This window comes from Mytilus californianus, unplaced genomic scaffold (genome assembly GCF_021869535.1).
Source record: "Mytilus californianus isolate M0D057914Y unplaced genomic scaffold, xbMytCali1.0.p SCAF_15, whole genome shotgun sequence".
In the NCBI taxonomy this organism is placed as follows: Eukaryota; Metazoa; Mollusca; class Bivalvia; order Mytilida; family Mytilidae; genus Mytilus; species Mytilus californianus.
This window is the reverse complement of record NW_026262637.1, coordinates 15,107,018-15,348,337: the sequence shown is the minus strand read 5'-3', so window position 1 is coordinate 15,348,337 and position 241,320 is coordinate 15,107,018. Positions and strand designations below refer to the sequence as shown.

At 32.1% G+C, this 241,320-nt stretch overlaps 8 protein-coding genes across 19 annotated transcripts; 3 read left to right on the top strand and 5 right to left on the bottom strand.

Annotated features, from left to right (window-relative positions):
* Window positions 1–70,065: 70,065 nt before the first annotated feature.
* Window positions 70,066–81,494, bottom strand: LOC127725905 (ras-related and estrogen-regulated growth inhibitor-like). The gene is made up of 5 exons (XM_052233221.1): window positions 81,092–81,494; window positions 74,766–74,822; window positions 72,617–72,690; window positions 71,011–71,218; window positions 70,066–70,347 (listed from the first exon to the last, which is right to left on the bottom strand). Exons 1-5 carry the CDS (start codon window positions 81,225–81,227, stop codon window positions 70,172–70,174), a joined length of 651 nt encoding a protein of 216 aa, XP_052089181.1. The 5' UTR covers window positions 81,228–81,494; the 3' UTR covers window positions 70,066–70,171.
* Window positions 81,495–84,285: 2,791 nt separating this feature from the next.
* LOC127725903 (peroxisomal sarcosine oxidase-like) lies at window positions 84,286–93,548 on the bottom strand. 2 transcript variants are annotated; one of them, XM_052233219.1, is made up of 8 exons: window positions 93,380–93,548; window positions 92,652–92,809; window positions 91,032–91,251; window positions 90,188–90,367; window positions 88,817–88,963; window positions 87,793–87,942; window positions 86,631–86,706; window positions 84,286–84,969 (listed from the first exon to the last, which is right to left on the bottom strand). In XM_052233219.1, exons 1-8 carry the CDS (start codon window positions 93,488–93,490, stop codon window positions 84,839–84,841), a joined length of 1,173 nt encoding a protein of 390 aa, XP_052089179.1. In that variant the 5' UTR covers window positions 93,491–93,548; the 3' UTR covers window positions 84,286–84,838. The 2 variants fall into 2 exon arrangements, with proteins under 2 accessions (XP_052089179.1, XP_052089180.1); XM_052233220.1 differs by lacking the exons at window positions 92,652–92,809; window positions 93,380–93,548 and having other exon boundaries at window positions 91,032–91,820.
* Window positions 93,549–97,144: 3,596 nt separating this feature from the next.
* Window positions 97,145–111,983, top strand: LOC127725498 (3-oxoacyl-[acyl-carrier-protein] reductase FabG-like). Its single transcript, XM_052232511.1, has 9 exons — window positions 97,145–97,336; window positions 99,188–99,321; window positions 100,649–100,741; window positions 101,128–101,213; window positions 101,967–102,057; window positions 103,665–103,734; window positions 108,166–108,202; window positions 108,411–108,474; window positions 111,822–111,983. Exons 1-9 carry the CDS (start codon window positions 97,291–97,293, stop codon window positions 111,981–111,983), a joined length of 783 nt encoding a protein of 260 aa, XP_052088471.1. The 5' UTR covers window positions 97,145–97,290.
* A 2,445-nt stretch (window positions 111,984–114,428) lies between these two features.
* LOC127725476 (uncharacterized) lies at window positions 114,429–146,015 on the bottom strand. Of its 2 annotated transcripts, none has more exons than XM_052232478.1 (5): window positions 145,904–146,015; window positions 122,893–124,072; window positions 122,238–122,476; window positions 120,815–120,958; window positions 114,429–118,009 (listed from the first exon to the last, which is right to left on the bottom strand). In XM_052232478.1, exons 2-5 carry the CDS (start codon window positions 124,049–124,051, stop codon window positions 117,026–117,028), a joined length of 2,526 nt encoding a protein of 841 aa, XP_052088438.1. In that variant the 5' UTR covers window positions 124,052–124,072; window positions 145,904–146,015; the 3' UTR covers window positions 114,429–117,025. The 2 variants fall into 2 exon arrangements, with proteins under 2 accessions (XP_052088438.1, XP_052088439.1); XM_052232479.1 differs by lacking the exon at window positions 145,904–146,015 and adding an exon at window positions 145,704–145,760.
* On the bottom strand, window positions 132,138–137,911 carry LOC127725984 (uncharacterized). Its single transcript, XM_052233283.1, has 5 exons — window positions 137,895–137,911; window positions 136,383–136,573; window positions 134,910–135,192; window positions 134,155–134,240; window positions 132,138–132,486 (listed from the first exon to the last, which is right to left on the bottom strand). Exons 1-5 carry the CDS (start codon window positions 137,909–137,911, stop codon window positions 132,347–132,349), a joined length of 717 nt encoding a protein of 238 aa, XP_052089243.1. The 3' UTR covers window positions 132,138–132,346.
* On the top strand, window positions 146,011–156,959 carry LOC127725490 (V-type proton ATPase subunit E-like). Its single transcript, XM_052232503.1, has 9 exons — window positions 146,011–146,141; window positions 147,365–147,430; window positions 149,964–150,073; window positions 150,959–151,025; window positions 151,718–151,807; window positions 153,760–153,828; window positions 154,456–154,550; window positions 155,224–155,311; window positions 155,984–156,959. The coding sequence occupies exons 1-9, from the start codon at window positions 146,109–146,111 to the stop codon at window positions 156,044–156,046; spliced, it is 681 nt and encodes a 226-aa protein (XP_052088463.1). The 5' UTR covers window positions 146,011–146,108; the 3' UTR covers window positions 156,047–156,959.
* A 3,011-nt stretch (window positions 156,960–159,970) lies between these two features.
* On the bottom strand, window positions 159,971–171,589 carry LOC127725491 (uncharacterized HIT-like protein Synpcc7942_1390). Of its 3 annotated transcripts, none has more exons than XM_052232505.1 (6): window positions 171,522–171,589; window positions 166,334–166,465; window positions 165,085–165,222; window positions 164,387–164,491; window positions 161,008–161,080; window positions 159,971–160,217 (listed from the first exon to the last, which is right to left on the bottom strand). In XM_052232505.1, exons 2-6 carry the CDS (start codon window positions 166,442–166,444, stop codon window positions 160,126–160,128), a joined length of 519 nt encoding a protein of 172 aa, XP_052088465.1. In that variant the 5' UTR covers window positions 166,445–166,465; window positions 171,522–171,589; the 3' UTR covers window positions 159,971–160,125. The 3 variants fall into 3 exon arrangements, with proteins under 3 accessions (XP_052088465.1, XP_052088466.1, XP_052088464.1); XM_052232506.1 differs by having other exon boundaries at window positions 171,546–171,566; XM_052232504.1 differs by lacking the exon at window positions 171,522–171,589 and adding an exon at window positions 170,826–170,889.
* Window position 171,590: 1 nt separating this feature from the next.
* LOC127725475 (DENN domain-containing protein 5B-like) lies at window positions 171,591–218,711 on the top strand. Of its 8 annotated transcripts, none has more exons than XM_052232470.1 (25): window positions 171,591–171,809; window positions 179,070–179,179; window positions 180,162–180,699; window positions 181,971–181,991; window positions 183,518–183,643; window positions 185,770–185,954; window positions 188,967–189,741; window positions 190,964–191,111; window positions 191,648–191,738; window positions 192,429–192,458; window positions 195,235–195,360; window positions 196,526–196,678; window positions 197,900–197,996; window positions 198,877–198,936; window positions 201,141–201,276; window positions 203,166–203,294; window positions 203,621–203,742; window positions 204,589–204,734; window positions 205,525–205,643; window positions 206,583–206,680; window positions 207,130–207,207; window positions 211,518–211,600; window positions 212,847–212,973; window positions 213,599–213,761; window positions 214,307–218,711. In XM_052232470.1, exons 1-25 carry the CDS (start codon window positions 171,716–171,718, stop codon window positions 214,488–214,490), a joined length of 3,939 nt encoding a protein of 1,312 aa, XP_052088430.1. In that variant the 5' UTR covers window positions 171,591–171,715; the 3' UTR covers window positions 214,491–218,711. The 8 variants fall into 8 exon arrangements, with proteins under 8 accessions (XP_052088430.1, XP_052088429.1, XP_052088431.1 ...); XM_052232469.1 differs by having other exon boundaries at window positions 201,141–201,280; window positions 203,170–203,294; XM_052232471.1 differs by lacking the exon at window positions 181,971–181,991.
* Window positions 218,712–241,320: the final 22,609 nt, after the last annotated feature.

The following is a 241,320-nucleotide window of genomic DNA, read 5'->3' as shown; positions in this document are numbered from 1 at the left end:
TCCTTTAAACCACTTATCAGAATGAAAGAAACTTTTTCAGATTCTTTATGATATAATGCCATTGTGCACCTATTTTGTTTTTGTTCAAAATCATTTTGGGTGTTTCCATTTCAAAAACATGGACTAAACATACATGAAATAGGGAGTACCCATGTTGTATCTGTGCAACTTCTCCTAAACCACTTATTATAATTTAATAAAACTTTCTCAGATTCTTTATGATATAATGCTATTGTGCACCTCCTATTTTTTTTTGTTCAAAATAATTTTTTGAGTTTTTATTTTAAAAACGTGGACTTTTCCATTGCCTTATAATTGGGATACTCATTTTGTATCTGCAACTCCCCCTAAACCCCTAATCATAATTTAATGAAACTGAGATTTTAATCAGCAATTGTGCACCTCCTATTTGATTTTTTGTCAAATTGATATTTTGGGTTTCCAATACCAAGACATAAACATTACAAGGAACGGGGGTATAATTTTGTGAGCTCTGATCACAGTACTTCCAGTTGGTTTTGTATTTTGTTAATTAGTTGTATAAGAATCATTATAAGTTAGGCTCAACAGGTATGATAGATAATTTAAAATACATAAGTATTAAGAGGTTATATTTACAAGTAGTGTCTGTAACCAGCACTTACCTTACTGTTTACAAAGGATAATTTAAACAACAACTCATTGTTTTTCCCACTAACCAAATTTCATGTATTTAGGTTAACAAATGATTTTTTTTATTGTTAACTTTTATTTTTGACCACAAGTAACTGTCCCCTTAATTGTGTTTTACCCAAATAAATCAGTTGATTACTTATAAGACCTGGATCCTTCATATATACTATAGATGCTTTATGTTATGAACTTTCAGTCTGTTGTTCATTTTCCTCATTTTAAATAGTTCAGTGATTTTTTGAAAGAAAGTTGTTCATTGGATGTTATTTTTTCTATTATTGTGAATTATAAGATGTATTTGTGGTTTCTTGGAAAATCCTTGTGCCTGTAAAGACAGTTTTCACATTACCTCATTTCATGGATCAGTGAACTAGTTAGTTTGCATTGGCCAAGTCCATATATTTAGTACAGTATATGGAATTATTGTAAGGTGTACTGCATGTTCTACTATAGTGTTGACCATGACCTCATTTTCATGTTCAACTGATAGAAGTTAATATTTTGTGGTTTAGTCTAGTTTTGAGATACGAAGAAGTCATTATATCATATTATATCCGGTTAATGGAATGGTTTTGAAGGTCTACATATTTGTTTAGCAGTAATTGTCTGACCTTGACCTCATTTTTATGGTTCAGAATTTTTTTTTCCCTATTTGATCTGGTTTTTTTGTCAATTGACCCCTTAAGGAGATACATGTATTACCCTTTTAAGACATTTTTTTTCACAATTTGTTCATAATGTTTGGTAACATTAAAAAAAATCTCCTTTAAAACAGCTGGATCAATTTCAGCCTAGCCTGAATGAGTTTCAGGGTATTTAGTATTTAATAAGTTAATGTTAATGTTGTACGTCATGAAACATAGCTACTATGGCTTAAAACATAAGGTTTAAATGATTTTTTTTGTCTTTTGAAAAAAACATGATAGTTAAAATAGCCTATTTAAGGACACAGTATACATTAAAAAACCAAATTAATCAGTGATGAAAGATTTCAGCAAAACATTACAGGTGAGGGATTCAGGGTCAGTTAAACCAGTTTCACAGATACTTTAAGTGATAAATCAATTATACCTATTGAATATTTGTAAGTTGTCTGTCTTACAGGTTTCATCTTGCCTTGACCATATTTTATGCTTTATTGGGAAAAATTAAGGTTTTTTTGTTCAATGATACTTAAAGTTTTAGGTTAACTAAATTTGGAATGATTGCAAAGCCTACATGTCTGCCTAAAAGATTTAATCTCACCTTGACCACTTCTACACAGGTACATGTAATTGAAATGATAATGTAATACTTAAAAGTATTGAAATACATGTATGAACACTTATACAGGCAAGACATATCGCTGTGTCCACTCTTGATACATTTTATATATAAACTGTTAACTTTGTTAATTGATTGTTTTCAGCTAACAATATTTGTTTTTGTGATATTTTGTTATATTTATATAATGCAAGGTATGCATGCAAGCATTGTTCTGTGATTTTTTTATAGGACTGACTGGTAAAAATTTGCATTCTTATTATGGCCATGATGTTGTTAATGTTGTCTGTAGACTTTTGGTTACATCAAGCTTTACAACGCATTTTATTATTTACATTTAAACACTTTTTTTAACATTTATATGCTGCAAAGTATGCATGATTTTTTATATGATTTTTTATATTGTGGAATGTATGCAAGTTTTTATGATCGGATTTAGAGATGGTAAAGTGATTAAAAGAGAAAAAAATCTGATGTCTTTCTATATATTTTGTGACTTGGCCAAACTTCTATACATGCATTGAAACACACATAGTCATAAAACACACAACAGATTTGTTAAATGAATATCATGGATGGACTCTATTCCCTTCTCAATCAAAGTCATGATGGGGGTCATTTAAGGGTTTATCCCAGTTGATCTACTGTGCAAAGTAACCTTTTTCCCAATTGATACTCTATATTTATATCCAATACAGTTTTTGTTTGTTTCAGTTGTTATGTTTGAGCACTTTTAAGATTTTCCAAATACCAACTTCCTGTTTGGTGATACTTTGAAGAATTTTCAATATGCTAAATGAACTTTAAAATTTTTCGTCAAACACTTCTTTAATATAAATGAGCTAAATGACTTCATACTTGGCCACCACCTTACAGTGATGAGTTGTTATGTTTGAGCACTTTTCAGATTTTTCAAATACCAACTTCCTGTTTGCCGATAATTTGAAAATTTTCAATATGAAAAATGAACTTCAAAATTTGTTTTCTCAAACACTTCTTTAATATGAATGAGTGGAAAGACTTCATACTTGGTCACCAGCTTGACAGTGATGAGTTGTAATGTGTGAGTACTTTTCAGATTTTTTTCAGATACCAGCTTCCTATTTGCTGATATTTTGAAATCTGAATATGCAAAAGTGAGCATACAATTATACCCAAACTCTATACATGCAGTTATTTTACCCCCACTCAAGTCTGATAATTAACCTTAAGAAATTAATTCAAAACTTCTGCATCTTAAACATGATTTTAATATCTTATATATACAACACGATAATTATACCATGTCAGCCATTCTACTAAATAAGTCGGATGTCAGGGTGATATACTTAACACAACACGGTGTGCAACTTCTGGTTTTTATTGGTGGGATCTAAGGCAAATCACCCTGTTTGTCCTGGTGTCTTGCTTTTGCGCCAATTGGTAATTCATTTGCGCTACAAACCATACTTTATTTGGGCCAAAATAAAATCAAACCATACTTCAAAGTTTGCGCCAATTTTACAGGTAAACACAGGTAAATTGTAAAATATATGAAACATAGACTAAGTAGATTAAATAACTGAATGAATTTTTTTTGCATTAATTCCTCATAAAATAATAAAGACATATTCAAGTTAAAGAGGGGGGGTACAGTAACAGTTAACAGCAAATACATTCTCACAATAACAGATAACAAAAAAAATTATAGTTCTATAACAGCTACATAGAATTGTCAATTACAGATAACAAATTCAAATTCAAATCTTTATTGTCATTACACCATAAACATAGTATGTGACACAGAAAATATATTTTCAGAATAACATAACACAGAATTAAATTGGCTCAGAACAGCATAACAGTTATACCCCTTGCCCTTCCCCCCTTCTTTAAAATATATTTAAAACCTATTTGCAATATATTTAAAAAACATCTTCTTTAAAATCAAAGCACTAAATACTGGTTTAAAAAATGATAAAACATGTTCTAAAAATGATTTTGCCATCAGATTCCCTTGTGTGTATGTTCCGGACCATATGCGTATGGTCCGGTTTACCAAAACGATGAATATAGAAATCTATAATAATATTATTTTTTTAGGTATGACCCTTCGATCTAAAAAAATATGAGATTTTGATAATGATTTCTTTTAGTTTTTGAGTAAAATGGTCGTAATTATTAACGATTAATTAATTAAATAAAGTGACGACGAATGACCAAGTGAATTTTACTCACAAACAAATTATATTGACCACAATTATACATGGTCATTATCAATTTGTCGTACACTATGGTGACTTGGGAAGAAAATTTCACCAAATTCTTAGCTAAAATGTTAGAAAAAAATCAACTGTTCTGCTCGCAGATGAAAAGTCAGCAGGATAAAGTCATTTTTATTCAACAATAACAAAGGAAATTCAACAGAAACGCCCAGATTCAGGCAATATATAAAGGAGAAAAGCTTTCAATTTGTATCATGCAGCCGCAAAAAAAGAAAAAAAAATGCAGGAAATCAATGGTTCCGTGTGGAAGTAAATGTCACACTAAACGTACATGCCAAAATTCCATTTATGACTTTTTCATTTTCAATTTTCATATATGTTTAATTGTCTTGTTGAATAATAATACTGAGAATCACAGAATAAAATCTGTAAAAACGGGGTAACCAATACAATTACAAATCTGTTCTTGCCGCCTATGGTTGGTTTTAGTGGGTTTATTGTGCGTCTACCTGGTTAGGTTTTGCGCACTATGTACATAGTTTCTTTTTATTTCTTTATATCATATTCTTCAGCTATCTGTCGTCTAGCTTTCATTTTTGTCCTGGGTTGCTGTCGATGTTCTTGTTCTACATTTGGAGTAGGCGGACGCTTTCCAATTAGTGTGTGGTCGTTGTCTGGAGGAAATCTACGTGTGAAGATTGGGTCATCTACGTCAAAGGGAACTGAGCATTGAGTTGTACCATCACTGTACCGTATTTGAATACATTTCTTGTCTGGTATATACGGACTGTCTATTAGGTTCACGCTTTCTTTACTGAGGTTCTTCTTGTACTTCGTTGGTGTAATGTCATAAACACCTTGAATATCTTCTTCACATTGCGTAAATTGTGTCCTGGTTGGTCGAACTTTCTTATGGTGATAACTGGTGCTTCTGGTGCTGTTGCTTGTATAGCGGAGTCTACCATTGCTATGGTTGTTGTTGCAGTACTGGCTTTAGAGGAGCTTACAGCAGTTGAGTTACGTTTCTCCTTCCACTGGGCAAGGCGCTGAGCATTTCTTTTCCTGGTGGAGGGTGAAAGTCTCTTCTTTTTCAGGGCCGTGTTGGGTTGTGTCCCTTTCTTTGCAGCGGGTTCCTCAATGTGATTCCATGTCAGTTTGACTGTGACTGTGTTGGCATTGACTTTCAAATCCCATGTCAATTTCTTCCTCTCTAGCTCTATGCCATTAAGCAACTTGGATAAATCAGCTGGAAATTCCATTGTTGATCTTGAGTTGCAATGCGTTCACGGGGCGATGTTCACTGTTCAGTCAATCGTGAATCTATGTCTTGCCGCCTATGTATATGCTAGACATCTGATATACTCAGCCCTGGCAATTTCACCTCTTCTATATTGCTGTATTGCCCAACAACGAAGTCCATTTTCTCATTCTCTGGCTTCCGTACAGCGGAGGGCATTTCAATTGCTCTCATTTTGACATAAGTAGTGGCCTGGATTTTTTTATGACCATCATAAAGAGATATATGTTCGGATGGTGTGAATAGAATTGTTCAATGTAAGGTATGTAGTACATTTAAATAAGAAGATGCGGTATGAGTGCCAATGAGACAACTCTCCATCCAAGTAACAATGTATAAAAAGTTAAAACAGTTATAGGTCAAAGTACGGCCTTCAACACGGAGCAAAAGCTCACACCGAACAGTAATTAAACTATAAAGGGACCCAAAATAACCAGTGTAACACAATTCAAACAGAAAAACCAACGGTCTAATCTATTTACAAAACGAGAAACGAGAAACATATATGAAACATACCAACAAAAGACAACCACTGAACAACAGGTTCCTGACTTACATGTACATGTATTTCGGCTCACCTGTGTTTAAATTAATTAGCAATTATAAAATCGGTGGTAATGAAAAAATATAATCGGCGCAAATGAAAAAACCAAATCGGCGCAAATGAAAGATTGAAAATTTATAAAATCGGCGCAAATGTCATACGCCCATAATTTACAGTCCACACACAACTGCCATTTAGCTAAATTTGACTTTCTTAAGTTTTTCTGTCCAGTATTTAGGAGCTTGTACCTTTGCATATGCAGGTGATATATAAGTGTTCTATAAGCAGGTTCAACATGCAAGCTAATAAAGTTAAGTAAATCACTAGTTTGATTGCAAGCACATAATTTCATAATGTAGTATGGGTTAATTATCACATGGTTGTGTTTATATCTAAACTAATGTTAAATAGTTCAACCTTTCTAAGACATTGCTCACGTATCACTTTTAAAAGGTTTTCTCTCTCTGGTTCTAGATTAATACAAGAGATAAGAAAGATCCATTCCGGTCGTTGGTCCATAAATTAATTAATTAGTTTAAACCGTTTTTAACAGGAACATTTCAACACAATTTTACGAAAAATCGAGGCGAAAGACATTTGATTTTTCTTTTATCTTTTGATAGATGTGTGTAAAAAAAGGTCAGAAAATGTATCAATCAACGGCATTGGAATTCTAGTTGGGATCAAATTTTGCGAAACATTGACACATTCACCCCATTTTAGCACTATGTATGGCCAATAAATGAGGATTGTTGCCAAGGATACACCAACAATCTATGAAATTTAATCATTTTCAGCATTGAAGAAGATTCTTATTATAGAAAATGTGCACAAATATGACCCAAACATTAAGCTTTAAACTATTAAAAACATGGAAAAGAGGATGGCTAACATTTATTAGGGAAAATTTCTCCCAAATATCGCTAACTGTGTATTGCTACCATAAGCATTAAGCAATACGTCTCCTATAGTTGGTACATGGAATTATTGTAAGGTGTAAATCTCAAAATTAAACTGACAAGTGGCATCTGCGATTGACCTTATTTTCACGGTTCAGTGATCAAAATTATTTTTTATTGTTTTGGTTTATTTCTCGTATCAGGGACCTATATTAACTGCTCGTATTCTGAAAGTATTCAGTGAATTACATTTAATACATGGAATTGTTGTTAGGTGTACATGTCTGTCTTGAAGTATTAATCTGACCTTGACCTCATTTTCAAGGTTCACTGGTCAATGCTATTCTTTTCTTTTTTTTTAAAACAATATCTATTTGAATAATAAATTTCTTGTTTGGTATGTTTTTCAGATACTATAAAGGAATAGGTGAACTATTCTTGGTTTATGGAATGATTATAGTCTCTGATTTGGTCAGTTTTTTTAGATACTATAGGATAGTATATATATTTGTTGTTAGAATAATTGTAAGATATATATGTCTGTCTGTCAGGTGTCATCTGACCTTAACCTCATTTTCATGGTTGGTCAATGTTAAATTTTAAAGTTGTCAATTTTTTCAAATATATTTGTTCTATAAGTGATAAGTCATGTATATCCTGTGTATTACATGTATGTTGTACACATCTGTCTGGAATGTTTCATCTTACCTTGACCTCATGAGATACTTTTAGCAATAGTCTAACTGAATTTGGTGTTTGGAATGATAGTTGGGCCTACATGTCTGTGTGAAAGGTTTTTTCACCTTGGAAGCTTTGATCATTTAAATGTTAAATAAATGTAATGCTTGATGAACAACTTATTTTTTTTTACAAATCTTGGTATAAAATGGCATTAATGAGACCGGAAATATAAATTTGTAAACTGGAAGTAGTAGAATATCTCCCCTATTTTACATACAAGTCCTTGCAAATCATAATTTCGGAATCAGGATAAAATTATCTTTTAAGATCCTTTTTTACCAGAAGTGGCCATTTTATTGCCCTTTCAAGTTAAAATGCATAGAAACAATAAATATTTGGGATGAGGGTACGATTAACCATTTCTTGACCCCTTCTTTACCCTTTTTAAATATTTAAAAATTTTCTTATCATAAATCCTCAATCTATAAGTGTTCTCTGAACAATTGGTTTTATCGTTATAAGGTCTTTCTACCTTTCTGTGAAAATCCAATGTACCTTTTGATATTCTTCTGATTATTATTATTTCATTTCGCCCAAAAGACCTTGTTTCTTATGCAAGTTGTCGCTTTGATTTTTGTATATGATATTGTTTAGTTTATGCGCTTTGACCATTGACCCTGTAAGACTTTCTACTTTCTTCCCAATCGCTGTTTTGCTTGTAGAATTATCTACTCAGTTCAAAGCTATCCGCAGACTCCATATGAGAGCCATTTCCCCCCTTTGAATTTGGAAATCATCAACTTTGAGAGATAGAGACCATGTGGGTATTTTGATTTGAGATCTTTACTATGAATATTGAGGTCAATGCCAATGGTCAAAGTCATATTCTAAATTTTGTTTTTTTAAGAGGAATATTCTGCACTAAAATTAAAAAAAACAAGATTCATCTGACAAAAAGTCAGAAACTCAGGCTGTTAGAAGTTATCACTTATGCAGAATGTTTTTTTTTTGTCTAATTATTAAAGATTTATTTTTGTTAATTATTGCTGCTTTATGCATTATCTGTGTTAAAATGGGTATTGAAGGACAATATAACACGTGAAAACAGACTTCTGATTATTTTTGCTATATTGATCATGTAGAACTTGACATAGACAATTATAGACAATATTTTTTTAGCACAAACGCAATATTTTCATGTTTTAATATTTATCAATTGAGCCTTTTTACCAATAAGTTATTGTTATAATTGCGTTTGTGCTAATAAAATATTGTCTGTCTATTGTCTATATCAAGTACTACTGTATGTCAATATGGCAAAAATACTCAGAAGTCTGTTTTCACGAGTTTTAAATTTACTGTTTGAAAATTATGAATTATTCGAAATACTAAGGATTTTCTACCTCCAGTCACACATTACCGTAGCTTTATTTGGCATAACCTTTTGGAATTTTTGGTCCTCAATGCTCTTCAATTTTGAACCTTCTTTGGCCTTACAATTATTTGGATTCGAGCGTCACTGATGAGTCTTTTATAGTCGAAACGCGCGTCTGGCGTGATACAAATTATAAACCTGGTACCTTTGATATGTATTTACATTGAATACCAATTTTTTACAGAGATTTTTCATTAAGTAGCAATAATAAACAACAATAATGAATCTTTTTTTTAATACTTAGACCCCAAAATAAGCTTATACAATAGATGTAAAGACGTATTTTGTTTAAATATAGATTTTGAAATATTGGTATAAAACGACCTTTTATGAGACCGGAATATCATTTTGTAAACCGGAAATGGTAGATTATCTAATTTTTTCCATATAAAAGTCAATACATAGCATAAACCAGATCTTGAAAAGGGTCAACCGGAAATGACCTTGACAAAAGCGGAAGTAATGTTTTTTGCAAATTTTCATTGAAAAAATGCATTTTTGCTCAGGCCCAAGGAGGGTCTGAGTACTCTATTACGATGCTAGTTCTGGTTTGCAAAGGATAATCATTTAAACTTATTATTTTCAAAGTGACAAATAACAGTGTAAAAACAGTTTTTTGTGTTAATAAAAAATCGTCTTGCTAAAGAAAAAATTTTAGTCGAAATTTGTAAATATTTTGCATCAGGCATTAATATTGAGTAAAAAAAGCCATCGCTCATTGATATAGAAGTGAAAAGGAGACTAACCGGAATTAAAATAATCTACGATCTTCATAACGTTTAAAACATTTTTTTGTTAATGTAATCAAAATCATTCAATCAAACAGGATTAGCCGGTACCCTAGCAAATTGCAGCAAACCAGGAACCCATGGTAAAACAGCATCATTACCCATTCAGATCAATCACACAAAGAACCTTTAAAAGTGTGTCAATTGCCTGACACATCCAATATATAAGGGGGGGGGGGGGTGGAACTTCATGTTTTGATTTTGATCAATTGAACCTTTACCAATTGTTATAATTGCGTCTGGGCTGATAAACTATTGTCTAGTTCTACATAGTCAATAAGGGCAAAAATCATCAGAAGTCTGTTCTCTCGAGTAATATTGACCTTGGATATCCACTTTAATCACAGATATTTCATAAAGCAACAAATTAAACAACTGTTACATATTGAATAAATCGTAAATAATTAGACCAAAAAATAACCATTCTGCATTAGTTATAACTACTAACAGCCTCATTTTCTGACTTTTTGTCAGATGAATCTTGTTTTTTTTTTTTGAATGTTGGTATTCAATGGCCGGAAGTATCATGTTGTAAACTGGCAGTTGTAAAATAACTCCAATATTTTATATTTTACCAAAAAGTACCTACAAACCATTTATTGCCGAAATCAGTATATCTTTCAAGTTAAACAGGAAGTAAAAAAATTCAAACCGAAAGTGGCTTTTCTTTTGCCTTATTTATATTGGGAATCAGGGTAAGATAAAAAATCTTTTGAGCCCTTCATTAACTTGTTTAATAGTTTTATTTTTCTTTTCATCAATCATCAATCTCTTCAATTGTTCCCCTTACAATTGTCTCTTATTTTTACATGGTTTTCTTTCGTACAATGGTTACTCAGTGCGACATACTTTCTTGTACAATTGAAAAGAGTTTTAATGTCCCACCCATGATAGTGGAGGGTCTGTGCGTTCGTCCGTCCCGGATCAGGTTAAAGTTTTTTTTATCAAGGTAGTCTTTGATGGAGTAGAATTCCGATCAACTTGAAGCTTAATACAAAATTCACTCAAAATGAAATATGTATATCAAAATGTACTACTTTCTCTGACTGTTTATGACGTCTTTACACTAAATCCATTGGTTGTTGGATGTGTAATGATTGATAATTTAGTATTAGATGCACGTTTTTTTTTTAATATTTAGTTATTGGCTTTGAACTAGATGTCAGTAACTGCGAGTATTCTCAGATCTGTACTAATAGTCTTTTTATTGTTGGGATGTATATATAAGTGCTGAGCCACTTTCACTCTGTTTTTGTTAGAAGTATTTCTATTTGTATACATCTGATCAGTTCAGCCTTTTTCGACTAATTTTTTTAGTTCGTTCCTATGTTGTACTGTTACACCACTGTCCCGGGTTAGAGGGAGGGTTGGGATCCCGCTAACATGTTTAACTCCGCCACATTATTTATGTATGTGCCTGTCCCAAGTCAGGAGCCTGTAATTCAGTGGTTGTTGTTTGTTGCTGTGTTACATATTTGTTTTCGTTCATTTATTTGTGCCTTAATAAGACCGTTAGTTTTTTCGTTTAAATTGTTTTACATATGTCATTCTAGGGTCTTTTAAAGCTGATTATGCGGTATGGGCTTTGCTCATTGTTGGAGGCCGTTCGGTGACCTATAGTTGTTAATTTCTGTGTCATTTGGTCTTTTGTGAAGAGTTGTCTCATTGGCAATTACACCACATCTTCTTTTTTTATACTTGAAGGTTATGGTTATATGCAAGACATTTTTACCACAGGATATTTCCTATCAGTAACATCAGACATACACGGTTAAAATTAAAGTACGTTCCTAATGATTAATACAAGGTAAAACAGTTATTTTGAGCTATACCATATGAATATGAGTTTTCTGCAACGTGTATGCATACAATATGACATATTCAAAAGGTCCACATCAAAAGTAACTATCAACTACTGGATCACTGTAAACTTTAAATGTACTCTATATGTTTTTTTCTTATAAAAAATAACACTTTTTTTGGCACAGATACATAATTAGGTTACCTCAAGCTCTGATCAGCTAACATAAGTACAGGCTTTAAACAAACTTATAATTAAAGGTTATCTTAATAGTATTGTAATAAGATCTTTGAATAAGGTTTTTCATTGGCACTAACATCGACTTTGTCATCAACAAATTAAAACGTACCTGTATCTTTGCATTGCACATGGTCATGTTTATCTCTGACTGTTTATGAAGTCTTTACACTAAATCCATTGGTTGTTGGATGTGTGAGGATTGATAATTTAGTTTTAGATGCATGATTTTTTTATTAGTTGTTTTTGGCTTTGAACTAGCTGTCAGTAACTGCGAGTACTCTCAGATCGGTATTAATAGTCTTTTTGTTGTTGGGATGTATAAGTGCTGAGCCACTCTGTTTTTGTTAGATGTATTTCTATCCATCTGATGAGTTAAGCCTTTTTCAACTGATTTTTATAGTTCGTTCCTATATGTTGTACTGTTACACCACTGTCCAAGGTTAGGGGGAGGGTTGCGATCCCGCTACCTGGTTTAACCCCGCCACATTATTTATATATGTGCCTGTCCCAAGTCAGGAGCCTGTAATTCAGTGGTTGTCGTTTGTTGCTGTGTTACATATTTGTTTTACGTTCATTTATTTGTACATTAATTTGGCCGTTAGTTTTCTCGTTTGAATTGTTTTACATTTGTTATTTCGGGGCCTTTTATAGCTGACTATGCGGTATAGTTGTTAATTTCTGTGTCATTTAATTTGGTCTCTTGTTTAGAGTTGTCTCATTGGCAATTACATCAAATCTTCTTTTTTATAAATACGTATTTTTCATTTCGAATGATTTTGGATTGTATAAGTTTTCATCTACGTTCCATTCCTACTTAGTGAATGATCATTTAAACATAGCTTGTTATATTGACACTCAGACCACATATTTTATTGTTACTTATAACATCTATGTTATAAAGGCATCTTCGTTTAATGTGTCATGGATCTAACTTATTTGTTTAGTGTAAGCATGAATGTTTTTGTTTTTGTGCAGATTTGGCGAATAAAGCCATTATCAATTATTTTTTTCTAGTGTTTTTTATGTCGTAATGTTACGCTACAGTGTCAGGTTAGGATGGAGGTCGATGCCTGTTAGAACGTTTATACCCGCTGCATTTTATTTGAGCCTGTCCTAAGTCAGGGAGGAGCCTGTTGTTCAGTTGTTGTCGTCTGTTGGTGTAGTTTATATGTGTTTTCGTTTCTCGTTTTGCATATAAATAAGACCGTTGGTTTTCCCGGTTTGCGTTGTTTTACACTGGTCTATTTTGGCCCTCTTCTTCTTCTATCGTTAATCAGCAAAGGCAAAATACCATCACGCTGATGCTGTGTCATCAAGTGCATGCAGGTGCTGTACAAAATGTGATTAACAAAAAAAATCTATATACACCCTGGATGTAACTCTATATGTTGCCGTTCGCTGTAAGACATGCCTCCGTATTGACGTCCCAAAGTTTTCCTGTATATGTTAAATTTATCTACATTGTGACATGGATGGAGAGTTTCCCATTGGCGTTCATAACACATCTTCTAGTTTATTTTAGTTACCTCTGGTCATCTAACAGAAATAATGACAGAGGTTACCTCTTAAAGAGGAAATGATACTGGTTACCTTTGATCACCTTACAGATAAAATGAAATTGGTTACCTCTGGTAATCTTTTAGGGGAATTGACCCTGGTTACCTCTGGTCACCTAACATAGATATTGATTACCTCTGGTCACTTTACAGAGATATTTATATTGGTTACCTCTGGTCACCTTACACTGACATTAGTTACCTCTGGTCACTTAATATATATATTGACATTGGTCACCTCTGTTGGGTAACTTTTGTTTCAGATAATAATACTTTTTTTTCTGAATTTAGCTAAGTCTTGCCACATGGAAATTTCACACGCGAATTTATTGCATATTAGAAAAAGAAACCTTCATGGGCTGGGTGTCATGGTTTATTTTTTCTACTTTACACGCATGATTATCCAGGGTGTCTCATGTTTAAAGAAGCACCATACATATTTAGCAATTGTGGACAGAGACCAGCGTGGATAGACCACAATCGTGTCTTGATCTGGGTCACTGCATGTAAAACAATTTTTAAACAAATTATGATTAAACTCTTCCAAAGAGGCCAAAACTTTTGAAAAACAATTTTCCTTGAAAGTACAATGTGGTTATAAATTTCAAACTATCGGGGGGAAAGGGGGGAAAAGGGGGGCTCGGTGGCCGTTACTACTGCGATCACTCGCGAATCCCGCTCGTGCCGATCCACTCGACTCCAATCTTAATTGACTAGGATTATCAAGTTTCTATCGAAAGTCGGTGGTTTTCTCCGGGCACTCCGGTTTCCTCCACCAATAAAACCTGACCGCCACGAAAAAGTCTATAAGTGGTGCTTAAAAGAGGCGTTAAAACACCAAAAAATTAAATCAAACTATCGGGCACAGAAAGTGGCAGCACATATGAACTAAAATTTTCTTAGACATTACAACTCGAAATTATCAAGCTCAAGACCAAAAATAAAACCGGCCCTTTCATAGAAGTCAATAAAATCTTCCCCTTGTACACACAAACAAATCCTTGTATAGACTGAGGTTAAATATCAAACTATCAAAAAAAGAACTCTCTACGCCATTGAGCTTAGATTCGTTAATATTTATGTAGGTCACAACGAGGCAAACGTTTTTATTTCTTTTTATCCTTAGATTTGTGTTTAGGTCGAAAAGTCGGTATGATTTGAAATGTTTTAAACTATATCTTTAAAGAATTGGTCCTAATCTAAATGATGCATGGAACTATAAACGCGTTCTTGTATATATATATATATAAAAGGTTTGCATGCAATAAGTGTGAAGAATTTTCTCCCTATCGGCGCTAGAATTTACTTAGGGTGTGCTTAGCAGACAAAGAAGGACACAAAATTGGGGGTTGGACGGACTGACGAACAACAGAGTTTCTAAGCACTCGAACACTTCTTGAATGATTTTGTTAATGAGAGGCTTTATATACAGGTATATCTCATTTTAATAAATTTCATTTAACAAGTGTATTAAAGAACGGTACATAATCAAAGCATTTTGTATTGTGGTAAATTCTGGGAATTCAATTCTGTTAGTGTCGGTTGCCAGTTCAACCAAATTAAGAAACTCTTCAGAACACCCTTTCATCGGCACTGTTTCCGTATACACCTCTGAAATCCTATCTATGCTTATGTTGCTACACGGTAAGGGGTAAGAATAATCAATTGCATCATACAACAATGGTTGATGGAACAAAACATCTGGAATTCCAGTAACTCCCTCTTGGTTTCTTTGCGAACGGATTCTATGAGAATTCCAGTATTCTGTAAACATATTCAACCGAGTTTGGATAATATCTAAAAAACAAAATCTAATACATTCAAGATGAATAGGAATTGCATTGTTTAACAACCCATCGTCTATGAGATCATGGAAGAAATTTCTCCAAAATTGGGTAAAATACGTTTTCAAAAAACTCCAAAGCATTTCTATCCGTTGGTTGGCGGTTGATCGTCCAACAGAAAAACTATTACTCCCAGACATATGATCTCCATGCGAAGAACGAAGAGCCATATGAATGTCTCGAATAACAACATTTTCGGTTCCGGCATCACATCGAACTACCCGCGGCACTCCTTTCAATTCTTTGATGTAGTCGATATAAAAGCGAGCTACAACACGCGGGTTTTTGTTGGAAGGCATCGCTTTGAGCCAAAGTATCTTTCTTGAAAATCCATCAACAGCACCATGAATGCTTATCCCAAAAGGTTTTAATTTATCGTACCCGTCAATATGAGTTGTGAAGCTCGGACCTTTACTACAATATCTCCTCCTCCTCAATCGATGGGATGAACGCAATGACACGCCTTCAGGGTCCAACACCCCTAGCATAAGTCTCACTGCTTTTTGTGTAACCCGAATACCACACTGCACGTTCAAAAGTTTCCACAATGACCTATACCCTAGATTGGAATATCCTTCTCTCAGCAAATGTTTCATCTGCCGATAAATGTCCATTCCGCTATTTGACGCACGATTCCTCTTTAAGCCTAATTTCTTTGTTGTTCTGTAAAATGTTCTTCTACTGATAACAATGCCATGCAAGAAGGTAAGAAATCCTAAAATTTCGTGAGCAGTATACATTTTTTTAAAGTAATACTCAATGATTTCTTCGACGGTTGCGTGTTGAGGTACACCAGGAAATACAGCTACCTAAAAGTATAAAAAAAACATTGAAGCTTTACAATGCTCTCAATTACAGTCCGATTGTATATCTATTTCCATTTGCTTGTTGAAATTTTCTTTTTACTTCCTTTATTGTTTTGCTATACATGTTTTGTTTATTTTGTGCTGCTTTTACTATCAATGAGTCTCCTGTGGTCACATGATCGGACTAATAAAAAACGCAAGGTTAATTTATTTTTTTCAAATTAAAAGGTAGTTTCGTATATAAGTAAAACGTAAATAATTATCAAATTGGAGTTATTCCCAAATTCACTAGACATAAAGCAAGTCCAGTAAAAAAAATGTTGTTCCAGTTAAGTTGTAGCCAGTAGAATTTAAATAATTTTGTGCAAATCATATGTGTAAATTTCCTGTATAACAGAATCTGGTTCGATAAAGAAAAAATGATTTACTGAACCAAAAGTCATGGTGATATCTGAAATCCTGGGAACCACTGAATTGATAAAGGTACCTGAACAGGTTTGTTTTTTTTGGTTTGTTTTTTTTTACTCAAGACGCGCGTTTCGTCTTTACAAGGTTCATCAATGACGCTAGCGATGGAATCAAAAAAGCTGTGAGGCCAAATACAGTACAAAGTTTAAGAGCATTGAAAAGTTCCGAAAAGTTTGGCCAAATACGGCTTAGGAAAATCTGTGTTTGGAGGTATACATTTCTTAGTATTTCAAATAGTTCAAAAGTTGTTAACACAGGAAATCTATATAAATACAAAAATAACATAGTTAAAAACTAGTCAAACAGCACGAAATATTGCTTTCAATAGTATGAAGTAATGCCCCAGTATCTCATTTAAACATACAGCCCCAATTTCGTGAAAATTAAGGTTGGGCATAATAAGGACATCGCAAGACAGAACATATCCTCGCCATGTTTTTATATTAAAGAAATATTTTATATCCAACTGTGACCTTGAACTTTCAATTTTAACCTTGAAAATCAAATGGCAGCTAGATCTAGATGTTTCAAAGGACTATAAAAATTAACTCTAATAAAAGTCTGGTAAGTATCCCTCAAAGCGATGTTGTCACTAAAGTGTTCACAAGATATTTGAGCCCACAATAGTTATTTCAATGTAATCTTGACCATTGACCTTAATAATCAATAATCAATAGTTGATAAAGTGTAGGGTAACAACAAGTTTCTAGATCTTGATGCAGACTAACTACGTACTAAAATTTGGTTAAAACCCGTTAAACCATGCTGACTCAGAAGTGTTCACAAGAATAATACTAACAGATGGTAGCGTTGCAATTTCACATATATATAGCAACTTCGGAAACGAGGCCATGCTAAACAATACACCTTTTCGCTAATATGTCCGCCATTTCTGGATACCACACAGGTTCCCCACAAAAGTTTGACGTCACAAGTGATTGTAGTTTGACGTCAATAGTTCCAGTGACGCAAATTCTGTGGTCAAGTGTCGCAGATTCTCAAATAGCGAAAAGGTCTATTTATAGAAATACGATGATTCAAATTTGAAGTTTGAAGATAGAGCCATTTGATGGTCACTCAATTAGTTTTCAATGTACAATAAAATATATTAAATTCATTGGTAGATTATGGGTCACTCAGGGTGTTAACCCCCTTCTTTTTTTTGAAAATGTTGAATAGAGAAAATACGCGCTGAAGCTCGCTCAAAGGGTCGTTCTCTTAACAAAGCAAGGCCCATATTCATTAAGGAACTGACACTGATCATATTGTCATACATATAAACTAACTTAAGAGAGGGTAATCTTTTGTTCAACATCTGGAGCGAAGATGTTATTTTCCCTATCAATACCGATGTCTTAAAAAGTTCTCATTTGAATGAATTCAATCAAAAAGTTCTTATAGCATTTATTGAACATTCCAAGCATACTATAAGCATTATTAATTTTAGATAAGAACAGAAATATTTTATACGCACCTCCGCCATTGCTTCTCCAGTTTGATAATGAAAAGGGCGCCAAACATTGCATTGAGGCGAGTTACGGAACTTGTGTTAGTGTTTTTGGCTAAACAAACTCGAGTTCTACAACTCGTAATCGGGTTATAAAAACACACAAACTGGCAAAGAAAAACTCGCATAACGCGATCGAAATGAGTAACACGAGTTTGATATCGCACGAAGTTAAAAAAACAAACTCGTAACGTGTAATATATAACTTGTAATACTGCGTTTTAAGACACTAACGTGCGATTTTATAAGTCGGGTTGTTGAGAAGTAAGTCAGCAACTCGTTATATTTAACTCGTGAAACGGAGAAAATAACTCACAAAGACACGGCACATATACGCTTCCGTAACAAACACATCATGTAGTGTAAAATCGTCAAATTTTGAAACATCATTACGTAATGTTAAAACCATATAAAGAATAGGCAAATCATCATTACAAAATAACAAAACCACATCATGTAATGAAACAACTACATAACGTTAAGTCACATTCACATCAAGTAATGTTAAAACCACATTGACTAATGACACAACCACATTAAATAGTGGTGAAACCACATCGAGTAATGACAAAACCATATTGAGTAATGACAAAACTAAATCAAGTCAATACGAAACCATATCGTGTAATATCGAAATATCATTAAGTAATGACTATTCCATATTGAGTTATATCAAAACATCATAACGTAATGTCAAAACCATATTAAGTAAAGACAAAATATCATCAAGTAATAATAAAACAACATTAAGTAATATCAGAGTCCCACATAAGACAGCTGTGGCGTTCCATAGATTTTCATCATCTCTACTTATGCATAAAGAATTGAATACAACATTTAAAAATAACTGAAAATGCTAAACAATTAAATACTGTGCGTGACAAATTTCAATTCCAAAATGGAAATGTTCAATGTAGTAAGCTTTTTAACGGCTTCATTCTAGAATTAGGAAATCCACCAAAATCAAATATCCACTAAATTATAAGTTATTCAATTCAGAAAAATAGGTTTTCATGAAAACGAATCCTCAGTATTGAAAATGTCATTTTGTAAAGGTATTTTACACTTCAATCTCTATTATTTGCTATTTTCTTATCTGTGTACAAAATGAATAGCCACCTTTTGGTTGATGACAACTGTCATTGTATATTGGTTATGAATCAAAAAGAAAAATTAAAACTGTATGTTATTGATTGTATTTTGATTTATAATTAGTTCAATGAAACCAAAAGAAGAATACTTTCTGTTTCTTGTCACCATGCCTATCCTAAATTCTATTCCGTTAACAACAGGGTAAGAACATAATATTATCACATTTTGATATTTATTGTAAAAACAAAAAACTCACGTTTAACATTAGTTAAAATATGTAAAAGGTTAAATAGCTAATAAAGGCAACAGTAGTATACCGCTGTTAAAAAGAGAGATAATATACCAATAGCCCAAGCATAAACCCAATAATAACTCATTGTTGAAGGCCGTACAGTGACCTATAGCACTTAATTTCTGTGTCATGTGGTCTCTTGTGAAGGGTTATCTCATTGACAATCACAACACATATGTTTTTTTTTATATTTACAACATAAAATTGAAAAACGACGAAAAGACATACAATAGAAAAAAAATATTTGTTTACACGGAACCTAAATTGCTGAGTTACACGAACACCTTCAAAAACCAGATGTTCGCCTCTGCACCGGGAGTGCTATCAGTTCCCGCACCACAGTTGGACCTGTCGTGTTGTTCGTGAAAAAGAGAAGGTATGATAAAATCCATTATTTCGCCCTTGATATTGCAAAAAAGTACATTTATTCAAGCCTTTCTAAATGATGTTCTTTTTATTAATAAATGATCAGGCTTGAACAATCTGAACAATGTAGTGCAGAAATATCACTTGCGATGTCATTATGACTTCATCGATGTGTTGAAAAACACATTTTTGACCTGCACTGCCTATCTCACGCATAGTGTTTTGGTTACAAATATATGAGCAACAACTTTTTACACAAAAAGATATTCAAAACACATTAACATATTTGGAAAATACATTTAGTAACAAAACATCTTTCTGGTGAAAGCTGTAGCTAATATCTAAATCGTAATGCCACGATATCAAAACGAGAGGCTTGTTGACAAGTTTTGCTGTTTCGAATTCAAAATCTAAATGTAAAAGCCTAATGCAAATATGTAAGACAAAAAAATATATATATAATATTAATGTCTAAGATACATTTTTCCTATAAATATCCCTAATGTGTTATTTGTTACATTCATAATACTTTTTAATTTTCGAGTTCAAGGGGTCAAATATATAGTAGCCTTATCATATAATTTCCTTTAGTAATAAGTCACAGTCGGTAATGTCATAAGAGATAAAGAGGACTGTACGACAAGTTGGACATAACATTATCCGTGACCATTTGTAAAACAGATATTCTATAACGGTCAGCCAAATTAGCAGGCGTATGTAAAACTTTAACCTAACCGTTTGCAATCTTTGAACCAAAAAGGTTTTTTTGTAAAAGTTATTCTTTGTCAAGGAAATCATGCAATTCCACTTAATACTAACTTGGGGTGAAAATCATCATTATTAATATCATTTTATCGAATTCGTGTTTAGCGGTACCAAACTGCCCTTGATCACAACAGACGTCCGCGGAAGGATTAGACACCTACCAAACTAAATTTCTTTTTCAAACTACAAACCTAGGAGGTCATCTCGATACTTAATTAGATGCCGTCTAGACTAAAATACACAAAGAATTCTGATATATACATTATCGAGTACATGCATTGTAACCTGTTAGTTTCAGATTTATTTTAATTTGGATATACGTTTTAGTATGTTATAAATCAAATGTGAGAATTTGAGTCAAATTGGTGAACATGAATTTTACAGCGTATTCCCCTTAAATGAAAAACTACAAAAAATACAAACAACAACAAAACATTGCATACAAAACTTAAGATCAAGCACCAAAATCCCCACCTCATACCGGGGATAACCTCCTCCGCTCCTGCAGAATAGGCCCCCGTCGAATTACTCAGTACAAGAAAAAATCCGATGAGTATTCCGTAATGTCACATTTGGGGAAAACATGACTAAATTGATAGAGATATGTGATTTCATATCGAATATAACTCAGATATCAGTCTTTCTAAATCTAAACAGTTATTCAGGATCTATCTTATATTTTTCCCCCTATTTTTCTCTATTCTTATTATTTTTTGCCTTATATTTTCCACATTTTGTTCATTGTTCTCTATTCTGTATACCCCATCTAGAACCACACGTTTATGACTAACGGGACAACATTTCATTTTCTATTGTTATTATCGTTTTTGCTGATGGTGGTGTTCAGTTGTCTCATCCTTATTGAATGTACATTTCTGGGTTGTCAAATATGCACGTGCTTACAGTGACGTCAAGGTATCAATGAATGTATTTATTTATCATCTTTCCTAAAATAGATTTCACATCAAGGATATAGAAGTCATAAATTCAAATAAATAAATGTGCTGCTGAATATAAAAAAGATGTGGTATAAATGCCAATGAAACAACTCTCCACAAGAGACCAAATGACACAGAAATTAACAACTATAGGTCACCGTACGGCCTTCAACAATGAGCAAAGCCCATACCGCATAGTCAGCTATAAAAGGCTTCGAAATGCTGAAGTCTGCTTAAACCTGAATGGACACTAAAATGTTCTGACGTGCTGTATAAAAAAAATTGTTTCGACCACCTTATATTATTTTATATGTGTTTTGTGTTTCTACGCGCTCGGAAAGAATGAGAATCATTTTAGGTTATCGGGCTTCATGGTTTTCACGCATTGCATATGAAAGCTACTGTGCGTTGATTTAGAACATCATTTTAAGAAGTGCTAACGTCGTAAGGTCAGAAATAGACTTTACATACTTTTACAAAGAAGGAAGGTTGAGAACAGAAAATGTATATTAAAAACGTAAGGTATAGGGTTAATATAGATAATGGTTGTATTCATTTTAAACTTAAATCTCAATTTATCCATTCAAGGGCTTCACCGTAACCTTAATATCAATAACTTTACAATGTATAGTGCTAGGACAAATAGGTTTGTAAATGCCAGAATAAATTTTATAGGTGTATTTAATTTTACTGGGTACATTACCTGCAACAGTAATACATTTTAGTATTACTTCCATATGAACCATCGGGAAGAGTTCTATCATGTCCATTACCATTATGACTGTCTTCGTCATCCCGGTATAACCATCCGTCTCTAAAACCTCAAAAAAATATTACAAAATATATTGCTTAAGATATTCTTTCAATTGATAATACCAAAAATATCAAACAATGCATGTAATAAATTCCCTTTACCACTTCTTTCACAATTCAATTCTAAAAAAGAAATTTCGAGTATCGATCTTAATACTAGTAATGACTGTTATAAGTACAGCAAATTTGCTGTACGACCAACATTTAAGAAATTGAGGCTTTACATCATAAGTAAGCTGATTGATAATTTAAAAGTATGAATAGTCTTACAATTAGAAACATATATACATATAAAGACAAATTTACACACACATTCAACAAAATGCTTGAACCGTATTTTTACAATAAGGTTAAAAAAAAATTTATTGTTTGAGTTGTAGAGGATAATGCAGAAAATTTACGTTTTCTTTTTGTATGTTGAAATGGCCATTAAAGGTGACGTATATCCCCTCTACTTGCCATGTAAATACTTAAAGTTGGTTCATATTAAGGTTTGACTATTACAATTGGAAAGGCTAATTTGGTACTCGAAGTCGTGAAAATGTTTTAAATTGATCAGACAATACTGAGTCATGTTATAAGAACATTTAAAATAGTTGGCTTCGCCCCGGGCTTTAAATATGCATATAACATGACCAAGTATTATCTAACATGAAAACTAGAAAGGTTATACGTAAATTTTGCCTTGAGAATAACTTTACCAGAATAAAAAAAAAAACATCAAGTTTTACATTCATTTGGTCTTCAAATTCCAAGAAATATTAATGTCTTTTGAATCTTTATAATTGAAACATGCAAACAATGCATATATTTTTCGCTCTTTGCAACTAATCAAACGAATCGTGAGGAGGCAAAACATATTCTTCCAGGGTAAAGTTGACATGTATAAATTTACTTTGTTTTAAGTACCCACTATCCCTTATATGTTTCAATCTGTGTAATAATAACTGGTAGAGCTATAAACACAGTTCAATAAGAGACATCAATATCGATAATATAGACAATACATTTCAGCGTAAACAATAACACTTTTAGTATTGCAATTGATGAATGATATACTAAACTGCAATATAAGTTGTTGTGATATCAGCAAATATTGCAAACCAATCATGGTACATAAATTTAAAAGAGTTGGATTTTTTTAAAGATTTTCACGAAGACTTGACATGAAAAGTTTTGGATAGCATAATATACGTATATATCAATCTACGTTGAATACTAGCACAACATAATGTGTCTTAAAATTTTATTTTTTTTTATCAAAATTAAGTTTTTAAATAAATTGTTTCTCCAAATTCACCAAAAATAAATTCATTGGTCTTAACAAAAGTGAGAATTGGATATCGTTTGATACCAACTCGAGTTATTTAATATCAATATAATAATAAACGAACCATATTGTTACTATTAAAATTAAATAACGATAATTGACATTAAGCGGTATCCAAATTTCACCAGTTGTTTAACCTATTTCTCTTATCGTCATTACACTCATTAGGCTTACAAAAAATCCTCGAATCGTTGATTTAGTCTTTTGCAGATATCAGAATGACGTTATATGTCTTGTTCCGTAAAACGTTTTAACATTAGACATTTCAAAACTTTTTGTACGCTTTAAAATGAAATAAAATTTGACACACAGAAGATTTTCAGGGGAAGAATGTGAGTGTTTTTTAGTCTGGATTCGTGACTAACAATTTGTACCACTTTTTTGTGTCACACTGCATGCAGGCATCAACCATAAGAGATACCAATTGCTTGAATAATAATAACTTATTTTAAAACCGTGCAACTAAGAACTAATTAGTACATCAGCACAATTTTGACATGTTAACATATGTAAGCAACATCAGTAAAATGCCTTTAAGAATTTCGTTGGCTTATATTTAGAAATTGAATTCAATGTTGGAGGAAAAAGTTCTTACTATCACAACAACAACACATTAAAGGATACATCGTGTTACTAAAGGATGAGCATGTGTGTCATGCCCGGTATCACGTGGGATCAATTGCGAATTTAGCTAAGAAATTCGAAAGTGAAATTACGAACAGTCGTAAGTTGAGAACCATTCGACTGTACACGAAAAATCATGTCTTGAATATGTATGTACAACACAGAAATGTAACCTTCCTTTCAAACGATTCAAATCTCCTTAAATGTGTATAATCTACGGCACTGAATGCCCAAACACATATAGATGTTTTTGTACGCAAAAACATGTATTTTCACTAGCGCCAAGTCATGTCAATTTGAAGATGTCTAAACGGAACCAACGCAGTGGAGTCGGTGAATACTGAAAGGTTGAGGAGGGACAACTTCTGAATAATCTCAAGCAAAACAAAACTTTGCTATAACTTTATAGTGAAGACGTTAATCTGTTTCCTCGTCCTCTTTTCTTTTTCTTCTTTATTTTCAACTTTTTGTCAAAAAGGGGGAGAAACAGTTCACCCTCTCTCCCCCACTTAAAGCTGGTTCTCATCTTATCTTTGACAAATCCATGAGAAGGCTGGTTTCTCTGAACTTGCAATTCATTTACAATGACAAGATAGAAATCAAAAATGTTTAGGTGGTACACAATTGCACATGCTTCGGTGATATGTTATTAAAAACACGTTTCTGTGAGATTAACATGTTTCTGCGAGGGAAGAACTCGTTTAAGAGTTTAACATTTATTTCAGTAATAACATATAGTAAATAGTGATTTGAAGTAGATATCAGACGGGACTTGTTTGGTAATATTAACAATTCCTGTTTAAGGAAGATCAAACAATCAAAGAACATTTTAAACATGTTTAAAATAATCTGTCTTCTTTTACACACGTATCTGGTAAAGAACGCAAGGTAAAACGACATCAAGAAATATTTTATTCTAACGTCATCGCGGACACATTTTATGGCTTATCACAGAGAGAGTTACATTATCACATCGTATTTAGTTATAATTTCACGATATAAACATTGTGCTTAAACTGTATATCCGTATTATACTGGAATGTTATCTGTTCTATAGGTACAATGTTATTTCACTTTCAACAGACAGCGCTATAATTTTATATTTGACATTGCATCATTGATGGTTACATTTTTTCAGCACGTTTTTCGGTTTGTTTTTATCAGTTTTAACCCTTTAGTTTAGGGAATATATGTCGAAACTGGTGGTCTTGTTCTGTCTAGACATAATCGTCGGTTAAACTGACTGGAACGCGCCTGCATAATTTCTCGCCTTATTTCCTTGAAGTTGGTAACAAATAAAAAAATATTGGGTTTTTTTGTGAAAACGATTTCATTATGGATGATTGGTAATGAATGATCATTAGGACTAACACAACATGTGTGAGTATAATACTGGGAGAGTGTTTTATGTGTTGAAGTGAGAAACAAGTTGTAATTAATTCGACATTTTTAAACGTAATTAATTAAAGTGTTGAAGTGAGAAACAAGTTGTATTTTTAAATTCGACATGTTTAACCTAACAGTATAAACTTGATCTAAAGGAAAGCAACGAAGCCGATGAGATTTGGATAACAATAAAGTTACAAAATAGAAACAGAGCACGATAAAAACAGGGCATCTCAACACCTCCGTCGACATAGTCTACTCTCACTGTGGTTTGGGTCTCGATTTGGAAAACTACTTGATGTCTGTACAGTCATATCATGTAACTTCCCTTTTAATTCCAAATAAAGTTCGAACACGTTGAATATTATGACATAATCGGTTTATATCTTATCTGTGTGAACGCCGAAAAAGGTTAAGCCATAAACCTAATAACTCGGTTTACGTTATACTGAAAGAAATATAACAGTATAAGGTCTGAGACTACTATAACACAGAGATTGGTCACTTCCCGTACTGACCAGTCAAATAGTAATTAATTGTAAGTCTTCGATCACGTGACTCGGCACGTGACTCGCAATGATTGACAAGAAGGATTCGACCGCCATTTTTGACAGCGAAAGAGAAAATAATAATTAACAAATGTGGATTTATAAAGAGTGTTATATTCCGGTAAGTGTCAATATAAGATTTGACATGTTCATAAATGTTGGTTTATAAGCACTTTAAATAAAATAAGTGCAGTTATAGACTTGAATTTACCGACCAAACCGGAAAGTAACCTCGAGTTATTACCAGTCCGTGGGACAGGGTCAATGAGCAACTTGTCCATAACTTACATTCAGATGAACAATCTGTTTTCCGGATAATGTATGTGCAAGCCTTAGTAATTAACCGATGTAATGATGTAAAATTTGTAATTATATGAAATTCCAATTTTTCTGTATCAGTAAGTTCCCGCTGCAGAACTGAGAAACACACGAGACAAGTTGCACACACACAACATGAGGTCTGATAGGCAGGGGCGTAGCTGCCGTTAGGCACTTTAGGCACGTGCCTACACATAATTGTTTCACAAATTATTTTTTTTTGGTATTAAAAAAAATTGACAGCATTATCTGTACGTGAAGTCGTCAAGATTCTTTAAATATCATATGTAATTTGTACACTAGTCTATCATCCTTAGTGAATGGAGTATTAGGTAGAATTGTTTGTACATTTTATTCCACCTTATATAGAAACTAAAACTAGAACTTTGGTTCATATATATCATTTCACTTCTACTAACAAATACTCGAATGAGCCTTAACATGCTCAAAACCCTGAGATTTTATTCTTAGATACATGATTTTTTTATTAGTTGTTGTTGGCTTTCAACTAGCTTTTTTCCACTTGGTCTTCATCCGATCTACAATAAAACCCTTGCCAAAGACTTTAGTGGGGCGTCCGCTTGGCCGTGCGGGATGTATAAATACGCAGTCACGTCTGGTCAGAATGGGGACGTTAACTCCTATGTCTAGTGTAGAGAGAAAGCCACGCTCTTTGCACGTTAATAACACTTGCAACAACTCTTTGAGGGGTCCGTAGGTGGTCTGCTGAAAGGCAAAATTGCTGTCCCTATTCAATAAACCCTCATTTTCTAATGGCATTTTCAAATTTTCAGACCTTCATCCTGGACGACAGGACCTAGTGGAAACCTGTTGTATTTATTGTAAATTTCTTTTTGTCTTGAACATGCATAACTATTTGTCACTGGAAGTCAAGTTAGCCATCAATCAATCAACTAGCTTTCAGTAACTTCGAGTACTCTCAGATCTACGTGTAATGACCATAATTATTCAAATTCTTAAGCAGGGATTTTACAGTAGAGGATATAAGAAAATATGAATTTCTTGAATTTTGTCACGATAGTATGAATAGAACCGAACTTCTGCATTGGGCATCAGCTATGTGTGTGTATGTGTTTGTGTGGCCGGGGTGAAGGTTTAAGAATCAAAAGATGGATGGTCGATGTCTAGCCCAAAGGATAGTATTAGTATATATAGTAGTCTCAGTATTTACGTGCCTATTCTTTTAATGAAGGATCGTCTATATGTGCTATCAATTAACGTATATATCAACTATCCGCAATCAGAAAGGAATAGATATGAAAATACTAAACAGGATGTACTGCTTAATTAAAGGGCTACGCTGATCTACGCTGGGCAATGCATATTGTAAATAAATTTTTTTTTTTAGAATTCCGATCGTACTGCGCTAATTCACTAGCACTACAAAAGTCTAAAAGTCTGAAAAGACCAGTTTTTGTCTTAATTTGCATGAACTTTTACTCGACATTCTCCAAAAGTATGACTTGTGTCTTAATTTTTCTTGACAAATTCTCATTTATATTAAATTTGTATGAAATTTACTCGACATATTCTCGACATTCTGAATATGGTCTTAAAATTTCTTGACAATTCTTGACATTTGAATACTGTCTTGAAATTTCTCGACATATTCTCGACATTCTTATTTTTTCTCAGTATGGCTTGACATATTCTGAACATTTTGAATCGTGTCTTAAATTTACTTGACAGTTCTGAGTTTTACAAATCATGACCAATATTCATGATATAACTTTAATCTTTTTTCTCTTTATATGATATACTGTTGTTTCAAGTTACACTTCTTTACAACAAAAATAAAAGTTGGGCATGTAAAATAATTGAAAATTTGTGTATATAAATATTTTTACAAATGCAAATATGGCAATGAAATCTAAAGTATAAAATAATTCAAATGTGGGTGTGTTGATATAAAACAATTTCAATGTGGGTTTTTAAATAATTACAAATTTTCATTCCTAAATCTTATAAATTAAATGATTCAAACCAATCATACTGTAGACACATTTCATTCTACATTCATAATATTCAATGTTGATATGGTAAATAATTATTATACCAAAATGTGGTTTATATAAATAGCAAATTATGATGATATACAAATCATTCATTTAACAGAAGAAAAATTTGTGTAATGTCATCTGTTGGAATGTATTAAGTATAACACATGGACAGGATGTTCCCCATAAAATTCAGGTATTCCACACCCCAGAGTACACGCAACTGTCAAATAGAAGTTATTGCTTTACCTGTAATCAGCCATACAACTTATCAGTTGACCGACCATGCCACTACAATTTAAAAAGTTTGTTGATAGATGAAAATGAAAATCATCATTTTGATGAAAAAAAATTGAATTGAAATGGATTTTCTTCATCAAAATTATGAAGTTAATTATTTTAACATAAAAACAAATTGAATAATTCCAAAAGATTAAAAGAAAATATTATCTACTCCAGGAATAATAAAAAAAAATGTATTTATAATGGGTCCCATCAATGATTTCTATAGAAATCATCGGTCTTATGAAATGGTTCTCAAACAGACATGCATAATATAGATCTAAACATTTTTTTTTTCAGGAAGGAGTTATCACAAATATTTATTTTTGATAAAAAATTATAAAATTCAACACTCAAATTTGAATAAAAAATGTTTTTGGGTTGTTCTAAAAAATGAATAAGGTTTTTGAATCAAGATGGGAACAAATTCTTTGACCTAAACGAAAGCCCCCCCACCCCCCCACCCCCTCTTTTTTTAGCCACACACAACCAAAAGATGAATTGTGGGGTCCAAAAAAGATACAAGACACCTATTTTAGTAAAGCAAATTTGACTGGCAGTTTTGCGAACGGCAAAAATCTAAATGCTGTTTGTCAATACCTTTGACTTATATTCCAAGTGAAAACAATTACTTAAATGTTTATTAAAAATTAATCAAAATTAAACTACATGGAGGATTATTCAGGGTATTCCAACTTAGTTGCACCAAAAGGGTATCTTACTATACCAAATTAATCCTTGATTCTTCAAAGTTTAGTTTAGCCATAATGAAAAGGAGTATACAACAGCAATAGAATGTCATAAACAGTGCAGAATAAGTCTGTTCACATTTCAGGCGAATTTTTTTCTGTTGAGATAGTGTCAAGACATATTTAAGACTGTCAAGAATGTGTCGAGACATATTCAGACATTATTTATAATGTCAAGAATATGTCGAGACATATTCAGACATTATTAAGAATGTCAAGAATATGTCAAGACAGATCGAGACAAATTTAAGACAGTCAAGAATTGGTCGAGACTAATCCAGACTCTTATCAGATGATACAGGAAGTGTCGAGAAATTTTAAGACAATATTCATACTGTCAAGACACTTGTCAAGAAAAATCAAGAACCTTATTAGACAAATTCATACTATGTCAAGAATTTAAAAAAATTATTCAAACAAATTAAGAATGTCGAGTAAAAATTCATGCAAATTCAGACAAAAACTGGTCTTTTCAGACTTTTTGACTTTTGTAGTGTAGTGAGATGATATTGTAAAATTATCTATAATTCTTCGAACTTTTCTTCATGTATATTATCATGATAAAATAACTAGTAAATTTAATATTTTTGGTACACAAAATTTTGCAACTAAAATGCTGAAAACTGTTTTCCGTCGGGGGGCTTCGCCCCCCCCTGAACCCCCTACCAGGGCTCTGCCCTGGACCTGTTGGGGGCCTTAAGCGGCCCCCAGACCCCCTGCCGCAATTTGTGCCTACAGTTGATTGGATACCTAGCTACGCCCCTGATAGGTGAATTTGTATTGTTAGTGAAAGAAATTTAGATTTATATTTGGTTCCCTTGATAATATATATGCAGTCTATACATGCTAGTATAATAATATTATGCAATGAAAATGTGTCACCATGTGAAATACCAGTACATCCTGAGTTCCTAAATAGACGTATTTTTTTTTAAATAATTGACCCAAACATGATGTAAAAAGTACATGCACCTTTGGTCTGCATCCTTTATCAGTTTAACTATTTTGATCCATATTGACATGATTGGTCAATTACTGCTGAGTCTCAAGTCTCAGATTACTGTCTAAAATATTAATGAATTGCATAATTGCCTATGCTATAAACTTGACAAAGATTATTTCTTTTTATTTATAATATATTCTTTATTGTAGGAATACCCCCAGAAAGAAATCACGCATTAGAAGAAGGGAGAAGTACTACAGGAGAAAATGACTTTTTTTAGTATTTTTTTTAATTTCATTGAATTTGTCATGCTTGTCTTACATGGAGAAATAAATATTTAAGTCTTTGAATATACATTTTTATTATTATATACATTAAAACTAAGACAGGAATGCAGAAATTCACTAACACGCTCAGTTTGGATAACAGTTCATAACAGTGTTATAGTAGTCTCAGATAAGGTTAAAGACAAATACAAGGTACAAGTACTAATGGAACGGGTTAAAAGCATTTTTATTTGTTATGGCACATTACCTGATCAGGAAAAACAACAAAAAACGAATACAAACCACTTAAGCAATCCACCACGGCTTCTCTTTAAAAGCCTGGTGGGTATGTGGGTGAGGTGTTAAACGAAGTGAATTGACCAAAACGAGGATCTCTATTTAAAAACATAAAGGAAAAGGAAAATACTACCTAGTCACAAAACTTTATATTATAACCGTAAAGACCAGCGTAGAAGCAAACATATAATGTGTGCAGAACAAGCAACTAAAGGTATAAACTCGTTGGTAATACGCGAGGTAGATAATTCGTACCTTATTGAAAAAACATATTTGGTAACTTTCGCCTCTCTTTGTCCATGCTAGAATCATTTGAATATGATTTTTGAATATCCACAAAATCGGAAGGTGCTGAGAATTCAAAGGATTAAATAAAATAATGGTAAGAATACATTGATTCTATAAAAGCTTAATAATGTTTGTTTTAGAGCTTCCAGTAGATATATATATATCAGCGTTTTCATTTCAATCAGCTCAATGAATTTTGATACTTGAAAACTGCATCTACTATAAAATAAATTGATTGACTTTGACTATTTTGTTTGTATGTAAGTTCGACAAAATCACCAATGTTGAAAAATATTTTTGCAGGTAACCTATCATTTGGATAATATATACACAGTTTCAGGTTAGCTTCGTGATGACACTTGCTGCAATTAAATGAAGGGCCATATCAAAAATAAGAAAGTATTGCATTCTGTTGTCCAAGATAAACAAAAATAAAAACAATATAATAAGGATAAGATACACTTTCTTTACACGACGAACGTTTATGGTATGATTATTCAAAACAGAAATGTGAATAATCGCTGATGCTCTAGAAAGGGGAGAATGTAGATGTTTACCTTTTACATTGACGGAAATTCAGTTTGAAAATGTTAACTGTCAGTAAACTAAAGTAGAAAGATTATAAAACAGACGTTATACATGTACAGATATTGAGTAGTGCAGAAAATCTATCGACCTACAGCAGGAACAGTTTGTATGACTTTCATTGCAACATAAAGTTGTAATAGTTCAAAACAGTCAAGGGATGTTGGCATTAAAATAATTAAAAATTTAAAATTTAAAAACTGTTTTCCATGTTCTAAGGAAAATACATAATACAATTAATGTAATTTCTTCTTGGAAATTATCTTGATTATTTGGCGACATGAGTCAAGGAACGCTGGCATTAAAATAATTTAAATTTAAAATTTAAAAACTTTTTTACATATTCTAAGGAAAAAACATAAAACAATTAATTTAATTTCTTCTTGGGAATTATCTTGATTGGTTGGAGACATGATTTTAGAAATCGATTCATACTAACTGTAGCTCAGTCTTAGTCTTAGACGCAATTTGAATCCAGACTCCGTGTTCAATGATTGGACACCATCATGCTAAGTTTTTTACGCAATATTACTAATTCTGAACTCAATATTACGGAAATAAATAAATGGAGGATAAGTGTCTGTGTTTCAATTTTATGAAAATACTCTTTTTTTTCTGTTTTAACAAATTCATAATTTATAAAGGTAATCAAGTGAATCAAGTTTAGATTGTTTTTTGCTAAATCAAATAATAAAAATATAATTATAAACGCTATCAAAAAGTTAAAACATACCATGAACACTCAGTATTTGTCTCTATTGAAAACGTACTACTATTTATGAGACAATGCCGACAATCTATTTGGTTTATATTCTGTCTGCAAATATTGGACTCGAAGGTTATCGCATGGGTCCCTTTATTGCACGAAAATGGCATTATCGTATTCATTTACGATCTTTCACGATAAACCTCTTTAGACTCAATAACTCTTTAGTAACAGATAATCACCCCTGTGTTTAGGGAGTTGTTTTTGTTGTTTTTGTTATTTTTTGTTGTTGATGATGATCTCATCTGATTAACAGTCTAACAAGGAAATAGGTTGTTCAAGATTACAATTAGAAAATAGAATAAAAAATAATATATAAATAATGGAAAGCAGGATTCTTGTGTTGTTATTTTTTAAAACATCGACGGCCCTGAAATGGACCCTTTATAAGAGATATCAGCGGCAATAGATGAATTTCCAAGCCTTGTTTCCTCGAGCTCGTTACCTCTGCTGGTGGACTATCAGTCCCCGAGGGTATCATCAGCTCAGTAGTCAGTACTTCGGTACTGACATGATTAATAACAAACTTTTCTAAAATTGCCCGTTTATAAATTTTAAAATTATAAAGAAACTAAGGTTTCAACTCCCTCAGGCAAAGTTGACCTTAGATGGATTTGGCTATTTGTTTTAGGTATTTTTGTCATATAGCTCTTCAACTGTTTCGGTACTTATACATCCCTCGGATTTCAAATGTTTGGCTTTGAGCGTTCCTGATGAAGGTAAATCCAGAAAAGCGCTTTGGACGCATGAAATTATTAAACGTGTTGTTTTCAATTTTTTTACTCGATTTACTGAATTATTCTTTGTCACCTGGTAACGTGTTACCAAATAGAATTGGTATAATATATGTAAGGTATAAATATATATTAATATACTTCACAGTACAACAGAATAAATGTATTGACTTATTAAAGATCACGTAGTGTGATTTAATTCTGATATTTTTTTTATCTTTTTCCAAATCGGATGGGCCGGTGAATGACCCTATTATTCACCACCTGTGAGGGAAAGTTGTACAATCCGAAAGGTACGTTAATTAACAAGACGAAAAAAGAGGTAAAGGGAATTTATCCTTAGGTAACACATCGTAAATTGATCAAGATCGTCTTCTGAATAATGTTCGAATAAAAAATCACTTTGGTTAGAAACAAACTCTAGATGGTAGCAAACTAGTTATAAGCCTTCCAATTGATATTTTATATTGTGTCTTTCTATGTTGTGATGTTATACTATTGTTTCAGAAAAGGGAGAAGGTTTGGTACCATTAAAACGTTTAATCCCGCTGCAAATGTTTGCACCTGTCCTAAGTCAGGAATCTGATGTACAGTAGTTGCCGTCTGTTTATGTAGTTCATACGTGTTTCTCGTTTCTCGTTTTATATATATTAGACCGTTGGTTTTCCCGTTTGAATGGTTTTACACTAGTGATTTTTGGGGCCCTTTATAGCTTGCTGTTCGGTGTGAGCCAATGCTCCGTGTTGAAGGCCGTACCTTGACCTATAATGGTTTACTTTTATAAATTGTTACTTGGATGGAGAGTTGTCTCATTGGCACTCATACCACATCTTCCTATATCTATATAATGTTTCTTTGCAACATATATCTTTTCACTAAATATGATTTGAATTTCTTTAGTTTTGTTTTTACCGAGTGAAAGTAGTTTGCTACTTCATAGACTTTATCATTCCTGCATGCATCTAAATATTTTAGTTATTCCCCACCCAACGACACATGATATACTGTTATGGTGACTTTAGTTCGCAAACTCCCAATATCGTATTAACATTGTTTTGCTCGTCTCTTTCTTACGACATTTACTAATTTAAAAATACTACAAATACGATAAGTGCTATCACTAGAACATCTTTAACGACTTGTTCTTTAATAGATCAAGAAATAAATTTGTGTAAGCTAATCGCACGTCTGGCGTTCTCAATGTTAATTCTGGTATCTATGATGAGTGATGTGTAAAAAAAACTCGGGTAGGGAAAATCTCAATAAGTTCATAATAAAAAATAAATAGTCTCGTTTGAATTATTTTAAATTTGTCATTTTGGGGTCTTTTATATGCAGTATGGGTTTTCCTGTTATGAAAGGCCGTATACTGGATAGTTATCTCAATGAAAATCATACCACCTTTTCTTTTTTTTTATATTTAAATGTATTATATAAATAAAAGAATACATCAAGTTAAAAAATTTCAATAGCATCAACATGTTTTTCAGCGCGCTTTATTTTGCTGTAGAGAAAATCAGGATAAGTTTTCCTTGTTGGTGCAGAACTTTCCTTTTTTGACTTGTATTATCAATATGAATGTGTTCTTCATTTTAGAGAGAATTGTTGTTCAGAATGATTAAAAGTAGTCCAAACATTTTTAAATACGATAATTACATACTGCTTCACTTTTATTTTAACTAAAAAAAGCCATAAAATTAAAGCAAGATGTGAGTTGTTTCTACAACAGTCATTGAAAATGCATGAGGTTAAAACTCAAAATCAATGAATAAGAATCTGTACGACAATGACATAGAAAACCTTCAAAACATTTCTTTACATACATTTATAAAACTTGCCAAAGTATGTCAAAATTTAAGTTTGAAGCAACCTTTAAGTATCTATATTTTTGTTGAAAACATGACGCTATTTAGGTTATATAGCTATTTGTAAATAGCTATATAACCTACGTCATTTTTGAAATTTTAATAAAAATTGTTAAAAAGAGTGGCAAAAGATACCAGAGGGACATTCAAACTCATAGATCGAAAACACTGGGCGACGTCCGAGCCACTATCCTGTTAGATCTTCGTAAATTCATGCAATATTGCTACTGGACGGATGATGTCCTCGGGGACAAATTGTCCACCAGCAGAGACATCGACCCAGTGGTTATAAAAGAGTGGCGAACTATACCAGAAGGGACAGCGCCTTTGCGTTCGGTTTTAACTGTTTTATTGTATAAATTTCAAGATTGTTATAGTTTAATCAGAATAGGTTGATATGATTCATTTTACTGATGAAGGATATCTGTTATCCGAAATATTTATAGATAATTACATTTAATGTTTCATTTTTTTTTTTGTTATTGGTGTTGTTTTGTACACTTTTGAGGCGTTTATATAATTCATTTATTGTGTACATTTATCGTTACTCGTAACGATCCAGCGCCCTTGTTGGAAGAAATAAAATCACAAAAGTACTGAACTCCGAGGAAAATTCAAAACGGAAAGTCAAACACATCAAACGAAAGGATAACAACTGTCATATTCCTGACTTGGTACAAGCATTTTCTGTAGAAAATGGTGGATTAAACCTGGTTTTATAGCTAGCAAAACCTCTCACTGGTATGACAGTCGCATCAAACTTCATTATAGTGATAACGATGTGTGAACAAAACAAACAGATATAATAGGTAAAAATGTCAAAAAATAGGGGTATAGCAGTCAACATTGTGTTATAATCTTAATAACTATAAACCAAAGAAATATGTAACATAGAAGCACAAAAAGGCATATAGACAAAGCACATTGGCAAAAATAAAAGACAAGAATACAATTATTATCATAGAACAATAACACAATGACGGATGATAAGAACAGAGCCACGTCATATGTATTAAAGAAACACAAAAAGGCATATAGACAAACCACATTAGCAAAACTGAAGGACAAGAATACAAACATCACCATAGAACAATAACACAATGACGGGATGTATAAGTACAGAGTCACGTCAATTGGATATCACCAAAACAGACTAAACAGTAAAAGTAATACTAATAAAGACAAATAAAAGTATAATATAACACGTTATTAAAATAATAAACAACGTCAGTACCCTGAATCTATACTGCAAGACCATCGTGTATTTTTTGTGAAGTTGATATGGAATATTTATCAACAAGGTCTTGGTACCTTTCGATGATTTTTTTTAGAAAAAGGACGAGACGTTCTCTGACATACCCCTGGTTCATCAACTTTCTGCTCAGACACTGGTGAAGTTTTGCAAAGTCTGAGTAGGAGCTGCAAGCTCTTGAATACCGAATAAGTTAGGAAATGTATATCCCATTTGCAGGTGAAGTTTGTATATTGCTACCAAGGTGGGGGAAATTGATAATTTCAAATATTAAAATCGTCTCGTTTGTCATTGATTCTGGTACCGAGATGACTGCGTATTTCAAATTCGAGGTATAAGTCTAAAAATGAGACGGGGGAAGCCGTGTCTGCTGTTTCTTTGATTTCTAGTTCTGGTTGATTTATTAATGGAATCCAATCAGAAAAGTTTGGATTGTTAATGGAAAGAACATCATCAATATATCTTAATGTGAAATTAAATAACCTGGCTTCTTTGATCTTCTTGTGTTTGACAAGAAAATGAATATGAAAATAAGAAGAGGTCGGAAAGGATAGGCGCACAGTTCGTTCCAATAGGAATGCCGAGATTTTTTTCAAAAAGTCTACCTCCAAATTCAACAAATATGTTGTCAATAAGAAACTCCGGCATACTGATCACTTGTTCATCTGTGTAGCATATTTTACCTTTTTGTTCACTATTAACAAAATATGCCGTATGATATCCTAAAGTAATAAATTTATAGCGTACGCCACCATTTTTATGTTGAAAAACATTGGATTATTTCTTTTAGACGATTTTTCAATTTCACATACAATGGTGGTATACAGGGTTGAAAAATCAAAAGTTTTAATAGAACTAATTTCAAAAAAAGATCGATATTTAAAATTATCCAGAAGATCTTTAGATTTTTTTAGAATCCACATATGGTTAATACCACTACGCGAGTAAACAGTTTCGTCGTATTTCTAAAGACCCTCTTTCACCTCGGACAAAATTTGTGTCAATCTAATCGATAATTCTTTAGTCGAACATGCAGATGATCCGGCAATGTACCGTTGTTTGTACCGAATTTTGTGAAGCTTAGGTATCCAATACAAACAAGGTAATTCCTCCGATTTGTTGTTCAATGTAATATTCATTGAAGCCATGAAGGACTTATGATTCGCCAACATCTCATCCTTGTCAAATGATATGTTTTTGTATGTGGGATTACCTGAGTGCTCATTTATTCCTCATTCTTTTACAAGACACTCGTAGTAATACGATTTACATACAAAGACTATATTATTTGATGCTTTGTCCGCAGGAACAACAACATACTTATCATGAAGAGATGATAGACATGTCACAGCCTTTTTTTTCTCTGAACACGGACATTGGACGATCATTTATACATTTTTTCAACTTATGAATGCGACGTTTTATCAGAGACCTGATTGTTTTACCCATTCTGACAAAATGCCATAATTATTTTGAAGTTATGGTTCCAATTGATGTGTTGGGGTTCTCTAAACTTAGGACCATGAGAAATCACCTTTCGGAGATTTTCATGTTGAATTATGTTTCGATCCTCAGTAATAACATGGTCAGAGGGGCTGTAATAATAAGGCGAGTGGGAACAGTCACATGTCAGAGGGTTTTTCAGGTATTGTTCTAAATCAAGGTCTTGCAATGCTTGTGTATAGTTAAATACTTTGGGTGCAATGGTTTTGGTGTAACTGTAAGATACAATAGGAACAGACTGATTTTCAAAATAAATTGGAATGTTATATGTTACCTCCTTGTGATATAGAACGTTGCTGATGTTGATTGCATCAATTCCTCTATTGGTAAAGTAAACCGGAAGGAATTTCCTCTTTTCCTCATGTAAAGGTGACGATCTTACTGGTTTAAAAAGACGTTAAAGAGCTACATCACAAATTATACTGACAAGTCTGTACACTGGAGAAAATGTATTTATGCATCCTTTGTCAAGTGCATAATCTCTTAAACATTTTAGAAAATTAACAGGCAGTGAAAAAAGAATAGTTCTAATGTAGTGTAACCCTCGCGAATGATGAAGATGTGAAAGAAAGTCATCAAAGCTCCCATAGGGCGATCTAGATTTGGAAGACTTTTAACGCTTTTTACATTAGGCCGATGGTTATGTTTTTGTCCATGGCTACGTTGGTGTCGTAAGGTAGTATTACATAAGTTCATTACAATAACATCACTGCAGGCTGGACTTGACAAATTTCCTACTCCTGTGACATTATCATTGCAACCATATGACATTGAAGTACCTAGTTCCCTTATCCAGAAAGATTGTGACTTATTTTCAGACGTTTTATGTATATATGTATATTTACATGTTGACTACAACTATGCGGTTTCTTGAAAAATTTGCTAACATTGGTATTTAAACATCGGTATACCAGAACCATTAAACAGATAATGAAAAAAAAGACTACGAGTATACTAATTAAGTGCGTTTAATTCCAATTCAGGCTGTTACTTTAAATAAAGTAACGGGTTGAGGAAATTTACTGATATATGTTAAGTTTAGATTGTTTTCACTAGACTATTAGTTACCGGTACTGAATATTTAACCAGAGAATTCGAAAAAGATATGATATCTATTTGTGTCTAATAATGTTACTTTTTCAGTTGTCTATCCTATCCTTAACCCCACTACCAGGTTGGTATTTCTTTGTCTGACCCTTCAGTTCCATCTTGTATCGTGCACTGTCTTCTGGCTTCAAATCGAATTCTGTATTTTTGTATTGCCCATAGTAACTATCATTTTCAGTCAACTGTGTATTTCTTTTTGTCTAATTACACCATTTGAAAGCAAGATATCTCATTAGTTTGGACGATCGGGTCTCTCAGACACAAGCTACGACAATAATTATAGAAAAGAAGATGTGGTATGATTGCAAATGAAACAACTCTCCACCAGAGACCAAATGCCACAGAAATTAACAACTATAGGTCACCGTATAGTCTTCAACAATGAGCAAAGCCCTTACCACATAGTCAGCAATAAAAGGCCCCGAAATGACAAAATTAATGTAAAACAATTCAAACGAGCAAACTAACGGCCTAATGTATGTACAAAAATATGAACGAAAAACAAATATGTAACACATCAACAAACGACACCCACTGAATTACGGGCTCCTGACTTGGGACAGGCACATACATACAGAATGTGGCGGGGTTAAACATGTTAGCGAGATCCCAACCCTCACCCTAACATGGGACATTGGTGTAACAGACCAACATAAGAACGAACTATAAAAATCAGTTGAAAACGGCTTAACTCATCAGATGGATACAAATAGAAATACTTCTAACAAAAACACAGAGTGGACGTAGCCGCTTATCTTACAGCAAAAGGTTTTTATAGGTGATCAAATTCGTTTGTGTCCCGGACAGCAGGGAGTCTGTGTTGAAAGGAAATCATACTTTGAACTGAAAAGGGATTATTGGAAAAAGAAATGAAAAAGCTATCAATCATTTAAAAAACATCTTCCCTATGTTCCTGTAGCATTTTCTGATATTTTATTTTCCTTTCCTGAAATCAGATACAATGAAAGGTTTTCAGATTACGAAATCTATCAATAGAGAAAATGCATTTCTAAAAGTTCTTTCTTCTGCTTTGAAAAGGTAAGTGCATTGAACTAAAGGTTACCCAATTAATAAAATTGTCTTTATCTTCCGCAGTTTATACAATATAGACTACATAAAATCTATTCAGGTATTGAAACACTAATTCGGCCAGACGAAAGTATTTCATATTTTAAACAAAATGGTTTCTACGCATAGCTGAACATTTGTCAATAGGTAACATATTTGGGTAATTGTGGTATGAATGCTTGAGGTTGCAGAATTTAACATAGAAAGCAATGGGACTATAAAAATAGTTTTGCTATTTTTTCATAATTTAAATCTAAGCTGATATGTTCAGGTGAAAGGGAATAATTCCAAGGAACTTATTTTAGTAACTGCTGTGCATTTTAAACCGTATTATAGTGTACAGTTTCTACAAAGTTTTTTGTCATGGATCAGTAACGATTATTTAGATTTCTTGGTCGTCCATATCTAAGATATTAAAAGCAGTCGGCTATAAAAGGCCCCGACATGAAAATTATGAGACAATTCAATTCAACTGTAGTTTGATTCCAGACGCATGATTTTTCGCTGTGTTGAAAGTCTACCCATTGGTGGGTTTCAGCTTTTTTCTGCTCTTTGGTTAGGTAATTGTCTCTTTATGTGGTGTATGGAACAATTGTAAGTGGAGTACTGCCAGAGTTTATCTAACCTTGACCTCATTGTCGGGGTTTATTTGTCAAAGTTTAGTTTCTCTTAGTTGGGTCTTTTTCCCAGACAGCAAAAGGTTAACTTTATTTGATTATGGAATAATTGAAAGCTGATTACATGTCATTCTGACAAGGTTCTATGACATTTACCTCATTTACTTAGATCATTGATAATTTAGATTTTTTATAACAAATCCAACTAGTGTAAAGACATCATAAAAACCTAAGAAAACCATGACTATTGTAAGAACATTAATGTGTGTAGCTCTAAAAAATATTATTGTCACATGCCATGCAAATTATGTAAACATTGAATTTCATATCAACTTCTCGCGATCAGCCAACTGCTGCACGAATGATACATCTATGTATTTTCATCAGCTTATTATTAACTGAGAAATGCACACATTGGTTACATTTTTATTCTAAATGGGATGAGAAGTAATGATAATGTATACAAGTATAGATTAAGGAACGATATAAAAGGTAAAAAAGATTGAACACCACAACTCTTTATACTTCTAATAGTTTCACTTTAAACATGTTAGCTTCTAATTTGTGATTATCATTTACATTTCCTCGTGTGAATATCACTCCTTTGTGGAAAATGGAAGTCAGGAATATGGCAGGTATTTTAACTTGTTCTGCTGGTTGATAGCGTTTGATTTTGTTAGTTTTATGGACTTCCCCTTTTTTAATCTGCATTGGAGCTCGACATTTCTGTTGTACTTTTTTATTGTCAATTTTTAGAGACAATGGCCAGGTTACATTAAGAACTTTGCGAGTTCTTTCAATATGAATGCATTGTCCTGAAAAAAATATAAGTCTACTGAGTGGCTCAGTTTCAGTTTTAAAACTATAAAAACTTCCATGGTCTATAGTATTCTCACTGACCTATAATGAAGAAGACTTATGATAAAAAATTTGTCTATATTGATTTATCTGCGTAGTTTACTATACAATATGTTTTTTAAAAAGTAAGTTTGTTCTGGTTTTAGAATTTGATATCGGGGCATTTTTGGTAAAGGTGGACCTGGAATTTGCTCAAATAATGATGCAATGGTCTGTTTCTCAACATGCACAGGTACAAAATTTGGAAGTCTATTGTTCTTATTTACCTGAATCAAGGTAGTGTCTTCCTTGATTATTTTCCTTTGCTTTTCTGCAGCTTTAAAAACCACAGCTGCATTATTTGAATTTGCAGCTTCCATGAGGCATCTTTTTCTGTGTCTGCAAATCTTTTGTCTCCTCTTTTACCTTATTTTCATCCATTTGTATTAGCCTGATTAGTTTTGCCCATCTTGCATCAAGTTCGTTGAGATGTTTCCCAGACTGTTCTTGAATTAATGTTTGTAAAGTTGACTCCTGATTACGAATTTGTTGTTTTTCCACTGAATACTTGTTTTGTTCTTCAGTTTTAATCTTCTGCAATTTCAGTATATTTGTTGCTGTTGTCTGCAGATTCTGTTCTGTTCTGGAACAAATTTCTAATAAAAACTGAATTGTCCATTTGAAACCTTCACTTATTTTAATCATTGGATGAGTATTCTGAACTTTAGTAATACACAGAAGGCAGACAACTTCCTACAAAATTTAAAAAATAAGCAGCATATTTTCCCGGTATGTTTGTTACATTTAATGCTATTGAAATCATGAAATTGTCCCCTTTGTTTTTGCTAAGATTGAAAGTGTCTTATGTCCACAATTTTATGTTCTTCGAAAGATTTGAATTTCCCATGATTTTTTTCTGCATTTGTCACATATGAAGAAATTACACTGTAAACAATTCCATTTAATTCTATTTTCTTCTTCACACATCTGACATGGTACAACAGTCTGTCTCATCTGTAAATATTTAGGAGAAGACATCCTTTGTGGAACTTATTTTCACAATGACGTTTTAATTTAAATATACAATGAATGTTATCGCTACATAACTATATACCATATTTGAGTGTATATACGTTTGTGACTAATCTTAAACATTGAACTTCGTAAAATAAACAGTGTTGTGTACCGAATACAGTACACACAGATAGGTTTCAAATCTATCTTATCTGAAAATTGCATGATAAATCTGATATTGAACAGTCAACTTTATGTAAAAATTGGTACAGAAAGGGATATGCTTCGAATTAAACTTTGTCATTATTTTTCCAGTGTTTGTACGAATGACATAAATTATTGGTTTATGCACCATAACTTGATCTGAGATGAAAGTGGGATAAAATGTCATATGTTTTTTTTGGGGTTTTTTTTTTGCAAAATGCATTTATTTTACATGCAAAGATAAAGCCAAATAATAGACTAAATTTGTACCATTGATAAAAGAGAGATTCTGGACCCTCCCACTACAATACTAGAGATCATGTTCAAAAAATATTTTTGTTTTTTTATCAGATGCATGTAATCTTTTGTCCATTCTTTTGTTTTTTCATAACTTTTACATTTTACATTTTTTCAATGACAAAACACACCAACTATTATAATTGAGAGGCATATATTGCAAAGTGCAAGGTACTACAGTTTCTTGAAATCATTGAAAGTACTTAAAAAAGTAAGAAGCAAAATCAAGGTCTTGAAAATACTTGTCTCGTTGTAACAGTTTATTGAAATCCTTTGAATGTCAGCTCAATAAGCCCATAAGAGATATTTTTATAGTGTGATGATCAATTGAAATCCTTCGTCTTGTCTGGCATTTACTTTTTAACACATTTTCGCATACACCACAAGACCAATTTCAACAAACGTTTTACTTGAACGCTCTTCAAGGATCCTTGGTTTACACTTGTGCTTGTATACGATTTCTAAAAACATTTTATAAGTGATTACCATGAAGTATGAAGACAATAATATAAGGCCGAATTTAATCTATTTGTGTACGTAATACAATTGTATAACAAACAAAATGAGTTCTCTGGGAAAAGTCACCTGATCAATCTTCGTTGTTTTAAGGTCTAGATTGTTATATATTTTTTATTAAATTATATTTTAAGGTGGTATGGGAGAATAAACAAAAAATTTATTTGCTGATACTCTGCCAAAATGTGGTATATATCTTAACTATCGAATATGACTTCACTTGTATGTAAAAAAAAGAGAGGGAATAAATGTCGAAACTTAAACTTCCTTTGAAAAATGTATTTGTCAAAAGAAGACAATTTTTATAGCACTCGGGCTTATAAAGCCCACATTATACTAAAGTATAAGTTCGAATTGTAGAATTGCTAAAAAATAAATCCCATCGAAATTGTAATGCTATTTTGTTCATATAGTTTGCTTTAGTCCTTTTGTGTGATAATTTTCCATATAAAGCTACTCGACTGAGAATTGTTTTTCTCTGTTGAGTTGAATGAGAACACGATGGCGTCATTGTATTGATTTTATATCGTATGAATAATATTTTGGTACTATGGATTCGTTATTTTTTATTAGATACCAATTTTCGTGGGTTTCGTTGGTACAGGTGAACCACGAATTCAAATGTTCAACGAATTACAAATTTTGTATGGGCTTTGTATGTAGAGATAGGCAAAACAACGAACTCAAATATCCACGAAAATGCAAGTTTTCCTCAATCCACGAAAAGTGATACCCACGAAAATAAATGAATCCACAGTAATTAACAAGTACAATGTATTGTAAATCAGAGTCTTTACCCTCCTTTTTTTAAATATTGCACTATTTGTCAGTGGTTTGTTGGTTCCAAATATGATTGAATAATGATATTTTTGAACATGCACATATTTTATGGTAACATGCAGATTTTATAAATTTAAATAATCTGATGGAGGAGTTCGAAATGCAAATGTGCTTGTATTTCAACCATGGCAAGAGTTTTTAATTTGTTTATTAACAAGTTATGTTATCTGAAATGATATGGTCAATTAATAAAAACAACTAATTCCATTCACTGAGTAACCTTTTGTTTCTATAAAAGTTTCCAAAAATGTTCAAACTAGTTTAACCATTAAAGATATGTCCATTTAAAGTCGGAAACTTTGTCAGTGTTTGTCTTCAGTCCTTTATGATTTTGATTGCATTAAATTTATACATTACGGACGTTTATGTTGATGGCAAATTTCATTGTAGTAACTGATATATTGTTGAAGACAGTATATGTAAATCGGCATCTTCTTTGGAAACAATGCGGTCACATATTGATGTCAGTATCTGTGTCAGTATTGGTGATTTGTGCTGTCTTAGTAGATTAACCATATATAAAAATAACAAGATATAGTATGATTTTCAAGAGGAAACTATCAACAAAAGCCCAAATGACAAGAATGTTAAAAAAAACAGGGGTGATTAGGCCTTCAACAATAATAAAACCCCATATGCCTTTAAGAAAGGTCGATAAAAGACTTAGGTATGACAAACTGTAAACTTTATTTCAAAAGGTGGAAAACTATGGCCTGCATGATTAATATGAGACTTTTCATAGACTTTCAAAAATCATTGCAATTTTCTATGATACATTTTCATTATAAATATTTGGATCTTCACCATGTTCAATGTCTTTACTAAATGAAAATAGATATATGATGAAATAAATCTTAAGAAAGAAGATTGGTATCGTCTTGCTTGTACATCAATGCTACGATACCTTGTTTTTCATAAAAAAAATTTAAATCCGTACAATGTGTCCCGTTTGTACATCAAACACTGCTCGTAAAATGACAACTTACAAAACAAAAAACCTGCAAAATGTGCAACTTGGTTCTTATATTAGATGGTCATTGTTTTTTATATAGATCGTCATTGAATGGTCTCGTCCGATCATTCGCCTTATTGTGTCTTATCCCTTTCAAATTTAAATTTCAATTCAACTCCTAACATATGTATTGTGTTTCTTCCTAATCTGAGGCACTGCCATTGCTGATCATGTATTGCTGAAAATCTCTCAGAGGAAACAACCTCTAAAACGTCACACTCTTCGAACAGATAACAATTTTTAAATTGCTACAGCAGCCATATTGGATATTTAGTTCGAATGACTAAACACCTTTATCAATTTTAAATTAGCGACAAGTTGAACAACACTAATCATATGAACATTTTTAACAAAATATCATGTATTATAACGACTCGTTCGTACGAACGACAAGTTAAAAAACAGATCCCTGGAATATAATGGCATGGCATAAGTGTAAACAAAACTCTTATAATATCCATTTATGAAACCCAACACGAATTGTAGTGCTTGGGACTTCAATGAAAATTTTGGATTGCCAATTGCCATTGTTTAAGAAATTGATGGAAAGTCGGATGGATGGATGGCATTTATGTTCCGTGCTCTGTTTCAGAATAGAAAACAGTTTGACAAAAATACAATTGATCAACACATTTTATACCCAGCCATATTCTATAAAGATAAACTTAACTCTGATACCTCTCTGCATCAGACGCTTGCGTACAGGATTTGGATATTTATTTTATTTTTGAACTTACTTTTCATTTCCAAATTCAAACTTAACTGTACTATGTTTGTCTTACCTTGTCTTCAGTAATTTTATAGAATCTGATAGAATCCCTTTTTTTCCATCAACACTAAAGATATAACGATAGTATCATTTCTACATCTGTTTGACAATCAATATATCAACATTTAGAAACAATTCTCTGTCGTCAATTTCCAAGTTTTTTTCTATTGAGTGTGCACTAGGACTTAAGGTTAAAGGTAAACCAGAAATGTGAAAATCTCATTACCCAAGGACAGATGGTATCGAATTGAAATCGTTTTACGTATTAATCACTTATAGTGATACTTTCCTAATTAGATATATATTAATATAGCAAAATATACATCTAATATACATTGAATGCAAACCATTTGTTATACACATTCGTTTTTGTTCTATATCTTTATTACTTACTTGTTTTTTTCCAATATTTCGGGGCCTTCGTGGAATATAATGTGTCATTGCATTCTTTTATTAATATAAACGTATCAAACTAGTAAATATTTCTTACCATTGCCGAATCGCAAAGAGTAATTTTGTCGCTTGCACTATTCACGATGTTTAATCGTAAAATGAAGCTTGTGTGTTTCATATTAATTACGTGTGCTATCCGAGTTGTAAAATGTGATATGGAATTTAGTTCTTTAAATAGTTAGATTCTCACAAAAAAAATCATCTTGGGGATTTTACAGAGAAACTTTCTGTCTCATTAATGGAAAATACTATAGGGTTACTGCAACCATTGCTCTTGTTTGTTATCGAAAACCGAAGTGCAAATGTATTCACTCTCGTTCATTTTTATCAAACACATATTTGTGAGCCATACACTTTATATAGTTTTATGAGCAGAGATGACAAGTATTCACATTAAAGATAGACAGAAACAAGATTTAAACATACCAAGGTATATATGTCAACTATAACTTATTTCAAGCCCTTCTTTTTTACAACTTATACACAAGTATTTTGTAGATGGAACGCACGTCTGGTGTACAACACAACAAGCCTGGTATCTTTGATGTGTCAACAATATTCATATTTATTTATGAGTATGAAACCATATAACTGATACTTTACATAAAAATTAATTTCTGTGCCTTTTCGACAGTGTAAATTCATGTATGTGTGATAAGTCATTGGTATCGTAATAAATAAACACAATGTTTACATTAAGTCTGTATTTTCTTAAATGGCGGGAAAAATGTTCTTTCCCATTTACAAGTAATTGAAAATTGTAAAGATCTATATCTTTGGCAATGAAAGGATGTTTGTCCACGAAAATTGTCGTATCAATGTCTGTTATTATTTTTCTCTATTGCATGCGATGTTCTGTTATATCCTATGTTGATGTATTTATAATTGTTGGACATTTTAAAATTGTGTTTGAGATCTCCAGAATAACTTTGGTTGAAAAAGTTTTTAAACACTTTATTGTTTTCCCGTTTCTATTTCATAATGCAAACATGTTGAGGTAAACTGTCCATTCACTTACCTGTTTTAAATTCTCGATTTAAAATAAAATGTTTGTCGATTTTTACTTGTGAATAATAATGTACCGCTCAATGTACAATTAGTGTAAAGAATTATCGTCTGTGTAATAGATCAAGAAATCAGATTGAAAATAAACGCTTTAGAAAAAATGTTTAAGTACTTCTTGAATGCTTCCATAATGGAACGGAAGTAAACAAATACAGTTGATTCACACTCATTCTCCAAACTATGATTTCGATGGCGTTGCAATTATCAGAGTATAATGTATATTTTAATGCAACATCGTTTGCAACGTTCATTTTAATTGGATAACGTCACCATGTTCATGGCATTAATTCATGTTATGACAACGGATTTTAAATGTATGCTTAAAGTTTTTTCTGTCATTTTCATTAGAATGGAGATAACAACATTGTTTTTTGGGGTTCCGACTGCATCAATTGGTGATTTGCTACAAAAGACAAAAAGTCTGCAAAGACCATTTTTTGTCTTGATTTGCATGAACTATTACTCGACATTCTCAAAAACTATGACTTATGTCTTTATTTTTCTTGGCAAATTCTGACTTATATTAAATTTTTATGAAATTTACTTGTCATATTCTCGACTTTCTGAACACGGTCTTCAAATTCTTGACAAATTCTCGACCTTTGAACATTGTCTTGAAATGTCTCGACAGGTTCTCAACATTCTTTTTTTCCTCTGTATGGCTTGACATATTCTGAACATTTTGAATTGTGTCTTAAATTTACTTGACAATTCTGAGATTTACAAATCATGTCCAATATACATGATATATATTTTGCTTTATTTCTCTTTATAAAATATACTGTTATTTTAAGTTACACTTATCTCAACAAAAATAAAAATTGGGCATGTAAATATTTTGATAATTGAAAATGTGGGTATGCAAATATTTTTATAAATATAAATATGAGTATGAAAATATCAACAAACACAAATGTGAGTATTACAATATGAACCAATTTAAATATGTGTTTGTGAATAATTACAAATGTTGATTTATAAATGTTATAAATATGTGCTAAATGATTGAAACAAATCATACTGTAGACATATTTCATTTTTCATGCATAATATTCAATGTTAACATGGTAAATAAACAATTAATGTACCAAAACGTTGTTTTTAATAATTACAAAAAAATGTAGCAATATATTATTGAATCCTAATTCTTCCAAGTTTATTTTAGCGGTAATAGAAATGAGTATAAAACAGCACAAGAAAGTTTTTAGACTGTCAGGAATGTGTCGATACACAATTCAGAAGAAATTCATACTGTCGAGATAGTGTCGAGACATACTTAAGACAACTTTAAGACCGTCGAGAATGTGTCGAGACATATTCAGACATCATTCATAATGTCCAGATTATGTCAAGACTTATCGAAAATTGGTCGAGACTAATCAAGACACTTTTCAGACTGTCGAGAAAGTGTTGAGAAATTGTTAGACAATGTTAATACTGTAAGACATATGTCGAGTAAAATCAAGTAATGATACAGCAATTTCTATGATATAGATACTTATTTAAGACTAATTCAGACTTTGTCAAGAATGTTTACAAATATTTCAGACAAAAAGAGAATGTTAAGTAAAAATTCATGCAAATTCAGACAAAAATTAGTCTTTTCAGACTTTTGGACTTTTGAAGTGTTGATGGTCGCAAATACCCATTTACTGGCTCCGCTAACTTGTCGCCAGTAAATTTAATTTGAGACTATCAAATCACCAGTTTAAATACAGTACAGTTATCTCCTATTCATGTCGTGAATATGTTTTCTTTTAACCATTTTGTTTTTAATGTGGTCATCACTTTAAATCCGTCGTCACGTTCGATATTAACTATTTTAAAAATATTTATCTCTTATTAAACCACAGGAACAATTTCAACAAATGGTTTGCATGAATACTCTTCACGCAATATAGTATAAGGTCTCAAGCGGCTGTCGAACTCTATGTCTGATTGTCTTTGCAGGGCCGCGATACTTAATCATTCAAACCCTTAATTGCAGAGGACAGATAATGTTCTACTGTTCGTCATATCTATGTTTGTCTGTACAGTTATTCCCGGGATAATCTCAGTAACCATAAAACACAGAAACTTGAAATTTACATCATATAACACTATAAATGTAGTTTGTAGAAAATCCTGTCACACGATTAAGATAATAAAAATTGGTTTGTAATATGAGAACGAAGTTCCGAATAACAATAACAAAATCATTCAAAGAAAAATAATTGTATAAAAATCAATATTCTTTACCGTTCTAATGAATCCAAAATCTTCATCATAGTTATGAATCCAAAATCGTTAACTTTATTTTCCAACAGTTACATTTGCGCTTTACACTGTTCATGTTCTTGTGATGGAGGCTGCCATGTTGTAAATCATACGATTTCTCCAAAATTTGTAGATCTGATTGCCATAAAAAATGATAACAATAATCTGAGGACTAAGATTTTGATTTTAATTTATTTTTGCACGTAATACAATTTTATAACAAAAAAAGTTCTCTTGGAATACTCACCTGATTAATCCTCGTATTTTTACGGAACAAATTATCATACATTTCTTATTAAATTATACTTGTATGTCTGATTAAAAAAGAGGGGCGAAAGATATTAGAGGGACATTCAAACTCATAAATCAAAAATAAATTGACAACGCCATGGCTAAAAAAGAAAAAGACAAACAGACAATAGTAAAAATAAAAACTAAGCAACACAAACCCCACCAAAAACTGGGAGTGATCTCATGTGCTCCGGAAGGATAAGCAGATCCTACTCCACATGTGGCACCCGTCGCGTTGCTCATGTTAGTACAAACCCGGTAATAAGTCTAATTCGTTAGGTTCCATTCGTGAAAAGGGAACGGGATTGTAGTTAAGACACGAGAAACATATCCGTTATCATCTGTGAAACGGATATTCCATAATGGTCAACCAACTCGTGATCGCGCTGTAAAATTTATAAAGGGATGATTTCAACATCACCATTTGAAACTCTTGGTTTAATAGATTATTTGTGAGCAGCAACCCTCTATCAAGGAAATCATGATAGGAAATACAAGCCAGGGAATATCTTATCAATTGGGAGATATATGCTCTATGTGCAGGTGCTGCTGCAATGTTGCTACATAGAAATGGAAAGCTCACAATAGGGAAGCTGAATCATCTCTTTTGTCGTAAAGTTTTTTTTTCAACCGACAATTAAATTATTCTTTAACTTGGTATGAAAGTATAAACAAGAAATGAATTTGATGATACTTTGCCAAAATGTAGTATATATTGTGATATGTTTAAATATATAAAAATAATGATAGATCATCAAGCTACAGGTTGTGAAAAAAAACACATGTTGTATGGTTATACAGAGAAAAAGCATCATTATGAAAATAGAAAGTAAACTGAATCATAGAATTTCGGAATAAAATACGAGAAGATAGCTCTTATAAAATGTGTTCAGAATATTAAAAGAATGAAGTCATCGCGCGTTTTTTTACTGCTATAACATAAAATAAAAACAAAATCATGTAGATTCCTTTATATTTCAGACGTATCTCCTTTTAATACGCTAAGTTACAAACAATTGAAATCATGAAAAAATTATGTCTTTGTTAAAAATTTATAATCATAAGATAAAATCACATAATTTTATTCATTCAATTAAAAATTTTCATTAGTAATGGCATTACTGTATCAAATGTTGCTTGACTTGAAAATTGGGACCGGTTGTGTTCATCTATTTTACAATTCAAGATGGCAAAACTGACTCGTACTACCTTAATACTTCAAAAAACGTTACATGAGGGAAGCGTTTCTTTGTTTACATTGAAAATTACGTCCTAAATAAAAATTCCTAACAACAGGACCAACACACGAACTGTTTCCGTATTTTGGTAATACTGTCAACAGAAATAATGATGGGGATTCATTTTGTCTGTTATGGTGATTTGATTAACTGTTTAAGGTACCGTTTATCCTTTAGCCATGAAGCCAATGATGTTGAGTATTTCTAAAGTTATGATTGTTTTTTATTTGATTGTGATTTTTGTATTAAAATTCAAGATATGTTTAATGTAAACATTATTAGACCTTTTACAAAATTGTCTACACCTATAGTTGAGAACGACTGCGACAGGTGAGATATGAGGGGTTGTCTCAAAAATAAAATTGAAATGCATATAATTATTTTAACTGCCATGATACAACTATCCAACATGACGTGTATAAAAGCAATTGTCGTGTACCGTACCTTATTTTGTTTATTAAGTATTTGCTTATGAAAATTACACTTATTTGTGAATTGACTATGAAAAAAGGATGGACTTCAATGTTTCATTTCTTTTAGACGTCGAGTTGGAAAATGAAAACAAAAACATTGGTTTATGTGTGTTGACTAGGGTGGTACATGTTTCTACAAAGTCTGTTAATTTTGGCTTCGGATACCTAAATGGTACTCATTACTTTATTTCTTTTCAATTCACCAATTTGATGTTCAACTTGTAATCGATATTCAGCGACAATTCAATTCACATTTCGACTATTTCTCTTTAAATTATCCGGTTTACTGTGCCGTCGCTGAATCTGCTCCCCGGCAACTAGATGCCGTAGCTGACCAGAGAGAGGAGGAAGCCGATGAATTGCCTCGCACTTATGTTGTACGACCAAAACAAACTTAAAACAAAATAGCGCCCACAAATGAATCTAATTCGCGAGAATCAGCTGTACAATAAATTCATAACAAAATAGATACCAAGATTTTGAAAGGCCCTTGGTGTCTTCTGATTCAGATTCAGATTCAAATCGTAAGCTTTTTTACGTTCTCTTGCTATTTTTATGACTTCCGCAGAAGGAAAAAAAATCACAAAATGCAACATATAAAACAGACATTCAGTGTTACTGCATGGTCTGCATTTAAGTCAAAGATCACCATCTCAAACCCCAAAAAAGCAAAAAAGCAAAGAAAACAAAGTTACTATCTTTTATCGAATAAAAATGAAATAACTATGAGAGCGAAGCATAATGTCAAAATATCAAATTGTAAACTAAAAATTCTATTGTGAAAAAAACTTACCAATTATATAACCAACTTGTTCAGTAATTGTTTCAGATGCATAAAACATGAGGCGGGGTTTTACTAGTACAAATTGATTGCATCTAAAACCTCAGAGATGAAATTTAAAAGCCATTATGCATGGAAAAATAGTAGAAAACCAAAGGTATGTCCTAAAAAGGAGAAGAGTAAGCAATTCTCGCTTTTTGCAAGACACACCAACGTCAATTTTCGGGAACAGGGAAAGGAATCTACGACAAAAGGACAAAAACGAGGGACGAAAAATACCAGAGGGACAGTCAAACTCATAGATCGAAAACAAACTGACAACGCCATGGCCAAAAATAAAAAGACAATCAGACAAATAGTACAGATGACACAACATAGAAAACCAAAGACTAATCAACACGAACCCCACCAAAAACTGGGGGTGATCTCAGGTGCTCCGAAAGGGTAAGGTATGTTGTCTTTCTGGATACGGACTACCTATAACGATTAATCAGTTCGACACTGTCCAAAAAGACACTGCAATGACAACAAGCTCAGTTGAAATATTAACAGCATGCGCATCACTGAAGAGACATTTATTGTCAAAATGCCCATGTGGTGCATAAAAAAATGGTGCCGTTAATGTTTCCAGTTCATCAAGGAAACATCTGAACTTTAACATGGTATCTTAAAGCGGAGTAGTTCCATGCAACTAAATTATCGATGTGGCCTTTTCGTTTGACCTTTGAAACAATAGGTTTTTACTCCTTCCATAATTAAATGTGTTTAACAAGTGACGCGAAGATCGGTTGAGAAACACAAACTCTAACGGACGGCCGGGAGTCCTGTTACAATGTTTCTTCGTCAAATTTCATAAATAGCATTACAAAGACGAATTAATCGCTATTGGCATTTAGTTCAATCTTCGTTAACAGACTCGCTTATCTGAATACTTACATAATCATAAAATTTAAGAAGACAAAAAAGGCAGATTACGATGTGAATTGATTGCAGTAATTTTTTACTAGAAGGTTAAATAAATATAACGTAAAATGTCGTATAAATACATGTGATTAAAATTTTATACAAAAGAGAGAGATACTATATAAGTTATATTTGTTTGAAATATGTTCTTTCGTGCAAGTAGTGAAAACGATATATCGAAGGTATAAACATAATACTATTCATGAATGCTTTTTAATTTTGAGACGACACCTTCATTTTACCTGTAAACTGTAGGTATCATTAGTCGGTGTCGAGAGTTGTTGAAAAGGTCTAATAATAACTTAAGAAATAAGATTCAAAATATTGGCGGTAGTTTTAATTTCGCAAAAATCAGTTATTAAATTAATTTATTGTGACTTCGTCCTCTTTCTCACATTGCACCTGTCTTATATAATAACATTATGAGTTGTCTTTGTCAGAAAATTATTTTCCAGTATGATGAGGCAAATATGTATATTGAGTTATTATCCAGTATTGGTAAACGTATTTCCATCACTAGAAGTTTATTTTTTGTACAGTCAAATTAATCAATGAATGTGTGGTTTTTCATGGAGATATAAAATCTCACCATTAAATGAACTCAACAGAGAACAATTGGTATTGTATCTGTTCAAAATTTACAAAAAAATTCAATGGCCAGATGAACAGGAACTGCTTATGGGGAAAGGTGTTATTCTCTTCACAATAACTATTTAATGTTTATAGAGTATGTGTTTAAGGACGAATGCCTGTGAAATTAAGATAAAAATAAGATATAAACAATGTAACGATTAACAACTTGAATAAATGTTTTTAAATCAAAAACAAATGTCTATGATAATTATACATGAAATTAAATTAAACAGGAATAGACGCGAACCCTTACGATTCGTATAAACTGACGGAAGCCGAATGAAGATTATCTATGACACATCTTTTTACTGGTAATAAGATTCGTTATATATGTTATGACATTCTTCATTCAATTATTACATTTTGTATTTAAGAATATTCATGGATTCGTTTGTTTTTAACATATACTTTATTCACTAAATAGGTATGTTACACAGTTGGCTGGCTGTGAAGCCGGGTTTGGTCCACCATTTTCTGCATGGGAAGGTGCCTGTGCTGAGTCAGGAATATGACAGTTGTTATTCATTCGTTTGATGTGTTTGAGCTTTTGATTTTGCCATTTAATTAGGAACTTTCCGTTTTGAATTTTCCTCGGCGTTCGGTATTTTTGTGATTTTACTTTTACATTAAGAGTCCAAACTTCTCTTGATGTATCCAATAATGTTCCACTAATAACCGAGGTTAGTAATCAACTGTTGGTGTATCTTCATTTCTTTTTATGAATTCAATTTTGAATACTTCTCTTCGGTGACATCAGTACCAGATTTGATTTTATCGTTTGGTTTCATTATATTTTTTTTAATGTATGAAAGAAAATTGGATAAACATATACATTTTTCAATTTTCATCCCTTCGTCAAATACGTACAGCTAAGGTAATCTATTCCTGAATTAAAAAAATCCTCAGTATTTCGAAAGATTCAAACTTTTCTAAACAGTTAATACATATATTTTTTTATTTACTTATTTATGTAAACTGAGCACGCAGCATCCTTTTTATACACAGTATTTTTAAATAGGCAAATGTAATTTTTTTCTCTATCTTATTATCTATAAATATTTTGCTGTAAAAAAAATTGTGAAAAGGGATAGAGATAGAGTGAAAGAAAAGAAGAGAAAAGAAGAGACATAAGAGATTTTCAAATGCTTTATACATTTATTCATATCTTTGTTTTTGTTGTTATATTTTTAAAATCAACAATCACTCAGTCAGTTGATGCTAAAATAAATATGTCAAAACCCTGACTATTAAACAAAATAAAAAATCAATCTAAAAAAATGATATAAGACTCAGGGACACTATTCTATGTTGTTTTCCAAATAATGAGTAACAGGTGCTTGTTTTAAGTAAAGTGTATTAGCTGCGAAATAAGACTTTTCATGGACTTAACATAATCATTTACACTTTCAATGGTACATTTTTATTATACATACATATAAGAAGATGTGGTATGAGTGCCAATGAGACAACACTCCATCCAAGTCACAATTTGTAAAAGTAAACCATTATAGGTCAAAGTACGGTCTTCAACACGGAGCCGTGGCTCACACCGAACAACAAGCTATAAAGGGCCCCAAAAATGACTAGTGTAAAACCATTCAAACTGGAAAACCAACGGTCTAATCTATATAAAAAACGAGAAACGAGAAACACTTATGAACCACATCAACAAACGACAACCACTGAACATCAGGTTCCTGACTTAGGACAGGTGAAAACAAATGCATAAAACATATCTGGATCCTCATCATACTCATCGTCTTTACTAAATAGAAATAAATATATGAAATAAAACTTACGAACGAAGGTTTGTATTGTCCTGTCCACCAAGCTATCAGTGAGGCCGAATTAACAAGTTAATAGCAGTAAATCACAGAGGCGCTACAAAATCTGCTAATCTCTGAACTTCGAAGTATAGGAAAATGAACAAAGACTTGCTTTGATAATCACATATGGCCTGTACATTACTGCTACGATAACCATTATAATTTACAAAATCTTATTTGTCATAATTTTTTTATTGAATCCGTACAATGTGTCCCGTCTTTACATCAAACACTGCTCGGAAAGTGACAACTTACAAAAAACCTGCATGTTCAACTTCATTCTTTTATCAGATGGTAATTGTTCGCCTTGTCGTGTTTCATCCCTTTCTAATTCAAATTTCAACTCAACTCCTAACATATTATTGTGTCTCTTCAAATACTAAGCACCGTCATAGCTGATCATTGCTGAAATCCCTTTCCAGAAAAAAAAATACATTTAAAACGTCTTATTCTTTGAACAGAAACCAATGTCCCGTCTTTAGATCAAACACTGCACTGAAATCGGCAACTAATAAACAACCCTGCAAAATGTGGAAATTGTTTTTCTTCCAAAAATTAAGCACTGTCATAGCTGATCATTGCTGAAATCACTTTCCAGAGGATAAATAATTTTAAAACGTCTCATTTTAGAACAGAAACAAATTTTTCATTGCTACAGCAGCCATATGGGATTTTTAATTGTATGATTAAAATTTAACACACCTTCGTGAGTGTTAAAATTAACGACAATTTGAACAACACACATGTCATATGATGATTATTTTTAATCAAATTATTAACCTAAGAATTTTAACGACTCGCTAGACATATTGACAAGTCACACATCAGATCCCTGGATGATTATGGCATAAAAGAGGGACGAAGGATACCAGAGGGACAGTCAAACTCATAGATCGAAAACAAATTGACAACGTCATGGCCAAAAATAAAAAGACAAACAGACAAATAATAGTACAGATGACACAACATAAGTGTTAACGTATTTTTAACATTGCCTTATAAGCGGAAGATTTGGCTAGCCATAAAACCAGGTTCAACCCACCATTTTTTTCTTAAAATGTCCTGTACCAAGTCAGGAATACGTGCTGTGTGCCATGTCCCTTTCTAAATTGATGCAGCATGCGGGAACATACATAAACACGTGATTATGTGGGAACATGTTGAAGGCCGTATGGTTGCCTATAAATGCTTACATCCACTTCATTTGAACTTTGGTGCATAGTTGTCTCAGTGGCAATCATACCATATCTCCTTATTTATATATATATAAGAGTTTGGAAAAGAGTTCGTTTCTGTTCACTGCTCCACGTCAGAGTAGAAAACAGTTCGAAAAAAAATACAATTGATTCACATAATTTGTGACCACCCACATTCTATTTTAATAAGATTAACTCTGATAACTCTCTGCCAAATGCATTCAACTACAGGATTAATGCATTGTTTTTTCTCTAAGTATTCATTTTCGAAATTTTATACAACATACTAATCTCTACTATGATTGTCATACCTTGTCTTTGGTGATTTTATCACATCTGACACAATCTCTTATTTTACTATCCGTACAAGATATGCAAGATGATTCTGGTAAACCTATCGATCCTTTAAACTTATTCTAAAAGGTTACCAATTCAACACTGTCATTAGATCTTTGAATGATGTTTTTATTGGTATTAATATATTAATATTGATTTTGTTATCTGTAAATTAAAAGAAAACTAAATATTATTGTTACATACATATGCACTTTCATGGATCTCCAATCTGTCGGCTCCTATATCTTGGCATTGCACAAGGTCATGTTTTTCTCTGACTGTTTGTGACGTCTTTACACTAAATCCATTGGATGTTGGATGTGTACTGATTGTTAATTTAGTCTTAGATGCAAGATTTTTAATATTAGTTGTTATTGGCTTTGAACTAGCTGTCAGTAACTGTGAGTACTCTCAGATCTGTACTTAGTGTCTTTTTGTTGTTGGGATGTACAAGTACACGGTCACGTCCACGTGTTTTTGTTATATGTATTTCTATTTGTATCCATCTGATGACTTAAGCCTTTTTCAAATGATTTTTATAGTTCTTTCTTTTATTGTACTGTTACACCACTGTCCCAGGTTCGGGGGAGGGTTGGGATCCCGCTAACATGTTTAACCCCGCCACATTCAGTATGTATGTGCCTGTCCCAAGTCAGGAGCCTGTAATTCAGTGGCTATTGTTGGTTGCTGTGTTACATATTTGTTTTTCGTTCATTTTTTTTGTACATTAATTAGGCCGTTAGTTTTCTCGTTTGAATTATTTTACATTTGTGATTTCGGGGCCTTTTATGGCTGACTATGCGGTATGGGCTTTGCTCATTATTGAAGACCGTACGGTGACCTCTTGTTGTTAATTTCTGTGTCATTTAGTCTTTTGTGGAGAGTTGTCTCATTGGCAATCATACCACATCTTCTTTTTTATAAATAAGAAGATGTGGTATGATTGCCAATGAGACAACTCTCCACCAGAGACCAAATGACAAGAAATTAACAATAATAGATCACCGTATGGCCTTTAACAATGAATAAAATCCATACCGCATAGTCAGCTATTAAAAAAACGAAATGACAAATATAAAACAATTCAAACGAGAAAACTAACACCCTGATTTATGTACAAAATATTGAACGAAAAACAAATAAACAAATATGATATACAGCAACAAATGACAACAACTGAATAACAGGCTCTAGACTCGGGACAGGCACATACCAGGGGCGGATCAATGATTTTAGGTTAGGAGGCGCAAACTAAAATTTTCGCCGAGCGGAGCGAGTGTAAAAAATGTTTTGAGGCAAAATTATCGAAATATTCTTCTAGAGTGGGTGCAATGTAGAAATCTCGCCATGCGAAGCGTAGCGAGAAATATTTTGTGGTAAAATTAGCGAGAAATTAAAGTTTCAAGCTAAAACCGCCTAAATCCATCCCTGTCAACAATCTACAATCACCATAACAAACAAGAAATCTGTGAGCTTCTAATAATTGAGACTACCTTCATATAATTAACAGAAAACGTGACTGAAGACAAGTAGAATACTTCCAGACTTTATATATAGTGTTTTCGCCACAAACCACTAAAATCAGAATAAGATGCTTTTATGAAGTTATGTTTATTTTCCTGTGATCCCATGTAATACTGTAGTATGGGTCGGGGCCTTGACCGTTTATGCATACTTTGGCAAAAATTTTAATTTGGAAATGAGAAATATATATAGACACAGAGATATTAGATAATGATAAAAATTAATAAACTTACTTTTCGCTTGAACCAGTATTTCTATCTTTCATTAAGAAGGAATCTAACCTGGACTGTTTCCTTGTCCGTGCCATGATGAAATGACCAACCCAACCGCGGGTAGGGCACATTCACCTACTTCGTATGAATGTGAGTTAAGGAGGTTTTGGAACTTCGATTATCAAAGAAATTAGTCATAAAAACCGCAACTACAATGTAACAATTGTTTTTACTTTAAAATATTTGTCATCAAACGCAGCGCGTTTGACACCTTCCTTTGAAGTATATAATATTAATAGAACTTAAATAAACCGCACGCCCGCCACGCCCCCGCCTGAATCCGCCCCTGCATACAGAATGTGGCGGGATGAAACATGCTGGCGGGCACCCAACCCTCCACCTTAACCTGGGACGGTGGTACAACATAAAAACAAAAGAACAAAATGTACATAACAATTAACGAAAAACAAATATGATCAACAGCAACAAAAGACAACCACTCAATTACAGGCGCCTGATTTGGGACAGGCACATCTAAAATGTGGCGGGGTTAAACATGTTAGCGGGGGCCTAACTCTCCCCCTAACCTAAAATAGAAAAAGAACCAAACAATTCAAAGTTATTTTATATTAAACTTCAGATTAACGGAAGGTCTACTAAAGTGCAAAGGATGCTACTTTTTCGTCTTTTATCTTGTTATTAATAATATTTCCGACCATTTTCGAAACTCATTGGAACATTATACTTAATTCAGACGAATTAGAAGATCTGTTTCGAAAAAGTCCGTGAAAAATTATCCATCTTTCGAACACCCAAATTTGAAGTTTAAACTAAATGGCTTCGAGCTGTTTCCCTTCTTATGTTTTAGTAGAAATAGTTGAATAAGGGATTGTATCAGATTTGATAAATTCCAAAAAATACAAGATAAGACAAGCAAAATAGTATAAAGCTTGTGGTATGGAAATGAAAAATTTAAAATTAAGTACAAACAATGAAAAACTATATCCAAATCATGTACCCTTAAAACTCGGACTACGCATTCATTTTGCTATGGTCATTTAAGTATTCTTGTCTCTCATTTTTGTATTTTGTCTATAGAGTATAGATATAGGAAGATGTGGTATGAGTGGCAATGAGACAACTCTCCATCCAAGTCTCAATTATAAAAGTAAACCATTATAGGTCAAGGTACGGTCTTCAACACGGAGCCTTGGCTCACACCGAACAGCAAGCTATAAAGGGCCCAAAAATGTTTATATGCCTTCTTTTTTGTTGTTGAAATGTTTATTTGTTTTTATCGTGATTAAGATTATAACAAAATGTTGACCGTTGTACCCCTATTTTTGACATTTCCCTATATGTCCGTTTGCTTTGCTCACACATTGTTGTCAATATAATTAAATTCTAAGCGACTGTCTTACAAGTGAGAGGTTTAGCTAGCTATAAAACCAGGTTAATCCACCATTTTCTACATAAGGAAGTATTTGTACCAAGTTAGGAATATGACAGTTGTTTTCCAATCGTTTGATGTGTATGAGCTTTTGATATTTTGTCATTTGATAAAGGATTCTTCGTTTTGAATTTTTAATGGAGTTCGGTATTTTTGTTATCTTACTTTTTAACAAAATTCATTTGGTCGTTAATATCCGGTGCAATTAGGTTTCTTCGTTGCGTACATACGTCAGATTATTAAAATCAATACTAAATTGTATGAGCACTTAAGTGAAAAATATAATTTTTGGTAAACTTTTCGAAACTTTCCAGTAGTACACAAAATTAATTACACAGACGTATATAGTACAATGCTGGTCGGGAAAAATGAATCGAATATCATTTTTATATCTGCTTGGCAATAAATCTATCATGATTTATTAACAGGTCTCTGTCGTCAATTTACATGTTCTCTCTATTGAATGCACTCGGATCATAGTGTAACGTTCCGGAGTTTTCGAGTCAGGATACCCGTGTTTGTTATGTGGACCTCTGGTGAAGGAAGTGGTAATAAAAAACCATAATGAAATTTCATGAATCGTGCATTATTTTCAGATTCAGTAATTTGCAATACAACAAATACAGTGGTTCATAAAACACATGAAAAGAGATATATATTATAATAATTATAGTTGCATTTGTCCCTAAAAGCCTACTATTGGTTCTTACTGGCACTCTAGTTGGTGCACAGTCAATAATTTGGGACCCTGCTTGGTGCAGGTTATATATATAGTTGACCTCATAATTTCATAAGGATAAATAAAAGACTATTAATGAAATATTTAGAAGCTTTCTCTTGAATAAAAGGACTTTTTCACCAAGTAATTTCACTTTGTGCAGCGCCGAACAAATCTGCTTGATGCTAGCCAAAATAAAACCACTGACTGCGCAGCTTGGTGTAATACGGCAGACGACGGAGTTTGAGGTTAGCCTCCGATAAATGAATTGAAATATTTTGATTAAATGTCGAATAGACAATTACCAATTTCTGTCCAAAACTAATATGTTTTTTCGTCATTATACAGCATTTACAATCATTTTCTTGGTGCAATATTATTGTTTTCTTATATTTAAAAACAGCAAACGTTCTGCATGAGAGGCGAAAAGCCTAATCGGTGCATGCAAAACTTGCTATTTATACGTTTGGTTCCACCCACAAAGGACGTAATACACAAGAAATACACAAAATAAAGAATGGCGCCGAAAAGTGAAATTAGCAGTGAATAGAGACAAATGCCCCTGTTAATGAAGATGATATATCGATTAAATAGCATATATTAATAGTTTAAAGTTCAGGTAAACCACTCCTTTCATAACAATCCCGTACGAGGTGTATCCGGAATTCTGCATGGAGAAGTGTTGAACGGAGGCAACAAATAGAAAAAATACAAGTTTTACATTTTTAGTTTAGTTTACCTTTAGTTTAAACATATTTTATTTGCTCAAAGCAAAAAGGATCTGACACAAGTAAATCATACTTATAAAGTCTTCTCCATAATACAATATATATAACAATACAAATTGAATAAGAGCATGCATTATATTATATAAACAACATAAATATTACTAAACTATACTGAAATAAAGAAAAGAATGAAGAAAGAACGACAGAGATAAGGATGATGATGAAGTGCGTTTTACCTATGTTGATATTATACTACGAGGAATCGTTTTAATCTCTTTATAAAATTTAATACTTGTTTAACAATTTGCACATTTTGATCATAAGAAAGAGTTTCTTTTCCAAAAACCAATTGTTTTAAGTCCAAATTGCAGCCTTCGGGAAGCCAGCTGAGACTATTACAGAATAGCCCTTTTAATTAAATAGAAAGAACAATCAAAGAAAAAATGGCGCATGTCCTCAATATCCAAATCATTTACATGTTAGCTCTAAACAAGTCACAATTCAAGAAAAATGCAAAACATCTTAATAGGGTTAAGATTATATTCAATTTTCTAGGACCATATAAATAATGTTGAGATTGATCCACATTTCGAATGTCATGGTTTTTAATTCTAATTTGAATTTTGATATTGAGTCTAAATTTCGAACTGACATGTTCAGATTATTCCAAATTTTTATTGTTGAGAGGATAAATGATTGGGAAGTCAGTGTAAGCCTGCAAAATGGTAAGATAATATCTTCTTCATTTCGCAAGGGATATTGGGTTGTACTTTGAATTTTAGGGAGCACAAGGCTACATAAAACAGCAGGAAAATTATTATTATGAATTTAATAAAACAATTGTGGTTTTCATCTATTTCTTCGTTCCTCTAAAGTTTCCCAAACAACCTCTTTTAAGACAGTCTCAGAATATGTGAAAGCAGGTAAACCTATTTCAATTCGTGCAGCGTCAAGCTAATGCTGTTCTAATTTAATTGAATACCCTTTTCTGCAATTGTCCCATACTTCAGTTGCATATTCAAAAATTGATCTAATAAATACTAGATATAATTTTTTCCAAATTTTGGCGGCTAAGTTGATATTTGAGTATCGCAGTACATTCAGATGCTTTTTAACACTATTTAATATATTTTCGACATGGTTGTTCTATTTTGCGTCACTTCTAAATGTAACCTCTAGATGCTTATGGGATCGCAAAATTGGTATTTTTATTATTTTTCATAGTAGAATTAAGATCTTGTGTCTCATTATTTGAGAAAATCGTTATTTCTGCTTTATGGATTTCTACAAGTTTCAGTTCATGACATGAGGCCAATGACCAATGCGTAGAAGGTTCAAGGAAAACCAGAAATGTGAACGTCTCATTACTAAGGAACAGATGGCTTCGAATTGAAATCATTTTACGTATTAATGGTTCATGGTGATAACTTGCTAATAAGGTATATATTAATAACGGAAATAAACATTTAATATGCTTTTGTTTACCATCCTCATTAATCAATTGGTTTTTTTTTCAATTCTTCGGGTTTACTGACTTTTTATTCTGTTTATTGATAAAGACTTATTTCATATAAATATTTCATATAAATACTGAATCGCAAAGATTCATTTTGTCGCTTGAACCATTCACGATGTTTAGTCGTAAAATGAAGCTTATGAGTTTCATTCTGTTTACATGTGTTATCCAAATTGTAAAGTGTGATATGGAATTAAGTTCTTTAAGTAATCATATTCTCACAAAAAAATATTGGGGATTTTACAGAGAAATTTTCTGTCTCATTAATGGAAAATACTATAGTGTTTATAATACCATTGCTATTGCTTGTTATCGAAATCATCAGTGCAAATGTATTCACTCTCCAAAGCTTTGGAGCGGGTGACTAGTTGTGATGTTTCCTCGCTAATAACAGAAATCGACTTTACCAAATAGAAAATATTCGTTCTAATCAAATACATATGTGTGAGCTATAAGCATTATATAGTTTATGTGCAATTATTCCAACAAAGATAGACAATAACAAGATATAAACATACCAAGGTATTTGTGTGAGCTATAACTTATTTCAAAACCTTTTTTTTTTTTTTTTTACAAATTATACAATATATCTTTTGTAGATGAAACGCGTGTCTAGTGTACAAAATTAAAAGCTTTGTATCTTCAATGTGTCAACAATATTCATATCTATCTATGAATAAAAAACAATATTACAAAGACTTTCAATAAAACTAATTTCGTTGCCTTTTCGATAGTTAAAATACATGCATATGTGAAAGGTTATTGGTATCCTTATAAAGAATCACAATGTTTGCATTAGTTCTGTATTTATTTCATAAGTGGAGGAAATCGTGTTCTATCCAATTTAGAGACAAATTTTGCTAAAAGTAATTGAAAAAGATAAAGATCTATATCTTTGGCAATAAAGAATGTTTGTCCCAAAAAAATCCCCGACTAATGTTTATTATTGTTTTCCTCCACTGCTTACGATTAGCACTCAGGTTATCCCACATACAAAAACATATCATTTGACAAGGATGAGATTTTGGCGAATCATAAGTCCTTCATGGCTTCAATGAACATTACATTGAACAACAAATCGTAGGACTTACCTTGTTTGTATTGGATACCTAAGCTTCACAAAATTCCGTACAAACAACGGTACATTGCCGGATCATCTGCATGTTCGACTAAAGAATTGTCCATTAGATTGACAAAAATTCTGTCCGCAGTGAAAGAGGGTTTTCAGAAATACTGTGAATCTGTTTACTCCCGTAGTGGTATTAACCATATGTGGATTCTAAAAAAACTCTAAAGAACTTCTGGATAATTTTAAATCTCGATCTTTTTCTGAAATTAGTTCTATCAAAAAATATTTTGATTTTTCAACCCTGTATACCACCATTCCCCATGTGAAATTGAAAAATCGTCTAAAAGAAATAATCCAAAATGCTTTTCAACATAAAAATGGTAGATACGCCATAAATTTATTACTTTGGGATACCATACGGCATATTTTGTTAATAGTGAACAAAAAGGTAAAACATGATACACAGAGGAACAAGTGATCAGTATGCTGGAGTTTCTTATTGACAACATATTAGTTGAATTTGGAGGTAGACTTTTTCAACAAATTGTTGGCATTCCTATGGGAACGAACTGTGCGCCTCTCCTTGCCGACCTCTTCTTATTTTCATATGAATTTTGACCACAGGGTGTGACGAGCGGGGTTTCTTGAAACCCCTGCTTCTTCATCCCGAAAACAAAGTCCATTGTTATTCATAACAATAGAAATTGATTATTTTTTAAATAGCATGAACATAAGAAATTACTAATAGTGTTCACTACAAGTTGTTTCAAGATATTAAAAAACACATTTTAGGAAATTCCAATAGCGAAAAAAATATAAAGCATCTATTTTGAATACAAAGCCATTTGAAGTTAAAATGGTTGCTCCTTATATACTCCTTTGCTTGAAGGTAAAATTTTTGATCCCAGTCATATGTCTATATTCTAAAGCATTGATCTTTAAAAAAAAACAGGGATTCTAACTCCCGGACCCCCCCCCCCCCCCCCCCCTGGATTCCGGTCGTCGGGTTTCTAATCCAGACACACATATCCCTCAGTGTGTCAAAATATGAATGTTGAACTTCTGATCCATATTAGCACCAGGATTTAACAGGAATATGCAAAACAGCAACTTTGACATTTGTAAAATCTACTCACTTGTCAAAGTTTGAACGACCATAGCCAAAGTAAGGTTACTAGTGGGGTTTCATGTAAAAAAAATATTTTTCTTATAATTCATGGTTCGATTTTGTCAATAAATATGCTATCCATTCTTTTTCATTTAATAATCAATGTTAACAAATATAGGTTTTGCATTGGGTGTAAGTTAGTTATACACCTCGGGATACGGCGTATCTGGATAAGAAACCCCTCCGGCCTCCGGCCGTCGGGATTTCTTATCCAGACACACCTATCCCTCGGTGTATAACTATTACTTACACCCCACTTCTATTGTTATACTTCATAGTTTCTATTTCTGAAACAAATGTAAATTGAATAGATCTATTGTTACGAATAACAATGGATTTTGACCAAGGGTGTGACGAGCGGTGTTTCTGGAAACCCTTGCTTCTACATCCCAGTCCATTGTTATTCATTACAATAGAAATTGATTATTTTTTAAATAGCATGAACATAAGAAATTACGAAATTACTAATAGTGTTCACTACAAGTTGTTTCAAGATATTAAAAAAACACATTTTAGGAAATTCCAATAGCGAAAAAAATATTAAGCATCTATTTTGAATAAAAAAAAATCCTTTAAGGGAAAAATAATTTGATTGATAGCGTTGAAAAACTAAATAAAATTGTTTGCAATTTGCGAGAATTTTTTTCTTCAAAAAACCATTACCAATTATTTAAAATGATACAAGACTAACAAAGGCCAGAGGCTCCTGACTTTGGACAGGCGCAAAAATGCGGCGGGGTTAAACATGTTTGTTGGCAGACCTCATATAGATCTCAAAAGATCTCAAAAAAACATGTTTAACCCCGCCGCATTTTTGCACCTGTCCCAAGTCAGGAGCCTCTGGCCTTTGTTAGTCTTGTATCATTTTAAATTTTAGTTTCCTGTTTATAATTTGGAGTTTAGTATGACGTCCATTATCACTGAACTAATATACATTTTTGTTTAGGGGCCAGCTAAAGGACGCCTCCGGGTGCGGGAGTTTCTCGCTGCATTGAAGACCTATTGGTGGCCTCCAGCTGTTGTCTGCTCTATGGTCGGGTTGTTTTCTCTTTGACACATTCCTCATTTCCATTCTCAATTTTATAGTATTCTTTTATTTGTCTTTATGAATATTACTTTTACTGTTTAGTCTGTTTTTGGTGATATCCATTTGACACGACTCTGTACTTATACATCCCGTCATTGTGTTATTGTTTTATGATAATTTCTATATTCTTGTCTTTCATTTTTGTTAATGTGCTTTGTCTATATGCCTTTTTGTGTTTCTTTGATACATGTGACGTGGCTCTGTACTTATACATCCCGTCATTGTGTTATTGTTCTATAATAAAAAAAATTATTCTTGTCTTTAATTTTGGCTAATGTGCTTTGTCTATATGCCTTTTTGTGTTTCTTTGATACATATGACGTGGTTCTTTTCTTATACATCCCGTCATTGTGTTATTGTTCTATGATAATTTTTGTATTCTTGTCTTTCATTTTTGCTAATGTGCTTTGTCTATATGCCTTTTTGTGTTTCTTTGATGCATATGACGTGGCTCTGTACTTATACATCCCCTCATTGTGTTATTGTACCAGTGTATATTTTTGTATTCTTGTCTTTCATTTTGGCTAATGTGCTTTGTCTATATGCCTTTTTGTGCTTCGTTGTTACATATTTGTTTGTTTTTATAGTGATTAAGATTATAACACAATGTTGAATGCTGTACCCCTATTTTTGACATTTTTATCTATTATGTCTGTTTGTTTTGTTCACACATCGTTGTCAAGATAATGGAATTTGATGCGACTGTCATACAAGTGAGAGGTTTAGCTAGCTATAAAACTAGGTTTAATCCATCATTTTCTACATAAGAAAATGCCTGTACCAAGTCAGGAATATGACAGTTGTTATCCATTCGTTTAATGTGTTTGAGCTTTTGATTTTGCCATTTGATTAGGGACTTTCCGTTTTGAATTTTCCTCGGAGTTCGGTATTTTTATTTTTGTTTTTTTTTTTTTTTACTTTTTCGGTAGGTCACAATCGGGGAAAAGAGGACGTGATTGGTTACAACATTTGGAACATATTCGTCGTCATCTGTGAAACTGATATTCCATAACGTTCAACCAACTCGTGATGGCGTCCGTAAATTTTTCGAAGGGATGACTTCAGTTTCACCACTTTGAACTCTTAGTTTTAAAGCTTCATTGTATACAGTAACTCTCTATCAAGGCAATCATGATAGGAAATGCAAGCTTTGGAGTATCGTCTCAACTCGGAGATTTATACTCCATATGCAGGTGCTGCTGGAATGTTCTTACGTAGACATGGAAAGTTCACAATTGGAAAGCTACACTAATCCCTTTTCTGAAGTTATTATTGTTGTATTGAGTTACAGTCCCATCCTCTTTTATATGATTGTGACATCACCGACAAACCTATCACCGAATTTGTACGTACCACGAGCAACACAACGAGTGCCACATGTAGAGCAGGATCAGATTACCCTTCTTACGCACCTGAGAGCAACCCCTGTTTTTTTATGAATAGTCGCCTGATTTTGAATTACCGATTGTTTCCTATCCTCAGTTGTAACGTTTTGACTGAGTGTGCATACCAGGAGACGCGTACCCTGTGGAAGCACCCGATCTTTCTCCTTTTGGAGTTCATACGATTTCCTCAGTTTTTGTTCCTTATCCTGATATGTAACTTTTTAATCGAATTATTTAAACTTTAAACTTTACTCTACCTACAACTACTGTTGCCTAAATGTATACTTTTGATTTCTTATTACTACAGTCATTTTAGTTTAATATACCTAGTTGAAGGGACATAACTCAAAATCACAGGCATGCTTGATTTAACAGTTTTTTCGACTCAGTACGTATAAGTTCGATTTGATATCATTTGACATCAATGATTCTTAATTATGGTGACAGCTTTTGCATTGTCAATTTTTTGTTCTGTGATTGGACGAAAATGATTTCATTGTTGGTGTTAAAAAATACGTCTTGTTTACTATTTCGTGATGTACAGCAGGAGAACGTTTACAATATACATCTGAGATCAAATCTATCGTATAGCAGTCATATTATCTAAAATAGGGGCCTGGGTGGCTGAGGGGTCTAAGTAGTTCATCTACTGTATCACTGGCACGTGGCACGTGCAGACTAACTTCAATCATAATTGACGAGGATTGTCAGTTTTCCTACCGACGATCGTTGATTTTCCGGTTTCCTCCACGAATTAAAATTACCCGCCACGATATAGCTAAACATACCGAAAGTGGCGTTAAAGACCAACATTCAATCAATCATTCAAATTTGTTTTTGTCAAATAGCGTTTTACTCGAATAGAAAATATACTCCAGTCCCAAGTACAATATAAACTATACTTTACGAATGCCATGTGAATTTAGAAAGTACCTATCAATGCCATATTGGTCGCTGGGTCTTACAGAACGTACACATTCACACTTACGAAAAACAATGTGTATCTTGTAAATTAGAAAGAAATTTTTTTGTCTTTTATGTCTTGTTAGTTTGCGTTGTTTAGTTGTTTAGTTGTTTTTGTTTTGTTTTTTTTGCCATGCAAATGTGTAACTCCTTCTGTTATTATTAATTTGTTTTTCCTTCTTTTATTATCAATTGCAGACTTTAGCCGTCAAATTTACAGCTATCAAATATGATAAAAAATAAAGTCGGAGCAATTGACAGTTTAAAACACATGGTGCCATCTGAATCCAACGGATATGTTTTGTTCAAGATTGATAACTGGAAACAAAATTATAGAGTATTTTCTTTTTAAAATCACAGGAATTTTATAAAATCTAAAAAAAACTCTGATATAATGTATACTGGTTAACAGTATGATAAAGATCAAATTCGATGTGATATTCATTTTTATTTCAAACATGATATGCCAATATATAAATAAAGACCTATTTCGTAGAATTGTACCCTTCCATAAAATTAACATCTTCGTTATCATTAAGATTTTTCCAATCCAAATGCTCCTATCACTCGGTCGAAAAAAGATCTTGATTTTCGTTTGAAGTCTATAACTTCCCTGCATAACTGGAAAAATGCATCAGTAACATCCTTTAAATCTTCTGAAGCCGATGTTTCAACAAGAGAACATCCGAATTCTTCAGCCATTTGTTGTCCTGTGAAACACATTATTTATCAAAAATTATTTATTAGGCATCTAAGTACTTCGTATAGATCTTGAAAAGTTTAAATTAGTCATGAATAGTATATTGAAAAGCCGCGATTTGAATTAAAGCTGCTGGGTTTGTTTGGTTTTTTTTATTATTTTCCGATTGTCGGTGTACCTTTCCATATAAATTATGCATTATTCCATGTCTTCAGTTACATTTTGGATTAGTCATAAGCAGTATAGGACAATGAATAAGATAAAAAAAAAAACTTTAAATTAAACTTTATATTTACATTTTCTGATTGTTAGTTTTTCTTTTCATCTCAATAATGCATTAACCCATGTCTGCAGTGACATTCTTTATTTCAATTATCCTACTATATAAAAATATGAAGATGTGGTATAATTGCCAATGAGACAACTGTCCACCAAAGTTCAAATTAAGTGGGTGGAAGCAATTATAGGCAATCGTACGGCCTTAAGATGTTTACAAATGGTACGTTTTTCTGTCATTTACAAATACATCAATACCGTAAAATTCAAAAATTCGAAGAAAAAAAAGTCATTAAATTGCCAATAAAGGATTTTTGGATGTTTCTCCTTGTAAAATGTGCATATTCAAATTCAGATTTTCAAATGAAAAAATGTAAAATAAAAAGGTAATTAATACCTTCTTCTCGTGTGACTTGGCGCATATGGGCTAAATCACATTTATTTCCTACGACAATTGTTGGAACTGTGGATCCTTTTTTTATGTCGTCTATCTTCTTTTTTAATTCATATAACGAATCAAATGACTTCCGGCTAACAACAGTGTAGACCAGCATATATCCATCCGCCCATTTTAAAACATCCTCTCGCCCACCACAGTCATCCTTCTGAAATATTCACAAGTCAATTTGAAAAACATTTTTTTTTCTAACGTTTGAATACTACTTAGAGACACATTTATATATAAAACATATGTATTCTATCGTACGAGAACAGTTGTGAAAAATTATATTTTTATTACATATTAACAGTTATCAAACATTTTCCCTGTATTCTATTCAAAGTTAACGATCCTCCTTGTTTATAAAGAAAACAGAGAAAAAAAAACTTAAAATGTTCAGTTTTATTGTTTATCACGGCTAAGTATAACGGTGCATTTTTTTTTTATTTTCAAAAACAATTTAAAAGGCAAAACAACAGCTGGCTATACTTTCTAAATCTTCATAGATGAAAAACATAAAGAAGAAATCTAAAATACAAAAATGCATAAAATGGTAAAACATCTTCAGGTTTGATTTGGGCAAAATATTTATCATTAAATAAAAAAAAAAAAACGGTCAATTTCAAAGCCGCTTTCGTGTCGTAAATTATATATATCATAATTATTCATTCCTGTTTAATTTCTAGTAATCTTATATCGGGGTAGTACCGTTCGGAAGTCAGTATTAAAATTAATGAAGAGTCATTAAACACATTATTCATTCCTGTTTATTTTTAGTATGCTTTTTATTTGGTTAAAATGTATACTGTTGGGAAGTCAGTATTAAAATGAAAAGTTCAAATGTCAGTTCATGGTCACCGACAAAATGCAGCAATCCAGTACTTATTGTAATTCATATAATCATATAATGTTTAAAACGTATGAAAAACCATTGAAAAGAAAAGACATTGCCATTGGATTATGTGAATGTTCAAGAATTATACTTTCTTGTATCTTGTGTGTTTTTAACGAGGACGTGTACACTGCGTAACGTTATTTACGTGGTACGAAAGTTGTATATCTGAATTGTTTCATAAAAAAATTAACTAACTTTGCAACTGATTTTTACAAACTGTTTGTATGTTTTGCTGTTGTACCACTGTCCTTGAAAGGGAGTGAGTAGAATGTTGAGCACTCAAAAACATGTTTAACCTCGTCACATTCTTTATGTGCCTGTCCCACGTCAGGAGACTGTACTTCCAATGTCGTCACTTTTTGCTCTCGGCCATATTTGGTTTGCGTTTTTTTGTTTTCAGCATAAATCAGTATGTTTGTTTTCTATTTTTTTCATTTCGTTGTCTTTCATAGCTTACTGTACGGTATTGGTTTTGCTAATTGCTGAAGGCCATACAGTGACTGATAGTTGTTAACATCCTCGTCGGATAGTTGTCTCAGTGACAATCATACCACATCTCCTTATAATGAAAACGAGGACAAAGTCAACTTCTAGTCTATACATTTAAACAGTGTATTAACAAGCTTGTGACTCTTCATTGTTAGTTATATGTGTTGTTATTGTTCTTACATCACTTATAGTATCCAAGACTTCTATCGTCACTGTTTCTCCGTCTATTACAGCACTGTATTTGTATTTTGATTCTACAATGAGACAAAACATCATCAAATGATTAAAAAGAAGTCTGAGCAAGGCAAATCTTGTTAAAATAAATATTCATATTAATATCAATATTTTTTTTTTGTTCTACGTAAGCATAGCACTTTACAATCTGTCGAATTTGTGTCGGGACCTTTTATAGCTTACTTGTACCGTATGGCTTTTGTTTAAAGTTGAAGACCGTATGGTTACATATTACATCCTTGCCCTTAAGTCTCTGTTTGATAGTTGTCTCATTGGCAATCATACCACTTCTCCTTATTTATATATTATATTGATGTATTTGTGTTTAGTTTATGCTATCTTTCTTAATCATTTTCTGTAAATGCTATAAAAAATCTTTTAGAATTGCTGGTTTAGCCTTTTATAAGCATAAATTGTTTCATATAGTCAGGCATATGACATAATAATGCCAAAATCTCAATGTGCATATCTATATTATTTTTAAAAGAACATCCGTTGTTCGACCTGCTAGTCAAATGCGTTTTGTTTAAATATACTTTTTCACTTTTTTGGTCTTTTGGAAAATGTTGTTTGTGCTGTATTTAGACCCCTCTACCAAGAAATTTGTTTTGCATGCACACGTATAAAAATTGCGGTTTTTATCCAACGCAATCATAGGTTTGAACGTTGTTTTCAATTTAGACTTATTTATATTATTTTTCATATATACGAAGGTATAAAGTTGCATTTTCATTATCAATTAAAATTGAAGATTGAACCTGCTTGTAATTTAAATACAGGGAAAATAGGCGCTACAAATGTATAATATACTTCTCAAACAAGTCATGCTTACAATAATGGAAAATTCGAATATCTGTTATTCTGAATCTTCTTTCATTGCGCTTTTGCGATGGTACGTGTCCTTTGTTTTATAATTTTTTGGCGATAATTCATTTGATCGCAATATCCATCTATTATGCAATACCCCCCATTTTAAAGATCGGTCGAATCTGACGTATTAGTTTTAATGGAGAAAAAGAAAATTAGAAAAATATAGCTAAAAAGGTTTAAAGTGGCATCATCGCCCGCAAAGTCAATTGCAAAAGTTGAAGTCCGCATTTTGGGAAAGGTAGGCTTATAATCTTACAAAACAAATAAAGAATATTATCAAAGATTTTATTGCAGTCAGCTGAGATAGAAGAGAGAGCTATGTTTTAATTGTAATGCTCGTTTGTACACAAAAATCAATTAGACTATCAGGAAAATAATAATGCATCTATGTAATGCATAATCTAGGTAGACGATAATGAGATAAAACCGTTAGAATTAACGGCGAAAACTATATATTTGTAAATATAGAAATAAGAAGATGTGGTATGATTGCCAATGAGACAACTCTCCACAAGAGACCAAATGACACAGAAATTAACAACTAAAGGTCACCGTACGGCCTTCAACAATGAGTAAAACCCATACCGCATAGTTAGCCATAAAAGGCAATGTAAAACAATCCAAACGAGAAAACTAACGGACTGATTTATGTACAAAATAATGAACGAAAAACAAATATGATATACAGCAATAAAATACAACCACTGAATTACAGGCTCCTGACTTGGGACAGACACATACAGAATATGGCGGGGATAAACATGTTAGCGGGTGTCCAACCCTCCTCCTAACCTGGGACAGTGGTGTAACACTATAACACATGATCAAACTATAAAAATCAGTTGAAAAGGGCTTAACTCATCAGATCGATAAAAAGCACAAAATCAAGTAACAAAAACACAGAATGGACGTGGCAGGGTACTTGTACATCCCCACAACAAAACGACACTAAGTACAGATCTGAGAGTACTCGCAGTTACTGACAGCTAGTTCAAAGCCACTAACAACTAATAAAAAAAAATCATGCATCTAAGACTTAAATATCAATCAGTACACATCCAACATCCAATGGATTTACTGTAAAGACGTCATTAACAGTCAAAGAAAAACATGACCCTGTGCAATGCCAAGATGCAGGTATCGACAGATTGTAGAGCCATGAATGTGCATATGTTAATAAAAATACCTGTTCTTGTCAGACATGTCAATTCTTATTCTGTCTTACCTATTGTTTGATCATACTCCCCGATAAATCGCTTCGTCAAAAATCTAACAGACAGTGCTGAAATAGAAACAAAATCATGGAACAAACATTTAAATATTTAGATTTAAACAACGCATTAACTACTATTACATCAGCGCTATTCCTTTGTACTACAAAGACAATGAAACTCCTTTACATTCCCATTTCACAGGTGCTTTGAAGGGTTTTTAATTGGCATGATTTATAACTATCATTGAAGATGAAAATGTTTCCTTGAAGTGGATTTCTACTGTCGAAGGTATTTCTATTTCAATGTTTTACTTAGTTACGCACACTCATGACTGCCAATTCTTCTAGTTGCAATGTTTAAACCTTTACCCGAAATAAATTCGCGTTCGTAGACAAGATAATAGAATATACATTATGGACATCAGAACGTTTCTATACAGTGTGTGCATGACTTTTACTAATTTCATCATAACATAGAGCACCTGTTTAAACAAATCTATTTGTCTAGTTCATAACCCTCGACTGTCTTGAATACAATTTTCATATAGCTGCCAGCTATATAATTAAAACGGAACATTTTCTATTATGCGTAACACGGTTTATGCAAATTTTTATCTCAGCTTTAACAACTACAGGTCATAGTGCCCGAGTTATTACACATCTATTCAACAATATGGCAATAAAAACATTTAACAGCTGTTTACTGCTGCTTTATATTTTGTCATTCTCTCCGATTAAAATTGTTTCTGAAGTTTCAGAAAAGTACTTTCTTTATCATTATCTGTTAAAATATAACCGAACAAAATAAAACAATATAATGTCAACATTTGAATTAATGTAACTATTGATTGCCAAGATGATAACTACCTATACACCAAAGGACAAAGATGAGATGAATTAGATGTCACCGTCACTGCCTTTTCACATTGAGCAGAAAGCTTTAAAAGACCATGCTATACAAAAAAGTTAAACTATTCAAAAGAGAAAACCAATGCCCCGATTAAAGTTTTAAAAAACAGTAGACGAAAAATAAATATGGCAAACAGCAACAAACGACAACAACTAAAATTTTGTTTCCTGGCTTGGGATAGGAACATAAAACATGTGGCGGTATTTAACATGTTTGTAGGCGTCAACCCTTCACAACCTTTATTTGCTGTTTCAATTTAAAAAAGTAAAAAGAAACCAAAGGGGCAATCAAAAACCATAAGTCGAAGAAAGACCGACAACACAACAGTATGGTCAAAACAACATAACAGTATGGTCAAAACAACATAACAGTATGGTCAAAACAACACGAGAAGACAAAACAACATAACAATATGGTCAAAACAACACGAGAGGACAAAACAACACGATAAGACAGAACAACACAACAGTATGGTAAAAACAACATAACAGTATTGTCAAAACAACACGAGAAGACAAAACAACACAGCAGTATGGTCAAAACAACATAACAGTATGGTCAAAACAACACAAGAAGACAAAACAACATAACAATATGGTCAAAAGAAACACGAGAAGACAAAACAACACAACAGTATGGTCAAAACAACACGAGAAGACAAAACAACATAGTAATATGGTCAAAAGAAACACGAGAAGACAAAACAACACAACAGTATGGTAAAAAACACGAGAAGACAAAGCAACACAACAGTATGGTCAAAAGAAACTCGAGAAGACAAAACAACACAACAGTATGGTCAACAGAAACACGAGAAGACAAAACAACATAACAATATGGTCAAAACAACACGAGAAGACAAAACAACATAACAGTATGGTCAAAAGAAACACGAAAAGACAAAACAACACAATAGTATGGTCAACAAAACCTCGAGAAGACAAAACAACACAACAATATGGTCAAAACAACACGAGAAGACAAAACAACATAACAGTATGGTCAAAACAACACGAGAAGACAAAACAACACAGCAGTATGGTCAAAACAACATAACAGTATGGTCAAAACAACACGAGAAGACAAAACAACACAACAGTATGGTCAAAACAACACGAGAAGACAAAACAACATAATAATATGGTCAAAAGAAACACGAGAAAACAAAACAACACAATAGTATGGTCAAAAGAAACATGAGAAGACAAAACAACGCAACAGTATGGTCAAAAGAAACACGAGAAGACAAAACAACGCAACAGAAAGATCAGACGTATAAGAAGGTTACAAGCCTTTTTTGTAGAGATGCAGGCTTGACGAAAAAGTCCACACAAAGACAGAGTATTGTCGGATAATGTCAAAAGCTCCCATTTGCCTTTTCAGCAAACTTAGCTACGATCTGACAGAGGAAACGGAGAATATAAAAATACAAGAAATGCAAGACTAACTTCTGATATTAAATGTATTCCTTTGGTTACATTTGTGAACAATATAGAACGTCAGTGGTTGCAATTCTTGTTTAAACAAGTAACCATACATTCCTGTACAGTTATGATTAACAGAGGTTTCTTTCATAACATTCACTTTTATGACAGTGAAATAACAAAAAGTTTGAAACATACAATGAGGTGTGAGTGTTAGTTTCATGTTTAAAGTCTCAGCCTGTGACTTTGAGATGAAGATCAACAATAAAAGCGCTGTTCCTTTTACCTTTTACCGAGTGCATGTAGTGATTTTGTGTTATGAATTAATACATCATATCCTTTCTCTTTCATTGAATTTAGTTACAAATGTGTTCATTTGAGGACCGTATGGCATCTTGTGCTTGGTTTCTGAGCCGGTTAAGTATGTCTTACATCTTTTTAAAAAGTATGATAAAAAAGATGGAGACGGCAATGATCGTGTTATTCGTTTCACCATACAACAAGTTATTAAGAATTACAGTTATAGTTCTCTTTTCAAAAGTTTGATCACAGAAGTCACTAATGTATATATATTTAAAGATAAGAATGATTCAAATATTCATCACTAGTAGGCATTTGCGGAAACTACGTCTATACCTAGGATTACACTTAGACTTACGATTACAGTTGACGAAAAACAAGGGGTCATCTCAAAATTTAAAAACAATAACAATAGAGATACCTAGTAAAACCAAATAATTGTTTTTTTGTTATGTAAATAAAACGTTTCGACGACACACAAATGCAGCGCAAATGGTCACAACAGATTTGAATCGCTGTATTGGATATGTCACCAAATAATCACCATAACTTTGGTTTTTTTTTTTTTTTTAATTCTTCGATGGCGTGTTCAAGCTTTACCTTATAGTGTGTGTAATAAGTCCATTTAATTTTTTAGACTGCCTCATATCCTGGGATTTCGAACAATCTGTTGTCTTGTATAAGGTTTATAATCTTTATCGGGGAATATGCGACAAGCAAGTATAACACAATATAATTATTAAGCAATGCTTTTGAAATATCAATGTCCTTCGTTTTCACGATTACATTTTGTATCCGAAACTGTTTCCTAACCGGCTTAAATAGTTTTTCTTCTTGGCTGATATACCTTTGCACCTTTTATCCCTTTTAATCAACGAAATAATTTTGCTGATAAACTTTGTGTGACCGTCAGAAGTGCACTCTAGAGTACAATTGTACCGCTCTCGGATCAATACTTACTGCTCATGCTTCGATAAGACCAGACCCACCTATGTTTATGGGAGAGAAATAAATACGTATAGACACCGTGAAAAACCCGTCTATACTCAAATGATTCCCAAGATCTCTATCAAAACAAACAACTCAGAAGTCATTATTACCTGCGTCTCTGAAGGCGAAAGCAGATTTAGTAACCGCTCGGCTCTGTCCGTCCATCCGTTCGAAAGACCTTGCTTAAAGTTTTCCTGGCCTCTATAGAAAGGAATTGTATCATATTTGGTCTACAGTTTAATAATTAGTGAGTTGAGACCCGCAAGTATAATGCCATGAGAATAAATGGTTCTTTTAAAAGCATCAAACCTCTGTATATCCTCCCATTTTCTTAAAAAAAATATGGAAACTATATGTCTTAGCATAAACATAAATATTGTCAACATGCTCCTTAGTTGATCGTCCTTTCTTTACGCTAAGTCTTGTTGAAATTAATTTCCAAATGTCCAAACCTAGCCAACGACAATACGGTTTTTTTTGTTTCATGTAAAACTTATCAAGTGATGTTTGTCCATTCTATCATACTCCGTACATGAACACGATGTACAATAATTAAAATCCCTGTTGTTCAACTATAGAAAAAAATCATCGGAGTTCTATAACGACGGTTCGTATTTACGCTTTGAGACGACCCAAGATTTAAATGCTACCTGAAAGTGTAATTGCAATCCTAATCGTAGGTGTATGACAATTTCCGCAAATGTCTAGTAAAATACTTTAATCAATTTACCTATATGTTAACAGCATACAGATTCTACTAACTTTTCTTAAAAATATATAGATTATCTACAGAGCATACAATTTATGACAAAAATCTCATGGGAAATCAACTTATTTTTCGAAAATAGTTTAAAAAAAACCAAACAAACCTATCGATTAATTTTTGTAAGTAGGTGCAGATAAAGCTGCTAAAACAATTTACCCTAGGGTCTAGTACTGTGTTGGTTGAACAAGTAGTGCATCGAATAATACATAGAAACTTGATGTAAGTAATACCTTTTTGATGATTTCTAGCTTTAGATCTAGTGTTCCTATTTTTTCTACAACACCTGTGATGAATGAATTGGACAAATAATAAGCATAATGGTTTTGCATTACGTACATTGTACAATGTCTTTCCTTGGCGAAGAAGAGTCTACAGATGTCAAAATAAACATACAAGAGCAGTGAAGGAGAGGAGAATATGTTATATTTTCCAGATGGTTATCTATTTAGATGCGAGCTTCACTAACGGATATTGATCTCAAGAGCCTGTCTGTCATTCAACGCAACATTACCGCTTACATGTGATGCAATTCAATACTAATTAGCACAAATAATCCGACAGAAAGATCAGACGTATCGGAAGGTTACAAGACTTTTTTGTAGAGATGCAGGCTTGACGAAAAAGTCGACACACGGACAGAGTATTGTCAGATAATGTCAAAAGCTCCCATTTGCCTTTTCGGCAAACTTAGCTACGATCTGACAGAGGAAACGGAGAAGATAAAAATACAAGAAATGCAAGACTAACTTCTGATAGTAAATGTGTTCATATGGTTATATCTGTGAACAATATAGAACGTCAGGGGTTGCAATTTTTGTTTAAACAAGTAAATTGCAAGCATGGTGTATTAATTATGTATTGTAGCATATTGCGAAGGAATAGCGTCATTGTAAGCGCTCTGACAGATCGTAATTGCATCACACATTATGGTAAAAGGGGCATTGTAAAAAAGGGAGGTTACGGAAAGTTCTAAACAGTTTACGTACATCAAATTATATTCTTTCCATAAGGTTTATATGGTCAGAGAACACAGTCTTTCCTACATAAAGATGATCTCCGTTTGCTTCATATTCAAAATTTGAATATAATGTCGGCCGTTTTTTTAATGGGATATTGGTAGATAGCATCTATAAAAACATGTAATCAAAAAATATTGATTAGAGTGGCAAAACAGAAAATCACACTTCTTATGAATTACTGCACAAGTTCAATTTTCCTTTGCATTCAATGTAGTGTTTATTTTTAAACGGAAAACATTAAACTAGACACCATATAAACCTTTTTCATTAATTTAATTCGTTTTTAAGAGAGGAATTTTGTGTTTCAGTTGATTGGAAACACTGATTTCCAGTTTAATCAAATTTACTATGATTATCTCTGAGGGGAATTTGAAATGTTTTCTATATTTCGAGAATTATATTTCAAATTATAGATAAAAAAAATAAATAAACTGCGTCATCGAAAAGAACCATTAAGGCAAAAGCAACTTGATTTTTTTCATTTATTTTTTTAAGATAAAATACAAAGCTAATGAGAGACTTTAAAACTAGACAACATTTAACTATATCCATCAACTTAAATTCATATTCAACCGTACCAATACTCAGTTAAGTAAGATTGAAAATTTCAGGAGGATTTATAGTATTTACAATATTCTGAGTGTTATATTAAAAACTAGAAATAAATTAATAATCTTGGTCATTGAAAAGAATCAGTAAGGCAACACCAACTTGATTTTTTTATTTATTTTTTATAGATAAAATCATAAGCTACTTTAAATTATTCGTCCTTTTGTCCTTCGCTTAGAAGTCGTCGAGTTTGTATATTTTTATTTGATAAAGTATTTTTTCTTGCCTTATGTAATTAAATTATTTAATCATTTTTTTTTAATAGGTTTCAAATTTGAGATGCCAGTAATTGTAACTATAAAATATATATATCCACTCACCACTCTTCCCAACGCCATGTTGTCCTAGGACAGCGATTTTAGTGTCTCCAAACGATGACTTCTTCCTTTTTATGTAAGGTTTAAGGGTAGAACTGCCTCCTGTTGAGGGGTCACTTAATCCCCCTCCCGAAGTCATTACGCGTAAAATCCGGTGTTTACATGATCAGCTGACACAAAAAGAAACAACTTGTAGTAATTCCTCAATGTACACTCATTGAACATATTCAATACACTTCTTAGACAATTATCTTATTTATATATAGATCATGTTCATCAGTAGGTTATTTATGTTGTTTTCAGATCCAATTAATTATTTCCACCTATACAGTTTAATGATTAAAAATAATAATTAAGAAATTTCTTACTTTCTCTAAACCTGCCAGATAAATCGTTATCAGTTATTTGTGTATATTCCAACAGCTATGATATGCAGGTTCACTGTATGATAATCGGTTACATTCATACTGCTGCCGATAATAATGTATTGAAGATTTGATTGCTGTAATACAGTATAGAACACATACCTGTAGAACATTGAAAGAGAAGTTTTATCCAATAAAGTGTGGTTTTTGCAGTGTTTTCAAAAGATATGATTTAATATCAAATTTACTGCAGATGTATTTCCTCGTAGTTCTGATGTGCGGATTTTGCTTTCAAAAATATGCATTTTGATTTTGTCTGACATTACGAAAGGTCAATCCAAGCACAACTAAGGTAAAGACATGTGTAGTATGCATATGAGTTGGAGTAACGTCCAAAAGTCTTTTAAAAAACGCGCCGAAGACTCATGATATATAAATCACTTGAAATATCTTCAAAAATCATCTTGTTACGGTTGAAATAAAATGTGTTTAAATGTAGAATTGAAATCATTATAATTAGTTTTTCGCAGATAAGTATAACTCAGAATTCTATTTAGACTATATACAAATATAATGAACTAAAAAGCATCTCATTTTCAAAGGTTTCAACTCTGACAACAGTTGCCTTGAAACTGTCGTTCGTTATAACAGAAACATATCTGTTATAGTATTTTCAAACATGCCTTCCGAGAAATAACAAAGAAAATTTTATAAAAAATTTACGGAACACATCAAGTTGATATAAAAACATATGCAGTTGATAAAGCTTAAATAAACGAACATACAAGGATACCGTTTATTTTTTGCATGCTTTGCCGTACCAGTATCTTAGATCTAATGGTAAAAGTTATAAAAAATAAAAGTACAGCCTTGCATTACATTGGCCATATTGAGCCAATACTTGTGTTAAATCCTTAAATAGTTACAGGGAAGTTTCCTATCGGAAGTGATTTGGCATCCCATTCGAAATTTGTGCAATCTAAAAGATTTTATACAATACCTGGAGGATCTTACGCTGAGAAATACCAATTCTTGTTACTTCTATGGTAACTATCATGGTTATCGTGTCAATTCAAAATTATTTAGTGAGAAAAAGTTAAAAAAAAGTTTTTCATTTTTAACGTTAGCATTTTGACTAACAGTACAATTTTTTGATGAAAAAAATCTTCCAAATGGAGTTTCAATATGAGTAAAAGAAATAGTGGGTATACGTCAATGAGATGGCAACCCTATGACAAAAAATAACAAAAAAACTAGAGGCTATTAAGAGCCTTGTCGCTCACCTGTATCTACTGTGGTTTTGGAAATCATGTAAAATAAGGTTTAAATCGTAATCAATAGTATTAGATACCCTAATAATGATTGAGGCCAAGTTTGGTTTAATTTGGCCCAGTAGTTTAATTAAAAGCAGGTCATCCAACTATTAACTAATCTTACAATAGTTACTGAAGACCCCTTATCATTATTTAAATTAGTTTTCAAGTTGTAACTATTTGAAATTGTTTTTTTTTTACAATTTTCCCTTAGACTTCTATAGTAAATCCCTATGTTCTATTTTAACCATGGCGGCCATGCTGGTTGGATGGCAGGGTCATCGGATACATTTTTCAATCAAGATAAACTATTGAAAATTGTGGCTAAGTTTAATTCTATTTGGCCCAGTATAGATTAAGTGGAGAAGATTTTTGTTAAAGATTACAAAAATTAACGAAAACAAATTGTTAAAAATTGACTATAAAGGGCCATTACTCCTTAAGGGGTCAATTGACAATTTTGGTTATTTGACTTATTTGTAGATCGTACTTTGCTGAACATTATTGCTGTTTACAGTTTATCTCTATCTATAATAATATTCAAGATAATAACCAAAAACTGCAAAATGTCCTTAAAATGACCAATTCAGGGGCAGCAACCCAACAACGGGTTGTCTGATTCGTCTAAAAATTTCTTTGTAGATAGATCTTAACCTGATTAACATTTTTACCCTAGTCAGATTTGCTCTAAATGCTTCATTTTCGGAGATATAAGCCAAAAACTGCATTTTTCCCCTATGTTCTATTTTTAGCCATGTCGGCCATGTTGGTTGGCAGGCGGGGGTCATCGGACACATTTTTTGAACTAGATATCCTAATGATGATTGTGGCCAAGTTTGGTTAAATTTGGCCGAGGAGTTTCAGAGGAGAAGATTTTTGTAAAAGTTAAAGGACGACGGACGACGACGGAGTCAAGTGATGAGAAAAGCTCACTTGGCCCATTGGGCCAGAGGAGCTAAAAACATCTAGACATGCCTTATTGCATGTTACTGTACGCAATGTTTAAATTTAGATTTTTTATTTCACTTATTATTATAAGATTTAATGGGACAATCGTATGATGCGTACTTATATCCAAAACAAATATTGAATAAAAGAAGAGACAGGGAAAACGACATAAGACAGCAACCCATTAAAACAAAAAATCCAAAGGACGTCTATAGACCAACATATGTCAAGCTCTAAATCGCTTCGGGAATAAAAAAAAAACATTGTGTACTGTTGTGTCCGAGTCTGTCAACGAACGAGGCGACGAATGTATTAAGTGTATAGAAGTGATCATTCTCGTGGCTCGTATATTTTGGAAATGTGGCATTTGCGGCTAGAGAAATTAAAATCTAAACAATCAAAAACAATATCATATACTGTACAAGAAGAAAAGATCTTGTGCAATAATCATACTAACTTTACAAGAGAGAAAATAAAAGAAACACTTGAGATGTGGTTTAAACTGAATTAGAAAATTGATATTTATCCCCTCATAAATATAAATACGCAATGATTTAACAATTTAACAACATAAAATAAGAATCTTTATTAATAAGTCTACTAAGCAATGTTATGCAGAGTCTACAGTATTATAATTTGTATATGTGGTCAGTACATTTAACCTTGCAACAGGCTTCTTGCGTGTGTTGCTGCAAGCGTTCTGTGCGCTTAGATCGTGGAACTTTAACTATATGTATACACTTCACTCTGCCAAACAACTACACTTGCAGGAGAGTCGTACCCCTTAGACGTAGAAACTGGAAACAATTGTATGCTCAAATCATGTTCCACAGAGTGGCAGTCAATTTTTCCCACCCTTCATCTCGATCATCCAACCTTTCACAACGTATTCATAATTAATTTCGTCCAAAATATGCATGAGATATATATATCAGTTAGAGTTTTACGAATATATGTTATCTGCATACCTGTTCTAAAAACTATTATGTAACAAAAATATTACGTTCATTGAGATTTGACCCTTAACAACTGAGAAATACACCTTCCATAAAAAGGAAACAGTAGATTATTGCCAATAGATTAAATGTTATTCATTATTTTCATTAGTTTGATTTATACACGTTTTACATTTTACAAAGGTTTCCTTTACTGAAACGATTGACTCTGAACTCCGATATGTCATACTTTGGAGATCTATCACAAATCAGATCACAGATTACATCACTTATTGCAGGGGATAAACCAAAACCTTTCCCTGGAAAAAAAAAACAAATTATATATGAAATTCTAATTAAATTGACTAATTAACATATACATAAAAGAATAACAAAGGATATGGGGTATCCATTCATGACACAAAATCAGTACATACACGGCAAAAAACACACAAAAGGCAAAGGAACAGCGCTTTATTGCTGATCTTCATCTCAAAGTCACAGTGAGGCCTTAAACACAAAGCAAAAAAACTTTCAGCTCACTGCAAGTTTAAGATGGCCCCTAGTACGTTAAACGATAGCAAGGAAATCAGTTATCTTAAACATGGTTTTGACAACACGCAAATTCAGGAGGGGGGAGACTGGAAAGTACTTGACATACTATTACTCTTAGAAAACCCAGGCACATCCGGTACATGCGGTTCAAATATCGACATTCTGTTATCTTAGTTTTCATGTTCAATCTAGCCCGACCATATCAGGCTTTCTTTTCTGTTACTTCTTTTGTGGGCCTGCTGGTGAAATATCGTCCCTTAGAGTACTACCCGTCAAGAATTTCGTAAATTATAAATTATACATTATATGTGTTAATTCCAGTTCATAAACTATGCCATTGTGCTACAACTAAGGATGTTGCCCCCTTGGGAAAGTTGATTTAGACGGTTTGGGTATTTTGTATAAAACTTTTGGTTCTCTTTTTTTTTTTCTTTTTTTTTTTTGCCTACTCGCTGTAGGTTATTCCAGACACATGGATATCGATATCACATGTTTTCTTTTAGCAGGCATGTGAATTTTACTAGATTTATTTTTGATACACGGATCGTGTAATTTATTCTTTGAGTGCAAGAGGTCAAAGGTTCGATTTCCGGCTAGGTCAAACTAAAAACTTGGAAATTGGCATTTGCTGATTTTCCGCCAAGCAATCAGCATTGATGGTTTGAGAGCAGAGATTGATTGTCTGTGAGGTGCACATTAAAGTTGTGTCGGTCTGGTACAAAGCAGAGTATTATTGAAGGTCGTACGGAGATCTATCGTTGTTAATTTCTGTGTAATCTCTTGTGGAGAGTTGTCTCATCGGCAATCATACCACCTCTTCTTATTTTTATATATACTGATACTTTGTATGTAGTATTAGCTGTAAAACGTAAAGCAGCAACCCTCTAATTAATTAATCGGATGGAAAAACCCAGATACAATGCTTTTTACGTTCATTTAATCTTATTCTATCACTACGGTATATACAATTGGATATATGTTCCTAGTTGCTATTCAAAATAAATTATTTTTTGCTATCTCGTACGTATTGGTGTCCGTGTTACAAAAGCCATTGTTATACAACATATTTTGCAATCGTTTACTGCAGATTTTGAGTCTATGTTGCGGTACCAATGACCGGTATTGCGATAAGTATAGATCAGAAATGCGGTGAAAAAGAATTCACGAATGTGAAAAATTTTAAATGTTCACCTGCATATCATATTTAACAAAATAAAAATAGATTTCTTAATTTCAGTCTGAAAACAATTACTTACAGACAAAAGCATTTGCCTTTGAAATTGATGGGTTCTTAACATTTAATAGTTTTTCTTATCTGCTGCTGCCGTCAATCTAACAATTATTGGTAAGCGTAACACAAAGATAAGGACCGTACAAATTCCCTCATCAAAGTTTACGTGATTCTAATATTTACAAATTGAAGTACCTGACATCCCGACACCTAAAATTATGTTACTACACTTCGGATGGTGCCCAATGATGAATTTGCTGTCTTGTGAATGCTGTAATTATATGAAAGAATGAGAAATGACAAACGGGCGTAATTCAATGGCATATACATTAATCAGGTTCTATGTGAATATTTTTATAGAAAAGAAGATATATAGTTTATTAATTCATAACTAAAAATTCCAAAATGCACACTTAATGTCATAAAGAGGCATTTAATATGGAACACCAGCTATCTCAAAGTCACGAAAGTCACACTTCAACTAAATCGGAACTAAATCTCACATAAATAAAATGATATGAATATAAAATTGAGAATGGAAAAGGGGATATATTTTCATAAGTTTGTTGCTGTCTATCATATTTGGTCTTTGTTTATTTTATTTTTTTTGTCATTAGACTTTTTTTTTTCTCTTTTATATTGTTTTACATTTTGTCATGTCACGAGACTAGTATTATAGCTTGCTATACGGTATGGATTTTGCTCATTGTCGAAGGCTGTACGTTGACATATAGTTGTTAGCTTTCACTTCATTTTTGGTCTATGGTGGGTAGTTGCCTCATTGGCAGTCATACCACATCTCCTTATTTTTATATACAAAATTATCTTACACATATATTGTTTATCAACGTCACATCTTTCAATATATTTTCGATTATTATCTAATTTACCCAAAATTGTGTGTGTTAGGGTACGGGTTAATTTTATAGCGTAATCTTCTGCCCGAAATGACGACATGTCAATAGATAGATCCAAATCACCAGGGATATTATATTTCAATAATCAAATTACATGTACGTTTCATAAAAATTCGTAAAGATGTGCTGACAATAATTGCGACGCATTCCAAAATGATATTTTATATCGCAATGAACTGTTACATTCATGACTGCACGTGTTTCCTATGACAACGTCACAACAAAGCGTAGGAAAAAACCGAACGGTTTGATATAACTCATAGCTTTATGGTTGTAACATATGCATGTGATTATAAGGGTTGAATGCTTCTGTTTTGTAATTTTACAGGGTTGTAAAAGCGTTGGCTCTTCCGCGCTTCATACACAATATGCTTCGGTCAACGCTTTTACACCCAATAAAATTACAAATAGAAGTATTCAGTTCTTGAATAAATACCTACCGAGTATATACAGTTTTCCATGAACAATGGAAGCTCTTCCAAATGGTTGAACTTTGCCTTTGCATGTGCTTCAATTTTGAACTTCAGGTCTTTATCTTCTAAAGAACTGAATTTATTTGGATCCACGTTTTTTTCACCAACATGAACGATCTACAAAAATAGTCGTGCAGAACTTAAAATTAATAATTTTGAAATAATGAACAATACAGACAATTTTCCATTGAAATCGTTCCATATTAAACTTGACACAACGTACACACCCTTCAGTGTCTTTCACAGAAGACCATATTTGTAGCACTTTTGGATGACTCTCGTATTTGTGTTGTGTCGTTGATTGGCCCTCCGTCGACATATATCTTCACCTCCTTTTATTTATATATGCATCCCACATTCAATTTGCTCTTTGAGTAGTTAGAAATAACAGTATTGTACAGTTAAAATGTAAGTGTGGTTGGTCTTAAGTACTGTGCAATATTAGAAGTAATTCCAGTTTTTTCCTTTTTATGTAAGGTTTTTATATTGACAGGATGAACAGGTTAGGTGTGTACCCAAATGTGATCCATAATTCTATCATTTTTAATAATGATATTTAAACTGAGGTTGTCAAAATGACAGCAAACCGGATTTTTATTTCATTCATCCTTGTCATTTTTTGAAGCAATCAATGGCTGTGACTCATGAACAACAAACCTAGGAATCCTTTAAAATTACCTCAATTTTGTCGTGAGAAACAACGCAATCAAGTTTGCAAAATATTAGATCAGGCATTCTAGTTTATTCCTATGAAATCGACTTGAGGTGACAATTCAAAACAATTCATGATCAAAACTAGTACTAGTAACCCTGAACGCCAAAAGCGAAAATCGCCAACTTCGAACCTAATCTCTATTTTGTCATCAATAACAACCAATTAAAATTTGAAAACATTGACTGAACGGTTCTCAAGTTATTTCATGGAAACAGCTGGTCATCAGTTTTATTGAATTGCCCGGACAGGTCAATTATCTACGAACTATTGTTATACCTTCATGCATGGGCCATGTTCTGTTGTGAAGTTAGACCACAAAACAGTGTCATCTCTGTCGCTCCATTCCATTACACTTGGGAAATCTTTCCCTAAAGTAACTTCAGACTGTTTTATTTTCCAGTATCCTAACATGACATGCCGGGTCTGGAGTAAAAGATGAAATTACATATAGTAATTCTTCTTAACTGAAACCTTTTCTTAACTTGAGTAGAAATTACTGCTCTACCAAAACATTTGATCGTTTGATGTTTCATTTGAAATAGATGATTTATATCAATAGTTCGTGTATGCATGCTGCTTGAATTTTCTCTTGAATACAAAATAGTGTGTTTCTAATCTATCGTGTGGATTAAAGGACGTGGTGTGTTCTTAAATATACAATTATGAAAATTGACCCGGGGAAGATTGTCTTGCTAAGTTATTTTAAGATAATCATTTGAAAAGCTTTTTCATTTAAATCTTTATAAAACTAACATGTGTGCTATAAGTGGAATATGTTTACAAAATTTTGACTTTGTGAAAACGTCTTGAATTCCATACTCTTAAATTCAATATCAATGTGTTTGTAAGTTTCAGATTGGTGTCCCTGCTTTCAAATTGATAATTACTTGATTATATTTATTATACTTCACGTTAAAATGCCAGATTTTGATTGGCTAATACGAGGGAGACAATTTACTCTATCCCATGCCTGAGCGGGAGACAATTATTTGAATGTCACCCTCTCGTGCAGACCAATCAGAAATCGATAATTTAAAGGTCCATAAATTGAATTTACATCAAACAATTAAAGATAGTGCTCAAGTTTTACGTTTTGGTACAGAACTTTTTTATAGACTGTCAAAATATAAAAAAAAACATCTTGCTTCACTTCTGTTGATATTTTCCAATGTCTGTAACGTTGTAATGTACGTGACGTCATAGTAAAATACTTTAAATTTAAAATTCAACAGTAAAATACAAAAATTAAAGGACATTCAGTATAATAAATTAGATAACACTTAGCTGAGATGGTGACAGAGCAGATTGGTACCCCTCGAAAAAACATTGTCAACCTTGGCTTCGCCTCAGTTGACAATGTTTTCTCGGGGTAACAATCTGCTCTATCACCCTCTCAGCTATGTGTTATTTATAAAATGTTCCTCTACGAGCGATTGACTTTATTCTGGCACCTACATATGATAGTAAAATTACTTCATCAGAGTAGTTATGAACTTTATTGAACAATGTTTTGATGGCAAAACAATATTGTTCATTTTGATTTAAATATACTCAAAATAACTTCAAACTTTACAGTAAAATGTATATTAGATCAAAAATAATATCAATACTTTTGTATTTGTATAGTAACTTATTATTAATACTCACTTCGAGATAAACTTCAAGACCTAGATCTTTCAGTATACAGTTTGACCAGGGACCAGTGGCTATCACAATTTTCTTGGATGTGAATTGGTTATTCTGTGTGGAAATTGTAGTAATATCCCCCGTTGTAATATGACTAACTGTTCCGGTATATACTATTCCTCCAGAATCAACGAACATCTCCTTAAGTATTAAAAAATTCATCGAATAATCAACTCATATCAATATGGAAGTAGTATGGACAATATATAACAGTAACATTTCCAGGTTGTCACCAACACATAACAACCGTATGAAAATCAATAAACTATCTCATTAAATAGGATGCAACACATGGAGCAGGAACACATAAGTAAATCTGGGGTTTGTGTAACTCAATGCACTTTTTTGGAAAGTGTTTTATGGACTGTAGACAATTGTCTTTTCGTCTTTTCCCTATTGGTTATGGGGATGTCTGATATAGGTTCATGTCAGTTTTAATTTGAATGGGATTTTTTTATAATTAGAAATATATAGAACTATATTCTGCGCTGAAATGTGTAATGAACTTTTCGGCATAGAGAACGTGTAATATAAAATGTTTTCCAATATTTGTCAATGATATTGTACATTCATTTTGTTCACATGCTGTAGGATTAATTTCTCAAACTTACCAAGAGATATTTGAGAATTTCATCAGCTAGCAGTCTTAAAGCAGTGTCATATATATAGAACTATATCCTGCACTGAAATGTGTAATAAACTTTTCGGCATAGAGAACGTGTAATATAAAATGTTTTCCAATATTTGTCAATGATATTGTACATTCATTTGTTCACATGCTGTAGAATTAATTTCTCAAACTTACCAAGAGATATTTGAGAATTTCATCAGCTAGCAGTCTTAAAGCAGTGTCATCAAGCAAACCAACATAATAATCGGGAAGATTTATCTGTGGAAATTGTTGTCTCAGTTCTGAGTTGCTCTTAAACATCCTCTCATAATAATCTGGATATTTCTTTGCAGATTTCAATACATTTGTCATGTAATTCTCAATAGGTGAACCAATGTGAAGTCCTTTGTGTGGTCTTTATTGATTTCCAATGTTAAATGAATAAACAAAACTTGAATATCGTTTAGAAAAAGTGTCATTTTATATGATTTTCGCCATAATACATTTTCCTTTCGTTCAATTAAAAACGTGCCATTCTTTCTATTTGTTTGCGCGCTATCTATTCAGATTTGGATTTCATAGATACTAAGTCTTGTAAAAGTGGATATATACACTGGGAAAACAAATTTGATATCCCGATAAAGGAAAAATGACTAGGTTTAAACGATAAATTTTCGTCTTGCACATAAAACTTTCCAGACACACATATATCGGCATTACCTTCTGAATATGAATATTAAGATCAGCATTAAACTTCAATCAAGCAGTTCTTTCAATTCAGTTATAGATATTTTAGTAATATAGAATGTGAGTGTGTGTGTGATTGTTCATTTCTTCTACATATCACATACAAAAATACTAATACTGCAAACAATTATTATAATGATACTTGTTATTGTCTTTGAGTCTTATACGTTTTGAAATATATGTTGCTAATAACATAATAACGTATATATGATTACTATTGGTGCCCATACAAACACATTCAACCTGTCGATAAATGTTATTGTCTAAAGTTACAAAGATGTTGTTAAAGGAAAAACTGTAATACAGCTTTAATTATCTCATTACAGTCATTATAGTTTGGGTTTTTTTTCATTTCAGATGAAGGATTCGAACGAGTCACTATTTATAAATTATCATTTGGATTTCACGTGTTTGTGACGCTCACAAACTCAGACAGTAGTGTTAAAGCACTACATGAGAACATACTCGGATCGGTATTTTGTGTCATTACATGCTTCTTTTTGTTATTTGTTTTTGTCTGCTTTGCGTCGACTTGATGAGTAAAGCCTTTTTCAACTGATTTTTTATAGTTTGTTCTTATGAGTACTGTTACACAAATGTCCCAGGTAAGAAGTAGGGTTAGGCGCCTGCAAACATGTTTAAGTCGGGAGCCTATAAAATAGTGGTTGTCGTTTGTTTCTGTATATCATATTTGTTTTTATTTAATGGATTTGTACTTTACACAGACCGTTTGTTTTTCTCGTTTGAACTGTTTTACATTTATCATGTCGGGTGCCTTTTTGAGCTTAAACTAATACACCTCGCGATTTAAAAAGGATCAATAACTTTACATGGCACATATCTTAATTTGCTTGCTCTATAAATAATATCACCGTAAACTTAGGATGTGATGTTTGTCATAATATTTCGACAGGAACAGGCATATTGTCTAACCAAATAGTTGTATTGACTCTCTCTCTCTCTCTCTCTCTCTCTCTCTCTCTCTCTCTCTCTCTCTCTCTCTCCATTGTGTATCATTTTTATCAACATCTTGGCCTCGCCGTGACATAATAAAATCATATACATTACATAACAATGGTTTTCTTAGTATGTTGTTGAAGTCTATGCCAACTATTCAAGGAATCATTCTTCATCTGTTTGAATGTTTCCGTTTCTGGAAATCCAGTTATTTGTTCAACACCTCGACTGTGGCCCTTAGAACTACCATTTGAATGTGGTATAGGAAACTATGGTCAAACATTGCAAAATATAGATATATGATAGCATGAAACACAATGGTGTTGTATGCCTTTAAAATCACATTCATTTTTCAAAAGAATTACCAATAACAAGAAATATGCATGCATTTATATCTCTTTTTCATGTAGCCATTTCGAATAAGTGCATGTTATACTAGCTTTGAAATTATCTTTTAATAAGATGTCAACACTCTGTTTTGATTCGAACCCCTCTAGTGACTATCTTGTAGGTGAAACGCACGTCTGGCTAAATGATCATTGAACTACTAGGTCGATGTCACTGCCGGCGGATGTTTTCTATCCATGGGTTTCACCAAATAAAAGTCATGTTTGTGCCGACGAACATTATTAATGCAGTTATTTTTTTTTCTAATTTTCTAGTACTGTTAGAAAATGTTGAATGATTTGATTTCTTTTTATTTTCAATGATCTTCAACTTCGCATTCGATTTTACCTTCAAACAGTTTTAATTCCAGGGCCACTGATGACTTTTGAAAAGACGAAACGCGTATCTGGCGTACTTAAAGTATAAACCTATGGTCTCTAATGAGCTTTTACCTGGTCAATAAGAAGCGTTTTCCTTCCCGATTTAATCAATTTCAACGCAGTAAAAGATCCAATGATACCTCCACCAATAACCACAACATCATAACTATCCATATCACTCATTATCTTCAAAGTATCGACTGCTTAAATTTCCGTTTTCAATCATTAGATATCACATGACTTACGTGTTTGTCATTTATATTGCGAATATATTATTCCGTGCTAACATCAGTGTCTTTTTTGCATAAATTAATTGTTAAAACTTCAGTTAATTTACACTGCTGATTGTCAAGCACAGTTACTATGTATATGCATAAACCAAACAGGTGAAATTATATAATGCTGTCTTCAGCAATATTTTAAATGAATTTTATTTCATACTTTAAAACACGATATGATTCACAGTTCAATGGTAGTATTTCAGAAGATCATGCACATGACTTTTTTGTCAAGAGTTAGTTCAAAATACAAAAAGATTTAATGTACAAATGGTGTTGTTGATTATTATCTATAGTAAGTATAAGTATGTGGAAACTCTACAATACACATTTCTTTAATCATCTTTGATGAAGATATATGAAATATACATTTGTTTTGTGCTCATGCAGAGTAGGCATAATAAAAACAACAGAAAAAAACTGATTTTAGATAAAACATTTATAAACATGCCAACATTCAGGTTATTCCTCCTCCCATAATAGATTTGTGTATGATTTTTACTACCAGTAAGTTTTCGCAGAAAATTTCTATTTATAACTTCTAAATGAGGCTTTATTTCGTCAACTGAAGTACCGATGTTCAAATCTCCTATAAAATTAATTATTGAGAAAAATCAAGGCAACAACGGAAACTAAGGGAATTGAAAGAACTACAAAAGGACAGAGACCGGGTGCGTCGACAGGTAAGCGTCTCCTAATATGCATACATCACCCGCCACGCAAATCAACACTCTGTTAATATGTCACAATTGGGAATAGGATTACAGATCAGACGACTATACTGGTATCTAATTATCTCAAAACATGACGCTCATATACTTCGTATCGGTCAACCAATTCGGGATGGTGACCGTAAAACTTTTGTAGTTAGTGTCGGAAACAGACGTTCTTCCTCATAGCTCTAGTCTGAAGGACAAGTTTTTGTGTAAGTAGCGCACCCTTGTTACTGAAGTCCGTATAGGGGAACATTCACAAGAGTAATTATTAACTTAGATATGTCAACGTCATACGATGGGGCAATTGGTATGTTACTCCTGTAAAATGGGACGTTGACAATCAGTAAATAAGCACGTTTGTCATAGATTCTAGTTTGAAGTCGTCCATCTGTGTCAATATCAAAGAATAGATCAAGATATGAAACAAACAATATTTTCGGTACTGTTCTTATTATCAAGTTTACTGGGATACATGAGATGTAAGCACTTATTTAAATGTGGGTTCTTGAGTAACAGGAACTTTGCAATATGCTTTTTCTTTTGAGAAGGTTCTTATGAATCCTGCTTCATATAAGTTCAAAATCGAGTCGTCCAGTACTAATACACAATAAGTACCCATTGGAATATCAACTATATGTTGAAATATCAATCCATCAAACTCAACATGCATGTTGTCGATAAAAAAATCCAGTATGTTGATGATATCATCTTCGGTGTATTTGTTGTTGAAATCAGTTTGGTTAATATTAAGATTTTTCCATGACTTTACACAAGGAATTTGTATCTTCGTTTCCCAATTTTATACAAAAATCTCTGTTTAATGAGACGATGTACTCGATCTTTTATATGAGCATGGGGAACAGTAGTACTCGTGTAAAGTATTAAAATTATTTAAAAGTTTTGATATTACTGCAAATTTGTTAAGGATGTTTAGTAGATCTTCATGTTTTTTTTAAATTTACATCTGATTAACACCGCTGGTTGAATAAATTTCCTCACAATATTTCCGAATACCCTCGTTATGTTAGATAGAATGGTTGAAAGAACTTCAGAAAGACGTTTAGTCGAACATCTTGAAAACCCGGCTTTACATCATTCTATATTAAGATGTTTGTGAAGTTTAGATAGTCAATATAAAGACAGGAGATTTTCATTGTCCCTTTTTTTGTTAATACCTAACGAGAGAAGTAAGGATTTGTGATTTTCTATAATCTCCCCTTTCTTGAAAATGTAGAGAAATATGTACATGTGGATTCCCAGTTTTGTTGTTGATTCCAAGCTCGTTGGTTAGATATTCCAAATAATGATTTTTGCATATAATATATATTGTTTGAAGCTTTGTCCGATGGACAACAACATATGTGTCGTGGTGAGATGTAAATAGCATCCACAACATCGGGTTTCTTGAAAGGATTAGAAAGCCGTGTGCGCATTGTACGTCGTATATTTTATATGCGCGCCTGAGTGTATGACCGAAGTTATATCTGAGAGCTACATTCTAAAACACAAATATGTGATGGAAGTGAAAATAAATGCAATCGCATGAAATCAGTCCAAGTTTCATAGGTCGGGCGTTTACAAAGGACACAGAGGGAGTGAAAATGGATCGCATCGCCTGAATTCAGTTCAAGTTTTAGAACTGGTTTATAACGACAAAGACAAGAGTGAAAATAAATGGAACTAAATGGAGTCAGCACAAGTTTTATAAGTCGGTGTTTACAACGGACTAAGAGGAGAATGCAAATAAATAGAATCGCATGAAATCAGTAAGAGTTTCTTTAGTCGGTTTTTACGAAAGACAATGATGGAAGTGAAAATAAATGGAATCACATGAACTCCAAAATTGTAGTGGGACTATGTGTGTCCACACAGTAAACTTTTCCTGTTGTGCATTCGTCAAAGTAACAGCCAGTGTCATAGCAAGGAACATGTCATATTAATGTCAAGCTGATGGGATCAACGAGTGAATTTGAAAATTCAGACTTAGTGACAATAAACCAATACGTGATAGCAAATGTACAACTTTTGATAATTTTAGTCGTTTTTCCTAATAACTCTGCTGACGTAGATTTCATTTTGCTCAAAACCATAGTTCAACTTGATATTATAAGTAGTAAAAAGTATTACTTATTATATCAATATAGGTACTTACACTATTGTCGGTATTTCATTCCAAAGATTCATTGACACATTTATAGATATTGCATGACATGTGACACTGGAGATGAGTTGTATTTACTGAGCATTTCAATTTAGAAAATATAGAAATCAATACCAAACAAAAGTAACAGGAATAAATGAAATACACGGTTCCTTTTTAGTAACAATGCATTATTTATATTAAATCTTAGGTCAGCAATATCAGCTCAAACTAAACTCAAAAGTTATTATAGTGAAAGCCTAACTATACGAATACAGCACTTAAATTGAAGTGAACACTCTATTATATTTTATTTCCCTACTACATATCATTATGTGTTTTATAAGCTTGTGAATATTCTTAGTAAATCTTTCATTTTGTATACTGTAATTTTATAACTGTTTGGCCATAACTATTTATTGTAAATGTGCTTGTGCTAAGAATTATTGTCTATTGCCTTTGTATATTGTCTATTTGTCTATTTATTTGTGAACATTTATTTTTCAATACTTTTTCAATTCCTTAAGAAAATGTCATCACATCATCTACCTCGTGACATCGACGTATTAGATCTTAATCAATAATGTTTATGTCGGACAATCTAATCTATGTTTATATAAAACGATTACATAACATGCCACAGATAACTAAGTGTCATACTACTTCAAATCACTGAGGTATGTTACATATAGAAATAGGAAAATTTATTTAACAAATACTTCCGGAATCTTTCTTACTTGATGCGTAGTATTTTAAATTTAAACGTATTGGTATCCTTTTGCTGCACATAATATACATCGAAATAAAGTTCAGATGGCCTGACCTAGTAATTTTGCAGAAACACATATAATGGCTGGATTGTGCAATCTTGAGGGCAAAATTGCTCTTATTACTGGTAAGAAGGCGTTTTATACTTGACAAGTCAGTAAATTTCATATCTGATTATGCATGCATAAATATAATGAAATTGATGATAAGACGGTTATTTTGATCTACGTTAATGTTATTTGTCCGGTCACTCTAATCTGTTGGTCACACCCGTCATATCAAATATAAATGTATTGTAAAATGTACTAAGTTACTTCGTTTTGTAATCATTTATTGTATTTAAAGGTTAAAGATATTGTTTAAATTGTTTCAACTGTTATAACATCAGGGGTTAACCAGTTTTTGACAGTTATTTCACTAGTACAATATTTATGAATTTTAGTTTTCAGCGGTCATTTTGATCTTTACATCATCTGAAAAGTCTGAAAAATAAATTATTCAGTCATGTTCAGTCTTTCAGTCAAGTTTCAGATTCACCTACTGCGGTAAATTCACTATTGTTCAGACATTTCGCCTGTTGTCAATTCAGTATCATATGATGTGCAAGTACATAAAAACTACTGAACAGTCCGAATAGATTTTAATTGACTCCAAGACAATTTTTTGAACAGCACTGAATTTACCGGAGTGAATAAGTGAAAATGAATTAATCCTTTATTGTTCTGTCTTTTAAGAGCTGTCCAGATCGAAATGGCCATTTCATATCAAAATTGGATTCCTGCTGTAAACGGCACCAAGCCTTTTAGATGTGTTCCTCAGTTCATATTAAAATCATCCGACTTATCATACATTCGTGTATTTAGTTATGATATTTCTTTTGTAAGTCTGGTTGGATATTGTGTTATGTCTTATCGTTTGTGGTTTGAATTTTATTCTTATTTTCTCTATGTATGTAAAAGTTAAGATGAATAATCAGTTAGTTCATTTATATTATTTTTAGTTTAAAGCAACTATATGCACATAATTTATTTGTTTTACACAGTTTTTAATTAGAAGAAAAACCGGTTAGAAAATACAAATAATTGCACCATTTCTAACACAATTCTATATTTATATTCTTGTAATGGTTAGAAAATACATAATAACACCGTTACAAACTTAATCTCAATTTTGTATTCTAGAAATTTACCTGTGACGTCACTTTTTGTGGCGTTGTTACATTCGTGTGACGCACATTTAATAATTCTATTGTGGTGTACTGGTGAACTGTCGTAAATTAATGGGAGGTGTCCGTTGTTATTCTGTGATTTACATGTTGAAATATATTATTATATTATTTATTTATGTATTTCTCTGTCCTGAGTGTTCTTGCGTTTATTTGTACTGTATTCCTGTCACGTATTTTGTCATTTTAGCGGTATTTTTAACATTGCCGTATAAGCGTGAAGTTTGGCTAGCCATAAAACCAGGTTCAACCCACCATTTTTTTTAAATGTCCTGTACCAAGTCAGGAATATAGCAGTTGTTATGAAATAGTCCGTTTCTATGTTTGTTGGCGTTTGTTTTTGTAGCAGTTCAGTGTTTCTGTTGTTCTGTTGTTTTCCTCTTAATATAGTTGATGTGTTTCCCTCGGCTTTTGTGACCTGGATTTGTTTTCGCTTAATCGATTTATGTCTATTGAACAGGGTATACTACTGTTGCCTTTATTTATCTTTAATGAGTTTTGTTTTAAAGAATTACGTTAGTGTGAAGAACCTTAAACACCTCCTTTTGTATCGTATCATATGAAAATATTATGCAGACTCTCTGTATCGTATTTACATATCTCGAAATATATTGATAAGAAATATCAGTAATATAGTATTTTTTCTGTAAATTTATTGTTCATGAAATGTTAAAACCTTTCGAAACAAAATTATTCGGACCAACTGATAAGTTTGAAAACATCACAGAATTGAGATATGGGTTTTTTCATTAGGTGCCAGTTCTGGTATAGGACAAGGAACTGCGATCTTGTTTGCAAAACTTGGTGCGAAACTTGCAATCACAGGTAGAAATGAGGAAAATTTGCGGAAAACAGCTGATGAATGTGAAAAACAATGTGGAATAAAGGTAAGTGATAGTCCTTAAGAAAATGAACTTGTATTTTAATAAGTCCTCGTGTTGATTATATTCCATCTGGAAAGAAGTAAAAATATGGAAGTATATGCATGAAATGATATTTTTTATCTAAAACATATAATAAAAACTGGACTCAATCATGGATATATTACTGCGACAATGAGTCAACATTTTAGATCGGTAAAAGTACGATTCACTGTGGATGCAATGTATGGCAAAACTTTAAGAAAATGTTGACTATTTTTTTTTCAAAAACTGAATAAGAACTTGATGTCATTGAATTTCAGGTTACCAAAGGGATCAAAATATCTTCAAAATGCACATCACAATTGAGATGGACCAAACACGATTTAAACTATCCTTTACGTTGATGATATATAGATTCTAGCTCCATTGTTAAATATGAGAATAATGAACGGCATTATATTTTAAAACAAGGTCTATATAGGATGGGTACTACCCCTCGAGTTTCATAGTCAATCGGCAGTGTTATCGATTAAGTTGACGTAGTAAAAACGTTTCATTTAGCTATTATTCGTATGTTTCTCTGTCCTATATGTTCTCCCATTTATTTGTATTGTAGTCCTGTCATGTAATGTTGTCATTTTAATGTTATATTTAACATTGCCATAAAAGCGGGAGGTTTGGCTAGCCACAAAACCAGGTTCAACCCACCATTTTTTTTCTTAAAATGTCCTGTACCAAGTCAGGAAAATGGCCATTGTTATATCATAGTTCGTTTCTGTGTGTGTTACATTTTAATGTTGTGTTTCTGTTGTGTCGTACGTAGTTCTCCTCTTATATTTGATGTGTTTCCCTCAGTTTTAGTTTGTAACCCGGATTTGTTTTTATCTCAATCGATTTATGAATTTCGAACAGCGGTATACTACTGTTGCCTTTATTCATGTCAAATTTGGCGTACTGCAAGAATTTTTTTTTTTTAAATTGCTTTAAAAATACGACTGCCATAACAAAACCATATCATCTTTAAGAAAAAATAAAATGGAAACGGAATTAATACACACTACGATTTTCACAATAGTTTTTAGGAAGCAAACCTCATTTGAGATCTCAACTTTCGCCTGTTAAGAGATTGCATAACATAAAAACGTAAACAGAGACTAGAAATTGTTCTGGTTTGGAAAAGCACGCAAATAGAAGTACATAATAACCAAAAAGTTTCTATGATTTAACCCCTAAAACTTATCAGAGTCTACTGAAATACAATGATAAATCAAAGTTTTTCAAATCTAGTTCTACTGCATATACATCGTTTTAAAAAGGAAATATCTGTATTGGATTTATTTTTAAATTGAAGCCACTGATGATAGTAGCAGACCTTGCAAAGGAAAGTGATATACAAAAAGTTATAGATGATACCATCAAAGGTTACAGAAGTATTGATATTTTAGTATGTTGTTTCTTATATGTGTAGAAATATGTTATAGTCAACAGACGGAGTGAATACGATTTCGGATTGTATCATAATTATCAAAATGTTATCCGTCTGAAAAAGAATAAAAAGGAAGGAGAAAATATCACTAAGCAAATAGAAAACCATAGAACGAAGAAAGACACACAATGAGCAATTATACGTGAAAATAATCTATTTCAATTTACAATTTACCAAATTAGTCAAACAAACTACTTTTAAACTTTATCAGATCAGAAAAAAAATTTCAAACGCTGCGCGTTATCTTTTTCACATTTTCAAGCTGAAGTATATTCTCCCGTTGATGGTATGATTCGAAGGGTTGAAAGTCTTGTTCATTCAACAATTTGTTTTTCTGTATTTAGGTTAATAATGCCGGTATTGGTATGATGGGAGGTATTGAGACATTGACCCCTCAACAGTATGATGAAGTGATGAATATAAATACGAGGTGATATTGAATTAAATGAGTTTAATTGCCTCTATATTGACAAAAATATATAAAGTAAAAAAAATTACCCAGATCTTTGAACAAATGATGATGAACTACAAGATTATGAATTAGATTATGATTTTGGATTGAGCTAAGCTACTGATAGTAAGTTAACTCATTACATTCGTGAAAGTATATCTAAGCTCTTTAAGAGTCTGTTTGTAAAGCTTAGCTTCGTCATTGAATGCTTTCATTTGAAGCTGCAGTCAATATTTACTCCTCTAAACGCGATATCCTTCCTGTTAAAAGTGCAGTAACATTGGTACCGTAACTGTTATTGAGTATAATCAGACCTTAACTTATTTGTAGAATTACTCTATGTCGTGTTCCTATTGTTGAATGAAGGGTGTTGATTTAGAGTAAGACCAATAACAACCTTTCTGGGGGAATTGTGGTTCTTTTTTCTCATAATGAAAGAGGTACTTAATTATGTTAACTATTGTTGAATAACTGTATACGCAAAATATTTTAAGTTCCATTGATGACTTTTTTAATTAAAAGAGAGGCGAAAAATACCAAACGGACATTCAAACTCATAAGTCGAAAATAAACACAAAGCCATGGCAAAAAACGAAAAAGACTAAAAGACAAACAATAGTATACAAAACACATCTAATAGAAAACGAAAGACTGAGCAATCCGAACCCCACCACAAACCGGGGGTGATATCAGGTGCTCCGAAAGGTTAACTTATCATATTTATGATTTCAGATCGATTTTCCTTCTAACAAAGCTGTCTGTTCCACATCTTAATCAGAATGGCAGTATAATTAACGTATCTACCAATGTTACGATTGGTCCGGTAAGAAACCATTTATAATTGTTCACCGTTCTTGCTATTAAGAGTTAAACTGATTGCAGATATATCCCTAATCAGACTTTTTGTATCAACAAAACAACTGATGATTGTTTGGTTAACTGAGTAGGCCATATTAACAACACAAAATCTTATTTCCATTTCGTTTACCAATTTACAAAAACTTAATCAAAGGGTTTAGCAGCAGCAAATATCAACTGATCGTTGGTATTAAGGAGAACTATTTTAGATTAAAACACATTTTACAGTTAACTGACGTATATCATGATTAACAGGGACCTCTTTTTGTAACATTTAGTAGCAGAAGACACCAAACCGACAATTACGAATCATAAGTTGAAGAAAAACCGACAATGCAATTACCAAAAACTAAAAATGAAGAAAAGACATTAACAGTTTACAAAACACTATATAGAAAACTTAAGACAGCAATATGATTACTACCAATAATTCGGAGGTGATCGCAGGTGCTCCGGAAGGTTAGGCAGCTACTACTCCACGTGTGGCGTCCGTCGTGTTGCTCATGGCCAGTACGAATGTGGTGATGTCACGATCGGGGAAAAGAGGTTATTGTGGCGACGACAATTGCAACACTTCCTGTGTCATCTGTGAATCAGATATTCCATAACGATTAATAAATAGCCACTGTGAACCCTTGGTTTAATAGCTCTCTTGTAAGCAGCAGATCTTTATATAGGAAATCAGGATAGGAAACGCGAGCTCTATGATATCGTATCATCTCGCAGCCTTTTGATACACCACCGTACATCATTGTTAATTTCTAGATTTGAGTGAAAGTATGAGGCAATCTTAACTGTATCTGTTTTATTTGATGGGATAGATGCGTTCAAACTTTGAATTATTTAGGTAGATGAGTTCATCTTTATAGCGGACAGTGATGTTAAAGGACAATGCTAGCTTCTTTTCATTCTTCCTGAAACACAAGTCTTCCAAACGTTACAAATAAGGTATCAAACAAAACAATCAAGCATTTTGATGATGCCAGTTTCGGATATTTTTGTAATAGGCATATTTTATTTCAATTTGCAGTTATACTTGCAATTCTAAAAGACCTTTCAGTAACAACTTTTGAACCATTTCCTAAATACATGTATTCATTTGTTTAGGTTTATTTCATTTGCCTGTTCGTTTTTTTAAACCTTGGCGGTTGTTGTTACTTAATCTTTAGTGTTTCTGCGTGATGTTTTGTTGACTTCTGTGAATGAATAAAGGGTATGTCATTTGTCGTTTTAGTTAAACTAATATATCTGTTCTGTTCTTTGATTACCATGAGGTTACAGAAAGTTTGAAAACTGTGAATGGTGGAAGAAAGACTCTAATAAATGGCAAAGGCTCAGGTGGTCTTTAAATTTTTGGATAGCCTATATTCATATTATGCATTATTCTTCATGTTGATTTTACCTTTTTCATGTGTAGATTGTAAATTACTATATCCTATTCGCTAAAATTAATATTGACCAGTTGAAGCATATATACATAACTATGATACAAATTAAGTGCATCTGACAGGTGTTTTAGTCAATATATAAACTGCAAGGTTTAATATATGTTTTTATTTAATGCCTGTTTAGGTTCCTTCATTATTAGCATACGGCATGTCGAAATGTGCATTAGATTACTTGACAAAAAATGTAGCAGTAGGTAAGTTATACACTAGTATTGGCAGATAAATCCTTTACATTGATTATGAAATTTCAAGTTCTTTTTTATAGATACTCTTTCCAAATGGATTAAGTCTGTGAGGTCGTTCATACAAATCAGAATTAAAAACTTTTTTTTAACAGTCATTTTACTGCACTGAAAGCTTCATGGGTCTCCAAATTAACAACAACCGAACTGCCGAACTGGAAGATTATTGCTACTAAATATTTTAACACTCTTGGTAAAAACTTTCTTGTCTTTAAAATGAATTTAGATAACATAAAATCACTAAATGAATTTGGAAACATACCTGATTTTTATTTACAAGTAATTTCAAGTCGGGTGATAACAGGAAGAGGTTTAACAAAATTTTCTGATCACTTTTCGGGTATCAGAAAACAGATTATTTGGGGAAAAAATATATATAAAAAATCGCAATAAAAGTTTGTTCTTCCCGAACTGGGTTAAACGTGGATTGGTGTATATTAACGACATACTGGATAGTGAGGGAAAATTATCCGAAAGCTTTATTTTAAAAAAGTTAAAGAATAAATCAAACTGGATTGCAGAGTTTAAGATGTTAAAATCTTGCATTCCAAAAGAATGGCTGCAAGTTTTAAAACAAGAAAACTCCGTTAAGAGTATAATCAATATATGTAAGGATAAATTAAGATGGCAAAATAAACAAATTGAAGCAAAATATATCAACAATAAAATACTCTATAATACTTTAATAGATAAAAAATATACAAAGCCAATCGGTATTAATATTTGGACGAGATATCTAAAATTAGAATACACACCACAAATGACATTTGTATACGATTTTATATTTAAAATTTTAACAGAAAACAAGTTGAAAATTTTCAGATGGAAACTACTTCAGTATATTATTCCTACAAAGCAGTTACTTTTAAGATGGAAAATATCTGAGAATGATAAATGCAATTTTTGTAAAACAGAAGAAGAAGATTACTTGCATTTCTTTATTACATGTTCTTTTTTGAAAGATTTTTGGGAGAAGGTACATTATCTTCTAGCAAAAATGAATTTTCATAACAAGGTATTAGCAAAACAATTAGTATTTGGATACAAAATATCAGACCAGCGGTATTATGGTTTTAACTATTTTTTGACAGTTTTAGGTTTTTGTATTTCCAAGTCATATTATGTCTCCGAGCAAAAACTTAAATTTTTAGATGTGTATAGTATGTTTATAAAAGAAATACGAAGGGTTATGAATGAGAACAAAACAGTATCTCAAAATGTATTTTTCATTAATTTAAAAAGATTGATATAATAGAAAAAAACGTTTATATTTTATTATATTCTAAGTATTGTCCTGGATACTCAGAAAGTATTTCACAGGGATACTTTATTGGAGCTTGGACAGTGAAGTAAAATTGTTACAAGCATTCTGAAGAATAAAGAATATCTATTTGTTGTTAAAAAAAAAAGAATTAAAAATTTGAATGGGTCTATGAATACACATGCTACATCAATCTTTAAAGATCAAATGTTGCAAAACACCTGTCCTACCTCCATGACAAATATGTTGTTGTTCGCGGATAAAGCCCCAAACAACATCGTTTTTGTGTGTAAATCACATTACATAAACTGCTTGATAAATGAATAAGGTATTGAAAATTCAGTTGGAAACTCAACATAAACCCCCACGACACTTACCAAGGAGGAAATCCTGGATAAACATAGATCTGTTCCTTTGGAATTTCAACCAAAGATGAAACTAGATCTTCTCAATTACATAAGTGTCCTTACAAACAACGCTTTATTGCTGGGTCTTCCAAGTGCTCCACGGAACCTATTTCTAAATTATAACATCACTATTATTAGCAATCAAAGCCGGGTTGCAAAATAGAAAAAAATCTCTGAAACTGACATTATTAAGAAGCTTGATTTCTTAATTGACAACATATTTGTTACGTTTTGAGGGCGTGTTTTTCAACAAACAATCGGCATTCCCATGGGAACCAACTGTGCTTCTCTTCTTGCCGATTAATTCATTTATTCATATGAGACTGACTTCATATAGGAGCTTCTTAGAAAGAAAGAAAAAGCAGTTAGCATTATCCTTTAACTTCACTCTCCGCTATATGGATGATTTTACTCTCGAACTTGAGATAAAGGATGCAACAGATACAGTTAAGTCTGCCTCATATCTTGACTTACTTCTCGAAATTGACAATGAGTGTCGGTTGAAAACAAAACTTTACGACAAAAGAGATGATTTTAGCTTTCCCAATTGTGAACTTTCCATTTCTAGGTAGCAACTATCTAGCAACGCCTGCACACGGAGTATACATTTCTTAGTTGATACGATATTCCAGTATTTCCTATCATGATTTCCTTGATAGAAGGTTGCTGCTCACAAGGAAGCTATTAAACCATGAGTTCCAAGTAGTGGAATTGAAATCTTCCCTTCGTAAATTTTACGGATGCCATCACCATTTGGTTGACTGTTATGGAATATTTAGTTCACAGATGACGACGGATATGTTCCAATTGTCGAAACCACAATCCTGTCCTCTTTTCCCCGAATGTGACCTACTGAATTGGACTTATCACCGGTTTTGTACTTACATGAACAACACGATGGGTGCCACATGTGGAGCTGGATCTACTACCCTTCTGGGGCAGCTGATATCACTCCTAGTTTTGTTTAAAAAGTGATCGTGTTGCTCTTGCTTCAGTTTTTAGTGTTGTCCTTTTTGCTTTTATTTTTGTAATGTCTGTGAAGTTTATACCGGTAACAGTCTTGTCTATCCTTTGACATGAAAAATTCGTTTCAATTTCAAAATTTTACATTTGGTCAAATTTTAAGGTTGACATGACCGTTGGTTTATAAATTTGGTAATGTTTTAGGGTTAAGAAGGACAATTACCAATCCACCACTGCGTGATGCCTAATCACTTCATATAACTTATCAACCTATTTTAACGGAGTAACACGACGGGTGTCGCATGTGGAGAAGGATCTACTTACCCTTCCGGAGCACCTGAGATCACCCCGGTTTTTGGTGGGGTTCGTGTTGCTCAGTCTTAATTTGCTATTTTGTGTTTAGTGAACTGTTGTTTGTCTTTTTTTTCTTTTTTTTCATCGCGTTGTCAGTTTATTTTCGACTTATTAGTTTGAACGTCCCTTTGGTATCTTTCGCCTTTTTTTTCCAGATTTATGGAAAATGTAAAACATTTACCAGTAATGAATCGAAAACATATAAACAACCATAACAAATTATAGGCGAACTTAAGTCACTCGATTCTATGCAAAGCCAAATCTCGTTTATATATTAGATTTGTGGGATATATATTTGTCAACTTGGCGAGCTGTTTTGGAAACAACTGGATGACTTTTGGATAATGTGCAGTCTATAACATGTCCTCAAGACGCGACAGGAAATAGGGTTTATTTTACATTTACTCAGTCAAAATTTCGCAATAGAAACAAAATGAAAACAAAATTTTATAAATAAAATGCGTCCAAAGCGCTTTTCTGGAATCACTTTCATCAGAAATGCTCGAGCTCAAAGCCGAATATTTAAAATCCGAGGATGTATAAGAACCGAAACAGGGAACAAGACCCAATCGGAGAATCTACAGACCAGACGACTATTGTGATATATAGAGATCGGAGACGATGAAACCATGTCGCTAGTGAGTTCAGAAACACGGATATCGTATATCGATCAACCAATTAGTGATGGTGACCGTAAAACTCATTTAGTGTTGATTATTCGTCGTTCCTCATAACCATGTTAAACGTCCTTTTAATGTTAATACCAAAGGAAAGAAGTACTTTTCTGTGATTTTCTAAATATCCTTTGTGGTGAGTAATGGAATGATGGTATATGTGGGATAAATTACAAGTTCTTGATTGATTCATTACAATAGTCATGAATTGTGCACATAAAACAATATTGAATGGGGTTTTTCTGTTGTAACAACATCTTTTTGAGTCCTGAATGCATAACCTTACAGCTTTGATCAATTTAGATAAAGTGTCCAGTTTTTATTCATTGTATTGAATTGATGACATAGTTCGGAATGCATCTATCAGTATCGTTAAGTTCTTCTTCTAGTTGATGGGATAGGGACTTTGGTATTCAGGCCTTTGGCTTACAAATATCATAGTTGTTCATTGTTTACAATCCTAAGGTACCCGGCTATATCCAGACCAGCAGAAATATCTTTGTATTGGGACGATGAACAATAGTAATTGGATGTACTTTAATAAATCCAGCTTTGAATTTAAATAGTTATAGTTTCGGAAATAGGACCGCTAACACACTTTGGTCATTTGTGTGCTCTTTCATTGACGTGTACTGCACGCCATTTATATTAGAAACTTTGTTTACTGTAGTATTTTATATTTATGTATTTTTCGTCAAACAAATTATAAAAAATTTTATTTCAGAACTTGCACCGAGGAAGATCAGAGTTAATAGTGTAAAGTAAGTGAACAGTTGTATATATTAACTACTTTAGTTAATTCAATAGTGCTGAAATTGATTCCTGAAGTATGAAAAGCTGTTTTCCTTTGAATTTGAATTCTGTGATTCAACTTTAAATTGTTAATGTTCAATGTAGTTCTAAAACTTTAAATTGATTGATTGAATGTAGTTTGACATCAACTTTATAAAACATTTTATAAAATTTCAGCCCAGGGATAATAGTAACAGAAGTCCATAGACGAATGGGCATGGATGAAGATACCTATCAAAATGTATGTTTCTTCATTCACGGCTTTATCTTGAATATCGAATATTGGTTAACATTCTCCGTGATTTGAAATTGAATCTTTGGAAGAAATTCAGATAGTTCGCCAAAAGAATATTAGTCTTGTTACTTTGATATGTCTCTTCCTAATCGATTTACAAGACTTGAAGATCGGTAAATTACTGTCGCCTTAAATTAGCATATTTTATTTCAAAATGTCTTCAGTCAACATTTGACGACTCCTTCGAGATCTGTTCAACAACCAAATATTTTGAAATTTTAAAAGAGGGACGAAAGATACCAGAGGGACAGTCAAACTCATAGATAGAAAACAAACTGACAACGCCATGGCCAAAGATAAAAAGACAACCAGACAAATAATAGTACAGATGACACAACATAGAAAACCAAAGACTAAGCAACGCGAACCCACCAAAAACTGAGGGTGATCTAATGTGCTCCGGAAGGGTAAGCAGATCCTACTCCTCATGTGGCACCCGTCGTGTTGCTTATGTTATTACAAATCCGGTAAATAGTCTAATTCGGTAAGTCACATTCGTGAAAAGGGAGGATATTGTAGTTACGACATAAGGAACATATCCGATATCATCTGTGAAACGGTTATTCCATAACGGTCAACCAACTCGTGATGGCGTCCGTAAAATTTACGAAGGGATGACTTCAACTTCACCATTTGGAACTCTTGGTTTAATAGCTTCCTTGTGAGCTGCAATCCTCTATCCTTTTGTCGTTAAGTTTTGTTTTCAACCGACCCTCATTGTCAATTTCTAGATGTAAGTCAAGATATGAGGCAGACTTAACTGTATCTATAGTATCCTTTATCTCTAGTTCGATGGGATAGATTCGTTCAACATAGTCACCAAATTTTGTATTATTTAGTGAGAGAACATCATCTATATAGCGGAACGTAGAGTTAAAGCATATTGCTAACTTCTTATCTTTCTTCCTAAGAAGTTCCTGTATGAAGTCAGCCTCATAATAATAAAGAAACAAGTCGGCAAGAAGAGGGGCACAATTGGTTCCCATTGGAATCCGACAGTCTGTTGAAAAACACGTCCTCCAAACGTAACAAATATGTTGTCAATCAAGAAATCAAGCATCTTGATAATGTCAGTTTCAGAGAATTTTTTGTTTGAATCAGAGTGATGCTTTACAAAGTAGGATTTATCCCTCCCCAAGACAAGATACTTGTATCTACGTTCGCCATTCTTTTTAATGAAACAAAGTAATACCAACTCTTTCAATTTTTCTTTTAGTTTGGAATGGGGAATACTTGTATAAAGTGTAGAAAAGTCAAATGTTTTAAGTTAAATGGACTTTTTTGTATCATACTACGTTAACTAATTTTCTTTATCACAAAAAATATTAAAAAGATAAAACGATACCAAGTGGCAATCAAAAACAAATAAAGCAGACAACACCATGGCCAAAATAAATATATGAAAAGAAAAATATTAGTCCACAAAACATTACATCGACAACAAAAGAGTAACTGTGGGTGTACTCAGGTGCTGCATTAGGGGAATAAGTCGAACAGATGACTAACTTTACCATTAACAATCCATAGTTAAAACGTCAATAGCAATGATTCTTAAACATCATTAAATTGAAATTATTAAATTACTATAAACACTTATATATCTATGTTTACATATGTAAAGTGGCAAAACCGATGACCGAGAACAATAGAAAATTCACTCATTTGAAAAAGTCGAGAAAATCAGTAGTAAAACAATGCCGGTGACGATACTGAGGAAAAGTGATTTCTAAACAACAATCATACATTTTAAAGAAATAACTAGTATTTGTTGAACTGTTTTATTAGAAATATACATGACAATAAACAATGTTTTTGTTCATTATTTATCGATGATTTGCATTAGAAGCTTGTGAAACTGAAATTTAAAAAATGTTAATCTTTGCTGCACAGCGATTAACAAAATTGAAAAAATCATGTACATACAAAATCTAAAGATCTTTCAGGTCACCAATTTTCGGGATGTTCCACATAGTTCGTAGCATGTTACAATTTCCCAAAAATTACCTAATTTTCACATCTTAAGATTTCGAGTACACCGGTCTGCTCTTGTCACGTGAACTTTCAATATAAAAGTATTGTCTTTTCGTAAATTTAACTTTTCAAAAGTCGTGTCTATGCAGATTCAAAAATTAATGATGAATATTTTAATGAAGTAGGTTATCCGTTTAAAAATATTTACTTTTTTATAAAATTTTAAGAAAAGATCGTCTCGATTTCTGTACCTTTTCGATCTATTCACATTCAAGGTTTACATCGGGACAAGGTTCGTTTGAATTTGCTTAGTAACTTAATTTCAAAAGTATTAATCTTTGCTGGATATCAATCGATTCCGTTGGAATTTTTCCCCTGAACTGCTCTGATCTAGCTGTATACATATTCGGATAATTGGCATGTTTAAGAGAAGTATAAAGCAAGTAGAAAAATAAATTGAATTTGATACTTCAGGAAATTATTCGCAGAGCAGCATTTTAAACCAATTTTCACAAAGCTCATTTAGCCTGCTGTACTCGTCGGTTGCTATTTTAGGAGGGAAACGATGACATTATATTGAAATTTTGTTTTTATTTCCATTCATTTTTATTGTTACTATTCAACAGAACGCTTTCTAGTGAATTTATAATCATTTGCGTCCTTACTCAAACAAACATTGAAAAGATCATTTTTTTTCAGTGTTTACAGGGGAGGTAATATTTTGACACTAGATTTCCCACTGTGTAGCGTCATTTTTGAGAGAAAATTGCAAAAACTGATCGTCTACTAACAGTCTTCCTTGGTCAAAGTCAATGAAACAAACATGCAACTAGCAAATAATCGTAAAGATTTCCATTCAAAGCGAATGTAATATAAACTCTAATAGTATTGAACTATGTTGTTTCAGAGATGAGACCCCAAAAAAAAACATGATGAAACCGAGGACGAAACTCATGTAAATTGCGTTAGACAGATGGGGAAGCCCCTTATAACAAAATATTGTGGTTCATCTTTTCGAAAATCAAAACTAATATGCATATTATGCAATACGGAAACTGCATTAGATATCCGTATATAAAATATTGATCGACTAGTTCCTTCCTTTAGAAATACTTCATATAAAGGATAACAGGAATATATACTAGTACACCATTGAACAACCGTATAGGGCTTTTTCTACCATTGTCACACAGACTACCCATTCACTTTCAAACAATGCACGGAACGCAAGAAAAAACGCACAATCAGCAGTATTTATTAAAATCAGCTGCTACCTGTCAGGTAACTTGGTTATAACTTAAGTATTTCAAATATGTTTTCAGCAAGTACTTGGCCGCTGTCAGAATATAAATGCCTTAGGAAGAACCGGACAAGTCAATGAAGTGGCAGATTTAATAGCTTTCTTGGCATCAGATAACTCATCTTTTATTACCGGAGCAATTATCCCTATTGATGGTGGAGCAAACATAATAACAGCGACATAAAATATATGTATGTGTTTATCGGTTTGGTTTTGTTTTTTCCGAAGATCGTGGATTGTTGAATGCATTATAGTGCAGAGATATGAATATTCCGTTGCCTTTCTTTCACTTTCGAATATTTGTTCATGGCTTTAAGTGTTATAAAAAAAATGGCGAAAAATACCAAAGTGACATTCATAAGTCGAAGACCAACTGACAACATCATGGCAAAAAAATATATACAAAATGACTAAAAGACAAACGACAGTCAACAAAACATAACATAGGGCCCTAAAGACTGAGAAACACGAACTACACAAAAATCCAGGGGTAACCTCAGGAATGGTAAGTATATCACGCTCCACGTGTGACATCCGTAATATAAATGATACAATTTTATTCATACCAAGGTTCAATACATTTAGACACGTGTAATTTTGAGACCGTTCAGAATAAAAAAAAAAAAAAAACAAAAACAAATAAATGATTCACAACTTGAAGATAGGTTTGGCTGAAATAAATTTAAATGAAAAGGGAAACGAGCGAGTCATATTTTAAGACCAAAACATCCAAAACAACTTTATTTTCGTTATTTAGCATGGCTTAAAGCAATAGATATTATGAAACCCTAGTCTAAGATGGCTTTAAATTAATCAGCTAGTGCGTACAGCCAAAAACTTTGAGTGTACAAATTTAGACTGTAACTGTTTAGTTTATACATTTTGTAATTATATACATACCAAGGTTTTAACTAAATAAGACTGGAGGGTGTGGAATCGTACTGGCTTCGAATACCGGAGGTCTTGGGTTCAATCTCCTTCTGGTCCAATCAAAGAGTGCAAAATTGATATTATTGTTGCTGCTTCTCAACGAAGCCTTGTGCATTAAGCAAAGACTGGTTTATACAGAAGCAGAATTATGTGTCTGTCTTCCTTCAGAGAGTAGTATCCTTTATCTAAAATTCATTGTGATGGATGTAATTAACATAGTGATCGATCTTTAAATTGTTCAATGATTGATTGATTGATTGGTGTTTAACGCCATTTTCAACACTATTGTGCTATTTCGTGGCGGTCAGTTTTTATTGGTGGAGGAAGCCAGAGTGCCCGGAGAGAACCACCGACCTATGGTCGGAAAACTGACAATCCTAGTCAATTAAGATTGGAGTCGAGCGCATCTGGCACGTGCGGGATTCGAACTCACATCCTGTGTTGACAGGCTAGTGATACAGTAGTTCGACTACTTAAGACCACTCGGCCACCGAGGCCCCTTAAATTGTTCAATGAGAGCATCATCAATAAAGCAGAACATGAGGTATAGGATGTCAACTTTATTTTGTGTTCTACCTGAGGTGCTTCATCCAAATATAGAACAAAAAGTTGGCAAGAAGAAGAGTGCAGTTCATTCTCACAAGAATGCCAAATGTCTACCAGTTTACAAATATGTTGTCTATAAAACAAATCAACCATCTTGATGAGGTCAGTTTCAGAGCAGCTTTTCGTAAAATAACAGTCAGCTTTTCTTTTTTATGAAATAAAATGACTAATTCTTTCAATATGTCTTTCTGTATAGAACAAGAAGTGCCTTTGTAAGGTGGGAAAAGTCGATATATTTATACAATTGTACATTTTAACTAAATAGATCTTTGGAATTTTGATGTATCTATATTTGATTCACATTGCCACTGCAGAAGGTTCTTTCACGATAATTTTGACACCTTTTAGTTGGCTGATAAAGTAGAAGTAAATAATTTGAATAGATGTTTTGTGGAAAGGTTATTCCTGGTCATTTTTTAATTAGTTGTCTTATAAATATGTGTCAACCAAGGTTTTAGGAACATTTAAATTTCAAGAATAGGGTGACCTTTACTGAATATCTTTGTCAGACAACCACGGATATGTGGAACTTTTTGTAGCCATGATCATGATCTCCTTTCATCTTTTATAAGGCATCAATGAATTACACACATACTTAAGTTTTCCCATTATGAGAAACCTAACCTTTAGCTGTAGCCACTAGTGGACCTAACTTTTCCCGAGTACCTGGAATAATTGTCAATTTCTGGTGGGACAATTTTCCTCTATCTGAAGTTTGTTTGTTTGTGAATTATCTTTTCATATTTTTGTTATTGCCAGAGTGTAGTTCATTCTTTGATTTTTCAGATTTTTTTTAAAAAGAAATTTAGTGTTGATGAGTGATACTAGTTAGGTAGTCTCTGTAAATTTTATTCTCATCTTGTCTAGATTTTGATCATTTTGATCTTTACACATAATGTATACTTTTGTGTGTTGTTGACCTCATTTCTGACTTTATTGTGTAATGTGTTTGCTGTCTCAATGATGTTGGCCCAAAACTCATTTTATACAGTTGTACATTCAACATCAGGTGTTTGAGGACTATGTTGGTAGAAATAGTAACTGATCATCCTTTTGTGGTAGGCTATAAAATACCTGATATCAAAATAGAATATAAATTAACACATATTTTATTGAACCAGTAATAAATCAGTTGAGCAACATGACATGTAAACATAACAAATTAATATATAAAACACAGAAATAAAACATAACCTTTGGTTTTAACTTGGTATAAACTATGTCCATTGAATGGCTAATATGATTATAAAAATAGAGATTTTGAAAGTTGTTTTACTATTAATCATGATAAGGAATATAGTTTATGGGAGCAAAACATGTTTGAGATTTTTAACATAGCAACACATCATTAGAGTTTTCTTCAGATCACAATAGTATTGGGAGATAAATAATTTTTCAGACCAGTATACTTAAAATGTTTAAATCACAACTGTGTACATTTTCTTCTCATATACACAGATTAATCCAAATTAAATATCTTGGTACCCAAAATTTAAAGATATGTGCTGTATAATTTTTTTAGTGGTAATGGTATAACAAAAACTACAATTTTGAAAAATATAAAAAGACTTTTTTTCATTTTTTAACATATATATACCATTCTACTAAAGATAAGAAATTAAAGCAATTCATGATACAGGTCTTATGATGTAATTAATTAAAGTGCTTATTGACACTTAAGATTACTTTGATTGTGCACTGTGAAATAAACATGGCATTGTATTATGCCAAAACTCATATTTGGGTAATATTTTGAATTTTGTAATTTAAATGTAAGTATTAATAAATCATGATATTGGCATGCATACCATCTAAAGCATTTACACCTCACTGCACTAGGCAAAAAACAGGACCATGAGACGATGGCTAAAATCAAACAAACCCAAAACGTATATCCCACCCTGATTATGTTTGAAAATGTATGGATATGATCATGCATCACTGTCGACATATGGCACAAGGAAAGAAATTTTTCTTTTTTCTTTTTATTTCTTGACTTCTTGAATGACTTGGCTGCTAACTGATCCAGTTTACTGAATATTATTGAAATACCTGTACATAGTTAATAATAAGTACATTTCCCCATGTTTGATACATGTACTTGTAATTTCTGTTTTTGAGGCAGGTGTAGCATGTAATCCATCCCATGACAATGGGGATTCTCTTGCACTTTGTGCAATCTTTACACAAAAATTGAGACAAGATACCAAAAAAACTGGAATGTAATTCAAACATTTACTAACTTATAATTAATCAGAATTAAAACTTTAACTAATCAATTATTATTTTAAATAATATATATAACACAAAAGCATATTTATCAAAACTCAACAGCGTAAAACATTTAATGCTAATATTGGCATGCTCACATATTAAATATGTAAATGTCAAGAATATGAGGAAATTTAACAAATTACTATACAACTGTTTACATAAAGCAGAAAACATTGATCAAATGCACATTTAAAGCAACTATAATATCATATCTTCAAGCTTTTAAGCTCAAGGTGAACTGACTAAAAAATATCTGATTAATATATGACTTAAACTGAAATTACTTGATTCCCTATTTCTGACTACAAGAAGATAAATTTTCTTTATCAAGATCATTTTTAGTTCATTTATTTTTCTCTAATCTTATGCTTTACAAAAAATGTACAACCTTTACCATGTGTCATGTAAAAAATCTATGGTAATGACATAAAAAAAAATCTTCAGCGATCAGTTTTAGTCCAATAAGAAGAATTCAATAATATTCAAGGTAGAAAACTTTGATTGGAGACAATTTATAACTTTGATTTGAGACAATTTATAACTTTGATTCAAGACAATTTATGGGACTGTCTTGATTTTGATGTAAGCGAAAAATCAAATAATTGCAAGACATCCTTAGGAAAACTATTGGGTTTGTTTTGGCACAGAACAAGCTATATTTTGCTTTTTATTCAGATGAATACTTACTGTTCATTGACTATAATTTCACACATTTTCTCATATAACCTTTATATTGTAAGCCTGAAAATGTTAAAATAAAGCAAAAATTCAGTTTAACTTAAGTGTGTAAACTGGCTAAATGTTGTTTTTTTGTCATTACAATGTTGAAATGCATTTAAAATTACCATGAGCCATTGTCTTTAAAATTTTTGTTTAACTACTCTCTTATCTCACGATTAAATACACTTGCATTATATGATTATCTCAGTTACTGGGCTGTGCTCCATAGCAGATCTCAGAATCTGCTGGTCAAGTAATATTTATAAAAATGTCAACATTTTGCTATTAAAATTTGATGTCCTTTTAAAGATGTATATTTAATGAAAGGATAAAAAATTAAGCACAATGTATTATTATATTTCATAGATTCAACCTTTTTTTATGCAAATTAACAAATGGTTTAATACACTTGTAAGGATTATTTGGTCCTAAATAAAATGTTCTCTTTAACAAAAGTTCTTTCACAGAAACTTACAAATCATTTAGTTTGCATGTTATGAATAAGTGCAAGAATAAATTCATATTATGACGTTTTATTTATTAAATTAGTGCACAATTTTATAAAAATATCTTGTGTAAAATTATTAGGGGATTTGATATAAATTAAATAGCTGACTTAAACCTCATTTCAAATGCTGAATGTTTTACTTTACAATTAAAATTATATATCAAATGCAAGTTAGGAATGTATAATAGCTATCTGCGAGAAGTAGCAATCGTAACAATGATACCAATAGCACACACTCCTAAAGTAGCCAGAGTTCTTACACTGAAAAATCTTGTGAATAAGTCAGAACTCTCATTACTCGTCTGTGACTCATAATTATAGGGTGTGTGATGGTCACCATTGAGTGATATGTCTGAAGTTTCATCGTACTCTACCATTTGTTCTGGAGGTATATCACCATGCTGAGTGTTACTTTCTACAGTCTCCTGATGAGATGTGTTATTGTTAGAAGAACTATTTCTTTGAACAAATGAGACAGTACTATCTGAGTCTTCTCTCTCCGATGCATCATGTACAGGAGAATCATTGTCAGAAATACATATGTTACTGGCATCATTATGGTTGCTGGCGGACGGAGGATCAATTGAAGAACAACTGCCATTACGCTGAGAATTAAATTGATGAGTTTTTGGACGTAAACGAGTACTTTGATTAATATTGCTGTCTGATTTGTTCCCTTGGTTTTCATCAGGACTAGATATTGTATGATTATCTTCTAATAAATGCTTAAATGAATTGTTGTTATCTGTATCATCAGTGATCCTGAATTGGGCACACTCATCAATAGATGGTTCAAATACCTCATGACAGTCAGCTGATTTATCTGATGATTCAGTTATTTGATTATTTTCTATACCATCAGAAGTTGAAAAGGTCATAAGTATATCGGCCAATGAAATTGTTTTGTGTTCATCATGGGAATGATGATTTTCATTAATGATTTGGTCACATGCAGACTCATCTGGTGGCGGAACAAAAGTCATATGATCTCCAGAGGATTTATCTTGTACAAGATTCACATGATTTACATATGCTTTGTCTTTTCCAAAAATTACAAGGTTAAAATCTTCAGTTTTGTGACCAGTCTCTTCTCTAGGTGAAGTGTTTTCCGAGGAACTATGATGTGGACTGAGAGAGGATGACAGACTGGATTCATATTGCATTACAGCTCCCTGAAGACAACAAAACATCAAAATCATACAAAAGATAGAAGATATTTTAAGGAAAATTTATTAAACGGTGATAAAATAACATAATATAAAACTGCCAACAAAAAGATATGCTCTCACCTGATAAATTCTAAATCTTGTAACAGATATTTTGAGTTCCTTTTAATGAGTAACCCTGGTTGGCATAAATTACGTCATTGAATAATAGACTCTTACTGTGATATAATAACATAAGCATTGTGACATTGTAAATGTATAGGAAAATGAAAGAATGTGAAAGTCATCTATATAAACCTTCGGAAGTTTGCTAAAACTCATCTTATAAGGAAACTTAACATTAACATTATAATAATATCATATTTAGTGGACCATGACTAGAGTTAGCCCTCACAACCTCCTTTAAAATGAGATGCATGAATTCAGGTTAATATATCATATTAGGCTAGCAGTCCAAAATAAGATGAAGATTAATCCCAAAACATGTGTTGTGCACATGAAAATGATATATCATCTTTTGTACTACCACTTGGTCTGTACACTAGTAAACTATCAGTCTCCATGTGTACCATCTACCCAGTAGTAATTGTTTTGGTATTAAAATGATTAAAATGATCAATAATATCATGCCCTAAAATGTTTGTTTTCTTTCCAAACTTATGGTATAAATCTTACCTGACAAATGTAAAATCAGAAACATGTTTTGTGTTTTATTTGACATGTTTGATATTTAATCATTCATCATTCATTTTTTTACCTGGTTGATTTTAAGTTATGGTACATTATCATGATTATTGAGATATATTTCAGTATTTAAATTACATACATACATATACCTTAGGCCAGACTTAAAAATATTTCTGTTTGCCCAAACCCTACCCACCAGTCTTATGTGTGGGTAGGTAGGTAGGGAAATTCTTTTTTTTTTTTTACTTTTAGAGAAAAATAGGGGAACAAATTATTTCACCTCGTAAACAACTTTTAAAATAAAAGACTATTATAAGAGTTTGGTATAAATTGTCAGACACATATATGCCAGGATCTATATGTTGTATAAAGATCTTTTCTAATAACAGTTTTTTTTTCAGCATTCCACCTCAATGTTCACACTTTTTTCTGAATGTTTACATTGTAAATACAGACACACATTTTAAACAAGTTTATACTCAGTACTACAAGAGAAAAATATTTCCCTGAAATAAGAAAAGAGATCACTGATAAAATCACACCAACAAAATGGAACTGCACTTTCACGAACAAAACTGCGATAGTACAATTGCTTATAGCCTGTTCAAAATATAAGGAGCTGTTTTGATAACTGTGAAAAATTCCAGGAAAATACTGAAAACAAACCAGAAATATGTTATTCCAATTGCATGTAGAAAGATTGAAAATTATGGACAACAAATAGTAAGACATATATTGCTGAATTTGCACATGCGCATATATATACATATATCTCAAAATGGAGGAAATGACAACCAAATGATAATAGTGATTATCATAAGTGACATATATATACCGACACAGAGTCTGTCATATAACAATTGTAAGAAATGTAAAGAAGCTCTGGACAAATATTAAAAGCTATGAAAATGAAATTAAATAATTAATAAAAAGGTCCCTGTAAATATGCCATGCATGATACTTTTATTGTTTTATATTTATATGTGCTGTACATTTGTTGGAAAACTTGTTTTTGTTTTATTCTTTAAAATTATAAAGTTAAGGAAAAACTCCATATATATTTGGAGGGTCTCCTAATTAAAGGAGGCTCATACTATAAAGAAGAAGTGTATTTGAATACAAAATTCAAATACAAAACACTTGAACAAACACTGTTGACAGAACTTCTGTCAGAATGATATCATTTTAATGAAATTTTAATGCCGAATCAAATTCCTGAACAACTTGGATTGGTTCCTCAAAATCAGGCTCAAACAAGTGTCCCGATCGGTCAGAGACAGTCGCACAAATTTCATCAGTTTTCCGTAGCATGAAATCATCATCACACACTTTATCAAACACCTCTTTCCATGTTTTTGCATGTAAAAGCAATCTGAAAGACCTTATGGTAGATATTTACACATTCCATGTAAAAACAATTCGAAAGACCTTATGGTAGATATTTAAACATTCCATGTAAAAGCAATCAGAAAGACCTTATGGTGGATATTTACACATTCCATGTAAAAGCAATCAGAAAGACCTTATGGTAGATATTTACACATTCCATGTAAAAGCAATCCGAAAGACCTTATGGTGGATATTTACACATTTCATGTAAAAGCAATCCAAAGACCTTATGGTGGATATTTAAACATTCCATGTAAAAGCAATCCAAAAGACCTTATGGTGGATATTTAAACATTTCATGTAAAAGCAATCAGAAAGACCTTATGGTGGATATTTACACATTCCAGGTAAAAGCAATCAGAAAGACCTTATGGTAGATATTTACACATTCCATGTAAAGCAATCTGAAAGACGTTATGGTGGATATTTACACATTCCATGTAAAAGCAATCTGAAAGACCTTATGGTAGATATTTACACATTCAATGTTTACCAAATCAATCCGAAAGATCTTATGGTAGATATTTACACATTCCATGTTTACCAAAGCAATCAGAAAGACCTTATGGTAGATATTTACACATTCCATGTTTACCAAAGCAATCAGAAAGACCTTATGGTAGATATTTACACATTCCATGTTTACCAAAGCAATCAGAAAGACCTTATGGCTGATATTCACACATTCCATGTAAAAACAATCAGAAAGACCTTATGGTTGATATTTCAGCTTACCCATCCTCCTTGTGATGTGATAAATTCTGAGTATAACTCTGAGATCAATCTAACTGTGTTGCTAACCAGGTGTCCAAACTCAGTGTACCCAAACTCTGCTACTCTCCATGCTACACTTTGTCCATACACCAATAGTAAAGCTACCTAAAAAAAAACAAAGTTTGGATTGTTATAAGGACACTTCATTATTTTTTGTCTGTTAATTTAACAATAAACATTCAATTACTATTTCATTTTCCATTATATCAAATGTTCAACAAAATGATGAGAGTGATTACTGTTTGCTTAACATCAAGTGGCAAATATTTCATGTTTATTCAGAAGGAGAGCATACATGTATGTATAAATAATAAATTCAACAGAAAGATTCGGCAAAATGGGTAAAGTAAGGTGCAGAGCGGGGAATCAGATCAGCAAAAGGAAAAATGATGGTATTTTGAATAAAAGCATCATTGCATGGGAACAGGCCACCTATGGGTCATTTATATCTTTTGCAAGGGTTCTTCAATGTGCAGAGAGCATGGTACTGTACTAACAAGAGGCGTCAAAAAGTGTCATTGCATTGGAACAGGCCCCCTATGGGTCGTTTATATCTTTTGCAAGGGTTCTTCAATGTGCAGAGAGCATGGTACCATACCTTCAAGAGGCGTCAAACCATTCCAGCAATTGTAGCTGCATATAAATACGCCCCTCACAGCCAAACAAATGCCTTCTCAGCATGGGTTTTCTGCCAGATAGATCTGGCTACCATATTTCTAATCCCCCGTCATCAACCCTTTGGGTTTTTATAATGTCAAAGCGGAAATTGTTCCAAATAAGCATGCTACTCTTCCTGTTGAAAACACAAACTTAATTGACAAGTATTTATTTATAAGAAACATTATCATACATTCCACACAGCCAAACCATAGGTTTTGCTGCCAGACAGTCCATTGACAATATTTCTATACCAATTTATTTATTTTACCTTTTTAATTTAAGAAATTCAATTAAGTACAAAATGAAAACATTTGACTCAAGTTCATTATTTGTAATTTTAAACTTTTTCTCTCATAATTTTCTGTACTTTTTAAGTTAAATGAATCAGAATTAATAATACATAAATCCTGATTCATTTACCTTAAAAAAAAAGAAGATGCTCATGATTTCTTTTTTCAAAGGCCTTAAATTAAAATATATCAAGTTATAAAAATGTAACTGAGAAAAGGTAAATAGGTAAAAAAAAATTGAATAAATATTAGGGATGAAAAGTTTTCTTGTAAGCAAACAAACTACTAAACATGAATGTATCGTACTTAAATAGACCACCTAAACTTTATAGAGACAAATTAACTATGTCTGTTCTTTGCAACCTTATTCATGTAGAACAGAGATATTTTTGATGGCAGTGTTTTTTGTTATTGTTTGCCATAGTAATACATACTTGTCTCCAGCCTGGAACTTCTTGGTCAATCACAGAACAAGCTACACATCTAAAATTTTCATATGAGACAACACTTTGTTCTTCTGTACAGAGCCCTGCCACTGCCATAGTCAGACGATCACCATAGAAATCCTTAATCTCATCACCAATTCTGGCTAAGGTCATGGCTGCCTCAGTATGGGGAGACAATGGTGCAATAAAAGGAGATTCTCCAGGAGTAATTAGATGTCTTTTAATAGCTGTAAAAAATCAGTTATGATTAGTTATATATTGAGAGAGAAACCGTGAACGAATTAATTATGATAGAAAATGAATCGTCACTGTTGAAAAATGTAAACATACTTGGAATTCAAACCACTTATTGTCATCTATGATCTATGATGTCATTTCTATAATCAAAATATTATGTCATGTACAAATTGTTCATTCAAGTTTAATTTCAACAGTCAATAGTGAAAAAACTTGTTTTACTCCATTAAGAAATGAAAAAAATAATTACTTACTTTTTAAAGACTCTTTTTTATCTTGTCAAATTTTATTGCAATGATTTGCAAAACAAAATGGTGAATATTGTTTTTTTTGTGTGCATCTTTAATAAATTTCTGTCTTTAATCTTTATAAGCTTTAAATAAAGGGTTTGCTTTAGACAATTTACCCTCATCAACTTCAGATTCCAAAAAAAGCATCTGTGTATTTACTTCATCTTCTACAGTGGCAAGGACTTGACGTATCTCTGTTCTCTGTTCCTCTTCCCATTCCTGTTGGTCTCTAATAACTAAACGTAACTTGCTACGATCAGCTGATCGATCTGTGGTACCACTTCTGCTACCAATGCCTAAGGATACACTCTCTGATTCAGTTACGCCTAACCTTTTACTACTTGATGGAAGATTTTCTGTAGGTGACTGTAAATAGTCTGGTAAATGAATGGAATGTGCAGATAATCTTTCATCATTTCCAACCTGTCCTATGCATTGAACTTGTCTAAACATAGGTTGTTCTTCAGGGAAGATATCGTCTTCCAGACCAACTCCATCAGTAGAAATGTCACCAGCAACTGTGCTAACATCTGTTTCCAATTCACTCTCACTCTTCACAATAGACAACCTTTGTTCTCTGCTCCCACGCCCACCTGGCTCAGTAAAACTGCTAAATAAACTGGATGTAGTGGACTCATACTCATCATCAGCATCACTAGTGTAACTCAGATTACAGACATCACTACTCAATTCACTCTCTACTCTAGATTGCCTGTAGTTCAAGAAGGGGGTTCTTTCAGAAACAAATGGCTTATCAACATCAATAACTGGCGAACTATCAGATTCCTGAAAATATCTGCCCTGGTTTAAACCATGATCAAGGGAGACAGATTTAAAATGTCTTTTATCACGAATTTTATCAGCAGATGATGATTTAGTAGGTTGGCTGTCACCTAAATGTCCTTCAAATGGTTCTACAGATGGCTCATTTAATTTCTTGTGTTCCTTCTTATATTTATAATTTACATTGTCCTCTGAGGCATGAAATGATGCATCTAAATGACCTAGTTTATGTGTTTTAACTAGTTTACGTGGTGATGTTGGAAAGGACTGATGACCTTTCTTAGAATGAAAAGGAAATGGATTGGAGTCTGATGCAGCACTTGATGTGGTAGATGAATAAACACAGCCAGGATGCCTTTCGTGTGGATTCTGACCAATAAAATTCAGGACAATAAATTTGGTTTCAAACGCAAAACTCTCGGATGAAGGACTGGAGGTATCTGTTGATGGACTGAATGATTTGTTTGGATGATGTAGCTCTTTGCTTGCCATGGTCTAATCATCATTCTCATCCTGTAAAAATGGACATACAATTTATCAATTGATGTAAAACATGTAAAACCACTTATTAATATAAAGAAAACTTATCTTATTATTTTTCTCTATTTGTGAAATTACGTTGGGCCTTTTGATGACAAAAAATTATTTTTTTCTTAATGGATAAACATTTCTTTAAATGGTAAAGGGCCATTTATCCCTTATATATAATTTAGACCTGGAAAAAAGTATGCTGTTTTGCACACAAAAAAGCAATTATTGCATTCTAATTCATACATTTACATAAATCAAACCTTTTGATACTTTAATGAATACAGGTCAAGCTTTTCTCAGACTGTTTATGATGTCTTTACTCTAAATCTGTTATTGATTTATATTTCAGTATGGGAGAACATGATTTATCTATTAGTTGTATTTGCTTCAATCAAGCTTTTAGAAACTGATAGTACTCTTATATTTGCTAGACTCAGATCGACGTCCATTCCTCAAATCGACGTCCAAATCTGACGTCACATTCTCAAATCAGTGTCCAATATTTTGACCCTCAATCGACGTCCAATGTAACGTCACTTATTGCCAAAACGACGTTGGATCGATGGTAGTCTTGTCTAATTGATGTCCAATATCAATAGATAATAAATTACTTCACGTGTACATGTACAAGACTTTGATTGATTTTGGAACATTCAAGTACAAAATAAAAGATGAATTTTGGTCTGTCTTGTACAGTTCTTATAACAACTCAATTTTCAAACAGTAACAGACTTTCCATAGAGATTTTTTCAACCCCAAATAGGCAACAGATGCATTGAAATTCATTTGCATAAGGTCGATTACTATCCGACGCAGCATTATTGTTATTAGATTGATCTTTATTTATATCATCTGTATCGTTTTGTCTTTATGTAATGCTGTTTTAACAGACAAATTATCTTTATGCATTACGAATCGTAATGACTTAGTATACGTATGAGAAGGAACAACAAAGTCTGCTCAGTTGCATATTTTCCCAAAGAATCAACTAAAACAAAATAAAATGATCTTAATAGAAGTTTATCCAATGATCAACATTGTCGTATGTCATTCATATTCATATTAACATGATTAATGATATATATGTGAGTATACGTCAATGAGAAAACAACCCAACAATAAAGAAAACCAAACGACATTTAAAATGCAACATTCAGTCATCAACAGTAGACAAAATTATGAAGTACAGCCAATTGTTTTGAGAGTAGTATAATTGTGAGTCTTTTTGATGTTTTTCAACAAATTTCTGAGTTTTATATATACAAAGGAAATGGGCACAATGTTTTATGTTGTGCTGTTACACCACTGTTCCAGGTTAGGGGAAGGTTAAGCACTCAAAAACATGTTTAACCCTGCCACATTTTGTATGTGCTTGTCCTAATGTAGGAGCCTGTAGTTTGTCTTAGGTTTATGTCTGTCATAAGTCAGGGGACTTACTTAAATGAGTGATTTTCTAAATCACTGATTCAAGTAACATTATGTCCATAAAGGTTGGAAGTAAGAGTTGTCTTTCTTTAATAATCACCTATTTAAGTAGTACAAATTAATCACTAGACTAAGTGATTTAATTTTATTGTAGCTTTAAATATAGAATACTAATGATCCAGGGACTAATTATGTTGCTAAAATTATCAGAACCAACATCAGTGTTGATAGGATGACTGGGTCATGTCAGGTGATGACCTTGTACTAAATCTAGGATAATGACATAATAAAATGCTCCGCTGGGCGCAGCTTGATACGACCGCAGAGGTCGAACCCTGAACAGTTGGGGCAAGTATGGACACAACATTCAAGCTTGATACAGTACTGAATTTGGATTGTGATTAAATATTTGACACAGCATAGGTTTCTGACACAGAATGAATGTGGTCTAAGAACTTAAAATTTTTTAATTTACCTATTGAAACCATATCATTATTATTTGCTTTTATATATAAATCAGAAATAACCAATTTAAAATGGAAAATTTTAAAGAAAAAAAAAATCCCCCCCCCCCCAATTTTTTGAACCCCCTTATGATTCATCACCTCCAAACTCAATCCCAGCCTTCCCTTTGTGGTATGGTACCTGCAGTACAATTTCAGAGAGATCCATACACTTGAACACAAGTTATTGTCTGGAAACTAGAAAAATGCTTGTTTTTTGGCCCCAAATTCCTAAACGTTTAGGGCAATTACCCCCAAACTCAAACCCAGCTTTCCCTTTGTGATATGGAACCTTGTAGTACAATTTCATAAAGATCCATACACTTACACTCAAGTTATTGTCCTGAAACTAGAAAAATGCTTGTTTTTTGCCCCTTTTTTTGGCTCCTAATTCCTAAAGTTTTGAAGCAATAACCCCCAAAATCAATCCCAGCCTTCCCTTTGTGGTATGGTACCTTGCAGTACAATTTCAGAGAGATCCATACACATGAACACAAGTTATTGTCTGGAAACTAGAAAAATGCTTATTTTTGGCCCCTTTTTGGCCCCTTATTCCTAAACGTTTTGGGCAATTACCCCCAAACTCAAACCCAGCTTTTCCTTGGTGATATGGAACCTTGTAGTACAATTTCAGAAAGATCCATACACTTACACACAAGTTATTGTCATGAAACTAGAAAAATGCTTGTTTTTTGCCCCTTTTTTGGTCCCTAATTCCTAATATTTTGAGGCAATTACCCCCAAAATCAATCCTAGCATTCCCTGTGTGATAAGGAACCTTGTGGTACAATGTCAGAGAGATCCATACACTAACACGCAAGTTATGTCTGGAAGTTACAAAAATGCTTGTTTTTTGCCCCTTTTTTTGGCCCCTAATTCCTAAAGTTTTGAAGCAATTACCCCCAAAATCAATCCCAGCCTTCCCTTTGTGGTATGGTACCTTGCAGTACAATTTCAGAGAGATCCATACACTTGAACACAAGTTATTGTCTGGAAACTAGAAAAATGCTTATTTTTGGCCCCTTTTTGGCCCCTTATCCCTAAACGTTTTGGGCAATTACCCCCAAACTCAAACCCAGCTTTCCCTTGGTGATATGGAACCTTGTAGTACAATTTCAGAAAGATCCATACACTTACACACAAGTTATTGTCATGAAACTAGAAAAATGCTTGTTTTTTGCCCCTTTTTTGGTACCTAATTCCTACTATTTTGAGGCAATTACCCCCAAAATCAATCCCAGCATTCCCTGTGTGATAAGGAAACTTGTGGTACAATGTCAGAGAGATTCATACACTAACACGCAAGTTATGTCTGGAAGTTACAAAAATGCTTATTTTTGGCCCCTAATTCCTTAACTGTTGGTACCATAACCCCCAAAATCAATCCCAACCTTCCTTTTGTGGTATTGAACCTTATGGTAAAGTTTCATAGAGATCCATTCACTTAAACTAAAGTTAGAGTGCGAAAACCAATGTGTCTTAGGACGACAACCTCGACGACGACGATTATGATATAAAATTCTACTGTTCGCAATCAAAATTTCACTGTTCGGGGGTGTTGAAATTAGTGGGGGTTATTAAAATAATGATACTTAAAGAAGTGAATTTTTGGAAGGAAATTGAGGTATGATACTTAATTAAGTGATTTTATGTCATTATCCTAGATTTAGTACAAGGTCATCACCTGACATGACCCGGTCATCCTATCAACACTGATGTTGGTTCTGATAATTTTAGCAACATAATTAGTCCCTGGATCATTAGTATTCTATATTTTAAGCTACAATAAAATTAAATCACTTAGTCTAGTGATTTATTTGTACTACTTAAATAGGTGATTATTAAAGAAAGACAACTCTTACTTCCAACCTTTATAGACATAATGTTACTTGAATCAGTGATTTAGAAAATCACTCATTTAAGTAAGTCCCCAGACTGATGTAATCCTTAATGACCTGACAACAGTATCGTAACTATATCCCTTCTGAATAAGTCTGTTTAAAGGTTTGGTTAGCTTTTGAGGTGAATACCGACATTTTTGTGCTTTGCAAAGAATATTACCATATAAGATTGGATGTGAAATACCTGAACGTATAAGATGTCTGCAAGGCCATTTATAGCTGACTATAGTATGGTGTGCCTTTTCTAATTGTTGAAGTAGTATGGTGACCTATAATTGCATAAATATCCATGCCATTTGAACTTTGGTGGATATTTGTCTCATTGGCATCATACCACATCTCCTTATTTCAAAACAGAACAATTTTATCTTTAAAAATGTTAAAACTCTTTCTAACCCTTTAAAATGTTACATATCCTATTTGATAATGAAATTAAAGAATGTCTTGATTTTTCTCATAAAAAATTCTCATTATTGGTTTTAAAATTTTACCAAAGTGGAGCAAAAAGTCTAAGGTTGTTTAACAGATACACTGGACATATAACTTTGTGCTTGGAGCTCAATATTCATGATATTCACATACAGTAAATACATAAATAAACGATATAAAGAATTTGTAGAAAGCCCATTTTCCTAAATAAAAGTAAAATACTCATTGAACTTCATCCAAACCTGTCCAAGCATGTCACTTATAAGGTTTCTTCATCTTTTACATAAATATTAATAGTGTATGTTTAAATTACGACAAGAGAAAATATTTGCCTTCACCTACAAATGTAGAGGACTTCCATCTTAAAGAATTGCTGTCTTTGTCCTATTAGAATAGAAATAATTCATGGGGGCTTGAATTTATGTTGATTTCACCACGGGTTGGCCATTTCAATATGCCGATTTTACCACTCACTATAGACCTTATTGCTATTTAGGAAACTACGACACTTGACCAGAGAATTTGCAACACATGAGCTGAAAATTTGCAACACTAGAAACTATTAACGTCATACAACAATCACTTTTTAATTGTGGCGTCAGACATTTTCTAAAGTTAGGTCAAAATTTTTTAGTAGCCTTTGTGATGTCCATAATGGCGACCAAATAGCTATAAGGTGTATATCGCTCAGGGTAAAATATATTATAGTCGCCGTCATGTAAAATTGGCACCGTGTTTTTTGTAGAAATTTTTTTAAATATCAGCCGCGTTCACTCGAGATGACGTTTTTCAATAAGCGGAATAAAAATCCTTTCCAAATATCCACTACTGTCCTACCTTTTATTGTGTTTGCACTGTATAATCCTGACCTTCACATTATTCAAGATTATTTACATTGTTAATCCGCCATCATGGTTTCTATGAGGATCCTTTATTTACATAACATTCGTTACTCTCCGGCAATATCCGTGTCATTGATGTGATACAGTTTCCCGCGCTTTTTACATGTAAACAATAACACGAGTTGTGTAATCGACAAGATAAATATGTTACCTGAATATGACCCGGAGAATGGACAGAATGGTGTTTACACGAAGAAACAATGAAATAAAAAGGTAATGTATTAAAAAAACAAATAAAAAAGAACCGGCAACATATCCAATCACAATAACTGAAGAAAGACTGAACTTTAACATATAAAATTTTGAGGGGTAACTGGGGCAAGGTAACATGCTTTTCGGACCACACAGCCGTCGGACGCCAAAGCAATATCGGACTAGGGAATATGGGAATGAGATGTTGGTAAGCAGGAGTCAAGGGGAGGGTAGCGGTAGTCTGGGAAGTGCAGTGACGAGTCAGAATGGGAGGGGGAGGGGTAGAAAATTTGGATAATCCTGAAATGGCTATATTACTGATTTTCATCTGAGATTCGTATAAAAAAAATGAAATATGCACAGAAAAAAAAATGATGATACCTGTGTCAAACATCTGTTGATATGTTTTCTGGTTTAAAAAAAACAGACATTGATTGTAGCCTTTCAGCTCATGAATGTAGTCGATTATACAGAAACAGCAAAAACACAGACTCTTCAGGTTTCATGTTATCTTTATAACATCAATTTCTGTACATGTCAATACAACATCATTGCTATATGTACTATGATTTCAACAATACTACATGAAGTAAACTGGACTAGGGTGCCACAATTAATTCCAATGGGATGTTTTGGAATTTCTTAAAAAAAAATGACAAGTTCCCTTGAAATTTCTTTTAATGTCAAATGGAAATGCTTGCCCTTTTAGAGTTCACAAGTAAACATTAGTTTTTATTTATTTTCCATGTTGATCCATTAATAATTGATTTTCATTTTGTTTGTGGATAATATTCTTTTCATTGAACATACATTTAAAGGATTCCCAAGTCCACATTAACTATATCTGTTGTTTTGAATGATTGTAAGTTCATCTGATTTTGATGTAATTTAAACCGGTCATTATAATACTTGAAATATAACCTTTTTCTTTATGACTCGCTTTTTTGGTCACTGCCTTATGCAAGTTCGTTGTTACAATGTATGTTCAAGAAAGGTAAAAGGGCTATTTTGAAGCCTCTTAAAACAGGTTTTCAGTCATTATGAGTACTAGTGATACTTGTAAAAAGTCTATGGATTTATCATAAATGTACTCTGTTCCCCTCTGACAGACATTCACAACTGTGTGTCACCATACCACATTGCCAGTTACAAATGTATAAAAGGCCCTGATAAGACAAAGTGTAAAACATGCGAACAATGAATCTATGGACCTTATTAATGTACAAACAAACAAACACAAAACACATATCTTATACATGTACCTGTAATTTGTGAGCTCTGAAGTTTGGGAATTTTAAATAAAACAAGCATTTCTGAGAGTATTGCATGGCAACTATGCCAATACATAGTCCACTACCTGTTAAGAATTCATTGTACTGGAACAAAATGCTAACTTGATCTATAACTTGTCATGGTGTAAACTATATATCAAATATAAAGTCAATATACTCCAGCATGGCAAAGATAGTGAGGAAAGCTGATTATTTAAGTAAATTTTCTAATTCCAAGGACCATAACTCTGCGTAAAATCATCAGACCAGAACATAATTCAAACTTGATCTGTAACTTGCCATGATAAAACTATATACCAAATATCAAATCAATATTTTCAAGCATGAAGAAAAAAGTGTGGAAAACTGATTTGCCGGACTGACAGATGGACAGACATACAGGCGGAGTGCAAACCTGAAGTCCCCTTTCGATTTCATCGGTACAGGACTGTCACTAAATATTCTATTCTATACAGCAACAAAAAAACTCACTAAGTTCCATGATACTCTTGACTTGGGGGATACACACACAGAATATAATAGGGTGGTTGATTTGGTATGCTGTACTGGCATGTTTTTTTGGCAATTTCTCTGTTACAAATGTATTAAACATACTCAGCTTACAAGTTTGATGACTGAATACTGAATGTGTTCATCTTGATGTTGATTGCAAGAGTTGCCTGTAATCGACATATTGTTACGCCATCTATCTATTTGTCTATTGTTAAAGACTGTATGTTGACTTTTTAATGCAGACTTGAGAGTAAAGCAAACACCAATCAATCTTTGATATTCTTTATGCTGGGTTTCTGTTTCATTCATATACATGTATGTATATATATACCACATCAACTGTTTTATGTTTAAACATTACAAATTATGATACCAGATAAAAAAATGAGAGAAAGTGTGAAATAGGTTTTCCATTGTGAAAATTTTCTCCAAGGGTGTTCTCTCAAATTTTAAACATTGACACCTTTCAGAATTGATGCACTTCTAATCCAAATGCCTTAATACGTTTTTTCATTTTAAGATTAAGTCTCTTAATGCATTGATCAAAAGTTAAAGCTGCTCCTCATCTCAACCTTCCTTTTCTTTTAACTTGCAAAATTCTTATGTACTAGTTAAACATCTACATATTGTAATAGCTATATCTTATAATCTATAGCTGTATATATCAAAAAGCATTTTCAATAAAACAATATAACAGTGTATTTAAACAAAATTTATGATTTAATAACTTAAGATACAATGTACATGTACCTTTTTTTTTATATTGGAGTAACAACATGAACAACAAGTTATAATTAAAAACTTAACCAACATTAATCATTAAAATTCAATTACTTTTTATAAACATAATTAGAAATAGAGATCTTCAACATAAATGAACTATTTACAATCAGAATAAATATATATCACAGTTGTTGGAACTATATATCACAGATGTTGAAACCAGTATATCACAGATGTTGAAACTACGGTATATCACAGATGTTGAAAGTAGGGTATATCACAGATGTTGAAACTATATCACAGATGTTGAAACTATATCACAGATGTTGATTTAATGTATACAGGATGGGTTAATAGCAATCACTCAACTAACTGTCCAGAAACTGTTATCAAAGAATCAGTAACCGAAGATTAAACAAAGGTATGTTAAGAAAGTCCTCCTGAGCTGTAAAGAAATGTAGACAGTTCCCATGTATAAAGCTGTATCAGTTCTGAAACTGCCAGTAAAATAGTTGCATGTACATGTACCTACACTTTCTTTAAAAAAAATATAAAAAAAACAATTGATAATCTTTGCTTATGTTAATGATTGGAAGTAACTTTTTGACAGTAAAATAAGTTTTAATGTGCAAGTGTCATAGTGTAGGGAGGAACATTTTTTTGGTTTATAATTCAAATGAAAAATATTCTATTTTCCCACCCTCAACTACTAATCACAGATCAACTAAGCCAGTTAGCATGGTTAGCCATCAGGTTTTTAATTTTTTAATTTTAATGGAAGACATTTTTTAAGTTTTTAAAAAGTTACAGATATTATATATAGGAAATCACTTTTTATAGAAAAGATAGGAGTTTTTCTGTTTATCATTTTTCTTAACATGCTTTGAATAAAACAATCAATTTTATACATTGCTATAAGTATTCCCCATTTCCATTCTCAATTTTATTGATAAATCTACATTTAAAAATATCTTTAATAAGTAAAAATTATGGAGTGTTCATGTTACTATTTTACTGGCATGAAAGAAAGACATCACTGTTCCATCTCTTCAAGTGGCGAAATCAGTGGTTCACTGAGGTTCCGGTGGTTAAAAATGGAGAAGCACCGAAGACAGACATTCTTCGCAAGAGCAGGTTTTGTGCAACACCTGTTGTGTACCCACTGATCACAAGCATCACACTGAAACCAGGATATATACTTGTCCTTTTGAATAGGCTTGGGTGGTTCAGTGCTACCACAGGTATTGCACAAAATCTCATCAGCATCATTGATGGTATCAGAGACACTGTCCTCAAAGTCATTGTCATTTTCAACGTCATTCCCCTCCTCCTCCCCCTCTGAAAACATGTAAGGAATTGTCCTTTGACTGTCTTGGCTGTCATTGTCCGTCATGTCAATCACCACTGGATCGACGTCTTCGTCTCTGATGCCATCAAGTTTCCTGAGCTTTTCCTCAAACTCCCTTTCCACATGAGTCTCAAATTTAGCCCAGCGCTCCGCATCGATATGGGACTTGGCCTCCTCAAAAAGCTTGATAATGTCTTTTTTCTTGCAGCTAGAATTATGTCTAGCTACATAGCCTTTTAAGTAAGACCAAACCATTTCGATGGGATTGAGCTCACAATGGTAAGGAGGTGTTCGTAAAATCTCATGGCCATTAGCTGATGCAAGTTCGTCTATAATATACCTAGGAAGAGGTTTGTGTTGCTTCACCAAATCAAGCAGCTCGGCCTTTTTCATTTTCTTATCATACTGAACAATGCTCTTCTCCAGCCATGCCGAGATCTCTGACTTGTTGCTGTTAGTGTTTGGTACCCTTGAGTCAGGATCTAAGTGACTGTGATACGGAGCATTGTCCATTATGATTACAGACCGAGGAGGCAGTTTAGGGAGAAGTGTATCTCTGAACCACTCTGTAAAGTGCTCCTTATTCATCTCGTCATGATAATCAGAGCTGTTGGTTTTCGACTCAAATATAAGACCACATCCGGGGATTAGGCCTTGTTGAGAGGAGCCAACATCTAGGATTATCAATCTAGTACCCTTGCCAGAAGGGACTTTCCGATGGGTACCTTTACAGTGGGGCTCAAAGACCGACATGGACGTGCTGGGAACATCCAGCCAGTCACCCTTTACCACATGATTAGTGTTCAACCAAGTCTCATCTAGATATACAATATGACGCCCCTGCTGCCTAAACTTACGTATCTTACGAAGATATGTCATTCTCATGAGAACGATGTCCTCCCTCTCCGACACAAATCTTCGGCTTGACGCATTCTTGTAGAACCTGAAAAAAAAAATTTATATAAATATATACATTCACAATTGCATAACATTTAAGGGTTATTACACTGAAACATAATTGGGGCGCAAAGAACGTACTTTTAAATCTCAACTAAAAGTGGGTGTCAATAACATTCTATATTTGTCGCTTTAAGAGGATACCACATTTTGAAAGAGACTTCTGCAGGTTTATGTTTAAAAGGAACATTATAATAGTGATTGATGCATGTGATTTATTTTTCACATATGTTTAATAATTTGTAGCTATAAATTTGAATTGTGGTTTATTTGTTTTCAGACTATTTTGCTGATGACTACAGAGCAAAAAAATATTTCCAATATGTATAGATATGTACTTCAATACTGAAATGTGTATTTAATGCAGGTAAATATTTCATTAATTCAAGTTATGAAAGTGTTTCAGATTTTTGAATCAATGATTTTTATGTTGTTTGTGCTGTATTTAGACACCTCTACCAAGAAATTTGTTTTGCATGCACACATACAAAAATAGAGGTTTTTATCCAACGCAATCATAGGTTTGAACGTTGTTTTCAATTTAGACTTGTGTGTATATATAATTGATAATTAAACATGTTAAAAGAGATGATTTAAGATACATGTACTACAAAACAATGGATTAAGTCCAAACATTATGAATGAAATTAATTACCGAAACCCCAGTAAACGCACTGTTCTCGACACTGTTGATATGGAAACGTCGATGTCTTTCTTTTTCAGAGCTTGCTGCAGACTTGGCATGGTCACTGACTGGGATTTCTTGTGCAGATCATAGATGGTCCTTCTCACCACACCTTTGTCGAAATCATCCAACTTCTGGTTCTTCTTGACAGTTTTCTGGACAGCAGCCTTATGAACTGCCTTCACCACATCCTGCACAGCATCATCACTGGCATCTGTATGGACATAACGTCGCAGTGTTGTTGGTTTAATCCCTGAAATTTCAATTGTCCATGTATTTCAGCATATAACATAAAAATGATAGAAAAAACTTGTATATAATTGTATAGAGTGGATTCAAGGTGGTTGGGGGCATTTATATATCTTCTTGTTTGCATGGTCATAAAAAATTGTTGTTCGACTTGCATAGCTTGACAATATATTTAAGGAATAACAGTACTGTAGTTGAAGAGTTGCCACCGTCAATTGTCGATTTGACGATCGCAAATGCAGTTTTACTGGTGATGCGTAGCGGAGACAGTAAAACGGAAATTTCAACCGTCAAATCAAAATTGACGGTGGCAACTCTTCAACTACAGTACTGTTATTCCAATTCTAATGCAATACAAAAAGAAATAATACGTTAGAGCTTGACAAAATGTATAAATTTCACATACAAAAAAATCTGCGAAACTTCTTGAATGATTTTGGCTCAAAAACGTCATGGCTAAGTGTGACGTCATTCAAATGAAAACTGACAAACTGAAGGTTATTACGTTACCTCTACGATTTAAATTCGGATAAAATCACATTAAAACGGCGAATTGGTTGTAGGTTTTGTTTTATTTTCGATAATATTGTAGTAATCGAACATTTGTTGATCCAATCAATTCAAAATTGCGGATCCCTCTTTAGTTAAGCCTGGTCAACTGTGGATTTGACGGTAACTTTTAGCCAATGAAAAAAATTGTTACATAAAAATTGCATTAGAATTCAAGTTTTCTTATCACCACTTAAATATTTATTAGATTTGCCCCAATTACATTATCTGAAACATATCCTAATGTACACGTGATTCATCTAAAATTACTATATTTGGTGTATGTGGAAGGATTGGAATGGAACTCATGTCCAAGGGTACATCTGACCCTCGCTTCATTTTCATGTTTAATTGTTGATGTGTATTTACAGTTAACTGTTTTACCTGCAAATTTGCTATTGATGCCTTGACCTTATGAATTGATATTTATGAGGTTGAAAATATCTTTCATCAAGTTTTATCTATAGACATCATTTGGTTTGCACAATTATATGTTATTAAAAATAACAAGACCCCAATAATTGAGGTCTCCAACAAAGTTTGTCTGCTTTAAAATCATAATTGTTGATTTTATGCAAATAATTTTTCTTTTTTTTTCAGTTATGTAAAACTGAATTTTTTTTTTAAAAAATAAGTTAATTTTACCTGTTGCCTTTACTAGTCTTTTAATGGGATTTTGAAGTGCCCATGGTTTATTTTTCTCCTTCTCTCCCACAAAGAATTGGTAAACTTTCCTCAATAATTCTTTTGTCTGAAAAAAAACAACAACATTTTGTATATGATCAAAGGGAGGTAAACTATAGTAAGAATGGGATGTGATTGTTCTATATAAGATTCTTGTTACGTTTCATTTTTTAAAATGCAGAGGGTTTGGTAAAAATGACAGTGCACAAAGATTAAATTATGTACATGTAGTTATGTATAAAGATTGGAGTTGAATTTTTGTTATCGTGTAATGATCTTTGTATAAATGTTGTCGCTGATTAAACCAATTTTTAAGGTTATTTATAATTGCAAGACACTGACATGTTGTATGGCATTCTTAATCAACAGTTATCATTTATAATTATATATTATTGTTGTATACTAGTATATCAAAATATTTGTTCTAATGTAGCTGTGAAATTGATTTAAGGTACTGCATTTGTAGTAAAATTTAAATAATTTGAAAGATTTCTAATTTGTTCTAAGCACTTCTTGGTGATATTTATATTTTTCTTTTGTTGTAATTTTGTGAGTACATTATTAATTGTATTATTATGGTAGCTGTTTATTCCTTCATTACCATCAGTCATATAAGGCAGTATGGACGAGGTTTACAAATTAAAAGATAATGGAAAAGCATGGTGATTAAGAAAAAGAAAGGAAAATAGAAAACTTTTTTTTTTACTAAAAGATAAAAAAAATAATTATGTGTTAAAATTTAAAGAATATATAACAATGGCATGAAATTAATCATATAAATGAACACCACCCTATTCAGACCCTCATATGTAACTGGTAACCCAAACTATGTAGGAGTGTTGCCTTTCCTGTTAAAGAATTATGAGCAAAAAGTAGTTCTTGTTTTCTATGTCTTTTTATGCCCCGCCATAGTGGAGGGGTCATTAAGTTTTAACCTTGTCCATCTGTATGTTCGTCCCTCTGTACATCCCAAAAAAGTTTTCCGTTCTCTAAATTTAGTTTGCCTTAACCAAATTTTATGAAACTTATCCACAATGCTTATTACCACAAAACACAGATTGAGGTTTTATTTTGCTTTTACTATTCTAGAGTTATGCCCCTTTACAAATGGAAAAACTGCTGAATTTTATGTTTCTGTTCTCTAACTAAAGTTTGCCTCAACCAAATGTTATGAAACTTTGACACAATGCTTATTACCACAAAACTCAGATCAAGAAGAAATTTGGGTAGCGTCACTTTTACAGTTCTTGAATTATAGCCCTTAACTTTATATGCAAGTGGGGGCATCATCTGTGTCCCATAGACACATTCCCTGTTTATTTTTTTCTTATTATAAAATACCCATTTATAGGGAAATGTTCCGGCCTTTACCAGTTCTTAAATTTAAACCGATACTGTATGGATTCTTAACACTGCATAATAATAAAATTAACAGAAATGGATGCTGGTGGGAGACTAGAGCTTGAAACTCACCTCCAACACTCAAACATATTTAACAGGAGAATTAATGTTGTTTTGTTTTGTATTTTTCTTTTGGGGGGTGGGAGGGGGGATATTAAATTCCGCCATACTAAGTCCTTTTTATACGCCCCCAAAAATTTTTGCGGTCGTATATTGGTATGACGTTGGCGTCGTCGTCTGAAGACACATTGGTTTTCGCACTATAACTTTAGTTTTAAGTGAATGGATCTCTATGAAATTTTACAATAAGGTTAAATACCACAAAAGGAAGGTTGGGATTGATTTTGGGGGTTATGGTACCAACAGTTAGGAATAATGGGCCAAAAAGGGGCCAAAATAAGCATTTTCTAGTTTCCAGACAATAACTTGTGGAAAGGTGTATGGATCTCTCTGAAATTATACCACAAGTTTCCATACCACAAAGGGATGGTTAGGATTTGCTTTGGGGGGTTATGGCTCAAACTGTTTAGGAATTAGGGGCAAAAATGGGGGGAAAACAAGGTTGTCCTGGTTAATGGACAAATACTTTAGTACAAAACATTATTTAAAGCAGTGTAAGGGAGATAAATCAAATACATCATTTGAATTACCTCCCTTACACTGATTTTAAATTATGTATAAAGTAATGGTTAATGTACAATTAAGACAATTTAAAACAGTGTGAGGGAGGTAATCCAAATACAACGTTTTGATTATTTCCCTTACACTGCTTTTAAATTATGTTAAAAGAAATGCATCTATATTTATTAAGGAAGACCAGTAAAAATATCTGCAAATGTTGCATCTTTTTTTTTTACCAAAAAATCCATATGAAAGATTGACACCATATTTTAAATTCTATTATAAAATAGATTAAGTTAGCACTATGGTAAATTTAAATGGGTAATTATGGTTGCAAACTCCATTGGAAATTTAATTTGAATTGAGATTATCACCATATCTTGAGGGAAAGATTTTTTTTGGGGAAAGGGGTGGGGGGGGGGGGGGGAGTAAAAAGAAATTGTGGGGTCAATTTTGTCTTATTTCAGATTTCAGAAGTTAAAAGAATTATTCTTCAAATATTATCTTTTTTTCAAATTTCAAATATTGAAAAATTTCAAGAAGTAATCTTTAATTGCACAGTATGGCGCATTAGATTTGTAAAATCTTTGACAACATGTATTTATTTGTTTATTTGTTATGCCGAATCTGACCGTGTATTTAGATTTTTAATTTTGGGTCCAGTTTTCAAATTGGTCTACATTAAGGTCCAAAGGGTCCAAAATTAAACTTAGTTTGATTTTAACAAAAATTGAATATATGGGGTTCTTTGATATGCTGAATCTAAACATGTATTTAGATTTTTGATTTTGGGCCCAGTTTTCAAGTTGGTCCAAATTGGGGTCCAAAATTAAACTTTGTTTGATTTCAACAAAAATTGAATATTTCGGGTTCTTTGATATGCTGAATCTAACCCTGTATTTAGATTTTTTATTTGTGGGCCCCGCTATCAAATTGGTTCATTTTGAGGTCAAAAGAGTCCAAAATTAAACTTTGTTTGATTTCATCAAATATTGAATTATTTGGGTTCTTTGATATGCCAAATCTAACAGTGTATTCAGATTTTTAATTTTGGGTCATGTTTTTTAAATTGGTCTACATGAAGGTCCAAAGGGTCCAAAATTAAACTTAGTTTGATTTTAACAAAAATGGAATTCTTGGGGTTCTTTGATATGCTGAATCTAAACAGGTGTTTAGATTTTTGATTATGGGCCCAGTTTTCAAGTTGGTCCAAGATGGGGTCCAAAATTATACTTTGTTTGATTTCAACAAAAATTGAATATATGGGGTTCTTTGATATGCTGAATCTAACCATGTATTTTGATTTTTGGGCCACATTATCAAATTTGTCCACATTGAGGTCAAAAGGGTCCAAAATTAAAGTTTGTCTGATTTAAAAAAAAATTGGATTCTTTGGATTCTTTGATATGCTGAATCTAACCATGTAGTTTTATTTTTGGGCCCCGTTATCAAATTGGTCCACATTGAGGTCAAAAGGGTCCAAAATTAAACTTTGTTTGATTTCATCAAAAATTGAATTCTTTGGATTCTTTGATATGCTGAATCTAACCATGTATTTAGATTTTGGATATTGGACCATTATAGGTAAATTAAAAATTTATAAGTTCTTAGACCAGATTCATTCTGTGTCAGAAACCTATGCTTTGTCAAATATTTAATCACAATTCAAATTCAGAGCTGTATCAAGCTTGAATGTTGTGTCCATACTTGCCCCAACTGTTCAAGGTTCGACTTCTGCAGTCGTATCAAGCTGCGCCCAGCGGAGCGTTTTATTATGTTGTATATTGGTATGACGTTGGCGTCGTTTTCCGAAGACACATTGGTTCCCGCACAATAACTTTAGTTTAAGTGCATGGATCTCTTTGAAATTTTACCATAAGGTTCAATACCACAAAAGGAAGGTTGGGATTGATTTTGGGGGTTATGGTACCAACAGTTAAAGAATTAGGGGCCAAAAATAAGCATTTTTGTAACTTCCAGACAATATCTTGTGTGTTAGTGTATGGATCACTCTAACATTGTACCACAAGGTTCCATATCACAAAGGGAATGCTGGGATTGATTTTGGGGGTAATTGCCTCAAAATTTTAGAAATTAGGGGACAAGAAAGGGGCAAAAAGACAAGCATTTTTCTAGTTTCATGACAATAACTTGTGTGTAAGTGTATGGATCTTTATGAAATTGTACTACAAGGTTCCATGTCACAAAGGGAAAGCTGGGTTTGAGTTTGGGGGTAATTGCCCTAAAAGTTTTGGAATTTGTGGCCAAAAAGGGGCAAAACAACAAGCATTTTTCTAGTTAATAACTTGTGTTCAAGTGTATGGATCTCTCTGAAATTGTACTGCTAGGTACCATACCACAAAGGGAAGGCTGGGATTGAGTTTGGGGTGATTAATCATTAGGGGGGTTTAAAATTGGGGGGGGGGGGATTTTTTCCCCCCTTTTTTTTCTTTAAAATTTTCCATTTTAAGTTGGTTATTTCTGATTTATATATAAAAGCAAATAATAATGATATGGTTTGATTTCATCAAAAATTGAAATATTGGGATTTTTTGATATGCTGAATCTAACCGTGTATTTAGATTCTTAATTTTTGGTCCCGTTTTCAAATTGGTCTACATTAAGGTCCAAAGGGTCCAAAATTAAACTAAGTTTGATTTTAACAAAACTTGAATTCTTGGGGTTCTTTGATATGTTGAATCTAATCATGTATTTAGATTTTTGGCCCAGTTTTCAAGTTGGTCTAAATTGGGGTCCAAAATTAAACTTTGTTTGATTTCAACAAAAATTGAATAAATGGGGTTCTTTGATATGCTGAATCTAACCATATATTTAGATTTGTTATTTGTGGGCCTCGTTATCAAATTGGTCCACATTGAGGTCAAAAGGGTCCAAAATTAAACTTTTTGTTTGATTTCATCAAAAATTGAATTCTTTGGATTCTTTGATATGCTGAATCTAACCATGTATTTAGATTTTGGATATTGGACCATAATTAGTAAATTAAAATTTTTTAAGTTCTTAGACCACATTCATTCTGTGTCAGAAACCTATGCTCTGTCAAATATTTAATCACAATCCAAATTCAGAGCTGTATCAAGCTTGAATGTTGTGTCCATACTTGCCCCAACTGTTCAGGGTTGGACCTCTGTGGTCGTATCAAGCTGCGCCAAGCGGAGCATTTTATTAATATTTGGGAAAACATTCATGAACTAATAGTTTATGCTTCATTTTCCTTGACCCCTTGGCTCCATCTCTTAAAAAGGGTCAGTCAAATGTGTTTGCATATCATTGATATGTAGCAAAGTATTTTTATTGGTATTAATATTGATTTTGTTATCAGTAAATTAAAATCAAACTAAATATTATGGTTATACAAATATGTAATTTCATGGATCTACAATTTTGTCGATACCTGTTTCTTGGCATTGCACAGGGTCATGTTTTTATTGGATGTTGGATGTGTACAGTTTGATAATATCGTCTTAGATGCATGACTGTTGTCGAGCCTGCAGCTTTTGTCGCAGAAAGCTCGACACGGGGATAGTGATATGGCGGTGGCACTAACTAATTTCTTTAAAGCTTTATATTTAAGAAGGTAGAATACCTGGATCCTTCATACTTTGTATATAGATGCCTTATGTTATGGAGTTTCAGTATGTCATATGTCCATTGACCTTTACCTCATTTTCATGGTTCAGTGACTACTTGAAAAAAAGTTAAGAAATTTTAGTATTCTTAATTTCTCTCTTATTATGAGTAAAATGATAACTTTGTTTGGTATGTCCATACCTTGCAAGTGTCTCAGACAGTTTTGACGATGACGTCATTTAATAGATCAGTGAACAAGGTTAAGTTTTGGTGGTCAAGTCCATATCTCAGATACTATAAGCACAAGATCAACTATATTTGGTGTATGGAATGATTGTAAGGTGTACATGTCCAACTGACAGGTGTCATCTGACCTTAACCTCATATTCATGGTTCATTGGTCAATGATCAGTTTTCCTGGTTTAGTTTGTTTCTTATATTTGCAATAGGTAGACTACATGTATATTTAAAGCATATTTGGTATATGGAATGATTGTAAGGTGAACATGTATTTCAAGTTTGGTTTATCTGACTTTTGACCTCATTTAATTGGATTATGTTATGTTTATGTGATAGTTGTAGTAAAGCTTAATAATTAGAACTATCAACATAATATCAATGGTTAGTAAAGAAGAAGAGACATTTCAATGTGCACTCTTGTATTTATTAGTTGTTATTGGCTTTGAACTAGCTGTCAGTAACTGCTAGTACTCTGAGATCTGTACTTAGTGTCTTTTTGGTTGTTGGGATGTACAAGTACACTGCCATGTTTACTTTATGTTTTTATACGCCCATTTGCGGGACGTCACATATTATGGTATACCGTTGTCCGTCTGTCCATCCGTCGTCAACATGTCGGACATTAACTCAAAAACGCTTTACCCAATTTGCATAAAACTTTGGTGATATGTTTATATCTATTGAAGTGAGCTCCCTTTCAATTTTTATAAATTTTAGATTTTATGTTTCTGAGTTATGGGGTTTTATTCATTAAAAAAAGGGGGATTTTCCAGTTTTCGGACAATATAAACTTAAGAATGCTTTCACCAACTTGCAAGAAATTGTGGTGAATTGTTTATATCTATTGACATGAGCTCCCTTCCGATTTTTATATTTTTAAGATTTTACGTTTCCAAGTTGCAGGGTTTTATTCATAAAAAAAGAGTGATTTTCCAGTTTTCAGACAAATAATCAAAAATGCTTTCAGTAGTTCTTAGGAAACTTGGTGAATTGTTTATATCTATTGATGTAAGCTTTGTTTAGAATTTTATAAATTTCACATTTTACATTTCTGAGTTATTGGGTTTTATTCATTAAAAAAGGGGGGATTTTCCAGTTTTGGGACAATAACTCAAAAATGCTGTCAGCAATTCTCATGAAACTTTGGTGAATTGTTTATATCTATTGATGTAAGCTCCTTTACATTTTAATAAATTTCTAATATGACACTGAGAATTAATTGAACTTTAATTGTTTATAGTCTGACAACAGATTTACTAAGTATTGCGCAACACTACAGTGTATTGCACAACAGCAAGAAATCTTTAATTGAATATAAATTCAATTCATATAACCAATTTCAAGTTCTTTGACTACATTTATTCAGAAACCTATAATATGTCCAATATTTAATACACTTCAAATTCAGACATGTATCAAGCTTGAATATTGTGTTCATTTTTGCCCCAACTGTTCAGGGTTGGACCTATGCAGGCGTATCCAGCTGCACTCAGCGAAGCAGTTTATTGTTAGAAGTATTTCTATTTGTATCCATCTAATGAATTCAGCCTTTTTTTCATGATTTTATAGTTTGTTCTTATATTGTACTGTTACACCACCGTCTAAGGTCAGGGGAGGGTGGGATCCCACTTACATGTTTAACCTTGCCACATTCTGTATGTATGTGCCTATTCAAAGTCAGGAGCCTGTAATTCAGTGGTTGTTGTTTGTTGCTGTGTTACATATTCGTATTTTTTCATTCATTCGTTTGTAGATTTATTAGGCATGGAGTTTTCTGGTCTGATTTGTCTTACAATTGTCATTTCAGGGTCTTTTATATTTGACTATGCGGTATGGGCTTTGCTCATTGTTGAAGGCCGTACAGTGGCATATAGTTGTTAATTTTTATATAGTATAACAGATTACTATAATTATGATAATTTGAATTTTATTGACTTTATTTTTAAGGTGAACATGAATGAAGCTAGAAATATTAAAATTAAAGGCCTGTTTCTCAAAAATACTATGTGAATATTTAAATTAAAAGGGAGGGGGGGGGGGTTTGTTTATTTCTTACAAAAGTATTCTGATTCCAAATTTGATGAAGAAAAAAATATTGTCAAGCAGAACAAAAATTTTGAATCCAGATTTCCCCATACCTTAAATTTAGAAAAAATAATAAAAATAATTAAATTGTTATTGTCGAAAAAAATATACCCCCCCTCCCCCCAACCCACCACTTTTGAAGTGACATGGTTACTCCCCTAGTGTAACCAGAAAAAGTAACTGTTATACTGTTGGGCTGTTTTAGCTCTTTGATTGGGTTGTTGTCTCTTTCACACATTCTCTGTATCATTCCCAATTTCATGACAATTTGCTTTTGTGTCATTGATATTAATGATCTGTGAAGTATGATTTCTCAAGAGGTTGTGGGTTTGTCTTTGATCTCATTTTGATTTTTACTGCATACTTGAAAAATTGATTTTGCAGCTTTAAATTTAATCATGTTGCACAGCATTAATGATTAGGGTTCAAGACTGGACTGGTTGACATTGAGTCAGCTAAATGTATGTGTATAAGGTAGGTTTAAAATTTTCAAGTTCTGATTGATAGGGATGGACATAGTCATAGGCATAGGTAAAGGAACAGAGATTCAGGGACTTACTGTCCAGCACTCTGTTGTCACTGATTTGGAGAGAGAAAAACCTGCACCATTTGTGCAATTCTACTATGCATTTAAACACTTAGGTTCAGTAATATTAACATGGACAGTCGACCTTCGGGCTTCCCATGGATAGAAGCAAGTGCCTGTGTTATGAACAGTTCCCAGATTATTTGTCTGCTTTTTTTTTTATTTGTTTTGTGTTTAAATTTCGTATTTCTTTTTATTTCTTTTGTTTAAAAGTATTTACCTGTAGGTTTCTGACTACATTTTTGTTTTTAGGTGGCATTTTTAGTTTGGAATAATTATAGTTCGATAAATTCAGTAATATTTATAGTTTCTTCTTTGTTTATGGTAGTCTATCGTCTGCTATAGAATATTTCTCTGGACTTACCTTATAAATGATGAAAAGATCCGAGTGGCCCCGAAAAATATGCAAATTGCCTGAACGTGAAACTCCACGGCAACACTTCCGGTAATAACAATGTCGGATTCCACCATTGAAAACAATCTAGGATAATGTGAAGGTCAGGATTATACAGTGCAAACACAATAAAAGGTAGGACAGTTGTGGATATTTGGAAAGGATTTTTATTCCGCTTATTGAAAAACGTCATCTCGAGTGAACGCGGCTGATATTTAAAAAAAATTCGACAAAAAACACGGTGCCAATTTTACATGACGGCGACTATAGCATATAATCCATGGTAAAATCAATATAAATTCAAGCCCCAATGAATAAAAGTATACACAATATCAGGATTACCACACATTTATATTTATACTACCAATATATCTTGTAATCTTCTGTACTATAATATATCATGTATGTTTGTCACCCGGAAACTGGTTTTACCAGCAAAATTTATAAAGTGTTTATGAGTTGATTCCAGGCAGAATCAGCAGTCTGTGCTACCCATTTAGAAACTTTTTTTTTATAAGCATATTTGCGGTAAATATCTTGCGGTATTGGATTTATTATCATTACCGGTGATTTTAATTTGCAAATGTCTCCATTCTTATCTCCAAGTCAAGCAGAATACTTCTCTTTCTACAAAAACTTTCGTCTGTTCAAAGCGGAAGTTCCAGAATTGTGAAATACGTCATAGTTTGTGAGGTCGACTGCAATCACGAGATTTTAGACGACACATTAACCAAATCAGAATTGAATTACTTGGTTTATCGGTGGTAAAATGGCACTCAGTGATGCAGACGTCCAGAAACAGGTAAAAAAATGTTACTTTTTTTGTGCTTATTTCAAGTGTACATTTCTATTCGTCGGAAAACAAAAAGTGGGACTGCTAAATCATAGATTGATTTTCACAAACTCTGTCTGAATAAAACAATACAATTTGTGAAACAGTCTGAGTCATTGAATATACCAGCATAGTGAGAAAGACTTTTTTTTCACCACTGAAATAGAAAAACTATACACTTTCAACCAGTACCTATAAGAGTGCAGGTAGGAACTAAGGAAGTATTTATCATAAAAATAAGAAGATGTGGTATGATTGCCAATGTCAATGAGACAACTCTCCACAAGAGACCAAATAACACAGAAATTAACAACTATAGGTTACCCTATGGCCTCCAACTTACATATCCTCGTATTATGGGTTTTCGTGCTATTTAGAATGCATTGTGACGTCATTGACATTGTCGTCAAATTTATGACTGCCCCAATTAAAAAAAAAAGGCATAAGGAATAAAAATAAAGATATATATGAATTGTAATACATAAATGTTTATGAATTTTATAATAATATATACTGTGAAATATTTAAAAACTAACCAGGGACGTTTCTCATATCTGTGAGTAATCAATTTATTCACTAATTGCGAGTGTCAATTTGGCTACTTGTGCTCGCATGCGGGGTCTCGCAGACGCTGGCAATATAATATTATTTTGATAGAAAGTATTTGAATTCAATTCAATTTATCACCTTAAATGAAAATGGATGATTATCATGATTATGGGCAGTATAAAACAATTATGTTGATTATGTTTTCAAGACTATTTTGTATGTATAATTATAATAAAAACATATATAACAGAATTTAGTACCTTCAACATCAATCAGCAGTAATTAGCATTTTTTTAATTGACAGTGATCTTTCACATGTACAATTCTTGCCAGATTTTTATAACACTTATATCATAGATAAATATCAGCAATGTCTCAAACAACATGAACAAGTTAGAAAATCAGTGTGGATCCGCTATTTTTACTATTTTTAAAAGAGTTATGCCCCTTAGAAATATTAATTATATGGAAAATTTTCATGCACTGAAGACTTAACAGGTTGGTGAAAATTATCCACATGGGTTATTATAAAGGTACATTTTAAATGTAGTAGTTATCAAAAGAAGCTAGTTCTTAGTTATCTGACTCTATGGTGATGGTGAGATTCCTTTTGTTCATTTGCTCATTTTTATGTTAATTTTCAGATTAAGCACATGGTTGCATTTATAGAACAAGAAGCAAATGAAAAAGCTGAAGAAATTGATGCCAAGGTAAAGTGTTTTCATAATTATCATTCACACATATTATGTTCAATGTAAGATGGATAAAAATACAGTGGATGTACATACATATTTTGTTAGAATTAACATGTTTTTATGCCCCCGCCGCTGCAGAGGGGGCATTAAGTTTTACCCTTGTCCGTCTGTACGTCCGTCCATACGTCCCAAAGCTGGTTTCCGTTCTCTAACTTTATTTTGCCTCAACCAAATGTTATGAAACTTATACACAATGCTTATTATTACAAAACACAGATCGAGTTTGAAAATGGGTGGCGTCACTTGTACCATTCTTGAGTTATGCCCCTTTATAAACAAAAATTGCTGAATTTTTCGTTTCCGTTCTCTAACTTTAGTTTGCCTCAACCAAATGTTATGAAACTTATACACAATGCTTATTACCACATAATACAGATCAAGTTTGAAATTGGGTGGCATCACTTTTACTGTTCTTGAGTTATGCCCCTTTACATAAGCATAAAAATTGCTGAATTTTTCGTTTCCGTTCTCTAACTTAGTTTGCTTCAACCAAATGTTATGAAACTTATACACAATGCTTATTACCACAGAATACAGATCAAGTTTGAAATTGGGTGGTGTCACTTTTATTTTTTTATACCTTGCAATTGGTATTCAACTTTAAAGACAGGTTCTGTCTAGTGAAATTTTACATGATCAAAGATCAGATACAGTGCAGTATGTGGACCAAAGTTATATTCTTTTAACAAACTATATGTGTAATATTCTTTATTATTTTACACAAACACAAATTTTCAGTTCATTTTAATCTCATTTTTGTCTTGCCTGCAACAAAAGGTATCAATATCCATCGGGTGTGGCATGTACACTATTTGTATAAAGCTTTATATTTCATAAGGTAGAAGACCTGGATGCTTCATACCTTGTATGCAGATTCCTTATGTTGCGAAGTTTCCATCTGTCATGTCCATTTTCCTTGACCTCTTTTTCTTGTTTCAGCAACTGCTTGAAAAAAAAATAGTTTTTTTTGTCAAGTGAATTTCTCACTTATTATGAGTAATAAGATAACTATATTTGGTATACGAGTTCCTTGCAACGCCTACATGTCCGTCAGACAGGGTTCACCTGATGTAGACCTCATTTCATGGATCAGTGATCAAGGTTAAAGTAACATGATTGGGTATGTTTCTCAGATACTATAATAAATTTAGTGTTTGGAATGTGTACATGTTGGTCTAGCCAGTATCATCTGACCTTCACCTCATTTTCATGGTTCATTGTTCAATGTTTGGTTTTTGGTCTGTTTTTCAAACATTAATTGCAATAGGTCAGCTATATTTGGTGTATGGAATTGTTGTAAGTTGTAATGTCTGTCTGGCAGGCATTATCTGACCTTGACCTCATTTTCATGGTTCATTGGTCAATGATATGTTTTCATAATTTTGTCAGTTTATCAGATACTATAAGCATGATAAGCAACAAGTCAACTATATTTGGTGTATGGAATGATTGTAAGGTGTACATAACTGTCTAGACTTGTTCATCTGACCATGAAATCATTATCATAGAACATTGATAATGTTAAATTTATGTGATACTCATGTTACAGACTTTCAACATAAATTACATGATAAATAAAACAGGCGAGACATTTCAGTGTGTGTACTCTTGTTGTAAAATATTCTCCCTTTAATAATGCATGGTTAGAATTATTAATAGTTTATATTAATAATTTTCCAAGCATTTTTATGCCCCACCTAGGGGCATTATGTTTTTCGGTCTGTGTCTGTCGGTCCTTCCGTCCGTCTGTCCCGCTTCAGGTTAAAATTTTTGGTCAAGGTAGTTTTTGATATAGTTGAAGTCCAATCAACTTGAAACTTTGTATACATGTTCCCTATGATATGATCTTTCTAATTTCAATGCCAAATTAGAGTTTTTACCCCAATTTCATGGTCCAATGAACATAGAAAATGATAGTGCGAATGGGGCATCTGTGTACTATGGACACATTCCTGTTTTTTAATTATTGTTATCAAGAATTCAGATTATATTTTCTACACCATGTACACTGTGGATTCATTTATTTTTGAGGGTTCCAATTTTTGTTGATTGAGGAAAAATCATATTTTCATGAATATTTGATTTCATGGTTTTGTCAAAGTTTGTAAATATATATATATATATATACAAGTCTGTAGAAAATTTATTCTTAGTTGAACATTTCAATTCCTTGTTCACCTACATGACCTATACCAAAGAAATCCATAAAAATTAGTATCTCACAAATAATGTAGTTAAAAAAACATTATGTTTCAGTACCGACCGTGCAAGACCCTCATGGGTAATCAATGACGTTATATATACACCCACTAGTAATAGTATGTTACAGTCCTCATACATGTTTCTTTAGACAAAGTTAGCGACAGTAAATACGTTTTTTTATTTGACTTAGAATACAGAAAAACTTGAAAGTTGGTAAAAAAGTTCTAATTTTTATGTTTATGTTTAACATGCATATGTGTTTTTGAATTTTATAATGTGTTTATAGGCTGAGGAAGAATTTAATATAGAAAAAGGAAGACTTGTACAACAGCACAGAGTAAAGATTATGGAATATTATGAAAAGAAGGAAAAACAAGTAGAATTACAAAAGAAAATGTAGGTGGTACATGTATTTATTTTAAATAGCTGATCATCTTGAATTGTCTATTTATAAAGATTCATACTATAAGTAAAGTTGCTAACATCTACATCATTTGGTCTCTGGTGGATAGTTGTCTCATTGGCAACATCTCCTTATTTATATACAATAGATAAGCAATCAGTAAGATAAAAGAGTTTTGCTCAAAACTAAATATTAAAATAACATAGAGCATCGTTTAAAGAAATAAAAAATATCTAGCAAAATTTAGACTAAAATCTTATTTATAAAATATAAAAATAACTGTCACCTGGCGACATTGGATTAAATGCACATATGTACATGTGACCGTTTATTTAGGAAACAAATTGCTGCAGAATGTGCTTATTTATATTCACAATTATCAGTAAATTGTGTGTTCTACAAGGATCACCAGTCCTTCACCTTTCATCTGATACCTTAATTACTAGAATATATGCTACATAGTTTAAGATTTACACCTGTGCGTAGGAACTATTTTGTTTTAAATATGTACTACTTTCCAGTATGTTCTTTTTCGACCAGGCCCGATTGGGTGGTATTACACCTTACAAAGTCTATCTAAATTATTTTTGCAAAGAATTACGCTTAAGCCGGTGCTAGGTGCCGTCTTAAACTTGCAGTGAGGTGAGAGTTTTTTTGCTCCGTGTTTAGGTCTCACTGTGACTTTGAGATGAAGAACAGCAATTAAAGCGCTGTTCCTTTGCTTTTTGTGTGTTTTATTGTTGTGCATTTACTGATTTTGTGTCATGGATGGATACCCCATATCCTTTGTTTTTCTATTTTATTTACCACATGACAGAAATAACACAAACAAATCAGTATAGAATTGTAGAGTATCTTGTACAATGATTTATTTTCAGTCAAAACTCCAACATGTTGAATCAGTCAAGATTAAAGATTCTGAAGGCAAGAGAAGATCAGTTAAAGGTAAATTTTCAGTGAATTTGTATGTTAAATTTTAATTAATAGCCAATCATTTGCATATTGAAAATCAAATGTGGCATTTACCACATAAAAACATGTAGAAGAAGTTCTATACATTCTGCATAAATTATGTCTTCAAGATCCAAAGGAGTACTAAAATGTTTCTTTTAAAACTGTTGAAGTCTTCATAAAAGTTACAACTTCTATTTTTTTATGACCGACAAAGCAACTTGTAATCATAACAACATAACTGCATTTGTACATCAATAGTCCTTCAAGAAATTTGTCCATTAGTGGGTTTACTTTTAAAATAAACATTAGTCCATGCCTTTTACTATGATTTGTAGGAATGAAAGATGTTCTTATGCAGAAAAGCAAATGTATTTAACTTAAAGAATGAAATAAAAAAAACGAAATTTTGAGTGATGACATGAAATCACTAGTCCCAAAGCAATAGAATTGTATCTTTTTTGTTCCTCTTTTGAAATGACACAGTGAGGTCTTCAACTCTAAGCAAAATCTCACACCTTACTGCAAGTTCCGGTTGGTCCCTAGCAATTGTTTTAGCAGAATTCTTTTCCTTGAAATCAATCAAGTAACCTTAATACATTGATACACACAGATGTGTGATATAGTCAACAAAAGAATGTAACAGGCAAAGAACACAAACATGGTTTGCTTTAATTCTCTTTTAGGAACTATTAGAAGAAGCCAGAACTAAACTACACAATATTACAAAAGATAAAGCTAGATACAGGAAATTATTGGAAGGTCTGATCACTCAGGTAAATTTACATCGAAATCGGTTAGAATGTCTAATCACTCAGGTAAATTTACATCTACATTGTATAAAAAGTATATAGCTAGATACAGGTAATTGTTAGGTCTGATCACTCAGGTAAACTTACATCTACATCTACATTGTATAACAAGGATAAACCTAGATGAAGGTAATTATTAAATGGTCTGATCATTCAGTTAAACTTACATCTACATTGTATAAAAAGAAATAGGCAAATTTCCCAAAGAAATGATACACATTTTTGTTGATTGTATTTATCTTTACTAAAATTATAATATCCTCACTCATAATAAAATTATTACTGAAGAGACTTCATAGGCAATTTTCAATAACTGTTTAAAAAATCTTGGAAATATTTGCTCAAGTTTGTCATTTGTTTGTATAATCAGTAGAAGAAAATCAATACTGAAAAGATATTTTTTTCTTTCAAAAATGAATTTTAAACAAGTATTTTAAATTCTGGTGAATAGGGTATTACAGGCTTGTTTAAGGTGGGTACCAAAGGTATGCATAGCGTCTTTGTTAAACATTGACTTTAAAAGAATAATCAAGACACAGCACTTAATAGGATTATTATGTATATATTGTGAAGTAAATGGTCCTAAGAAAGGTTGTTCTTATATTTCTTTTAATTATTTTCCAAGATTTATGGAAGTCAAACAGATGTTATACTTTTAGATAACGACAGAGCTGTGCATTTAATGGCCCTAAAGTGCGAGAAATTAGGACTTGTTAGTAGACACTTTTAGAACTTTTTTAACAGGGCTAATTTGTCAAGTTTTTAAAAATTATGGGAAAGGATTATGAAATAAGTTAGAAGTAAGAAACATATACTAATGTATCTATAAAATGAGATACAACACATGTAAATTTAAAATTGACTCCACTCCGTCCGTTTAGACCCTAGATTACACTTATTTTAAAACTTTAAATCATAATACAAAATTCACGAAACAATATGAAAGACGATGAAACTTCTATTTCGATAACAAACAAACATATAATACCTTACCTTTTGATTATAATCCAAAATTAATAAGATCAACACAAACACTATATCCTTCAATCATGTCAGGTTACGATTATTTGATCACACTGAACACACACAAGATTTTTCTAAACGAGTAAAATATGTGTCAGGTAGATTGTATAAGGATGGAAAAGTAAAGGTCAAATCCAGAACAAAAAATACGTAATTACCAATTTAGATGATTTGCATTTATATATGTTTGTATTAAAGTATGTAATTAACTAAAAAAAAAGTAAAACTTATCTTTAAGACACCCTGTTCTTAAAGATATTAATATATCAGGGTACCTTGTTTGTGAAAGCTGTAGCAATAAGGTAATTGTTACAGCTTTAGACCAATAAATCAATTATCATACATAGTCCAAAAAAAAAAAGAAACGTATACTATTGTCTCGCTCTTTCTATCATGAAAATACACGAAGGTTTATGACAGTCATGCTATATTTTACTATGTGCATATATGTGATTGTTAAATATACAAGTACATAAATAAAAAGTGTTTAGCATGACTTCTATAAGTATAAACCTCATATTTCTTCTCTGCAAAATTGAAAAACAATACTAAGACATTATTTTTTGGAGAATTCTGATTAATCATTTCACTCTTATGTTCTGTAAATTCAGAAAATTTGTGCAAGCATTTATTATTGCCATTGTACATGTTCATGATATGGTTCATGATGTTGAACAATGTAAAAAAATGTGAGATTCGTTATTGCGATATCAGGAAATGCTACATACAAATAACACTTTAAAATGTCATCATTGTCCCAATAATAAAAACATCAAAATGTCTAAAATTTACAGTATTCCAATGTAACCACAATACTTTAAGCATGGTATGGAAACCTCACTCATATGTATTTTTCATATCTCAAACTTAATGGATTTGTTGTTATTTTTCAGGGTCTTTTCCAGCTGTTAGAGGGGAAAGTACAAATTATGTGTAAACCAGAAGATACCAGTGCTATACAGGTTTGTCATCTCATTAAAAACCATAGATTTTGTAGTAATTTGCAGTTTTCATTTAGATTTTATGAATGGCACAATTTACTTAACAAGGGATTAAAATATATATATAATAACAAATTGTCAAGTTATTTTTATCAAATGTACTTTAAGTTGAATGGCTGCACTGATTTCTCTTAGTATCAGAAAATGTTCAGTATATAGACTTTAGTGTGTTTGGGAAATATATCAATATAAATATAAAGAAAACATTGCCTAAATACTATTACCGTAATAGTTCTCTATATAGCAGGCTGCACATCCTATTTGTAATCTTATTTTCCACGTATTGATGGATTTTGCCAGATGAGGTTTAGACGTTAAAATGAAAAATTAACTGACAACTGATAAGATGTCTTAATACTGAAGTCTTTCATTGTTATTTTATTAAGTGCCACTGAACATTAGGCGAACAACTATCAATCATATTTTGTTTAATGAAGTCATGTGACAATGAATTCTCTTATAATGCTTGAACTGACTTAGGTATCATCAAGCCAGGTACAAATATCTGTATTTACATAGAATTTATACAGCATTGTATTCAAAGTGAATCTTGTACTATATGTTATTGCTTAAATTAATATCTTATAGGAATTACTGCCATCAGTAACTAAGAAATACAAAGATGCTACAAAGAAAAATGTTGTAGTGACAATTGATCAAGAAAATAGACTAGGTCCAGATATGTAAGTATGAACCAACATAAAGAATACAATTTTATTCAGAACTTGTTGGCAAGATTCAATTCAACAGAAGGAATCAAAAAGAGGGTCCTGCTATTTCTGTATGTAAATAAGATTTAAAACAATATAGAGTTTTTTTTTCAAATTAAAATATCAGGTTGGGGTATTATTTGGGATATTAATTTGATTATCACTTTCTTTACTTCCGTGATCAAGTTAATTGGTTGCTATTTAAATTGCATGCAAATGTCACCTGCCCAAACTTATTCCCTTGCACATGATTTTGTTAGAACTAGAAAAACACTTTTAAACAAAACAAATAAATTTTAAATTAGGATAAAATTAGCAGAAATAAAGAAGTCTTAACATGAAGCCTTAAATTACATCTTTATTAATTGGAAATTGATAAAGATCCTTTTTCCATCATCAGACTTTAAACAGACTTATTATGGAATTACTTATCTGGTAGAAAAATATTGTGCATTTGCTTGCTGTTGTCTACAGGTGCAGTGATATTTTTTGTCAAGGTCATTTATCTAAGATGGATTAAATTATATTTTACTTCCAATTGTGAAAGATAAATATCTTCTATAAGTAACAATAGCGATTGTAGTGATTGAATACATCATTCACTTTTTTTGGCCAATTGTTTAATTCAAATTCCATCTATTTACAGATCTGGTGGTGTTGTATTACTGGCAGTTAACAATAAATTGAGAGTAGAGAATACATTAGAAACCAGATTAGATTTAATTAGTCAACAGGTAAATAGTAATACTGTAAGGTGAACATTTCATATTTTAAAGTTTTAGTTTTGTGATACAATAAGAGACAACAGTTCTTTATAAATGTTTAAAACTGGGAAGTCTTTTGATTATACTAACCAAGAGAAAAATCCTGAGTGATTCACAAACTCCAAACTGAGCAAGAATGGGTCAGTTGACAAGGCAAGGGTCTCCTGATATGCTTTCATCACCACAATGTAGGTTATTTTTAGAAATGGTTCTATGAAGGATATTTGTAACAAGAAAAGGATACAAAACCAACCAATTAAAAACAAAAGGAAAAGGAAAATAAGGAATATGTATACAGAGGACAATATAGACAAGACGAGATGTACTAAAATTGTAAATATAAAACATTTAGTAAAATAAAAACTCTGGGCAAAACGCTGTCATACCAAGTGATATCAAATACTTTAACATTTCCTTCTTGTCAGGAATATATGTATAATTATCTGTGTTTCAATACCATTTTCTCTTCTGGTGTTCTAATAAGTAAAACCATCTTAGACCAAAGACTGTGAAATTATTGACCAATACAATAGCCTGATAATAGCAATGCTGGAGATACAGTCCATATTGGTTTTCTACTGATTTTTGTTGCTTGTTGAATGAAATGGCCTGTATTTCTAATTAACAACATTGTATTTTCAGATGGTACCAGAACTAAGGAGCATTCTCTTTGGAAAGAATCCAAACAGGAGGTTTATGGATTAATGATACAGATCTTACTAAACATTCCATGACTTTATCTTAGGCTAGATTGAGTAATGAACATTAGTATTATCACTTCTACAGGCAAATTTCTGGGTACCATTAAGCTTTGTACCATTAGACTAATATCCTGTAAACTAGTATTTATAGTATCAACTGTCTTAATTTAAAAATCTGTTGGCACTTAAGATTTTTGTATAAGGGGGTCTTGTTTTTCTTAAAAGATCCTTATAGATTTTTCGAAGTTGTTGTCTAGTCATTGAGGGGAAATTAAATTATGTCCCCAAAAAAATATGAATACGCCAACTGAATTACCCAGAAGCGTATTTGTATTCTAACATACAAATGCCAGTAGCAAAAGTATAGTTTTAGATTAGGGGGCTAAATTTAAATGATTTTTGATTTACCAGAAGTTTAAGACATTTTTATGTATTAGGTTCACAATGATGTGAAATTCAATACATATTACAATTTTAGATGTTGGTACATTGTAACACGAGTGAGAGAAGAAATTTTGAAGATGTTTAAAAGAAAACTAATGTCATCTTCTCGGAACATTTTATTCGGAATTTATCTTTGTTGCAATCATTATTCTAGTCAAATTGCAATAGAAACAAAAAGGCTTAGAGCCTTAAGAGTATCTACTTTATCATTAGCATGTTACATATTATATTTTGATTTTAACAAATAAACAGGATGTGGACAAAGTCTTAGCACTATGGATAAAGTGTCAAAATATTAAGTAGCTGAATTTGTAGTGACTAATAATTTACACTGTTTAAGACGTATAGTGAAGTATGTTAAGTTATATGTAATCAAGTTTATCTAGATATTTTCATTTAATCATGTGATCATTTCTCTGGTAGAAAAGTTAATTGTTTATTGTCTGTATGTCTAATAAATGTAAAAAAGTTAAGTGTTTTATAATTTTTTATGCCCCCGCCGTAGCGGTGGTGGCATTAAGTTTTACCCTTGTCCGTACGTACGTCCGTACGTCCCAAAATTGGTTTCCGTTCTCTAACTTGAGTTTGCCTCAACCAAATGTGATGAAACTTATACACAATGCTTATTACCACAAAACACAGGTCAAGTTTGAATTTTGGTGGCGTCACTTTAACCGTTCTAGAGTTATGCCCTTTATAATTTCACATGCATTGCAGAGTGCAATCTGATTGAATTACAAAACCTGTGTCCATGCTTTCATTTCAAGGATCTGACAACACTCAATTCTACTTTCTGTTATGGTAATTATTACATTAGCCAATAAAATGTCAGTCTTCAATTTTTATACGACCGGAAAAAAAAATGTGGGGTCGGTCGTATAATGGTATGACGTTGACGTCGTTGTACTCGTCGTCCGAAGACACATTGGTTTTCGCCCAATAACTTTAGTTTAAGTGAATGGATCTCTATGAAATTTTACCATAAGGTTCAATACCACAAAAGGAAGGTTGGGATTGATTTTGGGGGTTATGGTACCAACAGTTAAGGAATTAGGGGCCGAAAATAAGCATTTTTCTAGTTTCCAGACAATAACTTGTGGAACGGTGTATGGATCTCTCTGAAATTATACCACAAGTTTCCATACCACAAAGGGATGGTAAGGATTTGCTTTGGGGGGGTTATGGCTCAAAATGTTTAGAATTAGGGGCAAAAAGGGGGGAAAAACAAGGGTGTCCTGGTTAATGGACAAATACTTTAGTACAAAACATAATTTAAAGCAGTGTAAGGGAGGTAAATCAAATACATCATTTGAATTACCTCCCTTACACTCCTTTTAAATTATGTATAAAGTAATGGTTAATGAACAATTAAAACAATTTAAAAGCAGTGTAAGGGAGGTAATCCAAATACAACGTTTAGACTAGTATCTAAAAAGCTATTATAGATAGTAACTTAAATAAGCAAAAGTGATCAGCAAGACAAGATCTACAAATAAATTCTCAATCTTGAAATCGTCTGACGGCCCCTTATTGGAGTTATTACCCTTTGATAATGATTTTAACTATTTATTTTTTTCGGTTTTACCTGATATCTAAAAAACTATAGTAGATAGATAGAAACTTAAATAAGCAAAAATTATCAGCAAGACTTGGTCTACATATAAGTCAAATAGCCAAAATCATCAGTTGACTCCTTTTAGGAGTACTTCCTCTTTAATGACGATTTTTACCAATATTTTACGTTTTGCCAACTATCTTGAAAACTATAAAAGATAGATAGACACTTCTAATATCAAAAATGATCAGCAAGACAAGATCAACAAATAAGTCAAATTTTGCTGAAATTGTTGGTTTACTCTTTATAGGAGTGATTGCCTTAATTTTTTTTACCATTTTTGTGTTTTTAGCAAAAACTAAAGAATATAGAGAGAAACTGTAAACAGAAAAAATTATCAGCAATACAAGAATAACAAAAAAATGATTTTTGTCATGAATTCTATTCTAGTCTACAATGTTTGAGAGCATCCATTGTTGAAGATGCTCATAGAACTAGGTGAGTAACACGAGCCTCTAGTTTAGCAACTATCTTGGCATGCTCGCCTTAAGGGATCAACCCCCAGCTGAGTAAAACGAAATAATTTGCTGCTTCTCCACTAAGCAGGCCCTATTTAGGAGCAAGACTGGTTGTACCTGAGACAGAATCACGTCTAGGTATGGTGACATGTCTTCATGCAGATTTTTATCAAGCCTGTCGCAGAATGGGAGACATATGGATAGTGAGCTGGGAGCAGCAGCAGCGTTAACTTACTTCTTAAAAGCTTAATATTTCAGATGGTAGAAGACTTGGATACTTCATACTTTGTATATAGATGCCTTATGTTATGAAGTTTTCATCTGTCATATGTCCATTGTCCATTGTCCATGACCTCATTTTCTGGGTTCAGTGACTACTTGAAACAAAAGTTCTGATATTTGTAATGTTCATTTCTCTCTTGTTATGAGTAATAGGATAACTATATTTGGTATGTGCATACCTTGCAAGGTCCTCATACCTGTCAGACAGGATCATGGATCGGTGAACAAGGTTAAGTTTTTGTGGTCAAGTCCATATCTTAGATACTATAAGCAGTAGGTCTACAATATTTGGTGTATTGAATGATTGTAAGGTGTACATGTCCAACTGGCAGGTGTCATCTGACCTTGACCTCATTTTCATGGTTCACTGGTTAAAGTTAAGTTTTTTGTGTTTTGGTCTGTTTTTCTAATACTGTATGCAATATGTTAACTATATTTGGTGTATGGAAATATTTTATGATGTACATGTCAGTCTGGCAGGTTTATTTGACCTTGACCTCATTTTCACGGTTCATTGCTTAATGTTATTTTTTTGTGTTTTGGTCTGATTTTCTTTAACTTTAAGTAATGGGTCAATTATATTTGGTGTATGGAATGATTGTAAAGTGTTTATGTCTGTCTGGCAGGTATCATCTGACCTTGACCACATTGTCATGGTTCATTGGTCAACGTTGTTTGTTTCTTAGAAACTATATGCAATAGGTCAACTATATGTGATGCATGGAATGATTGTAAGGTGTACATGTCTGTCTGGCAGGGTTCACCTGACCTTCACCTCACTTTCATGGTTCATTGGTCAATAATAAGTTTTCAGGGTTTGATCTGTTTCTAGTATAATATAGCAATAAGTCAACTATATTTGGTGTATGGAATGATTGTAAGATGTACATGTATTTCTGATTTGGTTTATTTGACCTTGACCTCATTTTCTTGGATCATGTTAAATTTATGTGATACTTGTAGTAAATCTTTATATTTAGGACTGTCAACATAAAATTAATTGTCAACAAAGCAGGTGAGATATTTCAGTTTGTGCACTCTTGTTACCTTATGGATCAGCACGTTAAAAATCTCGCTCATCAAGTCAAACTAGTACAAAGCAGGATATCACATAAAAATGTTCTCAACATTTATGAAAATATCACTTTATCTGTTTAAAATTCACTTGTATGCACATTGTAAACATAACATAAAAAGCACAATACTTTATGTGTCAAATTTTAAGCACCACAATGATAAAATGGTCTAACATTTATTTTATACAATAATATAAGTATCAAAACATTATCCTGGTGGCCATTCCATTTGTCGTCCTCCCATTATATGGAGATGAAGATGGTAAACTGACTGAGATCCATCTGGTCCATTGTTAATTACTGAAAAAGATAATTAAATCAATTTAAGAAAACAAGCTGTGTGCTTTATTGAGTTGTGTAAAGTAAAGAATTGATTTTTTTATTGTTTGTCTGTTGGGCTTTAAAATGCAAATTCTAATGCCATTGTTTTGTATCAATGATTCTGATTGGATGACAATCAGCATAAAATTCTCTATCTACCTGTCTGTAACTAAGGGAAGCCGACATTTTGCATTCCAGAATGTATTGACATGTAATTTCTCCAATAATAATCAAACAATTCACATTTTGCACCTAAAAATCTTCTTTTTATCAAACTTTATTACATTCTGAGGCAGACAAGAAGCCAGAAAAAATGTGGTATTGATGTTTGACACTGTAAGCATACCTATGACATCACCTAGTTTAGGTGCCAAAGAAAATACGAAAGAAGAAAATTTGTTTAATGAAAATTTTACATCAAAATAATGACTAACATTGAATGATTTGCTTATTTTGCATTAGAATAGAGATAACTGTATTGTACTGGAAGCTTTGCAGATGTCCATCGGTAGTTTTACTGTCGCAAATATTTGTTTACCTTGCAACTTGTAGTTATCTCTTAATTATCCATCTCTGATACCTGTATCACCCGGCTAAACTTTAAGTTTGATATTATATATAATTTCAAATGTGTTTGACCTATTTTAAATAACATTGATCTGGATTGGCCACTGATGGCATAGTGTTAGACCAATGTAGATAAGATGGACACAAATCCATAAAGTTATTTACAAATTAATAGACCACAGAAATATTTGTACTATTATACCTATTCTGTATCCATTATCCAATTTTTCTTGTTCTGCAACTTTCTTTGCTACCAAAAGTAAGTGGCCTAAAAGCTGTAAAATTCATTAATATCATTTACAAGTACTCGCTAATCAATAAAATAAGATTGAGAATGGAAATGGGGAATGTGTCAAAGAGACAACAACCCGACCATAGAGCAGACAACAGCCGAAGGCCACCAATGGGTCTTCAATGCAGCGAGAAACTCCCGCACCCGGAGGCGTCCTTCAGCTGGCCCCTAAACAAATATGTATACTAGTTCAGTGATAATGGACGTCATACTAAACTCCAAATTATACACAAGAAACTAAAATTAAAAATGATACAAGACTAACAAAGGCCAGAGGCTCCTGACTTGGGACAGGTGCAAAAAAGCGGCAGGGTTAAACATGTTTTTTGAGATCTCAACCCTCCCCTTATACCTCTAGCCAATGTAGAAAAACAAAAGTACAACAGTACGCACAGTAAAACTCAGTTTAAGAGAAGTCTGAGTCCGATGTCAGAATAGGAAACAAAAGAAAATAAAAAAAATGACAATCATACATAAATAACAACAGACTACTAGCAGTTACTGACATGCCAGCTCCAGACCTCAATTAAACTGATTGTAAGATTATGTCTTCATCATATGAATATCAGGCATATTTCAGCCATTATAAAGTATGCCTACACTAAATACTGTACACATTTACTATATGTCTGTCTATTTCTAAGATGGATTGTTTGTACTGCATGAAAATATTGTTACTTATAACTATAGTATAAATAAAAACAAGCAGAATAGTATATTATTAAAATAAACTTGCATGTAATTTATGCATTTATAATTATTGGCAATTGGGACATAATATCCTTTATTATATACTTAGTAGTAAATACAGAAAAATTGTATGTGTAATACAATCATTGGCAAGCGTGCTGTATCAGTCACCCATGATGATATCGATATCAGCACGGTTGCAAAGGCTTTATCACACCTTTAATCTGTATGACGTCACGTCATTGATTGCAGTCACTGTTGCAAAGGCTTTATCAAACCCCTAATCTGTATGACGTCATATCAAACCTATAATCTGTATGATGTCATTTCAAACCTCCTTATCTGTATGACGTCATGTCACATAAAAAACATCTATGTGAGGTATATTTATATAATAAAGTGTATATGATATGGCTTTTTCAATATCACACACCGTATCAACCCTCAACCAATATAATCCCTCGAGCAGAGCTCTTGGGATTATATTGGTGTCTCGGGTTGATACAGATGTGATATTGAAAAAGCCATATGATATTCTCTATGTATTAAACTGTCATGTGCTGATACTGAGGAAACAAACAATACAAAATGTTGTGTTTTAGTAAATAAAGGAGTAATGGAGGTATGGCCTGTTTATATAATTAGTAAACAAAGGAGAAGGCTTGTATAGTCTGTTTATTTAACATAGATTGATTGATTGTTTGTGTTTAACACTACTTTCAGCACTCTTGGCTATATAGGGGTGGCCTGTTTGTATTTGTGAAGGAAGCTGAAATACCCTGATAGAACCATGATCTTAAGCTGGAAAACTGGCATTCCTAGTCAATTAAGATAGAAGTTAAACACACCTGCCATGATTGGGGTAAGAAGTGACACTACCTCAGTGTTGATTGCTGTAGATATACTACCTAGATTAATTCGGCCACATGGCCCCTAGTTAACTAAGAAGTAGATGTGTTATGGCAGGATTAGAAAATTCAACATTGGTTTTGCTGTTCTATCAATCCAGGAAACTCAGAAAAAAATATCTTATTGAAGAATTAAAGCCTGATTTATGACATCACAAATAATATCATTTTAAACTGTTATTATAGAAAAAAAGTAAAGAATAAATCATTTGTACATTTTTTATGAGCTTCATAGATGGGATGTATTATGGTAAACAGTTTTCTGTCTGTCCACAAGTTGTGCAATAGCTAGAGAATCCTTTGTATGGAATATTTGTATAGACAGTAGAAAGCTCTATTTCCATTTAAAAAAAATTCCATTTAAAGATTTAAAGCAATTTTACACAAATCATACACTAGCTGAGTATGCTTGGATCAATTTACTTGAATCTAAATTTAAGGATGTATTCTTCTGATGTTTCAGTCTCGTTGAAATCTCCTTTCGGGAATTATTTCCAAAATATGTGATACAAGTGGAAAATATTAATGAATTAAAAAAAAAACATAGTTAAACTAAATTTTGTGAAAAAATTGTGTACTTACAATAAGTAGTTCTTGAGTAATAAAATGTTCAAATTTTATAACCAATCCGGTCAGTGTCATCAGCCAAAATGTTGAGAAAATGGTTGAGGAGTACAAAGAAATGATTTTACCAAAACATGTACATCCCATATAATTTTTTTCTTTTCAAAATTCTTAGATATGTTTTTTTTTCAATCATTTATAACAAAGAAGTTGAAATAATATGCTTTTTGTTCTAAAAAAAAAAGAGAAAAATCCCACATTTACAAAACTGACAGCATGGTCAATTTGACACTAAAAAGCAACAAAATGTTATAAAACTTTCTAATATTAACACCAACCTATAGTTTTTTTTAATTTAAATTTATTCAGATTGGTCCATTTCATCTTTAGTGAAAGTATGCAAAAAAGTTTAATTGTGAAACTGTGATTTTTTTCATGATAATAGCCCAAAAATAGGTAAAAATTGATGAAAAATGGGAAAATCATTAAAAATGGGTACTATCAAATGGCTGTAGCAAAAAAAGAAGTGCACCACCATATGATTTTTCTTTCCTACAGTCATATAAACCCAAAAATCAGGTTAAGAAAAAAAGTTTAATTCTAGAAATTTTTTGTTCCTCAGAGGTGTACATCCTTAAGTATCAACAACATATAATTTTTTAAGAAAAATCTATGGATTTGAAATTGAAGTTTATTGATATTAAGACAAATTTGGGCATGTGATATTAAGACAAATTTAGGAATGTTTTTCACCCATGTTATGTGCTTTCTGTACAAATGTTCACCCATTTTGAAAAACTCAATCAATAATATACATGATATATCAGAGAATAAAAAATATAAATGCATTATCTTTTCGATATCAAGTTGTATGAAAAACTTTACCTGTCACATAGCCCATTTACTGAAACTTGACCTTAAGCAATTATTGAAAAAATACTACCATTATGTTATAAAAAGTCTGATGAATTTCATGACCTGTGAATGTTATCAACAGTTTTCTCCCTTAGTTGCCATAAGGTTTGTATTTTATTTATTGATGGATTCTGGTTTCCTCTAACCAGATGTATTTGTTTGCATTGAAATATAACTCTGAAGTGAGAAGTTGATCTTAATTGTATCCATACCTTCTCATCAGTGTCTGTAGCATCATCTATACCAGTTAATGGTTTCCTTGGAATCACTAAGAAATGGACAGGTGCTTGTGGACTGACATCTCTAAAGGCTATACACTGTAATGACATGGAATGCTGGCATCAAAATCAAGACTGATATATGTAACATTAATAATAAATACTGATTAAGAATCCAAGAGTTATTTCCCATTTTCAAATTAAAACACAAAAAAATCAGAGTTAGTACTTACTTCCCATTCACAATTAAAACAATATAAATACTTGTCTGATTTTGACAAATGAATGCTGAGCTCTAGCATCGTCTAGGTTTCATTGTTGTTATTTTTTTGTCTGTGAAGTTGGGATGCAGTTTCACTGATGTATACCAACATATCTTATTCAGATATTTTAGAACCATTTCATTCTTATATGAGGGTAGGAATGGGGTACCCCACATAACGAATGACGGTAAAATATTAGTTAAAATAACGTTAACGATAAACATTTTACTCCATTTGACACTAACAGTAGCTACAAAATGAGATTTAACGAATGATGATAAAAAATTAGGACTCATTTGACACTAACCGTAGCGAGAAACGGAGGTTTGACGCTTGATGATAAAGGGTATTCCTACCCTCTTATATTTAAATCCATTTACACTACAACAATATATAACAGAAGCCATAAAAAGATACGACAGAGTTTACCTCAGTATCTTCATATAAAATGTCAGCAGGAATAGATTTGTCTAGGATTTTACTGAAGATTGTAGGTTCCCTTGATTTGGTGGCAGCCTGGGCCTTTTTCACTTCGTCATTACAACTGACAGGACTTGTAAACAAATTCTGAAAATAGTTACATAATGGAAAACAAAGGACATGGTGTATCAATTAATGTAAGTTGCTACAACCACATGACAATATCAAAAGCACAGGAATAGAATTTCTATAGCTATTCTTCATCTCAAAGTCAAAGTGAGAGCTAAGTCTACCATGGTGCAAAACCTCTCAGCTCACTGCAAGTTCAAGACACCTAGAACCGGTTTGGAATGATTTGGTTTTTGCTAGATGCTGACCAGGTTACAGCTGCTGAGTTTAATCAACAATTTATAAATTATATCTGGCAAAAAATTTAACTAAAACTGTCATTATAAATTGCCTGACAATAGCACTGTAAAATACATTTTTTTTTTACTTTAAAATTTAAATTGTGATTTCTCAAAATTCGAGCAATTGAAATATGTTTAAAAAGGATACATGTTATTTGCTTACTAAGTTTAGCTACATTTATTTAAAATATGAAAACATTTAATTAATACATTTTAATAATGCATATAAAATTTCATCAAAAGTCTGAAATACTGTCTTATTATGCATATATGCCTTAACAGAATATTTGACAATTTCTAAAATGAAAATAATGTGTCTGTAAAGCATGAATGTGTCTGCCAACATGTGAATAAACTAATTCAGAGGAACTAAATTTACATATCTAAACTCTGTTCAATATTTGCAAATAAGACAAATGACAGCTCTTAATAAAATGAATATAGAATTGACTCACAAAAAAGTTTTTCACACATCTATGGTTTAAAGTAATAAGTGAGCTACCATTTGATTTTTATGGGGGGGGGGCTAGGATGAAAAATTTTGTCCAGCATTTTTTTTAGTTGTAATCTCTGTCCTGCCTTTTTACTATTTACTCTATTCGGTCCTGCCTTTTTTTTTATTAGTTTATCCTGTCTTTTTTTTTACATAAATTGTCATCCTGCCTTTTTTATTTTTGCAAAGTTGCTCATCCTGCCTTTAAATTTTTTTTAACTCAAACTCCTGTCCTGCTTTATTTTCAAATTTCATTCTAGCCCCTCCCCCCCCCCCCCCCCCCCCCCCCCCAATAAAAATCAAATGGTACCTCCATAAATGTTAATGCAGTACAATCAAATAAGAGGAACTATACCTGTGATCCAGCCACTAAAAGTCTTGATGTTGTACTTGCTGTCAGTAGGTACTTAATAGCTACTGGAATAAAGGTGATTCTAGATACAGCTCTTGTTAGAGTAATCAACATACTGTGTAACACTACTCAATTCTACAAACATAAATGTAGAGAAATTGTTTACATTCTGAAAAAAAAGTTGGTTTAAAATTGTAAAAAGTAAGGTTTGATTTGATTTATCTTTCACTGACAACGACTGACATAGCCTTTGTTATGATTGGTGGGCCTGGTTTTTAACAGACCATTGGCATTTAGAACCAAGTATACAACCTGTACTCCTGTTCTTGGTGACTTGTTTAATATATTCATTTGAGGCTGATTATCGCATCATCATGAAATGCCATATCGCACTAACATTTATATAACATGGGACAATTAACAGAGAGATTTGTACAAAATGTACAAGGGATTTTTAAGAATGATGAAATGAAGCTAGCATTATTCTTTAACTTTATGTCATGTATGTTCTTCTATCATGATCATGTCTATATAGATGATGTTTGCTCAATGCATAATTTAGTTTAGTGACTGAGGTATATTGCATCTTCACATTGAAATTCAAATAAACATGATAAATGATACCACAGATACTGTTAGGTTTGCTTTATACATTGACCTAGCTAAATCATAAATTGGTTTGTGGAATAACTTGATGCCAGATTTGAAAATGTGCAACTTAGTTTTCCATTTGTCATAGAAAATTGAAGAGAACATTAGTCGTTTAGATAATTGATACCAATGACATGGAAACCACACGTTACTTTCTGTTGATCCAGTTAAGATTTTATAGTTTTTATAAATATTAAGGGTGGAACTTGAATTATAGTGATGGCACTGACTTTACTTTATATATTATTAATTTTTTCAATAAACTTTTCAGAAACATTGGATTCTTCCTAATGATTTTTTACCAAAATTTTAGTTTCATCAATTCAAAGATATACAATGTAATCAGTATATTTATATTGGTGTTTACACTGGTTTCCATGTTTTTTGTACAAACAGATCTAGAATGATCTCCAAAATCATTGTCACAAAAAGAATGAGGATGCAGCATGTAAACATACAGGGAAAAATTGATGGCTGACAGTGCAAGAGTGGATTACACAATTATTAAAAGGGAGGGTGCTGTGGTATACCTGGAAGAAGTGGATGGCACTCACATTTTCACAGTTTTTATGGGATTTAAATAAAATTTTGAGTCTGCAGATTGGATACCCCTTTCTTCAATCAACATGATCAAGGATATATGTTAGTTATTCATCCTTGCTTCAACAAGATAAATACACTATAGTAAATAAATGCATAATGCTTTAGCTGTTATAGATTTCATCCTAACAATGACTGCTTGTCAGTAAAAAGCAATTTTGCCAGCAAAGGAAATCAAAAGTCTAATGTCTGTATTTTTGAATTTCAGTTGAACTGGACATCAAAGTTTCTTTTAATAAAAACCATGCTTTACATTGTTTTTTTTTTTCTTTATATTCAAAGTCATGTTGACTATATGGCAATTTTCATCCTGCATTTTCCAAGTGATTTCAGAGCCAAAAGAAAATGATTTTAAATATCAACCAGAAATACTAGAAATACAGATAAACTATAACACGGTGTAGAATGGTAACGGACTTATCGGGTTTTTGTCGGCGTTTCCGCACTAATCGGGTTCGATAACGGACTTATCGTGTTTTGTTTCCAGACAGTGTGACACAAAATGAGCCAAATAGACGAAAAGAAGTCGTTAGTGTTTATGTTTATATGATCATGGAAGGCATCGATGATCTAAGTTTGCAAAATTTTTCATTTTGCTTCGATACCACTCTTGGCTTTTTCAAAGAGCTCCACACTAAACAGGACAACCGGCCGAACACAGCTACTATTGGTGTGGTTTCCGTTCAAATACACAGTATATTAGAATGTGAACTTTTTGTGCTCCTTTATTTCATGCACAATACATATTAGAACCACTAGTGTGCATTCAATATATTAAAGCTTTTTCAAAATTGCTTGGCAGCTGACTAATCGGGTTTCCCTAAAATGACGTGTTTTTTGGCAAGGAACTGTTGGTGTTTATTGAGCAAAGGACTTTTTGTGTTTTTATTGTTTTAACAGGGTAAAAAATGATGTTTTCGTATTTTTTGTTTGTTTGGGAAATGAAAAATAAAAGATTTTAAAAACCCCATTTGACATCTTGTGCTAGAATATACAAGTCTGGAACTTATCACGGACAAGTGTTTTTTTCAATCTTGATTTTTACATTATGATAGAAAATAAAGGGACATTGAGTAAAAGTACACCGGTATGGGGTAATATCATATGCAATGCCAAACAAAACACAAATGGTCAAGGAATAAGGCTTTTATTTCTGCTCTTTCCCAGATTGACATGTGCAGGTCTATTGATGGATGTTTCGAAAAGAATAATAGAAAAGACAGGTTAATATTAATGTCTCTTGTTTAAATACAAGGCCAAGGGCAAGGATGTTAAAAAACAATCAGCAACATGCAATTCAATTTTAGCCTATTTTACGTTATATGATTAATATATCTAAATATATATATTCATACCAAGTCTTCTTTCAACGTATTCATAATGATGCATGTATGAGTGAAGCTTTATGTTTCAGTCATGAAAAACAATTGTTGATGGAGCCGGTGAATAACTGTGACAACCTAAATTATTAACCCATTTAGTTTTAGATGCATGATTGTTTTATTAGTTGTTAGTGGCTTTGAACTAGTTGTCAGTTAACTGCGAGTACTCGCAGATCTATTCCTAGTGTCTTTTTGTTGTTGGGATGTACAAGTACCCGGCCACATCCACTTGTATTTTTGGCCATCTGATGAGTTAAGCCTTTTTCAACTGATTTTTAATAGTTCATTCTTATGTTGGACTGTTCTACCACTGTCCCAGGTTAGGGGGAGGGTTGGGATCCCGCTAACCGTGATGTTTAACCCCGCTACATTATGTATGTATGTGCCTGCCCCAAGTCAGGAGCCTGTAATTCAGTGGTTGTCGTTTGTTTATGTGTTACACATTTGATTTTCGTTCATTTTTTTATATAAATAAGGCCGTTAAAAAGTTCTCGTTTGAATTGTTTTACATTGTCATTTCGGGGCCTTTTATAGCTGACTATGCTCATTGTTGAAGACTGTACCATAATTATGACGTCTTGAAAGGCTATTTATTATATTTTTTTCTTTCTTTGACTCCTTACATCATCGCAGAAGGGCGTCAAGGCAAAAATTTAGAATTGCCTTCCCAGACGTCATAATTATATGGACTAGAAACCTTAAATTCCTGCTATGAGGACGAGATACTGATAGAATCCCACACATTTGTTTGTGGATTAATAAAATATATCATTGCGTGATGTGTGATTAATATATAAAGTAAGAGGTGATTAACCCAGGCGGAGTAAACACATAGACTGACTGAGAAGATAGGAGTCTCCATATTCATTTGCGCACAAAAAGTCCGGTGCTAATAACACAAAAAGTCCGGTTCCACTAATTTTTCAAATTAACCATCATTTAAGACCTTAATAGTGCATGAAACAGTTCCGAAAGGTAAAATGTCTACATTTAATGAATAATAACCAAAAATTTACTTGGAAAAGAAAACAGCATGCTTAAAACACGCTTCAATTAGACATCTTTCCTTGAAAAATGTTTTTTTTCAAGTTTGGGTACCACGTTGGTGGAAACAATTTGAAATAAATCGTAGCTTCCCATGAATATATGATTAGCTAGCCAGCAAAATAAATAATTTCCCCATTCCGTGACATCAAGCTTATTTGGAAATACAAATAAATTTCAATTGTAAGCCATAATTTCAACTATATTCTTACAGAATTAAGTTTAACATCCATATGAAATTGAATGCTATGTGTGCAAGATTAATCAAAATATTTGGCAAAATCACCAGATTTTATATAAATAATAAATTTTGAGATTTTGCTACAAATTTGACCACACAGTTCGGATCAGCCATCAATACGCCAGTTCTCAGATACGGTAGTCATGGTAGTTAGTTATATCTGTCATTTGACTTTCATCACCACGTGACAAAAATGTAGGCATCCTCACTTCCAACACATGTTGAGCTAATGGGTGAAAAAGTTTGATGCTATATATATACTGCACGAAATATTCAAGAAATTAAAATCTAATTAGTTGGTTATCCTCACTTCAGTCGTACGGGACATTGAGATTACTTACCTACGGAACATAAATTAAATCATTACTAGACTACCCTGGAGAATGACGATCCTGGAGATGCTTCAAACTTTAATAGATTAAGGGATACAGGCGCATCTTTTATCTGGTAAATGACATCATAAGAGTGTGTAATTGACGATCTTTTCTGGTGAAAGACATGATTCCAGAAATAGCCTATCGTGTCAATAATATGAATGGCACAGTATATACTTGAATAGAAAAAACAGGAAACTTACCTTCATTTGACCTTAGGTCTCATTAACATTATTAATAGGAATGCAGTGCATGCCACTTCAAAGGAAAAATGCACCAACCAGGACAAGAATGTACAACTAAAAATATACTTCCTTGACCAAGGCATTCCACAATTTTACATATCAGCTGCTGTACTTCCAAGGAGATTCCATAGCAAATCATGAACAGCATATTCCATATCTATATAGTCATGATAGTCGCTCTTTTATAAATAAGTCTAAATTGAAAACAACGTTTAAACCTATGATTGAGTTGGATAAAAACCGCAATTTTTATACGTGTGCATGCAAAACAAATTTCTTGGTAGAGGGGTCTAAATATAGCACAAACAACATTTTCCAAAAGACCAAAATAGTATTTTCGAACAAAACACATTTGACTAACAGGTCGAACAACGGATGTTCTTAAACTTTGCTGACTATAAAACAGAGTAATGAAGGTTTGATGGCTAGCCTTCATTGCTCAAATTTGATGACTTTATGGTCATAGTATTGTCTATTGAAGAACCAGGTCAGACATGTCAGATCAGCAAACCAATTTTCACATGATACACAATGACAACCAGAATAAATATGCACATAATGATGTTACGTGTAAGATAGGTAGGTATACATATTTTCGAACAACAAAATTAACCATAGACTATAACAAACAGTTTTAAATATATGCCCACTTACACTAGTAGTACTTTAGTTATATACTTCAGGGGAGATAATTTGACAAACACCGGAAGTAGCTTTTTTACGTACACAGGAAGTGGTCATATCAATAACACAGATCATTGTCCTAAAACTTTACCCATCGCAATATGACAATATATTTAATATTCGACTATTACTTAACAGACATCAGGGAGAGATAATGCCAAGAAATGACATTTCAGTCTCAGTCAACCCGATTTGCGGACTATTTCGTCATATGTGGCTTGGATGTGAAGTCTGGTTTGGAACCAGATCAACTGTCTGGTAATAGATGATTTTGTCTACTTTTTATGAAAACTTTCTGCAGGAAATAAAAAAAAAAATGATTTAGCAATAATAAACGAAGTCTTAAGACCCCCTATTGTCCCTTGTAATAGTGTTAGTGTGATATATGGCATTCATTCATCATTGACAATTGTTTGTTTTCATCTCATGTAACCCTATTGCTAATTATATTTAGTTGACAGTTGTCACCTGCGTAAGATAAGAGAAGATATTTTTTTATTAACCAATCATGGTGCCCTAAATTTGAGAAATACAATCAAAATGAATTATTACACAATAAAGCTCAGGAAATGTGTATGTGACCTTAGCACAATTGACAAATTTCTCTTTCGTGCATTTCCCGTACATTTTCAATGTCTGACACAATACTTTATGTTCTTATGCAGTGGTCTCGTTAGCCCAAAATAGAAGGGCGCCGCACCCTGGGTGCCCTCAGCCGCGCCCTTCTGCCCTGACGCCTTTTCCCAAAAAACCCTTGTGCCGTTTTGGCAATGTACTGGTAAAACTGCTTTTTGTCTCATCGATTTCTAATCACAAAGTTAAATTACATATATGACACCTGGTGATTGCCCCCAGGTTAATCATGTCATTAAAATCAATTACAGTTGATTAGACTTCAAAGGTGTTAATAACTAGGTAATTTAATTAAGACAATGCACCTTGTCAAATTGAATATAAATTGATGAATGTGTCGGCGAGTGTTTTAAGCTTGGGTGGGCATTTTCGATCTCCAAGTCCAAATGGAAGAGTGTAAAAATGAAGACTTTCATGACTTTAGTATAGAATTTAAGTCATCAAAATACAACTATGCTTTCACAGAAACGCCGTCCATCTCAACTTCATCGTAAACGTGTTGGAAATTAATTTTGGAGTTACTTCCCCTGTTTTAGGTTATTACAAATTTGTTCTCCTAAAATATTATCTATCTTTGAAAATAGGAATAAAGTACCAATTAAATACAAAATTATATACATGATATAAGAATGTTACCTTAAAGGGATACTTCGCAAAAAAATGAAAAATTGATATTATGTTGCTTATGTATAAAAAAACCACAAATTCATAAATATTAAAGTTTAATTCTGCTAGATAAGAGATCACCATCGATTTTAAATTTAGAGTATCACTTCTCCGCGTGCTGCCATTTTGACATCATCCCTGAACAGAAACCACGATATATCTATAAACCACAAAGGACCAAAACAAGCAGTAGCCTAACGTAGCCGTAATTGAGTGTCGATATCTTGTCAAGCGTACGGTTGTTTTACCCGACAAGGAAAGCCTTAACAGTTTCCCGGGTCACAAAAAAAGATTATAATAGACATGGTTGTGCATGCAACCTTTCCTAACTAACTTGATACGGAAAATGTAATTATATATAATTTTTTTTAATAACTAGTACTATGGTCTGTCGTTTTAAAACTGTTTTTTTTTAACTAAGTTTTTGAAACAAGAAATTTTAATGGAAATTAATTAAAAAGTTCAAAGTGATAAATTAAGTGTTCCGTGTAAAAATGTTTTCGAAAATCTAGTGTGTTCATAATTCATTTATGTAATAATCTTATTTAAATAAATTCGGATCTTCCCTTATCTGATCACCAGCATGGCTAAAAGAATTGTTCCCAGAGGTATTGTGAGTTGACACGTCCAGGTATTCAAGCGATTTCCTGTCGGGCTTCAAAACTCTTATTACACAATTACATAAAGCAAGTTCGTGCATCACTTCACCTCTGAGGGTATTGAGAAGTGTACACGGCCGATAACTTGTAACTTTCCATTTTGAAACTATCAGGTGAATATACATCTTTGTCTTGCGTGTCCGATAGTGATATGCTAGTCTTTACTACCATAGATATAATAGCCATTATATATATGACTAAACTCATACGCTTGTTTATAAATAACATTTATGGTGTAAAGAATATTTATGAAAATCTAAATAATTCCATAAAAAGATTTGATAAAATAAAAATATATTTACATATTTTCCAAACGTAAATTGGGGAAAATGTAAGTAATTACTCGTTGTCAATAATTATGGACATTTTGAAACGTACAAATATTGATTTAACAAAATGTACGAACTTGTCGATCATTGGATTATACGCCTAGATAGAAGGTTACGGAACTATAGATAGTCGCAATTTAGAATATATACTATACCGGTAGTACCTCATGTCAATTTTCCTGTTCCGACTTGCATGTAATATACGTGCACTAATGATCCCCAAAAAGCTTATTTGAAGAAATATAGAAAGTTCACTCCGAATAGACTGATAGTAGATGTATTAACGTCTGGTCAGCTAGATGGTTGATTAATTTATTTAGTTAGCTTAAAAGGGAGGGGGTATAAACCATTCCTAATATTGCACTTATGCATAAAATATTAAATGAGAGTAATATAAGAGAAAATATAAATACGAAAAGTCGCATATCTGGTAAAAAAAAGTCTCACTGGCAACTTTAGAATTTCACGTACAATTGTCATTCTTAATCGAAATAACGGACAGTCATTAAAATACATGCATGTACACTTTGATAAAAAGAGGTGCTGCAGTTGCATATTATTCATCATAAATTTATTTCAAGTATATACTTTCCTGTCATTCTTATAAGTTAACGCAGAGTCATGTAACTATACATCTCTAGTTAACGACAATCAACCATATAAATATATGAATCTGATGTGACTTACCGTTCATCTCTTTCTTTTTTCTTCTTTTTTTTTTTTTTTTTTTTTTTGATTTGGGCAGGTACACAAACATTGTAATGTTAGATATACTGTTCCCATGTTGGGAGGGGGCGGTGGTTGGAGGTGAAGTATATGGAAAGTTATAAAATAAAAACGTTGTATTTATGAATTTACATGAAGAATTCTGATCTAGGGCGTAGGTTTCTTTTTTTTTTAAGTTCAGTGATTTAAATTGAGAGAAAAAAATCTAGTCAGAATTTAAATCGTACCGGCAATTTCCACCTAAGACTCCTCTAAAATCATGAATGGTCATGCTTCACAATCATCAGAATTTTCTTTGCGGTACATATTACATGTATGTGGTTAGGTGACGTCCCATGAGGTCTTACGTATACAGGTTCACATTTATAATGGTTTCTGATATAACAAGGTTTTATGACATTCACACTTCTGCATGTACTGTATACCAAATTCTTATCTTATTTTCAGACCAAACAAGGATGTGAATATTTTCCAGGAAAAATATTGAGTATCAAAGTATCAAATTAATTTCGGGATTTTTTTCTTTCTTGGTATTAAATCACAGAAACTTAAAGAATATACTGCTTGTCCGCTTTAGGTGTATTCTTGTCAGTTAAGACTGACATATATGTCTCTGGTATATAGTGGGTTTATGAATGAATGATAAGTCTTGCAAAGGTACAAGATATTATAAAACACATTGAAAATTGATTCCGCCGGTCTGCCTCCATTCAAAAAAGGAAAGTTGACGTTAGATTGATTCTGTTATTTTTTTTAAACATCGTTGGTCAAATAGCTAAAGTATGTATACGTTGTGAGATTTTAAATATTTTAATAAGGGCATTCCCGATTAGGTAAATGTAGATCGATGTGGACGGACCAAGCTTTATTAATCATGTAACCGCGATAATTTTCTCTAAACATTGAAATATTCAAGGTTAATACCCATGATAATTTGAAAAAGTAAGTACAGTGTTTGGTTTATACGCTCGTTTTCGTGGGCCATTTTTATTTTATAAAATTATTTAATTGAAAGTAATTCAGAATTTCGATGTTACAACAAAATACTCACCTATCTATTTTAAAATTAAGCTTACGCAAAATATAAAAGATATACATGTATATAACGGCGATTCAGGTATTTTGCCACCATATTCCTCCCCAAATAATTAATATTTTTATCATGCATACGAAATGTTGTTCACACCTGTAACGGTGAACCGTGTTGGCTAAAATTCACTGAGTGAAGATCAAAAGAATAGAATTACAGAATGCTAATCTTTTAATTACCTTGAATTTAACCACGCATTCAACAGGTAGTCACTAAGTGTCTCAGTACAATACACATTGTATTTACACAGTACTAGTGGAAAATGTTTGCTAGACTGAAGTAAAAGCCTTCAGGTGAGAATACAAACATGCATTTGTAAAACAATATCAGTTATATATGTTTGTTCAAAATATCTGTCGGAAAAAAAATTCATAAAAATATATTCTATTGTATGATTTACTTTTATTACTATAATCATATCAGAAATCCTTTAAATATAAATCGTACATTTTAATTTTGAAAGTTGCACGGCTGATCACTTTACTTTCTTAATTATTAGTTGGTTAATAGCTACGCCAAAAGTCGTCGATGCGCTTTAAATCGCGGTATTAGATAATTAACGAACAAGACTTACAATGAGATTTATTCACTCCCGGCATGCAAAAAGACTTAAACTACGTCACATAAGTCAGGAAGTTGGAATAAATTAAATTATTAATTCCCAATTTTCTTCTTTATAAGTAATCATAACGAGATAAAACTTGGTAAATATGTTTTTTATGGTATTATGAACATAACAAGATGAAAAGTAAAAAATCGCGAATTTTCCCTTTAAAGATCAAAACTGTCTTTGAACATACCAAAAAAAAAATATTGCAATTCATTTTTGATAATCATACTTTTATCAATCCATGTTCTATCTAGACATTGTCAATTTAGATTATAATTATATCTGGTGAAAGTTGTTAAGCTGTTGTCCTACAAAAATTGAGTTAGGACTAGCTTAACTATCATGACATTAGTTAATTGGATGAAGTTATACTAAATAATTCATTGACAGGAACAATGAAAAAAGATGAGAGGGCCAAATTCTAGCTGAAAATTTTAAATGAGACATCTCTAAAATATGAGATGTTTAGTTTATGCTGTTTTTTTTTTTGGAGGAGGAGGGGGTTATAGTTATAGTTATTTTGACTCTTTTGGTTAATAGTGATGTGATGTATGAACCTGTATTGCCATGTATTATGAACATGTAGTATGAATGACTTTTCTAATGCAAATTTTATAGAATAAATAATCAAAACAACAACTTATTATCTTTATTGTCAACATATACAGTAAAAAAAACAATGTGAACTCGTGATACACACAGAAACGTAGACAAAAAAAATGAACAGTGCCTTTTCCTATCATAAAAAAAGTGCCCTGCCCTCCACTGGCACCCTGCCCCTTTCAATTTCTAGCTGGAGCACTGTTATGTTATCATGGTCATAGTAAAGAAAGAGTGACATTTTCTTCATTGTCCTGTCAGTAAATAGATTACACAGTTTTCTGTATCTGTTTTGTTGCACATTATATTGCATAGTATTGTTTTGACATCTGTTGTTTCCAGGGAGGTTAATCATGTCATAAGAGTTAATATCTATAGATAAGTCACTTATAAGGTGTTAATAATATTTGGTAATTAAATACCATTTTACCATTTGTTATTGTCTTATAAAAGTTAAATCATCATAAGTATTATGAATTAAAAATTGACCGTAGTGTCTTCATAAAGTGTTAAGCATGGATGAAAGGACTATCAAAAGAATAACAGCACGTTTCATAAGAATTCTGTGTTGACAGCAGCACATGTGGTATGATTTGATGAATTTTTTTTAGAAAATGAAAGAACACTTGTTGATTGTACTGCTGACACTGATTAATATTGCACAATTCTTGATTGACTTCATATGATCACTTTCCTTCATTTTATCCTCATTTTAACCTGTTATATATAATAATTTTGCTTATTACAAAAATGTATAATCAAAGCACAGATATTTTCAAGAAAGTAAAAATTCTAATTGAGTAAAATTTTGGGAAATCATCAAATGTATGCTAGACCTGATAACTGATAATTATATATATAAAAACTGAGTTATTAACAATTTAATTTTGGAAATTATTTCAAATCAAGGAAATTATATCTCCCTCTCAAAAAGCTCTGATTCCTTGTCTGACTTTGGTTATACTTTTTGTCATTTTTGGCTTATAAGCTCTTCATAATTTTAATTAGCTTTGGTTTTTAAAATATTTTGGCTGCGAGCATCACTGAAGAGACATTTATTGTGGAAATGCACATCTGGTGCAGAAAAATTGGTACCGTTAATGTTAATTTATTTCTAAAACAATCAATGAAAATATGATTACCTTGTAATATACATTACTACAAATACTCCTGAAAGTTTTTTGTATTTGAAAAACATAAAGAAATTTAATATCACAACAGTCTCAACAAACATGTATCACAATGTTGATTTTGGAAACACAGTTGGCTCTGTGTAATGTCACAAATTTCTTTGAACTGATCATGTTGACCATGAAGTTAAAAGAAATTTGCTGGGTTTCCTACATTTTTATCTGAGGAGGAATAGAGTCTGACAAGTATAAAACAAATAAGTCAAACTATGGATCAGATGTAAATTTTTTCAATTGATTTTCAAAATTAGTGTCATATTATCATATCTATAGTCAATGATAGTAGGGTATATATATACATATGTATGCTGGCAACATATGGAAGAAAACCCAATTTGATGCAGAAATAAAGTTTCCTGTCCCTTTCAGGTTGAATTTCTAGCTGGAGCACTGAATGAAATTATACTACACTTGTTTTTTTGCATGTACATATAATTACCATGATCATCTGAAAATGAAAACTTTTTCAATATTGAGAATACTCTAAAATATAAAAATAAATGCACAAAGTAACAAACCCATAAGAACATTTTTCAAGACATGAAAACAGCTTAACAATTGTTGAAATGGAAGTTACATGTTTAAGTTTTAAATGGGATTACTGTACATTCATGTATTGGTCAGTTATTTTCAGTCTTATCAGATTGTAATAATGTATTGTTTTTCAGTTCCCTTAGCTTTATGATAGAACTCAAATTTTGAGATTTTTTTTGTTTTTTTTTGTTGTTGTCATTAGCCCAAACCTCATAAGACAGGTCAGAAAATAACAAATATCAGGGTTTGAAATTGGCAGGAGCCCACTCGCCAATGGCCCCTTACATTTAGTGTGGGCTACTATAATTCCTGCTTTTCTTGTATAGAACTATTTTATTGTCTACCAAAATTTAAGCTGTGGGCTACCATGCCAAAATTTTAACTTCAAACCCTGAATATCATATTTTACTATATTGAGTGACATACTTGAATTGATATATATGGAGGAAGGAATATAAAAAGTTTTTTTTAATATTTTTAGGTGAGCATTTGCAATGTGCTCCTTTAGATCGTCCTTTTAAGTCAAAGGTATTGGATCATTATCCTGAATCAGTGCCATGGAATGCATTCGACAAAGTAGCTGTTGGGATGGTAATTATACAATTAAACATAATAGTTCATGATACATGTACATACTAATACATTTTGCAATAAATACATTTTTGAAAATGATTAATGTGTACAAAAGTAGTTTTTATTGCTAAGGGGTTGAGCTAGCTTGATTGAAATCAGTATTAGTACAACTTAAGTCCCGTGTTCCTGACATTTATTTAAAGAACTGCCAAGCTGATATTTGATCATATCTTTTTTTAACAGAAGTATATTGCAATACATATAGTAAGTTTACACCATCAGTCATCTGACATTTGGTATTTGTGTCATGTACTAAGTATTCAACTAAACCAAACTTAACCAAACATCCTGATCAGTTCAACATTGTTCAAGGAAGTCAGACAAACAGTATATCTTAGCAAATGTCCACATATATATATAGATTATCGTTGGTCATCATCAACGAGATTGATTTTCTCGCTTGAGTCGGTACGACCAATGATAATCTGTTTATCACTATTTTACCTATGACCAAGATGACGACGTTGTCAATTTCATGTCAATTTCATTAGCAACGCCACGTGCCCCCTTAGTTTCTAGCGATAATTTTTGATATCACTCGACTCCGCTGAGAAGGAAATTATCAGTCAGCAAGATCAAAGGAAAATTTCGTAAAATAGCGATAAATATATATATTCCACGCACTGGTATTCATATATCCAGTACAAGAAAATTTGAGAAAATTTGTAAAGATTTTTTTAATGAATACTTGTTCATGTAATTAACTTTTGTTTCATTTCAAGTAATTAAGTTGCTTAACATGTTTTATATAGTTTATGTTCTTGTCTGTTTTACTTTTAGCTCAGTTTTCCATTTATGTTTTTTTCTTTTTTACTTTTAGCTCAGTTTTCCATTTATGTTTTTGTCTGTTTTACTTTTAGCTCAGTTTTCCATTTATGTTTTTGTCTGTTTTACTTTTAGCTCAGTTTTCCATTTATGTTTTTGTCTGTTTTACTTTTAGCTCAGTTTTCCAAGAGGTTTATCCTTTTGTATACAGAAAGCTGACAGACAGCCAGAATTTCATTCATTTATCATCACTAGAGAAGATGGAACAAGAACATATGGGTCGGCATTTATTTATTATGAGGAAGTTACAGATAAAAAAATCTTGGCTGCCATGCAGACATTACAACATATGTTCTTGGCAGAGGTTGAAACAGATGTGTCAGAAACTCTACATATTGAACAAGTAGGAGGAAATCTTAGATTTAGTCCCCATACAGTAAAGAAAAGGACAATTGACGATTCGAAAATTTACAAATCAAACAAGGACAGACTGTATGTCACAAAATGTTTATGTTTAATTACTCAGCAACCATTTGTTCAACCAACTCAGCAATTTTTACAACAGTTATACAGTGCTGTTTCAAATCCAAAAGAAATAGAGTATTCACTAGAATCGTATATTTACAATGTTTTATATGAAGTACCATTACCGCCACCTGGGCGCAGTATGAAGTTTTATGGTATAAAGTCACCAATATTTTGTCAGCGTCCAAGTAAGTAGTAGAGAATTGATAAGAAGTAGTGGAATCGTAAACGATAATCAACGAGCGACTTTAGTCATACTTCCATGAAATAAGAAATGTTGATTTTGTTATTTATGGATAAGTGAAAATACTAAAGAAGTACATGTGTAAAGGGCATTTATCTTAACAAAACAAAATGCTGTAGAATTTGACTTTTGAGATATGAATTGTTTGTCATTTCATCCTCAAATTAATTATTTGCATTTTAAGAAATAACTTGAAAATATAGATGTACATTGTACTTTTGTTTCAAGTACATATACATTTATACTTTTTACTTAACCATGTTAACATGATAAAAGTTGAACTCTATACTTATATTTATATCCCCTTTATCACCATACATCATGTACATACTGTATAAATACATTACATTGTTCATTTCTTGGGGAAAGTGCATGGTTTGCATGCATATTCATAATTTGATTAAGACTGAAAAGATTTACAGTAAAGCATGAAAATGTGTTTAAGTTCATTTAATTTTTATAAGACAGAAGGATAAATATGCAGCATCTTCATGTATGATACATGTATATTAGAGTAATACAGTACATGCAGTATAAGTTATGAAAAATTCATACTTTCCTAAAATATATAAAATCAGCTCTTTTGGATTACATTATGTTAAAGCAACTTCAAGAATCTCTTGTCAAGAGGAATTTATACAACCTTTTATTATCTGTTACACCTTTCAAATCATATAATTGTGAGTAAATATTTATATATTAGCTTCTATGAGTTGGATACAAAGCTCTAACTATGTGAACTTTACTAGATGTAGCTGCAGAACCGTAGCTCTTAGGTCCTTATGATATTTTTTTACCATAGAGCTACCAATTTTTCCTATGGTCTGCAAATTGTCAAAATATATCATAAGGACCTAAGAGATCAATGGTTCCGTAGATATACTAGATGATGACCTATCAGAACACAACCTCACCTTTTAGCTGACTACAGAATGATTATTTAAAATTTCCATCACACTGAGTGAAATTCAAAGCTTTCTTATCATGCTTATATTTTGTACAAATTTTCATTTAGGTTTTTATCATTACTTGTTTGCATTTATAATCATTGAAATACATTTATGAACTGGTCTTTTTCATTTGAAAAGTGTAAGAAAAAAAAACAACCGACAGAATGTGGCATGTACATATACAAATTATGAATTAGAATTATAAAACTTTGGAATGCTGTATGAAGTAGATATTATATTAAGATATTTCATTGCATGTTTACAGTGGACTGGCGAGAAGTTAAAGGTTTGTTTGTACACTTGGGTGTTTGTGCTTTGGATGTTGTGGCAAGCTTTGTCAACAGATATAGGAACAATAATACTTAATTTAGTGGGGAAATTTCAATGCTAGTTAATTAAAAGTCATCATTTTTTGAATGATTTTTTTTCGTATGTACAATTTTTAATAACTGCCTAACTGATCAAAAGTACAATTAATTACATTAATATTATTTAATAAATTATTGTTACTTGACCTTCATATACTTCTCTTTTGCTTCAGTTTGTAAGTCCTATTTTTTATAAAACAATTAAAAAATGTGTATTTCCTTCCACTATTTGTTCAAACATGCTAAAAATAATCAGTCAAATGTGATCAACCCATGGAAATAAAAAGAAAGAAGAAATAAGTAAAGTTTGTTGTACATTTATATTAGATAGAAGACGAGATGCAAATAGCAACAATAAATAAAATGATAACAACTTAGTGTTATGTTGTCACTACTCAATTTTACTGCACAGAGATTAGAAAGACCTAATTTCTCTTTAATAGTCATGATAGTTAGACAATATGAATAAGTTAGTGCATAATATATATATATTATTAGATATCTAAATATGTTCCACTATTCCAACAAAAATTAACACAGAGTGGAATCTGGGGAAAATAGATTCAGATAAAAACCTCTGTATAATATGATATGCTTTATTTAGGACACCTTTATTGTTTAATGAAGCCTTCATACTTATATCAGGTATGGTGTTGGGATTTTCATTGCAGCAATGCCTCTCACAAGTTTTCTTTAAGTGAAATATTTTTTGTTCAATTGAATCCATAATTTATCAAGTGTATTTAGATACAATTTTGCACACACAAAATAGCAGAAGCATATTATTTTCTTCTAAACCAAAAAGACATATCTTGTCATAGTCTTTTTAATGTTTTTTTATATACAAATGTACATGTACCATGTATTTTATTTATGCTACATTATAAAAATACCAATTTCCCATTCAAGTAAAACTAATATTTTACATGTCAAATAAATCATGTATTTTTACTCTTCTTGGTGTTGTATACAACACTAGGTATTGTCAAGATGTTGTCAACAGAGTTGCATCAAAATGAAGTTAGAATACACAGAAATTGATACAGTTTCTTTCTACTTAATTTACCTTAAAACTCAATGTGATAAACATGATAAATAGAATAACTAATCGTAACTAATTTAAATATCATCCATTAGACATGTTAGGAAATTAATGTGTTGTTAAGTCACCGGTTGAAATTTTTATGATTTCCTTTCTTTGATTAGTTATTCCATAATTATTACATTTTGTTGCAATGCAAATTATTCAAGTATCACTTTGGGCACTATAAGTAAGATATGCGAAAATAATCTTTATTCACATATTTATCATCGTTCTTGTATTTTTTTATTTCTCTGTCAATATATGATTAATAAAATAAATGACCAACTGATTTGACCATTACATCCCTGTAGAATTAGGCTAAATAAGAATATTTTAATAACTATGAAATGTGTATTTCAGGTGTAAGTGAGCTGCCATTGTTTGACTTCTGTCTATCACAGCTGTTTGAATACCTCGACATAAGAGACATCGTTCAGCTGTTTACAACATTACTGTTAGAACATCAAGTTTTATTTTATTCTTCTGGTAAGATACAAATGAAATGATGTTTTATAAATATGTTGATATATAACTAAAACATTTATTGAAAGTTGGGCATACAAAAATTTTGAGGAAAATGTATATATATTAATCTCTGTTATAAAGGCTATATTTTTAAGATGCAAGCCATTCCTATCTGATATTGCCCTGACAGCCTTTTTTATGACTTGCTTGGCCCATTGGACTTCAGTCAGAGCACAGCCCTTATAAAAAATATGGAAACTGCAGACCCATACTTTGAGCAGCAAGTTTCAATGATTTTCAAGTAGAGAAATCATATACCATTGGATTCCTTATTCATTTATATACATGGATCTGTACTTTTTATTATACTCCCGCTTTAAAAAAGTGGGGGTGTACTGTTTTGCACCTGTCTGTCCGTCCATCAGTCCCATGAATATTTTTCATCGCAGCTTTCTCAGGAACTACATCATAAGGATTTCTGAAATTTGGTTTTAGGGTTTATATAAGTCAGCTATACCATGTGATGCTTTTTCAGATTCATCACTCAACAACTTCCTGTTTACCGAAATATTTGGGCGGGGGTATCATCAGTGAGCAGAACCTCGCAGTTTCACTTGTTATTCATGAATTAAAGGATATATGGGTTAAACATCAGAGAGATTTCAAGCTAAAAAATATAAACAAAAGACATCTAGAAGCCAACATACAGTCTTCAACAATAGACAATTTTATGGATGATTTACTTTTACTCACAATTTATCATGGAAAGTCAAATTATGTATCGTTTTCAAGAGTTCTATATATTACACCTGATGGAATGGAAGTCTTCACCTGATTTTTTTTACATGATAGCAGTGGCAGATTCAGAGCTTTTCATAAGGGGGGGGGGGGCTCCAGTCATGCTTCAGTGATTCCCTAAATAATCAACCAAATTCTTCTCACAAAAGGGGGGGGGGCCCTCCCTGGAACTGCTTATGGATAGTACACATTGTACTATTGTACCTATGTAATCATTATTTTTATTCATGTATACACATTGTTTTATCAGTGATCTGGAAGGATTTTTTCTCTATGGGCCCAGGGCCCCCCAAAAATAAATTCAATGGGCCATTTTGTCAAATGAGTGGGCCATTCGTTTACAATAAAAAAAGTGTATATTAATTATTTCACTGTACTTTCAAGTATGATTCTAATTAATATCATGGATATTGTTCCTGTGATTTTGTAATTTCAATTTCAATGAATATACAATAACTTCTTCCAAACCGGGCAATATTTATGATAACCTTTATTTACAATGTTAAAACTGGTACTGTTCCCTTGTTCATGTTCATGTTTTTTTTACATTAAATGTGGGTCTTCGTCGATACCATACTTATTCCAGACGTTCCGTATTAGAGGACGTTTCTGGCATTTCCTCTGCACTTGTATTATTATTACTTCATCATGATGACAAGAATAACAGTAGAGAGCAATGTTTATTGATAAGACACAACAACAATCGCTGAAGGCATGTTTACAAAATGTCAAAACGAGCCAAAGACCAAAAAAATTGACAAGGACAGTTAAGCCCCATTTATGGAGACAAATACTATGCTATTCATAAAAAGGCTTTTGGATTTTTCAATCGAAATAATAGCAAGCTTACTTAAAAGATTATATATATATAATTAGAGAAGAATTCTCGCCTGTACTAGCCAATTTTCACAAATTTAAAGTTGTTTATAAAAAATTATATCATGAATGATGGTTAATTACGTTTTTTGGGTAATCAGTCATACCGCATGTTGCTATTATTACCATAGGAAAACACCCGAGACGTCCCAAAAATATATAGGTGCTCCTATCATTGGAGTAAACACTACACAGTTGTGTACTCACACATGGCGGCACGAAATACGATCGGAAATCCATTTGACAATATCTCAACGTTTCAAAACGAAGTGAAAAATATCATGCGCCACGCGGGCTCTTACATTTGTCACTCTATGCGCCATTTCTGGTCGATAAGCGCAATTGGCGCAAGGCGCACGTCCTTCCCGATCACTGTTTTATCCTGTACACACTGTGTTATCATGTACACATTGTTTTATCCTGTACACATAGTTTAATTTGTAGTTATAGTTAATGTATATTTTTTTTCTCAGATTACCAGAAATTAATGTTAGTAGCAGAATGTATGATGACTTTGATATTCCCGTTTCAATGGCAGCACGTTTACGTACCTATACTGCCAGCATCACTCACCCATTTCTTAGATGCCCCAGTACCGTTTGTGATGGGGTTACACCATGGTAAAGAAAGCAGATCAGAACTCACATTACCTAGTGAAGTAAGTATAAATGTATATATAAAGATAAATAAAAAGAGATGTGGAGTAGCCATCAATGCATCAGCAATCCAACATCAAAAAAACTAAGAGAGATCTTTTAGAGCAGCACACTGTCTCAATAATAAACAGGTGTCTATGCATTGTGTACATGTATGTCTAGTATAACTGATGTGTTTTAGGTCAGCAACTATTTTTGTTATGCCCCAGCCGTAGCGGAGGGGGCATTAAGTTTTACCCTTGTCCGTCTGTACGCCCCAAAGTTGGTTTCCATTCTCTAACTTAAGTTTGCCTCAACCAAATGTTATAAAACTTGTATACAATGCTTATTACCACAAAACACAGATCAAGTTTGAATTTTGGTGGCGTTACTTTAACCGTTCTAGAGTTATGCCCCTTTACAAATGGAAAATTGCTGAATTTTTCCTTTCCATTCTCTAACTTTAGTTTGCCTCAACCAAATGTTATGAAACTTATACACAATGCTGATTACCACAAAATACAGATCAAGTTGGAATTTTGGTGGTGTCACTTGAACTGTTCTAGAGTTATGCCTGTTTACAATTTTCGTTTCTGTTTTCTAACTTTAAGTTTGCCTCAACCAAATGTTATGAAACTTATACACAATACTTATTACCACAAAACTTAGATCAAGTACAAATTTTGGTAGCGTCACTTGTACCGTTCTTCAGTTATGTCCCTTTATAACTTTATGTGATATGCAAGCGGGGGCATCATGGACACATTCCCCATTTATTTTAATTACAACTAAAGTCATGGAAGCGAGACACACCGATCATTTCTTTTTCTGTATTTTACTGAGTTTGTTTTTTTGCCTTTAATATTCACCTATAAATGCTTACATCCACTTAATTTGAACTTTGGTGGATAGTTATCTCATTGGAAATCATACCTCACCTCAATGAAAAGTAAGACACTGAGTTCTGCAGTACCCTTTTCCCATTTTGGAGTTATTTTCCTTTTCAAGTCAGCATTTGTAGACTGGAATTAGCCAGCTTTATACTATCACAGGATATATAAACTTTGGTCAAAATTATCAATTTAAGCAAGAAAGCTTGCAATGAAAATAGTTCCTTTATTTTCTGGTATCTGTTGAGTTAACTTTAAAAAAATCTGATTCACAACTGGTTTGTAGGTTTCACATTATCAACTCATAGAGATCTGATCTTTTGATGATTGAGGGACATTGAGTATGCTATTAAGTATTACATGCTATATTAAATGAATATTTCCTGAGTATTCTTTTGAGTTTCACAGATGTTTTTTTTTTTGTATTGAGATATGAATAGCAGAATTGTTTGCTACATGTGTACATGAGAAATATATCAGCAGAAATAATAAATTTGAGTCTGAAAATAGACTTTGGTCAGATTTCTCAATTCAGGCAAGAAGATAGATCCTTTATTTTCTGGTATCTGTTGATTTAACTCTTAGAAAATGTGATTTCTGGTTTTATTCTTTACTTCAAAAATGAGTAAAACATGTAAAATAAGCGAATAACTCCAATTATGTCATGAGTTTTTTATTAACATTTTGAAATGATTTATTTTTTTTCTTTTAAATACACTTTGATATGTTTTGTTGATATTGTTAATATTCTTTTTCAGGCCAATATGTGTTTCGTTAATATTCTGTTTCAGGCCAATATGTGTTTCGTTAATATTCTGTTTCAGGCCAATACATTGTATGTGTTTTGTTTGATATTGTTAATATTCTGTTTCAGGCCAATAAGTATTTTGTTGATATTGTTAATATTCTGTTTCAGGCCAATATGCATGATATGTGTCTTGTTGATATTGTTAATATTCTGTTGCAGGCCAATATGTGTTTCTTGATATTGTTAATATTCTGTTTCAGGCCAATATGTATTTTGTTGATATTGTTAATATTCTGTTTCAGGCCAATATGTGTTTTGTTTGATATTGTTAATAATCTGTTTCAGGCCAATAAGTATTTTGTTGATATTGTTAATATTCTGTTTCAGGCCAATATGCATGATATGTGTCTTGTTGATATTGTTAATATTCTGTTGCAGGCCAATATGTGTTTCTTGATATTGTTAATATTCTGTTTCAGGCCAATATGTATTTTGTTGATATTGTTAATATTCTGTTTCAGGCCAATATGTGTTTTGTTTGATATTGTTAATATTCTGTTTCAGGCCAATAAGTATTTTGTTGATATTGTTAATATTCTGTTTCAGGCCAACTTGTTTTGTTGATATTGTTAATATTCTGTTTCAGGCCTATATGTGTTTTGTTGATATTATTAATATTCTGTTTCAGGCCAATATGTATTTTGTTGATATTGTTAATATTCTGTTTCAGGCCAATATGTGTCTTGTTGATATTGTTAATATTCTGTTGCAGGCCAATATGTGTTTCGTTGATATTCTGTTTCAGGCCAATATGTATTTTGTTGATATTGTTAATATTCTGTTTCAGGCCAATATGTGTTTTGTTGATATTATTAATATTCTGTTTCAGGCCAATATGTATTTTGTTGATATTGTTAATATTCTGTTTCAGTCCAACATGTGTTTTGTTGATATTGTTGATATTCTGTTTCAGGCCAACATGTAGTTTGTTTGATATTGTTAATATTCTGTTTCAGTCCAATATGTGTTTTGTTTGATATTGTTAATATTCTGTTTCAGGCCAATATGTGTTTTGTTTGATATTGTTAATATTCTGTTTCAGGCCAATATGTGTTTTGTTTGATATTGTTGATATTCTGTTTCAGGCCAATATGTGTTTTGTTTGATATTGTTAATACTCTGTTTCAGGCCAACATGTGTTTTGTTGATATTGTTAATATTCTGTTTCAGGCCAACATGTGTTTTGTTGATATTGTTAATATACTGTTTCAGGCCAATAAGTATTTTGTTGATATTGTTAATATTCTGTTTCAGGCCAATAAGTATTTTGTTGATATTGTTAATATTCTGTTTCAGGCCAATATGTATTTTGTTGATATTGTTAATTTTTGTTTCAGGCCAATATGTGTTTTGTTGATATTGATGCCAGGACAGTTGAAGTTCCAGAAGATTTACCAAACTTCCCTCACTCACAGGAATTAATTGGTGAACTTATCAAAGTCAAAAACAAATTTCAACATACCAACAAAAAGTCTGCAAACATGACCACCCGAAAGTCTTTCGCAAACCTCGACAATTTTGACAGTTCATTCAAAGACTCGAGATTAAGCAACCAGAGTTGTCCAGATCTTCAAAACAAACTAGATATTCTACAACAAAATGAAGCTTTTAATAGAATCTCTGAGCTTGCCAAAAAAACAGGTGTCTGGAACACTATTGATGAATTTTCTGATAAAACAAAAGAGATTTCTACTCAAAATGAAGACAATGATCCAAGTTCTATGAGTGAACAAGAAATTACTCAACTTAACTATAACAACACTGTTAGAGAAATCTTTTTGAATCATTTTTTACACATATTTAGTTCATATGACACATTTGTTATTCCCCCAAATCAGGATATGGAATCATGGTTAACAAATCGAGAGTCCATGCAGAACTTTGATAAAGCATCTTTTCTAAGTGACCAGCCCGAGGCTTATCTCCCCTTTTTATCATATTTCACTGAGACACAGATGTTTGCTACATTCATTGACAATAAAATTTTATCACTATGGGAAGACCCAGAACCCAGTTTACGGATATTTGATGGAAGGTTAAAATTGATGAAGGAGCAAGTAGGAGAGCATGTCAGACATACCTATGCACCATGTAATACTATTGAGGATACAGGTAATTATTGAATAATTAGGAGAACGCTTCAGAAATACCTATGCACCATGTAATGCTATTGAGGATACAGGTAATTATTGAATAATTAGGAGAACTTGTCAGACATACCTATACACCATGTAATACTATTGAGGATACAGGTAATTATTAAATAATTAGGAGAACATGTCAGACATACCTATACACCATGTAATACTATTGAGGATACAGGTAATTATTAAATAATTAGGAGAACTTGTCAGACATACCTATACACCATGTAATACTATTGAGGATACTGGTAATTATTAAATAATTAGGAGAACATGTCAGACATACCTATACACCATGTAACACTATTGAGGATACAGGTAATTATTAAATATTTCAATGTTAAAAATCGCTTGAAGACAATTTATTATTTTGATACTTATTCATAAAGGTATAAACCTATAGTCATTGAAATCACTCATAAATAATCAGCTGTGAATAATATTATTCCTTCAATGTAGCAAAACTTACTAAAAAAAGAACAAAAGGCAGTTTCCGTATGCATTATATATAGAATAATGGCATTTTTTTTTTGATACTGACTTTATCAGCAAGAATATCACACAAGCCCCCAAGGGGCTGATGAAGTCAGTATCATAAAATAAAATGCCATAATTCTTTTTATTGACAAGTTGTCTCAACGAAATGGGTTTTTGGTTGAAAATATGAAATAAAATGAATTACAGTAAATTCAGAAATTATTGCGTGCATTTATTATTGCAATTTTTGAAGAATGGACAAATATGCAGGACTAATTATTGCAATTTCAGGAAAATCTGCCTTATCAGATATCTGAATGTGAGTTCTAAGTAATGCAAAACTCACCTAGTCGCATTATTCGCAATAATAAAAACCTTGCAATAATTTCTGAATTTACAGTAGTTAGTAAAAGTTCTTTTACATGTACAACACATTGTGATAGTTGTTCATTTGTATGAATGAAGATGGTGCATTTCAGTGATAAATTGACGCAGATTGATGTGAGCACATGACGTTGCTCACTGATACATGATGTTTTTGCCTAATATTTTCAAGTATCAAGTCCTGTCCATTATCTTAACAAATATTAGGCAGTAAGATCAAAGGAAACATGTACAAATAGTGGATAATAAGGAATATTGCACACTTGTTTCTGGTTATATTCCACAGGGAATGTTTCTATACAATAATAATAATCATGTTTTTGTTTCAGAGAATCTGTTGAAGAAGAGAGTGATTTATGTTGATCATGTTTCCCCCAAACCCCACAGTCTGGAGGGATTAACCATATCTACAACTATAGAACCTGGATATTTTCCACATTTAAATGATAAAGTTCTCAATACAGAGCCAGTTTTCAAGTAAGAATTACAAAAAAATCATGAATATGCTGATCTTGTTCAATGTGAAATTTTTTTGTATCTTCCAGTCTTTTTGGGTTTGAACACAATATTGTGTGTTCTGATATGTGGTGTATTTGATATGTAAGCATTTGTCATTGTTTTAAGGTAAAATTACAAATTACAGTCATTTATATATCAGATATAGCATCTTTCAGTCCATATCAGAACCTCAGTCGAAACCCTCAGTCCATATCAAAACCTCAGTCAAATCCCTCAGTGCAATATCAAAGTCATTTGATGATACAGATATGAATGGAAATCCCTAATCAAAGTCTACGTTAAAGAATTAAACAGTCAACAATTTATTTGATATGTGTAAAAAAAAATAATCATTATTAGTTGTATACATTTGTTAACACCATTTATTGTGTAAGGTGTTACTTGTCAATGGATTAACCATTCTTAAACATCATAACATTTGTGTTCAATGCAAATTCAGTATTTGTATCTGTTGCTTCTTTTTCTATGCTAAAATGGATGTTTATTCTATGTAGGGCCAAATCTAGAGAGGGAGCAAAATGGAGAAAAAGAGACAGACAACTTCAACACTCAGAACATTTAAAGATGAACCCGGAACAGAGAGAGGTAATCAAAATGTATTTTCACAGTAAGAATGAAAAACAGTACTGTAAATACACAAGGAAAAAAATGTACAGGTTTTTCCCAAATTTGAGGAGCCAAAGATATCATCTCTTAAGGGTGGTAGCCTAAGGTAAATTTTCAAAATGGACAATTTTAGATTATAAACTGACACCAACCATAAAATTAATTCAGAAAAGTTGCAAAGTTTTTAGAAAAATACATTTTATTAAGAAATGTTGGTGGTTTTGATACATGATTTTTTTTGCATTAAATTTAACTACCTATATATTGTAAAAAATATTTTAGGTTTTTATGTTCAGATGATATTGAAAAGATTTGTTTCACTTATGGTAAATTGTTTCATAGTTACATCAGCTTCAAATTAACCATAATGCTGAATTCTCAACTACAGCTATTTTACAAATGCTTCTTTTCAAAAACATTTAAATATTCATAGAACAAAAACTCTAAATTTAAATATTTAAATTAAAATCAGTGAATTCTAATTTTGGAAAATATGTTGGATTAAACTGAATTTAAACAATGTTTTGGTACCATGAATTTGTAGCTCAAATTGTTGTGAAAACATGCTTTAGCAATACATGTACATAGGTTGTGTAGGTATATACATTGTCTAAGATTTTTCATACTTTAATAAAAGATTATTCTATATGTGTAAAATATGTACCATAGGTTGTTGAAAAACATGCTAAGCTCTGGCTAGTGAGTAGATTTTGATTATTTAGCTCCAGAATGGTTCATCTTCTCATTTTCACAAACATAAGACTTAGCCAGGGAATGCCTTTAAATTCCTTACATTATATAGCCATGTTCTGAACTTTTTCTATATGATCTTGAAGAACATAGAATTACTATGAAATTTTCAAACAATGTAATATTCACTAACTTGTTTTTAAAATCTCTGAAGGCACATTTTTTACTTCCACATTTTTCCATTTTGTATTTGTTATTGTTAACTGTTGTGCAGTTTACTTTTTTTGCAAATATGCTGTCATTGCAAAATAGTGGAAGTAAAACTTCTCAAATACATCAAGGTTTATTATATTTCAATACATTAGAAGAAGCAATGATGATACTTTTTTAAATCTATTTCCTTAACATTGCACAATAGAAGAACCAGTCTGGAGTACCAAACAGCACTTTTACTTGATGTCCTGTGCTTACATCTCTGATTTTCACAATGTACTGAATTCATTCATTGTTTGTTAAGCAGAGCAAGTTTCTTTGTAAACAGAATTGCTTAAGGAGCTTTCATATTTCATGTACACTCACACACTTCAAGAGGAAGTTTTACAATAACCTTTATAAACCCACATCAGATTGGGGAGGTTACTTATAATCAGTGTCCAACATTACTCCTCAACATACGGATATTCAACTTTACAACTGCTGCAAACCATATGTAAATATATAAGCCCTACAGTCAGGCTTTGGGCCTACAGTTAAAATTTCACTTTTAACACTGCTTATGATATTGGCAAAAATGGACTAGAATTGAATGGTTTTACACTAGTAATTTTTGGGGCCCTATATAGCTTGCTGTTCAGTGTGAGCCAAGGCTCTGTGTTGCAGACCGTACTTTGACCTATAATGGTTTACTTTTATAAATTTTGACTTGGATGAAGAATTGTCTCATTGGCACTCATACCACATCTTCTTATATCTATAAAAAGATGCAAATACGACAGACAAATTTGTTCAAAAAAGATACATTATATTATAATGTGAACTCAAATAGGATATTTATCCATATATTATTACAGCAGTTAAAACCTTACCCAATATATCATCGGCTCTCTGGATGTAAAAAAACATTCCTATAATCTTAAGTAACCATTATACATTAATGCAAACACACTATGCCATAAAATGGAATCTTGATGATCATAATGTGATATTTTAAACTCTTTTCCATCTTGTCTTATTTCTTTCTTATCTTTTTTGTCTTTTCCCTATCATTTCACCATTTTTATATATCATTGGTAAGTTCACTAGTTGTATCGTTGTTAGATATAGAAAACTGTTGTCACAGTGTGTAAATATTTCCCCTCTATACTATGGAGTTGAAGAAAGGAACTCTGTTGTATAAATGCTATATTAGCAATTATTTTTGTACGTTTAAAGAATGAACATGTTGTTTGAACATAAGAATTGTATCACATGTAGTTGCTGTTTTAGTATGCCTTTATAGGTTCATTATTAAATAAAGACTGATGTTTTAATCATGTACTTACTATTGTGCAAAAAAGGAGAAACATAGTTCTATGGTGGGGGGGGGGGGGGGGGGGGAATGGTGTCAATGCTTTGCTGCTGCCTTCTACAAAAAGAACAGTTGCTATGCATGAGCAGACATATATAAGCATTGACTTGCTTGGCTTACATTATAACATGAAAAAGTTATAAACTTACCCAAAACAATATGCATTGTTTTGTGTTTGTATATGCAGATTATCAAATAACTATTTATGAAAACTTATTGATGTAATTTCTTCAAAATACTGTCTTACTTTCCTTCATGCTTCAAATTGATTGAACTTTATGTATAAAAAATAAACGATTAAAGATACCAGAGTTGTAATTTGGAATACCAAATATGCATTCCTTCTACATAAGACTGATCAGTGGCACTCAAATCAGAACAGTTGGACGATCAAATCACATACTGAGTTGAAGAAAAATTAAAAATCAAAAACTCTGAAAGATTGTGCCAAATACAGCATTGGTAATCTATTCATGGGGTAGAAAAACTTGCATGTCTTGAAGAATTCATCATTTTATAAACATTATATTTACAGAAAGTGAACATATCAATGCTATTTCATGTCAACACAAAAGTGCTATCTACGGGTCTGGTGATACCTCTTTCAAACCACATGTTTTATCAGATGTACAGTTGAAAATTAGTTCCCAATACTAGGCTTCTTATTACAGGCTTATTCACACTGATTAGTTACTCATTTCATATTTCCAAAAATAATATTGAAAAGCCAAAAAATTGCAATAATTTGTGAAAAGCATATTACTTCTATATTAAAATATTTGATCTTGTAACAATGTTCGTCTTTGTAAATGAAAACTTCTAATGGAACACCCAAATTCATTATAAAGCTGGATGAAATAGCCATGAAACCATATTTCCATACTTTAAATGTATGGTGCCAGGAGAAAGGGAATTAAGGCCCATATTTGGCCCAAGAAAATTGAATTGTTGAGAACTACTTCAAATTTGTTCATAACAAATGTATAGGCAAATATATCAAATCAAAAAATATTAATGAAATTGTTCCTCCATAATAGATTGGCCTCAGCAAAATTATGTTTGAAACTTGAAAATTTTCACTAAATTTGGGGCCAATTGTTTCTGCCTTATAGCCACTTCTCATTTGTACAGGTGTAGATTTTTAGAGATTTCGTCATAATATATTTAAGACTACATTCTAGTAAAATTTTAATTTAAACGATTGTAATCTATTTATAGAAATATCTACAGGAAGCTAGAAGTAAAAGCATGAGACAACCAAAGTTATCTGATATGTCGGCTTCAGCCATGATACAGACCAACTGGAAATTTGTAGAAACTTTACTACAGGAGGGGAAAACAAAGGTACATACAACATTATTATTTGTTTATTTATATGATACATCAACACCAGAAATAATTTGGAAGCATGATTTTGCATTCATTTAACAAGCCAAAAAAATGTAGTAGTCATAGAGTGAAGTAAGGAAGGTAACCAAGTTTGAGATTTATATAAACATGCTAAATGAGAAAAAACATTTTTCCTGAACAACAAGATGTTCCATGATCGCTTGTTGTTAAGCAGAAAAGTAAAAATATCTTTTGTACGAAATATGTTGATTATCTGATTTATGGTGTAGTCTTCACTCATACCAGACAAAAAGAATGTTTAGAATATGAGCCATGACTCTAAAAGAATAAAGTTTTATGGGCTGATATAATATTAATTCACTGTCATAAGCAAATTTAAAGCATTGTTCACATATTCCAGGATTGTTCTGAATATCCATGAATATTTGCCACTGGACATTAAGCAAACAACAATCAATCTCATTTACCATGCAGATTGAATTTTTTTGACAAAACAGGATGTGAAGTGTAGAGATATGTCACAATATCATGATCATGTGTTAGGTGTTACATTTTTTCACTTTAAAGAGAATGTCAGTAGACATTATAGGACATAATACAATAGAACTAGGTCACTGTGATCTACATCATTTCTCTTTTCACTGTGATAGTACTGTAAATTCAGAAATTATTGCGAGGTTTTTATTATTGCGAAAAATGCGACAGAGTTGTAAACGCAATAATTTAAACTCGCATTTTGAAATATTTTACATGAATAAAACAGGATTTTTCTCAAAATCGTAAAAATTAAAATCACATTTAAGTCTAAAATGACAAAATCGCAATAATAAATGCACGCAATAATTTCTGAATTTACAGTATTCATTTATTTCAGACTTAGAAAATGCTGGTAGATAATATTTGAAATGAAGCTTTTGAACTATGTCATTATGACCTCCATCATATCATTATTTATTCACTGACAATCATTTTCTCAGACAAGAAGAATGTTGGTAGATAAGATGAGATATGAAGCTATAGAATTAGGTCATTGTGACTTCCATTATATCACTTTAAGCCACAATATAGCCTTTTAGCTGATACAGCCCAAAGCAAACACCAATCAATCAATCAATCAAACCGTTCTATCACTATTCACTGACAATGTTCATTTTTTCAGACAAAAAGAATGTTGGTAGATAAGATGGGACATGAAGCTATAGAATTAGGTCACGGTGAGGTTAACATCACGGGTGTGGAAGAAAACACATTGATAGCCAGTCTATGTGATCTGTTAGAGAGAATCTGGTCTCATGGATTACAGTCCAAAAAGGTGACCATTGTGTAAATTAAATCATAAACTAAAGTGGTGTTTCACAAGAAATAACATTTTTAAACGTCCGTTTACGGGACGTATTATGGTATACCGCTGACCGTCTGTCTGTCCGTCTGTCGGTCCGTCGTCAACATGTCGGACATTAATTCAAAAATGGTTTAACCAATATGCATGAAACTTTGGTGAATTGTTTATATCTATTGTCCTGAGCTCCCTTTCGTTTTTTATAAATTTCAGATTTACCATTTCCAAGTTTTAGGGTTTTATTCATTAAAAAAGGGGTGATTTTCCAGTTTTCGGACAATAACTCAAAAACAATTTCACCAATTTGCATGAAACTTTTGTGAATTGTTCATATCTATTGACGTGAGCTCCCTTTTGTTTTATATAAATTTCGGATGTACCGTTTCCAAGTTTTGGGGTTTTATTCATTAAAAAAGGGTGATTTTCCAGTTTTCAGACAATAACTCAAACACAATTTCACCAATTTGCGAGAAACTTTGGTGAATTGTTTATTTCTATCGACATGAGCTCCCTTTTGATTTTTATAAATTTCTGAATATATATTTATGGGGTTTTATTCATTACAAAAAGGGGGATTTTCCAGTTTTCGGACAATAACTCAAAAATGCTTTCAGCATTTTTTATGGGACTTTGGTAAATTGTTTATATCTATTTTTGTAAGCTCCCTTTTGATTTTTATAAATTTTCGATTTTACATTTCAGAGTTATAAGATTTTATTTGTTTATAGTCTGACAACAGATTTACTAAGTATTGCGCAACAGCACAGTGTATTGCACAACAGCAAGAAATCTTTCATATAACCAATTTCAAGTTCTTTGACTACATTTATTCAGAAACCTATAATATATCAAATATTTAATTACAATCCAAATTCAGACCTGTATCAACTTGAATATTGTGTCCATTTTTGCCCCAACTGTTCAGGGTTGGACCTCTGCGGGCGTATCCAGCTGCGCTCAGCGAAGCAGTTTATTCATGAAGGCTTGATATTTGAATAGTAATTTACATTCTATTTAAAATAAATTGATATAGTGTAAATATTTCACTCGATCTACTGATAACAGCTAACCAGCTACTCTTTGTTTCTTCTATTAGTGTAATGACCAACATTGATTCATACAAATGTAAAGAAAAGTACATAAAGTTTCTATGTCCAAAGTTAATATTGTGATTTTACTAAAATGTTGTTTCAGGGGAAGTCTGCTTTATGGTCCCATCTTAGAAGTTTTCTAGAATTAGAGGAATGTAAACAAGGCAACAGATATTTGGATCCTAATTCTTTGTCTCCTGGTAAGTTAGCTAGTATAGTACAAACCAAAACAACATATAACGGAGGAACCATCAATTTGTACTATATTCAGATAAGGTACCTGTGTTGAATATGGTAGGCTTTATAAGAAAAAAAACAGAAATGTTCAAAAATTCTGAGGAAATTAGTTTTTACTTTTTCTTTCTTATTCTGTGATCGTCGGATTTTGAATGTGACCTGCTTTTTAATGATATCCTTCCGCCTAAAAGATAAAGGCATGTCTGTTTCTCTGACTGTCTATACATACACTTTTTGAATTCTTAGACTCTAGATAATAAACTATTACTAGACCAAATCTGTGTGTAGTTACACAATGTAAATACTTTTTCATTTTAATGTTTTAATCATTCAACATTTATGGTTCAACTGTGATTCTGCTGCAATATGCTAATTATTACCTTAGCATAATAGCTCGGACAGGGAAATCTTAATCTTTTAATTTTAATTCTAGTTTAATTTTATTTAAGAAATGCTGTTATTTAAAACTGTCATTGTCATGATTGTCAACATACCTTTTTGATAAAACAGTCTACCATAAAAGCGTTTTCTTTATTTTTGGTTGAACATGACTTTTTTATTTATTTTTGGTTGAACATGACTTTTTTATTTATTTTTGATTGAACATGACTTTCTCAAACACTTTTATGTTATTATGTAGATCTACATATATGTTTAAAAAATTGTACTTTTTGATGTTGTTTTCCAAAATCATTCATCAAAAAAAAAAAAAAAAAGAAGGTATTTTCATATGTCTGCAAAACTTATGCTTAAACTCTAAACAAGAAATACTGATTAAACAATATTGATATGTAATCTAGTCAACGTATATGTATTGTGTATGTGTATGATTATTTATAACAGAGACAAAACCTAAGAATGACCTATCGACTTCTGTCATGGAAATATATATGTCAATTTGTAGTAAGTAGTATATGCATGTGCCATGTATTTATTTCTCCATTACAGTATGCAAATATTTCATAATTATGTATCCTATATCTATATTATTATAGTTATGTAATGGCCACATTTCATAGAATTGGACAATTTGTTTGGCTTCATATAGAAACCCAAAACTTAATGTTAAAAATCTGTGATGAAATGTCAGTACTGTCCAAGTTCTAGGTTTGTCAGAATATCATTGAATTCAATTCTGACTATTACTTTTTAAGATATTAAGCGTATAATATAATTGGTGTATTATTCAGCAGCTGTATAGAATACCTAGGGGACAAAGATACAGTCTGTTGTTAAATAGATTACTATTTTTGTTTACCTTAGTTCAGAGGGAAATATATTGATGAAGTGAATAACTTCCCCCCTTAACCTTGATCAGGAAATATGTTTACACTATCATGGAATTGCAAAAAATAGCTCAAAGATTTACAGATAAAACAGATGGAAATAGTGAAATAAAAGTTCATGTTCAAGTGAATGTAATGAATCAGCAGTGGAATGTAATTTAAGCAATTTAGTACTTATAAATACTAATTACTTACTAATTTCCTATAACGATTGACATTTTTTTCTATTTTGAAATAGAAGGATTTGTGAATACTAAAAAGAAAAGACTAATTCAGGATAATGATAGAATTATTACAAGTGCAGTTCCATTGTTTTGGGTTTTGTTAAGTGAATGTAGGGATTTTTTGGTCCATACACCATATTACTTTTTTTCCATTTGAAAAAGAAATAATTACAATGATTAGTTCTTAGATTTAACATAGAACTTTATTTTCACAATTGACTATTGAGAAGTGTTATCAATGCTGTCTGTATTAACAGTGTAACATAGAAAACTAACAGTAATTGACAAGATATTTATGCTTCTATTTCTGCTATTTATTATTAGCTATGGCTTGGTGTGTACTGAGAAAACAGAACAAGAGTATGTCTTCCATGTCCATGCTTACAATTGTCAAATGTAGTATTAGGGACTCATTCATACAAACTTACACAGCTAGGAAAAGGGGAATCATTTATTAAAATTTAAATTGAAAGTCTGAATTGATGTGTTATGATTTGAAAATAACTTCAATATTCCAACAAATAAGTAGCTTCTATTGAATAAAATATACTACTGTAGACATCAGAGTCCAAACTTAGTTGAAACTTTCTGATAGACATAGTATTTTAGATCCTTTTGAAATTATCAAATTTACATGTAGACAAAAGGATTTTCTGATTACAAATAGTAAATTTAATTAAATTTTATTCCTTAGCATGTGTGAGTTTTGTATGGGTGAGAATAACGGCATGTTCGTATCTGTATGCATGTTGGTACATACAGAATAATTTTCTTTACAATGAAAATTAAGTTTTATGGGAATTTTTTAAAGCTGTATGCATGTTCAAAGGTGTCTTCTGTTTATATTTTTGATTAATGGTCTGACCATTTTTCCTTGTCAGTCTATACTTGGTTTCGTTTATGAATGAACAATATTTTTGGGGGTTTTCATGTTTATTTTTTAAGGAACTTTATGGATGGTCTTACTTAAGCTTTACATGTATTTTAAGTTTATTCCAATTTGAATGTGGTTATTTTTTTCCCATGCTCGAATATAACACAGTGCAGGTGTAATCTTTTATTTTTTGTAATTGGTTGTAAAAACAATGTACATATGAAATTTATTTGTGAAATGCAGGAATAATCTGAACTTTCTTTAATAACATAAATTTAACATTTTGTTGAAGATTATCTTTCATTGCTTCAAGAACAATCTGATATAAATACAGATACTATATCCACGCTTTCGTTACAAGGCTCTAAAAGTGCTCTGTTCTACTTTCTGTTTTAAAAAGACAGGGTCCTTTGGTTTTGTTGTACAGATACACAAATTCAAGAATTTGAAGGCTGATATTTCATTGGCTGATCAAATAATTGCTAATGCAAATAGTAGAATGAAGTGTTGTCAGGTCATTGCAGGCGAAGTGTGGACACAGGAACTGTATTTCAATTAAATTGTTTTATGAATAACAATTACCTTATATAATCAGAATTAACAGATGGACTTTTTGTTATATTAAATCATCTCATTTTATGCATGCTAGGAATTAATTTAATAAATTGATGTCTTACTAACTGAGGAATGCTGTAACAGGAATGCAGTTTCGGATATTTTCAGATGTAGCAAATTTGGCCTTGGATGATTTTCATCTTAAACCAATGGAAAAGAAAGGTCACAAGAGAAAAGGAAGTTCTGGCAGGATAGAGTTACCTAAACTAACACCACTTCCTACTTCTATAACTCATGATTTAAGGCAAGTAAATGATAAAGAGAAGGAAGTTCTGGCAGGATAGAGTTACTTAAAACTAACTCCACTTCCTACTTTTATAACTCATGATTTAAGGTAAGTAAAAAATAAAGAAAAGAAAGTTATAGCAGGATAGAGTTACCTAAACTTACACCACTTCCTACTTTTATAACTCATGATTTAAGGTAAGTAGATAATAAAGAAAAGGAAGTTCTGGCAGGATAGAGTTACCTAAACTAACTCCACTTCCTACTTTTATAACTCATGATTTAAGGTAAGTAGATAATAAAGAAAAGGAAGTTCTTGCAGGATAGAGTTACCTACACCAGGAACGTATATATTGACGGGACTTGACACTACTTAATTGTAGCCAATTTTATTGTCGTGTTATAGGTAATAAAGATACGATACGGAAACGTACATGTGTTAAAAACGTACTCGCTATTATCCAAATAATTTCTGGTAATATCAATAAAATGTCATTCAAACTAGTTTTACAGTGATGCCAGTGTATCAAACTTGTATTCTGTTACTTCAAATTTGTTATAATCGCATTCATTTTATCACACAATGGTAGAGAATGCAAACAGGGTAATAAAAAAATGGCGCCGATTGCATTCCCAAATTCAAAAACATTATAAAACACTTCACATGAAATAAATCACACTTATTTTGGTCGTTTTATATGACAAAATATGTCTACTTAAATATAAAACTTGGATTTATTTACGATTAGAATTATGTGGTTACTTTATTGAGCAGTTCCGATAGTTTTTCAGTCAGACGCCAACAAAATCCATAAATCACGCGAAGTCTCGAGGAGTCCGAGATTTTATCAATTTTATACTGAAAAGCCTATCAGATTCATTTCCCGTTAGATATACTGTTCCCAGCCTACACTAACACCACTTCCTAATTCCATTACTCATGATTTAAGGCAAGTAAATAATAAAGAAAAGGAAGTTCTGGCAGGATAGAGTTACCTAAACTAACACCACTTCCAACTTTTATAACTCATGATTTAAGGCAAGTAAATAATAAAGAAAAGGAAGTTCTGGCAGGATAGAGTTGCCTACACTAACACTACTTCCTACTTCTATAACTCATGATTTAAGGCAAGTAAATAATAAAGAAAAGGAAGTTCTGGCAGGATAGAGTTACCTACACTAACACCACTTCCTACTTCCATAACTCATGATTTAAGGTAAGTACACAAAAACTTAACTTTTCTGAGTCTCTTTTTTTGTGGTCAGGCTTATGCTTATTTTAGTTTTATCAAAATCTATGCAGAAATTCATTAATATTGGTAATTTTACCCATTAAATTTGCTTATAATTTCACTTTGAGATCATACTTGAATTTTTTGGAGTTAAATGACCAGATGTTAATATCATATTTGCAATGAAAAGGAATTAAGAATGCATTTTTTGCAATTTTAGGACCAAATAATAGATTTTATCTTATGTTATATCAAACTGGTTACAAGTAAACTCAGAAGAAAAAAATATATAGATTTGCAATTTTATCACTAGGAAATTGAGACTATTCTGCAAATTTTGAACTTATAAATATAAATAAAAGGAAATGCAGGTAAGTATTAAAGAGCTAGCTACCCAGCAACATGAAAAAAACTAGAACAGTTTGTATAAATAAAATTATAAACAATAGACAAATAACTTCTGTATATGTCAAGTTGTAAATCGCCTTAGGGTATCAACAACTTCTTTAAAAAATTTAGCAGAGACAACCAAAGATTTACCATCCACACAAATCCATCAAGAAATGATATGAATTTTTCCAAGCAAAACGGTAAAAATCAAAAGTTATTCTAAATACACTAGGTGTAAAAGATCCTGTCTTAATTCTTATTGTATATGGCTATAATTATTTTGTAGGAAGGTTATCCAGATGTCAGACATTCGTACAGATGTAGGACAATCCAGAGCTTTTGTACGACTGTCTTTAGAAAAGAAGGTCCTAGCAACTCATTTAAAGACTCTACTGTCTGATGCTGACTTACTCAGGTATGGACAATGTTGTGCAATTATAGGCTTTTTGTAATAGTCTCTAACTCAGGCTTAATGAATAAAAATGATGTGGGCTTTTAGTATTTGAGGGAGTAAACAAGACAATTACCCCTGTTTCAGAAAAAAAAGCTAGAGGTTATCGAAGGAAATCACCTGGAAAGCACTTTACACATTACTAGTACGTGAAATAAATCTACAAATATTTATTTTCAAAGCAAACATAGATAAACAAGAAAATTTCTCTGTATAATAATATTGTATATGATATATGAATATGGTGCCTTCTGCCACTGATTATTGTTTATCCATTTATTCTATTACAGAACTTTATACAAGAGATATGCCTTCCTGCGATGTGAAGATGAAAGAGAACAGTTTATTTACCATCTGCTATCATTGAATGCTGTGGACTATTTCTGTTATACCAATTCTTATCCTAAAACTGGTAAAAATTACTGATATACCAAATCTTATTTTAAAACTGGTAAAATAATTTATATACCAAATCTTATCTTAAAACTGGTAAAATTATACCAATATTGCTATACCAGTCCTCATCTTTAAAATTGTTGAATTATTGCTGAACAAATTCTTATTATAAAATTACTTATGCAATACTAATTAAGTACTACATTAAAACTAGTTAGCTTGTTGATGTACCATTTCTCATTCTAAAACTATTAAATTTACTGACTTAGCAAATGTATCCTTTAATTGATCAATTTACTGTTATACATGTTTTAAACTATTATTATATTACAGTTTAGTGACATCAGGATTCTATTTATAACTTAAAGAGGTAGTAATCTATTTTTATGCCCCACCTACGATAGTAGAGGGGCATTATGTTTTTCGGTCTTCGTCTGTTTGTTCCTTCGTTCATCCGTCCGTCTGTCCTGCTTCAGGTTTAAGTTTTTGGTCAAGGTAGTTTTTGAAGAACTTGAAACTTAGTGCACATGTTCCCTATGATATGATATTTCTAATTGTAATGCCAAATTAGAGTTTTAACTCCAATCTCACAGTCCACTGAACATAGAAAATGATAGTGTGAGTGGGGCATCTGTGTACTATGGACACATTCTTGTTTTCTGTAATCTTCAAACAACAGATAACTAAACTATATAATTGTAAAGAATAATGATCTATTTATGAAAATGAAGGTTTTGTTTGGTAAAACTAAAATCACAAAAAGTCCCAAGTTTTAGCCTCTTATACAGAAATAATTGATATGTATTGTCTGTTCATATACAGAAATAATTGATATGTATTGTCTGTTATATATTTTTTACAGTTGTGCCGTACAAAGTAATGATTTATCCTAGTCCAAAGTTTGGTTGTTCTACAACAAGTGCCAATCCTTGGGTGTGTATAGCAGGACAGTTAGGAGAGACTGGACCTATAGAGATGCCTAAAGGATTTCTAGAGTTTAATGTTGAGGTGAGAGTTATAAAGGAAATAGTATTTATATGATTTCTAAATATTTATGTTTTACATTTGTGATTTTTTTTATAAGAATAAGTGTTCATAAACACATTCTCCTTCAAATATTGCCACCATCAGTACTACAGAAAATTGTCTTAACAAATTCAATGAAAAATACTATAAAGGACATTAATGCTCTTTATTTAAGGAGGTTAAGTAGGGTTTATTTGTTTTGGGATGGACATTTTTGACATTCAATATGGATTCCATGTATGCAAGTGTGCAATACAGAACCACTTGTTCAATAGTTTGCCGAAAATTAGAAAGCAATTATCAAAGCACCTTTTACTTCTTTGTTTTTCTCCACAGGCATTTCTCTACTACAATTTACATTTTAAAGAGTAGTCTCCAACTATTTAAAAATTTGTGTTGTTGTAATATGCATGAAATATTTACCTGGTGATGGGACATCAGTGTCCGAGTGGTTTAAGTAGTCCAACTACTGTATCACTAGCCTGTCAACACTGAAGTTGTGAATTCAAATCCTGCATGTGGCAGGTGCGCTAAACTCAAATCTTAATTGACTAGGATTGTCAGTTTTCCTACCGAAGGTCAATGGTTCTCTCCAGGCATTCTGGCTTCCTCAAACAATAAAATTGGCCACCATGAAAAAGCACAATAGTGCTGAAAGTGGCATTAAACACCAATCAATCAATCAATTTGAATGTTATGCAACCACAATATGACATTCAACAATCAATGATACAGAGAATAGAAATTGATGATTTCATTATAAACATTTCAGCATAAAAACTTGGGTGTATTAACAACATTAAGGATAGGTCACGACAACGGTGGGATAACACCTAGATGGCTGGTAGAATATGTTCTTGTTAGGAATGAACTGACTGGTCATACATACAGGTTAGTATTACATTCTAGTAAATATGAAGTGAGGGATATAGGGTGAATGTACATGAGACAACAATCTCATAAAATATTGATGGTGGTGTTACCAAAGGAAAGGAGGGGGTATTGAAATCAATATTAACCCCCACAATTTTGGTTTATTGACTTTGAAATATTTGTATGTTTTGCATGCTTGAGAATTAAGAACATAATATATGCCTTTGATATTTAGTCAGTTTTAGGAGTACTTGAGAGATACTATTAAGCTTAATTACATTAAACTTTCATATTTAAATTTGATGCATGCAGGAGATATATATCTCTGTGATAACAGTTTAGATGTTTTATTCATATGCAACAAACATGATCTTCATTTGAAATACATAGTATTAGCATTAATTTAATTAAAATTCTTATGTTTTTGGTTTAAGACAAAAATGTTTTAAAACCCCTTCACATTTATGTTCTTGCATATAACGTCACAGTACCCCAATTGCTCTGAGTACCCAAATTGCACACATTTAGCAAAAATAGAAGTGGAAATCTTACAAGTTTTCTTAAAAGATTAAACAAAATTTGCATTTTTATGATTTGACATTAAGCATGTCTTTATAGCTAAATATATTTGAATATACATAAAACGTTCACAGTATATATCAACAGATTTTAAAAGTATTCACTGGAAAAAGCAATTTGGGTACTCCTCATTACATAATCATGGATCGTTATGAGGTCGGTACAAACCCATTCTTCTGTGATTTGATATGGATTCAAAATTGAATTGGTGGAACTATATAGTAAATAGGGATACATCTACAAATAAACACAGAATGGAAAATTTTGTCTGGATGATAAATAAACGTAGGTGAAAAAACTGTCAAAATAGGTGCAATTTAGGTACCATCACGTTACCTAATGTTATCAGTACATAAATATTTGATATATTGATTACAGGTTTAACTGTGGTAGATGGTTAGGTAAAGGAGTTGATGATGGAAGCACTGAAAGATTACTGGTGGCTGAGTTATTGTCACGTAATATGGATATATATGGTAGGTATTGTTTCATGAGGAAAATATGTATAAACACGAGAGAATGTGATATATAGTCATACAAGTCTAACAACCGACTACTCCGAGAGAATAAAGGCAGACAACAAAGAACAACACATGGTCCAGATAGCTGGATTTGGTACAAGCAAACATGAAGTCAGGTTTACCTTTTAACCTGTGTGCATGATAAGTGATTAATAATATTCTAAGGAATAAAAACATATAATATATAGAAAGTCACATTATCAGGCTTTATTAAAATATTTTCAAAAAAATAAAACACAAATCTTTTTATTGTATGAAATATAATTTGTTGAATTGAGTTATGAAGAAATATTTGTCAGGGGTTGAGAATGTGAAATATAGGAACCTCTATTTCAGATTTATATAATTTTGTAAGTTGTCAAACTGTTGTATCTTACATATTTCTTTCAATTAAAATCTTTTAGATTTAGATTTGGCTGTGCATTACTCATCTCCTCCTAGATTGGGTTCTCCTAAGTCACCAAAGAGGAACACAGAACAAAGTAAGTTTTACGTATTCATTTTTGTTCTGTAGTTAGTGACCACTTCGGTGTTAGGGCTATTCCATTAAAAAGGAGGTACTAGGGTCGGAAGGCAATTTTTAAGTACCCCCATGACCAAGAGGAATGTACAATGTATCTTAACACCAACCAACAGCATGTCGTTTCATAATAATACAAGAACCAACTGGAATATATCTAACTTATTTTATTCTAATTTACCACAACCAAAGGAATTGTTATTTAAACATTATAGTTGCTGGACAATTTAGAGGGGGTGGACAGGGTTAAAGGAATGAGGGGGAGGGAAGAAATGAGATCAAACTTCATTGTGTTTTAAATCTTAAATATGAAAAATATAATTTGGTCACCAGGGTTTGAAACATTTCAAATCTTTTAAAAATCACTGATGAAAATTAGAACTATGGTCTATAGAACTGCAAATGGATTGTTTTGTTAACTTAATATATGTTGGCCACGTTTGCTTCCAATTGGCTTTTTTGGCTCAGAGATGTTTGAAAAAAGTTTACGATGACGCAGACAAAGGATACGAAGAATCAACAAGTGAAACTGCGAGCTACTGCTCACTGATGATACCCCCACCCAAATATGCATTTGGAATATTTAAATAGTTATTTTTAAAATGATGTAAGTGTTCAGTAAACAGGAAGTTTTTGAAGTGACTTCTCTTTTTGAAACTGATGGGTAGAAGTGGTGAGATTTGGAAGAGAAGTGCTCACTCAAGGAGCTACAATGATGATATAAAGAGCTATTTGTATCTCTTTTTTTATATTGTTCAATTCATAACAGTTCAAATTCAAAGCTGTTTGAATGTATCATATCTAGTTGTACTATTATATTAGTTCCTCTGTAAAAATAAAGTAAGAAACTTCCAGATTTTTACTGGCCCTTCAAAATTGAGAAGAAATTACCTCTTGGAATTGTAGATATATGTATACTCTATAAAAACATCTACATGTAATATCAACATTTATTAATGATAAAGAAAATTACTGTCACATTTCATTGGATTTTGACATGAAAATTTGTGAACTAAAAGTTATTTTGAGTTTCTGTATAAAATATTTCATGCTTTTTCTTTCTTTTCCATATATCTTTTGGTTTTCAATTCTAGTGTTTATATTTCATCATCATAGATGTATTTTGTCACCTGCCTGGAATTATTATTTTTTATTGTATTTGATTGGCAAACCCGGAATTACCCTTATCCGACACCAGAATCTGATCTGGTATTGTAATCGTCTTCATTTCCGGTTTATGGCACCCATTGTTTTTCAATGTTGTTTTTGTCAGTCAGATACGATTTTACTTGTATTTACACATTACTTGTTGGCGATTTTCAGTATAAAGCTAGCGGTTGAACAAAATAAGCATCGCTGCCGGGCCTAGCTCGTAACCAAAACGAAAGTCCGATTGCAATAGTGGAAGGTCGCGGACCTCGGACCACCTCTAATTTGAACCTCCAAATATTATTTTCAATAGAATTTGACATCTTTCGCCATGTGCTTGTCATTAAAAAGATTTAACTCTTGCACTTCCAGAACTGGTACCATAGGTAGAATACAACGTTGCGCCTGCCGCTGCGTTAGTCGCAGGAACAGTTATGTTTTCCAAAATATCACGATAAGAGCAGGAGACAAAAACAATCGGTTATATAAGTCCTTGCACAAACAAATAATAATAAATAAGGGAAAATAACACAATGAAACCGACAGTCACGAAAACTGACTGTCAAAGAAGACCAACAACCAACAATACTTACTTTCTCTAAACACCAAGGGCCACTGGCCGTGAACGCTTCAACAGATCAACAACCAACGGGATTTTTTATAATTTCCGTCCGACCCTGGTACATTCTTTTTAATGGAATATATATAGCCCTTAACATGTATATCAATTATATGGTCATTTTTATATTTAAAAAATTTACTGTTTGCAAAAATATGAATTATTCTATATACTAAATATTTTCTTATCCCAGGCAGATAACCTAGCTGTATTTGGCACAACTTTTTGGAATTTTGGGGCATCAATGCTCTTCATCTTTAGGCCTGGCACCTTTGATAACTATTAGCTTGTCCTAATGTTCTATTGTATTGTTTATTTGTGTGTTTCTCTGTCCTGTATGTTCTTCCATTTATTTGTATTGTAGTCCTGTCATGTAATGTTGTCATTTTAGTGTTATATTTAACATTGCCATTGAAGCGGGAGGTTTGGCTAGCCACAAAACCAGGTTCAACCCACCATTTTTTCTTAAAATGTCCAGTACCAAGTCAGGAAAATGGCTATTGTTATCTTATAGTTCGTTTCTGTGTAAGTTGCATTTTTGTCGAGCCTTCGACTTTAGTCGAAAAAGCGAGACATAGCGATCCTACATTCCGTTGGCGGCGGCGGCGTCCACAAATATTCACTCTGTGGTTAAAGTTTTTGAAATTTTAATAACTTTCTTAAACTATCCTGGATTTCTACCAAACTTGGACAGAAGCTTGTTTATGATCATAAGATAGTATCCAGAAGTAAATTTTGTAAAAATAAAATTCCATTTTTTCCGTATTTTACCTATAAATGGACTTAGTTTTTCTGCCGGGAAATATTACATTCACTCTGTGGTTAAAGTTTTTAAAATTTTAATAACTTTCTTAAACTATCCTGGGTTTGTACCAAACTTGGACAGAAGCTTGTTTATGATCATAAGATAGTATCCAGAAGTAAATTTTGTAAAAAAATAAATACATTTTTTCCGTATTATACTTTTAAATGGACTTAGATTTTCTGCCATGAAACAACACATTCACATTGTGGTTAAAGTTTTTAAAATTTTAATAACTTTCTTATACTATTTTGGATTTGTACCAAACTTGGACAGAAGCTTGTTTATGATCAAATGCTAGTATCTAGAAGGAAATTTTGTTTTCTTCCAGTTAACATTACATTCAGTCTGCAGTTAAAGTTTTTAAACATTAATTAGATTCATAAACTATCCTGGATTTTTACCAAACTTGGACAGAAGCTTCTTACAATCAAAAGATAGTATCAAGAGGAATATTTTTATTGATTTACTTCCTCATTTTTGTTGAGCCTGCGATTAACAGAAAAAGTAGGCGAGACACTGGGTTCCGCGGAACCCTTACAAATTTTACTCATATATGGACTTAGTTTTTCTGCCAGTTAACATAACATTCACTCTGTGGTTAAAGTTTTTCAAATTTTAATAACTTTCCTAAACTATCCTGGATTTGTACCACACTTGGACAGAAGCTTGTTTCTGATCATAAGATAGTATTCAAAAGTAAATTTTGTTAAAAAAAAAATCCTGTTTATCTGTATTTCACTTATAAATGGACTTAGTTTTTCTGCCAGTTAATATTATACATTCACTCTGTGGTTAAAGCTTTCAAAATTTTAATAACTTTCTTAAACTATCCTGGATTTATACCACACTTGGACAGAAGCTTCTTTATGATCAAAAGCTAGTATCTAGAAGGAAATTTTGTAAAAATTTATTTCCTGTTTTTCCGTATATTACTTATAGCTGGACTTAGTTTTATTCCAGTTAACATTACGTACAGTCTGCAGTTAAAGTTTTTAAAACATTTATTAGATTCATAAACCTTCTTGGATTTTTACCAAACTTGAACAGAACTTCTAACAATCAAAAGATAGTATAGCTAGAGGAAAAATTTTTAATAATTTTTTCCCCATTTTTGTTGAGCCTGCGACTAACAGCAAAAGTACGCGAGACACTGGGTTCCGCGGAACCCTTACAAATTTTAGTGTTTCTGTTGTGTCTTTGTTCTCCTCTTATATTTGATGTGTTTCCCTCAGTTTTAGTTTGTAACCCGGATTTGTTTTTTCTCAATCGATTTATGAATTTTAAACAGTGGTATACTACTTTTGCCTTTATTTATATGTACATTGCATATGAAATATATTAAGATTTAAATAGGAGCATTACTAAAATTGAAATAATGTGATGGAAAGATATGCTGTTGTTGATTGCAAAGATATTTACAATTATTTTCCTGGTTTGTTCTTTACTTGGATTTACTTCACTTTAGAAATATACTTGTGACAAACAGATATTTTTTGTTTTCAAAATAGAATTAACAAATCCTTGTAGATTATTTAAATCCACAAATTTCGAGGGCATTTGAATTATCCACAAGAAAGCTGAAAATAAAATTAATTAACTGCTTATTGTAAAAAAGAAATAAATAAGAAATTATACCAATTTGCTAGATGTACATAACTTTGGCATTGCAATGATTTAATAGTTGTTTTCTTCCTACCAGGTTTAAAAATTCCACAAATTCAAGAGGCACTGGGCCATGCTGTCAATAATCTTGTTAAACATTACTATAAACCAGAAAAGGAGGTTAGTGCACAAACTTTATAATTTTACTTATATAAAAAAGATTCAGACTAGCTGAACAACACATGTTCATATACCTACCCTAGGTCAAGAACCATACAACTTTTTTTATGCCCCTGCCATGGTGGAGGGGGCATTAAGTGTTACCCTTGTCCATCCTAAAATTAGTTTCCGTTCTCTAACTTTGGTTTGTCTCAACCAAATGTTATGAAACTTATACATAATGCTTATTACCATAAAACACAGATCAATTTTGAATTTGGGTTGCTTCACTTTTACCTTTCTTGAGTTATGCCCCTTTATAAATGAATTTTTCATTTCCATTCTCAAACTTTAGTTTGCCTCAACCAAATGTTATGAAACTTATACACAATTCTTATAACCATGAAACATAGACCAAGTTCGAATTTGGGTGGCATCACTTTTACAGTTCTCTAGTTATGTCCCTTTATAACGTCATATGCAAGCAGGAGCATCATCTGTGTCCCATGGACACATTCTGTATTTATTTTGTCCCATCTTACTGGTTTCTTTTTTTAAGTATGGAATTTGATGTTGATGTCAGATCTTTTTTTATGTTTAATTTTAACTTGTAGACTTTGTACAATTTTTATACCGACATATTTTATGCAATTTTGGGACATTGAATAGCAGTCTTGTTGACACATTTTTCAACTTTTAAGTATCTAGAAAGTCATATCTCCTCCTGTATACAAACACATACTATGTATAGTAGAATCACTTGTTTTCAAGCTAGCAAATCAAATACCTGTGTTAACAGTATTATCAGAAAATAAAATGGAAAAACAAGATGTATAACAAAAGTTCAGCAAGCAAGTAGATTGTATGCTGATCTATGAATGGTATTGAAATTAACTTTTGTAAGGCTGAATGATTAGAAAAGCAATATTAAAGCACTCATAAGATAATTAGAATAATCACTTGTATGGTTGTTGTTTTGCCTGTAATAGATCTCACTTAATGGGAAACATAGTCTCTAATAGTGGAGGTAGCAAAGTAGTTAGTTGATTGAGCAAAACTTTATATTACATAAAGAAGAAAAGCTAGTTCACAGATCTTTTGTTTATAAAACTTTGTGTTCTGGAGTTTCTCTTTGCTGTCTGTGGGTTATTCTAATTAACTTGATCTACATAACATGACATGAGTCATCTGACTTGGAAGTCATTTTCACAGAATTTTGATGTTTCTGCATGTCTGCTCCTACTTTGAATATACATGTGTTTTTCAGAGAGGAAGTCTGACATTTTTGCTGTGTGGTGAACGTGGACTGGTTCACTGTTTAGAGCTGGTATTTAATTATGGCTTCAGATCCTCAAGGTTGTTCCGTAATAAGATGTTTGTCTGGGATTTTCTTGGTAAGTATGTTCTTTTACAAATGAAATATAACCTTTAAACACTAGTATATTTAAGATGTCATGTCCAAATACTCTATAAAAACTGACAAAAAAGGAAAATGAGCAGTAACAATTTTACAGCCTTCTAGAAGATGAGTTCTCTTTATCATGTAGGACAGACACAGTTTGTGTTCTACAGCTGTTGAAGGTTTCATCAATATCTGTTTAACTGTTTAGGAGTAGTTACAAATCTATACTGGGAATAATAAAAATACTTTTAATTTTCATGAATTGTGGTAAAAAGTGGCATATTCTATGTATTAATTATTAAATTTTTGTAGATTTAAAGAGGTTTAAGTATTTTAACAAAATACAATTTTTGTGTTAAACCAATGAAATCAAGTGTCCACCAAAATAATTTTTTTTCACAATCCAAGAAAATTGGTATCAACAAAATAAATGAATACAAAGTACCTGTTCCATATTGAAAACTTACAACTTTTTCAAGATAAAGAAATGCATTGGTAAAGTGGTTCTTGAATTAAATGCCTTGAAAGTTTAAATATAACATGACAGTTTTCATAATTATGAAATGAAAAAAACTGTTTGTTTACTATTATCATTGTAAAATATTACATTTTTATAGAGAAAGTGAAATCCCATGTAGAATGTGTTATGTCAGGGCAAGTGAGAAGAGCAACTAACAACAATCCATTTATATTATGTGATCTGATCGATAAAATCAACGCCTCAGCAGAAACTATTGGGAAGGATGGAAAGTTTCAAGTATTTGTCTGTGTAGGGATTAGGTATGTATTATTTTACACAGGCCCTCTCTCATAAGGCAGCTCCTCTTATATAAGGCATACTTTATTGTTCATTATAGTAGTAATATCTTTGTAAATTAACGTCTTACAAGAGACCATATCTATAATTCGGCCACATTTTCTCTGCTGAAGGGGTGGCATTCTGAGAAGGAAACTATTTGTTGCATTATTTGCACAAGAAAATCATTGCCTTGACAGAAACAATCAGAATAGAAAGAGAATTTGTAGATTGAATGACATTGATACTTAGATGTACATTGTATAAGGAATTTTTATGTAAGTCTCTAAAACACTGATGTAGAGTGTTTCTGATGGCAAATATCTTCACATCAATTTTTCTTCATCTATTTCAGTTTTCTTATTTTCTTGAAAAGTCATTATACATGTATGTGGATTTTTTTAGTTTGTAGTTTCAGAAACTAGATTTTAATATGCCTTCTGTTGGCAATTGTTTGTTATGATTAACCATGAATCTAAAAACAAATTAATAGCAATTCAATTAAAATACGTTTATTCTGTTTTTTCAGAGACCATACGTTACAGAAACTGATGCCAATAATTGCCAATACTCCAATCACGGCACAGTTGTACGAGGAGTCATCATTCCTACGTAATTCTAGTCATATAAAGTATCTAGTTCACATACTCAGCACATTGGACGAGTTTACAATCACTTTAGAGTCCTCATTACTTCGAGGGATTAATATCTGATTTTAATACATTGTTAGTTTGTTTAAATTGTTGTGATAAGATTTGTGTTTGTGAATGTATATATCTAAAAATCAAATTTTTGTGATTTTTTTATGTAAAATAATATATTCAAATGGTTCTAGCCTAGGTGTTCTTTGGCACCTGGATATTTATTGCTTGCCATTGGAGAAAAATTATTGCATAATCAAGATTCGTTTTCATTTTTTACCTTCAATGCCCTTTTAAACAAGAAAAAAAAAATATTTTACAACTCTTTTAATTTTATTTATAGTACTGTGATACTTGGACTAATGTTTGTATAAAAGATATGTTACAATATGCTGGACATGTTGGTTTTATAATTTACTTGTATCATCTGAAAAAGCCAAAGTGTATGATTAATGCATAATATTTGGATAAATGGGATACTTATATAAAAGTAATCTAATTGGTTGTATAGCTATGGTATGACACATTATCTAGGTCTTCCTATGTTTTAAAGTATATGAGTATATGAGTATATTGGGGTGATACCACCAGTTTATGATAGCCCATCTTTAATAGTGGAGTTGAAAATAATTATTAATTGTTTGTTCAGACTGGGCCTGGATTTGTGGTTCTATACCTTATGCCATTGAACACATATGATTTGGGGGATTTCCATAACAAAACTTCTATTCAAATTTTGGAGATTGAAATATCAATTTAGGCACATTATTTTTCAGTGAAATAAAATATTTTAATGATTGAATATTGTAGATTAATTTATTTTCGTGGGTACCAATTTTTCGTGGAGTGAGGAAACATTGTTTTTTCATGGATATTTTATTTCATGGTTTTGGCAAAGTCTGCACATAAGCCGATAGAAAATGTGTACATTGTTGTACATTTGAATTTCGTGGTTCACCTATGTCCACGAAATCCACAAAATTTGTATCCCACGTATAATAATGAATTCACAGTAACAGTTTAGCTTCAAATGAAAGTTTAGCTTAAATTAAGTTAGACTATGAATGCATGAATACAACACATTCTGGTGCTCATTTTAAAAATTTTAACTAGCTTTTTATTGCATAAAGGAAAATAAACTTTCCTCAAAGAAGATACAATACAAATTTTTACTTTCAGTTTCAATTTTGAAGAAAAATTACAATAAACACATTATAAATTGTTTCTACAATGAATTAAGAATTCAAAGAAATACAATGTAATGCCCTTATCAACTGAAATATCAGTCTTTTATACAGAGCTATTTGTTTTACAATATTGTAGTAATGTTTTTGGTTATGTACTTCTTACTCCTAAAACCTGATGCAATGTTATTGTTTTTGGTGGTATTACCCCTTTTAAAGAGAACATATAACATTGGTCACAGAAAGTTTTCAGAAGTATTAAATTCTGTGATAATAACACAGGGTAGAAAATAAAGTTGAGCATATTTAATGTATGTATGTTATGTTTATATTTTTTATGTGTTGTGACTTTTATATGGTGCATTGTGTAAATATTGTGCTTGATAATCTACAAAACCGTGAATTGTTTTCCATGTAGCAGTTATGTTGTGCTTATTAACATCACATAGTTTCAGTATTGTTATAGAGTCTGGTCAAAGCTGATATAAAATATGTTAATATTTTACTCATATACAATAGCTGTTTTCACAAGTTGTTTAAGACTTATACGTTATCTCTTGTCTCAAAATTATTTTTCTCACCACCAATTTATATTGCAGAGTCTTCAAGCTATAATGTAAAATATTAATTTTGAGTCAGTCACTTGCATATAATACAGAAAAATTTGTTTAGATGAAGTGCTTCTTTGTAAGTAATTGCGCCATTCATTTCATAGCTTTTTTTTCAAATTTTAATTAACCTTTAAGTTCAATTAAATAAGCTTTACCATACTTTTGCTTCTTGCCAATGTTTATGCCTGACCATAATTTTATCCACTATAGCTTGGTGTATATTCAGCTTTCTCTTTTTATAAATTGATTTATTGAACACAAGTAATATTAAGTCCATTTTTGTTGGATTTGATAAGTCATTGTAAAATTTATTTATTATAAAATCCCCCACTTTGTAAAGAAGGAACATGCACAATGATCAATTTGTCCATTTGTTAGTTCATTCCTTCGTCTGCTAGTCTTTTATACAAGCAAATCCTTCAAAATCAAGGATTGGATTTCACTGAAACTTATGATAGGCTAAGTGCCTCTTGACTTTTTATGCTCTCTACTTTATTTTTCATACTAAATGTTTTGTTTTTTTGTGATTTCTAAAAGCAGATATGCTTTGCCATTTCTACATACTAAGTGTTGAGGGTCAATATATATCGACAACTCTCACAAAACCAGTTACTGGATTTAAATAAACCTTTTAGAAAATATTCAATACCTAGTTATGGCTTTTTAACATTTCCAATTTTAATTTTATTCTGAATGATTTTGAGGTTTCCCATAGTAAAACACAGACTCAGTTTTATGTGTTCAAATGGAATAAGAGGAGGTTTGAATTTGCTAGCTCACTACCATTTTTTAGCTTCTTTTTATTTTTTACCTTATATGACAAGTTAACACAAATTCTTATTGCAATATCTTTTGATTTGGTTATAATATGATTGAAGATGTTTAAACTTGTATTAACATTGTCAGTTGTCTAGAAGTTTTATCTGTTAATATTCAAAGTTCACTTAGTTCTGGACTTTATTGTGTTCTGTTATTCGTGCAATAATTTCCACTCATGCTTTTCCAATGAAAACATCAATGTTGATTTGCCATCTTCGAAAGAAGATCAACTGGCCATGTTTATTGCAATCATTTCTATAATCTTACATAAAGTTTTCAAAATAAAACACATATATTTTTGTATGAATGTGACAAAATTTTAATCCTAAATTAGTCTCGATAACAGTATTATCTTTTAATGGCATGTTAAGTGAGTGGTGTTTAATTCATCGTGCTGCGGCGTCCTCCAACAATGAAAACTGGTCACAATAATAAAGCCAATAGTGTTGGAAGTGGCATTAAAGATCAATCAATCATCAACACAAATTTAGATAAAAGAATAACAAATTAATCTTATGCACCATATGAACAATTCAGTAGAAAAAAATAGTTCAGAATGGATAAAACAGAAATTGACAGACTCAGTTTGGATATATTACGGTAATTTCCTTTTTTTCCAAATGAAATATAAAGTCTTCAGATACAGTTATATCTTCATATTTTTTGAAAGAAGGCTTGAAAGTATATGCATTTTTTTTTTTTTTTTCAGTAGCAATTTAACCTTTTGTGTATGAGAATATAAGATTCAGTCCTGTCAATAACATGATTGTAATTTTTATCAGTATAGAAAATTGTTTGTGCCAAATTTGACATTGTTAACTTTAATATAGTAAATTTGTGTACTTTGTTTTTTATGTCCATAAATATATAATGGTATATGTACGGAAATGCAACAGTTCAAGAAATGTAAATGAACTACACAAGATTTTTTATGTTATGACCTTTTTCTTTATGTACTGTCAAATATATGCATTTGTAAGGGGGAACTCAAATCTTATAACTGTTCAAAGTATCCTCCTTTAACCAGAAAAAAAATCAATATTGCATCAATGATAGTTAAGTAGCTAGTTAAGAATTCACTTGTAGGTGTAAGGACAAAAGGAAGGAATTTCATAATTTTAACTGATATAAGGATAACATTTCATTTTCCTAGAATATATTTCCTGTATATTTTTTTTTATTTTGTTCTTTTACATGACATTTTCACAACTGCTCAATTTTGTTAATTTTTTTTTACCTTTGTTGTATTTTATGCAAACAGATTACTTAGATTTTCATATTCTAGTTATCGTTCAGTTTTGTTAAACACAATTTTACTGCAGGCAAATACAACAGTAAAAGTTGTCTGTAAACACAAAATTCAAAAAAAAAGTTTTAATTGGCCTTTGAATAAAAATGTGCACACCCACTCAGTTGCAATATTATTACACTATTTAATGACAGTAATTGGTAAATGAATTACCAAGAAATGTTAGGGCTTATCATTTTGAAGAAATGAGGTTGTATAAAACGGTTTCTTAAGATCAAGGTATCTATGCTTTTAAAACAACAATATATTGAAGTTACAGGACACACATGAATAATACAATTTATACCTTCCTTGTTGATTTAAAATCAAAATTTGTTTATTTTGATCTCCTTAGTTCTTAGAACATTTAAAATAAAAATGTAGATACCAATCTCTTTGTTTTGTCTATCTAATCATAATAATCTCAATGGTCTTACAGATGCATGCTAGCTTAAAGTGTGGGAAATTGATGGTTTGATCCTCAGATGGGTTATACCAAATACTTTAAAACTAGTATTTGATGCTTCTCTGTCAAATGTCAAGCTCACAGAATTTTTTACCAGGACCAAAGACTTGTCATCTTGTACAGTAAAAATAATGTGTCTGAGTATGATGATATGCAGTCCTGTGGTACAAAACTGGTATCTTAACACAGAATATATGTTATGTTCCTTTTATTAGGGCCCTCCCAATTATTCGGTGGTAGGTTTATAGTAATCGTCTGTCCATCACAAATAGTTTCTGATCTTTTACTTTAAAATCCCTTCCAGTTCAGGGATCAAACTTGGCATGATTACACACCACTATTAGAAGGTGTGTCATGTTCCTTAAAGAAAACGGTAAGTTGATGATCATGGTCAAAAAGTTAGTTGAACTTAGTGTGCATATATGTGTATGTTGAATAACCCTGATTGAAACACAATTTCCCTATTTACATGCTGTGGGGCCCTCATCACAATCCTCTATTTTGTGTTTAAGAATCAATCATTTTTTCTATTTACTTTTTACATTCACTGAACATTTTTGTGATGTACAACACATAAATAGGTTTTAGACTAACTGTTGTATAAAACTTCATCAAAATAAGAGGTTTACCAGATATACCATGGTATAAGGACAAAGAAATTTAAACAAATGTATAGTAAATGTAAGTGTCAACATATTACTGTGTTTGGCATAGTAATACATAAGGGATAAATTTTTACAAGCTATAGTAATTCTCTTGTAACAGTTATTTGTTGGACTTTTTTTGGGGGGGATGGATCATGCAAAAGTGTGAATGTTTGGCTCCTTATAGGTTTTAATTCACACACACAAAAACTGCAACAATTTCAAATAAAAAGTTTTTTTTTTGTTATTGATGCCAATAAGTCCCATGGTATCCTATTCAATCTGTATTGAATCTGTTGAGAGAACAGATAATAGCGTAAAATAGAATTGAATGAAGGCATCAATGTCTGCTAAAGAATTACAGTTGTTCACATATCTCACAAGTCAATCACTAGATTTGTTTCATTTTACCCATTATCCATAGACACAGAATGCCAATGCCAGTATACACCATTGTTCTCCCTGTATTTTCATATAGCAAAATTTGAAATATTACAGTTTCCCCTAAATCATAGTCCATATTTATAATACATTCTGTTATACAACATGTTATAATAGTGCCAAGGATATCACATATAGTGAAATATCCTGAAACATGCATGAAATATTTGCTACTGAATTTTAAGCAAACAACAATCAATTAATACAATATATATTAAAATGGTATCATGGTGTTATTAGGCCCTGGGCAGAAAACTATAAATCAATACTGACCTGCTTTATACTAATGAACATCAATGCGAAAATAGGTATATGCTGCTACTTCACTGAGCAAGCTGTATATAGGAATAAGAGCAGATTGGTCAACTCAGAATCATAATACTGCGTTCAAACAGGGTGAAAAGGTTTGTCACCTTGTGAACCAGCACAATTAAGTGCAATTACTATTCGCCACTGCACGTTAATCACCAATTCATACATACATCCATCCTTGGCCATTATCTCACTTAAATTTATTCACAAGTTACTTGACTCTGGTGATTTACTGCTTAAGCTTGACTTGTACGAACTATTGTCCATCCGAAATTTGTGACAGTATGTTGAACTTCATATGTTTATCTTTAGTTGTTGAATCGCTGTTTTCCTTGGAGTTCGGTATTTTTGTTATTTTACTTTTTTCATTAATACTCCCCCCCCCCCCCCCCCCTCAGTCTAGTACATATATTAAGAATGCTGGAATGATACATTAAATTTGTGTTTGGTCCGATATGAAGGTGCACATGAAAAATACTGCAAAAAATTGGATATTGGTAGATATGACTAAGATAAAACTGGCAACGCAGAATCATACATAATACAACTCTTGCCGAAGACAAATCTTAACAAGTTGATTGAATAATGTGTGTCACATGTCATATTAAATGTTTTACCGCTATTCATTTGCATATAAATTCAGAAAGTGCTCTGTGACCCTTTCAAAAAAGACAAAACAAGAATAAAACATTACCGAGAAACAATTTTTTCTGAACAGCTCACTCCTCGTAAAGAAAGCAAACTCACTCAATGTTTTGTGGCAAAAAACCTTTATTGTCTAATGTTTTTTAATTAATTCATTATTTAGTATGTGATACCGTTAGGTTTTCTTTCAACAAAACCTTACACACAACAGATGCTATTTATAATTCTCAAACCACTCAAAGATCGCAATTTTGATGCATCTGGGACTAATAAATGCACGTTCATGGTACATGTTAATCTGTTAGTCACATGATGCATATAGGTATATCATAGGCCAACTGCCTGGAAGCTAAATTACTGTTAGAACTCTTCAAAGATACCAGGCTTATAATTCAGTACGACAGACGCGCGCAAAGTGTACAATGTTCGCATACAATACAAATGATTATCCTAACAGCAGCTGTAATAACTACAACTAATAAGGAGCCTGAAATGTGGGTCCTAGTAAAAGTTGTTATGTATTTAAAATTATAAACAATATGAAAGGTTTACTTTTTCAATTTTCTGTTTTAGAAATATTCTGGATTTTGATAGATATCACTAAGTTTCAAACATGAAATTGCAAATCCGTCAAAAAAGTCCAATCTTGCGCTGTCAGATATGGATTTAACGAGTGAAATTTATGATAAATTCCGATTAACAAATGTTTATCGAATTTGGATGAAATTATTATAATCTAGTCTTTTTCTTTGATACCATTTAACGCTTTTTGTCCAATAACCTCTATGTCTCAATGTATTACAAATATACCTATTGATACAATACATTGAAATTCTTTATTTCAATACCTTTTATACAGTTTAACGTTCATTTCGTCTAATTCACGTCATTTGAAAATTCAAATTTTTTGAATGCATGTATCTCAAATATTAGCGATCGAATCTGTTCATATTTTCGTTCATTTTTGTCTCGCCTTCACGGAATCAAAAAGAGAGAGATAGGTATGCTGTTCCCGGCGGCGGCGGCGGCGGCGTCAACAATGTATTTGTTTGTGATTAGGTCAGTTTATCGGCAACCACTAGAGGTAGGTCAATGATATTAAGTATGCAGTTGTATCATCATTGACACATCTCATTTCCATGGAGATAATGTGGCCCAGTCCCCTTTGTCTAGGTCTTTTGACTGAAACTTTTGCTTGATTTACATAATTTTATTAGTTTGAGATTAGGTTAGTTTATTGGGAACCACTCGTGGTAGGTCAATGATATTTGGTATGCAGTTGTTTTAGCATTGACACATCTCATTTCTATGGAGATTGTTTGACCCCGTTCCTCAGTCATGTTCTTTTGACTTTTAAACTTTTGCTTAGTTTACATGTTTTAGTTTTTGATTAGATCAGTTTATGGGGAACATCAAGTGGTAGGTCAATGGTATTTGGTATGCATATGTATTAGCATTTGCACATCTCATTTCAATGGAGATTGTTTGGCCTTGTACCTTCAGTCATGTGGTTCATTGACTTTGAATATTTTGCATAACTTGCATGCTAAAGTATTAATATTTTAATTTCAACATTTTCATTTTACTATCAAAATAATAAAAAGGCTAGACATATCTCTGTGTTAACAGTTTGTTATATATCTACGTTTGATAAGACATATTGAATAGAAATGTTGTTATTTTGGATGTCAGCAGCATTGAACATTTTTCACCTTTTCTGCCAACTTTTAAAAAAGTGTGGCTTAAAAAAATGTAGCGGGGAAGGGGGCATGACACCCCGTTTTATTCCTTCACTCAGACATGAAAAATGATTGCAAAAAACTGAAGTATTGTTGCCTTATGCACTACCATTGATACATCACTAAGCGTTCTTAAGGCCGTCTTGGACGTATGCATGGTTTCCTCTAGCTGTTTGCTATTTCATATTATTCTTTTTTATTTGTGTTTGTGTGTGTGTAGGTGTGTTGCTGTGTCAATGAATCTCTCCTTTAAGTCATAATATATAAGAAATAGACTCAAACTCAACCAATTCAAATAAAAACTTGACGAACAAGTAAAAAGTTAAATAACAAAAATACCGAACTCTAAGAAAAAATTCAAAACGGAAAGTCCCTTCTCAAATGGCAAAATCTAAAGCTCAAACCCATCAAACAAATGGATTATAACTGTCATATTCCTGACTTGGTACAGGCATTTCCTTATGTGGATTTTATAGCTAGCTAAACCTCTCACTTGTATGACAGTCGCATAAAATTCCATTATATTGACAACAATGTGTGAACAAAACAAACAGACATAATAGGTAAAAATGTCAAAAATAGGGGTACAGCAGTCAACATTGTGTTATAATCTTAATCACTAAAAAAAAATTATGTCAACAAAGAAAAAAAAATGGCATATAGACAAAGTACATAAGCACAAATGAAAGACAAGAATACAAAAAATGACCATAGCACAATAACACAATGACGGGATGTATAATGAATTCTTAATGCGTCTTGCATATCACTTGTTATAATTCAGGCCATCAACCAACATGACCACCATACCAGCTAAAAATGGAACATCGGGTAAAAATGAATTTCAAAATAATTGTCTTCACACTTGAAAAGATTAAATGATAGGTAATAGTTGAAAGGACCAAAATACCCGTGAAGAATGGATCTATTGTAAACTCCCCAAAAGTCAGAAGATTCATTATTGGGATTGATACTCATAACTGGCCGAAACTTAGGATTTTAATGAAGTCAGGAATATGACAGTTGTTGTCCATTCGTTTGATGTGTTTTGTCATTTGATTTTGCCATGTGATTAGGGACTTTCCGATTGAATTTTCCTCGGAGTTCAGTATTTTTGTGATTTTACTTTTTTTTTTTGTATGCATCAAGAAATTCAGTAAATGAGAAGTTTGTGAAAAGGGTCTATAAATGTTTAGAATGCATGAAAAAGCGACGATGAATGTACATTTTTCTATTCAAAATTGCTATTTTCGAAAATCAGTCCACATAATTTTGCTTTAAAAATGATATTAAATTGCTGTAAATATTTATGTTTTAGCGATATGAAAATATTAGTGGTCACCGGATTTATTTTTGCTGTCAAAATTATTTCAGTATGGGTAATGTATGAACGAACAAGAAACAAATATTTGCATCGTGACTCCATCATGAAGCTACGAGCATTTTGTCGTTTTTGGTCTAATTTCACATGACCTGTATATCGAGACAAGGTTATTTCTAATGAAAAAAAGAATTTCGCATCATTAAAACGGAAGTGTTTACAGGAATACACTATTCTATGTTAACAAAATCATAAGTCGTGTAAGAGGGCTTTGTACTACAGTATTATATAGGAAACCCACCACTTGAATACAATCGAATTTTTCTTAACTCCTGCTGTTCGGTAATTCTTTCTTATTCACTTTTGAATTTGTGTTACTATAATGATACGTTTGAATTCAATTATGAATATCTTGTTGTTCTTAGGTTTCTAAATAGCACGTACTAGAAGAAATCATTTAGAGTATGAACTATAAAATATTGATATTCAACGGTATATGTCAACATAGAAATCATATAGCTCAGTATAACAGTATATCTGTTACACATTAGAACATTGTTTAGGATACATTGAATGCATTTATAAGATCTTGATTCAGATGTAGTTCATTTTTAGGGGTATCAATATTCTTAATGTGAAGTATCTATTTAATAAAACTGTAAATTTTATTTTTCATTTTTATATATCAGGTATTTCGAGTAAAAGTACCGTAACAACAAAAAAATTTCTATAACCGAGGTGAGGTTTTATAGAATTAGGGAACATATATTTGAGTATCCAGGGGCAGCATAATTTTGGAAATGAACATGCTTGATTGGTACGAACTGAAGATAAATAATCTTGCCCAAGACATGATTGACCATTAAAATCTTAAACACTAAAAGTGGTAAATATACTCCATCGTGTATATTATAACATGTATTTAAGAACATCATAATCACAGTATAAAACTACTGTCATAAAATGACCGACATTGTCACAGCAAAATACTGCCATAATACAAATTATAAAACACCAAGGGAAACATCTAGATAAAATTATCAGGCAATAATGTACAAATATAGCAAGCAATTCGAGTTGTCTGCATAAAACATTGTCTGATAAACAAACGGGTCGCAAGAGGAAAATAAAGTTGCACACAAAAGAGAAATTATCTCTTAAATGAAAATGCCATTACTGCATGTAAAAAAATAAAAGTATACACCAGTATGCCCGTGCTTGCATGAGTTACTATCTAGTCTACGTAACGTTAATACGTTATTCAATATACAAAGCGTTGCCATGTACGAACAATTAAACAAAATGAGTGTGTTTAATGGTTATGAATTTCATCAACATAAAAACTCTAATGTCATAAATCAAGACAACAACAAATACTGAGGGAATCGCAAGAACTTCAAAAAGAGCGATAATGGGTGCGTCGACAGGGTAAGTGTCTTCGGCTGTGCATACACACCCGCCATGCAAATCCACACTTAGTCAAAATGTCACAAACGGGGAAAAGGACACAATCGGTAACATTTCAGATAAGACTCTAGAGATCTAAGACACCATAAAATGTGAGTAATTAAGGACAACACACATAACGTATCGGTCAACCAATTTGCAATGGGGACATTAAGTCTTAAGTAGTGTTTGAAGTCGTTTTTCTCAACACTGTGTTGGACAGTTTCTGTGCAAGGAGCACACCCCTGTTATTAAAAGTCTATATAGTGTAAACATGCAAGAGTGTAACGTATTGTTTTATAGGTTTACGATGTGACAAGGGTATTTTTCTGAGAAATGGAAAGTTGAAATTAAAATGTTGAAATCATTACGTTTGTCATTGATTCCAATTTGAAGTCGTACATCTTTATCAATATCGAGGAAAGATTAATTTATGAAGCAGACCTTTTAGTTCATGTAGTATCCTTAATCTTGAATTTACTTTTCCATTCTTTTGATGTGTTTGGGCTTTTGATTTCGCCATTTGATAAAGGACTTTTCGTTTTGAATTTTCCTTGGAATTCGGCTTAATGGCATGTCTATGTAAAGCATGATCCCTTTTTAACCCATATTTCTAACCCTTAATCTAATCAAAGTAAACCAAATAGTCGTCTTATCTGTAATGTTACCGATTGATTCCTATTCCTAATTGTGACTTTTTGTCCGAGTACGCTTTTGCATGGTGGAATGTATATCAGGAGACGCTTACTCTATTGACGCACCCGGTCTTGCTCCTTTTGGAGTTCCCTCGTGCTTTTTTGTTGTCACCTTGATTTATCGCTTCCTAATCGAGTTATGAGATTTGAACATCGGTAAACTACTATCACTTTAAGTTAACACTTGCTTCAGTGTTACAAGTTTCTTCATTTGTTGATGTTCCTATTTTTTCAGGATATCATTTTGGATGTCTAGCCTGTTGTCAGTGTTATCATTTTGGATGTCTAGGCTGTTTTCAGAAGTATTAAATGTGATATTAATTTTTCATTTCTTTTACAGCTATATTGTTGTCATTGAATGATAATTGGTATTTGCTGCTTCTCTTCCAAACATTCGACATTAAGGAGAAACAACAAAGATTATTTAGGAGTCAGAATGTCTGGGAAGTGTTGCATGTATTCCTGCTGACTGTTACCTTGTGAACTAGCATGTTAAAAATCCAACTCAGACTATCGGCATTGTATAAAGGAGGTCTCATATTCATATCACAATGAAATAGTCTCATCCTGATATGCAAGTATCATTTGCCATTGAACGTCAAACACCAATTCATTCATCGATCCTTCAGGCTTTATATAATTTATTTTCTTACACATTTCAAATAACATATACCAAATAAATAAAGTCATTAGAATTCATGTTATATCAAAAAGTGAGGCGGAAGATACCAAAAGGATAAATAAACAAACCCATAAGTCGAAAACGAACTGAAAATGCCATGGCAAAAAAAAACCCGAAAAACGAAAAACAACCAAAAGATAAACAAGTCTACAAAACACAACATAAAAAACTAAATATCAATTTTCATCAAAATAATGGCTATACCAGATCGGACATGGCACAAGCACAGCATGTTGACATGGGAAAGTCAAACAAGGCTATATTAAACGAAACTGTAAAAATCAATACTGTGTTTGACATAGAAGTACGTTGGGGATATTAATTTGTGAGAAATAATTACTCACTGCTACAATTATTTACTTGTATATAAGTGTGTTTTTTTCTTTTTTCCATGAAACTGTACTACATGATATCAAAAATTTGATTGAAAATACAGACACTGTACCAGATAAACTAAACTAATATTTTCTTTATTTAACATCATATTTGAGCCGTTTATAGTAATTCAGTGTCCATTGGTACAGTTAATTGTAGGCTTTAAAATGACATTATCATTTTTTGTCACAAGTCCGAAAATAATGGGCAAAATAATAAAAAATGCAAGTTAGTTTCCAAGACACCACAGCGACAACTTCACTCTCGCATTCCGAAATTTTGTCTACACATTTTTAATATAAATATTCGAGAGAGATCTATTCCCGCCTAAAATTAGCCTTCGAAGTGTATCTCAAAAACTAAACTTGAACCGCACAGTTTAACCTATCCCTGAATGTGCATTAAGTTTAATGTCTTTTATATCATCCGTTGATAGAAATATGAAAAATGAAAATGTTGTTGTCTTGAAGGGCAGCGTAGACATTCAAAAGATTTTTAATCAATTTTAGGGGCCTCGGTAGCCAAATGGTCTAATTAGTTCGTCCACTGCATTAATAGCCTGTCAAAAATGCGGTTTGTGAGATCGAACCCCGCACGTGCCAGGTATTCGACTCCAATCTTAATTGACTAGGATTGCCAATTTTCCTGCCGAAGGCCGGTAGTTTCCTCCAAGCACTGTGGCTTGCTCAACCAATAAAAACTGGCCGCCACGATATACTAAACTAATAGTGCTGAAAGTGGCGTTAAACACCAAATATCAATCAATCAATCATGTATATTAAGGAAAACAGCTTGATGTGAAATAAAAATCGATTTTGTGATGTTGGTTTTTTTTAACTGGTAATATATAGTTTCTTAGAAACACTTCACAACATGAGAACATGTATTTTCCTTCAAAAATGAATTCCAGATTGAAGACAAGATAACAGGAAACAACGTTAAAATGATGATTGGGATTGTACATTTGTATAAGTTAAATCTTAAGACTAATTTGATTGAAATTTTCAACTCAAATTATGATACATTTCTATCACATTTTTCATTAAAAAGATGCTGTGATAGATCTATCAGGTAAGGTTTATTCTTTAAAACATATTTACCCACAAATATGATACCATACATAATTTTATTCACCCATTGATAGAATACACTGAAGTCATTGTTATCTGCAATATCTTTCATACAGTTTAACGTTTGTTTCTTTCCACACATTTTTTAATATTAACGTACCAGAGACATCTGTTCCCGCCAAAAAACAAACCTTTTTCAAATACTTGAAACCAAACGATTCAACCTATCCGTTTTTCATTAACTTAAATGTATTTGTATTTCATCTTTTGCAAGAAACATGAAGAATGAAAAGGTTGTTGTTTAAAATGGCAGCAGGGACATCCCAAACTTTTCAACCGATGTCAACTCTAGGGAAACAGCTCAACTTGAAATACAAATTTATTTATTGTTTTTTTTTCTAACTTTTTAAACTCTATTTCCTGTACAATCTAAGTCTAGAATTTTGCAAATATGCCGTGAATATCATCATAGTTATAAAGAGGGTAAACAAATTTTTTCACAAGAGAACAAGAATTTCCCTTCAAAAGTACATATCTTTTTTTAAGTTTTTTAATGCAAGTGTTTTCCGGAGAGCATCCTAACACTAAGAAGGAAGTAAAATCTACCGCGACAAAACGAAATAACGTATAAAAGATAGGTGGAGCTATACTTTCTGAAGTTTAAGATCTGTCTGCTTGGATTGAAGTTTTATTAAACAAAGTCTACAACGGCACTTTTTTATCACATTTCTCAAAAAAACTAAAAATGCGGTTATAAAATTTCAACAGAGTCATTCTTACAATTGTTACATGATTAAGCTTAAAAGCATTTTGTCACTAGAACATGAAGTACGATTTCAGACACGATTTCGTTCTTTATAGTTTTATACTGAATTGTATGAAAAATGGGAGATGGCTTCAACGTGGTCCTTTTCAATTTGGAAAATATAGAAATCAATATAAAAGGATCTAAGCGACAGAACAATATAATGTGTCCATATATATGTTACATTTGCACACTCATACCAGAATTTCAAGGTAGTTCTCCCTCCCAAAAGACAAAACACCAACTAAAACTCCAGGAGTTTTCATTAATTGCATATAATTGTTTTATTTATTTAAATGAATATGGTTAGAGCTAAGTATGTGATTCCTATGCAATTTCAGTGCCACTCTGCTACGTCTGTTCTCACCATAGATATTTTGTTTAATACGGTTTCTTACTTTTTTAGTCTTCTAAATATTACTAAAATTTTGCATATAAAGACATCCCTCACCAAAAATCTTATCCATTCATTATAAATTTCTATCGAAATTGAACAACTGAATAATAAAAGACAACGATAGTTTACCAATATTCTAAGGCTAAGTTTATGCTACAAAAATTAGAAGATGTGTTATGTTGGTATCTTTTTCATTATTTTCAATTTAACCTCAGAGTTGATATTGCCAATGAGACAACTATCCTTAAAGATCGAAGGACAGAGATGTACGACTTTTGTTTTGTTGCTTGGTTGCTTTTTTGATATTGCTTATTGTTTTGTTTTTTGCTTTTGTTTTTTTTTTCTTATTTGGAGAGGGATATGTAAGCTTTGTTAATAATTTTTTATCTGGATTTTCAAGTTACTGTTGATATGACATATGTTTGCAAAATGATTGATTTTGAAGTTTTTAGTTCTCAGTTGTGCAAAAGTTATTTTTAACACTAAGAAAGTAGATATTGTAATGCAGTAACTGCTTGTTTCAGCAATCAACAATTACATATAGCTTATGGACACATTCTGATTGAACAAGTGTAAGTGATTCGTACCAGAGAACCTGGTCCTATATTAAGAACATCCTAAATGTTTGTTCTAATAATAACTAGTCAATTTTGAAAGTATTGATTTGTAGTTTTAATAAATTTTTAATATACTTGAAATACTATAGTATATAGGAAATCATCCTCTTCAATACAAAAAAAAATCTTATAAACTTGGGTTGTGTTAGTTCTTCCTTCTTCTCGTTTGATATTGCTTTACAATATTGTTTGCGTTTGATTTCAATAACACGACTGTGTTATTAATTTGATGGTATTATTTTCACTCTATTCAAAATGCTAAAACATCTCGTTGGAATTTATTTCCTATGTGTAAGTATATTTGTTTCCCTTAATATACCCAATAAAGCACTTAAAATATTGGCATGCACATCAATGGCATCAACTGATATTCCATGTAAAAAATAATTTTGTAAATTATCTCTAGTCTGAAATGGTTTGGGAGCTCATTCCATAATTTAAAAGCATAATATCTTTTTATACTAATCAGGCTATGTAAATACACAGCAGAACATTTGTTCTTGACACGTTAAAGTTTCTATAGATAAACAACTTATTATTCTTACTTTAATGAAGGCAAATTTGAATTATTCTAACAGTTTCGTACATGATAAATTATAATGATTATAAATAAATCTAAGAGCTCGTTCAGTTCTTGTATTTTCTCTATCTTAACGGTATTTTTTCTCACTGCAGAAGTGCCTGAAATTGGACATTGATTATAATTTGGCAATTTAAGCGAATGATATAAGTTAATCTACAATGTACCTTATGTCTAAAATGTTTATCATTCCAAACCTTTTCAGTTTATTTAGCTGTTTTGATGCTTTTTTATGATATTTGTTTGACCAAATAAATTTATATTGTGATAACAAGCAATTGAACACCTCTTTGCACTCTATCGTATTTTTACCTAAATTAAATACAAGACATGCATTAAGATGAAAAGTTTTATTTCCTATGGCCAAAGCCTGGAAATTGTCTGGATTCGTTAGGTTTTTTTAACTACCAGTCTCCAAATTATAAATTACATTTTCCGTGTAATAACACACAGTGTTATCATCTGCGGAATTGTACATAGTACCGCTATATACAACATAAAATATCGATAATAAAAATATCTAAAAGTATAGAGCCCAACATTGATCCATGTGGCTCTTCGTTGTACATAGCTTCAAATGAATTATGTAAAATATCAATTTTACACTGTTTTCTGCACTCTTAATATTTTTTTAATAAAGAATTCGAAAAAGAGTTTTGTGACAAACCATAAGCTTGTAATTTCATCATAAATCATGTGGCTAACAATCGATACTTTTTGAGAATCCATTGATTTTTTTTTTTTGATTTTTTTTTTTTTGGTTTCCATTGTAGGATATTTCACTATTTCATTAGTAAATTGTAAATTTAGATTTTTCTTCTTGATTCTTTACAGCGAGTATCAATGGCAGCTAATTGACCTTTGAATTACGTTTTAGTAACAGGGTTTATGACCCATTTTCGAAGGCTTGTTGTTACGGCCAGAAATCACCTTTAAATTGTAGCCAACAAAAGACAAAATCACAAATATGTCCTTCTTTCTTTTGGTATTAACACCAAAGATAACGAAGAAAATCTACCGTCATTATACTGAATACCAAAACTTCACAAAACTCCTTATAAAGACCGATACATAGCCAGAACATCAAGATGTTCAACTAAACATATTTCTAAAGTGCTGACTACTATTCTTTCTACAGTAAAAGATGGCTTTCAAAAATATTGTGATGAGATATATTCCACTATATTATCTACTGCTAAATCTTGGATCACAATCTCTGCAATTTTGCCGCAACATTAAAACTTTTGATTTTTCTACGCTTTACACTACTATTCCCCATGCTCAATTAAAAGATCTACTTCACCATCTCATTAAACAGAGCCTTTTCTATAAAAATGGGAATCGTAGATATAAATGTCTTGTTTTGGGTTATAATAATTCTTATTTTGTGAAGAACCACACTGATTCTACCAGAAAATATACTGAAGATGATATTATCAAAATGCTGGACTTTTTGATCGACAATATATTTGTTGAGTTTGGAGGATTGATATTTCAACAGACAGTTATATTGATGATGTCATATCACTGAATAACCCATATTTCAGCCAGTACTTACATCTCATATATCCCAGTGAACTTGAAATTTAGGATACTACTGATACTAGGAGGACTGTTTCATACCTTGATCTTTTACTCAATATTGACACAGATGGACGACTTCACACTAAAATATTTGACAAACGGGACGATTTCAACATCCCAATTATCAATTTCCCATTTCTCAGGACTCGGCTGAAAGGTTCTTCAAAGTGGTGCTGGTGGTATTTTCTGGTTAGGCTTACCAACAACCTGGCATATATGGCATGATTTGCAATATTTTGTGACATCATTCTTAAGTGTGGGCCAGTAGAAATGTTGCAAGATCTTACGGCAAGTCTTCCTTATACCTAAATGTCCGGCCAAGGGGGTGTCATGGACAAGACCAATAAATTCTTCCCTATAGACTTTAGGCACCACCACTTGGTATACCACTTTCCATTCCTCCTCTGGTATAGATTCAGGGGGTCTCCATTTCCTTATTAAAATGCCGTCTTGAAGGTAGTAACATTTTGCCACTTTGTCTGATTCCTCCTGTGGTTGAGCCCTCTTGCGGAACTGTAGAACCTCAGGATCTTTATTTTGCTCATCCACAAACTTTCTTCTGTCTAACGAATGGCTGTTAACGTCTGGCCATGTCATAATAATATGCTTGTTAGTACTAGGTGGTTTTATTATGGCCTTTTCTGAGCTACAGGAATTTTCAATGTCGTCAAGGAAAGTGTCAGAAAGGTCCATATAATCAACCTGGTCTTCTTGTAAATTCTTATTTTGTTGGGTTTTTTTGCCATAAATGTCATGAGGAAATCATTAACAGAAATAATATATATTGTTTCTTTTCATTTAATGTAAAATGCTAATACTGTGACAACTACAGACCAGATCGTTTCGGAAAACCCCACAGACTAAATGACAGAGATTTTCTTTCTAACTTTTAGAACATGTATTACTCACTTGTTTGTCTATTTTTTGCTACTGTTTATTGTTCATGGAAATTGCTAAAGTTACTTTAAAATTGAACAAATCTCATGCTGAGTCACGCAAGTTTAGCACACCCTTCAAGGTACACTTGAATAGAGCTACATTTGTATTTATTTTAAATCAGTTATAACAAACTTATGATGACAAAATTTAATTAACAATAAAACAAATTGAAAGCGTTAAGAGCAGAAAAACAATAATGAATCTGTGAAAAATTAAAAACTAGAAAGAATGGAAATCTCTTTCTTAGTAATAATTCATTCTTTATTAAAATGAAAATTTTTCTTCCAAATAACTTTCAAAAACATGAAAAAACTATTATAATAAAAACATTTTATGATATGGAATCACACAATACAACAGTTCAATAATAATCAATAAACAAATTTTAGATAACCAAGATAGAATTTCAAAATATGCTATTACATACAAATAACCCGACAAACCGATGGTCAGCCAAATAATAAGGTGTCAAAAATGAATCAAAAATGCACTCTTGTAGTAAATATTGACAGAATCTGCTAACAAACAAGCCTCCCTGGCGTCCATTAAGGATAAATAAAGGCAACAGTAGTATACCGGTGTTCAAAAGTCATAAATCGATTGAGAGAAAACAAATCCGGGTTACAAACTAAAACTGAGGGAACCACATCAACTATAAGGAAAACAGAGGAACAACAGGAACACTGAAGTGCAACAAAAACAAACGCCAACATACATAGAAACGAACCATTTGATAACAATAAAGTCAGCCTTCTGAAATATTAAAAGAAAAATCTGCTACACAACTCTCTCCCTGTATAAAAAAGGTCAGAATTAAACGCAGTCGTTCTCGTAAAGTGTTTCCTCTCAAATCAAATGAGCCAAACTATATTTTTGATTTCCAGCTTGATTCAAATGTAATCGGTCTGTTTCATGAAATAAAGCGAAAATCGGTCTTTCATTCTATCATACAAAGATTTATAAGCAGCCATATAGCTAACGTTTACCCTTCCTGTTCTGGAAAACTAAAGAAGTTGTGAACTAAAATTTCCTCACTAAGCTGCCAGAAAGTTTGAAATCTACTGGTCTAGGCTATAAAGAAGATAAAGTTATCCTACAAGAAAAGTAAAGACTCCTAGTTTTTCCTAAAATCACATTAACATTTATCCTTAATTGAATCAATGTGCCTCTGCACCATGCTTTGCCTATTGGCCTCTTTTTCTGTTTCTTTTTTTAGACTTGTAAATAGACCCCGATGTAACAGCTATTTTTCCCTCTTTTTTCAAATAGCTGTACCCTCAACTCCAATTCCTCATCGCTGTTTTCGGCTTTCTCTACTACTTTGGTTTTGAAATGATCAAGTTTTTTTAGGACTCGAGGCATCTCCCTCATTTTCAGAAGACTGGTCCTGACCGACAACACCTGGAACAAGCTCTTCACCAAATTCATCTTGTTCCTCTGCTGTCAATGATGAATCCAACAAATAGTCATCAATGTGTTGCTGAAGAGAAAACTGAATAACAGGATCCGTTGTATCAAATCTGTTTAGCTTTTTATAATCTCGTCGCGGAACCGATCTTTTGGGTCTACCGCTCAAATATTCACTAATGTTAATCAAAGATTCAACTCGAATTTAAGAAAGTTCTCAAACCTATATAAAAAATGTTCTCAAAACTATCTAAATTATTGATCGACGCTTCAACTCGAAATTCATAAATAATTTAAAAAAAACTAAGTGTTTGCCGTGTGAAAACCAATCTTGAAGTGAAGTAAAAAGGTATTTTATTTAACAGGTAAAGGCATGCGAGTAGAATTCAACTGAGATCCAACAAAGTTCCGACAAATTTTGGATGTCGAGACTTAAGAAGCAATGAAACGAATTTAATTCGTTAAGAGCGGAAAAACAATAATGAATCCGCGAAAAATTAAAATCTAACAAGAACGAAAATTTAAAATAAAAATTTCAGTTGATTAAAGACAATCCTTAATCAACCAGTGAATCCAGAATGCTATTTTGTGCAAACTTTAATTTGGAGCATCACGTACTTGTTAATATATTCACTCATACCTATATGAATAGGGGTGGTTCTTGAGAATTCTAATGTATAATGTTGGTTTCAAGATAAAAGTTGATATACAGCTTCTCCAAGCCTTTGAAATTTTCACTCGATGTCCTCCACCTCAAAATACTGAATCAATTGATGTTTTGTATATTCATTTACAGTTGATTAAGAATAATTGTAGTGTCTAAATACATATGAAATTATTGAATGGATATTAATGGAATTAATGAAAGTTTAAACTTTGTTAACATTAGTAAAGTTCTTTAACAGTTTGGTTTTGAATCAATTAAATACCTGCAATTTTGCTTTTCTGATGTTCACCACGAATTTGCAATACTAAAATGCATATTGATTTCTGAATTTACTGTGAACACTTTATAAATTTATTGTTGATATGACAGATTTTAATTAATTTTTTTAGATCCTAACATGAGTCTACTTAGGTTATATTTTGTTTTGATGATTTAAAATACAAGTACTTTTAAATAAGAGGTTTCAAATTGTTGTATACCTTTGCCATTCCCTTGAAAGAGTTATGCCCGTTTATTATCTGAATAATTTAGATATTTTGTGTTTTCCAATGATAAATTGAATATATTATTTGGCCATATTATGAAAATTTTAGAACATTAAATTTGATGATTGATTGATTGTTGGTTGTTTAACATCTTGTGGAAAATATTTCATGCATGAAAAAATAATACCTTTTTGTTGTAAATTTTATTGGGCCATTGATATCAAGTCAATAATACGCTTTTTAGTCATACGGTAACTCTTCGTCAAATAGAATATAAACCATTAGCAATAGATATCCCTATCAGACATATTTCAAGGAAAGTCAAAATCCCCTTCATTTATCAAAACTTATCCCATATTGGCTCTTGTCCAAAGTCTATTACTAATTAATTGAATATAATTTAGCAGCAATGGAGGGCTTTCAGTTAAGGGTAATATTTAGGATTCGTACCATTAAAGTTCTTGTTTTCAAGAATGCAAAATTTTACGCTCTTTGGGGCAGTGAAATCATAAGACGACTCGTACGGAAAAAATAGACAGACAAAGATGAACAGCAATGAACAAATGTGAAGTAATCTCAAATCAATTTGTCAAGTTTCTTGTTTTATATTATTGTAAATGTTGTTTTTGTATTTCAGATTTATATATCAGGTATTTCAGCTAAAGCTCCAAAAACTGAATCCGCAGATAGAGGTGAGGTTTTAAAATTTTACTTTATAACACACAATTTTGTGATACAGTATTGTATTATTAGGAAATAGTGATAGATGTCTATTTCATTTCATACTCAGGAGGAATTGGTGATATTCAGACTAAAAATCAACTCTATGTACATGATACATTGTCTTATGTTGATATAAGTTTTGTGTTCAAGTTCATTTTCTGAGAAAATACACGACCCACCATAATACAACAAGTTGTTTTTGGTTCTTATACTTTCTTGGCTTTTAAATTATTGGTTTTGAACGTTCTTGATGAAGGAAAATCCAGAAAAGCTCTTCGGACGCATGAAATTTATAACGTGCTGTTTGCATTCTTTATTAGGTGCTGGTGGACTATCAGTCCCCGAGGATATCATCAACTCAGTAGTCAGTACTGACATGATTCATATCAAACCTTTCTTTAATTGTCCGTTTATAAATTTAACTAATTATTTAGAAACAGTCCCTCTCAAAAAGAAGGTAACTTTTATCTTAATTTTATGTTTTAATATCTTCACTATTTAGTTATATTACTAACAAGTACATATAGCATCTTCTGACAAGTTGATTTCTTTGACCTACAGTTTATGCTTCACAGATTGATATATAAATATAGATACCACCACTGCATTAAGTGTGTGACGATGTTTCTACACTCGAGACAGTTCAATTTTTAGATTAAAAACGCGATGCCTGCCGAGCTTTTTAAATATTTAAAATTTAACTGTTGAGAGTGGAGAAATATCGTAATACACGAGATAAAGTGGTAGAATCTGTTTCTCTAATGATTTTAAGACGATATCTTACCAAGTTTATCCTACCTCTTCAATATTTGCAGAAAGTTGTGTTCTTTATATGTGACGTCAACAGGCATGGTCGCCTTTTTTCATGATGTCACAATACGGAATTCAGAAGAAATCAAGAACATTTGACGTCATAATTGAAATTTTGACCACTCATTAGCCGAGATAAAGTTTTCTCTAGAGATTAGAAATATTTTTCTCACACAGATCGAGACATGTAAAAATAGCATGCAAATTAGAGAATTTTATGTACGAACCTGCTTCAAAGGAGTTGACATCTCCCGTTTCTTCATCATCTGTCAAAATTGAAGGGTCAAATATTATTTTAGATAGGCAACCATCTGACGCTTATATTAAAAAAAAAACTCAAAACACGTCGAGTGATTCCATAACCCTTTGTCCTCGTCAGTTGTAAGGGTAGATGCTGATGACATTATAAAGAAGAAGGTAACAAACGAAATGTCAAACATATTAACAATTGAAAGCTATTTGCCATCTAAAGAGACTAGTATGGAGTCATCAAGTGCCTCCGCAGCCAAGGATGTAAGAACTGACATAATAACAAGCGTTATACCTCAAACCAGTGACACCACAGGTACCTCTTATTGGTCCATTTATTCAGACATTGAACATACTAGGACAATATTGACTGATGATGCGCTAGAAACAACACCAACAACACTAAACAAAGACTATCAACAAAATATCTGAGGAGTATCCCATCAAAATACTACTATGATTGCTTCAAGACTATCAATAACAACTGTTTTCCCATCCATTGAACCAACTTCTCAACTTTCAGGTTCAACAACTTACAGTATTATAACTGGTACTGAAGGTACATTACAGCAGATATCCCTACCTTTCATATACCTTACCAGTCGAGATAATTAACAGAAAAGCAGATATTCCTACCCTAAATATACCTTAGCTGTAGAGATGAGTTACAGTACAGCAGAAATCCTTACCCTTAATATACCTTAGCAGTAGACATAAGTTACAGTATAGCAGATATATCTTCCCTAAATATACCTTAGCAGTAGACACGAGTTACAGTATTTCAGATCTCCCTACCTTAAATATACCTTAGCAGTAGAAATTAGTTACAGTATAGAAGATCTCCCTTCCTCAAGTATACATTACTAGTGGATCTGAGTTACAGTTTAACAGATCTCCCTATCCTACATATACCTAACAGTAGACACAAATCACGGCATTGTTGATCTCCGTTCCTTTATAATACATTGGCAGTAGACATTAGTTACAGTTTAGCAGATCTCGCTACCCTACTTATACCTCAACCGTAGACATAAGTCACATCATAGCATATCTCATTTCCTTTATATAATATACGCAGTTGACACCAGTTACAGTTAAGCAGATCTTCTACCTAACTTATACCTTATCAGTAGGCATGAGTTACAGCATAGCACATCTCCCTTCCCTTAATATACCTAAGTAGTAGACATTAGTTACAGTTTAGCAGATATTCCTACCCTTAATTTATCTAAGCAGAAGACATAAGCTACAGTATAGCAGATATCCTTTCCCTATATATATCTTAGCAGTAGACATGAGCTACAGTAAAGCAGGTCTCCCTTCCCTAAATATACATTAGAATGAAACATTAGTTACAGTATAGCAGATCTCCTTTCATCATTTATATTTTAAACTTTGATAGCATTATTTGTTTGCAGCAAAACCGAAAATGATGTACTTGATAATAAATGTTTGTCAGATGATCATTAGTTGAATAAACAAATGAATGCAAAGGATTTCTGAACTAACAGTACGATACAGATATCGCATGACCAAAAAGGCCAGCATATCCTTATAATTAACAAAAAAATACTAACTTTAATATGACATATTCCAACGTAAATTTTCAGAATAAAAATCCTTCCTATAATTCCAAAATAAGAACAATACTTCATTTTTCATATAACATATATTTACCCAAATTAAAAACACAAATAAGTCAACAACAATTTCAAAAACATATTCAAACTAATGGAATTTTCATGGTTTATAAAACTAGTCACTCACATAAAGGGAACTTTACAAGTATATTAATAAGAATTTGAATATTATTATTATTGAACACTTTTACTTTAATTTATACCTATGAAATTCATAGTTTTCATATTCCCATGATTAAAGGAAATAAATATGAATTATTTAGAAAGGACAACCATTTAATTATTATAGATTTATGTTGTAGGTTTATTTTTCAATGTAACAATCATAGAAAGAAAACTGAATGTCATTAAGCTACAAGTGAAATTTTCTTCAACGAAGGGAGAAATTTCTGAGAAATGGAAAGTTAAAAATTGAAATGTTGAAATCATTACGTTTCTCATTGATTCCAATTGGAAGTCGTACATCTTTATCAATATCGAGGAAAGATTAATTTATGAAGCAGACCTTTTAGTTCATGTAGTATCCTTAATCTTGAATTTACTTTTCCATTCTTTTGATGTGTTTGGGCTTTTGATTTTGCCATTTGATCAAGGACTTTCCGTTTTGAATTTTCCTTGGATTTCGGTATTTTTGCTATTTTACTTTTTGGATATATGAGTTGCAAGCACTCACTGAATACTGGGTTATTGAGTGGCAGGCCTGACATCCTCAATGTATCTAAAAGTGAAATAAAAGAACTTTGCAAAATGTTTTTTCCGTTAGTCTTTGAGATGGTTTTGAATGAATTCTGCTACAAATAAGCTCAAAAACAAATCAGCAATAACCACAACAAGCACATATAAGCATAATGAGATAAATTCGATAGGCGACTGGCAATCCATATCTTCACGATTCCAATTTTTGTAGAAAAAGCTCTGTTGAATGAGACGATGTATACAAATTTGGACTGTCAAATATTTTACGACAGTCGCTGTTTAGAAGAGTGACCTGAAGAATTGAAAAGCCTGTAATATCAATTAAAGTAGACTATCAAGTCAACTAGGTAAAATGCATGTACCTGCAGTAAATTAGGACTAGTAAAGATAACAGTATCAAGTGACAGCAGCAAGGATATAAATGTGTACATTAAAAACTAATAAAAATTACTGCACGCTACTCAACCAAGATTTTAAGCCGTTCTTTATCACTGCCGACTGCTTCCACTGTAGGTGCTCAAAAATCCATAACCACCAATACTGTCAGGGATGATGATGATGAAGATTCAGATGGTTCTGGAAAAGTACAAACAGATTTATCAGATTGGAAGATAAAGACAATATCAACAACAGTATTGCAACTGCAAACTACAGAGTCAGGTAAGAGACGTGTCTTTAAAAAAATAAGGGATTTTGGTATGATTGCCATGGAATGAGGCAACTATCCCATAGGGTCCCAATAAATCGGATTTAAGCAACTATAGGTCAGCGGACGACCTTCAACAATGAGCAAAACCTGTCTAATCGCTTTAAAGGGACAAAAAATGAAGAAATGGGAAAAACATTTAATTCCGACGGCCTGATTTATGACAAAACAATAAACGAAAAACAAATATTACAGACAGCAATCAACGACACCAACTGCATTACAGGCTCCTGATATGGGACGGGCACATACAAATTGTAGTAGGTTAAACGTGCTTGTGATTGCTCAACCCTCCCCTAATCTAGGACAGTGGTATAACAGCACAATGTAAGAACAAACTGTAAAATTCAGTTGGGCTTGACTCATTAGATCGACACGAGGCACAAATTATTACCATAAATGGCAAAAGACACAAAGTGCTTATTTCAGATTACTAGTACTCCCAGTTACTGGAAGTCAGTCCAAAGCCAATGATAAGTAAACAATAAATCTCAGATTAAAGTATCAATCAGTATACAACCAACAGATTTGTTGTAAAGACATCATAAGTAATTGTCCGAGCAAAACATGACCTTGTGCAATGCCAAAGTACAAGTACATAATTTTGACAGGTTGTAGGACCATAATTTTTCATAAATGTATAGCAATACATATTAAGTAATGTTTTAATTTATCAAAAACAAAATCAATATTAGTACCGATAAAACAATATTGAAAGATCTTTAAACTACGGTGTTCAATTGATATCATATACGAATAAGTTTATTCGAAAAAGTATTCAGGAAAATATACTGAATTCCAAGGTAAATTAAAAAAAAAACCATTGCAACTTATCTTCACTAAGCAGAATTTAAATCAA

Bases quoted from the DNA above. Each gene is read 5' to 3' on its own strand.
- LOC127725905 (XM_052233221.1), bottom strand. From the start codon at position 81,227: ATGACTTCGGGAGGGGGATTAAGTGACCCCTCAACAGGAGGCAGTTCT. The intron at 74,823-81,091 runs GTGAGTGGATAT...TTTCTATTTCAG, and splicing joins ACATGGCGTTGGGAAGAGTG to CACTGTCTGTTAGATTTTTG. The intron at 72,691-74,765 runs GTAAGACAGAAT...GTCTCATTGTAG, and splicing joins GGAGTATGATCAAACAATAG to AATCAAAATACAAATACAGT.
- LOC127725903 (XM_052233219.1), bottom strand. From the start codon at position 93,490: ATGAGTGATATGGATAGTTATGATGTTGTGGTTATTGGTGGAGGTATC. The intron at 92,810-93,379 runs GTAAAAGCTCAT...GTTTGACCATAG, and splicing joins AAACGCTTCTTATTGACCAG to TTTCCTATACCACATTCAAA. The intron at 86,707-87,792 runs GTAGGTATTTAT...ATATAATTACAG, and splicing joins TGGAAAACTGTATATACTCG to CATTCACAAGACAGCAAATT.
- LOC127725498 (XM_052232511.1), top strand. From the start codon at position 97,291: ATGGCTGGATTGTGCAATCTTGAGGGCAAAATTGCTCTTATTACTG. The intron at 97,337-99,187 runs GTAAGAAGGCGT...TTTTTTCATTAG, and splicing joins CAAAATTGCTCTTATTACTG to GTGCCAGTTCTGGTATAGGA. The intron at 101,214-101,966 runs GTGATATTGAAT...TTATGATTTCAG, and splicing joins GTGATGAATATAAATACGAG to ATCGATTTTCCTTCTAACAA.
- LOC127725476 (XM_052232478.1), bottom strand. From the start codon at position 124,051: ATGGCAAGCAAAGAGCTACATCATCCAAACAAATCATTCAGTCCATCA. The intron at 122,477-122,892 runs GTAAATTGTCTA...GATTTTTTACAG, and splicing joins GGAATCTGAAGTTGATGAGG to CTATTAAAAGACATCTAATT. The intron at 120,959-122,237 runs GTATGTATTACT...GTTTTTTTTTAG, and splicing joins AAGTTCCAGGCTGGAGACAA to GTAGCTTTACTATTGGTGTA.
- LOC127725984 (XM_052233283.1), bottom strand. The intron at 135,193-136,382 runs GTAAAATTAACT...TTGAAATTTCAG, and splicing joins AAGACTAGTAAAGGCAACAG to GGATTAAACCAACAACACTG. The intron at 132,487-134,154 runs GTAAGTTTAGGC...TTTTTTTTAAAG, and splicing joins GACATATCTTCGTAAGATAC to AAAGTGTAGGTACATGTACA.
- LOC127725490 (XM_052232503.1), top strand. From the start codon at position 146,109: ATGGCACTCAGTGATGCAGACGTCCAGAAACAG. The intron at 151,026-151,717 runs GTAAATTTTCAG...ATTCTCTTTTAG, and splicing joins CAAGAGAAGATCAGTTAAAG to GAACTATTAGAAGAAGCCAG. The intron at 153,829-154,455 runs GTTTGTCATCTC...AATATCTTATAG, and splicing joins AAGATACCAGTGCTATACAG to GAATTACTGCCATCAGTAAC.
- LOC127725491 (XM_052232505.1), bottom strand. From the start codon at position 166,444: ATGTTGATTACTCTAACAAGAGCTGTATCTAGAATCACCTTTATTCCA. The intron at 164,492-165,084 runs GTAAACTCTGTC...ATGTCATTACAG, and splicing joins TTTTATATGAAGATACTGAG to TGTATAGCCTTTAGAGATGT. The intron at 160,218-161,007 runs GTATAATAGTAC...TATCTTTTTCAG, and splicing joins GGATAATGGATACAGAATAG to TAATTAACAATGGACCAGAT.
- LOC127725475 (XM_052232470.1), top strand. From the start codon at position 171,716: ATGACATTTCAGTCTCAGTCAACCCGATTTGCGGACTATTTCGTCATA. The intron at 181,992-183,517 runs GTTTGTTTGTAC...TGTGTATTTCAG, and splicing joins GGACTGGCGAGAAGTTAAAG to GTGTAAGTGAGCTGCCATTG. The intron at 195,361-196,525 runs GTACATACAACA...TCATTTTTTCAG, and splicing joins TACAGGAGGGGAAAACAAAG to ACAAAAAGAATGTTGGTAGA.